The sequence below is a fragment of the Melopsittacus undulatus genome, chromosome 5, assembly GCF_012275295.1.
Source record: "Melopsittacus undulatus isolate bMelUnd1 chromosome 5, bMelUnd1.mat.Z, whole genome shotgun sequence".
NCBI lineage: Eukaryota > Metazoa > Chordata > Aves > Psittaciformes > Psittaculidae > Melopsittacus > Melopsittacus undulatus.
In genome coordinates, this window is record NC_047531.1 from 26,068,713 (window position 1) to 26,357,070 (window position 288,358).

General features: G+C 37.2%; 2 protein-coding genes and 1 long non-coding RNA gene across 4 annotated transcripts; 1 reads left to right on the forward strand and 2 right to left on the reverse strand.

Annotated features, from left to right (window-relative positions):
• Window positions 1-38,471: 38,471 nt before the first annotated feature.
• Window positions 38,472-210,081, reverse strand: TBC1D22A (TBC1 domain family member 22A). The gene is made up of 13 exons (XM_005148427.3): window positions 209,892-210,081; window positions 208,549-208,605; window positions 206,208-206,548; window positions 205,332-205,511; window positions 184,226-184,296; window positions 176,913-177,041; window positions 175,683-175,745; window positions 169,886-170,000; window positions 146,020-146,129; window positions 131,548-131,623; window positions 114,976-115,103; window positions 73,150-73,245; window positions 38,472-41,745 (listed from the first exon to the last, which is right to left on the reverse strand). The coding sequence occupies exons 1-13, from the start codon at window positions 209,951-209,953 to the stop codon at window positions 41,617-41,619; spliced, it is 1,557 nt and encodes a 518-aa protein (XP_005148484.2). The 5' UTR covers window positions 209,954-210,081; the 3' UTR covers window positions 38,472-41,616.
• Window positions 164,540-169,875, reverse strand: LOC115946386 (uncharacterized). Its single transcript, XR_004080477.2, has 2 exons — window positions 165,797-169,875; window positions 164,540-164,794 (listed from the first exon to the last, which is right to left on the reverse strand). It is a non-coding gene; the product is annotated as an uncharacterized lncRNA (long non-coding RNA).
• Window positions 210,082-238,403: 28,322 nt separating the features above from the next.
• Window positions 238,404-278,404, forward strand: CERK (ceramide kinase). 2 transcript variants are annotated; one of them, XM_034063166.1, is made up of 13 exons: window positions 238,404-238,672; window positions 248,291-248,404; window positions 249,524-249,646; window positions 251,600-251,725; window positions 252,285-252,348; window positions 255,614-255,759; window positions 263,431-263,505; window positions 265,068-265,220; window positions 266,011-266,116; window positions 268,407-268,477; window positions 272,389-272,591; window positions 274,601-274,809; window positions 275,653-278,404. In XM_034063166.1, exons 1-13 carry the CDS (start codon window positions 238,534-238,536, stop codon window positions 275,819-275,821), a joined length of 1,698 nt encoding a protein of 565 aa, XP_033919057.1. In that variant the 5' UTR covers window positions 238,404-238,533; the 3' UTR covers window positions 275,822-278,404. The 2 variants fall into 2 exon arrangements, with proteins under 2 accessions (XP_033919057.1, XP_033919058.1); XM_034063167.1 differs by having other exon boundaries at window positions 272,392-272,591.
• The last annotated feature ends 9,954 nt before the right edge of the window (window positions 278,405-288,358 follow it).

Genomic DNA, 288,358 nt, shown 5'->3' on the forward strand with positions numbered 1-288,358 from the left:
GGAAGTTGTACATATCCAGATAAGTAATAAGAAACCACCCTGCATGTCCCTCAAGAATTTGTCCAGTTTGTCTCATTTGACACTGCTGAACAATGCTAGGAAAGATGTCCTAGCATTAGGTAGTGCATATATTGTATATTGCAGCATAGTACAATATTAGGACTAGTTTAAAGTATGCAAAATAGGATAGATTTAAGAAATTTAAAAAAGGAAAGGAAGATATCAGTGGTTTAGTAAACCTAATAGTTTAGTCAGCTGTAGTTATGTATGGTTATACCCTACAGCAACAGTGTGAGAAACACCAAGAGGCTGCAACTCTTTAGTCAGGCAGCTTTGCATTCAGTCCAAAATACAGCAATAAGTGTTTGTAACATACTGCCACCAGAAACCTAGAAATCTCCAGGGAAATTTTCAGATCAGCCAGAAGAGTTTATCCTCAAACAGAGCTGGGTTCTAACCTTTAGTTAGGTAATCTACACTGACTTTTACCTCATCTACTGAAGAGCAGCTTTTCAGCATTGCCTTTATCTATGTGTTCTCTAAAACATAAAAGCCTAATTTTCCACAGTGTATTGAGATGGATAGTCACACTCATCCATTCAGTCCACTTTCAGTAGGAATGCATAGGAAAATTAAGGGCCTCAGACACTAGGATTAAAGTTTAGGAAGGCAAAGGGAGGACTAGAGATGGAGGAGCAGGAGCAAAGTAATGCACCTCCTCAAAAAACAAATGCACTCATGAGCTAGTGCTCACAACAATGATACCTACAGTATCTACAGATAACTAGTACTGAGGTGAGCAAAATCACAGGAAGCTGACATATTGTGGTGTGACTTAGCCGGCCACGGAGATGAAACAACAAGAGGTTCTTTCATGTGTTGAAACACATGGATACTTCATAATCTATGTCCTTGCAGTAGAATTCGACCTGTTCAGTAACAAAACCATTTATGGAAGGAAAGCTGACTTTTATTTCATGAGATCCTCAGTTATATGTCATTGCTTGTATGCCTCCAGATGTTTTGATGTGGATATTGTTTAGGAAAGAATTCTGATAAGTAGGCTGAAGAAATACAGTACATTAGCATGTTAAGAAAAGTGGTATATGAAATTACATGTATATTGCGTTAGCAGCCGGTCTTAATATTACCAGGTAGTTCCATGTCTGCTTAGTGATTTTGTTAATTGAGCAGTTATAAACACAGGGAGTAAAATTTTTAAAAGGTGCACCTGTATTCCACCAATAAAAGAAGCAATTTTGTGCCTAACAGGCCATACAAATGGCCTCTCATGCTCTTGAGGATTTTCTGAGCACAAACATTATTATGGCCCTAACCAAGATTGAAGTAACAAATGGTACAGCATGAAGCCACAGTTATCTATTTATACTAATAATCTTTTTTCTCTTGAAAGCTATATCCAACCTGTAACATGATTTCTAAGTAAAATTAAAGAAATGTGTTTCTTCAAATGGAGTTTGGATTGATGCAGTCAGAGTAAACTGAATGAAGGCTAGTCTACGTCCTTTACTGAAGCCTGAATTTCCAGGGAAACACTGTACTTTGAACCCCAGACCTGTGTGACTGGGGAATGGAATAAAGAGGCTATAATAAATCGTGTTACTCTATTAAAAGCCAAAAATCTGTCAAGAAGATGCAGTAAGTGTCTTACTTTTAAGTTATGCAAGATACCATCTTCAAACATCGAGAAAATCTTTGCCCTTGACTTGTCCTTCTGCCATAAAAATGTGCAGAATTCCTGGAATTCCATGGTACATAGTTCTTTATGACCCATTTCAGGCCACAAGTGCACAAGTGTTTAAAGCTGGCATTTGCCAATATTGCTACCAAGAAAAAAGTCCTGCTGGCTTCCTCCACTTCTCCTGCCTGCTGTTATGCTTCTCTACTCTGGCACAAAGCTACATGTAGTTGAGTGTCAGACAGACAGGGAGCTAATACAAGCTAAATCTGAACTGGGAGTGGGAGAGGGGACAAAAAAGCTCACTGCACTATTGCAAAAGAAGTTTAAGTACAAGGCTGAAGGCGATGAACCAGCGAGATCAGGTGGAAGTTGCTGGTGAAGAAGGTACCGCAAGGCTTCTGCTTTGAACATCAATGCCAGCTCATGGCATCATAGCATGCAATTATACTATTCTCGCCAAGAGACACTCAGCACCCTCCTCCTTCCCTTCACCTTCAAGAAATCTTCAAAAGCTGAGAGGAGCAGGCTGGCCGTAGCCTTAACTATGTAAATGTATGCCTCAAGCATTTCTTAAATCACTTATAGATACTTCCAAAGCTACAGACAAACTGTAACATCCATCCTTCAAAGTTTTCTTTTGACATTGGAAATGAGCTTATTTCTCTTAGAGTTGTCCAGGAAAAATGTCAGTTTTTTTGTGTTAGGTTCATGTTAACTCTGTCCTGGGATCTTCTTTTCTGCTCCCCTGCAAGAACAATTGGAAAATGATGAAGAAGAACTTTGGTCTAGTCTATGAGCTGGGTGCAGTATGGGCATGAGCTATGTTGCATCCTACGCTTCCATACTGAAAGCAATTCTGCATCCTGAATTATCTGCTCAGCATTCTGAACAATCTGTTCAGAAAAGGTATCACGTGAATGCTCTGTGGCCAATATTCATCACTCTGTTTCCCAATAGTTCTGCTAAGGACCTGTGTATGTAAGGAGGCAAAGCAGTGTATCTGTTTACTGTTTTGATACATGTTCTATTTTACATTATTTTTTTAATGGAGATGAGTTCAGAAAAGAGCATCTCATTCTTCTATGAGATGAAATAGGAGTGGGAGGAAATATTCATTAAAAGCTGATAGGTGATGACATGCCTGTTTTGGAGTGGGCATTACCTAAGGAGAAAGGCCTTTGTTTCCCTGGGAGGCAAGGGGAAAAAATGTTCAGTGAAATAGAAAACCTGCACAATGATTTCATTATGTCAGGTCAGTGATCCAGTTAGAGGGACTAGGACAGTTAGTGCCAGAAAATCTTCTGGCTAACAATGTAAAAGAGGAGGTTACTCACCCTTACAGGCCTTCTAAAACATGACTACAGGCATCATGGATTCTTTTAAGCACAGTTTAAAGATGGCATATGTCCTTGCTGGTCACATCATCTTGTTGGTTAAGCATCTTGTTGCCTGGAAACACATCCCAGCGGTTTTAGCACTATAAAGAGTCAATTAAAAAGCTGTCTTTGTTCCAAATTTGAAGTATTCTCCTGTTTTCAGCTTTTCCTTTCTTTAAGGCAACTGTTCTATATTTTGTAAATTAGCCATAATAGGCATTGAACTGATGAAATCCCTTAATGCTTCCCTCAGTAAAGGTAAACAACTTTAGGAATGGGTACTTGAAACAATGCAGCTAACTCAGCAGCGGTGTAAAGGAGTGAGCATCCTTTTGTCCATTTCTTCCTGATTGACTGAGTAGCAGAAAGATGTGGGATAAAGGAAAGATGACTTTAAAGTGCCCAAGAGGTAAAAGTGAGGAAAATAAAATAGCAGTGGAAAGCTGTTAAGGGATCTGGCTGCAGGCATCTCACTTTTGTTTGCATAAGGGCTGTCCTTCAGACGGTATCATCAGCATGCTTGGTCCTTTATAGAACACCAGACTCCGAGGCTCAATTTAAAATAAAACCTGATCAAACACTGTATGTAATCTATGCCTACCCTGAAGTGAAGGGAAATACTCCAGAGGAATGAGCTGTATGTTGCTTCTGGATTACAAACACCTCAGCCCAGATCACAAAAAGACAACGTGCTGTCTCACAGACCCATTTTTAAGAACCTGGCTCCCTATCTGAAGAGATGCCTCAGGAAAGGATCACAAAAAAAACCTGCCGAAGGGGAAGCCGCTTATCTAGCCAAGAGGAGACAGAACAGGTTTTTCCTTTGCTCACCCTCTTCCCCCTCCTTTCTATCTCCTCCCATCTGGAGGAGCCTGCATGAGATATGCGCTGCCCAGGGCTAAATCTTACTTCCCTGAGAGCAACTAGCTTCATCCAGCCCTTTCATGCAGTTGCTCAGTGTTTAACTCACCTAAGATGCAGACAGTTTTATTGCCTTCATCTCTGCATATTTTGAAACACTGCAATTTCAGAACTATCTCCCTAGAGAAGCCTAAACTGCTGGACAAGATGAGCACAGTCTGTCGCCCTTGTTGAAGATGGATCATGGTGCTGCCATGGTTGCAAAGCAAACCAAGGTACAAAGAAACCTCAAAGCAGTGAACCTGGATTGCTACTTTAACTGCAAGGGAATGTGTTGGTGGGAGGGAGGGAGGAGGGGGCTTCCTGCATTTCAGATCCCACTGTAAGTATTTCACAGCCCAGTTAGCATTTTACTCAGACACTGCATAATATATCAAAAGTCCTCAGAAAAGGACTGAAACTCAGGATTTTCTTTTCCCCTTTTTCAAATGAGTATCCCAATTTCTGATCCAGGAATGAGGTTGAAAGCATATCTAATGCACCAAACATCCGTGCTGAGACAGATGGCACAGCATCTACTTTGTGAAACCTGAAAGCACTCAGGTGTAGCACAGATGCCAAAATGCTCGATATTGTTGAATATAAGCCATCTATGAGCACGCACAGAGGCAAAGTTTCATGTTCCTATAGTATATAGGTTATGCAGCAGCTGAAAAAATGCTTTGGACTTTTCCATCTAATTGTGCTTGTATCCTTTGGAGGGATATGGAATTTGATCTTCAAACCGATCAGTGATATTATTGTTTGATAATTTGTCACTGCCCCATCTGGAGCCTGCCATTATAGCTCCCTCTGGGAATTCCCATTTTTAACAAGCGGAATCTGCCACTATAAAGGAATTAAATTGATCTAATTTTCAGGATTAGAAGTCAGTCACACAGGACAGTAGATTATGGGGAACAGGTAGGTCTAGTACAGCTTCCAAAGTATCAGAAAAGCCTACAGACCAGTTGCAATATAGAGAAATTAATTAGTAGCTATTAGCTTATTATCTGGCTTATTACACACTCCAGACTGGAGTCCCGAATGGATTTGGGTATTCCCTCACTCATTAGTGCCACATTTTATGCCCCAGACATGGATTCCCTCTTCTGCACACAGGAGAAAATGCGTACTCAGGCTGGAACTCCTGCAGCAATGCTGGGAGTGCTGAGGACAGGTCAGCTAGTGAGCAAAAAGGAGATGCTGAAGTGAAGCCTGTACCTGAAATATTTCATGCTGCTAAAGCCAGCTCCAATGTCTGACAAATTAGGGTTAGGTACTTACATCAGCCTTGATGTATAGACAATGGTTTCATCTGTGTTTTTTTATTTGTGTGCATTTAATAAGACAAATTCAGGCGGGAAGGGACCTGTAGACCAACCTCCTTCTCAAAGCAAGATCAGCTCTTAGGTCAGACCAGGTTACTCAGGGCTTTATCTAGTTAAGTCTTGAAAACCTAGAAGGATGAAGACTGCACAAACTCTTTGGGCAGCCCACCCCGCTGCTTCACTGTCCTTGTGGAGAAAAAGGTTTTCCTTATATCCCATCTGAATGTTGCTTATTTCAGCTCATGTTTTTCACTGTCCTTCCGTACCCCACTGTTCAGAGCCTGTCTCCACCTCCCCAGTGCCTCCCTGTAGGCACCTGGGGTGGCTGTTCAACACACCAGAAGCTATCCCTGCTCCAGGGTGGATATCCCCAGCTCCCTCTGCCTCTCCTTACAGGGCAAGTGCTCCAGTTTCCCAACATAGTGATAGACCTTAGCTGAACTAATTCACAATCATGAGTATCTGACTGGAACTGGAGACCCCAAATCATTTCCCCTCTTTTTTACAATACCCCCACTGAACAATGCAAATGACTGGGAAATGGAATACTCTTCAGTGCCACCTTGCCTTTGTGGAGCAAGTCCAAAGCTTCATCTGTGTTCCTAAAAGGGTTCCTAGGTAGCCAGTGCAGTAGGATGGGAAGGTGTGTGCTCTGCAGGTACACCTGGCCCATACAGCTCTGAGTGGAAGGACAATTGAGCAGTTGTGCCTGATTTCTATCTCCCAATTTTTTTTTGGAAAGAGGGAAGAAGGGTGATATTTTTCTTGCTGCATTTCTTTGTTTTAGTTCAAATACCTGCTTCATCCAGTTGAGCTTTTTAGCATTTCTCATCCGGTATGATTTTGAAAGTCACAGCTTCTCAGCTTTTTTGCATGGCTCTGAGCCGTGAGTTTTCTTGTTAAGATGAATTTCATTTTCCAGCTATTGATATTACCTTCTAAATTTTTCATTCCCTCTTTGAAGTTGCAGCCAAATAGAAATGTTCCTGCCACTGACTGATTTTCTCACATGAAAATTAAGTTCAGTGTATACCGGTATGTAAAGGTAATGAAATCAGATCATCATCTGAGAAAAATCAAAGCCTTTACCAAGTAAATTTTGTGAAATTATTCTCTGTTTTCCTGTACAATGGAGGGCCATAATCTCTATTCCTGGCCTAGGTATGGCACTACCCAGTTGATAAAGATATTCTGATTTCGTATCACTTCTCAGTGATTCTGTTTAGTCTCACAGATTCATTTTCAGCAGATTAATGTTTCCTTTCTAGAGAAGATGATTCAGTCATAATCCTTTTGGATCAAAAAGAAAAACTTACCAGAGAGAATTGCTAATGTTTAGGTGAAATACTGCACAGGGCAAAATTATAAATAAATGACACATATCTGAAATACCTAAAATTCAGCTGAGAGAATTGTTTGTACATTTGTTCTGTTGTGAAGATGGAGAAAGTGTTTAGAGTCAGGTGATGATCATTAGCTATTAGATTAAGAGCTAGGAAATGTTGACTTCATGGACCTGCAGGATATTATAATTAAATTTTCTCTTATTTTCAATCAGTGTAACCCTAATTATAGATTTGAGAACAAGCTTGATGAGCAAACTACTCCAGACAAGTTGGCTCTGTGCATTTGTGCCTCAGTTGCAGGGAAGGGATGAGCAGGAGTAAAAACATTTTTTTATAAAACATTTTTTCAGAGTTCTAACTTGCTGCAGTTAGGACAATTCTTACTTATTGCAGGAAAGCTGTAGTCAGCCAGACTTTCTAGCCATCTTCAGAGCTAGTCTAAGCTCTGAAGCCCAATCCAGTACATCCTGGATCCATGCTGATGTGGGTAATTTAGTGTCATGGTTTAAACCAAGTCCCCCAACTCTCGGAGAGTTAGGAAGGAGAATCCAAAGAATGTAGCCCCCACAGATTGAGATAAGAACGGTTTAATTGCTAAGGCATAACACAAAACCCCTACTGCCATTTACTACTACAAATAATAATGATACAGCAAGTAGCAAGTGAAAAGAATACAACACCCCACCAGCCACCGACCCATAACTCACTCCACCCTGCCTGGCTGAGCACCACGTGCTCCCTCCTCCATTTTCCTCTCCCGCTCCACCCCTCCTCCTCCCTCTCTCCCAGTATGCATCCTGGGCATCACGTGCTATGGTATGGAATACCCCATTGGCTAGCCTGGGTCAGGTGTCCTGTCTCTCCTTCCTCCCGGCCTCCCCTCCTCCACCTGTCTGGAAAAAACCTTGAACAAAAACACCCTCAAAACATGCTCAAACCATGACATTTAGTCTCTACATGGTTAATGGGGAGTCCTAGAGATCCCAACACCCCTCCCAGATTGCAGCTCAGGTCAAGAGTAGCCCAAAGGTAGTGAATGCACTAGACACAGTAAATGGGATGCCACCTGGAGCTTGCCAATATCAAATCCTGACCATTGCGGTATCTAGAGAGTATGTGGCTGCAGGATACACTCAGCACTTGCCAAACCTGGTCCATTTTGTGGATGGATGTGTAGTCACCTCATGTTTCCAGAGCTTGGGAAGCAGGATTACTGGTTGCCAGTGAAGTAAAGTGTCAGAGGCGTGACAATTCTGTTCCCACTCCCCCGATAGGTGTCCCCACAAGTACAGGGCAAGGAAGAGACAGGCTGTCCTGTGACTGTTCAGTGAGACCATGAAACTCCTGTGGTTGGGTGGGAAGATAAATCAGTCTCTGGTCCCCAAAGTCAGATGGGTGAAGGAGCCATATGGATGGCACCAGATAAAATTTCTCGGCATACTCCCAACTAGCAGGACTTTGTGTCAGGAATGCTGGCTATCCACTAGCACTCACCAAATTTCAGTTTTTAGGTATCAGTTTTATATAGAAGTCACTCAGATTCCCCAGTGATAAAAAACAGTGTAAACCAAACAAATAATTATACATCATCTTCACCCACTCCTAAGCGTGCTAATCACTGTAGATGTTAATACAGCTGTTAATCCTCCATGTAATAATGAAAATTCCAGTCTCAAAACTTGTCTGGATTTTATCTGTAAGCTATGATACTACAATGCTCTGGACACCCTTTGATCTTAGACACAATGGGACTTTGAAAAGCAGCAGACTGTCCATTTGAGCCTTGGAAATCCTTTCTCTGATCACAGTGTTTCTGTCTGAACAACCCCACTTTTATGCTGCACTTGCAAACAGAGGTCCTGCCTTCTTCCCTCACCTCTTCACATCTTTCGTGACCTGTTTCCCACCTAAACTTTGTTCTTTTCAGAAAGGTAACTAAGAAAAATCTGCAATTTTCCTTCTTTTCTGTTTTTTTTTTCTTTCCCTTTTGTTTCCATTGTGGTGCCATGCTGAACTCGGTACTCTGCTCTCAGCACTTCCTTTCTCCCTTCAGCTCAGTTCATGCCACCCCTCCCCACCTTCCTGTGTTCCCTTATCTTTATGCTATTTGGTTTATGATCTCAATGAATATAACTGTTCTGTTTAGGAAAAAAAGATCACTTTTTCTTTTGATCTACTTCCAGTACTCATTGTATTACCTCTTATTTCATTCCTTCCAAAAAGGTCATTGTTAAACCCTTTTTCTTCAAAGTATAGTTTTTTTTTTGATTCAAAATCACTACTTCAGTGCCTTTTGAGAACTCTTTTATCAGTGCTGGTATCTTTTGTCAACTCCCACCACATTTTCAATCTTCCTTGCCCTCAGTATGATCCCTGAAGAGGTATGTTTTATTTTTCTTACCTGTCTTCTCAGTGGTCACTTCAACCAGGTTCCCATGTTACAAACAGAGCAGTTGCTGTAATCCTTTGTAATTTTGGACAAAATACATATTTTCTGAACTTTAGTACATTGAAGTTTGTGTCGTGTCTCCTGTTCCAATTCATAAATGTCATGATTTTTCACTCTGCAGAAATGAGTGATCCAGCAGGTAGCTGAATTAATTCTCAACTAATCTTTAGACACAGTTTACTGTTTTCCACTTTTTAAAAATTAACTATGTTGTGATTTTCCTTATATTTGCAAGGTATTTATTCTTCAGACTGATGATTCAGCAGCTTTCTGACCCATAACTTATTTTTGTACCATTGTCACAAGCCATTTAGAGTTCAGCTTCGCAAGATACTAAACATAATTATGTATTGGAACACTTCAACTTATTGTTCAGCACGTGTGCAGTCCACTCTAGCTGTAAGCACCTGCTCACATATTCAAATTTAAGTGTGAAATTAGGCCCGCAGGTGGATCAGGGTTCATGGGCTCAGATGCAGAGTCCAGAGGTGCTGCTTGGTGCAGAACTGCATCCATATGGCATTGAGCTCTCCAGAGCCCAGTCTGAAACACAGAATTTAGTTAACACCAGTGCATGGTCATTCTGTGCCCTCAAGTGCTGACATTTCATTCCAGTAAAACCAAAGATAATACTGACAGAAATACCCATCCACCAATCAGCACATCAAAAAGTATCTGTCTGCAGATGTATTAAGTCACTTTATCTTCCTTCTGTTGAAAAATTCCCCCATGCTATTCAGCCACCAACCCAGCCACTCCTCAAATTAAACCAGATTTCTTACACTACTGTTGCAATAATTTTCACATACATCTGAGACTACTTTTCAGTACAATGGTCTGTTCTTTGTAATACAGGAGGAAATACAGCCTGAAATATAAATTTGGAAATTAATATAGTCCAAGTAATTATAAAACCTGATATTGGATTATATTATAGTTATGAAAAGCATGCCAGAGAAATCGGAATAAATTGAAAACTGGAAGGAGAGAGGATATTAAAAGCACATAGAAAAGTACACAACAGGAATCAAATTTACTGATGTGAATATCTGAACAAGCTCAAAAGTGATATTGCTACACATACTAAATGGTTAAAAGAATTTTAACAGGAAATAAATATAGAGTGTCTCTTCTACAAAGCTGTTTCATTTTCTTTTTACAAAAGAAGATGATTAGGGTCCCTTGAATATCAACTCTTTGACATGCAAATTTGACAAGGAGTGATTGAGTTTCAGTAAGTTATCCCTAAACCAGGCTTTCTTGCACATTTATCTTATCTAGTTGCATTTTCTAGCTAGACTATTTCTGCAAATTTCATGTGGACTGTATATTTTTACTCTGGGTCAAGTTATTAATTTAAGCCTTCTGAAGTATGATCCCTTACTGAAAATGTAAAATTAAAAAAAGAACCTCACAAATTCTAAAAGCACTCTCTCTGTCTTTTAAATAATCCACTGTCTTGCAAAGAATAACTACCAAAAGCTAAACGTAATCTTCAGGAGTATAGTCTCTGTTTTACAGCACTTCCAAAACTCCAAAGCAACTGAAATTGACTAATCCATTTAAATTAAAAAGAAATAGTATTCCTGAAACTGACTGCTCTTAAGCAATTGGTTTTGTCTAGCATTAGCTTTAATTCTTTATACATATCTAAAGGGAATGGAAACTGAAGCATATATTGCAAATTTAAATAATTAAGGTACAGATAGACTAAGGGGCTGGATTACTAACCACTGGTGCTTGAGACACCCAAGTTAAAGTAACCCCTATAGCCATGCACACTTGCCCCTGATCCTGGAGTTGCCAAAGCAGTAAAATATCCCAGGCATCTGGTGGGTTCATACATTGGGAAGTTAGAATCTTGGCTTCAGCATCTGACTCCCAAAAAACAAGGAACAACTTCAGTGTTGCAAGAGTCTGTGTTGGCTTTCCCAGGGTCGGCTCCCAAGCAGCAGAAAGGGTGGCTGTGGCTGAGAGCTACTTTAATGGTTTCTTAAAATTCAATTGAGAGCTTGGGCACAGAGCTCACAGTCGAGTTAGGAGTGATAAGGGCCTGAAAGTCTCTTTTGCAGTCTTTTTGGACATGCTCCAATTGCATGTGGCTTCGGTAAGGCTCACAAGTTTAAAGCTAAACAGCTGCTGAGAAATCTGTGGGCCCAGGGCCTGCGACAGTTTAGGAAAGAGCTGTGGATGTTTAATCAAATAGCAGTGGCCCTGCCTACCCAGCTGCAGCGATTGCAAGGCAAGCTGAAGCAGCTTGTTAATAAATGCTTCAAGCAAAACTAAACAGAGAAAATCATTGTAAGGAGAAAAGGGGAACACTTCAAACACAGCCTAAAATGATTATTCTGCAAATAAGTGCTGTTTTCAGTCTCAGTAAAAATACCTGTTTGCATAAAGCCAGATGCCAAAAAAAGCAGTGTAAAGCACGTTTGTGCCACACACCAGAGAAGCACAGCCAGGGAGGAACCTGCTTTTCTGCTCCATGTCCCTTGTGCTGTCCCCATGAACATCATCCTCTGCAGTTTCAGGCAGTAGCTCAGCCTCGCCGGGACTCCCTGTGATGAGAAGGATGCTCAGTCTGCTCCTGGAGTCTTTCCCCTGCAGTCACCCCCAGGTTGCTGTATTGTGGAGAGCCACCACCACAGCTGCAGCGATGTGTGAGGTGCCGGCACAGGACCCCTGCCTGACATCCCTCCCTGGCCACAGTTACCTTCTTCAGCACCCAATTTCAGCAGTAAAACTGGGAACTCATTTGTTCCTAATAGAAGTGTAGAGAGCATTTTGTCGAGTTTATTCTAAAACAAAACTGAGCTGAAATAATGATGCGAATGTCCACCAGCCAACCTGTATAACTGATGCCTCTTTCCCCTACAGACACTTTCATTCCTCAATTCAGGATGAAAACAGCAGTCCTCTGAAAGGAACAAGGCTTTGAGTTCTGCAGCATCTTTGAACACCTTGTTATTTCCATCTTCTCCCCTCTGGAAACCCAGGAGTGGCAGAGGCAATGGTCCTGCCTTGGCTTGCAGGCAATGCTACCAAGGGGAGCTGCAGGGCTAGAGCTCCCCAAGTCTGCGCTCTGTAACCTCCTCTGATCTGTCCAAAGGAAGGGTGCTCAAGTTTGGCAGACTTCCCACAGGGGCTGTGTTTGTTTCACCACTGCCATCACAAAGGCTCACTCTTCTCCTGAGTACTGCCCACCAAGGGAAGAGTTTTAGCGCTACTCGCCACTTTTATCAGACTGGGATTGCATTAATGTCGTATTTCTTCTCCTTGGATGGTTTTCTTTGTGAAACTGACAGGAATAGAGGCTGAACTTTGTTCAGAGTTACTGAATCCTGTAGCCTAGTAGGGGTTCCCTGTTCTTAGGATCATCCCAAAGGGACCCAAGGGTCCATTCTGCATATCGGGGAAACCATGGGGCTCCAGAAGCCATTTACATCAGACCTTCTGCTCATCTCAAAAGGGGAGGAGGCTGCTCCTCTGACTAGGCCACTGGGGCTCCTCTTCCTGCATTCCCCTGTGTTCCTATGTTCATTCATGTGTGTGTGGAGATTGGCTTTAATCCCCATCATTTAAAAACTTGAGTTAGTATCTGCGCTTTGTGCTGAAATGAGAGTTTTGACCATGGAAACTATAATATTGATGGGTATTTAAATTTTACTGTTATTCATGTGATCAGTAAAAATATGTATCTTTTAGGAATATCTTCGTATTTTCACATTGTAATCATAACTTGCTTCACATGGGCTGAGATTCATCAGAAAAGATTAAGGAAAAGATCATGCTGGTTCTACAGCTGCTGCCTTATGTCTCTGTTTTCTCTGATGCCTGGCCTTGTACCCCCAAACCAGAAAGTGCTTCTCTTGTAGAGAAATTGAAAATATTGGAAGTGAGATATATAAGACACTGTGCACTGAGGTTTATGTCTGAGACATGTCTAGGTGATTTTTCTATATCCATTTAGTGGGTCACTTACAAAGAAAAGAACATAAATTATTAATGGAAAACAATAGGGTTCTGGGGATTTGGGTTTTTTTATAATCATTCCTCCTGGCTGTGATCAGTGAAGAAACACCAGAGATGAACTGTACCACAAGCAGGTTTTTTTACAATCTACTTAGTACTAATCAAAATGCATAAGAAAAATGTTAATCAAATATTTCAGAAGTTGTATCCTAGTGTTCAGTGGTTGTTTTAGCTCATTACTGCAAGACCAGAATCTACTTTCAGGCTCTTGTTTTTCTCGCTAGTCTAAAAGCATATGTACTCCTAAAATACGAGTGTAAAAAAAAAACATTCATGCATTCGCAATAGAGATTTTATGTCGTCAGATGTAACTTGTTCATTATGACACTTTACTGTTCTTAAGGAGTCATACCTTCAATTGTATTGGTTAAAGCTATCATGATTATTGAGGAAACATTTTTTGGAGCTAAAAACTACCTATTGTAGCTGTCAACTTACTGAACTCAATGGGACCTAACAGAGGTCCAGAAAAGCAGCAACAAAATTTCTGGCAAATTCAAGGGAAAAAGGGTCTGTCCTTTGAAATTACACACTTCCTTTTCTCTCTCATCTGTATAGTTGAAAATACTGAGTTTGCTTCCAATTATCTTTTATTAAGCTTATATAATAAATTGGGCTTTTTAATTACAGAAATAGAAATACGAAAATCAATTTCAAACACAGAATGATTCTTTCTGTCATAGAGGTGGAAGATAATTATTACCAAAGTATTGTTGTAAGAGATGGGAGGAGATAAAGAGCTTTCCAGAGTCATGAGTGGCAATTACACACTAATCTCTCCAGGAATCTCCACTGCCAATGAACGCTATCAATGCTCATGTGAAAAATCCCCTTGTTAAGGTATATTAGCATCTCCAGTTCTCACTACAGTAGGTAGTTTGGGGGGGTTTTCTTGCAAAATAAAACACTAGAACACTGGCAAATCCACAGGTTTGTGAAAGTTTAATGACTAAAAAACACCACCACTGTACCATAGTAATTTAAAGTGTATCCTTGGACTCCTATCTACTGCCTTTAGTGGAAGAAGATAATACTTGCAATGTAAAGTGGCAGTAAAAACTGCTCTGGTGTAGACACAGATTTTAGATGTTACCCAGTGGGAAGCCATGTGTGGTTCAGAAGTGCAGGGATATATTAGATTACAAGAGTTAGTGCATGCTAAGTAATGAAAAGCATGCAGAAGCACATTCTGCAGTTATGAATCATTTTTTGATCACAACTATAATTTTTATTAGCTACAATACTAATTGAGTTTCTTTGCTGTTACTTCAGTTCATCTCATTATTAGCAGAAAATATATTAAATTGTGACTCAGAGCCTGTGGTGATCTCATGGAGGTAGGTTCATATTGAAAGACTAAAAGCACCCATTTCTGCAGCTGTTTCATGCAGCTGCATAGAAAATTTATTGGTATCTTGCTAGATCTTCAGAAAGTTTACCGATGACACCAAGCTGTGTGGTTCGGTTGATACACTGGAGGGAAGGAATGCCATCCACAGGGACCTTGATACGCTTGTGAGGTGGGCTGATGCCAACCTCATGAAGTTTAACCATGACAAGTGCAAGGTCCTACACCTGGGTCGGCGCAAACCCAGGCACAGCTACAGGTTGGGCAAAGAACAGATTCAGAGCAGCCCTGAGGAGAAGGACTTGGGGGTGCTGGTCAATGAGAAAATTAACATGAGCCAGCAGTGTGCACTCACAGCCCAGAAAGCCAACTGTATCCTGGGCTGCATCAAAAGGAGCATGACCAGCAGGTCAAAGGGGGTGATCCTGCCCCTCTACTCTGCTCTCGTGAGACCTCACCTGGAGTATTGTGTGCAGTTCTGGTGTTCTCAACATAAAAAGGACATGGAACTGTTAGAACAAGTCCAGCAGAGGGCCACGAGGATGATCAGGGGACTGGAGCACCTCCCATATGAAGACAGGCTGAGAAAGTTGGGTCTGTTCAACCCAAAGAAGAGAAGGCTGAGTGGGGACCTCATAGCAGCCTTCAGTATCTGAAGGGGGCCTACAGGGATGCTGGTGAGGGACTCTTCATCAGGGACTGTAATGATAGGACAAGGGGTAACGGGTTAAAGCTTAAACAGGGGAAGTTTAGATTGGATATAAGGAAGAAGTTCTTTACTGTGAGGGTGGTGAGGTACTGAAATCAGTTGCCCAGGGGAGTTGTGAATGCTCCATCCCTGGCAGTGTTCAAGGCCAGGTTGGACAGAGCCTTGGGTGTCATGGTTTAGTGTGAGGTGTTCCTGCCCATGACAGAGGGGTTGGAACTGGATGATCTTGAGGTCCTTTCCAACCCTAACTATTCTATGATTCTATGATTCTGTGATTCTGAAGCTGACAAGTAAATTTTTACATGCCACAGTAAAACTGGGAAGGATGGGAAGAAACAAGTTGTATAGGAACCAGAGGTGGTTCCCATACTGCCATAAGCTTTATACACCTTTCTTAGGCGGAAGCAGTGCCACAGCCCACTCAGCTGTCTTTTGTGATTTACAGTCGTGCTAGCTGATTGCATCCTCTGCCTGCAATGCTTATGAGCAGATTTCCCTGCAAACCTGCTGACATCCCACAAAGATAGCTGAGATCCTGAGCTTAGTCAGAATAATAGGTCAGCATCAGTTTTTCTTTTCCATGTAACATAGGGGTAGAGCTGTGCATGAATTCTGATCAAAACAGTCCTCAAATTCTTTTTTTTTTTTTCATAGAACCATAGAATGGTTTAGTTTTTAAGGGACAGTAAAGATCACCTAGCTCTAGCACCATGGGCAGGGACATCTTCCAGTAGACCAGGCTGCTCAAAGCCCCATTCAGCCTTGAACTCTTCCAGGGATGGGGCAGCTGTATGAAAAACACACAAAAAAATAGTCCAGCAAATTTACCTTGTGCCAAGTCACACAGGAAGTTGGTTGGCTGTTAAACTGATCAGTTTGAAAATAAAAAGTTCTGTAATAAAGATATGGATTCTTTTTTTTTTCTTTTTATTGGAAAATATATTCTATGCATTTGGGTATATTTAGTTATTATATTTCTAATTCAGAAAGGTTGCTAGGAAATGCAGTTAGTAATTGACTTTGGGGCAAGGAAGAGGGAGGAGACATGCAATGTTAACACTGGGATACCTCCTGCTATCTGGAAGGACTTTGTGTGCAGTGAAATGTACTGTTTGGTGTGTCTGATCTCCAAACTCAAGGTTACCTGCTTGTAGGTCTTTCCATCATGGACACAGCCAAGGTATTCACAAGCTTGGTTTATGCTGGTGAGGAGGAAAAGGCATTATAAGCTCCAGTAACACAAAGTGGTGAAAGAACCAAGAAAGGTGACTTAGAGCTGTAAAATGTCGTCATTGCCAAGGACAGGTTGGGCACAAACAATTTTGTAAGCAGCAGGGTAGTGAGAGTCTGGCAATGAGTTAGCTCTGGAACAGGATAGTCTCTACAGGTGAAACAAACAGCCAGAATTGATGAACCAAATGTATTCAAAGGAAGAGGAGAAAGTCTATGTGTAAGCCTTTGATTTTCTCACCTGTGTTTTTCTCCCTGCAGAGCCATATGTTCTGTGCTTTGCTGTAGGATATGTTCTCAGACCTCAAAGTCACAACAGACCTTAACTCTTTCATTCTGTGAAATCTCATTTAACATCCATTTCTCTGGAGCAATAACTGCTTTGGGCTAAATCTGTGTCTTCTAGATAAATAACAGGAGCTGAGACATCCAGCACTGATAGCTTGCTCTAGGAGAAAAACCCACTGCTGAAGATTTCAGATCTGTTTCCTGTCTAAACTTCTCCAACTTTAGTTCAAGGTTACTCACCATTTTTCTGTGATACTTGAGAGAGCTCTTAGGTACCAAATTAATTTTTCCTGGGAGGTGCTTACACACCTTGCTGTGCACACGGCATCTCTCTGTCCTTTTTGATAAAGCTAACCTTAGCTATCTCTTCCAACTTGATATTATTAGACCTGTTCTCCAGTATTTAACCATATTTGAAGTTCATTTTGGCAGGCATTTCAATGTTTGTGATTTGTTGAATGCTTGCCCTAGGACTATTCATACGTACTTGATGAAACTACAGAGAGAAAAACCCTTCTCATCTTCCCTTCTGCTATGTTAAAGAAGCCAAGCTCTCATCATCTAAAGCAGACTTTCCACTCCTCCATCCTACTAGCCTTTTCCTGCACACAGTCAACACAAGATCCTGTTTCTTGAACAGGAGTGACTAGAAATACACACTCACAGTTTGTTCATCACCTTTCCCCCATGACAGAGATTTTTCTTACTGCTGCTTCAGAAGTCTCTGGTTTTGCTTTGTTTTGTTTTGCAGTAGCTGTTAAATATTAACATTTGTGCCTCTGGGCCACATAATTTTTTCACAGTCTGAACTTTATAGTGTTCCCTCTGTCTCTGGCAGTAAATAAGTTCTGGAATATACAAGGAATGTCTTTTTTCAGTCATTCCCTTGTTGTTCATATCTGCTACCTGGTATCCACTGATAACCAGCAATCCAAGCGTGCTGCCTCTGGCAGCAAGCCCTGCTGGCACTTCAGATGGATGTGCTCTAGAACAAAACGGACAGAACAGAGCTCTGCAGGGACTTCAGAAACCCCACTTCAGTTGTCATTTGTAACTAAATAGAAACACATGCCTACCTCTGAATGAATACCTGATAGTCAGACTTATTCTCTCTCTCAGTAATCATAAACTAATTGTTGCTGTTTAACTCTGGTTATTCACAGAAAGAGGGATCATTTGCTCAGGAACTGAAAACCTTGAGTCACCTCAGAAGTCTAAAGATATGAGCCTCATGTTCCTCACAGACACAAACAAACTTCTGTTAGGGATCAGCAATGGCACCTAAAGACTGAAAAATAATAGTTTATTCCTTGCAGTAGCTTTTTTCCAGCAATCTGCATTTGAAGGTGGTCAGTTTGTTATTCAGGGAATTAGTGCCATGGGATGTGGCTGTTAGATAGTCAAGGCCATTTTTTGAAATGCATTTGTCCTCAGTAGCGGACATTCTAACATCCATGGTGCAAAGTTGAGATCGTTTAGTATGAATTCCCAGAATACACAAAGGAATTAGTTTGACTTTTGGCCTCCCTTCTTTTAACTGACTGGTAGGTATGTACACAAAATATAAGAGCCTCAGGCATCAAAAAGATTTCATTGGACTAAAACTGAAAATCTTGCTAAAGAAAAAGGAGAGACAAGATCTTGTTTTACCATTTCTGTTGATTGTCTTCTTCTAAACAAACAGAATAAAACATGATTACTATAATAAATCCATGTTTAAGTGAACACCTTTTCAAGTACTAAGCATTAACATCACCTTTTCAAGTGCTAAGCATTAACATGTTGTAAAGGACTGTCAGAATAAAAAAAATCTTATTAAAGAAATCACATATCTTTTATATGACTCGAAGTTTCAGACTCTTGATGTAAATTAGAGCCTGAAGTCATGCTTAGCTACTAAAAGGGCACACTCCTGCACCTGTATTTTCAAATATCCTATAGTAGTACTTTGAAAGAAACCCTGCTGTGTAACATGTGCAAGACCAGCCACCAAGATAAATACAGAAGCAGAACCCTGAAATACTGATAGGCCATTACAGCAATTCTAAAATCAATGGAGTATTTAACAAGGTGCTAATGTAACTCCATTGAGACCAAGATAGTGAGCCTGTCCCAGCATGCTTGTGGTATATTTTTGCAAAACTTCCAATTTTTTGCATATTTTTTGAGAAAATTATACTCCTGATAGCTGTTAAATAGCAGACATCTGTGCATGGCATCCTAAACAACCCTCATCCACCCACAACGTACCACCACTACACGGCTTTCATGGTGTTGTACTAATGCTGATCTGCTGGAACCAGCCCAACTGCTAAGCCAGTCCTACCTAGCAGTGGTTCAGCAGGGCAGCTTGTTCACCTGCACCCAACATTCAAAACTGTTTTAGTGCACTGATGTAAGATGTACCATAGCTAAAGAAAGCAATGCTCAGAGCAACCTCTTCAGCTTCAGCCAGTTATTTAAACTCCCATAGAGTGAGCTGTATAGGATATTCCTCAAAGGTCACTTCTAACTTAATATAGGCCAGTAAACTACTCCCTTTTAACATCTAGTACACAAAGCAGATGCCACAGCAGCACTATTGATGGAAAATTCTTCCCCTACATGAAATCATGTGACCTGCAACTGCTGCTTTTTGATCCGAAAGTGAAAAAAGGGATGAGGGAACCAGAATGACATTGCTATAATCAATCACCTTGGTCATCCAGTATCAGGCAGTGACTAGATGCCAGTTCTCTATAGCAAAGGCAGTATAAAAAGTTCTGTCATTCCCCTCAATTTTCTGCATCAATCAGTTGTGGAAGAATCTGCTGTGAAAATTTTCTAAACTGTATCAGTAAAATGGCTGTGTTTTTAAAAACAAAAACTAGCTCCTGAAAATAATTAACCTTGATCCCATTACACAAGTAGTTTGTACCATGGCCAGCAAGGAATTGCATTAGTGAGACTGAGGGTACCCTAAATTGCAGGCTGTGTGTGAAAAGTCTTGCACCCTAAGAGAAAATCTGCATGAAAATATACCCTGAAAAAGTGTGCGATGATCATCATCTTACCCTGCAGAGCCCTCGCTTCTGCAGAGCTCAGAAATTTGTCCTCTGTTCCACACTGGTCAACTACTATAAGCAACTGAGGGAGGTTGCCACTACAGTACAAGATACCAGCAGTATACTGGTGGACTGGGGAAACATTTGGAAAAGCAGTATCTTTATTAAGTTGCCTAACCTATCAAAACTGTTGTTCCAAAGTTTTTCCATGATGTTGCATTTGTACACATGAACTGGAGACTGCAGAGAAAAAAGAGATGGCTTTTTAAAAAAGCAAAACTAGGAAGTCACTCAAAAAGGTAGATGCAGCTCGCAATGCTTCATACTTTTTATCACAAGAGCTGACTGTAAAGCAGTCAGGTAAAAGGCTCCCTATTCCCCTCCCAATCAATGTTTAAAGATGCAGAATTCTGCACAGCTCACCAAGAGGGAGAAGTTTCACTTCTTTTTCACTCATCCATCTTCATTTCCTCTCTGATCCTAGCCACATTTGTTTCTTTCACTCTGCAAGCTTTCATTTGAAACATTTTAAATTCACAAATCCAGTAATTTTTAAACTTTTTTTAGGGTTTAACCTTCTCCTGGGTACATTTAATTGGATCATTGGTTGGACTGGTGAATGCTAAATCCAGCACGAAATAAACAGTGCATAGCTAGAAATCACAGTAGTGGTGGTGGATGCTATCCCATTTAAACCATTTTGTTTGGCTCACGATGCTGCATGAAGCCATACACTGAGTACCTAAGCTCAGGCTCTTTTCAGGTGTTCTCAGGCTTTTATCGTGGAATATGATGCTGTTGTCAGTAGTCATTCAAGGTAATATTGAGTTGTGGTCAAATACTTTGGGTCTTGATTTCAAGAATATACAATTATTCGGCAATAATTAGAGATGCTTCTGAAAAACAAACTTTTTTTGTCTGTGTTCCAGAGTTTGGGGATTTCAGGCTGAGAGAGAGGCAAGACACAATGGATAAAAAGTCCAATTAGTTTATTACTATAGGAAAATATAGGGAGTAAGAGCTGGCAAAAGGTAAAAGAAACAGTGATGGATATTTTTTGGTGAGTGTGTATCTTACCAACCCCAGAGACCATGTGATGATGCTTAGGAAACCAGCTCTGAGAAACATTATTGTGGTATGAGGCAGCAGGCTCCACCACAGCTGGCATGCCCGCAGAGGCAATGTTGACCTGAGTGGTGTGAGGCTCTGCCTCCTCACACCACATGAGGTTCCAGCTTTTTATGGTGGCAAAATACATGTTCCTTCTGGCATACGGGGTGACCTACCTCAGAAGGAGTGCCCAGTTTTACATATACCTCAATTATCCAAGAATAGGTGGAGTTTTATGTAAATTAATGGAACGCCTTCCTGGTGCTTGCGCACTACTCCCGGGTGGTCTCTGGTGGGGGTCTTCTTGCAGAAGGCTCAATGTCTTCCTTGTTCTGAACTTTTGAACCGTTCACCACTGCTCATACACAGTGGCTCTTAGCAGCAGTCCAAACCATACAGCTGGTGAAAACTGTTTTGTTTCCTCTTTATCTCCTTGGTGCCTTCTTCTGATTGGTTCATTATTCCTTGTAGATCAGGCAGATATAAATGTGTTGCAAACATCAGCAGAATAGGTTGCAATAAGTTGCAAACTTAGTCAAACTAAAAATAATGTCTTAGCACTCCCCCGCACCCAAGGCTGTGGGGGAAGTTTACAGGGGATGTTTGGGGAAAGGCCACCATGGACCATATGTTTTTTTCCCTTGTCAGGCTCGCCTGACACAGGCTGCTAATATAAATATTAGCATATCTGTAAAGCTTGGAAAAAGTATTTCTTTAGGACTGCTTTTTATAAAACATATCCATCTGCAATTATAAGCCAAATAGCTTCACAATTAAAAGACATACTTGGCCTTTTTTACCCTGTGAAGGTTTGCGTGAAATTGGAGCCTTGCTGTGGTTTTTTTTTTACATAATTAAACCTTTTTGCAAATGACTTCTTCATACCTCTTAATTAAAATGTGCAACAGCTTTTTATTTAAAGAGCACAAATTCATCAAAACAAACAGCAGCCCAAATTGTCACTGAATTGTTGCATCTGTGTTTCCTTGTCACCTGGTTAGAGATCTGTAAGGAATTGCAGAGGTGTAGATAACATTTCATTTTTCTGCACTGGTGTCACCACAGGCTCCCAGTACTCCTCACCTGTTCTCCTACAGGAAAGCAGAAAGCAATCTCTTCAGAGCATTAGTGCCATTTGCAGTTCATTGATATTGTTATAAATTTTGCTATAAAATATAAATTGCTATAAATTGATATTGCTATATTGCTATATTGATATAAACTATTGGTTTACCTGCTCTACACCATTAAAATGGTCATGCCCCCGTTAATACACCCCTTCTCTTCTCCAGAGCCTTAAGAATCACCTGTCAAAGGCATTTCTACTCAAATGGAAGAATATCCAGTCTTATTCATTGGCCATGTGTTAGTTCAAGTTATCTTTATCTGTCCTATCACAGTACTATTTAATTTCAGAGCAAATTAATTTTTATTCCATCATAGTTTCTTACCTTCTCCTATTTTGTCTGCATCTTAGCATGGTGCAGTAAGTCTATGACAAAACATGAATTATTTTTTTTAGCTGCAGGAAAAACTGTTTTGTAGGCTACAGTAATTGGGTGATCCTACTGGGACACCCTCCTTGGCACTGCAGGATTTGAAGTGGCAGGTGTTTAGGTGTGATGCAGATTCATCCTCTCTTGCCTGCACTGCCTAACAGCATGAAGGCAAATCCAAAGCTTTCAAAAGCCTGTAAAACTCCGATAATCCTGCTAAGATTTACTGCAACTGTTCAAGAAAGAGATACGAGCAAGTCCTGAGGTTAGATAAAAAAGAAACATTTTTATTTTTTTTAAAAAGATAAGCAAGTCCACTCCGAAGGAAGGAAATCTGTAATTCACCTTGAGCATTACCCAAGGAAACACTAATTTCTTTCATATGCAGGGTCAAGTTTTATGTGAAGCCATTTTGAACTGTAATCAGTTTGCCTATGAATAAACATATGTGCTATGAGGAACCATGGAGTGGAGACAAAATATGATCACAAATACATCTACTCTAGCTCTCTTAGAGGTCTGTGGAAAGGCTGCTATTGATTTTGATGGTATTTGGATGTAATTCTGTCATTCAGCACAGGTGATTTTATTCAGGACATTTTGGTTCTCTCAGTGTGTGAACAAATGCAGCCCATGTTATCAGCAGAAGAAACCAGAAAAGCACAGTACTTCTGAAAATTAAGCTAACAACCTCTTTCAAAAGAAAACGTGATAGCTCCAAATGAGCCCTCCTTTACTGGTGATGAACACCAGCTCAAGTGCTAGTTTAAATGGGAAAAAGGTTTTGTGTGCAGCTGGAGAAAGCAGGCAGAGATTTTGTGAAGCTGGTGATTGCTATTTTTGTCCTTCCATGAGTGGCGCTTTGTTTAACATACTAATTCTTGGGCACTCATTGATGACAGCTATCATTAATGAGTGGATCCAATCCCTAAAAAGGAGGGAATAAAAATACGTCATTCTGGTTTGCAGTGGTCAGTGAATTAACAGAAGGGTTCAGTATTTCAGCGATTTCTGAACTAGCAACGCAATGTCACAAAGCTGTTTCTCAGACACATCACCTATAAAACTGAATTCATTTCACAGCTGACATCCATGAGCTAAGTTCTTGTGCTGGTTTTGGCTGGGGCAGTTAATTTCTTTCATTGTAGCTAGTATGGGGCTATGTTTTGGATTTGTGCTGGAAACAGTGCTGATAACACAGGGCTTTTTTAGCTAATGCTGAGCAATGCTTACACAGAGCCAAGGCCCTTCCTGCTCCTCACACCACCCCAGCAGGGAGCAGCCTGGGGGCACAGCCAGGACAGCTGACCCCAACTGACCCCAGGGATATCCCATGTGGAGTCGTGCTCAGCATGTAAAGCTGGGGGAAGAAGAAAGGAAGAGCGACAGCTGAAGTCATGGCTTTTATGTTCCCAAGTAACTGCTACATGTGATGGAGCCCTGCTGCCCTGGAGATGGCTGAACACCTGCCTGCCCATGGGAAGTGGTGAATGAATTCCTGATTTTGCTTTGCTTGCACAGCTTTTGCTTTACCTGTTAAACTGTCTTTATCTCAATCCATGAGTTTTACCCTTCTGATTCTCTTCCTCCAGCCCAGCAGGGGAGAGAGAGCGAGTGGCTGCATGGGGCTCAATTGCCAACTGGGTTAAACCATCACAGTCCTTTCTGGTGCATGACAAACAGGGTTATAAAAAAATGTAAACCATAATTCTGATTGCTAGAGCAATGGGAAAACAAAATTAAAAAAAAAAAAAAAGAAAAAGTTGTTATCCATGACTTGAAGTATTTGAATTTCACCTTCTGTGTGGACCAGAAGTTACAAGGAATTTTTAAGGTCTTTGAGGCAAGGATAGAAGCTTCTCTTTAGAGCAGATCAAATAAAACAGTCACACCGATCCACTCTGACCATAACGTTGTTGGACAGTAGGTCAATGGTTGAGCATAACTTTGGCAGTTTATAGAGCTTGTTGATAGTTTTCCATTACAAAAAAAAAAAATGTGCCAGAAAACATTCAGAAAATGAAAACAAAATTCTTTGTGGGAACAAGTCAATATCAATTATTCTTTCCACTGAGCAGAAATGAGGACCCTGTGGATCCTTGTCAATCAGACTGGATTCCACTTGAATATTTGTGGGTTTCAGTGAGTTTATACTCAGCCCAGAGCAGGATGGACTCCTGGGGACTGTACCCCATCTATCAGTCCCTACACACTATTTGAAGCATGAGAGCTGGGAGGCAGGAATAATGGGGGTCAAGCATCCCAGGTGTCATGTCTCATCCAGGACAGTCTGTCAGCTCAGTGTGATGTCAGATCCTAGTGGCTGCAACATCCTTGTGGCTCCATCCTTCCTGCTTTATTGCTGCATGCCACATGTCTTTCCCAACTAGCGTTGGCCACTGAAGGGCTATTCTTTTTTTAGACCTCTGCACTTCACTGTTGAGCATCACTGTGGGTGTTTAGATTGGTTGAGGAGGACTTCATTCTCCTGTCCTTAGGATCATCACCCCAAAATTATGGATCCTTGCAGTTTTGACAGTTACTCTGAAACTTCTCTTAGAAAAGAGTAGTAAAAGCCAAAAGCAAATCCATATACCAAATTCAAGCAGAGCAACTCTGCTGTCTGTGGAAACAGCTGAACAGAAATGAAGGGAAACGAAGCATGTCTCACACATGGCTGCTCCATTGGCATGGTCTAACTGAGAAGTTGCTAGCCACTCCCAGCTCTTCTGCTGAGGATACTTCCATCCAATGTCATGTCCTCCATTTCCTCTTGGAAGAAGATGCTCTCAAGAGAGTCCTGTTTTCTTTTACAACCCAACTCCATCTTTGGATTAACTCAAATTCAGAACTCTCACTGATTTATTACCTCAAGCAGAAGTATCTCTACCTACCTTACACAAGATCAGTGCCTACTAGAACCACTTTGCACAGGTAAAGCCTAGTGCCACTCTCAGCTGGCCATTCCTGACCGCAAGCAGCCATGACTGGCTAAGACTTGGTCAAGTGTTATCATAAGAACTTTTCCAGAGATATTATGCAAAGACAATAAGATTTTTCACATGTAAACTTCAAGATCTACATATACACCCAATTTGTTAATCATATTTAATAGAATGTCACAACCAGACTGGTACATGCAGTTTATTAGCAATGGTCAACTTAGGATGGCAACTACCTCTGAGATGACAAGGAATTTGGGGGTCCTTATAGCATCCCCTCTCCTACAAGTTCAACTTTAAAGGCTTGATTTTAAGACAATCCCATTTAGCTTTTATAGGTGACTAGGAATACTTTGATTTGAAAACCACAAGCTTTCACATTGCTGCAATGAAATATTGCAGTATTTCAGTGGTATATTTTTAACCTTTTCACTTGAGTTTTTGTCACAGTTATGAGCACAAGCTTTCAAAATACCAAAAAAATGATAGCAGGGTGGCCATTAAATTTCCTGGACTTGAAAGAGGACACTCAAAAGTTGGGTTTTCTAAGAAGCACCTTTCAAACCCCTCATAGGTATAAGTGATGAAGCTAGCTTAAGGCACAGAAGACAGCAAATCTACAGCCAAGCTGTCTGAAGTAGCTGAGAGAAAAAAAAAACTTTCAGTCATCCACACTGGGAAAACTGGTTTTCATGAGATAGAGAAACACCTGCATTGTTTGCCACTGAAAAATGATATTTACAGTCTGTTCAGGTGAAATAATGTACTTTAATTCATGAAATTTGGAGGAGCTGAAGGGTTATTGTTTTAAATAGCATTCTCTCTTGCTTGAAAGATTTTACTGCACAGCATAAGACACAGAAGTAAATGTAGTCTGCCTCAAGGGCCTGAAAGCTAAAGTGGCAGTGCTGACATACGAAATAGTGAATAATACAATGAAAGTAGTCTGCTCTTCTTCTAATATGAGCTTGGAGATGTCAGTGATGGTACTCTTCAGAGTAATAACATTGTACATTATTAAAGACAAGATCTCAACAGCTGCTTAATGTTAATATAAGACCTCTGATCATATTCTCCTTGTCAGTCCAATATAGGCGCTGCAGTTTTAACTTACAGTATAATCACCACCTTCTCTTACACTTTATTTCCTGTTTTGTTCAGGCAATCATTAATCTCTTCTTGAAAAAAACCTAAAAAACAAAAATAAATTGAATGTTCAAAATTAACTCCTAGAAACTACCCACAGTTCTCCCTATCCTTATCTGAAGGAAAAGGAACTTATTTTACAGTCAGCTGAATCTTTGCCCCTTCCATTTTATGCCCCGTCTTCTATTTTCCTTGAGTAGAATTCCACTGTTCCTGTTTTCTAAGACCAAGCAATAATGGCAGAAGCTGTGAGTAGATTCATAAAGAGCCTCCTGCAGGATCTGAGTTTTAATTCTAGCTGTTCACACACTATGTGTTAGCATATGTTATAAGCAACTATAAATTGTGTACAGATGTGTGCTGGAATTCCAGTGTAGCCAAGCTAACAACATTGAATAACATCTCGTGTGCTTTGTAATTATACATGATGCATGTGTTGTCGTATAAGAGAGTCCATGTTTGTGGCAGGATTTATCCACTGGCTTTGGAGGCAAGGAGTAAGAATTATGGTGTGCATTTTTAAACAAGATTTTTAATACAAGATACGCAAACCAAAGAAAAGAGACTGATTTCTGGGGAACATTTTATGTAACAGGTTCTGCCTAAGTGAGCACACAAGCCAGGACTTGAAATAGATTCCTTTAGAACACGTTTCAGAAGTCTAAAAACAAAAAGGTTTACATATAAGTAAAAAGAGAAAGTATGGGAACATTGTCCTAGTTAGAAAAGCAAAGTGATAACAAACATCAAATACAGCAAAGCACAGTAGAGGGAACAGGAGGAGCACGCAGAGAAAGGCCACTCTGAAGACAAGGGAGAGCAGGGCTGAGTGGCTGTGAGCATCCTTAAAGAACCTTGTAAATAATTTCTGCTGTGCTTTTGCTCAGAAGTGATGATTCTCATCAAGTGAAGATTAATATGTTGTTTTCTGTAAATTAGAGTTTCAATGCTGGGAATATTGATCATCTTCATTCTCTGCTGCATAGAGAGGGCAGACTCTCATTGCATACCAGCTCTGTCCTTTCCATGGCTCAAATAGAACAGCAGCACTGCTCTTCTGACTAGTGGCAAACACCAAGCAGATGCAAACAGCCTGCCAAGAAGAGACTTTTCTTTCAGTTGTGTGAACAAAGCAGTCAAAGAAAAGGCAAGGAAAAGACCTGAATACACTCTCAAAATGTGAGCATAGGTTAGCTAGAGCATGGCAGAAGATCAGACTTCTGTTGCCTCTTCCACTCAGAGTCCTCAGGAGAGGGCTCTCAGCATGTGTTTTAAGCTAATCTAAATCAAGGCTGGTCTCATCCCACTTTCCTGCACATTTCCAGCTTTTTATGCCCTTGTCATCTGTAACTTTAGCACAGGCACTCATTTGATTGCATAGTGAAATGGTTCAGGGAGCTGGAAAACCTGAAAATTTACCATGAAATAAAATAATTAGCTTTCAGTCAGGTAAGTTCCCTAAATAGTTTCAATGTGAAGTCAGAGATGGCAGAGCTAATGCAACAGAGGAGCAGAGGTGTGCAGCCTTGGTCCACAGGGAAAGTCCTAGATTACCTTAAACTTCCATTGAAGCACACTAGGATGACTCTCAATAGTTATCACAAGCTGCTTTGTTTCCCATAGATACATGTTTGCCCCTTTTGTGAAGGAGAGAGGGAAACCTTTTTCAGTAACCTAGATGTTTTGTGTTTCTTCTTCCCCAGGTTGCCATCCTGATAGAAAGAGGACTTGTAGGTTTAATGAGAGTACTCTCCAATAGACAGTAGCAGCATTAGTGAACAGCATCAGCTCTGAGAAAGCCACAGCTTTCAAGATTCATCCTGCGTTTGAAGGTGATTTACTACATCAAATCTGAGAAAATACATTAATAAGAGAAAAGAAAAAAAAATCCATTGCAGTTTGATTATATCTTGCATTTTTGTTATTCAGCTTACCTTTTGGTATAGATCTTCTTTCTACTTGTATTACACATTCCAGTGCATTTCTCCATACAAATAGTATTTGCATCATTTGGCAGAAAACATAAAAACCTAAATGATGATCAGACTTCTTAGACTGTGCTAGAAAGGATATGTTAAGGGAAAACACTTGCAGCTAAATCACATCATACTAAATCAGCAACATTTTTAACCCTGAAGCATGGCATCTTGTTATTTATTGACTGCTTACTCTTGACTCTTTGCACTCCTTATATCTCACGAGTCTGATTAGCTACATATCTGATGGTTATGTTTTCTCCTGTCTTAACATCCTTGGCTTAATCTGTGCAGGTTATTTTGCTGACCCACTTTGTCCAAACTTGTGATACTGCTCAATACCTTCAGAGTCTACCTTAGAAGCCTAATGTAGCTTAACAGTGGCTGGTGTCCAACCTTTCTTTACTGCAAACAAAAAGCTGAATACTCCCATCCCTTATCTGGGAGGGACAGCTGCAGCTGTACTTACTACGTCAATTTTAACTGAGCATTTCTGAAAGATTAAGTGCTTTATATAAATTCAAAGTGGATCTTTTGAAAAAATTTCTATGGAAAATGTAAAAGCACAAAACTGACACTAGGAAGGGCCGTGGGTGAAAGAAAAAACCCAGGTAACGTTAGCTTGTCTGCCTACGGACTGTACCAGTAGATGAGAAACATAGTTTTCTACTATTTTATTGTCCCACTGTCCTTTCTTGCATTAGATACTATGCTATTTCTTTCTCATGAGGCAGATTATATTTAGCCACGCACTGCAGCAATGTTTCCTGATATTCTGACAGAACTGGTCTGAATTCCATAATATATACATATATATATGTATAAAATTTATATATATATTCATATATAATGATGGCAAGAGGTAGTAAACTGCTACCACTTCAGCAGTTTCTAGACCAGGATAAATGCAGCAGAGGGAGAGGACTCATTGACAAGTTATGCTACTGTTTCTAGCCATTTTAATACAGAGCAAAACAACCTAAGACGAGTTGCTCCATCCCAGAGGATATGTGTTGCTACACTAAAGCACGACTAACTACATTGTTAGGACTTCAGCTGTAAGACTTAACATGCTCCACTGCATTTCCAACCGACATTCCCTACTCAACAGATAAGGAATTAGTCCAGTGATTAAATTATTTCCATCAAATGCCCTCCTCTTTCAGCTATGCTGGTTGTCCTTTTGTTGTTTTATTGACCTCCATTTTCCAGGCCATTGCATTTCCAAACAGCAGTTTTCAGAAGCATTATCCCATTAAGGAAAAAATTAGTTTTCAGATTTTAAAGTATATGGGGCCTTACTGGTATCCAGTTGCATTTCTTCATCTGTCAGTTTGTTTCAGTATGTTTTGCATGCTTTTGTTGCCATTTTAATTGATTGCTCTGGTTTAGTAGAGGCACACAGCTGCTGGGAGCAATGCCCAAGGGCTAGATGACATAGCGCTGATGTACAATAAAGCAGCTCTAGGGTCCCCCGTATTTCAGAGGCTGACAGAACTGCTTGGAAATTTTTGCTATAGGAGGTGATTGTTTTAAGAACAAGCGAGTTCAAACTCAAAAAGGTGACATAAGCACCACAGTTGAACTTCCAGGGCTCAGTTGTATCTCTGTAAGGATGTTGGCATGGTGTCCCTGTGCAGCAGGGAGACAGGATTGCCTTGTGCAAAAAATGAGGTGGAGGCTTTATTTTTGCTTTCTTCCTTCGTGACATCATTGTCCAATATTGTAACCAGGAAACCACAGTAACTTTAATTGGGATTCACTATGCACTATGTACTATTCACCTGCACTATGTGTGTGCTTGTTTTGTTTCCTTCCATTTCGATATTGAACCAAGTTGCAGAGATGAAACCTGGCCCTGTGGTATTTGTCAAGGTGAACAGCTGAAGGATTCAGATAGTCACTCTCTGAATGAGCTTGCAGAGGCTAAGTAGCTAGATTAGGAGAGTACAGATGGGAAAGCGATAAATCCTATGATCAGAGGCATTTACAACAAGCTATGAGACTCTGCTTTGTGCTGTTTGTTGCTTTAGGCTGGGATTTTTAAATCCCAGTCTTTGTTGTTTTCTCAGCTTTGTTTGCTCAAGGCAGAGTGATTGTCAAATACCACACACAGAGGCTTCTAATTCTGACTGGGACATCCAGTAATATAGAACTTAAATGGAACACAGTAGTAATATGCAGAATTAAGTCATTCTGGTCTTAATGCTGCTGGTATTTCACTAATTTTACCATATGGTAGATGTTTTCAGTATGCTGTTTTCCTCTATGGAGTTTCAGTCCATATGCCAAAGCACAGTGCACTAAAGGCCACAATTTTGCTAGATCTGCGTCCCTGCATTTCTGTTCTGTAAGAACTGACCAGTCCCCAAACAGCAACTGAAACAATACCCTGGATTTTCCTGGTTCTGAATACTGGATCATGGCAGGTTAAGCAAATTTCTTTTGACTGACCTTTATGCTGAAGGAAAGCAAGTGATTTCTGAAGACTGGCTTGTAATGTAACTGTTCTGGCATACGGTTTTGGACAGCATACATTTTCAATATTCTTATGTTATAGCTTGATATCTAAAGTCTCCTTTTGTATGCTCAGAATTAAAGGGTTAAGGCTCAGGAGCTAACTGCTGAGTGCGGCTTCTGGCTCCTTGCAACTGTAGGATAGATGCGCCCTCCGGTGTACCAGCTCTGAAGTGTTCTTACAGCCGTAGCACTCGGAAACCAGAGACACTTCTAGAGATTTGGATAACGTTACTCTTTTAATAAAATGTTGCAAATAGGAACTCTGCCAAAAAATCTCTTTCAGTCATCCCGAATTTATTGATAACATTTTTAATTTGGAAGAAGTGGAGAAGCTTAGACTTGCAAAACGGGTAGCCATAAAAATAATACTGCTGCCTCCCCCATGGCTTTATGCAGTGAAGAGACAAAGAAGTACATGACCCAGGAGTTTTCGCTGCTCCCAAGGATGGTCTGATGAGATTTTGTACATTCACCTTTTATAAAATCAGTAAAATTCATGTCAAATAGAGCTGGGTAATGAAAGAAACATCTCAAGGTAACAGTCACTTTGCATAAACTTCTTTGAAGGAGTATAGCGCCAGACATATATTTTAATTTCAGGGCACCACTTGAGTTAAGCTGGAAGAACTGAGAAGCCTTTCATTTTTTGCATGCTTTGATTTTGACACTATCATCCCTGCATCAATTTACGATAAACATGGAATCAAAACAGCAGCCATCAGTATCTGTGCACAGCAATGTAAACTACTGCATTTTTCAGGAGTCTCTGTTTCTTCGTGAAATATTAGAGCATATCAGGAAATTGTAAGGTGCCTGCATTACAGTGCTATAATACTGGAATCTCTGACTAAAACAGTGTCCTTCTTTGTTGACAAGGAAAAGCTCCTGAAGATAATTCTAGTTCAAATGGCAGAAGAGTTATGTCAGCTATTTCTTTATATTTTCCCTCAAAAATGTCATGCAGTGGGAGGGGGAGGTACTGGTATTGCCTGTTTTCATGTTGATCACTAGTCCCTCTCAGGTCTTCAGTATGTCTCTTCCCCAGAGTGACTGGAACAGGACATAGGTTAGAGGCACCCAACTGCCTCTATATCTTTGTCTTTTCATGGTCCCTGGAAGCAAACCTAAAGAGATTAGTTGAGCAATGTGGGCAGCAAATCAGCTGCATAAAATTGGGTTTTGTGAACAATACCTTTCCAAGTAACAAGATACCTGCCTCAAAATATGCTTTGCCCTCTTTCTTTGTACTGTTAGCCAAGGCACTACAAATTATACTAGTATCTTCATTTGGGTTACAGATGTATAAGACTACTTCTCTTTCAACAGATTATCCAGTCATATTAATTTTCGTCTTTTCTTGTTTCCATTCTTAATTCTTCTTCAAAAAATGAGTAGTATTTTCATCTTTGGATGGTTTTCATGTTATTTCTCTTTATCTTCTATTGTAACTTGGGAAATTCTGGTTATATTTTGTTTGCATTGATCTGTTTTGCCTAGTCACCATAAATTTCAATCTCCTTCCTCTGCTGCATTTATTCCATTAGTTGTCTTAACTGGCAGTTTCTTTAATAGTCCTTGTTCACATATGAGATTTTCATAGCTTTGAGCTACTTCATTTCTCTAGAGAGGAAATTAATTTGCACTTTAAACATAAGCAACACTTAGTCTCCGTTCAGTCACTGGCAGCTCTTACGCTTTGGGCTGCCTCAGATCTATCAGTAGTTTTCGTGGGATTTTTGCCCCAATTTGTTTCTTTCCTTTAATAAAAAAGAATCTTATTACTGGAACCTTATTTCAGGTCCTGAAATTACACTTCCTTTCACCCAGGCCAGCCAAGATAGAAACCTACCAATTACTTCTGAAGTTAAAATCACTTACTTTTCAATAAGCCAGAAGCTGATGCTGTATCACTACCTCATTCTGCAGTTCCTGTTAGTGTGTCTTAAAAGCCAGCAGTAAAAAAAAAGTGTATTAAGACTCTATAAAAGTGGATATTGAAGTTTGTGCTCCTACTAAGTTCTCAAGCATATTTACTGTATATAATATAAAATTACTACATAATATGACAGACTAGGAGCATGGTTTTACAGTTCTAACACTTCAGGTCCAGAACTGGATTTGACAAAAAAGCCCAAAATACACACAAATATTCTCCAGAGATTATTATTTTTTTTTTAACTGAGCTTAAAACACAGCTGATAGTGTTTGTTATTCATCAAGAGATTGTCCAAGGTACACATTTTCATACATGCTGGGCCTCAGGATCCCCAAACTATGATGTTTGAAACCAAACTTCTATTCACTGTAGCTGTATTAATCCATTCCGTATAGACACTGGCTAGGTACCTTGGGTAAGTTCCATGGCACAGTACCAAATACAGTTCCTACACCCTCTAACCATTGTTTTCCTCCAACCCTTTCTGGTTTCTCCTACCATTCTCTGTTTGGATGAAAGCTGGGATTGGCCTGTCTGTCAGAAAGAAGTCTAGCAGGATCAACATAAAGAGCTTAGGGCAGTCTAATGAACTGAAAGCAATAATTCAGAATCAAAAGATGCATCTTCACAATACTCCTGCTCAATAAAATTTGATGTAGTATCCCCTAATCTATGTGATAATTTGAAATTGAGAGAGTACCGTTGCTGACTTACGGAATCTTTCTATGCCAATACGTCACAAGAAAGTTTATTAAATACAGTCAGTATATACAGGTAGAAGACTAAAGATTAATGTTATTAATTTACTTGAAGGACAACTATTTGAAGTGGGCTAGATGGGCTCTGACACAGAGATGTGTCTAGCTAACTGAAAAAAGGATGACATAGAGACTTGGCCTTTCTGAAGCCTTATGTTCCAAAGTGCTATTTCTCTTGACATGGAAAACCAAGACAACCCCGTTCATAAAGATGAACACAAGGTTTAAAAAAGTTTTGAGAATGAGTCTAACCTCAAATATGCAAACACTGTTTGTCACCCTTTATCATATGCAAGTACTCTTCAGGTAGCTGTTGGACTAGTGCTAAACTCTTATAGCCTCCAATATTGCTAATACTGTTGCTTGACAGTGGTATTCTTCAACAAAGAGTTTAGTTTCACAACAATGAAGTTATGCTGTTTCTTCCTAGATTGATAGTATGCAACTGGTGGGTTACTAAATTTGTGGGGTTTTGTTTGGGATTTTTTTTAAAGAACACATTCAGTCAGGACACAATCAGGCCATTTTGTTGCCAGCATCCCATTTTTGTCTTCCAGAAAAATATACGGGTGTATGGAGTGAACACAGTTTCACACTTATTTATGGTCTGGGAATCTAAGCAGGACCTCCTCTGGACATTTCTCAAGTTCTCTCTCCATGTAAGGTTATCATTGTCCCAGCCAGCATTTCCCTGTAGTGTTCAGCAGTTTCATCCAGGACACTGGCAAATGAATGGTGCATTCTGTGCGACAGGATCTTTATCTTCCTCACTGTGTGCAAAACAGATTATATAGTTTGGGTTCCACAAAAGTAGGAAGCTGAAACCCTACCATTACTATTACTATTGGTTAGACAGAATGGGAAATTGTGTCCTATACATTTACTTAGCAGCCTATCACACTTATTTACATAACAAGTGATAGGAAGAAGATCTTGGGGCAGAGATGCTATTTTAAAATTAAGTCATTTGTCAACATTTCTTTTTCCACTCATTTCAATTTGCATGCAAGGAAACTAAGTTTTATCTCTGGCTGTGCTACAGCGCTACAGTTTATTCACAGCAGGAAAGATAGCAAATATAAACAGCAAGCTAATGGGCTGAACTGCTGTCTAGCTGCAGCTAAAGCTGACCTAAGTATAGATGATGATGCAGCACAGTAACTGCGACAAAGAAGTCAGTGTGTCCTTCAGATTGTAGTTTATCTGGGCCATGTGAACATAAAATTTGAATTTCAACCGTGCATCTTAGAAATGTGTCTAAGAGAATTTGTGATTCTTTCTAATGTATGTGCAGAAATGCTGCTTCAAATTAAAGGTTCTAGCAACTACTTCAACATACGGAAATGGCAATGCTGACATCTAGCTATGGGCTTGTCCTCCAGGCTCCTTTACTGAGAAACTTTTCAGGCACAAGTCCCTTGGTACAGTTCAGAGCTCTACTCAGAAGCAGGGGTGATGCCATCGGGAAGGACCTCTTTCTCTCCATCGACTAAAAAAGGAGGGTGTGCCAAGCTCAGATATAGACGTCCTTGTTTCTGACATGTTGCAAAACTGAGGAGATAATAACTTGCATAAATATAACAAAGTGACTACCTAACCAACACTAACTCTCGTGTTGTTCACAGACATCCCACACAGGACAATTATTTTGTGATTACTAGTTTTCTTGGGAAGTGCTTGCTAGATTTGGGTACACTTTGCTGGCTACAATTGCTTTTTAACTTGCATTGGTCTGACAACATATTGGATGTTACTCTCAGAGCATTTCCATAATGAATAAAAATTTCCACAAATAAACATATGTCCTTGGATGAGGAAAGATGAGCCTTTTCCTTCCTATTCTTTTGTGGATAACAGATACAGCATTAGCCGGCATGATTTGAATTATCACAACTTTTACATCACATGGGAGGATGGCTGTGCAACTTCAACAACAAACTCTTACCATTGATACATTCACATGAAGTTTCTTGAGAAGCCTCTGTACTGAGAATATAATGGCTGCTTCACCTGAAGGTAAAGATGTTCTGCCACCTAGGATTTTGATGACAGCAATGGAGAGAAATGAACTCCTTTCCTTTTTCAAATTTACATACCATTTTCCACTGATGCAACAATGGTAAAGTACCTGGGAAAAAATACAACAACAAAACCCTTTCTTCACTGGTATGACAACTTTATTCATTCCTGCATGCAAAAGCTGAATTATTTATTTGCATGAGGTAATATATTCTATATGGTTGCTGCAAATACTCACTGACATCTTAGGACAAATTTTTACTTGATCAGGTAGGTATAGGAGTAATGGTTTTTAATCCAGATATACAGCTCACTGTTAACCAACAGTGCACTTACAAGCACTGCTTTGAGCTGGAGTTACTGACTCATTTTTAGATCAAAAGTGATGGAAAATTGCCAAGTCTGTTGAGCTGCCTTAGCTGCTAAAATGACATTTCATGAGTGAGATTGCCATCTAAGCATTGCTGACACTGGACATCTTGTTACCAGCTACATATTTATGCTTGTATTTCTGCTGCTGCTAAAAGAGTGAACAGAACTGATCAAATTTGCTGGTAGCAGGAACTGTCCATTGGACAAGTCAGTTCTTTCTGGACAAAGGTGGAAATACATGAAAACAAATGACCTGAATTTCAAAAAGCTTGGTCAGAGTCTGCATCCTGAGTTTGAGGGTGAAGTTGTCCAAATACCCACAAGATGTTCATTTCCTCATCCTTCCTGTAAATCAGAAATTAATGGGAATAAAATTCTTCTCCCTTTTTGTTTTTGTTTTTTTTTCTATTGCTCTGAAACTCAGTGTTTTTGTTCCCCTGGAGAGGATCTCTGAGTAGGCACAGGTTGGATAAGATGATGATTGGATAAGAAATTCCTGAATTCCTGTAATAAAGTGGATTTGGCCCTGAAATCCAGATCTCACAGAGGTGGAATCTGTTGCGAAGGATACATAATAGGAAAATCAAAGCAAATATGTACACTAAATCTGGATTAATCTGATAACAAAAGCAGACCAAGGGACACTCAGTACACTTCTGCTAGAAATTCTGACCCTTTCTGATTTATGTTGCTAGATAGTTTTGTATCAGGTACAAAATTAATAACTGCATGACAGTTCAGACTTTTAAAGTTGTGCCTGGAGCGTAAGTTTCCAAGGATCTCCACAGATACTGGTGGCAAATGCAGACTTTAATTTTCTATGTTGAGGAAGCTTGATCACAAGCATAAATATAGAAATCCAGTTCACAACTACGCTTTACTGACTGTGCTCATTAATTCTCATTTGGAAGCTTGTAGGATATCCTTTTTTGGCCAAAAAAGTGCATAAGTTTCAGAGCACCTGTCTTTGAGAGGCTTTCTGTAGCATCATGTCATTCTCATTTCTGGCATGTATTTTGACTCAAATGTAGGGTTCATAGAGAAGATTCTGAAGTGTTAAAAGGTTCTTTGATATGGTGCCATAGCAATCTAATTATTTACTCTGGTGCTGCCTCAGCTACACTACGCTTAAGGAATTAGACAGGATGCAAGATCTTAGTTTTAACTTAAAAAAATGCAAATGCTCTGGAATTAAATTGCTCAGGAACTTCACTCTCCATCATACAGTGACTAGAAGCACTTGAGATGAAGTTTTTTCCCATGGCACAGCATCCTGCCTGAATGATTGCTGGACTGGGAGCTTTTTCACCTCTTCTCATATTCCCATCTCCAAAGAATTTAAAGCACTACAAAGAACTAACCTTCCTCCCCACTCAGATTTCAAGGAGGAAGTGACCTGAAGTACAGATCAGATTTCCAGAATGTCCTTTCTGTTGCATTTTGCATCTGTGGGATATTCGCCCAGGATGTCAGATAGGCATCCAGGACTGCTTTTGTACAAGAAAATCCACAAATAGCTCTCAGCTGTCTCCCCGCGCATTCTCTGTGAGACCCTGGGGCCTTTACTTCACCTTTTTGATCATTTCTGCTTCGAAAAAAAATTTGAAAAATCTTCCCTTGCTGATTTTCTGCAGGATCTTCCAAAGATTAAAACAGATGAAGAAACCTTCATCCTGCAGATTATAGCAGATGAAGAGAATTTCATTCAGGGTGAGAAACCAGCATGATTACAATTCACTGTCATGCACATAACAGACAGATTGCTCATTGCATCCCTGTGTCTCTTCTTCCCTGAATGCTGTGTGGAGTTCTAAACAGAGAACTTATTAATTTTGCCTTCCATACAACCAGGTTTGGATATTTTCTTACCAGACTCATCTGGATTATTGGAAGTCTTCCTTCTCACTAGCTCCATTGACATAAAGGACTCGAACTTCCTATGTGTACAGGATGCTTCTCCTTACTCGGTAATATACTTAAATCATCTTTAAATTTCCAGACGTCACTGACCCCATCACTACATTTTCCCATTTCCCCCCCTAGAGATGAGGTTTCCCCTTTTCTCTCACCTCCAGAGATGTCCAGAGTTCTGTTCCTCCTCTGCTTGCTTTGCCCTGATTTTCTCCACCTACCCCTTGTTTAATTCTGCTCTGGTGTCAAATTTGTCTTCATCTGCTTTTTTGCAGAAAACACTCAGCACCTTGTGTGTATATGATATATACAGACATACCTTTGGAAGCTTCCTTATTAACTTGCAAAATATACAAGATACAATGGCAGAGAGTTGCAGAAATGTAGCTCAGAACAGAGGGTTTGCTACTCCATTTGCTCTTGTGATGAGAAGTTTTGAGACTGTAAAACACGAACACACCAAAAACATTTTTTGATGTAGTACGCAGTGTGCTTGATGAGAACAATAAAAAAGCTTTCCACTCTATACAGCACTTCATAAATATGCATTTATTTCCTCATCTTTCATCAGTTTTACAGTTTTAACCAGGTGCCTCAGTGGTAATATTTGTCAAGAGTATACAGTGGAATTTCAGATACTTTCTTTCTGTAGCTCTAAAGTTAAAAATGAATTCATGGGCCTTTCCACAAGGAACTGAGCCAAAAAGTAATGAAAGTAATTTCTTATATTACAGTTATATAAGATTTCAACTTACATTTCTATCCTACTCCATGTCCTGTATTTACACAGTTAACTAACATGTTTGTTATTTACACTTTTCAAATGCTGTAGTCATAAATCTTTTTAAATTGTACATTCTTGTTTTAGGTTTTATTACAGAACTATTTTTAACACACATTTTAGACACTATGGTTTTAATACTTCACATGAGGAAGTGACTGCCTGGTTTCACTAGTAGCGTGTCAAGATGCCCCCTTCATAAGAAAATACATTTTACAAAGGAGTTTTATAATATCTGGAATCTTGCATTTTGAAAAAAACAAGTACGTGGGATGTAATAATGGTAATGGTACTTCCTTTTCTATGTCATATTTTGTTTGGAAAGACAATTTACCTGAGATGTAGAATTGTTAAACTTGAGGTGGGTTGGGTTGGTTTTCCAATAAATGATGTATTTTATGTAAATTCTACAGTACTGAAAATTTGAATTTTTGCATAAACGTTGGCCTTCTAGGTACTATTCCTATCTGTATAGATATATAAGTGCTATTTATATATCTGTATTTTATTTTCCAGAAAACTCTATATCTACATAAATAAGCATTGTTAGTATACCAGGAAACTTCCCCTATCCTTAAAAAAGCAATGTGCTCAAGTACAATATTCGACTTCTGACACAGACATAGTAGTAAATGTGACCTCTAATGAAAATACTTTCTTCCAAGGGAAGTAAGAGGTACCTGTCGAATTTGGAAGATGTGGCAGACAACTATGTGGACCCGACAAAGGAAATTTTATATATCCAGTCCCATAAATGTTATGCAGAAGCATCTGACACAGCAAACAACCCTGGGTCAACTTTCCATATTACATGTAACTACCTAAACAACGTCTTAATAAAAACCAGTTAATTATAGAAAACTCTTACAACATTGTACATTTAATGTTGTGTGTCTTTTCTCGTTACAATAATACACATTTCTATTAACAAATGATTGTAGATACTAAATTTAAATCAAATGGTCATGATTTTCAGGTTTCTTTTATTCTGTTATTGGTAGATATTCTGTTAGGCACAATATGACATTCTTTGTAAACATAAATTTCAATACATTAGACCATGAACTGAAGTTACAGAAAATAATATACGGACATTAAAGACACACACAGATCCACTACACAGTCTAGGCACAAATGCAGCAATCCAGGAGGCCTGATCTCATATCCACTGCAACTGAAACCCCCAGCTGACACCAGTGGAAAAGAAATGCATCCAAGTCACCAAACACTCCCGCTTCTGAATTACTTTTTTTTTTCTCTTCTACTAAAGCTTTCATATAATTTGAAAATACACATCTCATCATCATGTGTTGGTAAAAATGTATTTTAGTCTATTTACCCTGAAACACCTAATTATTTATAAAGTCAGTGCCCAGAACTAAGGCCCCTAAAGCAAGTAATGTAACTAACACACCTAGAAAGCTTTCTTCAAAATATGTATCTACATATTTTTAAGAACTTGAAAATAATCTTCCAAAAACCAGTCATAAGAGAAAATCTCTTACAGATCTGTTATTTCCCAAACTTACAATTGCACTACATTTTTCACGCAACATTGTGCAACTCAAGAACCAAAATGAGGAATAACAATTCTGAGCTTCCATCATGTTGCTTATTGCAGCTCTCACCCTCAAATACCCTTAAATGTGTAGCTCTCACCCTTAAATGTGTAGGGTAGGCACAAAGTAATAACACTTATTTACATCTAATAGAGCAACATCAGAATTCTTATCTGAAAAGTTTTCTTGAAAATAAATAGCACACTTAAATTATGTGAGTTTTAAGAAATTATTCAGTATCCCATGATAATGTGAAGAACACTAATTTCATTCTATAAAGTCATAGAAGACTTTTATTCTGCTAATGAAACAAGAGTGATCCGAGTATACAAGTTACTGCTATTGTTACTGGGAACTATCTTCTCACTTCCTCTGAATAATCAGAAAAAAAGGGTATTCAATTATTTAACAAATAAGCTTTAGAAACATTACTTTTCCTTTTCTAACATGCTAGAAATGGAGAATAAGGCAACAACTGAGATAAAAATGTATCTTGCTTTGTAAACCAAGCTTCTTAATGTTTCTTAAAAGTGAACTTTCATGCTGAAAAATTGAAAGGCCTCAAAAGAAAAGCTTTAATTATTTTAACAAGACCATGTCTTCTATTTCACTCAATATTTTCAATACAATCTCAAATATATAGAGAGGGATTTACTTTAGTACTACAGATGACTCTTCAGCTTTAAGTAACTCCTCTGTAGGGTTAAAAAGCTTATACAGCACTCTGCAAGACTGAGTAATGTTTAGAAAAATGCCACCAATTTCCACCGCAACCTTCTCTATTCTTACATTATTATTCTAACCTAATTGCATGGGAAAACAGCAAATGGTGTGCGAATTATCAGTGTCTTTTGACTTACAATCAGGCCTCCAAACCCAGGCCTTGCTGACTCATTTGATCTTTACAACACTGAAAAGTTCTTTTTTTCCCATTCAAAGGAAATAACTTTTACTGACCAAAACTGGCTGATAAAGTCATGGCAGGTGATGACAAAATCACTCCATAAGTTGTTTTAAGTCTTAGGTACATACAAAAATTGCTTGACATAAATTAGACAGACTGCAATTAGAGAAAGTAAAAAAATGAAGAAAATGATGTGACAGACTCTGAACTCTTTTTTCATGCTGAACAAAAGTTCACTTTTAAGTTCATTCTATGCTCAATATCCTGCTTTGTCCATTTCTTTGGTATTCTGTTCTCATTCTGCAAATTTTAACACAATTTTAATGGTCATCCTAATTCAAATGAAAGAACAATGAGCTGAAAGCACAACCAGAACAGATGCCATAATACTGCAGAACACATTGGTCTTCATGATTTTTGGTTCTTTATATTCATTTCTTGTAATGATTGGGGGCATCTGCAAATGCAAACTTCAGTCTGTAGGCCTCTGCTAGGAGTACACTGATTTCTTCATTTCCCCAGTGTACTGTGGGCAAATTTTGCAAAAATATCAGCAATTCCTAGGTGGAAAGAAAAGAAAAAAAGAAATAAATGCATTTTTTTCAAACACCAGTGTATAGGAATGCAGTACTTATACAATGATTATTTGTAAGCAATCACACCTCAGTATCCCAAACAAAGCTGAGATCCCATTACATTTAGTGATTTTCCTGCAGCTTTCACAGAAATACTTGCTGTCTTTCACTTCAGAAACCAGCTATTAATTGTAACTGAACTGTAGTTTCTTGTCTAGTGTTAGAAAAATAAATACTACGCATGAAAGAAAGCAATACTACCCAAGTGTGCAAATTCCATGTACCTGCACTTGTATGTTTAGACCACTACTGGTGCCCCGATCATGGGGCACCTGGATACATCTTACACACTGGCTAATTTCAATCAAGCTCTAGAAGCTTTCACGTACCATTTTATGTATAGTTCTTTAAAAATTCCACATGTATCTTTCACATTTAAGATGTCCAACCTAATTTCAGTTTGTAAGATCTGCTGCCCAAATCATTTCAGTTTACCAAGACTAGGTATGAAAAAGGGAAATACCCATATCTCTTTAAAAAGCTATAGAAATCTTTAATTTTCAATACCTTGAACGTTTTTAGAGCCTCCTTATGAGGTGGGTTAGAGCTGCAGACAGCTACATATAAAGCAGAGTTGCTAACTAAATTGAGAAGTGCTAAAATTCTCTTCCCTGATTAGACTTTTCACATGCAAACACGAAGCATATCCGACTTCTGGTTTGCTGCTTTCTAGGTATGCCTTGTATATAGCACAGCAAACAACAGTTCAATTTCTTTCAACATTAGTTATATAGCAATACACATAAAATTAATCAACAGAAGTAATTTTAAATGATGATTTGAATTTCATTTCAGAAGGCCCTAAAATGTGGGTTCCTGGTTTTGTAAGGCATACATGGGGTGTTGGAACTAGATGATCTTTAAGGTCAGTTCTGATGACAGAACTAAAATCCACCATGACCTGCAGCAGGACAAAGCTTCAAATCATCATCTATATGCTGAAACTTGCCATCTGTGAATGCACTCTTTGGAAGATCTACTACCACCAATTCTCCCCTGAGCTCATACACATGACAATTTTATAAGATTCCAAATTTGACCAAACTCAGGAAGTTAGTTTGTTTTTCTTAAATAAATGGCGATACAAAAGGTCACAAACTCTCAAACATGATGCAAAAGGCACCCTAGGCCTAATACGAAGTTTGTGTTTTAAACTTTCCAAAGAAAAGATCACCTGGAGATCTCCTGTCTCATGCTTTCATTTTGAAAAAAAAAAACATTCCTTAAAATTTCAGCTGTGGCGAAGCAGCAAAAGACATTTTTTTTTATGAGTTCCATTACAACAAACTGAATGTGGAATTTTATGGTGGGTGTTATAAGGCAATCTTAGGAGTAAGCATAGTTGTTAAGCTTGCTTGCCTCTCATAGGTGCTCTATTTTTGCTGCAAAATGCAGATAATTTGTGCACATTTGTATATGTGCATATATTTGTGAGCATGTGCATATTTTTTTTTGCATGAATATATTAAGATTTATTCTAAAGAGCAGGAATAAGTAAGCAGGAATGCAATTAAACCCACAACCATTATCTTGCTATAAATCAGAATCCTGCATCATCCCTGGCAGGTTGGATGGAGTCTTGGGTGACAAGGTTTAGTGTGAGGTGTCTCTGCCCAGATTACAACTTGATCTTACGGTCCTTTCCAACCCTTACTATTCTATGATTGTACGACAATATCATGTATAACTACACAGCGAGATTCTTCACCTTCATGAGGGTCTTATTTTCCTTGTCCCCCATTCTCCCTCCTCTGCATCTGCTTTCATGGAAGAAGGCTGCAGGAGCCTTTAGCAAAGATCCTGTGGTTACAGTAAAGAGCAGGGAGCAGAAATGAACATGAAATTGGTTTTTCGGTGTGTGCATATTAATTATTTTGACTTCATCTGTTTCATGGTCTTGCTATTCTGGTTCTTGTAATATGAGACAAGAAAGGATAGAAGTTGTGCAGTACTATATATTTAATTATGAATAATATAACAGAGCATGAGAATGCTTCTATTACACTTGAGAGAACACATTTTTAATAAACTGTTATACAGGTGTTCATCTACTTATTTGACAGTTATGCTGATAAGTGTAATTAATAAATTAGCACTGCAGAGTAGGAAGGTTGTGTGGAGGGATGATAAATGCCTACCTCCACAAAAGGTAGGTTTTTTTATTCCTTTTACAAAAGTAACTTTCAATCAGCTCTAACACACAGCAGTTAATTTAGTGAGTTTTGTGAAATTAGCTCTTTTACTGTTTGCAGTGCCAAGACTTCGCTGGGTCAGACTTCTGATGTGAACTGGTACAACTGATTCATGGTGCTCAAGCAGTGTTTTGGTTTTCCTTTGGGCTACTGTTCAAATAACTTTGGCCTAAACCAATCCTCCAGGCACTGAAGAGCCGTGAACCTTCTAGCAGACAGTTAGCACTTGGACTTTGTAGGACATCACCTACTAGAATCTGCAACCAGCAGTTGCCTCTGCAGAAGCTACTCAACAGCTAGTGAATGAAGCTAAACTGTTTCAGCATGAGATTAGAAAGAAGGAGTCTACGTTGGTCACACATTTGATCCGGTACACTGATTGGTTCTGTGGCAATCTTACATGTTTTTGTGGCAATTATATGTGTTTTTCAAACTAGAAAATGTTGGTACATTTATGAAACACCGATAATTCTTGTAAATGAATGAATACTGCTTATATATTCAGTTTTGACTGTAAGGTAATCATGCTGGATATGCACATTAGAAAATTATTACAAAAATTGAGTTTATTTTCTTAAAGCCTCCTACATAGCAGCCATTCTTAAAAGCATCTCACTGCTCAAAGGTTAAAAAAGGAGGCAAAATAACAGTCACTATTAATTTTGATACATGTAACTTTCCAGAGTACTGAAGTTACATTATCTTAGAGAACAAATCACTTTTTTTGAAATAAATGTACAGGTTTAGAAGTTTGTCTGGAAATGACCCACGAAGAATGACACAAAACACATTATTTTTCTCCCAGAACATACAGCACAACAGCTGGAGAAATCAGGTGCTCCAGGCTTAAGGCTGGAAAACTCAAACCATTCCAACTTACGCTCTTTGCTGAACATATAAAGACTAAATCTCCAGTATTCACAGTACATGAAATTTAAGGTGCATCTTAAATCTGAAATAGGATTATTGGTGAAGAACTAGTTTAACACTTCTATGATTAACTGCAAAATTATTAATAAATTTCATCAGAACCAAATATATAAATAAATGGGAGAGTAACTCATTGATCATCTAAGTCCACTTCTGTTTGAGTGCGTATATTTGCCAATGTTACTAGGAAAAGAATCATTCCCTACCTGCTCCTCAAAGTCTAAGACTGACACTGACTAGTGCATACGCTATAAATCTAAATGAAGTAACTGGCCAAAGATGCACTACTTAACTGTTTTTCTAAATATAAAGCTTATCCTTCCTGTGATCTGTTACAGAGCTTCAAAATTGGCTTAGATACAAATTAAATTTATATCTTGTTCAAAATAAAGTAGAATTTGTCGAAAACCCTACTAAAGAATTTTTTTTTTGCTTTAAGCACCAAAGAAATTCATGCTGTGTTTATTGTGCCCAAATACTGGGCATTCTTTGAAAACAACAAAACAATGACCAAACTCAAAAGAAACTCCAGAAAAGTCTTTGGATTTGAAGAAATGTACAAACATATGCTATACTTAAGATTTTTAAGACCACATGAAAAGTTTATCTAAAACTGCTTAATTTAGCATTTTGCACTTACAAAAAAGAAAAGGTGACAAGTGACTCAATACTATTAATTTATTTTTAATTACTGTTCTTATTTTTTTCTCCAGCAGATAAAGCAGGAACCACTAGAATGCATGTGCAAATAAGGCATCCACATTAACTGTTTCAATTAATGTTCCTATCCACACTCATAATTAAAATATAAGACACTTTGAAATATGATGAATCGTGAACTTGAATTCATATTTACCATAAAAAGCTCATTGGTGATAAACTGCCTGGAATATTTCAGAACAAGAAAACTGAGTATGAAAAGCATTATTTGTAAACTATTCCTGCAAGAATTTTATTTGCTGCTTAATTTAAATGATATTGTGATGGCACCTGGCTGAGGAACCAGGGCAGCCAACAGACCATCATTAGATGGGATTTCCAGAATCCCAGTTCAATGTTTGTTTGTATTTTGGCAGCATCTACAACAAATATACTCAAAATTACATTTGGCAAACAGAGTGCCCTGTTTTCACTGGCCTCCTACTGCACTGAATAGACATATTAATCTCTTGAATTAGGTTTAGCTGCCTGACTGAGCCCAGAAGCACAACTTCAGTTTGGTCAGTGTGCGGCATTTGCCCTGACATGCCACACTGTGGAAAGGCATTTCCAATCTCCCTTTCCCCTTGCCATTCAAGTAGTGGTAGGTTTCCTCCTGTCTGGGGAACAGTAATAGGTATCTGAGGTATGTACAACCAGCAGCTAATTCATCATCTATGGAATAACTCTGGTAAATTAAAACCAACCAAACAAAATAACCTCACCAAAAAGACAAACACACAGCAACTCTTTCCCCCACCCCCAGAGAAATTAATCCCTGTTTACTTTTACTTCTGCTTAAAAGTTAAAGACATATAGGAGTAGTTTCAAAGTCATAAAACCCTGAACATTGTAGGGAATGAAATAACTGTCTGATGACTTTCTATTGCTCCATGTTGCCTGACCAAATCTGCTCTGAGAAATCACAAATCTCTCTATGTAGCAGCAACAGCTGGGCAAAGAGATACTACCCATAACAGGGGAAGATCAAGGAACTACTTAGATTTGCTTCCCCTCTCCCTGTACAACAAAAACATGAAGAGCTGTTAGCATAGGGCCCCTAACACAGTTAGAGGGCTGCAGCAGATGTTATACCAGGAGAGTGTGAGAGATGTGGGACTTTTTTATCTAAGACCTAAGAGCAGTTTCCCACTACATACAGTGAAGGTTACAAAGAATTAAAAATAGTAACACTACTTTAACAGAATTTGGATTTACATGATACCTTACATACATATTTTTCTAAGATATACTAAAATATGCTATAGCACATTACACAGCATGCTCAACTATGCTACAATTTATAAAGTACATTTCAACACTTAAAAACAGCTGTATAGAATGTAATTATTGAAGTACAAGTACTTTCAAAATGTCGTTTTCCTTAGATAAATCCACATTTATTCTAGAACTGTGCAATCACCATGTAATCAAGACAAGGCTGATAAATTTGTTATAAGTGCATGGTATAAAAGCACCTTCAAAAGTACAAAAAGTAAAAGTATGAGGTCTATATTTTAAATACCACAGCAGTAAGATCTGGGAGTAATGCTGGCTGTTAAACAATGGCTTTTGTCAGATAAAAAAATTATTCTTGAGGGAAAAAATACTTACCACACAAGATCCAATACATATATCTAAAAGAAAATGCCAGACTACCAGACAGGCATCTCAAAAAGAAGATGATCTCCAAAGCCCTTATTCTTCAGTGTATTCCTCAGTTTTCTCCAAAATCAAAATGATCAAAAAAATCAAAAAATGATCAAAAATCAAAACTGAATATTAATAAAACTTAATTAAACACGTTTTTAATAATTATTACAAAGCTCTTCTCATTGAGACTGTAACCCAATGAAATCTCAGCTCATTAAAACAATCTTAAAAAACAAAAACAAACAAACAAAAAAAGGAAGCAAAAGAAACCAAATTTTATCATGTTTTGAAATCTGGTTCATTTGCAAATACCCTTATAGTATGAAGTCCACTATAATCCTTTCAATCAATACAGTTTTTAGCATACCATTTGGCAGTAGTCATGGTTAGTTGGTAACAGCTATCTATAGTTGTTGTGCATATAGTTGTTGTGTGTATATTGTCACCCTGACTCTGACTCCATATGTGGAACATCAAAACCAATTATACAACAAATAACACGCTGATAGTCAATAAAACAAATAAGTTATGCTAATGAGTAGAGCATAAACTTCTCTTCTGTGATAATCAAACCAATTTATTTACTCAGTTTATTTATCCCGTACAGATTTTTTTGTCTGTATGAATTATTGACAAAGTTCAACTGCAGTTTTTTTTTAACAGAAGAAACTTAACAGAACATAAACCCCACTAATAGAATAATGGGTTTATTTCTAGTTAATATAAAAATAGCAATAACTAGGGTTGAAATTAAAGTTGAACATACTGAGGACATTAATAGAGTTGGTTTTTAATGTCAAAACAGAGAACTGGTCTATTAATTTAACAAATAAAGGCAGCCCTAAAATACAGTATTTTTCTATGAGAGTTGTTAATCCTTCCTGCTGCTAACTGCAATGTAATTATGGTCTGAGTACTTCTGGTCTACCACAGCTCTATTTTGTAGTGATAGGCAGAACCTACAATCTTACCATATTTTATGATCATGAACTTTTTAATATTATACTTCAGGGCTGCTAAGGGTAAATTAACTTCACAGATAAATTTGCACCATTTAGTAAAGAATTGCGAATACCTGTATTTTGGACCACAGCTCTACCTATTACACTTTATGCACACAAATAAAACACCACAAAATTTATACTGGCAATTTGATCAAACAGCTTCTTTATGAGAGTTATTTGGACTTTAAATTTTAGAACACAGTATCTATTTTTAAAGAACTAATGAAGTACAATACTACTAAAATTTAATTAGAAGAATTATTGAGACAAGCTAAGGAGGAAAACAATTATTGCCAGAGATAATAACCATTTATCTTCTTAGATAATATAAACCACAAATAAACCACACATACGTACAAAGAATACTAAATGTTTTTATTTAATGGGATATTATATAATGTGGTGCCAGAGAAAGCCAGAACTGGACAATGATTCTAACACTGTTTTCCAACCAAATGTAACCACTATGCAAGCAAAGGAAATACTCAGTATAGGAATGATTTAATTCCTTTTGCCTTTACAACATTCTTTTCCACTTTTATGTGGGATTTCCAAATGTGAAAGGGTGGCATGGATGGCTTGTTCTACAAGGGCATCTTGCCCATGGACTCAGTCCCTGCCCTGAGCTGCACAGCGAAGCAGACGGAGCTATTGCCTGGCTGCAACCCTGTAATTGCTGCAGGGGCCAGGCTGGCACTGTACTGTGCAATCCTAACTTCAAATCCTCTTCCCACATACTTAGGATGAAGGATACCCGTTTGCCTGGGGACTTGGTCAAGCTCAGTCCAAATCCTCCCCCTTCAGCCCACTATCAAAGCAGTGACAAACACACTGGCTGGTAACTTGAAAGCATAGGTCCAGCACTTGCTGAGAGCCCAGCTGACCTTGCTCTGTTCCCTTAGAGCTACTTTTCCCTTCTTTTTACCTCTTGCTGTTGACAAGTAGTGCACCAATAGGGCTTTAGCTCTGAGACAAGTTCTCTTTTCCTTCCTGAGTACTGTCTTCCTTCTTTCAATGCACGCAGCAATATTCCCTACACTGCTGCCATATCTTATTCCTCCAGCTGTCCTAACCTGCTACACAGAGTTGCAAATAATGAGCTGTATTTCTGAAGTGCTGTGCATCTTATTAATTACTGATGTCTCTGAGTCAGAGAAAACATTTACTTCCTATTGGGCACAGCTGGAATTGAGAAAACTAAGATTTCAAAATCTAGTATTAAAGAGCTAGCAGGAATAGATCACCTACTGCAGCTTAAGAAATACTTGCTGCAGATGCAGGTTAAGAGGCATATGTGGATCTGAATCCTTCACTGATCATCCTACAGTGCTTCCTAAGCATGGAAAGCTACATGCCACAGTGCACATGTAGTGTGGTCAGCAATGGCTGTAATAGCACGCAACAGTCTGGTTTGGATACTGGATGCAGCAATGCCCTCCTTGTTCTTGCAATATCAAACATTATGGGGTGAACTTAAACTTTGATATGCAGAAGACTGGGGAAACACTGGTTTATCCATGCTAAGTGGCAGGGATGTTTAAGCTTGCACTGGCATAGCCTGAAAGATTTAGGAGAGATATGTTCTTCTCAAGTCATAAATCAGTGTCACTCAAGAACCTCAACCTTGAATATGAAAGTTCACGTCCTGTCCTGTGACAGTTTAGAGGAAATGAAACAAAAAAACCCCTCAAAACCCCAACACGATATTTGCTGAAATAGTGAATATTCAACTTTGCAAATTCTTTTTTTTCTACTTTTTTCTATTGATCATTATCTAAATTATGCATCTAGACTTTCTTAAAAGGGTTATTAATTCTTTCCAAAGAATTGCCTCTTAAACAATCAATCATCTTTATCTTTTATACACCATGACATCTTAACCATTCGACCACGGCATATAGAACTCTGACCGGTATTAAACTAACTACAGAAAAAAAGGTTATTCAGAGTTCTAACTAGACTTGATGCACTTAAAAAAGGATACTTTAAAAAAAAAATCTACATAGGTTAAAGGTTAATTTCTCCTGCTATCAGCTTCCATTCAGCAACTCAAGTGTATAGTGGTTTTCAGCAAGTATATATATACTGTTCTTTTATATAATATATATTCTTTGATTCAAATATACATTTTTATTCTTCTTTCAAGTGAAAAATCTCCCATTAATCTTCTGCAAACATACAGAAGTATGCTATTCTTATAATGAATTTCATATTCTGAATAAGAACTTCATAAAAACACACCTTAGTATTCTGAAAATGAAAGCTTATGAAAAGTTGATGGCCTTATCATTTCCCTTTCATGTTTTTCTTTTCATGACTACTGAAAAGGATTCCCAGAATCAGCATATTAAAACCACTAAACCAGCAATTAAAGTCCTGTTTCATCCAGTATGGAACTCTTACACAAGTCATTAGCAACCTTAATTGCTAATCATAAAATATGTGGTTCTAAAGAACTATGTCAGAGAAGCTGTGCTTACTTAGCTGAAGAAAAGATGTAAATCTTTCATTTACAGAGATATGAAAATATATGAATTAATATAGTAAAAAGTAACTAAGGGAACATATTTTAGCTGTTATCGTAGGTAGCCCTATACCCTTGCTCTCAAACAGAAAAAAAAAAACCCAAAACCACAAGCAATACATATCCCTAATGCTTAAAATGGGAAATAAATTTGCATGCTAGATATTCTTGTTAACAAACTTACTATATACATGTTATTATCTACAGGTTTATATGACAAGGTTAAGCACACAGATTGAAAAACAAAGCAAACATTCCCACAGGACACAAAAGATGTTCAACCCATTAAAAAGCCATCTGATTTTTGTAATACCTTTTTATTCTGAACTGTCTCAAAATGCTTCAAAATTACACGCATGTGAAACCGAAGATACTTACACAAAATATTTAATGCTCAAGAAAGAAGAGGAAGTAAACTTATTCCAACACTGATGTAAATTCATACTTAAATCAGACAAACAAAAACATTCTTGAATTCTTTCTTACATTTAAACTAGTAAAAACAGAACTTCCATTTTAAAACTCTCATATGAAAATCGAATATCTGGGAAAAGTCCGGGAAGCAGAGCAGAATGCTTCTGAACCACTCTGACTATACTTTTTGCCATATTGTTTTATGAAATATTGCTATATTGCTGGTATTTGGAGATATATGTACTTCTTATGCATCAAAATATAATCATAGCAAATATATTTAAGGAAAAGCCCAGATAAATCGTTTGTCAGTAGCTCTGTGCAGAAGAAGCAAATAAAGAACGGATACAAATTTCCAGAGTATACAAAGTCATGAAGATCAGAAGCCATTCTATTAAAAAAATAGAAATAAACAAACAGAGAACCTGCTGTACCAATTAAGACTGCAGCAATTATGGCTGAATTTCATTTCTGAAATGAATTGCCAATGAGTAGGTTACTACATTCTTTTTTTCTGCAGTCGAGCAAGATCAAAATATTTGTACAGCAGATTCCAATAGAAAATTTACAATTTTGCTTTTCCATAAAGTCCATATGCTACCCACTTGGTTTGGTTTTCTTGACCATAATTTGTCAATGCATTCCAAGTGGAAGAGTTTTATACAGCTACAAATTCACACTCACCCCTCTACAGTGACTTAAATTTTACACCATAGTATGAATAGTTAAAAGCTCATAAAAAAAAGAAGAAAATCATAAAATACCAAGCGAATATAATAAGCCACAAGGACAAGAGTGTATCAGAACTTCTGTATTTTCAACTTAAGGTAATTAGCATGTTTTGACAAAAACATACTTCACATTGTATACTGTTCTGAGTAAAATCTCACCTTGTTTTAAAGAAAACATATTAAGGATTGCTAACATAAAATTGCCTGTATACAGAATTTAAGTAGCACTATCTGAGACATATAATTCTAACATCCAATCAATATGTCATAGTGTAGCAGCTACTTAGTGTATTTTCATAACTAAAAAAAAGGAAAAAAATCCTAAGGATAATTCAAATGGAATATTGTCAGTATCTTAGGATATAGGACGGAAAGAGGAAATTCCCATTCCATTGTTCAATCACCCACACCACATGAAGTCCTAAATAGATGTTTCACTCTAAATATTAAATAAATGTTCCCCACCTGCTATGTCAAAACCCATAAAGCATTTGTGCACCTCTAACAAACTTCAGGACATCAATACAGAGAACCAAGGACTTGGTGATGGAAGAACCAAACCACCTTCAGGAACATATTAAAGGACAGATAAAGAACCTGTCCAAAGTCCTGTCTACATTGGCATAGAATCTGATAACTGAAAATTTCTAAGTTAGCCTGAGAAATCTTACAAAAATCAATAATGACTAATGCAAAAGTCCCTTTAACTCTGAGGAGAACATCACTGCTCACACTAAGAAATAGTTTGTTTCCTTGGTGAGCAAAGCATGCAGACAAGAGCAGAAGACGAAACCATTCAAGCTGCATGAGTTCTCTCAATGTGGAAAACCAATAACATCACCCCAAATTTTCATCCATTTCTTGATGCCTTGAAGAGAAAAACATATGAAATTGCATTTCGTTGGTACCTCTTAGAAGAAATGATGCTTCAGTTATTCTCTCTCGTGAGACCTCACCTGGAGTATTGTGTGCACTTCTGGTGTCCTCAACATAAAAAGGACATGGAACTGTTGGAACAAGTCCAGAGGAGGTCCATGAGGATGATCAGGGGACTGGAGCACCTTCCAAATGAAGACAGGCTGAGAAAGTTGGGGCTGTTCAGCCTGGAGAAGGCTGCATGGAGACCTCACAGCAGCCTTCCAGTATCTGAAGGGGGGATATAGGAATGCTGGGGAGCGACTCTTCATTAGGGACTGTAGTGACAGGACAAGGGGTAACAGGTTAAAACTTAAACAGGGGAAATTTAGATTGGATATAAGGAAGAAAATCTTTACTGTGAGGGTGGTGGGGCACTAGAATGGGTTGGCCAGGGAAGCTGTGAATGCTCCATCCCTGGCAGTGTTCAAGACCAGGTTGGACAGAGCCTTGGGTGACTTGGTTTAGTGTGAGGTATCCAGGTTCATGGCAGGGGGGTTGGAACTTGATCTTAAGGTCCTTTCCAAACCTAAGTATTCTATGATGCTAAGTTCCAAAATTGCTTCCATAGACAATCAGACTGAAGCATTAATTCAAATTAACACAATATAATTCAATTGTATACTATAAACTAAAGAATTAAAACATTCTAAACCAGTATAAATACTATGTTGGAAACATGATAAACATTCGTGCTTAACACATCTTTCAATCTGTCTGTGGACAACAAGAAATTCAAACCAGGACGAATCTTGCTGTACCACACAGTAACATAAAGCTTTGTCAAAAAATACATACTGCTCTTTACATCCTGATATTTTTACATTGAAGGTGCTTCACTTTATCTAATCACAGAATCCCAAGGGTTAGAAGGGACCTTGAAAGATCATCTAGTCCAACCCCCCTGCAAGAGCAGGGTAACCTAGAGTACATCACACAGGAACTTGTCCAGGCGGACCTTGAATATCTCCAACGTAGGAGACTCCACAACCTCCCTGGGCAACCTGTTCCAGTGCTCTGTCACTCTTACAGTAAAGAAGTTCTTCCTGATGTTAACGTGGAGCCTCCTATGCTCCAGTTTACACCCATTGCCCCTTGTCCTACCACTGGATATCACTGAAAAAAGCCTAGCTCCATCATCCTGACACCCACCCTTTACATATTTGTAAACACTGATGAGGTCACCCCTCAGTCTCCTCTTCTCCAAGCTAAAGAGACTCAGCTCCCTCAGCCTCTCCTCATAAGGGAGGTGTTCCACTTCCTTAATCATCTTCAAAATGAATTTTATATCCTTTTGATCTTTCACTAAGATTATGTTATGAATTACATCTTTACCCCCATTACAAAGTGATCCAACTGCATTCTAGAAGATAAACATGCTCCCTCTCAAGCTTGTTTTACAAAGTTAAATATGCAATATTATTTTAATACTCTTTACTAGGGTCAGTTCTTAATTTTCCAGTCTACTGTTGTTGATAAACATAATTCTGAAGAGATTACATAAAACCCAAACAGAATTCTCATGCAAGTCCCAGAGAGATGCAATTTTTCAAAAGCAAACAGACAGGGACCATGGAAAAATGACAATTCTAAATGAAGCATTTGGAAGTCTTAAGGTACATACAAATGCCTAAGGCCCCAGTATTCTAAGACAAGTAAAATAGTAACAGATTTTATTTATATAGTATTTAATTGTTTTTCTTATATATCAGTATACTGATAAAACCAGCCAGCCAGAATTTGAGAACAAATTTTTATATAAGATAATGAATGCTTCAACTTTCACATAAAACGTGAGCTTGCAAACCAGCAGCCAAATTTAGGATTTATTCTTTGCTTATGTAGCAAATCAACTTCCAGACACAAACATGAGAGAAGAACTGAATGTCTTTCAGCACAGTGCGTGACAGTGGGCTGGGTTAATCCTTTCTGACTCCTGATTTTTAAGATTCCCAAGATTCAAGTCCTAAAAGTGCTTAGTCCATGAGTACCTTCTCTTGGTAATCCTAATTCATACATGAAAGGAAATAAACAAGTTTATATTCTAAAAGTTCACAAAAATCTGCACATTGAAGCAGTGGCCATTGTCACAGTACCAGTGCTAACAGGGCAGCTGGCAGAGGAGCACTCTGATAACTGCAAAGCAGCTCCAGATCAAGCATGTCAAAATCCTTAGTTTTCCACTATGTAAGGACAAATCTCACTAAGAGCATGAAAAATCAATATGGAGAAATACTGTTTTCATAACTGCTATTCTAGCATGTGACAGGTGCTAGGATTACATAAACTAAGTATCAATAATAGCTTGCAGTGTTTCTCCCAGGCGTAAGGTTCTCACATCCGTGTATTTTTGTAAAACTTTAAATTACATTAGGAAAAGATTTGTGGCCTTGTGCTTTCAGAGATTCAGAAAAAAAGCTTTGAAAACTCTGCCTGAAGTGCTCATCTTAAGACACAAAACCACACATAAACTGAGTATGTTCTAAGGAAAACATTATTCCTAAATGTATTTTCTTTGGAGAAACAGGCTGTTGACAAAATTCTTTCTTCTAGAAGGCCATACCTTGTGTATAAAATGCAATTTTTGTTTAAATAAATGAATATGACCAAAAGGTGTTAAAGGGTTTGGCCAAAACTGTAGTAACAGTTCCAATGGAAAAATACTTCAGTGGTGCATTATATGACATAATCTGTTTCATGGGCTGATTTAACCACAGTGACTACATCTCTCTTCTGTTCCTCAGCAGGCAGGAACTCCTGTATTTATCACAATAATCTCCAAGAGAGGAAACTATAGCACAGCTTGGAAGATGTAGCCTTTTCTCACAGAAGAGAATAAAGACATCAGCTACATGAAATATAACTTTCAGACGTATATTCCTGGTGGCAATTTCGGTTCTCTTTAATAGGCTTGCCTGAGAGCTGGCAATTCAGAGGCCCTGCTATGTTCTGTCATCTTTTCTTGAGGGCAACAATCTTTAAGAGAGGATGTGGCAGAGAACAACAGCTATTAAGGATTTCAACTATCCCTGTTTAACCTGTTGTTGTACGCAGATCAGTACCTGAAACTAAGCACATATCTAAAAACTGTGATTAAAAAAATTTAACACAAAGTTTTAGTGAATCAGTTCCTGAGAAGTGGATGCAACCACTGCTATTCAGTCAGCTAACAGCAAGCAAATGCTATTGTGCAGAAAATGAATTAGAACGGGATAAATGGGAGCTCTTACTGTATTTGCAAAGGGATGTCTAATGTAAAAAACACTACAGAGAGTAAATGAATTGTCATGTATAAAGATCTTGCTCTTGATGGCAGCTGAAAGGGCTAACTAGGAGTACGATGGCAGCGGTAAATCTGCTAAAATGGTATTTCTGGGAGAAGTTTAAATCCAGTTTGTTTACAAGTAGATGACAAAACAATACGCATTTTAATTCTTGTTATTTTTACTTTTTTGTAGTTGCAATGAGACAATTTTGTTGTAAAACAGCAAAATCTACACACACCAGCATTTAGGAAACCACAGAAGAGAACAGAATTGGAAGAAAGAAAATTAATCCTCTTCCATCTGCCTGTCTCAAAGAAAGGCATATGTCACTTCATCCTATTATTCAGCTCATACTCCAAAAGCTTTTAATTTCTCTTCGTTCTCTTATCAGTAGTTTTGATTGAGTTTGGTAGTCAAGTGTACACGTGCCTATGATTTTAGTCTTCTCCAGGGTTACACACTGATAAGGCCAATAATTGACATTGTTATGCAGCAGTTTCTGCTGAAGAAATAAACATGGAAAGAAAACAGTTTTCTTTGTACAGAGATATCTCCAGTGACAGCTGTGAATTACTAACTGAATGGAAGCTCTGCCAGTGCATTTAGTTTAGCAGGTGACTTAAATTACTCAGGAAGAACAAGAGTTTTTTTCTTTGTTCAAGACAATCCTTTTTATATTGAAATGGAGAAAATGCAGAGATCCTTTTTGTGGTATTTACTGAAAACAAATACAAACATTGGCCAATGAGAGAAAAATACCTTATAGCCCTCAGAAAGTGCTTCTCTGGAAGCTTACAGGACAATAAAATCAGATTTTCATTGTTTGGAAGCTTTGATTTAAAACTTGGATAGTAACAGCATCTCTGTAAAATACAAGCCATAAAGCAAGGCTTACAAGAAATCTCTCTAGATTATACACACCCTGCATCACATCCTTCCCTTTCTTTAGCAGGAGTTGGACCAAACACAACTCTTAACAAAACATGCAGATTAGAGAGGATTCTGCAAGGTGTTCCTCACAGCCCGCAAAATGCTGGACCTGTATGGAGTTTGGTCTCAGCATCCTTAGAGCTGTAAAGCTCTGAACAGAGAACACAGATACATTTCTTGTTACTTCACATGTTCAAGATAAAGGACACAACTCATTCGCAGAACAAAATTTCTGTGTTTCTAGAATTTAATTATTTTACTGGACATGGTGATAATAAATTAAAAAATAATAATGAAAAAAAGCATTGATCACTCAACAACTATTGAAGCCTTTTTAAACAAAACAGCACTTTTTTACCACAACTAGGCTTTACGGAGATCCACAATTTTAGACTTCTATTTCATATCGGCAATGTGGTTCTAACACTGTGTGCTTCTTAGTAAGTATAACTAAAAATTACTAGATATCAAAATGGTTAAGAGGTAATTGTGTGAAGGCAAAAAACATATGTTTTAGCAATGACAACTGCCATTTCAAAACTGTACTCTCATATATTAATCAATACACCTACTGGTTTTCTGTTTGACAAACATTTTGAACACTTTAGCCATCCACTCTAAGCCCTCACTATGTCTTTGACTGCAGATATCAGAACTCGATGCAATATTACCAAACCCTCCCCCCCACTGAAAGGCAAAATAAGCTGTTATGTTCACTGGTTTAAGGATGTAATTACTCCCAAGTGCCACAGCATTATTCTGTTAGCTCACACTGAGAGAGCTGTTAGCAATTCCCCCTAGGATCATTTCAAAAGCCAGTATCCCAGGCTACAGTCTCTCACTCCAGAGACATGACCTATTCTACTTATCCTGTATTTGCAAAAATTTTTCATTTGGCTGTATCAACACACAGCTTGCCTGAAGAGATCAACTGAACGAGTGATTCAAGATTGGTTTATGTAACTGCTGTGTTCTCCTCACTTTGTCAGAATGGTGAATCTGTATCACCCACAGATTATTATTATCTGCTGTTTTATTAGGGGAAATGCTGACTAGCATCATGTCAATTACTGACTCCCACAAAAGTTCATTGAACAAATTGCCTCTTGAACATGATTAACTAAAAATATCCTTTTAGGATGTCATATGTGTTAGTATGATCCCTGTAATATATTCTTTGTCTATTTGCTTATGAAAAATTGCATCTATCAACCAAATATATATCACCAAAGAATGAAATCAAGTTTCATTGTGTCGTCTGTTACCTAATGCAGGTTCACTTTTCAGGAATAAAGACAGAAATGAAGCTGTCAGGAATGACACTGGGGGAAAAAATTATTTGTATGTTCTTCTTAATTGATAGTAATAAAATTGGATCTGTAACTAGACAAACAGTAACTATGAGAAGAATAATGCCTTTGTAAAGCTGACAGAATACTTATAATTAAAATATCTTTATTATCTTTAACAACATGACAGTATTATTTTCTTCTCACAGAGTCTTCTGAGATAGATAAACAAAAATTGTCACAGATACAGGAGGAACTTATATGTTATAATCTTGCCATTAAAATCCATAAAGGAAAATAAAGACAAAGCTATTTCTGCAGAAAAGATTAATAATTCTTATTATTATTGTTAACTGGACACACCATGGTCACAAGAAAAACTACAATGTCTTTACAGTATTATCCTCTGATATCTTGGAGCTTCCCTATTTGCAATCTTCCTGAAAATTAGGAAAAGCCTTTGGAGAGCACTCTCTAGGGTACAATGATGTCTACACATGAAGATAATAAACCCACCACTGAGAAGAGTTCTGATAAGCTTTAAGTGGTAGATCCATTAACAAAAAGTAACTCAGTATTCAGAATTTTCATGGAAGCAAAAATCAATACCTAAGACCATCCAACTAGCTAAAAATATCCAAAATAATTTTAACTGCTTTTCTGAAAAGTAAAGAAAACATAAATAAATGCAATAAAATAACACATTTTTTCATTACAGTTTCACATTCATGACCTACTCTGTATCACTTATTGGTGAGTGGTCATGCTGCCACAAGGGAAATGATAGCATGTTCAGCAAGACTGAAATAGGACTGAAGGCTGAAATAGCATCCCTGCAGCCCCAGCAAAGCATGAAGTCAGTCTACTTATGACAGCTGGAATCACTCCAACCCTAATGCTACCTCATTTACTTTCTAACATTCTGTTGAGATAGCGAAGTTGCAGTACAGATTTGGAAAGCCACAATAGTCCACTGCTGATTCATGCTGTTAAATCATGCTGTTATTACATTATATTTATGCTGTTCTCACACTGCTTTATGATGGGAGACTTCATTATGGTCAGAGCCAGAGCAGATGATGAACTACATGTCAAGAAGAAACAACACTCGTTTGCCTGAATTAAAATGTATAAAGTCTGTACATCAGGTAAAATTAATTCTAGTGATAAGGAAGCACTATAAGTTTCAGATTATTTGTATAATCACTGAAACACAACTTTGTGTTTCAACGGTTACACAAACCCACAGGCATGCTTTGCCAAATGACAGATTTAGCTGTTAATGACATGAGGACAGCAGTTAAAGTTGAGACTGTAACAAGAGTTCTTATGTGGTTTTTTTTATATAAAAAGTCTGTATTTTGCTGTGTGCATTAAAATTCTGTGCATTAAATTTTTCTGTGCTTATTACAGTTTTTCAATAGCAACTCTATTTATCAACTATAATCAAATGATTTGAAAAGATTCCTAAGACCTGAAAAGCAGGAAAAGATAATTAATCATTCCCTTCTATAATTTCACCCTTTGGATTACTGACAAGATTTTATCTGAAAAGCCAAAACTTGGAAGCTCTGGATTTTAATACCTGATCTGATGTCAAATGGGTGGATGGAGAGATTTCTAAAGAAAATAGTCACAGATGTCATCTATGTAAGACATAAATGCTATAACATATAACTTGAAAGACTAAAGAAAGGTAAAAGTATAAACCATTTTAAAACTGGTACATCTTAGTACAGTACCCATCTTGACTTACAGCAGAACATCAAAATCCTTAACTTGGGTATGATTATGCTTTTAATTTACAGTGAATGTGCCAAGAAATAAAATACATTAAGGCTCATGGGAGCAACAGCTGCAAACTTGACACATCTGCAGTTCAGACACAAAGCTACAGCTACTTTTAGTTACTAAGTGGCAGCTGCTCTTTCAATGATTTTGACAATCAGACTGTCCCTTCTCCCCTCCCCTCCTTGCATCTGTGGTAAAAATGCTCTTACCACACACTATGAAAAATTACTACAAAAATTAGAATAAATTCCAGCAATATTGCCAAAATATACAAGTGAATATAGCAGTAATGTAATGCTTTATCACACTGTCACTGCTTTTCTTCAAAACAGACTGAAACATGCATCCTTTAGGTAGGTATCTGTGTGAAATTCATTCATGTAATGTAAATCTTATTTTTTTCACTAAATTTTATCATTTCTATTAAAGGACCAGGCAGTTAGCTAGCAGGAAGATCCCTGACATTCACAGCATGAGTGAATTTTAGTAACCAACTGCAGATTAAAACATACCTAACAAAAGCAAGTCAAACCACTATGGACTGAGGTTTTAGAATTTTTCTTGCACTTTAGGCTTCACAGATTAAAGCTACTTAAGAGATGGAAGAAACATTGTGTTCAGTGTAAGGTCTTATGGATATCTTTGAAAACCCTTATGCTCTTCAGTAGGTTTTCAGTGGAGTAAGTGATGTCAGTAATGAGAAAACACAGAATACAACTGAGTTCTTAGATACTTTGAGTCAGAGGCATCTTCTGTGAAAATAATGATTGGCTATATGCAATCATCTGAATAAAACTGTGTCATGAATACATGGTCACCTTTCGAAACAGAACTGAAACTTAAGAGATTTGCCTATAAAAATACTACGAATTAAAATCAGCTATCAGATCTCACTTTTTAATTGGTCTTTATTCTGACCACTAAACAATACTGTGAATTGATCATCTAAAGACCAAAAACTTTATTTCATTTTCTAATTTTGATCAAATCTTCAAATAAATTCAGTCATTTCATTAGAAAGTATAATTTGGATACTGGATTTCTTTGCTGAGTATCCGGACTTCAGTCAGTCTGAAATAAACTGGGATATTTTCCAACCTCTTCAGTTTTATGATATCCACTGAATTACTTAACATATTTTTAGATCATGTAATTATTCCTTAAGTTAAATCTACATTTATTCTCTTTCCGATTCTCTCCCTGTAAGTCTGTAGAAATGGGCATTACAAGCTAAATGTTCAAATACTTTCTCATTTCATGTTTCCATCTTTAGTAATTTTCTCTTGGTCAACTTCCTCAATTCCATTGGTATTCACCATATCACTTACAGCTGAAATAGTTTCAGTATAATTTGTTGACACACTGATAGTCTGGCATTGCTTTTCTAAAGTAAACGTCCTCTATTATGTAGATATTTTTATCCTAAGGCTCAAATTTTATGACAGGCAACTTTACTGAAGAGAAAATATGATAATTCTGCAATTAAGACAAACTCAGTGTTTCCACTGAGAAAGAAATAATTATGATGAAACCATTCAAGATACAGCACAACTGTAATGTAGCAAAAATGAAATCTGCACTGATAAGAACATCCAATGGAATTTGCAAGAATCAAAACCCCCTTCTAGTTCCAGGAAGTGTACTGCTCTTTTAAAAGGTGATAATTCAAACGCCATGTAAAGTTACACATTATGTGCTGTTTCAATGCACAACATCATTGGAAGATTTATAGATTAACATATTGAAAACACAGGATTTTGTGGGGATTTTTTACCAAACAGACAGCATAGACAACCTTTTCTGCTCTGGATGATCTTGGCTGGGGTATGTTGGGTTGGGGGTTTTTTTGTTGTTTATTTACCTTTTTTTAACATGGAAATTTGATACCTTTGAAGTTTTGCCAGTCCTAAAATTCCTGGTTGTAATTTCATTTTCTGTTGGTAGAAAGTTTTATCTGATTTTGGTACTCACTTAAGGTCATCTAAGAACAGCATATCCAGAATGAAACAGCACTTTTTCAAAAATGAATACTAGAACACAGCTGTAAAAAACTCAGCTCAGCTCTTTCTTCTCATTTTCTTCTAGGATCTTATCACGCAGTATTAACAATGATGTGTTAGTCTCAACTATAAAATAGAAAGTAAAACCTTCACCTCTTGGTATAACACTCTGCAAATTGTACTTGAATTGCTAATCATATTTGCAAAACAGTTTTGGTTTTGAAGCCTATTTACTGAACTTGTATTTTATTGATTCTTAATGCACCCAAGTGAACATGCTTCGAAAAGAAGTATTACTCTACTTATGTCACAACAGCGTATCTCCGGATCCCTGAGGTCCAACCCAAAATATGAGGTTTTCTCCCCATGTACAGTTTAACCCTTCAAGAGTAGCATTTACTAAAAGTGGTGAGTTGAATTTGTCAAATAACTCAACTGAAGCCAAAACTGAATTATTCTTCTGGTTCACTTAAAGGCATGCAAAGACATGGAGGATTATTAAGAACTACTTTATGGATAAGTGTACAAAATACAGTCCTTACTCTTGCATCTTAGACAAATTATATTCTTCACTGTATTTTATGCACATTCTTTTAATCTCATTCTTTTTTCTAGAATAAGCAAAATAGACTTCTATTTCAATTATGACATACAACGTGATTTTTAGCTGCAATCAGAACCACTTAACCATTCCAGCTTCTCACTTAAATGTAATCACAAAACTGTGCCTAACCCACAATTTCAAAAGTTTATAAAAAATTATTTACATAAACTTACTGACAAAATGACAAAATTTGTTAGAGATTGTCAAGAGTCCTCTGTCCCGAAACAGCTTTTTTTTTTCCATTTGTGTATGATTATCTACCAACTTGATTCTGATACAGATACTGATTTATGTACTCTAGGACAATATTACATTTGCAAACATTTCATCACTCTGCTTGCACATTAGTAGCAGTAATGATATGTGTCTTTATGAACTCTACAGATTTGTTGTAGCATTTTGCCCTGTCTGTTCTGTAGCTCAACATAAGTGTGCAAAAGCTTTATTAGCTAAAGGTTTATTTTAAAAACCTATCACCCTGTGTTATAACCTGATATTGTGGAAAACATAAAATTCATATGGGTGCCATCACTGCAACAATACAATTACAGTTGTGTTTGAAAAAAACCCAATCAACAATAAAACGCATAACCCAGATTAGAAACAGCACTGTAACATTATTACCCGATCTCAAACAGTTCAATACAAGTCACATGCAGTATCTATTACACTGTGGTAAAACAGCTTTTATAGAATTTCATCGTACTTTTTTGCAATCACTGCTGAGCCTTTTATTGAGAAGTATAATTTAGCATAGATTAGGTACAGTGACCAAGACAGAAACTTGCAGAGTTTCTCACTATAGATACTGATAAAGTAACTGGAGGAATCATTTTATATGATTGCCATAGGTCTACCGCATGACACCTGCATCACTTCTGATTTGTAGCTTACTTCAACAACAGCAGCATAATTTGCTATGAAATCCAGCATCAGTTAATCACAGCAACATTTTGTCCTTTCTAGATTTTCAGAATATACAGACTTGGAAAATAAAGTAAAACAATACAAGTACTACTCTTCGCCTCAGACAAATATTATCCATCATTAAATATCTTATGTGTGAATGCTCTAGGAACTCATCACAGTGTAAGTACTCCAAACCTAGAGTTTCTATAAAACTGTTCATAAGGAAACCTCCTTTAAGACAACAGTGATTACACCGCATTTAGTCCAGGCCAATATCATGCACTCTAAAAGTCACATTTGCTACTAATTTTTGTTGCTACATCTGGGCCTATTTACTGGGTGTTAGTTCATTCTGCAAGGACAGCTTCAACAAAAACAATCAAGTAAGGGACATAAAACCATATTAAACATTTTCCTGCAACTAAAACAACAACATTAATAAATACAATACAGAAAAATGCTTTATCTAGTGCTAATTTCACCAAGCAATTTCCATTAAAAATAAGAATTCTTGAGGCAAATAGGAAAAGCTGACCAATGACACTGTAAGGTTAATGGGATCAATCTAATCACATTCGAAATACACAATTTTCAAGTACAGCAAAAAGAAGATTTTGATAAACTGCAGAACTTTGCAGATAATGTAACAGTAGACAATCAGCTTTACCAGATTAAAGTGTTAGGATCTTATAGTTTTTACAGTACCCCAAGTCTAAGAAAGAAATTATTACTATGCCATTGTTACTGAAATGATCCCTAAAGTTCTACATTCAGGTAACTCTCCATGCCTTTGGTTTTTTTTGTAATCCTTAATATTTCCTTCTTCAAGAGCCTTTGATTCTGAAGAGACTTAAAGTAAATAGTCAGGGGTCAAATGATTTCTTAGTAATACCCTTTTTAGGCTGCCCTCCTAATTAGGGACTATGCAAAATGGGTAGAAACGGGAAGGTTTAAAACAAATTAATAAAATATATTAAATCAATTATTGGCAAGTGTATACAGAGCACATAGCATAATTTTACAGAATAACTAGAAGTAAACTAAAACATACTCTAGGGTTCACTCAGTTACAGTAAAGGGATAAAACTAGTTACTACAGAAGTTACAGTTAGCGTGTTCAGTAGTAGAAAATAGGCATCTTATAGTTTGCACATTTGAAAATCATGTTCATATTACAGCCACATGAAGGTGTTTTCCACCAAAACCATACTGTATTCAAAGTTATATTAATGAATTCCTTAAACTCAAATAATAATAATTTAATAAAAATAATATTAATTATAGTAATTTTAAAAAACAGAGCTGCACACAAATGGGGATGGTTTGATAGTCTCTCATAGTCAAGTGTCCAGAAGAATACAAAGAAATGTATACCTTTTCTTGCCCATGAAAACATTCAGAATTTAAAGGTATCTTGCAAGTAATATGAATTGTATAAACATTACGTCCCACAGTTTTTCTTCACCCAACAGCAGGTTTTACAAGTGGATTTATGTTCAACAGCTTTTTCCCTCTATTCAGCACCTCCACAGGATTTGCTCCTGGATGCTTCCCACCCTCCTCCTACTGATAACATCTCTGGTGATGGTCAGTATAGGAAATTATATTTGGGCTTGCAAAGGGACATTCAAACCTTCAAGGAATTCTTCAAAGCATATTAAATATCCAGAACACTAAATGCAGGCATTTAACAGATTAATTCTAATTTCTGCTGATGCCATGATCCTTTGTAATTAATAGAGTGAAATAAATATTTGCAGAGGGTAGGCTGAATCAGAACTGACTGATTCACACTTACATCTTTCCACTGACTACAAATGTAATATAAAGTGACTTTATTTCTAATTTAGACATGGCTCACAGGACTGGCTTTATTAAAGCTTAAGCATAACTAAATAATGTAACCCATTTTCAGTTTAACTGGTCTCTGTAACATGAATCATATCTACAAACAATATTTGTACTGAACTATTGCTCTTGGTTAACATATTTCTTTTGTTACTGAAAAGATTAATATTTGAAAAATAAGGAAGGCAAATATTAGCTAATGTCACATATAACTGATTTAGCAAATACAAATTACTGCTCATTTTGTCATATAGTTGCTTTGTTCTTTTTGAAGAACACAGAAAAACATCAGAGTTACAACTCGGTTCTACTAATATATGGTACTCTGACCTCAGCTGTCAAAAACACTAACTCTGTTGTCAAGGATTTTGTTCTGCATGAAAGAATGTGTAGAAGTTAATGAACTGCTGGATATTGCACATGAAATCCAAGCAGAGAACTGCACTTTGAGTGTTCATATTTAAACTTTTTAATTTGATGCATCATCTAAAACTGCAACATATTCCCTATCAGAAAAGCAAACCACTCAATTTAGTAAGTTAAATTGGAACTAACTGAAGAAAAACACTGTCCAAATGGATTTTTTCAAATGGCATGAACATTTACATGGAGTTAAAACCAGAGTATTCAGAATGTTAATTTACCATATACCTTCTTGGAAATTTCTTTTTTTATAGTAAACATGAAAAAATAATTCCAGTGATTTTAGTAATGTAAATTGGCTCTTCTGGAACAGGTTGCTCAAAGAATTGGTAAATACTCCACCCCTGGCAGTGTTCAAGGCCAGTTTGGGCAGAGCCTCGGGGACATGGTCTAGTACCTGGTGTCCCTGCCCATGGCATGGGGGTTGGAACTAGATGATCTTAAGGTCCTTTCCAACCCTAACTATTCTATGATTCTATGATTCAAGAGTGCTAACTCCCAGTTGTCTACTACTTGTACTCAGAGATTAAGGAGCAACTCCTTTAGATTGCTAGCTGTGATGTTCAAAGTCTAAAACAGCAGAGCTTCCAATTTCTGGCGACACATGACAATATATTAATGTCCTCCAAAAGTGTTCACAGCAGGAAGTAAAATCACAGCAATGGTAGTATCCAGGCTCTTTAAAGTTAGAAAGATTTCCATGTTCACAGTCCTTAACTCTTTACAGGTTTTAGTACATTTGCAGAAAAGACCCTTTTAGCTTTTACATACTGAAGAGTGAGAGTGCAGGATCAGAACCACAAAACCTCTAATCACAGAGCTTACATAAAAGAGGGGTGAACACTCCTCTGATCAGAAAGCTAAATTGTTCTGAAACATCACTTTTTTTTTAAATTGAGAAACATTTATTTTACTGCAGTAATAACAAAAAACAAATTTCCAGCACAGTACACACCAAGAGGCTAAATTAAAAATATATTTATTAGTTACACCTCATAACATCTGAAGTGAGAACTCCTGTACTTTAATGAAGAAAAAGTAACTATTTAAAAACTCACATCATAAACTAGGAACAAGATAACAAAAGATTACGGGAAACTGTGTTACTATAGTTGAGCATAAACAGATGGTATAAAAGCATGTTTCTGATATATGACATTTCTATAGTAGATAATTACTAGGAAGGATATTAATATCAAACTTTCTAAACTAAAGCCTGTTACCTATGCAGACAGCAGTATGAATTGAATTTGTCTTCCAAGCACCTTCCTATTTAGTCACTTCTGTGACCATCTACCAATCCCATTTTTAGGGTGCAAAGTTGTATTTTTTAACTCGTGTAGCTGAAGATAATTCACATTCTGGCAGGTGTACAGAATCAGATTTGTCTTTCTTTAAAACCTTCTCTTTCAAGTGATTTTAGCTCACAAACAAGAATACACTTTAAAAGAAATGCTAGTTCATGTGAAAAGTGAAATAAAAATATACCTGTAATAAATATAACAGTCTGAACAGCAATAAATGCAAGCTACAGACTTGGTCTTTGCACATAAAGTCTGTTATATTTCAATGAAGATAACTGGCAGACAAGTTCAAGAATGAAATAAGGAGACAATATGCTCATCATCTATATACTCCTAGAAAATAGGGATGAAACCCAAGCATTTTCAATAGCTCTGATTTTAAATTGTTCTGATTAATTCAGACTTTCCTGTTGAATATTAGTATCATTTAATGTAGGTGTGAAATCCTCTGCAAGAAATACTTTTTTTCCCTTTTTTTTTCTTTAAATCTGAGACTACATCTAAAGCAACACAAGCCATTAACCTTCAGATGCCAAGGGCTCACTAATAAAAAGAGAGCGCTATTTCTCTATTTCATGGAATAATATAATGCTTTAGGAACTCTGAAATCTAATAGATCTAATGGACAGAAAACAGACCACATGTAGAAACAATTGTCTTTGAACCCCAAAAATGCTGACAAACATAAGGAAAAAGACCAAAAGGGCAAGCTCAACTGCTAAATGCGAGTTCAAAAACCAGAAGTGTATTCTTATCGATATCAGAAGATACTAACCTGGACCATCTCTAATTTTATTTCAAAGAAGGAGCAAAGTATTTAAATGAGCTGGGACTTAAATCTCAGGAATTAGGAAGAGTGGTAGGTAACAGTGAGCCTTCTAACCTTGTGCTGATTCTAATTAAGTGATTTTTAAAGAGGGAAGGAAATGCAAAACAAACCAAAGTTATTGACAGTGTTCACTCCATTACTGAGCTGAAGATGCACTTCAAAGTCAACATGTAGCTGACTTTCATTTCAGACGTTTCCACTGTGAAACACTTCACTATCCTCTGAAATAGGCATCCATCTTCAAACTAACACATGCAAAAGCTAAGATTAAGAATAAAGCTGACAACTTCACAAGGCATAAACATTCACATAAGTAATAACAACCTTAATTTCCTTTAAATTTTACTGATCACATGATGTAGAAAGATGATGGTTCGCATTTCAACATCATTTCAACTAACATTAGCTTGTAATACTTCACCATAGTTAAACATCTGGCAAAATTCAAGAGTACTTATCTAAATTTTAATAAGACAAACAATTGTGCACACATTCATTTTAGTCATGAGGGCATAATGGCTTACTCCTTAGTATTTCTATAAAATGAAATCACAAAATCATTATTTTAAAGAATGTATAAATCAGAATAAAGGACAGACACTATCCTGAAGATTTTATGGCTCAAGTATAAAACAAGAGACAAGAAATTCACAGAAAAGTAAAATGAGGCAGCCCAAAACTAGTCCAACCACTTTTTGTTTAAAAACAAAAATGTGATTGCAAGTGCTGTTAACAGACTGAAGCCTACCTGTCAGGTCTACTCTAGGTATTGCAGAAAAACAGAAGGTACATAACAATTTAGAACAAAGTAACTGAGTATCTGCATTAGGTATTCCATTTAAGTGAGACAGTCTATCTGAGAGATAGCACAGATACTTTCTTGCAAGCTTAAGTGCGTGATGAGGCTGTCATCACCAGCTGATATACAGGCAGTCAGCATCTCAACACTGAATATTGAGATGACATGTAAGGTGTCAGTGTTAGTCCATTAAAGGCCTTGAAGAAAAAGTTTTTAAGTTTTCCTTGGTGCTATAAAGGAAAGGGAGTTAAAGGAGATGCAAAGCAAGAAAAAATGATGGACTGAAAAGTGATCTTTATAGCTTCTTTGCAGTCCGGGTGAATATAAATGAAGCAAAAATGCATTTGTCAAAGCCAAAGAAAAGGACATTGCAGTAATAAAGATGTGAGCTGATGACAGCATGGGTGAAAATGCCTGTTAGACAGAGAGAAAAGCTTGTATCTTTGAATCACGAAGTAAAAATCTGCAAGACAGATTCCTTACTACAACATATTGAATATATCTTTACAGCTCAGCTATGTCAACAAAATGATGACTTACTTAAACTGAAAATTTGGACTATATCTTTAGTATCTAGCAGATAAACCAGTATCAGTCCAACATTACTATTAGCTTACACTCAGTTTGACAGCTGAATCTAGCTCCTGAAGTCTTGTTTCCTTACAAATCTTTCAGATATCTGGTAATATTAAACTCAATAGCCATGTTTTCTATTAATATTTAAATTCCAAATGTCCTTAAAATCGTGCTTGAATATTTTAGCATCAACCATTAACATCCCAAAATTTCAGAAGAATTTTAGAATTATGGCTGTTTTTAGGAAAATGAATGACAGTAAGTCAAAGTCTAAGACATGCTGATGAATAGAAAGGTCTTCATTACTTGTATCTTTAATTACTTAAGCTTAGATAGTAAAAACTACATTAATGTCATATGTTGCATTTGCATGGCAAGACACGTTTTATCATGTTAAAAATACTGTATTTGTATCCATATTAAACTTAGTGCTTTTTCTCTTTTTATAATCTGACACTAGTATGAAACCAGTGAATTAACACAGAACATTTATACCATCATCAGAAATGTCATAAGGCAAGAATCACAGAATCCCAAGGGTTGCAAGGGACCTCGAAAGATCATCTAGTCCAACCCCCCTGCAAGAGCAGGGTAACCTAGAGTACATCACACAGGAACTTGTCCAGGTGGGCCTTGAATATCTCCAATGTAGGAGACTCCACAACCTCCCTGGGCAACCTGTTCCAGTGCTCTGTCACTCTCACAGTAAACAAGTTCTTCCTGATGTTAACGTGGAATCTCCTATGCTCCAGTTTACACCCATTGCCCCTTGTCCTACCAATTGACATCACTGTAAAAAGCCATCTCCATCATCCTGACACCCACCCTTTACATATTTGTAAACACTGAGGAGGTCACCCCTCAGTCTCCTCTCCTCCAAGCTAAAGAGACCCAGCTCCCTCAGCCTGTCCTCATAAGGGAGGTGTTCCACTCCCTTCATCATCTTTGTGGCTCTGCGCTCGACTCTTTCAAGCAATTCCCTGTCCTTCTTGAACTGAGGGGCCCAGAACTGGATGCAATATTCCAGATGCGGCCTCACCAAGGCAGAGTAGAGGGGGAGGAGAACCCCTCTTGCCCTACTAAACACAGCCTTTCTAATGCACCCTAGGATGCCATTTGCCTTCTTGGCCACAAGGGCACATTGCCAGCTTATGATCATCTTCCTATCCACCAGGACCCCCAAGTCCCTTTCCCCTTCACATCATATCAAACATCACATGGGTTACAAAGGAAAATGTAAGCCAGTGTTAAAAGTTCTTCCATTTACTGTCTGCCCATTCTGTTCTCTGTTTCCCCACATGTCAAGTAAAAACTGTTAATATAAAGAATGATTAGAGCTACATCACTACACAAACGAGCTTTCTGCACCTGGGTTTGTGAGGCATCCTATGTAGGTAAAGCAGACTGTCTCTCTCAAGAAGTGATAACTATGGGAGATTAACAAGGTCTAACTAGAACTAAACCACTACCATTCTTTTCTATAGAATTAATCTTTATATTGTATATGAGCATGAAATATTTAAAATGTCTTACCTAGAAACATATTAGCATAGTTTCACTGCTATCAAAAAGTTACTCTGTAAAATCTGAAAATAGCATGTAATTATTTTTGCCCTCGTTAAATAGCATTGCATCACATAGCTGGTGGCATCAAATAGCAAAGTTCAAAATGGGATCAAAATTTACTAAAGAGGTTATCAATACTTTTATTAAGCAGGATAAAGCATAAGCAACTATAAACTCACAGCAAAACAAAAGCATTTGTCATTTCTCCTCTGTTCAGCTTCCTAAAATCAAATATTTTCTCTTGGGACACTGCAGTTTCAAACAGTTATCCTCATTCTCCAGTGTACTGTATTTTACAGTAGTCAGACAGGACCAATTTATAAAGACAAAGAATAGAGAACAGGCTTAACCTGCAGGAAGTCAAGACACTTATCTCTATCATGTGCATATGCAAGAGAAATGATGATGCATGTTTCCATGATTCTTGATACAGTTTACAGAACAAAAAATGCAGAAGAAAATGTACTATAGCTATGACTTCTCAATAATGTGAATTCAATGCAATTAGAGTACCCCAACATCACGTACTGAACTTCCCAATTTTCCAGCGTAGTTTAAATACCTATTTCTCTGAAGATTAGGCAATAGTCTACAGCTATTATTAACAAATCAAAAGAATAATGGATTTTATTCTTGCCTGTGGGAGGGAAGCATCATTTGGAGAACTAATAGCATTTTAATTTAGTCATTTTAAAAGGTTATGTTACACAATAAATAAGGGCAAGTCTTTTAGTGATAACATCTGATAGTGATAAAACTAGTGCTACAGATCCTCAAAATTACTAATTATGTTTCTATGTTGTAAGCAAGCTAAAGCAGTCTGGTAAATGTGTTCCAGATTTATGTACTTCATAGTCTAGTTTCCATAGCCTATAAAGAAATTAAACCATAAAGAAATACCTTAATTATTAAATAAGTTAAAAAATCTCAAAATATGTAAGGACAACAAAACAGATCTTCATAGTACTACACCCCAGATTATTATTTATTTCAAACATACTTGCAATAGACTTTTTAAAAAAGGAGAATTATGAAATTGGTGCAGGAAATCAACAGGAAAAATTTAATACGAAGGATTAACATCATGAACATTTGTAGATGAGAGGCATGGCTGCCAACATTAAAGTTGTTTTTGACAAAATACCATAAATTGAGAAAATCTGACAGTGTTAGCAGGTAGGATAAATTATAGTTAGTTGTGCCCTTAGGCGCTTCTTTATTGCAAAGATAGGCAACTGCAGTTAAAGTGCTCTGAATAAATCATTTTATGATGACAGATAAAATAGATTGAAGTGATACACAAATTTATACAACAGTTCATTTGTACAGGGCAACAGAGTTCAGTCATATGGAGCAAAACCAAGTTGGTAACAGGCAATTTCCCAGAGGCAGGCAACGGTGGTGGCTGTGCAGCATGGTAAGCTTACGATCAGCCTGTAAGCAGGCCGTAAATGCCTTTCAGGCATTGCATGCATATAATAGGGTAAAATGCAATATACAATGTTTCTATGAAAGTGAACCGTCACCAGTTCACAATCATCACTGAACTTCTACAGGCATATGCAAATTATTTGCCTATTTATCATATTCAAATTCCATTCCAAGCAATTATCTGATATGCTCTTTGCTGAAAAAATGTAAGGTTTTGAAATGCAGGGACCTGAAGTGAATACTCTTACAATCCTTTTATTTCCTACTGAACAGACTTCTTATTTTAAAAGACCACTTGCCTAGGTTTTTTTGAAAGAATGAAAATCACGTTGTTAAAGTGTGCTGCTATTAATACAGATGAAACACTATAAATACATTTAAAAAAAGATCCAATTACCTTATCAGAAAATCTCTTTGTGAAATACCAAGGCTCTGCTTGCAACAGCATCTTCAGAAATCATCTTCGCAAAGCTCCTCTCAGTTAAAACAGCATTTTTTTTTTCCAGAGCAGACAAAGAAAATGCATATCCTACTGCTTATAGTCCATCACTTCAAGTCTAACAGTTCTGGAGCAACTCTAACAGATACTGTCAGTCTTGCTGCAACTGCTGGTATTTTGTCATATATCTATCTCCAAGTAACACTAGGAAGCTAAATTTAATAAATACCACCATGTGCTTGAAAAATATCCCCTTCACTTACTTGAAAATCTTTCTCTTCCAGGATCTCTTTCCTCCACCTGACAAGGAAAGCAGCACAGACGTACAAGTGGAAGTGAGAAAAACCCTCTGGTTCAGACTAGAAAAGATAAAAATACATCATCTTTCAATACACAAAACTTACTTTAGATTACCATATACCCCAAGTGTATTTTTTATGGCATTCACTTCTAACTACAAATATCAGTCAAATCTCTCTCTCTATCGTAAACACGTTTGCATTTCACCTATGCCAAAGCTATTCATAGCTATTGTCTGTAAAAAAAATTAAGGTGAGATGTGCATCCATTTCTTATATTTAAATTCATTCTTTCCAGATGTGTTTTCCATTTCTGACGTTACCCATTAACTTACATCTGGCATGAAATACAGTACTGTCTGTTTAACCTTGTGGCATGAGCATACGCTTTATCTCCATTATTAAGAGCAAACTCTTACTACTACTAATTTTTCCACTATAAATTTTGCTATTGGAACTTATTAAGCATTTAAAATATACATAACTGACTTAACTAAAGGGGTTTAGTAAAGGAAAAAAATCTACTAATTGTAAGATAAAACATTTACAACTAAGATTTGTATTCAGATCTGCAAGTTTCTGTTCAAGTCAACATATTCTGTTACTTTATAAAACTCCCAGAAATTAAGATTTTATAAGTATACCTAAGAGTTTAGAAAAATCTGCAATCCTATTTTTAAAAGACCTCACTAAGTTTTCCACTGTTACCAAATTAATCTTAGATTTTATTTTCTACACCACTGAGAACTAAAAAAATAATTATGATATTTAATTATCAATGTGATGACTGTGAACAAAAGCTATGTAAAATCTAATTAAAATAACATTTGAAAATAATAATTACAAAATTAAGCTACATAATCTGACAAATGTAGGGATACTTAAATGCTGATATCAAAATAATTTTTCACATCAAATCGCAGTGCTTTGAAAGTATAGCAAATTTGTTTTCCTATTTCTCTACTGGTCATTTCAAAACTGCAGTTTACTTTTTAGAAAAACACTGTGTTCTGCTCAAGCAAAATGAACTGAAATAACTTCTTATTAAAACATAACATGAGAAAATACCTATTTTATTGCTGGTTACCCAGAAGAGCATGTGATTTAAAATAACCACATAAGACAGTGCAAGAGAGTAACCTCACTGTTATCACAAGTGGAGAAGGAAAAATATTCTCCTACTACTCTTTCCCTTCTCCCATACCCTTGACTGATGGAAGTACACAGTATATTACAAGGGGTTGATACAAATATCATCGTAGCAGCTACAGAAACAAAAGATCATTTTGTCCACCAAACTGGTAAGAATCAAGAAAGAGATAACACCAATTATTTGCAAAGGAGTTTTAATTTTAAAACTGCTGGAACAGAAAATAGAAATTAGTTAATCTGGAAGTAGAAAAGGAAGATTCTAATTATAGAATTGTCCTGGGTTCAGCTGTAATGGTTATTTTTCTCCCTCTTAGTAGCTGGTGTAGTGCTGTGCTTTCGACTTCAGTCTGAGAACAATGCTGATAACACACAGATATTTTTAGTCATTAAGTAATGCTTAACCCGATCAAGGACTTCTCAGTCTCATGCTCTGCCAGTGAGGAGAGGCACAAGAAGGCAGGAGAAAGCAGAGACAGGAATACTTGAACCAAACTAGCCAAAGGGTTATTTCACATCACAGCACGTCATGCTCAGTATATAACCTGGGGGAAGTCACCTGGAAGGGGCAGATTGCTGCTCAGGTCAGGCTAGGTATTGGTTGGCAGGTGGTGAGCAATTGTATTGTGCATCACTTGTGTTTACTGGGTTTTTTTCCTTTCCATTTTTAATTTTATATTCTCTCCCCTTGTTATTTCCCTTATCATTATTACTATTATTGGTGGTAGTAGTAGTGGTTTTGTATAATATTTGTATAATACTTTATTTATTGGACTGTTCTTATGCCAACCTGTGAGGTTTGCATTCTTTCGATTCACCTCCCCATCCCACCCAGAGGGCAGGTGGAAAGGGGAGAGTGAGCGAATGGCTGTGTGGTTCTAAGCTACAGGCTGGGGTTAAATCACAACAAAAATCCTGTGATATTTTTCCTATCTAGGAAAACACTGCACTTGAATAACACGACTTGAATAACGCTGTAAAATCCCAGGGCAGACAAAGCATATGGTAATTTTAACTCAACTTCTCTCTAGAGGTTGTCTTAATAAAAAAAAACAGACTGAGTCCAACTTACAATATTAGAGTTTTACAGAATCATGTACTCACTACAGTCCTCCTGAAAAACCCATGTCTTTTACTTTAGTGTTGGCATTTCTCTTGGGGTGGAAAGCTACCGTATATAAAAGCATGAAATGGTATCTCAAGAGGACACACTTGTAAGCAAAGTGCTGTTACCATTTATCACATCAGATACTATTGTGGAACATTTAAACAATCAAACACAACTAAAAAATCAGAAAGTCAATTCTAAGAAAACAACCCTCTTCCTACTTTGTTGTATAAGTAAATTTACAGAACATGCAGTATTTTAAAAATTCAGCCTTTGATAATATTTTGATAGAACGTTCATCTCTAAAATGAGAAAAAATACTTAATTTTTTTTAAATTAAGTATAGAAACAGTACTTGTGGTGTACTTTTTCTCAGCACTGAACTGCAACCAATTTCTCACTTTTAACATGTCAACAGTCTGTACAAGAAAACATCAACACATTTTCCAGAAGCCACCTTTAAAGGATGCGCTGTCACAGTGAAGACTTTCTGGCATAGTGAGAACCAGCTCAGTTCACTGCTACCTGGTGAATTTTGAACTGTGTTTAGCTCCACTTCAAAAACTGGGGAGCTGAAGAGCATGGCAGCAGCCTGAGCATTTGAAATCAATCAGGAAAACAGGGAATTAAAAAAATGATAGCTACAAGATGGAGGAAAAGTACAGAAATACTGCTGACAGTAACTTAAGAAAGAAGACAATTATTTTTGCAGATGAAGAAGCAGAAAGACTGAATAGTCTATAAGGACAAAAATTTCATTAAAATATTAATTATTGATCAGGATATTTTATGTATTGGATTATTACATTTCTTTAATTACATTACATAAGAAAGAAAGAGGGTAGATTTAGGTTAGATATAAGGAAGAAACTCTTCATGGTGAGAGTGGTGAGAGTGGTGAGACACTAGAACAGATTTCTCAAAGAAGCTGTGGCTGCTCCATCCTTGGCAGTGTTCAAGGCTACGTTGGCTCGGACTTGGAGAAACCTGGTATGGTGAAAGGTGTCTTTGCCACGGCAGTGGGGTTAGCACTGGATGAGTTTTAAGGTTCCTTCCAACACAAACCATTCTATGATATGATGAACTGAAAGGAACATGGTTTGATTTTAATACATACTGATCTTCCTTTATTCTCTTCAGTCCTCCAACATTATATAAATCTTTTACAAGCACAGGAGAGAAGGAAGCAGGATTAAAGAAATCTGTTTCAAAGCAGCATTTTCACTTTAAAAGTCAATTTGCAGAACTGTTGGCAAAATTGTTTATCTTGATCTCTCTTAACAATGTTGCATAGGCAGTCAAATTAGATCATCAGAGTGTTCATTCTTCTGATATTAACCTAAGATTCTGATTTTGCACCCAAGAACTCATTCTATTATCACATAATCAAGAAAATTCTTTCATAGCCAGAAAGTCAAGATAACCAGCTTAAAAACCAAATAATTAAAATTAAAATCAAAAAAGCCCAGAACTGCAACATTGCAAACTGAAATATTTTGAGGAATTGCAGAAAAAAATATCTGCAAGTATGTAACAACCCATACTTTTTCTCGGCATTTTTCTATTCAACATTTTTTTTTCCAATACAATTTTCCTCAGGTCTTTTAAATGAAACCAAATAGGCTTAAATATGCAATTCATTAGAGAAAAAATACATAACCCCCTAAAGATTTAAGAATTCATTGTGCTTCAGAGATAAGTCTAGGCTACAAAGTATTTCCAATGGATAGTTTTAGACAGTTTTAGAAATTGAGTAAAACAGCTAATGCATAATTGCCTTTTCTAACACCTGCTACCTATTATACCTTTCCATTTGTAGCTTTTGAAGTTGCAAACAGTTTGATCTCTAAATGTAAAGAAATGCAGACTACCAGCTAAAAGCTATTTAAAATCAAATATAAACAATGACCTTGATTTAAATATTTTAGCAAAAGATCTCAAGACAGATGTACAACCTTCCAGAAGACTTATTCTGAACATATTACAAACGACTCAGAGCACATTATCTAAGAACCATCTGTCATTATCTATAAAAATCATTTAGACTGTTAACATCACAAATATCTCATTGCCCTGCAAATTCTGGATCTCCTATGTAGCTGAAATGAAAGGCATTCTGTATACTACACTTCCCCAACTTCTTGAATTAGACAGTCACTGAAAGAATGCAAATTTTGTTGTATGATTAGACTGATTATTGTCTAGTCTAACCTGCCTCACATACCCTGGATACTTCAGCATTTAAGGAGAATAATATCTCATGGCATTACATTTGTTGATAGAGTAAATAAAATGCATGATTATTTTTTAAGTACCCAGAATGATTAAAACTATGAAATTGTGCCAAGGTTAGGCATTAAACCACCACATTTCACATGAAAATAATGACTCAGACACAAGGACTTCTTTACAGGTCAATAAAGCAACTTTAAGCAACCCTGGGTTTATTACAATGCAAAGATGAGACAGCTTAGCTGTAAAAAGATTTAAGTATTTTTTTCCAACATTATCTAAGCAATCTATGGCAGTAAGAGAGAAAGAAGCCAGTGCAGGATCATAATGGAATGTGGAAAGTGTTGGCTGCCTTTTCCATTAGCCAGGCACTCTGACTTCCTAGACACAGACTCAATCCACTGTCAAAACTGTGGCTCAGAGTTCCAGTCTGAGAAGAAATACAACACGAGCACACTCCGGAGAGGTCCATCAGGGTAGCTATCTTCCAACAGCAATGACCAACAGCATTGGTCTAAGACAACTAAGACTATAAGAGTGCAAGCATATAGCAGTACCTCCCCAGAATATCCTGTTAACCTTCAATGATCCCCTGTTTAAAAATGTCCTTACACAAGCTGTAGAATATGTCTATTTTCTTTACTAATATGCCTAAAGCTTTTTGCAACTGTAGGCTTTTTTGGTAATCACAAAATCCTGTAGTAAAGAATTCCACAAGGCAAGTGCATGCTCTGTAGCATGTCTGTTTTAAACCAGCTGTTTTAAACCCAGCACCTGCTAGTTTCATGCAAAGCTGCTCAGTTATCACATTGAAAGAGAGTAATAATACTCACTGCCTATTTAGTCCATTCATCTTTCCTTCTATTTTACAGACTAGATTTTTTTTCTGGTCTATTCCACCATTCCTCATATACCAGCTCCACCATCTTTGCTCAGCCTTCTTAAGCATCTTTTCGTGTACTTTTCCAATTTTGAAATGTTTGACACTGTATACAGTGCAAAATGCAAAAAGACCATAATTATCACAGCTGCATAATATTTTGCTCTCCTTTCCTTTTCCAGCAATTCCTAGATTTTGATTTTTTTTTTTTCTTTTTGGACTGCTACTGAGCTTCTACTGTCCTCTTGTGCTGGAGTGCAGAAAGCTAACCTGAAGCCTGCAGTTACACCAGTAAATTTAGGATTGTGCCAAACACACACACGATTATCACTTTATATTTGTCCACATGGAACTTCACCTGTTATTTACTGCCAGGTTGTTTACAGCAACATGAAACCCTACAACTCCTTGCTGTCACTTTATCACTCTCCATAGGATGGTGGTGTCAGCAAACTTTGCTGTCTCACTCCTGTTTCCTGTTCCAAATCCCTTCAGCAGAAACAGCTAATGTCTCATCACAGATTTTAAAAGAATTACAAGTGATTTCCTTTAATTTTGAAACCTTCCTGCTTATTCCTACCACATCTTTTTAATCTCTGGACAGTTATTATCCATTAATTTCACAGCCATGCTTCTTCTTTAACAAGTTTTAGCGAAGAACCTTCTCTACTGTTTTCAGCGAGCTCAACAGGCTACATCAACCTGGTGCATATGTCCACTGGCTCTTAGAACTTTGCAGGGTGTGATTTCTCACTACAAAAGTAATGACAACATTTTCTTAAAGTGTCATATTTACTAATAGTGAAATAACAATTTTAGAGAACACTCTCATATGTTCTCATGATAACACTAAATCTCTTCATTCTAAAATACCTTGGAATACTGCAAGGACTGCAACTATCTTCATGGTACACAGCAGCCTACCAACTCATGCAGGATCATAACATTCGTCTATCAGTTTTAGTCACTTATATAATGAAATTTTGATTATTCTGTGGTGCTAAAAAATCAAATTTTAGTCATGACATATTTAAAAGAATTGTACAATTGTAGATAAAAATACCTATTTAAAATATTTGGTTTTGGTGAGTTGTCATATTTTGGAATGCCTTCTATAGAATCATAGAATAGTTAGGGTTGGAAAGGACCTTAAGATCATCTACTTCCAACCCCCCTGCCATAGGCAGGGACACCTCACATTAAATCATACCACCCAAGGCTTCATCCAACCTGGCCTTGAACACAATCGTTGTCTCTCTTTCACCATGACTATTCCCAAAGGGACAATCCTAAAAGCAAGAAGAGACCAACACAACAACACTTATCTAAACTGAATCTAATCTGATTATAAACACAGCAAATAAGTTGGATAATTTTTTCTCAAGCAAAAAAGCAAAAAACCACCTTGCTATAGGTAAAGCCTATAAGTAGGTGTATCTATGCAAACATTCATCAATTAATATGAAAATTTGGGGCTGGTTTGACCTTTGCATTAAAAACAAATCTGATCAAAACACATTTCATATCACTTTAAAATCTGTAATGGACCTGAGATATAAACTGCCATGAAATTCCACCCACAAGGAACACTGATCATTGCTGAAATTTTTTTTTTTGGATCAATGCCTTGCCCTGTTAGAATGCTCCATGTGGCCAGCAAAATTCATTATAAGATTATTAATCAATATTAAATATTGATGCTATTGATTCATTAAATAAATGAATGCTACTGTTAATTACTATTTACTTGATTTATCCAGTCTCCCACTAACAATTTAAAGAAGCATCTTTCATACAATTTCCACATTAGCTTGCATTTTGAGAACAGAGCTTAAATTACTGTCCTCTTCACTTGTTAATATATTCAATTTAAATGGAATGAAAAATAACTAACTTCAAGAGTGTGCTTGACTTTTTTGTCCTAGTTTTTCCAGAATAAACTATGGTGAAAAAAATTCAATGTTTCTCGTTTGGTTTATTTAAAGAACTCATCATTAAGTTTTTAAAGAGTTCATCATGACCAGAATGTCAAGTGAATTCTGACTTGATGATGTACTGCCCTGATTTCAGCTGGGAGAGAGTTAATTTTCAACAAGTAGCCAGCATAGTGTTGTGCCTTGGATTTAGGATGAGAATAATGCTGGTAACACACTGATGTTTTTGTTGTTGTTTTGTTACTCCTTACACCACCCCACCAGCAAGCAGGCTGGGGGGGGGGGGGCACAGGGAGCTAGGAGGGGACACAGCCAGAACAGCTGACCCCAACTGACCCAAAGGATATCCCACATCATATGTCATGCTGAATAATATAGCTGGGGGGAATTGGCTGGGAGGAGCTGATCACTGCTCAGGGACTGGCTGGGCATTGGTCAGTGGACGGTGAGCAATTGCATTGTGCATCACTTTTTTTCTATATTCTCTTATCATTATTACTTTCCCTTCCTTTTCTACCCTATTAAATAGTCTTTATCTCAACCCACAATTTTTACCTTTTTTCCAGGTCTCTCCACACAGGGGATGACTGCGTGAGCAGCCATGTGGTGCTTAGCTGCTTGCCAGTTTAAACCACAACAGGTACCTTCACATACAGTATGAAATGTGGTTTTCTTTTATAGTTATTTTTCTCCTCATGGGTGGTGGTCTATTATGTTCATATGCAGGAACCTTGCTAGACCTTAGCAAAGGCATAGAACTTCTTATGCAGCTCCTTCATAGTCCTGTGTTGCTGAATTAGGTATTTACACAAGAAATTAGAGTAAGGCAGTTTTCTTTAAGAATATCATCGATATCAATGCAAGGGTACACTGAACTCCACCCAATTACATTTTGCAACACTTATTTCCAACATTACTTTGAAAAGAACCTAGATATACATGGAAGAATTATGCATAGTGAAACTATCAGAAGCTTACTGATTTCTCTAATTTCCCATGTTAATAAGCCTCCTCTCATCTGCAGTAAAAAGTTCTTTGTAGTTTCCAGAGAAAATATTACTTAATCTGTCGCTTTGAATTCCTACAAAGCAAAAGGCAAACAACTTCAATTCTACCTAGTAGTTACAGCTAGGAAGAACATGAAAGACCAGGAACATGGCAATGTAAGCATGAATTCTACCAGTGACAATCGGTCACCACCATTTTAGCCAACAAAAAAAACAACATAATGGTAAGGGATGAAATACAAGCCCCAAGTCTAATATACATATTTATTTAATAACTTCCTGCAAGTTTTTATCTGTGTAAGATCAAAACTTCTTAAGATCAAAAAAATTTAACTTCTTTGGAGATGACAACATCAGAACCATTAGCAGAACTACTCCAGGCTGATTTCAGTGGCTTCACAAGTAACAGTCATACAACATAGCAAGTCTACATCAATAGGGGTGGATAATTTACACTGTCTAGGGTTTAGAAAGTGGTTGATTACTTACAGCTATATTTTCTTTTGTTCATCATGGTTAATGTATTGAAAACCAAAGTATTTCAATTAGAGTCATTAATAAGGTTCTTAATTATCTCACCAAGCTGCAACACTGAGTAATGACTTAAAAAAGAGAATTTCTATGTAAACAACATGCCTTTTACTTCCTCTAACAGCATGAAACACAAGCTTACAGTATATTTTGTTTCATTCATGAGTATAAAGCTGAAGCATACATTTCCCTACACTCCTTAGGCAGATGACAGAAATTGTAAGAGGATATGAGAAGATAACATTACCAACAGTCTTTTCAAAAGTGTACACACACTTGGAAAGTCTAACTCAACAGGTATTTCCCAGAAAATTAATTTTGCATCTTTAGTTATTCAGATGCTCCACACCAGTAACTTAGAGTCCTTTTTCTATTAGAGAAGTTATAGAAGTATCAACTCCATTGTTATGGAAAGGTGGAGGAGCAGAAACATGAAGATAAACCCAAAAGTGACAGACTGGATGCCCATACAATAGGTGAAGTTGAAAAAAACCCTTTCTAAAAGCTGCAGGATATTTTTTAATAGGTTGCAAGGCAGATTTGAGTGAAAATTTTGACAGAAAATATTTTGAAAGGTATACATATTTGGGATACCAAAATTTAAATCTCATCTTTGTTTTACCTGCATTCAATGACAGAGAAAACATTTACTTCAAAGACTACTTTTATTTTAAGCTGGGCTTAAAGTTGGGCTTCAGTTGTTCAGGCATGGTTGTTCAGCTGGAAAGAAATTTGTTTTGAAGTTTTGTTTTAATTAAGATCTTATTCTTTCTATCTGAAATCACTGATTTAATTTAAACATTGAAATTCTTTCTCAAGTAATGACTTGACACCAATTAGTGAGCCAAAAGTGTGGTGGAAAAATTCAAAGCTGTGTTACACTAAAATCATTATTATCCACAGAATTCTACTTAAAGATAAGATTTACCTTACAATGCATAGACTAAATCCAGATCATTTGGAAAAATATGCCACAACTGATTTAATTCTGAAGAACTTTGCTGTAAGGAAAAATATTTTTACATAAATATTAACCTGCTTTAAGCAGACTACTGATTTAAAAAAAGAACAAGGCACGATTAAAAAAGAATATGGCAAACTTTTCCACCTGTGAGCAGAACTTCAGCAGATCACATGAATCAAAACTGGATCATACTTCTTCAATAACTTGATTTCAAAAATGAATACAAATAAGCAGTATGACTAATACTTATTAATCTAACTCCCTATTTCACTTTTTGAATTTCTAAACTATTTACCTCAAGTATCATTCTAATTATTTTTGCAGCTCATTCACAGAGAACCTTGATACTGGAAAATTAATTAATGGACACAATGGAAGAACTGTCAGCATTATTTAAATACAATTTCAGCACTGGCCTCATTTACATGTATCCCTTTCTTCTAAACAATGGGACTGCTGAGGTGTTTGTATGAAACTGTTAGTTCATTAAAGGGAGCACAATGATATCGTTTTCTGCAGATACTCATCTGCTATCAAACTGTTGAAATACATAATCCATGCTCAGGACTCCACTAGAGCTTTTAGCCCCCATATTTCAAAGAACTGAAATAGTTGGATAATAGTAGTATAATTGTTTTATTAACTTGCTTTAGCTTTATCATATTATTAGTTTTAATAAAAGTGATTAAATTAACTCTTCAAAGCAGATCTATAAAAAGTGTTAACACTTCACAACTGAAAAAAAAAATGCGAATAACTGTACAAATAGATATCATGTATTTATACTGAAAGGCAAAACCAACCTCTAAAAGTATTAAGACCAATAGTTGCTTCTTCCAACTTTTCAGCAAATAACAAGAATATCCTTACTGACACACTGCCAACATGCAAGCAAAAAACATCCTCACAATACGTCACTTTCAGATAGGATGGCTCATATATGTGCCTTGCTGGACAAAATTTGGCATTTTGATTGCAATGAATGCTTACAATATGTTACTTTTCATTTGAGTAAAGCGTCATCCAGTAAAGACGTCATTGAGTTCTTGACCAGTGAATAGAAACTCTACAGTCCTCAAATTCCCTCTTCTGCAAACTGAAGGGATGATTACATCAATGCAATATGTATTGCATTCAAGTTTTCAGCAGATTTCTTATTAGATTCTGAACATAAAATGACTTTCATATAAAAACCTTGTGTGTTCTAAGAAAGACCAATTTTCTTCTTAGTAATAACTAAATTTTCAAGAAAAGCAGTCCAGTGACACACACCGTAAGAACTCAGAATGAACAAATATGTGTACTACATTGAGTCACATGTTTTCTAACAGGTGGTCTTGTTGGATAAGAAGATAACTGGATAAGATAGTAGAAACAGAGATACCAAAAAGGTATTTAGTAATAACCATGAACTATTGCTTTTCTTTCTTGTCCATACTGATCTTTGCAAGCTTAGGCATAGCAGAGTCAAGTCGTCAGTCAAGAGCACCACCCAAGTTTCCAAAACAACCATTATAAAGACACTCAAGATATACCACTAGCTTTTTTCACCCCCTTCTCTCATCACTAAACCATGTTACAGTCTACAGACTGGTAACAAAATCCTTAGTTTCTGATGACCAGTATTCCTCTAGAGACTAAGAAATAGTTGGAACTTGTATTTTCAACCACTTGCTGGTCTGCAGATATCTATATAAGTGTTACACTTATTCATGAAAATACTGTTCCCTCGCACAGCAACACTATCTGAATTAGCTTCTATGTAGGGATGGCAGTATGGCTGAATGTTCAATCTTGTTGCATGATGACAATCTAATCGCACCAAGCTTTTTGTGACCATATATGACTGCTTAACAACATTCCATAGCCTGCATGCTTTACATTTCATTGAGTTTCTATTAAAGCTAACATATTAATAATGCCACAGAAAGTAAAGATGGCAATTCTGAATGCAACAGCATCTTCACCGATTAAAGAGAAGAAAAAGCACATCTGAAAACACTACTTAGCTGCTTTTCATCTACGTCCAGCACACAGCCGTGATTCTGCAAAACTGCATGTTTATGAAAGGGTTCATGGCAAAAGCAACTGAAAAGCCACACCATTACGCATTCCAAGTATCTGAAAATTGCTGGGCACTCAATATCACAGCTGGAAATGTTAATAATGCATGTATTTTAATTGAATTCATTAAATACTTGATAGCTATCACTAGGAGCTTGATCTTGTCTGGATGAATAAGACAAGCTGCTTCTTACCTAAACACTTCACACAAAAGACTCACCAAGCTAATCCAAAAAATACTTTTTATATCACTTCTGTTCCCATCCACCAACTGGTTAGCACAGAAAGAGAATAATAGTGATGATTGGTTGCAGGTTTGCTGAACTCTGATCCAAATGGGAACTTATGTCCACTAAACATAATTGATTTTATTAGCTTTAGCCAAAATATATTCTGGGAATAACACTATTGTTCTGAAGATGCTAATGTGTCAATGGATGCCAGAGACTGATTAGTGCTTAAATATTTCTCAGGACACTGAACCAAAGTAAGCTCTTTGATTTCAATCTTCAATGCTGAAAATCAAAACCTGGTGGACAGCAGGACAATCAAGTCGAAGTCTGCACTAATAATGAGTCTTCACACCAGATTACTGATTGAAGACAGCAGCAGAAAACAAAAGCCTTATGTTGGAATGGAAACACCTGTAGAGTTATTGCAATATGCTTTATCAAGGTTCTCTAGAGGTTAACTCTGGCAGAACTGAAAGATATGTCTTTACCCTGAAGAGCCCTGAGCAATTACAAGACAGTAATACTCTCATACTTTTCTCCAGCTCATCTATATCACTGACCATCAATGATTTCCTAAGTATATAGACTGCCAGCACTTTGTTGAGAAAAGCTTCTACAAGAACAACCTACAGCAATTTGAATGGAGAAAATAATGGCAGATAGCAAGCCAAATTTGAAGATACTACCACCTGCATACAGTTTTATTAATTGTATTACCAATAATATGTTGGGTGTTTTTTCTGGATATCCTTACTCCATCACAGACACAGCACAGATGAGTTGCTTGAAAAGCCCTTGCTCTACAACAGCTTCTTTTATATTGACACTGGGAGGTGAAAAGTAATTTTTTTTTCTCATTTGACATGACATCACCAGAGTGTGATGTCCAAATCTCTTATAGCATTCAGTAAACATGGCTTCCTTTTAATTTTACACCAGCTTTTGTGAGCATCTCTCCATTAATCCACGTTGACATTTAAAGGACTGAATCTTCAGTACCAGTATCTTGAGACGCTTCCAACAGAGTGCCCTAACCATAACCTTCATGGCCTTAAGCAGCTCAAAACAGGAGGACAGCTTTGATTCAAATAACAGCTTTCTGTATTATTTTTTTTGGCTGAACACAGGATTTTCACCTGAAATTCACAGTTAACACCTTCAGAATCTCCTTAATCAAGAACCATTGACTAAATAATTTAAAAGCACAACACTAGTCCTACTGAAACAAGCTGGGCACTGCACGCTGCCTTAGATTCCTAAACATTGCTCCAAATCTTCAGAAGAGTTTGACAATTTATTTCATTCAAGCCTTCAAAAGAGTACCTACTGAGGTTATAAATGACGCTTACTGGATTTGTTTTTTAGTATTAAAAAAATGATGCTTCCCTGGAATTTTCCTCAAATCTCTTTTATTATGCTGTAACAAGCAACAATAAGACAATCATAAAAAATCATGCTGCCAGGCTTCAGGACAAGTTTTATCAACAAAATGAACGTGAAATGTACAAATATTTAGCAAAAAACCAATTCAGCCTGTAGAAAATTACAACAGAAACCAAACAATGTAGTATGTACCCAAATGAGAAACTAAAATAATAGGTTTATCTATTAATGGATGTATCATCAAAATGCAAGTTTTTTACTGCATCTGCCCTTTAGCTGTATGTTTTTCAAATGATTTACATAGATTTTTCTTATAACAGTGAAGACTGAAGACTCTGAACTTCTGTTCTTTAAAATCTGACTAGCATGTATCCTGAAATGTTGGAAACAAGGATGTCAAGTGGTGTGTTCAAACATAAATTTAACATTTAAGATAGCATTTAAGCTGCAAATACAGTTTCATTTGGCATGTAGCTGAAAGATTTTTGATACACTTTACTCATCCCCAGTTACTTTGTGTACACTGTTATTTCTCGATCCCCAAACCCTAAATTCATATCAATATAAATAAATATATATAATACATAAATTCATATCAAAATGGTAAAAGATGTAGAAAAAATAAAAAACAAACCGTATTTACTGCAATTAGATTTTCTGCACCTTAAAAAATGCACACAGAGATATTTTGATTGCCAATGCCAATCACCTAATGCCCTTTTGGAGAACTCTGTACATGTTATTTTTCAGGGTTGCATTAAAAAATTACTAGTATAAGATCACTGCTATCACAAAATGGCTCTGTAGAAAGATGAAGCTCAGCATAGACTGACAACATCTGTAGCTCATTCCAGACAAAATGGAGGCAGTACAGTGCTATTAGTTGGAAGAAACATGCTCTAACCAGCCAACATGCTCATGAGAAGTTCTACTGAAGATTTACACCCTGAAGACTCCCAGATCTATGCAGAAACTGCTTGTCCAGGTGCAGGGATAGAAACAGTGGTGTCAAACAACTAACCGATTCCAGAAGTTTTACAATTCTCAGGACTAACAATGAGCTACTGACTATGGATCCTGAACACCTTTCAAGAATCTGCACTTGCCATATAACTTTCAGACAGCAAGGACTATCATAAACATTTTTAGGGCTCTTTATTTTTCATGTTACCTCAATAAAGGGTGCCTAGTCTTAGAAGGCTGCGAAAAGCCTCCACATCCCTGAGGTCTTAAACTATAAACCAAATTAAGACTCATTTCTGAGAAACGACAAGGTGCTGCTACTATGGAAACAGGCAGGACGTAAAGGTTGTCACGCACTGCTGACTGAGAGCCTACAGGGATCCCAGCTGCGGTGTTTTGCTTCCATAGAGGATACAGGACCAGAGACAAAGAGAGTTCAAAACAAAGGGGGGGGGGGGGGGAGGGGGGGGGAGAAAAAGAAGAAAACGAAGTCATAGCCCAGTTAGAATAAAAGAAATGCAGAATGCATGTGTAATGAAACAGGACTCAGTACCGTAAGGGAAGGCAATCTCCAAGTCATAAAACTGGAAACCTCTTTAACATATCTCTGATTTACATAGCAGGTATTCAGGGCTGATATTAACAATCACTCTTAAAACTAGAACAAAATTAAAAAAATATATACTGCCATCATACGAACATTTAGTGTACATTTAAATATTTGACTTCAAGAAGTGATATGGTATCATACAACAATATGCATTTAAAATTGTATCTTATGGAAACATCAAGAAAATCAAAGATTTTAGCTATAAAAATGTTTTATTAAAAATGGATGTTGGATTATTTAAAAATAAAACAACAGCACATCACCCTCATAAAAGCAATTTTCCCTGAAATATTAAAATGAAATTAAAACGTACGTAAGAGAACTTTCCTCTATCTGCAATCTAAGCTTTAAGAAGCATCATTAATGAAAGTTGTTTATACCTTTCAGAAAGGATAGATTGATTTGTTTTCCCACTAACACACTGCTTTTCTGCAGGCTTGATAAATTACTACAAAGAAAGAATCTAGTTAGAAAGAAGAAAAACCTGTTTATTAACAAACAGGAAGACTATTAGAACATAAAGCCTCAATCATGCAAAAGCTACTGCTAATTTTCTGAAAAGGTATTTGAAGACAATGTGTAAAAATTTATTAAAGGATAAGCAGAAGATACACTTTTTGTTGAGTTGATTTCTTTTTCAAAATCTATACAAAATTTTAAAAATATTCATATTAAAATATGGTTGCCATTAGATGAGCGTTTTAATTTAAAAAAATATGTAGAAGAGGGAAAAAAAGAATTGACAGTATCTAAATAAAAAAGCAAAAAAGCAAAGGCCTTTCAACTGCTATTTCTATTTCCCTATTTACTAGACCATGTGTTCCCTCCAAAATAATCTATGTATTTTTGCCTAGAATGCAAAAAAAACATGCTGCATAGCTTTTCCATTTATTTAGCTTATTCAAGGTATTATTACTATTTCCTAAGTCACTACATAAAACTTCCATTTCCCATATTTACTGTGTTTCATAAAAGTTCCATTAGAAACATATTCAGAGCAAATGTAAGTTGGAGGCATCATTTCCATTTATTACTTTTCCTAATACCTTTTTCATTCAGAGGTATCAACACAATCTACAGAATTATTGCCATTGTTTTCAAAGACAGATAAAGGACAAAAAATCACAGCACAGTGTCTAATTATTGTCATCTATCAAACACAGTGGAATATATATTGAGTTATACAACACAGAGCACAGTAATCATATGGATATTTATGATGATCCAATTTAAGACTTTTGTGAAAGATTGCACTCTGATATATACTTTTCATATGTGTGTGGGTTTTATTCTTTTTCATAAACAGACACCACCAGGAGGTCAGGATGAAGCCTCCAGAGGAAAAGTGAGATCCTTTGTGAGCTTCCCTTCAGAGGAACTGAGGACACTCAGGGAGGAAAGTTCCAGTGACCACAGTGAAGACTAGAAGAAAAATTACAGCAAAAAGAATGGGGGCCTGCACCAACCAGAGCCAGAAAGACTGATGAAACGACTGGGAAACAAACAGACTTTGATGAAACAAATCTTGTAGAGGCAGAGACTGCTTCAAGGAGCTTGCCAAGATTCAGAAAGTCTTTAAGGGCACAGCTACAGCAGTGATTTGGTTTGGATCGCAAGCATTCTTTTGAAATACATTCTCATGTACATTCATGTACTAAATCATGGCTTCCATAGTAGAGTTTCTCTCAGCAGATCCATTCCTATTGCACTGTACTATCTGCCAACGTGGACCCACAGAGTTAGAAATTAACCTAGAAGCAACCCCCTACAAACATGCACTGAATAGACATGTGTTGTCTACAAATTGCATTTATTTCTGCTTTTCCATAAATACAATTTTGTGACTAGTAAAGAAATGAATTATTCTAACTTAATAAACCCCAACCTTTAAACAACTCAAAAAGCCTTTTTTTTTTTTTTGCAATGATTTCAAGCAGAAAGAGGACAAGCTGTGTTAACCCACCTCCAAGCTCAGGCCAATATGAAGTTTTGCTGAGTATCCAGGGTCCTGTCAGAGGTAGTACAGGTAGTTAAGAAGTACGCTCTTGCACCTGAAAGACTTTCTGTGAAGTTTTTGTATTTTCTATTTCCATCAGCGTTTACAAGCATAACAGAAAAAAATGAGTCAGACTGGGAATTTGACATGTTTTCCCATGTACTCTCTCTCTTCAGGGAAACACAATAAGGCACAAAGTATTTTAGTTTCAAAAACATTCAGCCATACTAAACCACAGAAGAGTTCTGCGATTCTATCTCAGCCATCTGCTTCGTTTATAAGCAAAGAATGTTCAATATACTGTGATAAATTCAAAGGCTTTGATCTGTCTCCCGTCAGAAGAAAAATGTGAATGCTTCAGTGCAAAAGATGGGGAAAATGCTAAATTTCCATTAATTCCTGAAGTGGCCAAACAACTTTAACCACAGATTAAAACAGAGTATCATGCCCAGTTTATTTTTTAGTCAGAAATAGAGAAATCAGACAGTCACAGCTCCTATTACCACTTAAAAATGAAGGTTTCTCAGAATTTGGTAAACATTATCATACAATTCTTAGCAGTCTGAAGTCAAATGCACACCACCATCTTCTCTCCAGAAAAGGAAAGCATAGCTAATACATTATTACTAGCACAAGCTCTTTCATTATTCACTCTCTGTAAGAAAGCATGGACATGCACAATTGCTAGTCCAACCTCCAGCAGTAATGGTATTCATCAGTAATCTTCTTGTGAGCCTTTACAATGGCCCTACTACTTGACTTCAATCAGCTGTAAAGCTCCTTTATTCTGTTATCACATCAGTGTGAGGGAATGAATGCCATGGATTGAATGCCCTCCTAAAGGAGCGCAGTCATGCTGTTAGAATAGCAATGAGCTTCATCTGACACTGCTCAACACATTCTTTCACACTCCCTCACTCTTGCAGGGGAATGCATGCATGACAAAAATAAATATCTGTTGAGTGCAAATGCTAAGAAACATATCTACAGAATGATATAGTAAATAGAGCATATCACAGTTTAATAGGAAGAGTTGGAAGTTGATATAAAGGATGCAATTAATAGACTTAACTGGCAGCAGTTGTGTTCCATTTGTCAGAAGAAAGGGATAGACAGAATAATTATTCTACTAGTGAGAAAGATACTCAGAATTTCAATGCAGAATGTCTCATCTTCTCCTTAAGTTCTTTTTATTTGCGCTGATGCAAGTACCTAAGCATAGACTTGGTCTTTCACATTTTAATAAAGAGAAGAAAGCAAGAAAAAAGGATAACTGTTGATACTCTAAGTAGAATATTCTGCAGTTCAGCCTGTCTTTTCCCTATTTACTGTCATGCATATTAGCTTTAGTCAAAACAAGCAGTTTAGTCCAATATGAAATCCCTATTAGTATGCCTCCAGAATCTAGATGACCATATTGACAAAGTTATCAAACAACTCTGTCAGGAAACTGGATTATCATTCATAATTGCGTTTAGGACCCACTCGAAGTTTAATTTGCTTTTATTTCTGCAATTTTGAATATATCAAACACTCCACCATGCAAGCAAGCTAAGAATAATGAAAGTGCACCTTTATAGCTCAAGTATGTTGGTGAATTTTCAGTAATAAGCACATTATTAAATGCTTTTCAAAAAATTGTATTTCCACAGTTAGTTATAATAGACTTGTCTTTCTGACCAGCTATGAAACAGTTTATTCTCTAGAAAGGTTATTTCTACTATTTTTAAAATGTCTCAATCAAAATGATACTGCAAAATAAAACAAAGTGTCTGAAAGGAAGAAAGATAACAAAATGCAGCAACTATCCTCATTCTTCTTTGGGACAGTATCTTTTAAATTAACACTAAGCTGCAAAACCACTCATTCTGAAAAATTTATACTTCATAATTTCAAACCTAATCTATTTACTCTTCTCTTTCCTTACTAAGATACTCCGATTTTCCCCCCTCTATTATTTTTTTTGTATTAAAAATATATAATCTTCCCTTCATGTGAGCTTATTTAAATTCCTGTCCTGTTTTGTTAAGGATGAAGAGAAAGGATGGTGCTGTGGACTGTGAAATGCCTTTGTGTTACTTGACCAGAAGCAAATTATTTCAAAAGTGTGCTACACTCTAATGTACATTTTAGAGCAAACAGGAATGCAGTGAAATCTTTCTGCTGGAAAGTATCTGTCAGCATCAGCTCCTGCTTGGAGAAGCGCAGAAAAAGTTCTGTGCCCGTCCTCAGGAATAAGACATTGATGTGGCAAGTGAATGGGGCTTTGAGAACACGAACTGATATCTCAGAATACTGGATTTACATTAAAACATAATGAGTGACTCAGCTGATGACGTTTTCTTGAGGAATGACAACGATCCAGTGATATAAATGGCAACTTTTCCAGTAGGAATTTTAAATATTGTCTCCTGTACCTCTCAGTCATGCTTATGAAAAGTTCAAAATTCAGGATGGAGCTCTACAAAACACTTTCCTCAGTGAAAGTATATAGCTAAAATTGCATCTGCAGTAGTGCTATAATTTAGTACATAGTAGTTTGGTGACTCCCTTTCCCACTAATGTGAGGAAGAAAAAGTATTAACAGAAATCAGCAAAGAGGTGCTTTTCTTTTTAGTATAACAGAGAAATAAAACTTACAACTTGGTCAGCCCTGAAGTGGTCAGGCCATTGGACTAGATGATGACTGCAGGTCCCTTCCAACTGAAATATTTTATTCTATTATACTAATTATACCCTAAAGAATAGTTATTAGCACATGCAGGCATTAAAACTGAATCAGATCACACTTAGAAAGGTGCAAGAAATGACTGCTTCAAACAAGGCCAGACAGCCATTCTCTGCCCCTTCTCACAACTGCAACACAGAACTGCCCAGCTCCCCATGCCTTGTTAAGCTTAAGTATGTCCAATAAGCAATAAAGTTAAATTAGAACAGGCTCTTCCTCAGAAACATGGCAGAAAGAAGGAAATGAATGTCAGTTGAGATAACACAAGTCCAAATCCCACACTGACAAGGAGAACAAGAAAGCACTCATACCTCACACTTGGTTTCAGTATATAACACTCAAAAGAACTAGGCTGTGCCAAAGGTATACTGCAAGAAGACAAGTGTTTGAAGAGCTGAAGACCTCTCAAGGTTGTTAACACACTACTTACACAACAATAATGAACTCCTGGGCATGGGTTTCAGGGATACAGTGTGAGATTAAGCTTGTAGTTAACATAGGTAATACCATATGCTTAGCACAGGTATGCATACTTCCACATGTGCTCCTCTTCAAATCTTCAAAATCTCTTTGTAAATATGGAGTTTTTGAATCAGGATTTATTTATAATCCCAAAACCAACAAAATAAAGCACAAACAAACAAGCAAAACAGAAAAAAAAAACCCTGCACTGGTGAGTGAAAACATTTCATGAAGATGTAACTCCACAACATGTACTTTTCTATTGATACTAGCAGAACTTCTGGAAATGACAATAGGTAAAACCATTTATAGCAGCAAGCTGATTAACTTAAAAAAAGCGCTAAGGTGATAAAATATACAGTAGTTTAAATCATACAAATATAAATTCAAACACATCTATAAGAAAACAGATGCACATTACATTTTAATAGTGAAATGAGCAATTGGTAAATTCCTCATTAAAAAGTCCTTTGCAGAGAATAAAATTTACTACAATAAAAGAACCTGCAACATTACTCTGACTTTGCATAATCTTCTGTTAATGACCTAGACCTAGCAATATGATGGAAAACCTAATAATGTGGCTTTAGTACTTCCATAAAGGAACAAAATGAAAGAAAAACCAATTCAGAATGGTTTTAAATGCCTCAGAAAGATAAAGTAATTTCTGTATTTTGCCTTGATTTTATAACCACTTCTTTAAGGGATCAAAGCATGTTAACACAACTTTTATTCAGAAATGTTAAATACAAGACAACTCATGTCTCCAACACTTTGTTCCCCCCACTCCCTCCCTGCTCCCCTGCTGAAAGAATAACAGTTTTTGCTAATGCTGTTAAACAACATAAATGTCTTGCTCATAGTGGAAAGCTATCATGTTTAAAAAGAAAGAAATATTTATTTCCAAATAGATGTTCTCCTGGCATGTAAACCCATATAAGTTTACATGACTGATACTAATGCTTTGTGAAGAATAAAATGGTTTTGGTATGTCTTGCAAGAATGTGGACCTAAATAAGATATAAATAATGAAAAACTAGACTACTGGAAACACTGGAGGTCACATCTGATGTTTGCTGAGACCAGGAAAAGGAAGATATAAAACCAGAAGTAGATGAACAAAAAGCAGACCTTGTCTCTGTGAGCAATACTAACACCTGAAGGAAACTACCCTATACTTTCAGTAAGAGTTTATTCACACAAAAAGGTCTACATATCGCAATCACATTAAAAAGTACAGTTCTGATGAATAATTGTTTAGATAATTAAGGGATTAAATTCTTGGCCTAACTGGAAAACAAAGATATAATTTGCCTATAATACAAATGAGATCTTATTTAAAATATTTCTATTAATTTTTTTCTTGACACTTCACTTTGATCATTTACTTGTCAGCAAATTGAGCAACCTGCTGAACCAGAGGGAATGAAGAGGCCTTCTATCCTCATGTATTTTGAGATATAAAATACAATGCAACCCTACTGGGTTACACTGCCAAGTGTTCAATCAAGGGTACATGGAAAGAGCAGGAAAAAATCTATTTGAAAAGCAAAGGATGGCACACTTCAGAGTAATATTTTTAAAGTGAAACAAGATTTACAAGGAAAATGCAGGTGTCAATACCTAGGAAATCAACATTCTACATCTTTCTAATTAGCAAAAATAGTAAATTGTAAAAGCATAGCAAATTACCAGGAAGTCTTCATTATTAATACTGCAAGTTCATAAATATGGGGAAGCAAAAATTACTGTCTAATTTTGAGTGTCCACTGTGCCTTTCTTGGAATTATTTTAGACCCTGAATGCAACATGAAACATCCCAGTCACGACATGAGTGTGAAAAACCAGAGTGCATTGCAGAAAAAAGACATCCTGCCATAGCAGCCATCCAATATCTGAAGGGGGTCTACAAGGATGCCAGACAGTAACTTTTCATTGGGGACTGTAGAGACAAGACAAGGGGTAATGGATTTAACGTTAAACAGGGGAAGTTCAGGTTAGATGTAAGTAAGTTCTTTACTGTGAGGGTGGTGAGGCACTGGAATAGGTTGCCCAAAAAAGTGCTAAATGCTCCATCCCTGGCAGTGTTCAAGGCTAGGCTGGACAGAGCTTTGGGTGACATGATTTAGTGTGAGGTGTCCCTGCCCATGGCAGGCAGATTGGAACTAGATGATCTTACCAAATCAACACTGCATTTTGACAGCATTTGATACTGTCCTACATGACATCCTCGTCTCTAAACTGAAGACATCAGTGGAACTGGCTGGATGGCTGCACACAAAGAGTTGTAGTCAATGGCTCAATGTCCCGCTAGACACCAGTAGAGAGTGGTGTCCCTCAGGGATCAGTGTTGGGACCGGTCTTGTTTAACATCTTTGTCGGTGACATGGACAGTGGGGTTGACTGCACCCTCAGCAAGTTTGCCGATGACACCAAGCTGAGTGGTTCAGTTGATATGCTGGAGGGAAGGAATGCCATCCAGATGGACCTTGACACGCTTGTGAGGTGGGCTGATGCCAACCTCATGAAGTTTAACCATGCCAAGTTGTCGTGGTTTAAACCAAGTCCCCCAACTCCCGGAGAGTTAGGAAGGAGAATCCAAAGAATGTAGCCCCCACGGATTGAGATAAGAACGGTTTAATTGCTAAGGCATAACACAAAACCCCTACTGCCATTCACTACTACAAATAATAATGATACAGCAAACAGCAAGTGAAAAGAATAAAACACCCCACCAGCCACCGACCCATAACTCACTCCACCCTGCCTGGCCGAGCACCATGTGCTCCCTCCTCCATTTTCCTCTCCAGCTCTCTCCCTCCAGCTTTCTTTTTCCCAGTATGCATCCTGGGCATCACGTGCTATGGTATGGAATACCTCTTTGGCTAGCCTGGGTCAGGTGTCCTGTCTCTCCTTCCTCCCGGCCTCCCCTCCTCCACCTGGCTGGAAAAAACCTTGAACAAAAAACACCCTCAAAACATGCTCAAACCATGACACAAGTACAAGGTCCTACACCTGGGTTGGAGCAATCCCAGGCACAGCTACAGGTTGGGCAGAGAAGAGATTCAGAGCAGTCCTGAGGAGAAGGACTTGGGGGTGTTGGTTAATGAGAAAATGAGCATGAGCCGGCTTCAGTGCGAGCTCACAGCCCACAAAGCCAACCGTATCCTGGGCTGCATCAAAAGGAGTGTAACCAGCAGGTCAAAGGAAGTGATCCTGCCCCTCTACTCTGCTCTAATGAGACCTCACTTGGAGTATTGTGTGCAGTTCTGGTGTCCTCAACATAAAAAGGACATGGACCTGTTGGAACAAGTCCAGAGGAGGGCCACAAGGATGATCAGGGGACTGGAGTTGTTCAGCCTGGAGAAGAGAAGGCTGCGTGGAGACCTCATAGCAGCCTTCCAGTATCTGAAGGGGGCTTATAAGGGTACTGGTGAGGGACTCTTCATTATGGACTGTAGTGACAGGACAAGGGGTAATGGGTTCAAACTTAAACAGGGGAAGTTTACATGGAATATAAGGAAGAAATTCTTTACTGTTAGGGTGGTGAGGCACTGGAATGGGTTGCCCAGGGAGGTTGTAAATGCTGTATCCCTGGTGGTGTTCAAGGCCAGGCTAGATGGAGCCCTGGGTGTCATGATTTAGTGTGAGGTGTCCCTGACTATTGCAGGGGGGTTGGAACTAGATGATCTTAAAGTTGTTTTGAACCCAAACTATTCTGTGGTTCTATGATCCTTCTATCACATGAAGCTCATTAAAAAATTCTTCAGAATAGTATCTTCTTCAGTCTTTCTAAGCTTTCTTAGAGTTATCCTTCTGCTTTTCAGGAAAGCCTATGGAGCTCCTGCATGTTACATCTGAGAAACTTTACAAATGTTTAGTTAACCTAGAAAAAGCTAGCCAAACATCTTTTATTACCTGGAAAGTATCCAAATGTTATCAACATAGCTTCAGTGTCGCAGAAGGGCTACGCTAAAATAATCTCTAGGTTGAATACCTTGCCTTTACAGTCATCAGCAGTCAGGGATAATGTGTAAGCTTTAGGTAACTTCTTATCATCCTCTGGTATCTTGGCACAGACATTTCTCAAGACATACATTGGAATCTGTTTCATTACCTAATGATGGATCTTTCTCTCACAAATTCACTTCATCACATTTTGAATCCCTATAAAATTCAGGACACAGCGTCTTGTGGTGAAGTGCTCCTCAATTAAACTGTGTGCTGTACAAAGAAGTACCTTCTTAGGCTTGAACCCCGCACTTCTTTTTAAATGTGACAAAACTTTTTCTTTGTCACATATACTTTGTTCACCTGTGCTGTATTTCTATCTTAACCTTCCCCCTCTTCCTCAGGGTAAGGAATCTTCAGAAGAAGCAATTTTTCATCATTATGCATTCTTGACCTCCTCTAACCTTGCCTCACTCCATAGGAACACCATGGGTTTACATAATGACAAAATTAGGTTCTCTTATATTTTCCATTCTAAGATCTTCACAGAAGTATTTTGACCTTGAGTTCTTGTTCCTAAGTAGCAACACACACTTCATGGTTAATGATCACGTACAAAAAATATAATTTCCTTTTTCTCCCCAAATCTTTCCATGTTACCTTACACTCACATGAATAGGAATTTCAAGTGCTATTTTATTACTGTCAGTCTGTCGCAGAAGGTCTTTCTGCTTTTCTTGGTTCATAAATTTGCTTCCATGTGTATTATGAATGAGCTGTTATCAGCTGCAGGCTTTCTTACGCTGTTAGTCACCTTTTCCTCATCACTTGTGAAGATGCTAAATGACATGTTCAAATCTAAATATGTAACATTTATGTAATGTAGGAAAAGTACACATCTGCCTGCAATACTTTCTGTTGATCACCTTAAAAATTGTATTTTAATCTTAAAGCTTTCTACTTGTTATGCTACCAGATAATACTCTTTTGTTCGAATATGAAAAAAGACAATCTGGTTTATTTCAACTTCATCTATTGTGCATTTGAAAATAACTGAATGGCTTTATCTGTAATTTATAATCAAGTAAGTTCCTTCACAGTGGAAAAGGGAGAAATAATGTTATAGCAAAATATATCATCCCACTATTTCCAAAGGGCTTACACTGTCTTCTCTGAATTGATAACACTTCAACAGCTGTATTATGTCAATATTAATAGCAAAGAAAAAGGTTCTCCAAAGATACTTCAACTGTACTTCACTATCCTGAAACGTGTTTAGTATTTAAAAGAACCCAAACCTGTAATCTTCTCCCCTACAGTAATATTTCTGTGCAACTTTTCTCCAATTTCACATTTTAAGTCACCACAACTGTTTCCTCTCTGCTCACTGTCTCTGAAGTAATGTAATTCAACAGAAAGTAACAGCAAATAAAGCAACTAAGTATATCTAAAGTAGACTACAATAAAATGACATTTAGACATGCTGCCTCCTTTTATTTTTTTCCCCTCCACTGAAATCCTCATTACAGCTGAGAAACATTTTTTAAATTTAAGTAGATTTATCAATTACAAATTAAGCGAATCACACTTGACTGAATTTTACTTAAAAAAAAAAATCTAATAAAAGATGATACAAGACTCAAGGACTTTCAAAGACACAGGTTAAAAAAGATGTTTTCTAAAACCCACAGATAGTTCTGAGACAGAATCTGTAAAGAGAATGATCTCAAACAATGCTATAAGTGCTGTTATTTTCTAGTTACTGCCAAATGATAACAAATTTGTCTGGAATTCTTAACAACTCCTTCTAAAAAAATCTTCATTTTAGTCAGTACTTAAACCACCACACACCAAAATGAGAAATCAACCTCTTATAATGAACTTCTGTTTTTAAAATGGCTTAATCTGTGGTCTGGAAGATCACTGCACATTAAGATAACGTGGACTTTGTATGAGTCATTGCTAATCACATATCCTCACAATCAAAACTATATCTGATTGAAATGCTATATTAAAAAGTCTAAGAAATATGTAGCTGAGTTCTTTTTTAAAATGTCAGCTGTAAGTTTATTTTAATTATTGTTGATGAGCAACTGGCATGATATGTGTTTTCCTGTTCATTTCTCAGAGTTACACATCAGTTTGCCGGTTAAATCTTTCTGAATGTTCTAATTTCTAAATCTTTTCCCTTTGACTGTGATCGATGCTTCCTTTCTGCTGAGGAAAAGGCATAAAAGGCATAAAAGGCATAAAATGCTTACAAGCTCAAATGCTTAATGGGTTTATGAAGAAGAATGTTGTAAGAAGGATTGCTTTGACAGTTTGATTAGATTAACACAATCAATCAGTTTCAACAATATACACCACCCTTAAAAATACAGGTACTGCAGCTTTCTTAGTGCATGCTACCGCATTTAAATTGAAAGCACCAATATCTTTTCAACACAAAATGGGCCCCTCACTACAAGAAAGATATTGAGGTGCACTGAAGAAGGGCACTAAAGCTGATGAAAGGTCTAGAGAACAAGTCTTACGAGGAACAGATGAGGGAACTGGGGTTATTTAGCCTGGAGAAAAGAGATTCAGGGGAAATCTTAATGCTCTTTGCAACTACCTGAAAGGAGGTTTCAGCAAGGCTAGTGTCAGTCTCTCATCCCAAGTAACAAGCCATAGGACAAGAGGAAATGGTCTCAAGTTGCATCAGGAGAGGTTTTGATTGGATATTAGGAAAGATCTCTTCACTGACAGGATTGTCAGGCACTAGAAAAGGCTGCCCAGGGAAGTGGTTGAGTCACCATCCCTGGAGGTATTTAAAAGGCATTTAGATCAGGTGCTTAGGGACGTGGTTTAATGGTGGATTTGGCAGTGATAGGTTTATGGTGGGACTCGATCTTAAAAGTCTTTTTCAACCTAAATGGTCCTATGATTTTATAAATACAGTATGATCTACTTTTTATAGCTTCATACTGTGCTGTAAATAAGAATATATAATGCTGTAGTTCTGTCTTGTATCAGAAATATTCAGAAAGTTCAAAAGCATACCTGGCAATTGATAACAGGTCTGATTCAAAGAACTGCAGAAAAGGAACTGATCTGTTATATTTTTGCCTTCTTGAATTTGTTGTTCTGACAGTCACAACATAATCAAATATTTCTTGATTTCTCCCTCCCCTAACTTTTATTAGATTTTTTATTTTAAAAGATGGTTTGTAATCTATTCATTAATAAAACTAACAAGCAAACTGGTGGTACAGCTATAGCATAAGCCTCCCAGATTTATAACAGTCCAGTCATAACCAATCTCATCTTGGTGTAGAGAAGATCAGAATAGAGTTTAGTATCAGGATAGACATGCATTTGAGTAGGAATAAGTCCTTTTCAATTGTGGAGCCTGTGAAGGCCAGGTTATCTTTGTTTTCAACTCTATTATCAATATTCTATATTATGACAAAACTTAAAAATTAAACACTACTTTCCATAATAAAGATAATAAACAGTGGACTAGGTTCTGATTTATGGTTGCACAACTACATAACATGTTTTATCTTGTACAATTATACCCAATATCATGATACAGCAATGACAACAAAACTAGATATATTCAAACTTTTACTAACCAAGCACAAATAGTCTGAAAATACTATGGGAAAAATGCATACATCTTCTACATGTTTTCAACAGTTGTTGAAGATGCACTGAGTAACAAGTAGATACAGAGTAAGAGCCATCTGAGAGACTGAAGTGATCTCTATATAGTAACAAGATCCACTGCTGGCATTGAGATAGTGCTTGTTTAATCCAGGACGATGTGAGATGGACCGAATAGGGTTATCTGAAAATTTATTAGCAAGAAACGCAGGGCAACAGGAGATGATGAGATCAGAGCAGTCTGGGCTGAGGCTTTTACAGCTACAGTAAATGCAATTTGGATTTGCATCTTATTTCACACTCAATTTAGTCTTGGATTTTCCTTCAGACTAGATTTAGCCTTGAGTCCCTGACTGGGAGGTTCTCACTATCTTGTGGTCCAAAGCTGTCCAAGTGATTGGCTTGAGACATGTATGTCCCTGCTAGGAAATGTTATGTGTTAGAGCCTCTTCAGTGTGTAGCTGGAAAATAGGGTACCATCACATTTCCTTAGAAAGGAATTAACACCAAAAATATCCCATGAACCAAACCAACAGAAAGCAAGTGAGAACTAAAGAGGAATTTGCTTCAGAATTGCACTACTATTCCCGACCAAACCACAGACTCACATTTGCTGCATGTATATGCAGACTTGCATCTAAAACTTGCTTCTCAAGAGAAGAATTTGGGGAAAAGTGCCTAATAAACACAGAATTTAAATAACCTAAAATGTGTCAGCATTTCAAAATGGAGATTGAAGAATTCATGAGCTGTACATGCTGATTTATATAATCATGGTCACCTCACATGACTGCAGGGATACTGACTGTAAGCATTTACAAGAAAAAAACTACAAACTAGCAGAATGCCTATTAAGACAGGATTGTTAAAAAAGTTCAAAGTTCTCATTTGCACATAGCTGTAAAAACTGTCTTCTAAATGAGTGCTTAATGGTTCTAGAAAGACAAAACATCTTTAATTTCAAGGGGAAGGGGAAGAAAAATACAAAGGCTGCAATCAGAAGAAAATTAAGATAGAAAGATTGGTGAATTGTCACTGCTGATTAAGAAAGATGAGAAACAAAAGCTAGATAGGGTGAAGTTAAAGCTTTGTGAACCCCTGCAACTGGTATGAAAAGAAATCTCAGTAGTCAACTAAATACAAGTGTACTTTACTACTCTACTAAAGCAGGCTGAAGTATCCTTAGTGTAATAATATTCAGCCACTGAAAATAATAGTAGCTAAATTCAGCATTCTGCACACTATAAACTTTGGAGAATAGAGTATTGTTCAACTTCACAAACTACCAGTTTGGGAGTGTTCAATGTGAGGCATTTATAAGAAAAAAAATAAAAGGTATGATTTTTAAAGACATTTGATAAGCTACCTTTAAATGAAGCTCCCAAAGGCATTTTTGGCAACCCCTGTCAGTACACACGAATGACAAACCTGTGCCATTGGCAACATACAATTCAACTTCTATCTGATTGCATGAACTCTGTATTTCTCAAATATCACAGTTAATACAGACTGAGAAAACTATATAAAGAACACTGTTCTATACCACAATAAACTTTTTTAATAAATAGGAATAAAGAACTGTTTTTCATTATATTTTTCCCTCTCTATGATGGAAAAACACAGTTCCAGTATTTAACCCAAGTACCTCCAGCTTGCATTAAAATGTATCTTCCTTCAATTATCAGCACAGTCACAGCCTTCAAAACCTGCAACAACAGATGTGGAGTCACCACCTCCAAAAGGTATGTTTTTCACAACAGCTATTTTCATTTTATTTATAAACTCCATTGTTTACAAAGTCATGACAGTATCACAGCACAATAATGATGCTCAAATCGTGATTCAGACATTATACTTAGTCTTGAATGCATACTTTAGATTCATTTATTTTGAATCTTCACTGAAAGATATCACTACTCTATGGAACATTCTTGAAGACAGCTGGGTTATGTGAAATAACTGACTCCCACTCCACACTGACTCCCATATACAAATTTTGTCAACTGGTTTATTAAACACACAGTGAAAACGGATTAAAGGGTGGCCAAAATGTTGAATATAGAAATAAATGTTCTTTAAGAGAGACATGTTTATAAACAGGTAAATAGACTAGGCAAGATTAAAAAAAATAAAATAAAAAAATATATAGTAGTCTCCAATTAATTAATTTTAAATGTTCTATTATTAATAACTGTATATTTCATCAGAATAACCACTACAACAACCTGCTATGTCACAAATTGTACTTTAGAGTGTACTTTCTATACTCTCTTATGATACCTGAATAATCCTAAGGACAAAGTAATTTCTGAACCAGTGCCAAACCACTGTCCATAACTGATGTCACATTAGGCATCAATTTAGAACCTCTTCATATTCACTTAAATACTGTAGCTTATGCAACATTCTATCAGTTTCACAGTATAAAAACTTTAATTCCAGCTAAGCACAGAACAAAATTTAGCAGAGATTTATATACACTTTTAAAGAGTTGGGATTTTGATCAGTGACTCAACTACTGGGAGAAAAAAAACCCACCAAAACAACCTAAATTGAGATAACCACAAGAATACTTACAGAGAAAAATGGCAAGAAAGTTAAGGAACTGAATGATGGAAACTCTAAGCACTGAAAGAAGCAGCAAATTACATATCCCATCTGATTTAAACAAATTCATATTATTCATATTGTACAAAAATTTCAAAACAAGAATTAGGCTTTTTGAAATTCTATGAGGAAAATGTAGAGTACAGGGAGTCTGAAAAATGTAAGAGAAAAATATGTTGAACAAAAAAAATCCTATGCAGGATCTACTACAGAAAGTTATGAAATAAGAGAAACAAGAGCTTTTGGGAGAAAAAAGAATCCTTGCTATCAGTAATTGTCATCAGCTATCTAGGGAGAACTATCATACAGATGCTCTAAAATGTGCATCTTAACTAAGAGAATCAGGCCAGAAAAAAAGAGCAGATATGCAAATCATCAGCATAAGCTGACAGTGAAGTTGTAGGAAAGGCTCAGATCACCCATGAATAGGATGGAGAAGGAAAAGTAAAAAAGAACCAAAAAAAAGTACCTTCCATGAGACTGGAAGAAAGGGCAGAACAGCTCTCAAAATAGACAGTCAAGGGCAATGCAAAAAAGCAGAGCAAAGTACAAGACTGTCATGTATCAGGAAAACAATAAAGGCCAGCATATTAAGGAAGAAGTTATCATTACTAGGAGCTAAAGCACTGGAAAGACAAAAGAAGATAAAGTTCTTAATATTTCATGTAGTTCTAACGATGATGTGAATTCCTGAAACAAACAGTAACTATGCCAATTTTGTAATCCCCCTAAAACATCTATGCTATTATAAAAAAGCTATTTTTACTGGATTTTACAGGAATACTAGCTTGTCCTTCCTTTCCCCCTCCAAGGTTATGTTTGAATTCAGGTACTATGTCATATACACTGGAAAAGAGCTAAAAATTATTTTGAAAGCTTAACAGATTTTCTCTGCAGGTTGCTTAAAAAGTTTCCCACTAAAATTCTCTGCTTCAAAGCACATCAGGTTAATCTATGCACTTCAACCTACTAATCTTCAGTGTAGCAGAATGTTCTGCAGTACACAGACAAATTCGCCATGAATATGTACTCATTATTTTACATGTGGTAGTGAGGATGCCGTTTGGTAAAGTGGCAACAAACGTAAATTTCTGAATTTCAAGTCTAGTTTATAGCAATTTGTGTTGTTTCTTACCTGGATGTGGTTCTGCTATTCAGACATTTATTATGCACAACAATATAAACAATATATTCAGTATTATTTCCAATTCTGTTGTTCATTTACAATAGTAACAAAATGCTTTTATTTTCATTCAGCTCTTCATCTTAAATCTACTATAAACATTTATGACTAGATTTTAAATTGGTACTGTTCAAAGAAGGACACCACGTATTCTCACATTAACCTATATCAATTCTGTGTCAGCTATGGATATTTTAATAAATTTGAAACAGAGAACTGTATAATGTTAGGATTATTTTATATTTGTTCAAGTTCAAACAAGAATAAGACATCAGAAACAAAAGTTAAAAGAACAAATGGTAGCCATGGTTTACTTGTTAGTGTTAGCAGAGATGTCCTGTAAAATTTGTGCTAGGCTCTGGCTCCTTCTCCTGGGAATTGTGAATTACACAGACTCCACACCCCTGCTCCTTTGAAATTACCAAAAAGTGCTACAAAAGTCTGATGTGTAAGGAATCTAAAAGATGCACAAAATGAAAGAACATACAGATATGAGAAACTTTCCTTTTTCTCTTCTTGTATAGCATCATGATTCTCTTTCAGACTTTAGACTTTAAGCATAATATTAACTTTAATAAAGCCTTCTTTTAGAAAAACTTGACTACTTCAAAGAAGTGAAGAAGCAGAACAAACCATTTTCTAGATTATCTAACATTCTATTATCCTATAGAATAATGCATCAAGATCCTGATCAATAAAGCATTTTAAAGGACATGCTTAATTTACTAAATTCATGAGTTGTTCTACTGAAGCCAATGGGATTATTCACATTCTTTGAGTTAAGCATAAGAGAAAGTACTTTATCTCATCCCCTCTGCATTCACAATCAACTTCCATTTAGCTACAGAAAAATTACCATCTATTTCAGCCGTATTGGAAACTGCCTTAAGAACTTGAACCTAGAAAAACCCACAGGCTTCCCTATGCATATCACTGAGTTTTGATTCTGTCTGGGCTTTGCATATCTAAATACCTTCCTCATAAAACAGCATGGCTACAAATCTTTTTCCTTCTTTTGTTTCCCACATATAGAATTCTCCCTTGTGTCCATGAAAGCTAACAAAAAAAAGGGACAAAAATTGGCAATATGCAAACATACCTGAAATCCACTTACTTTAAAAACTGATCTAGTGGCCCAGAATTTCACAAGATAAAAGTCCTTTTGAATATTATGAAAGGAATTTCAACTCACTTTTTACAGAAACGTGGAGAGCTTCAGATTTCTAAATTTGAGTGTCTACAAGCATGCTGTGTACTTAAACTACATAGGTAATGAAGATATAGTCAATATGGTCAATGGAGCTTAAAAAGGTACTCAGCTGACAGCTGACTTTAAGCCATACTTTATCTCTCTCTAGGCTACTCTATTTCCTAAGTCTCCACCAGCTATCATGGAAGCTTAGAAAACTGACACAGCAACATATACATACAAACCTACAGTAAGACATTTATATTATTTCATTTTTATCTGAAACTAAATCCCACCTCCACTGTTCACAGTAAGTCCATAGGTAGTGTCATGGTTTGAGCATGTTTTGAGGGTGTTTTTGTTCAAGGTTTTTTCCAGCCAGGTGGAGGAGGGGAGGCCGGGAGGAAGGAGAGACAGGACACCTGACCCAGGCTAGTCAATGAGGTATTCCATACCATAGCACGTGATGCCCAGGATGCATACTGGGAGAGAGAGGGCTGGAGGGGTGGAGCTCTGGAGGAAAATGGAGGAGGGAGCACGCGGTGCTCGACCGGGCAGGGTGGAGTGAGTTATGGATCGGTGGCTGGTGGGGTGTTGTATTCTTTTCGCTTGTTATTGGCTGTATCATTATTATTGTGTTATGCCTTAGCTATTAAACCATTCTTATCTCAATCCGTGGGGGCTACATTCTTTGGATTTTCCTTCCTAACTCTCAGGGAGTTGGGGGACTTGGTTTAAACCACGACAGGTAGGAAGGGCAGAAACTAGAAACCATGGAGTTCCAGATCCAACAAACCTCTAAACCCAGAAATTCTCAAGTACTGGTGAGTAATAAGGAAACCCATTGAAAGACATGCATTTGTGACAGACGGCAACTTCAGCTTTTATAGGGAATCATACTTAAGCATCTCATACAGGCAGCTTCTGTCAGTTGTGTATCTGCTAGTGCATATTTCCTAAAGTTCAGGTAACCACTACAACAGCATTTATTCCCGAGAAGTAACCTGATATGCATTGCTCATGGCCCACAGCCTGCTCTGCTGTACCACAGAATTTAAGCAGAGATACAGAAAGTGCCAAGTTTGGTTTTTCCTGCAAGGCCAGGACTAAATGTGAAAATAAACACAAGGCTAAGCAGATGACATGTATTAAATAATATGGCTAAGATCCCTAATAGGGCTGGCACAGGAGTAAAGCTGATTTTATTTCATGAAGGATGGAACTCTTACTTTTTTTAAGCTTTTCAAGGCAAACAATATAAGACAGGATGGGGAAGATTAGGATATATAACTGCAGACAACAGCCTGAGATTTGAATGTTCATACTGCTCTGTTTAAGACTGTGATCTACCTCAAAATCAGGAGCTGCTTAGTCTGCTTTCACTGGGACTTTGGGAACCCTGCCTCTCAATTAGAAACTGCAAAATAAATAAGAACAACTCACAAACTAGAGCTGGATATCAGCAAAAGAGTACTGATCGTATATAGACATTGTTATTGTTCTACAGAAAGCATTTGGCTTTCTTCATTTCCAAAAGAAAACCTCAGAGCTTATATAAATGTGAATGAGTGAATTTTAAGATCTCACTGAAACGCTGAATTACTGTTAAAGAAACCTGTCTTTTCTCCATTGTGCACACAATCCTTATGCACATTAAAGACTGTATGTAATACTAGATATATAGTTCAACAGAAACCAGTCTAGTTCTTGTTCTATTATCTTTTCTTTCAGCTTTCTGGTTATTTCAGATTTGTGGTTAGCACAAAATAAACAATAAGAGGTCACCGGCTTCAGTGCTATACCACTGAAATATAATTGCCTGCCACAATAAAGTTCTAATGAGCACAACTCTTGTCAATGGGAGGTTGCCTTGGCAACAAAGTTATCCCAGAAGATAACTATCCATGTGGTAGGAGGTGATAACAGTCAGTTGCCTGACAAAGATTCAAAAAATATAAACTTTTCGATTGCTCGAGTTGAAGGGAAGTTTTATGTACCAGGAATCTACTGACACAAGGGAAAACACTGACTTGCTGAACACAACAGGATCTAGAAACTTCCGAAGAAATGCAGACTTAGAAGAAGGATGTTTTATTTTAATAGGAATATGCTTAGATTGCCAGTCTTTCAAGTAAAAGTCCTTCTCTCATGTGTTCACATCTTCCTGCGGTCCAAGAACTAAATCTGATTTAAATCATACTTTGAGATTTACTTTTAAAGAAAACAATGAAAAAGGTGTTCTTGAATAACAATGAAAGTGGGTGAGATCAAGGCTGGGTTCAGTAGACAGCAGGATGATGAATTCCAGCTCTCAGGTAGGAAGCTGAAATAAAAATCCCCAAGAGAAAACAAGAAGTGACAAAATCAAAGGGAGAGGCATGACCTGACTACAGGCTCCAGAGCTGATTTTAAATCCAGGAGCTGGTTTCTTTGATGGTATATGGCAGGTGGACAAGAAAAGTAACCACCAAGTCACACAGCATTGTTATCTTTATTTCCTACAAAAAAAATAAACTTTCACATTCACATTTTGTGTCTGGGCAGGAAAGGTTATATCCCACTATGTCTGTCTCCACTACTCCAGAAACACTGGGCAGTTTCAATCAAATTGACAAATGCCTAGATAGCTTAAAGACATGATCTTACCCACATGTAATTAGATATAAAATATTCAGTGCCCAGACATTTTAACAAGGTCACTAAGCAAGACTCTAAAATTAAGTTGTTGTTGAACAAAAGAGAAACTGTTAATGAATTAAAAGGACAAAACCAACAATAGAATCTGTGTTGCTCACTAAATTACTAAGCAGTCTTGAAAAGAATAGTTTGGTAGAGATGTAAAATTATTCAGGATGGGTTTTGCTGATAAAAAATTGGGCTGGCTGCAGAAAAGTCACAGAAAGCTGTAGTGTCACTGAATAATAAGACGGCTAATGAAATTCAGTCTGGTTATATACACAGAGGGAAAAACACTGCAAAGCATACACACCTGATGTTGTCCTTGACATTAACTACCAAGACAGACAGCTAGACTAACTACAAATAGTTACCTGAAAGCACTCATTTAACAGAATAGGCAGGAAAAGTTATAAATACAGAAGTAAAGAAACAGAAAACAATTTCACCTCACTCTATCAATCTATGGCATGCTCATCTCTTGAAGTTTCCATTTGGTGTATGGCAGCAATAAAATGTATAGTAAAACTATAAAGATTAGAGAAGAAAGATAAAAAGTGCATGAAATAATTTCTCTATGTAGAGATATTTTCAGCTTGGAAAAGGAGTGACTGCATACAGAGACAGAGCACAGTTGTGAAACAGGTGATGTTTCAAGAAAGTGAACAAAGAATGATTTGACACAATTTCTCATAATCAAAGAAATAAGAGGATGTGACTTCAGAAGAATCTTTTGCTAAAGGAGAATTTTTCACACAGCATAAAGAAACTGCAAGAAATAACTACCACATGATGTTTCACACAGTATATTTAAAAAAAATAAATATTTAATAATAGTCAATGGACATTTAAAAACAGAAGTATAGAAATACAATCAGGCTTCTGAGTAGTAGAAGATGGGAGGATATACATCTTCCCCACCCTGCTCTCACTCTAAATGTTTGTTGCTGTCCACTTAACCCAACCTGTTTTCAAGGAACTTTATAGTCAAAAAAAAAAGACGAGACCACTGTGACAGTGAGAGGTTTATGTTCCTGCTGAAGAAAAGGAGGAGAATTGTCTACTTAATACCATGGACTCAATATGGAAAAGCGATATTAGAGCTGACATACAGAGTATTCTTAACCACGAAAAATTAAATCTGCTTTCAGTAGACATATTTTGAGTCCCTTGCCCCAGGTGGCTTAAGGCTTTGATTGAGACCAGAGTAGTAATAATATCTTTCTTGTATAGATTTTCCAGTGTCTGTTGAGAAATGCACTCCCATTTCAACTTTAACTGTTTGAGTTTGTTTTTTTTTAATAAATACTAATCACAGTATAACTCTACAGAAAAACTGAAATACTGTCCTAGTCTGGCTGTGACAGAGACTTAAATCATTCTCATGTTCAGGGAATCAAAATCTCTGAGTCTATGCAAAAAGTGGAAATACACAAAAAACCCTATAACTGCATGTTTCAACATTTCATAAATTTCAACAACTGCTGGCCAGACAAATAATATCATTGCCTGTAACCTTCTTTCCTCTCTTTACTTTTTTTGTCTTTTTTTCTGGCAGGAAGTGGTGGTGTTACAATTCTTGTAACCAAAATTTTGTTTTAGTATGTCCCTAGAGATAGAGCTCTAGTTTTCCATTGGTATAAAGAGAAAACCTCTGCTTGTGCTGTTCTTCATGAGCTTTAATAAGGTTTTTGCATTCTCAGCACTTCTGGAAAATCGTAAAAATGTTATTTATTAAAATATAACAGTAGATGTCTACTTTGAAACAAAATCTGCTTGATTAAAAAGTAGTAATGAGCTACATAAATTATACCAACCAATAAATAAAAAAAACAGATGTCTGTTACCACACTGGTCAATTGAGTACATAAGGTCCAACGTGAGCTACCTTACAATAAAAATGAACACTAATTCAAAGACAGGGAAAAGAAACTTCATTTCTTATTGAAGAAGGAAAAGATATAAATCACGTCAAGTACACGTGATAAAACTCAGTCTAATGAAGACATACTTACATTCTCCAGAAAAATAAAATAATGTTTAGTTTGAGCAAAAGAAGCTTCAGTCTCTTGGATGAAAAAGAAAAATTAAATTTTAAGGAGGAAAAAAATATATTTTTCTGGACCCGCCTGGAGGACTTCAGGAAGAGAGATTCCACCAGCAGTGGGTGCTTTCTGCTGAAGTCTGGCTAACAGATGCAACCCGAGAAATGTACTATATAACAAGAAAGAAATTATTCTTAAAAAAAGATGGCAAATAAGCTGTCATCATTCTGATTTAACACTAGGGTTCAATTCACAGCTCTGCTATCCCATCCTCTCTCCCTTGAATGCTGTGGTACTCATCAGCCCCCTCACTGGGCTAATCTGAAGAAAACTAACAGTGCCAAAGAGCAGGGAATAACAGGAACAAGTAGAAACACCTATTTCAGCAGTGAGACAGTAAATCAACTCAACAGTATTGTCAAATTATAACATTGTTTTTATTTGCTTTTTCCTATACCTTTTATAAATCTCTGCAATTCTTTTGCATTTTCAATGTAGGATTATATGCTTTAATTTGCATTTATTTTCCATGGTAAGCTTTAAGATATCCTGGTAAAGTTTTTCTCACACAAGAACAGGGTAAAGCTGTAAAGGAGGAGCACCAGGGGACTGCAAACAGTACCTATCTCACCTGCCTGTTTGGCAGTGTATCCAAGAACGAGTGTGTGACTCATTTCAATGATACCAGCTTCTAGTGAGCTAGCAATACAGCACTCAGCTAAGTAGTACTTAAACAAAAAGGCTTCCTGGCAGGAGAAAATATCAGGCTGTACACTTGAAACATTCACATGGTACTTGCTACCATGTACTTAAAACTGAAAACTAATACATATAGGTGCTGTTATTTTTTTTCATTTTTCATTTTCTTTTTTCCCTGAGCAAGTTCTTAGCTAAGGAACTTGTGTCGGCGTCTCTTCTGCAAATTATATACTACTAAACAGTTACTTACACAGAGAGATCATTGCACAAAAGGCAGCACAAAAAGGTAATTTATGAAAGAACATCAGATCAGCAGGAAAACACTGTAATGAAAAATACATGCACTCCACTCTACAGGAAAAGTAAACAAAACTAAGTACTGATGTGCCAATGAAAATTCTTCTTCTATTTAAAACAGCAGTCAGTATACCACCATGTTATGACTTGATGGCATTGTTTAAGATTTCCTTCCAATTCCAAACCACCCAGAAATCCAATGTAGTTTTGCACTCAGTATTTAAGCAGTTTAAAACTACTGATAGTTAAAACTACACACTGGAACAAATACAAAACTAACTTGCATTTCATAAGTCTGTAGAAATATGTCAAACATTATGTATCCTGAATAATTCAGCCATCATGCTACCTCCTTTTACCAATACATTATGCCAAAAAACATGACAAAATATAAGATAAAAAGGCAAGATATAATAAAAAGATAAACCTGAGGTTTTATGTTGCACTATTTTTGGTTTGTGGAATCTTTCACATTTGATGAAGTCCATGAACATTCATATTAATCAGTTCTACAGATTTAAAATTTTGACTGTCTTGGGAGTGACTTAACAGTGATATCTATTTTGAAAGAATTTACAAGGTATTTACAGAATTTATCTTTTTTTAGAAGAACAAAAACTAACGATAGCAAAGCCTGAATAAGGTGAAAAAACTGGGATAATTTGATCTCATTAAAATGGTAATTCAAGTTAAAGAATAAACCAGACTAAACATTTATGCTTAAGAAGCTCTGACAACATATCCTTTGTAAGCACGATGCATAATGTCTGTAATTTTTCTACTTTACAAAGTCCTGCCACAGAAGACAGTGATACATTTTAGTGGATTTCATAGATACAGTTACAGAATACCAGAGTATTTACTGAAGTGAGGATTTGGGAATCTTTCCAAGTTTCTCATCCCCTCAACTCTAACTAGCTCAAGTACAGGTATTTCGGATTATATGTCCAATGATGTACTTCACAGAGCCTAACAAATGACTGATGAATCCTAAATTAAACTAGACAGAAAAGAGGACAACAGCCAGAGTACCTTCGCTATCCTGCATGCAGAGACAGAGGTGGATGTCATTTAAGTGTCCAATCCTACTCTCACTGAAGGCAATGGAAGAACTGCAACAAATTTTGAGAGACAGAATGCAGTTCTAACAACTCCAGACAACAACAGTTACCTATCACACTAGGGAACGTATAACAGCAGACTATTTAAGTGTGCTGTCATTCCCTTGAAAACTCCCTGTTGCGGTTCATGAGAAAATGGGGCCTGTTCTGAGAATGACCAATTGGGAATTTAAGCTGGAGACAGCACAGTATTTATCTTTCCACTGCAAACAGAGGAAAACATGCAGCTCAGCAAAAACAGGCATTATTTCAGCTTTGATGGGGAGAGAGGAAGACAAAGGAGACAAAAAACATTTTTTCTGTGAAAACATCAGCAACAGGGTCTTCTTTTCAAAGAAAGGCCACTGCACTCTAATCCTTGGATGAGGAGTGAAGCCATCCACCATCACCCTGGATTCCTTCAGGAAATGGGGGAGCCAGAATGCAACCTTGGTGCCGACATGAAAGAATCTGACACTCCTGTCTGTCTTCCCACTCCTTCCACATACAGAAATCTGACTGTCCTTCCTATCCTAACTCTCCTCTGGCATTGCCAAATCATGTGTACTGAGCTTAGAGCTGCCTTTATCAGTGCCTTGCAAAATGTCCCATTCTTTCCCAAGAGCCATAAGGTAGAGCCTGAGCAAAACCCCTCGTATCAGCAGTGTAGGGATACCTGTAGTCCCTGCTATGGATGACGTTACATTGCAACATGATTAGTTCACCTTCTCTGTGAACTTATACTGCAGTTAAAGATATTTCTGTTTACAGTAGTGTGAGAACTCCTGAGTCTGCTGAGTAACTGAACCAAGAAAACAGTACAGAACTGCTGCACCTGCTGAGTCAAAACAGAGAAATACTCCTTAAGCATGTTTCATATACAAAAACACTCCCACTCTAGCTATAAGAATCCCTGTCATGTATTTAGGTATAAGAAAACATCATTGAATAAATTAATAAAGAATATTTTCCACTGGAAGAAATTGCAAGGTAATAACAGATATTAAAATGAATGACAGATGTTATAATGAGACAAAGGAGGTAAAAAGACCCCAGATGGAAGCAATTCAAATTCTTCAGAAATTTGTTGAAGATGAACAACCAAATAAAACATGCAAGAATACCACCTCCTAGGACACAATAACAGTAGAAGTGGTAGATCATTCTTAAAATTTCTGAACATTTCCTTATGAGGTTTGGATACCATTCTACAAAACATACACCAAAACAACCTACTGGACTTATCAAATGAATAGCAAGCAAATTCTTAAGTCTCTGAGAGGTCTGTATAGATGGTCTAAGTGAACAATCTGGGACTGAAGTGTATGTAATTTACTAAACTTTGTTACATAACTAATAGATGTGAAGACACTTAAAGATGTTACACGTCTTTACAAGACATAAATTAGGAATTATTCTCATATTTACTAAAATAATTCAGTTGAAAATTTTTATGGAATTTAAAATATTTTTACTTTTCTTCATTTATTTATTTTTCATTAACTTCAACATTAAAGGCAGCAGAAGATATATTGTTTAAATACATAGTTGAAAATTGCAACCAGGAGCTAGTGGAATGTCAAGTCACAGAAAAAAGAATGGGTAAAGTTTTTTCTGATATCAATTCTTTAACTTGACAGTCAGGCAAGGAATTATTGAGGAAAAATAATTACCTCAACTAGGGGTCAGTAACATAACAAGTTTTGTCTAGACAGACTGTAAGACAGAAGACATGATGGGAGGATGAATGTTGAGAACTGGAGACTGGAAGATAGTATTGGATTGAGTAGTTAAGCAGACAGGCAGTAAGAAGACTGGAACTCAGAATCAATGAAGGGCATTGATTAAGCACAATTCAATGTTTTACTTCTCTGAAGAGGCAAAAGAGAATATCGACATTAACACATGCTTTGATTGAGTGTTCATTTTAGTACTATAAACTATCAGAACATCAAATGTTTGGTTTTGAAGGAGGAAAAGACAGAAGACATTTTATATTTCTAATTATCAACAATCACTGAAGGCTTTTTCTCTTCTTATGATGATTCTCAGATGACACCAAAACTAAAGGTTCAAGAAAAAACACACACAAGCATACTGGCATGTCCAAAACATGTTACCAGAGTTATGGAGTTTTAAAATAGTACTTACTTGGTATGTGTCCCATAACCTGATGGTACACCGTAAAGGGACTTCTCTCATCAGCAAGTTATTCATCCAACGGAACGCAAATTGCAAGTATTTCACCTCATGCTGATCCAAGTGCCTATGAACTTGTTCTGAAGAAAGAATAAACAGATATTTTACTGCAACTTTTCTGTAGTCCGTAAGTATCAAAGGCACTGTCTGAAAAAATAAAATACTCTTCTGTTCTCAAGCAAATCAAATGTGCTGGTGCATGCAAACTCTTACAACTGTATGAAAATCCACAAAATATAAGCAAGTAATTAAACATTACATTGGATTTATTTTTCTGCCTCTTGATAGCTTAAATAACTTCTCTCAGTGGTGTATTCTTAAGAAAATATTAAACTGAGAGCTTTAAAATATATTACAAAAAATAAACTTAAAAAGTGAAATTATTTGGTACATATATCTTCACTTAATTTCTTAGGCTACAAATTATTTGGGCAAGTCTACAAGAAACAAGGTTTGCAAATAACATAATAGCTTCCAAAAATAAACTGCTGGTAATAAAAAGAAGACAACATTAAATAACAAGGCAAAAAATACAAGGGAAGTGCATGTAAAGGTTGCATTCACTTGAGACAAAAAAAGGTGAGAATAACATGAGCAAATTTAAGTAATTTACAACTTAAATAATTTCTACTCTGCTCTCGTGAGACCTCACTTGGAGTATTGTGTGCAGTTCTGGTGTCCTCAACATAAAAAGGACATGGACCTGTTGGAACAAGTCCAGAGGAGGGCCACAAGGATGATCAGGGGACTGGAGCACCTCCCATATGAAGACAGGCTGAGAAAGTTGGGGCTGTTCAACCTGAAGAGAAGGCTGCATGGAGACCTCATAGCAGCCTTCCAGTATCTGAAGGGGGCCTACAGGGATGCTGGGGAGGGACTCTTCATTAGGGACTGTAGTGACAGGACAAGGGGTAACGGGTTAAAACTTAGACAGGGGAAGTTTAGATTGGATATAAGTTCTTCACTGTAAGGGTGGTGAGGCACTGGAATGGGTTGCCCAGAGAGTTTGTGAATGCTGCATCCCTGGCGGTGTTCAAGACCAGGTTGGACAGAGCCTTGGATGACATAGTTTAGTGTGAGGTGTCCCTGACTATTGCATGGGAGCTGGAACTAGATGATCTTAAGGTCCTTTCCAACCCTAACTATTCTATGATTCTATGATTCTTAGTCTAACAAATAAATAGAAATAAAAAACCAGCACAAATCAATGGTTTCTAAAGCAGTACTCCTACACACTGTGTTTATTGAAGCATGTTTACTGTTTGAAGGCTGTGGTAATCACTTGCATGGCTTAATTCTAGAGCTAACAGAAGTAATCTGCTCATTTCACTTATGTATTTAGCAGAATTTCCTCCAAAACAGTTCACAGACATTCTGCTAACATGTTTTAGCTAACAGGCTTGAGTATGATGTTAGCATGGTGAAATGACAAATACTACAGACATGCTAGTGTCTTATTTTAGATAAATTTATGACAAGAAGTTTTTGTTAAAGCCATAAAAAGACATTCCTAATGTCTTTCTTTATACAGATACAATCTTGTGCGATTTTGCTACCCAAGCTATTTTTTATCCACATCAACAGAGGTGTATTATCAGCTAAAACAATGCATAAATGCTGATCTTGCAAATTTCACATTTCTCAGAAAGATCTAAAAAGGCACTAAAATACTAAGTGAACAAAAAAAATAATCCTAAGAATATGGTTGCACTGTTACAGGAAACATGACCTAAATATTCAGATAGTAGAAGTTAAATTGTACTAAATTATAATATAGACTGAAGTTCCTAAAATTACTTCTTCTTTTTACTCAAGATGTATTTTATGGCCATATGAAAGTGTCAGCCAATATGATACAGTTGTTTCAATATGGAAGCAAGAAGTAGTAATTTTTTAGATTTTAAAAACAATGAACAGCAAGCTTTTAAAAAATAAGACCAGTCACAACACTTTATACTGAAAGTCCGCCTATCACAACATTCCATCTGCATGGTGTCTGCAAACAAATACTCATGGAAAAGTATAAAGCATTGGTATTTCTCCATGGCACTTCTCAGCCTCTAGCAATTTGTGGCTAAAGCCCTCTTCAGGAGACCTGGTATTTATGTTCCTAAAGTCATAGCCTTCTGTAATATCAGTATAGCCACCTATATAAAACTGTGTGCATATCTTAAAACTATCTGTTACCTCTCTTGGGAACTCTTTAAAGTTGTAGCTATATATAAAGATGTGTGAATGTTTAAATGATTCATTTCACTTCCATGTATAACACCAGCTAATTAGATACTTCTGCTATACAATAGACTGAACTGCTACTATGGGATGCGAAAAGGCAGAGAACAAGGGTGGAGAGGTAATGATCTTGTGCTATTTGAAGTGATCGCATCAAGTCCTGGATAATCCCTCTCCTCTGTCATTATGTGTACAAGAGCAGTACTACAGTATTACCACTGTATATTGTGCTTATGCATTGTCAGTATTTCTAAAATTACATAAGGACTTTGTGATAGATTTTCCACTACCCATAATAGCCTCAGCCTTCCAGTCTTAACAACCTGTGACTAAACTTCTTCCTTCCTCTACAAACCTAATATCCTCCTGCCACCTTCATACCCTTCTTTCCCAGGCTTTCTGCAAAACTCATCAGCTGCCCCAGCTGGGACAGAGACAACAGACAATATGAAGGTTAGTTCTGAGCCCTTCCTCAGCAGCTTTGCTAATTTGGGTTGCTTTTCTTTTTTTCTTACTAATCAGCAAATAAGCTTTAGAAGAGTCATGGAATTCTCTGCAGTGGAGACTTTTCTCCCTCTGTATAATGCTAATGAAGCAACTCCACAGCTTGAAAAGTTATTGGAAAGAAGACAGATGTGGTAATCATGCTCTAAGGTTTGCAACCTTAAACAAATATGCTTAAAAATTAAACAGGGCAGTTTATATGTAAAAGGCTACATTTTGAAGACAGTATAAGCTTCAGAAGCCTCTGTATTTTAATTTTCCAGAGAGGCCTTGCATGTCTCTACTACTAAGCAGTTCAAATACAGCAGAACAGTTCTAATTGGAAGGGGCCTACCATGATCATATAGCACAACTGCATGAGCACTCCAGGCCTGACCAAAAGCTAAAGCTAATGCTAAGGGTATTGTTCAAATGCATCTGAAACACTGACATGCATGGGCATTGACAAGCTCTCTAGGAAGCTTATTCTGCAGTTTGACAACCCTCTCAATAAATAAATGCTTCCTAATGTCCAGTTTGAACCTCCCTGGCCCAGCTTTGAACCATTCTCATGTGATTTGTCACTGGATGCCACAGAGAACAGCTCAGCATCTCTCTCTCCATTTCCTCTCCTCAAGAAGCTGCAGAGAGCAATGAGGTCACCCTCTCAGCCTCCTTTTCTCCAAACTAGACAAGCTCAGAGCCCTCAGCCACTCCTCACAGGTTTTCCAGGCCTTTTGCCAGCTTCACTGCCCTCTGGATGCTTTCAGAGACCTTCACATCCTTCTTAAATGACGGGGACCAGACCTATACACAGTACTCAAGGGGAGGCTGAACCAGTGCTAAATACAACAGCATAATCACCTCTTTTGACTAGCTAGTTATGCTGCATTGAATGCATACCAGGATGTTTGATGCCGTTGTGGCTGCCAGGGCACACTGCTGACTCGTCTTGAGCCTGCTGTTGATCAACACCCCCCGATTTTCTGCAGGGCTGCCCTCCCAGCCACTCCTCTTCCATTTTATACTTGTGCCAAGTGTTACTCCGTGCCAGGTACAGAATCTGGAATTTGTTCTTGTTAAATTTTCAAATGTTAAATAAACATCTGATAGATTGCCCAATGTTCCAATCTATCTAGATCCCTCTGCAAGACCTCCTGTCCCGCAAGAGTCAACAGCACTTCCATCTTTGTATCACCAGCAAACTTGCTAATAGAGAATTCAAGCTGTGCATCCAGATCACTGATAGTAACATTGAAGAGGACAGGCCCTAGTCTTTGAGGAACACCACTAGTGACCAGTCACCAACTAGATGTAGCTCCATTCACTACAATCCTTTGAGCTTTCCCCTTCAGCCAGTTCTTCACCCAGAACACCATTATTAGATCAGATATTCAGAACAAATACAGACTGCCTTTGCTCTGGGTGAATTCATCTGCAAGTTAAATATACTGACCTGAGATACTATGTTAGATTTCTTTTGTGTCACATTTAGATACCTATATTGCAGACTACTATAATCAGATATCACACCACATCAGGATGCAAAAAAGTCAGATTTATTTCTAACTGAAGTTACTAATTCACAAACATTTTTGTACTTCACCCAGCAAAACCAAATTTCATTTCATTGCTTGCAGCCATTGAAAGTAAGCAATGAAAACCAATAAATTGTGCCAGCTGTGATATTTCAACTACAGTTGTTAACAGGCGTAATGAATTTCTTGAAAGTTGCTTTCTAGTCTAAACAAGTTGAAAAATAGACTACTAAGTTCTGTGCATTATAAACAATTGATGCAAGACTGGCATAGAAGATGAATTGAGTAAAAAAGCTAATTCTTCCTACTTTGTAAGTAATGGTGAGTTGAGGCTATTTTGCTGATAAAGGTAATTTGGACAGTCATAATCTAAATTTAAATTTTCCATTTCAATGAAAATAAGTACATGTGTGCAATGAACAAGCGAGATATATAATTACTGTCAGCTTTCAGACTTCAAGTATTTTATAAAAAATACTTCTACTGCAGTCTGTGATAGTAAAATAGTATTACAGTTAAAAAAATAGCTCTTTGTCAAAATTCAAAAGAAAGACTTATAATAAAGTTTCTCACTACTTTCAATAAATCTATATATAAAAGTTCTGGTGAAGCAAGTCTTCTGATTAAAAAATAAAATTCATTATACATTGCGTTCCAAAGTAGTACACCACCAACAATATGTATTTTGTACATTAAAGGCATTTATAACTACTGATAATTTCAGTAAGTACACTTATTAGATATATTAGTATTAATGACCACAATCAGCAAGCTTAAACAGATGGTTCTCATGGCAGAAGGACTTACAGACATAAAATGTTTATAGCTAATATTTAAAGTCAGCTTTGCAACTGTTTTACTGATTTCAAAACTGAAATACCTCCAGGGATGGTGACTCAAACACATCCCTGGGAAGCTTGTTTCAACACCTAACAGCCTTTTTGGTAAAGAAGTTTCTCCTAATACCCAGTCTAAACCTCAAATCTCAGAATGCTGCTTCATAAGCAAAGCTCTGAAGGCAGAGGACTCTTCTAGACTGCAGAATCTGTACTGCCTGTGACAAGTAAGAATGCAGAAGTAACTGAATGCTGTTAGGGAAACAAGAATGTCATAGCTTTAAATGCTGTGTTGGTTATGTTGAATTGTTTGTGTAATTGAATTCTGTGACAATGCAGTTCTGTCCTCACCTTAAACACTGCTTCTGTCAGAACAGCTCTGCAAATGAAGGAGCTATGATAGATTGTTGGTAGACATTTTGCCCATGAAAAGCATTAATTGAAGACACACTGGTTATTTTCTACTGCGCTTTGGGAGCACTATACTGTAGATGCTCTCTCTTAGTCTTGAACTAAGCTCTTACTCTTGTCCGAATATGTACAGGTTGATGTGCCAAAAGGTTGGTAACTCAGAGCAAATCATGCAGCAGAAAGACTGCAGAAGAACAGACCAGCTGCTGCTGGTGAGGGAATCAGTCTGACTGCTGCTAATAACTTCAATTTTTGCATCACTGGTGAACTTAATCATAAAATGTATATAACCAAATTGTCTAGATGATGGAGTGGGCTCTGTGTGGCATCCCTTGACCAAGTTGAGATCTCTGAGAATGGTTAGAGCTGGAGAAATTCCAAACACACCAAGATGTGTTCCTGTGTAACCTGCTCTAGGTGGCCCTGCCTTGGCAGGGGGATTGGACTGGATGATCTCCAGAGGTCCCTTCCAACCCTAATGATCCTGTGATTCTGAAACCTCTCCTGGTGCAAACTGAGGCAGTTTCCTCTGTCCCATCACTTGTTATTTGGGAGAAGAGACTGACACCTACCTTGCTACAACCTCCTTTCAGGTAGTTGTAGAAAATAGCAAGGTCTCCCCTGAGCCAGCTTCTTTGTTCTCTGTTGCACCTCAATGTCGCTCCTGTAGAGAAGGGCCCAGAACTGAACACAATATTCAAGGCATGTCCTTAACAGTGCCGAGTACAGGGGAAGAACCACTCCCCTGCAAGCTTGTGCTCCTGAGACCAAAACCTCCTGAAAAGCAGTGACTGCTTAAGTTTCATCTCTGAGCTACAACACAAATTTGAGAAAATTGGTTTTTCTAAGCACTGCCTACAAGCCTCCAGATATCCTTACGGAGCAAGCATCTCTTTGACTTCACCAGCCCCATATGGATACAGGTCATCCATGCTTGTTTTCCTTCACTATGTAGCACATTTTGCTCCAGTCTAGACTCATAGACAGGTGATTAACATGGAGCAGCTCATGCAACTTCATTCATTCAGACAGGGACTACACAACCACCAACACATCCACCACCACCTTACTGTACTACTCAATTCAGTCAATATAGCAACAAAATACTGAAATCTTTCATACTACACCTTTAGACATTGCTATTCGCATGAAATTATAACTCCCACACACTAAACCTTGTTGTCCAAAAAGAAGGAACTTTGTCAACACTAAATGACTACATTCTTTCTGAGTAATCTACCTACCTAAAGCAAATTTTGGTTGTCATTCTCTCTCCTCCAGAAATATTTCTATATTGTTCAAAGCCAGTATGTTTATGGAAGACAAAGCTATGAGTCTGGAGTAAAATCTCAACAACAGATTCTACCAGATGCAGATTACTGCTTACAGCCTCCCAACCTCAATTAACGGAAGTCTGAACAAAGTAATTCTGTCAAGACTACAGCTTAGTATATTAATTTCGATTAATATACATTAATAACAAAAGAAGTTCCTGATGACTAAAAAAGCCATTCAAAAGATCATAAATGTGCACTTGAAGACGAGATCTCATTATGATACACAATTCAGCTTCAAGTAGTAGTAGGGATCTGAGTAAAAGATTTACATGCTGATTATATCTTGTTCCAGAATTAGTTTGCTTCTCATAACTGGCTAAAATCATCCATTGTAATAAAAGCATTTAAAAAAAATAAATTGAAAAGTCTTCCACAAAATTAAAAGACGACTGGCAGAAAACCAGAAATATTACCAATTTATATTCTCCTCATGGCCTCCAATTTAGAGATAATGGCCTATTTGAATTTAGCTTACTAAACGTACAGCCAATAGCTATGACTGAGAAATACCTTCTTCATAAAAAGATATGGCTGATCCTCCAAGTAGTAAAAAGCCAAAGACACAGATCCCAAAGCAAAAGAAGGTAATACTAGAGGAGGGATGGGAGAAGGGAAGGAAGACCTAGTCAGCTTAGAGAATCAAATGTGAGTAACAATCCTGTGGTATTCAATGCAAAATGGAGGAAAGCATATTAGCAGGAAAAACAGCAGCAACTGAGGAAGATCGACTGTTCTAGATAAAATTGAAAAATATATCCCTTATTTCCAGATGGAACTCAATAGCCAAAGTGCAACAAAAAACAGTGAGAAATACGTTTGATGAGACAATTCTATTTCCAGATCGTTGACGCAGGAGTCACGGACAACGTGGAGACGATCAATGTGATCAAGCAATTGCCAAAGTTTATTCAGATAAAGTGCTCCTTTTATACCCTTACACCCTTAGGTTTCTTACGTAACAGCCTTGGATACTGAGCTCTAATTGGTTAGTCTAGAGGTTACTACTGTTTACAAAGCTAATGTTTATAACTTATTATAATTGCGATTAAATACCTTACTCTAAAAATACAGTGGGAAACTACAACCTGGGCAGAGATCATTCTCTGCACGTTTTCAGTGGAAAATTACAGAGGCCTAACAAGACAACTGACCTTGCTTATGTCTGCCAAAAATCTTCTTACTTTACAGTAATAAGGCTCAGGGTATCGGGATCGCTCACTACGTGGCCTTGGCTCTTTAAGAATTCCCACACCAGAGAGCATACACTGGCCTTTGGTAGCCTCTTATTTTAAATCATATCTGTATGCATTCATAACAAGGCTTAGGCCTAACACTTTTTAAATTCTCCAGCACGTTAAAGTTTTTATTTCCCTTCTTTTTTTCTTTTAATTTGATATGAAAATAGTAACTTTTGGTTATTGAAAAGTTAAAGTGCTTACAGAGGTCAGGAATTTACAAATGATTTTATAGCCCGTCTCAACTCATACTAGGATCTCTGAACTCTGAAACAGCATACAAATATAATCTCCACAGCAAAACATAAAAATATGATTTAAAAGACTTATTAAATAATTATAATGTAGAGTGACCAGCACTTAAGAGTGGATTAAAGTATAATACAGTAATTATAATTATAAAACCAGATAAAAAAGAACTACTGGTGAAATACGTAAGATGGCTTTGTTCAAATGAAAGAGAGCTCTATGGCACAAATTAATTAAAACAATTATGAAATGCTTCCAAGATTTTTAATCATTTCGGCACCAAGCTGACATATAAAAATGGTCCAGCAGAGAAGGTCCTTACTAATCACTAACTTTCAACAGCAGCAGTAAGGTCTAAATAGGAATCAATTCCATACCTATGTCCCCTTCAAAATGGTTCTGCATGGTTAAATACCAGTGTTTTTAAATATTACAATTAGAGCTCTTTTTTCCAAACTCTTCAACACAATCTTAGTTCCATGGTTTGCAATATAATTAAACATGAACATAATTTTGCCCACACAATTAAGCATTCTTTAACCGTCATTTAAAAAAAAACATTAGCATGGTTGAGTACTTAACGAAGACTGATCACGTCACATCTTACCACAGTTTCATCATCAGTTCACTGTATGAACTCCAAAAGAATCAGATTAAAAAAAAATTAGTGAATCTGTATCTATCACAGTATATTGAACAGTTCACTTGTTCATGAGTTCTTATTAAACAGCAGCAGTTGTTTAATGAGAAAACATATTAGTCTTGGTTGACATTTTGCCTTTTGGAAATTCAGATTTTCCTAAACAAAAGAGTAAGCCAATTTTTCCCTGCAGTCTAAGATGTTTAATCAGCACAGAAATTGAATGCCCTTTGGAAACTCTGAAAGTATCACAACTACTCAGTAGGTATCTCCATGTACATACTGGGCTTACATCATAGAATCATAGAAGAGTTAGGGTTGGAAAGAACCTTAAGATCATCCAGTTCCAACCCCCCTGCCATGGGCAGGGACACCTCACACTAAACCCATTTCACCCAAGGCTTCATCCAACCTGGCCTTGAACACTGCCAGGGATGGAGCATTCACAACCTCCCTGGGCAACCCATTCCAGTGCCTTGTCACCCTTACAAGTAAAGACTTTCCTCCTTACATCTAACCTAAACTTCACCTGCTTAAGTTTGAACCCGTTACCCCTTGTCCTATCACTACAGTCCCTAATGAAGAGTCTCTCCTTAGCACCCTTGTAGGCCCCCTGCAGATACTGGAAGGCTCCTATGCAGTCTTCACACAGCTTCTGTTCTTCAGATTGAACAGCCCCTACTTTCTCAGCCTGTCTTCATACAGGAGGTGCTCCAGAAATTAAGCTCTGAGCAGCACGATGAAACATTTGTGTTTGAAGCACTGCACAATACTATGGGAACAGGGACCTTTATCACCTGGGAGAAGCTTGTGAATGCCAAACACCAATGAAACCTTCAGAGGAGCAACTGTAGGAATCCCAGGTGAAGTCTGGACATTTAAAACTTTAGCAGTCCAGAAAGAACACGTGGCTTTTGCATCAACTCAGACATTGGAAAGGATAATCCCACCAGTATTAATTCTACCTTTTAGGTACATTTACAGCAAATATTTCAAAGATGTGAAACACTCAGAATGGTGCAATTAAATAAGCTATTTCACTGTGGGTAAGCAAAAATACGTATAAAAATTAAAATTTCTAGTTGACTATGTTTCATTAAGAACTTGATCTGCATACTTACACATAAAACACATAGAAATTTAAAATATGGATCTCATATTTTTATGTGCATAGATAGAAAAAATATGTGCAAAGTATAAGTTTAAGCCCATGACATGAAAGTACTTTATCACAAGTCCTTACTTGTGGCATTATCTACAGAACTGCAGACAAGTGACCAAGACATTTGTAACACAATACAGAAATATGTAAATAAAGTGTGATTAGTGGAGCTAAGATTAATTTGTTTAGAACATAAAAACAAAATATATCATTGAATTTGTATTTCATTTGCAGTGGATGAAACAAACACATTTACCATATGGCAGCAATTAAAAAAAAAAAAACTTATAAAATTGCTAAAATAACATGGTTTTAAAGGGTGAAAAAACATTTTAACTGCACCAAGGCGTAAGTAATAAATATTTTCCCAAGTAACACTATGTGGTATTTATTAACTCATTCCTTAAAATACCTTGCATGTAGTAGCTTAAAAAATACTTTCCTGCCTCTTGACAAAATTGTAATTTTTTTTACAATATTGAAATGGAAATAAATCAGAAATTATCCCAATTAAAGTATCATATTTAAGAATACCTATTAATATTCCTCAAAACAGATGGCCAAAGAAGTCTTTACAGTGGACAGAGCAGAAATACTGAAAAATTACTGAACCTCTGAAAAATGTAGCTGGATTCTAAATGAACTTCCTTAAGGAAATGTCAAAATGCAGCAATCTTTGCACATTCTTAGGAATTTTTCCACTACTTCCATTTTCAAAATAAGGAAAAATTCTACATGGCAACAGGGGTTTTGGCTGTTCTGGAGAGTTTGAAGCTTTTTTTTATTTTTCCATTTCTTGTTACTAAGATTCAAGGGCCAATTCTATAATAAGATTAGGAATTACTGGTGAAAGAATCTGGAATACTACTAACGCAGAATTTATTTAACTACAAGAAAACATAAACATAGATCACGCTGTGAAGAACACAGATGCAAAACCCATGAGTTGTTCTATAAAAGATGTAGAAATAAAATCTTCCCAAACTTACCCTCACAGAAGATTCAGAACATTTATGCTAAGTTGAGTCATCAATACTGCCTTTATAGTTTATTGTAAGGCTAATAAGAAGCCAACATAAATGCAAAATAAATTTAACATTATAATAGGCTATTTTTTTAGAATTGCCTTCTTGCTAATTTAGAGAAGATGCCACACAGCTTTAACATCCTTTATCAATGTTTATGGAAACCCAAGACTACTTTTGTCTACAAATGCCTTCTCCAGATGGCTACCTCAAAAGCTAATGTAATTACCAGATGTCTTACAGTAAATCACAGAAGCTGAGACTCTCCCAAGCATGAAACCAGCCAAATGCTAAATGCTGCTAAATTTTGGAAAAACAAATCCAGAATCAAATCTGGCATTTCTACACAAAGTCTCTTTGCTTTCCAACCTAAATAAATGAAGCAAAAGTGGAAGACAGCATGCCACATGAGTGTGACCTTTTACAGACATGAGAAATGGTTCTTGACTTAAAGCAGAAAAGCTCTCCTGACATTACAGTAAATAGAAAATACAGTTATAATAGATTCCTTGTATTATTGAGCAATATATTGATGTTCCCTCTCAATATTTTTGTATAATTCCTAGAGCAATGTGAATGATGATGAGCAGATAAATTAGATTGAATAACATGTTATCTTCAGATTCCATCTCATCTATAACAACATTCTGTTAACAAACTCAGAAATTCCATTAAGCATGATTCAATCAAAATTATTTTCTGAAGTTTAAGCGGACTGAGATGATGATTAATTTAACAGAGTAGCTTGGCTGTTTGAAGTCTACTGCAATGTTCTACAGTGTGCACACAAGGCCAGTTACTTGGAGAGCAGCTGTGATCCACAAGGCTGGGGTACTGAAGGTGACTTGAATTGTTAACATAATGTATTAACACTCTAAAGGGTGAGGATCCCTTTTCATACACTGCTAATCCATTATTGTTAGCATACAATCTGTACAAGCTTCTTCTCTCACACAGCTACTTACTATGTTAAGACACAGTAGCAACAAGAATATTATTTTCTTCCACAATCACTTTAATTAGCACATAGGATATTTACAATATATAGAGATTGTAAGATTTCTTTTTTAAAAATAAAGTGTTCACACTGGCTGAATTCGTACATAGCTCAATTCATATTAGCCATTCATTTCCCTTTAGCTACAGTATAACAGACCCAGTAAATATAAGAAGACAAAAACAAAGATGAATGAATAAAGCACAATAATGTATAATATAATGAAACTATGTCACAATTCCAGCAAAGCACCAACCACAATCACTTACTTGAGGAATCCAAAAGTTTGTGAAATGACAGCAGTACGCATCTACCATCACCTATCACTGAAATAGCTGCCACTGCTATTTGAAAAGAAAGGCAGTAAGAACTGGCTGTAATTGACTACAATTATGGTAGCCGAACCCTTAAACAGTCTTACTCAAAGAGGCTGAATAATCTTCATCCCTGGAGTTGCTCAAAGATGAACAGGCAAGACTCTACACAGCCTGATCTGTTGGCCCTGTTACCTTAGCTCAAGAAAGACATGAGTGGAAACTTGGAGCACTGACTTCCAGAGTCTCCTTATAACCTAAATATTTATAGGTTTCCATAATGGCAGTTACAATACAAATCTTATTGTTTTCCTTTTCAAACAGCAATGATAACTTTTTTAAACACATAATAGGTTCTACAATGAAAAAATGTGCAATGAAATTTCCCTTACTCCGAAGAATTATAATCCCTCTTTCTTAGAAACTGAACAATAATATATTGTATTACATTTAATATTTTTATTAAAACTAACAAAAAGGCTGATTATCAGAATGATATTTCTCATTCTAAAAAATTGGCAACCAAGAATTTGTTGACATAAATGTGCATTGACCAAGTTCAGGAAGTCTATTTACAGGCATTATAATTATACGTTTCATTTAATATACATTTAATATACTAAGCAATTTAAATTAGAGAAGAATAATTGAATATATAATTGAATTTATATATATATTTATAATATTATATTATTATATAATAAGAATAATAATATAATAATAACTGAATTTAGATAAGAGATTCACAGCAGCCTTGTGGAGAAGGACTTGGGGGTGTTGCTTGATGACAAAATGAACATGATACTACAGTGTGCTCTCGCAGCCCAGAGAGCCAACCATATCCTGGGCTGCATTAAAAGGAGCATGACCAGCAGGTCAAAGGGGGTGATCCTGCCCCTCTGCTTTACTCTTGTGAGACCTCACTTGGAGCATTGTGTGCAGTTCTGGTGTCCTCAACATAAAAAGTATATGGAACTGTTGGAACAAGTTCAAAGGAGGACCATGAGGATGATCGGGGACTGGAGCACCTCCCATGTGAAGATGGGCTGAGAAAAATGGGGCTGTTGAGCCTGGGGAAGGCTGCATGGAGACCTCATAGCAGCCTTCCAGTATCTAAAAAGGGCTGTCCTGAGTTTAGCAGTAGCAGTTATTTTTCTCCATCCTCGTAGCTGGTGCAGTGCTGTGTTTTTGACTTTCAGCCTGGGAACAGCGCTGATAACACCAATGGTTTTAGTCGTTGCTCAGTAATGTTTAGTCTGACCAAGGATTTCTCTGAATCTCATACTCTGCCAGGGAGGAGGGGAAGCCAGGAGGAAGCAGAGATAGGACACCTGACCCAAACTAACCAAAGAGGTATTCCATACCACAGCACATCATGCCCAGTATGTAAACTGGGGGCAGCTACCCAGAAGGGTTAGATCACTGCTCGGGTCGGGCTGGGTATCGGCTGGCAGGTGGTGAGCAGCTGTGTTCTCTTCCCTTGTTATTTCCCTTATCATTATTATTATTGGTGGTAGCAGTAATGGTTTGTGTTACACCTTAGTTACTTTACTGCTTTTATCTCAACCCGTGGGAGTTACATTCTTTCGATTCTCCTCTCCATCCCTCCAGGAGCGGGGGGAGAAAAGGCGGGGAGTGAGCGAGCAGCTGCATGGTTCTTGTTGCCAGCTGGGCTTAAACCATGACAGGGGCCTAGAAAGATGCTGGGGAGGGACTATTCATTAGGGACTGTAGTGATAGGACAAAGAGTAACGGGTTAAAACTTAAAAAGAGGAAGTTTAGATTGGATATAAGGAAGAAATTCTTTACTGTGAGGGTGGTGAGGCACTGGAATGGGTTGCCCAGGGAAGTTGTAAATGCTCCATCCCTGGCAGTGTTCAAGGCCAGGGTGGACAGAGCCTTGGGTGACATGGTTTAGTGTGAGGTGTCCGGGCTCATGGCAGGGGTGCTGGAACGTGATGATCTTAAGGTGCTTTCCAACCCTAACTATTCTATGGTTCTATGAAATGTAAATAGCAAAATTGATCCAAAAGTTTCCAAAATACATAGTGATTGCTATGGATGGGATGGTGGGAGCCAGTGAAACAGAAACAAAGAAGCCCAAAAGACAGAAGGTCTGCTCGCCTCCCTGCCCCAGCACCTCACACCGCCCTGCAAGGCAGAGGAAGGACTGCGCCCAAAGGCGTCCATCGGGACCAGCCCCATGCTGCCCGCCCTGTACCCACCCCATTCCGTGCCTGCCTCCAGCTGCCTCCGGCAGCTCTGTCCCCTGCCTCAGGGCTTGTGTGCAGTTCTGGTGTCCTCAACATAAAAAGGATATGGAACTGTTGGAACAAGTCCAGAGGAGGGCCATGAGGATGATCAGGGGACTGGAGCACCTCCCGTATGAAGACAGGCTGAGAAAGTTGGGGCTGTTCAGCCTCGAGAAGAGAAGGCTGTGTGGAGACCTCATAGCAGTCTTCAGTATCTGAAGGGGGCCTACAAGGATGCTGGGGAGGGTGTATTCATTAGGGACTGTAGTGATAGGACAAGGGGTAATGGGCTGAAACTTAAACAGCAGAGATTTAGATTGGATATAAGGAAGAAATTCTTTACTGTTAGGGTGATGAGGCACTGGAATGGGTTGTCCAGGGAGGTTGTGAATGCTCCATCCCTGGCGGTGTTCAAGGCCAGGTTGGCTGAAGCCTTAGGTGATAGGGTTTAGTGTGAGGTGTCCCTGACTATTGCAGGGGGGTTGGAACTAGTTGATCTTAAGGTCCTTTCCAACCCTAACTATTCTATGATTCTATGATATAAGCATAAAATGACATTAAAAATTCACACCACAAGCAGTTAATCTTTGAAGTAAAATATACTGGTTAAGAAATATTTTATGCACATATTTTGCTACCTGATATACAGAAGTATCCCCTTACACTTTTCATATTCATTTATAGTTTTAAAAATACATTTACAACAAGCTTCACATACATTTACATTTGTAGTACAGTATTACACAATTATTTCACTGTTTACATTGTAACCTTCCTGTAATATTACATAAATGATGTAATGTATCCTGCCCTTAGTTTTTGTTCATTGAAAATACTTTAACAACCTAAAAATGCATAAAGAGCATATTATCAAATATATTATCAAATACATTAACAAATATTCAGGCAGTAAATATGCTCAGGCTAACCCAAAATCCACTATGGTAAGCACTGGGACAAAACAACCACACAGTTTGTGTAATGAAAAGATGGAATTAATCTTCCCAAGCAGATTATCAAATATACAAGAAATATTTTTTTCTACCTCGTCACTGACAGGCTAATGTTGCAAATATATGCCTGGTTCTGCTTGGCAACATTTTGTTAATACTCTGTTCATTAATTTAACAAACTATCAAGAGAGTATGTTTAGAATGGGCAAGCATTATCTCTTGCATTTCATTTAATTAAACTTTGTTCTAGCAATATGACAGTCAGCATTTCATGAAGGGAATTATTTTAAAGATGAAGGTAGAAAATATTTCAAAATGCCCTGCTAAAACATGAAAGCATAATCTAAAATTACCCCTGCACACACAGTAATTTATCTATAATATTAAAGATGTTATTTCCAGAGTTCATAATTAATTGGATTCCGCAGAGAAATTATTCAGGCATTCCAGATAGCAAAATGAAGCACAAAGGCACAAAACATAGTGCCGAAGGACAACCATAAACAACCACTGTGACTTGCCTGAATTACAACAATCATTGAGCTTAATGTGAAATGAATACTGGCTGCCTTTTGTATGTGGTCATTACTCTGCTGCAAAGAAATTGCCATTGAATTTTGATTATATTGCCTTAATAAAAAGTAATGAAGGTGGCTCATGCTCTAGTGGCTTTCTTTTAAATGATACACGACAGTGATCTTACAAAGGCCAGTGTGCCACAAATTGATTATGACACCTCATCTGAGGAAGGCAATGTTACCCCACCACTGTAGGTAACTGCCATGATGACCTGACTTCTTGCAAACATTTTAACAAAACCCTTTCAGTGAAAAAATTAGAAATTAGATTTTAAGACTTACCATCGATCCGACTAACAAGTTCTTCCAACATTTTCACTTTCTTCTGAATTCCTGGCTGTGCAAATGTGTAGTTATCCTGAAGAAGAGACCATATACAAGTTTGTAGAGAGAAAAAAAAACAAACAAAACTAAATAAACCTTTCCTTTCCTTCAATTACGTGTCTCAACCAATGTATTTTTCTATGTTTTCTTAAGGTGTTTATGTCTTGTTTTTATGTTTCCTGGAACTGCTTCTACAGTTAAGTAGTAAATCATCAGACTGTATAGTCCTACTTCAAGACCCCATTCCTAACAGTATACTCTATAGCTATTACTGCATCAATTGCTCTCTGCATGTTAATTTAGTGCCCCTGGATTTACAGCTTTCTTGCAGAAGTCCAAGTCGTTTTAAATGGCTGTCATCTTCAATGCCAAATGTGCCATGCTAGAGATTTTTTAAGGCAAACATTTTTTCATAAATTTACTATTCTATGACAAATTATGTAGGAAATATGAAAATTTAGACCCTAATTGGTTTCAGAGTAAGAAAATGATCTTCAGAAGTTCAGAACAATAACTTCCAGCAGCCCAGAAAATCAAAAGACTATTTTAATGGAATCATGACTGTTCTGAACCCAAGGTTACAGTTAATATCATGAACCAAAATCTAACACACAAGCAATATAGCTTAAATGGCAGGGTATTTGCATGTATTTGTTTGAATGTATTGACTCTACCTGGATTTTTTATTTCTGCATTGCAATTCCACAGTATACACTAGGGTTTGCAATAATGAGAAGAAAGATACCTCCATTTGAACCCCAAAGTGATCAGTCTTTTTAAATATATTTTTTAAAATACACAGCAATGCTTCTGAGTATGTGACAATCCCTCAACTCAACTCATTTTCTTATGGTTTTCTTCATAGGAAGATTCATGAAAAGAAACTTACAAATCTGTATTTTAAAAGAAAGTTTCTACGTAAAATTGTTTTTTTCGTAACTGCTACTTACAAAGAAAACCAGTGGAAATAATTTTTTGTCTCAACTGCTATTACTTCAATATGAAAACCAATTGGTCAACTGGGCAAATATCCCAAAACTAATCCTTAAAAAAATTTTCACCGATGTTGGAATATTTTCTTGACTTGATTTCAAAATTTAACTTGGCCATAAGAGTAAAAGGGATGAATATCGAGTTCATTTTTATGTATCTTGAGAAATTTTTTGGTTGGTTCTTTTTTGTTTTTTGGTTTTTTTTTTTTTTTTAAGGTCATATTGACTTTCTTGACTATATTTACATGTTTGTTCTGTTGGGGTTTTTACTTGCTTTTCTTATTTTATTTGCTATTTAATCTTAAAATATCTTTGGGAAATAACATATCCATTTTCCTACAGAAAATGCTCTAACAATGAAAACTGTGTTGCAAATGCTTATATACTGTTCTATTAATTTATTTAAAGTTAACTGCTATTTTTAGAAGTACTGTACTCAAATTACAGCAATATGATACTCGACTACTTAATCTATAACAGATCCAACGCAAAGTTAAAATACTACTACTTGGATCATTAGTCTTTTCCTAGGTAGTGCACCCCAAACAGTGATGTATGAATCTGAAAGTGTTTTCTTTTGCAAAGTATCATTTATTCCATACATACATAGAAATGCAACCCAAAACTTTGTTTGGGATTTAAAACAGGTAAGTTTGCTCTTCAGTACATTTGATGTTTTGTCTATTCATTTATTTCTCTGTTTATTATTTCAGCTGTAAATGAGCAAAGCTGGGATTTACTCTTCTACTGCTGCTGATTCATCTACCAGAAAAGTCCTTTGCTGGCTCCCCCAGTCCTCTCTTCTAACTAAACTATATTGTACAAATTCCCTCCTATGATACTTGTAATTGACTTTCTGGAGTTTCCAAAATTGTGAGAAGGATGCTGTAAACACAAAAAGTATTCTGTTATCTACTATTCTTGCTCCTTATGTGTTTCTAGATGGGGGGAAAAGCTAGCAACACAGTTAAATAAGAAAACTTGTCAATCTTGGGAAATTAATGAATTATTGCTCAGGCCAATACAGAAGTATAATGGTTAAGATTTTAATTCCTGTATCATATAGTTTGACAATATCAGTTTCAAAATTTGACTCAACTTTAATTCCAACTCCTCTACCTCCTCCCCACCAAGAGACACGGGGAGATAGGAATTGGGAGATGTATTCAGTTCATCACACTTAATCTCTGCTGTTCCCCATGGGCCATACGTCTTGCAAGAAAACCTGCTCCTGTGCAGGCTCTTCTCCACGGGCTGTAGTTTCCATCAAGGCATCTCCACCTGCTCCACTGTGAGGTTCTCCCCAGACTGCAGGTGGAATCTGCTCCACCATGAATCTCCATGGGCTGCAGGGGTACAGCCTGCCTCACCATGGTCTGCAGCATGGGCTGCAGGGGAATCTTGGTGCTTGGAGCACCTTCTCCTCTCCTTCTTCATGACCTTGGTGTTTGCAGAGTTGTTTCTCTTTTTCTCACTCTTCTCTCACAGCTGCTGCATAGTGGCTTTTTACCCTTTCTTAAATATGTTACCACAGGGGCACCACCAGCACTGACAACAGGCTCAGTTTTGGCCAGCAACAGATCTGCCTCACACCTGGCTGGAACTGGATCCATCTTGATACTAGGTCTCTTCTCACAGAAGACACTCATGCAGCTCCCCTGCTACCAAAACTTGCCATGTAAACTGAATACAAGTTCTTCATACTTCTGAAGAAAAAAGTATTCCAGTATTCAGCTCCCTACCCATTCCCCCACACAGTTGTGGGTCCTCATAGGAGCATTTCATTACTCATCCTGTAAATTTTTACTTCCTCATTTACTCCTGGTGTAACTTTGACCATCAATATTAAGCAAAATACAAACTCTGAAAGTCATAAGTAGTTGAGAACAGGGATTGTCTTGTCTCAAGAGACCTTCAGCAAACAGTTAACATAAAACACCTTATATTTCTAACCACTGTTCTTGAGACTTTCTAGCCAGCATTCATATATGCATAATGTACAAATATGAATAAGTACAAGACAGAATCCATGATAAACATAAAATATTAATGCATTGGTGTGCATTATCTAAATTCCTTGACGTTCTGCTCAGATAGCTTCCAACATACTTTCAGTGAACTATGCTAACCTACTTCACAGCTGAACGGTTGTAATAACTAGTTCAGAATCCAGACACATAATTAGTTTCACCTTATGCAGAAGGTTAGGACTTGATAATGTCACAAGGGCTTGAAACTTGCTTCAGCCTCAAATCTCTGTGTTATTAGTCTGTACTTACTCTGTAGAGGCTAGTACAACCACGTCACCGCCCTGCAATTACAACTAGGTCTGGCAGGATTTCTCAAAAACATAATCATTATAATTTAAAATAAAATAATTCAATTATAGCCTTCACTTAACTTGGAAAAACGCATGAGGTAATTCCTTTTTTGTTGTTGTTTTAAGGTTAGAGAAATTCTAAATGGAAGAAACTTGATTAGAAAGTGCAAACAAACAAACACACTGGCACGACCCTTCCACACTCACATAATGAAAGCGAGTTGGGGCACCAAGGGGAGAGGGAGACTTTGTAGATTTTCCTAAACAATATCCCCCATCTTTTGTCTTTAAATAGGCAATGATAGGATAATTTTAAGAGAAGAAGGAAGATGAAAACGGAAGGGAACCAACCTTTCATGTCATCAGGGCAAGAGAAATAAAGCCAGACAAAAGGAAAATAAAAAATACTGCCAATAATCGGATGACTGCAGCCAAAACACAAGTATATGCACAGTGTTGCTCATCTTTTCAGGTCACATACGCAGTTCACTAACAATGTACTGATCAAAATATCAGAACCATTTACAGAAGCAAATAGAAAGTTTTGACACAAAGTCTTCTTCCTGGATTGCTCAGTTGGGTTTAGTGAAATTTTATCAGTCAGATCACAGCTTTTAAATATAAAGGATACATTAAGCAATATGTATACAGCATACCTAGATGTCTATTTTCTCTACTGATATATATTTAAGCATTCCTATAGATCAGTTTATGTATGTTCAAGTGTATTATCACATGAATGAAATACAACCGAAAGAAAAAAAAGCTTTCAGAAGTTTTATATTTATCACACCATATCAGAAAGCAGTCTTCTCAATTTTATTTTTTAAACTCGTTTAAGTACTTCCTTTACAGATTTTTGAATCTGCTAAGCAAACTCCTATCAAAAATCTTGGTCCACCTTGTTCTCAAAGTTACGCAAAAAGATGGGAGAGAAGCATGACACTTAGATAATGATAACCAACATGTATAATAACACTATCAATGGTAGGGTCAGTTTACCCAAAAATGTTTTTTGAAGCTGGAGATTACAACATAAACTCAGTCTTAAACAGAGTATATCAGAGAGAGTGTACACATGCACAAGAACAAACACGCAAGTGTGCTGGGTATGCTGTTTGCACATATTCCATACCATGTTCCATAATGACACATAATTATGTAATTGTTAAGCCTGACTTTCAAAAACTTACAATTTCCTAAGCAGTAGGAAAGAGATTTACAAAGTGTTGTAGTCCAAAATTTTTTATACAGAAAACAGCATCTTATTTATTCCTACACTAACAGGATGGAAAGAGCCACACCTTATTAAAAAGTAGGTACCACTTCTCACGTTAAAATAGTATCCTTAGTTTCAGAATCAAAGACACAATCTTCTATTGAGCTATGTAATCAAAACCTTGGTTTACACAAGTGGATATATTATAAATTACAGAAACCTCTAAAGCAGCAATAAAAGGAGTGCTCAGGGTATAGTTTTGGATTATAGTGTATGCCAGAAACAACTGAAAGAGCTAGAAATCATAAATCACGAGCACTTAAGTTCCCAAAAGCTGATGCTGTAAATTTTAGGTATAAAATAGAATGTTGTTATTCTGAAGCATACTTATAACACAGTATATGTAATCTAAGCCCCAGAAAACAATGCCCCTTGTTCAGAATGCCCCAGTGTTCAGAACTGATTACAAATAAATTGGTTCTCTTCCTGAAAATTTTACTCTCAGAGATAGGCTAGAAAACTCTGTTACTGTCTTCCAAAGAGACACCGGCTCCTTAAGAGCTTCTGAAGACGCAGTGCCGAAGAAAAACTACAGCCCTCAGGGTAAAACTTCAGCCCTCAATTTTCTATTACCTGAAGTCCCAAGGAAAGCTTATTGTTACAAACTTAAAATCAGCTACTGGACCAAAAGAGACGAACTAGCTTGGTTTTTCCCTTTTTACGAGCAGTCAGCAGCAAATGACTACAAGGAACAACAAGAGTAAAACAAGCCTGCAGTGGTATGCTTATAGCATTCAGTTTTCAGTCTGCAGTACTGAGATCCCTAACTCAAGGTGGTATTTTGGTAGTTAAGGTTGTTTAAAGAATTTCCTTCAACTAAATTCAAACAGTTCATATTCTAAACCCATGTAAAATCTTTTCATCTTTGTCAAGTAGCCCCTCATCTTACTTACCCAACCACTCTTTTTTTAAGCCTTTCACTCAGCAGTATTACAAGATACTATCTAGGTCTTGCATCAGAAGAGGCAGAAAGCAACTACTCCCTATTCACCTTCTTTGTGCAGCTCATAATTATAAAGACTTGTATTATATTCCTCCACTTAGCTAACTCATCTAAGCTGAAGAATATAATCCGTCATTCAGAAACTGTTTCCTACATTTGATCACACTTAATCTTGTTCTGTTTTGTTGTGGGTTGTTTTTTGGGTTTTTTTTTGTTTAACTTTCAATCCACCATTTCAAAATAAAATGGACAGAAGAGATTAGAACAGCATACAGCATACCCAGCACAAGCTCATTTTAGGTTTTAAACGTAGTAAAATGATGGATTCTCTTTTGAGGAACACCTGTATAAATCCTCCTCCTACTTATGAGGTAACAGGCAATGCTTCCAACATGGATACTTAGCTTCTTTGAGTTTCTGGCAAAGGACTTTATCAAAGTGCATTCTGCAAATGCAGCTAAACTGTAGAGGTGTTCACAGGCTAACTGACTCCTTCCAAAAGCTGCCAGATTTCTGCTGCTTTATGGGAGTTATAGAAAATAGTAAATAATGTGGGGGTTTATCCTTTAACCATTTATTCTGTTCATTTTTACACTTTCTACAAACTTTCCTGATGTGTATGCCTAATCGTCTGTGCTCTCCTGAATCCTCTTGATATCATTTTCAAAATCTGATGTCATACCCACTCCATTCCATTCTCCTCATACCAAAGCAGTTCTGAGCATTGATCTTGTTTACCCATTACCAGAGACCTTCACAGGACAATCAAAGATGCGTTTCTAATTGAGCAGGGTTACCAATTACCTCTGAAATTCTTACTAGGCATCCTGAAACATAGTATCCTAATGATGTATTCAATCTTCTCAAACTGATGGGCAGGAAATTAAGTCTTACAGTGACTAAGCAAGCCACTAGAAATTTCAGAAGAGTCCCAAAAGATGGATAGACACTAGTGCAAACTCAGCAATTTCATTGTAAAGCTTATTGTTGTAGTGTACTTCTACTATACAGTTCAGTGATACCACAAACAATAGATTTAATTGCAGTTCTTCTAAATCAATTCACAATTTTTAGTTGCAAAGTAGATACTTTGCAACATATAACTCAGGCTCTTTATTAATGATAGTCTCAGTGGAGACCATTTATTCAAAAACTCTCAGATGTTGGCACATCAAGAGTTGCAGGATTCACTCTGAAACAATCTGGCTAAGGCCAGTTCATCAACAACCATGATAGAGTCATTGGCTGCTCAGACTACATCTACTCAGAGCCATACAGGAAGACTACAACAGATAATGCTTTTTCAATATTTTCACTACTCAGAGTTTTGAGCAGATGATAGCAGATATGCTTTAATTACTGTCACATCAAAACAGCAGGCTTAACTTAGCAGCTGTGTTAATTACACTCAAACAGCTCACAGTTACAAGTCTACTCTCTGAGTTTATCAACTTCTTAGCCTTCTTCAATAAAATGTATTTTTTTTCTTCAGCTATTAATAAAGTATTCAAAGAACTCTATGCAGAGGAGCTTCAAACAAGAGTTTGAAGATCTGAAGGTCCTTTGGAAAAGGAAAAATCACAGAGAATGACACAATACTGCATGTGTTCTGCCCTCAAAGTCTGCCCTTAATGGTATTCTTAACAGTAATTTATGTGTATTCTAACAACATTCTCTTGAATTGAGAAAGGTAAAACTTGCTTACAGAAAAACTTCTAGACACTTGCTCTACTTTTTCCTCTTTTCCTTCACTCAGTTTAAAGCACTATAAAACAGTATTTGCTCCAACAGATTACATAAGAAAAAGAGAAGCAGATATCTGAGCATGAAAACAGAAAAGATTCTGGCACCTGTTGTGGCCATGCTTATGTTTCACAAGATTTGAGTCTCACATATGATACACAGACAGAGCAACAGAAAAATACCATTTAGGGTATCATTATATAAGTACTTGCTAAAAATGTTGAGGTTGTCCATTTCTGATTAGAAGGAAAGCCCTTCTAGAACCCTGAAGAGACACAAATGCCTGCCCTAATTGCAGAGCCTATTTCTCATTAAATTTCTCATGTTTATGATTTTAAAATTAATATCTAAATTTGAGAAACTGGAAGTTTAAATTAAACTTTTTCATAATTGGGAATAGCTTTATGGAAACCACTGATAATGAGAAGAGTAATCCCAAGATATTGTTTATTCATTATAAGTCTCCAACAGCAAAAACACTTTTGGCAAAGCAAACCAACCTGCTTGCAATCATCAGGTGTCATCCCTATATAATGTATGTATGTATACATCCCTATATGTATACATCCCTATATGTATGTATGTATATAATATATATACATACATACATAAAAATATATATAAATATGTATATTAGCATTCGAAAAGTTTTACAACACAATTTGCACTTAAATTCCCCCTGAAAAATAATAGCTATTACTTTTACAAGTGTTTTAAAACACAATTCTGATCAAGCAAATCCACTGGTTTTCCTTAGAATAGTCATAGCTTCAAGGAAAAAAAACACTATGTTTTGCAATTCCCAGGATACAACTTGGACAAGACAGTAGCATAAAATGAACAATCTAGATTTCTGGAAATTACTAAACATGGCTATTACCATATAGACGTTCTCTCTCACAGATGGAGTTATAGCAATAGCAGCTGCAGGAAGAGACACAAAGAATGAATATACAGCTCAAATATTAAGAGAACTATGTACAGAAATAACTACTGTTAAAGAGTTTCTGACAATTCCTGACAGGACTCCCACATTTCTAAAACACACATTTCTGACTGGCATTAGGATCTATGTATGTAGAAATTTGAGCACTACTGCAGTACTGTCTTTCAGCATCAGCTATATGATTTTAGCTTATGAAACAGGTATGTCATATATCACATTTCCCCTGAACACACCACAGTTGCAGTGCTGTGTTCAGCTGAGGGGAGGAAAGCCTACTTCCTTCATTTAGCTAAGATTACCAGAAGTGCTGGGCTGATGCACAGCTGATGCACACCCAGAAATACTAGACAAAATATCACCACATTAGCATTGGTAGACCTTGCAGTTCCTGTGATACAGAAATTTGATCCATGGCATGAAATCACATATGCAACAGACATGTGGCTCAAATGACAAAAGGGAGATAATAGCTAGACGCAGACACAGTACATATTCCTCTTATCTGTTAATCTTGACTAACGAACTTATATTCTCAGACAACAGATGTGCAATTTATCTTAACTCTCAACTAGCTGCCCAAAATAATTGCAGACATAATCAGAAAGCCTTTCTTGCAGGAATTTAACAAAAATGTTCAAAGAAAGCTATCTTCAACCTATTTTTTCCTTAGAAATAAACCTTTGGAATGTCCCATGAGGAATTTTCAGAAGAACCAGGGTCAGTTATTTCTGTACATATTTCTCAAAATTTGAGCTGCATATTCATGCTATTTATCTCTTACCACAGACCTCTGAAAGGCTTTCAAAGCAGCATTCAATCCATCCATCCCTCCATCCATCTGACTTGAGACACACATTAGAAACATCTTTCAGAAACTGAGAAACAAGAAAGAACTTTGCTAGCATCCCTCTGTAGATCATAAGTCTTGCTATATATAATCAGCCGTAGAGATAGTTAACACCTACATCAGCATACGTTGGTCCCTGAAAATTAATTATCTCCCTTTTATTCTAAAAAGTTCCAGGCCCTAATAAATAATTATATTAATATTTTATTGTTATTTTTAATACATCTGGTTAGATCATTATACAATGCATCTATTTCCCCTTTGGTTATTTTATTACCATTATACTTGAATTTAAAATTAAGAGTTATACTCTATTTTACACATGAACATTACATTTTCAGATGGCACAGATCAGCATGACTTTCTACTGAATGTTAATGGGACTCTGTTGAGGAAAGTATTCTAAAGGACGCTTTTGTAATAAAAAAGCTAATTGTGATGTATATACATGAATGTCTACTTCATTAAATGGAAGAAAGATTGTGGAGTAAGTTCTAGTTTTCCCATATGTACAGCCATTATTACTACAGGTGAAAATGCAAGAATACTCATTTATCATCTAGAATTTAGAGCTGGGTTAAAGACAACCGGCTTTATCACGAGCATGGTAAATTGACATCTGAAACGTTTTCTCTTTTGACTGTTCAACTTGAAATGCAAGACAAAATCTAGAATACCACATCCAGTTTTATGAACCCCGATACAAGAAAAACATGAACAAACTGGAGTGAGGGCACAAGGTCACCAAGATGCTCAGAGGTATGGAGTAAATGCCCTGCAAGAGGATGAGGGAACTAAGGTTGTTGAGAAAAGAGGGCTTCAGCTGCACCGAACAGCAGCCTGCTAAAACCTATGTTACCAAGACGGCAGTCGGTTTTTAATAGTGGTGCATATTAGCAGGATGAGAGACAAGCAGCAAAAACAAACCAGAAGCACTCCATCTGGCTATAGGGAGAAACTTTTTCAACATGAGGACAATCAAGTTTTGGAACAGGTTAATCCCTCAAGATTGTGCAGTCACCATCCTTGGAGGTTTCAAGACTGAACTGGACAAAAACCTGAGAAACTTGATCTGACCTCAGAGCTGACCCTACAGGAAGACCTGTAAAGGCCCCTTCCTACCAGAATTATCCTATGTTTTCTCGTATGATCCATCCTATTATTTTAGAAGTTTTCATTTGTTTTCCTGAAATAAGTGAGGTATAGTCTCTCTGTGACAAGAGCTAAGGAAAATAAATTCAGTATGCATAGCCACTTGGGAGCCTACAACTAGAAAGAACAAACTGTGAAAGAAGACGCAAAGTAATCAAAGAAAATATAATAAACTATTGTGCAATACAAAACATTAACTAGTGGGAAAGTTCTGCAAAACTCTCTAACTGGAGACAAAGACATACTTGAATAAAAACCCCCAGATCACCAAAAAATATTAGTGAATCGGCTAAAGCAACAGATCATTTTATCAAGGTTTTTATTTCTTCTCAAGGCTAATGGCCATAAGCATGTCAGGAAATGACTGTCATGCTGCTCAATGTCAGCACGGTCTCTCATTCAATAATGAATATGTGCTATTATATTAAAAATAAACACACATTAGATAAAGAGGGGAGGGGTAAGATAGGTGAGGAAATGAAAAGTAATAGATACCATGTGTCACAAAACCCAAACAAGAAATACACGTTTCTTAATAATATCTTTGACAATTCTGGAACCAAGAAAATTATACAGTCGGGATGAGTTTGTTTTCTCTTAAGAATAATCCAGGGATACAAATACAATCATTCTTCCATTACACTCTTATACGTTTGAAAGACACACACACCTAACAAAACCAAAACAAAAAAACCTACTTAGCTCATATGAATAAAGAATTTCACAACAGGACCCTGTTATCAAAGTACACTCTTTAAACTTATCTAGTACTGGTAGGCCAGTACTTGCAGGCCAGTACTTGCATCAAATGTAAGCCTATGCTGATGCATAAATTAAGAGAAATATTCTGCAGGGATTCTTCAAGTGCACTTATCACCACATCACATATTCCTCTTCTTTAAAATCCCTGTGCAGTTTATTCAGACATCTCAAAGTATCAGAAGTCATGCATGAGCCTCTTGTGACACACCTTCACAGAGAAAAGTAAATGTAATAGGGCTGCTCCCAATTCGTTCATCCCCAGTCTGCACTGACACTGCGGATTGCCCCAACCCAGGTGCAGGACCTTGCACCTGGCTTTACTGAATTTCACAATGTTTGCATGGGCCCACCTCACAGTTGTCTAGGTTCCTCTGGATGGCATCCCTTTGGCAAAACAATCTTTTTTCTGTTTTTTAACCTCTTCCTTTCAATTAGCTGATTCCTTGTTGATGCAGGAGTCACGGACAACGCGGAGACGATCAATGTAATCAAGCGATTACCAAAGTTTATTCAGATACAGTGCTCCTTTTATACCCTTACACCCTTAGGTTTCTTACGTAACAGCCTTGGATACTGAGCTCTAATTGGTTAGTCTAGAGGTTACTACTGTTTACAAAGCTAATGTTTATAACTTGTTATAATTGCGATTAAATACCTTACTCTAAAAATACAGTGGGAAACTACAACCTTGGCAGAGATCATTCTCTGCATGTGTTCAGTGGAAAATTACAGAGGCCTAACAAGACAATTGACCTTGCTTATGCCTGCCAAAAACCTTCTTACTTTACAGTAATAAGGCTCAGGGTACCGGGACTGCTCACTATGTGGCTCTTTAAGAATTCCCACAATTCCTCACTGGGTTAGTTCTCCCAGCCAACTCAACCTGCAACTACATGATCATTCTATCTTGACAAGTAAAGTGGTAACAACACAGAAGGGAACCAAAACAAGAGAATGGGAATAAAAAAACAAGTAAACCCTTTCATTTCAGCAGCACCTGTCAGTTGCACAGAATTAATTGTAACATCATTAGTCATACCACTGGCATAAACTTTCAAGACTGCTTTTGATAGATGAGTGCATCCTTTTTGATAGATGAATACATCCAATTCATAATCATTCCATCTATATAACAGCTTAAATTTTCATCAATGCAATTTAATACCATTACAATTAATTTCAGTATTCTGCTTATCAGTACTTGAGAGTTTTGTATGGAAACACAATTTTAAGGAGAAAATATGTAATCTCTGAACCTCTTTTTCTAAAAAAAAAAAAAAAAACAAACAGAGCAGCAGGCCTATGACAAAAGATGTTCCAGAGACAGGTAAGACAGCTGGAGGACTTCAATTTCTTTATCTGGCTTTCTTCCTTTAAAGTGGATTTCAAGATCTTACTTTTGTCTTCATAAGTTTTTACATATTTTTGGTATGTGGTCAAATATTTAAAAATGTAGTAGTTCTAAGAGACTGAAATAAGAAAACCGTCATTTTTTACAGGAATCAACATAAGAAGATGACTATGCTTTTCAACACTGCTACACAAAACACTGAGCTACTTATTTGATCTTTAACAAGGAGAAATACACTTAAAATATCCTAGAAGAAGTTAGACTTCTGTTTTTTTACTCAATTTTATAACAATTTTGTTATACGTTTATGCCTTAGCCAACCTGCCTTAGCCAATGCAACATTCAGATTAAAGTATAAGTCACAGGTAAGAATATGTTAAAGCACTTTTAAAAATACTGAGTACTGTAAGGAAAGAAATAACAGGAAATAAAATGCAATCAAAGAATCTGGAAACCATTAAGTTAGTTTCACTGAAACATACAGCAGTACAGCTTCAATCCATAGGATTTTTTTTATGGCTATTCACATTTTATGACGATTTATTAATGATTGGAGGATACACATTTTTCACACAATCTCCAGAGTCTTTGCTACATGAAAACCACTTGGAAAAACAAAACCTCAAATTTTCAAACATTTCTCCAAAGCACTTCAAAACAAATTAATTTACATGGGATCTATCTAAATGATTGAATATAAAAAGTACAGTAGAAACATTTGTTCATCACCTTGTAACAGAATGTTAGGAATAAACTAAAGTTTTGCTATCCTTGCAACAATTTCTATTGTCATGAAAAAAAAAAAACAAAACCCTGAAACAATTTCACAGAAAAGATCCTCTACACTCTACAAGTAACCTGTTTGAAAGCAGGGAATAATCAGAGAAGGTACAAACAGAAAAAAAGAAAAGAAGCAGCAGCAATCTGCTAAATATTTGTACCTGTAATTTATTTTCTAATCAGCTCACTGAAAGCAGCAAATGAACCCTGACTGCAAACATGTGCCTACCAAACACTGCTAGTAAAAAAAAAAAAAGTCTTTGTTGTCAATGCAAAACACAAGTCACCTCTTTCAGAAACTTTCTATTTCTAACAAAGGTCAATTTTGGTCCCATCAGAACCCAGGAATTTACAACAACTATCGTTTTAGTGCATATATTCTGAGGTTACAAAATCAGATTTTTACTTTCTATGGCACAGATGTCACAGGTCTTAATGACATAGATCTGAAAAACAGATACTAAATAAAAATTATTTGATGCCTAATGTGACACAAAGCCCATAAAATTCAATTCAGGTGATTTTTTTATAAATTGAGAAGTTTCTATTTTATGGTGTGTCAGCACTGCAGCACAAAGTGTTTGAATCTGATAAATATTAAATGCAGATATTTGGACTCTAAATCTGTGGTAGATTGAATGGATTCCTCCCTCACATAAATGCATGATGTTCAGCTACATATTTACTATTCTTTGTAGATCTTTCTAATCTTTGTAAACTTACATGCCAGCGATTGCAAACGTATACATACAAATCCATCATTATTAGTTGCAACTTGTTGTGATGAACAGAAAATGGTGCTCTCATTTATAGCTTCTCCACATGAAAAAAAGTCAAATACGTGGTGAAGTAGCATCAGCATGAAGCTTTAAATAAATGTTTTAAGAATATGATCATATTTTCAGAGCTATTGTTTAGAGTTTGCTATATTAATGACTTGAAAATGAAGAAATAAACCAGCTTTTCATCAACTAGTGAAGCCATTTTACTTGAAGACTTGATCAAACATTCTCCATGCCTGGTGACAGAGATGCCCAACATGCCTCTAGAATTGGTGATTTCAACTCTGCTCTCGAACATCATACTACAGTGAAACATCTGGTCATTTTAATAAAAGGAAGTTCCATGATTTTTCCCTTCCTTTTCTTTTCTTAATACTATGCTAACTAAACTTGCAGCAGATTTCCCCAATGTGAAAATCTACTTCTTCCCTGTTTTTCATATATGTACTCTTTCTCAACAGCCTTAAAGTATTTCAAGGCCATGACATTAATCAGTTAACTCTACTACTTACAGACAGGAAAAATCAATTTACCTGAATGCCATCAAGCAACTTGCTCATGCACCAGTAACTGTCAGCTTCTATGTTCTGCAGCACTTCTTCAGGCAGACTGGAAACATCAAAATTTTCCACTTCTTCTTCTTCTGTTTCAGGAAAAGAGAAAGATAATCAAGTCAATGAAGTGCACAGGATAAATAAAGCAAGGATAAGGAAAATAACTGAAAACAAAGACAACCACCACTTATCTTCTAGTCAAAAACTTCAATGCACTTTTACTTTAACAGGGACTAAATGAATCATTTATTACTCAAGTGTGTCACCTAATGGCTTTAAATGTTAATGAATACTCAATTTCTTGCAGACTGTGAAAAACTCAAATCATGCCTGGTTAACCAGAATTAATATATAATAAATTACTTCATTCTAAACATTTCACACCTGAAGGAGGATCATCAGAAGCATTTTCAGAGCCCTCAAGCTATGTATGAGCAATCTGCAGAACATGGCTATGTTTGCATCACGTACAGCAAAATATGTTGCCAGTCTTGGCAGAAGAAAAAGCCCTGGAAAATGCTTTTTTAGAAAACCAATGAAATTTATTTAGAAACCTGAGTACAGCTTTTTAAGGAAGAATTGTTTTTCAGGCGGATTTGTTTTTCAGCAAGCATTTGGAACCAGAAGGAAATCAGACAAAAGGAAACATGAATCCTACCCGTCACTCCTAAAAAACCCATGACTCTCAATACTGGAGAAGTACAGAATCCTAATGACGCCTATTTAATTCAACATATGAGTATGCTAAATTCGCATTTTGCTATGAACTGAAATTTACCACTTAAGGCACACTATCTTACTTTTAAATCATGGCACCTGAATAAATCCATCTTGAACACTAAATGTGCTGCCTTGGCAGCTAAATCATAAAGCTTCCATACAGCCCTAGAAGAGAGTTTAACACAAGCTGGGAATGCTCTGAGTAAATTCTGTAGCTTCCCTCTTGCAGCAGCAGCTCACAGTGTTTTACTGTATCAAGATAAAAACCAAAGAAGTGTCTTTCCCAGCCCTGGTTTCTTCTTAAGGAGGGGAAGGTGCAGAAGAAAGAGGTGTTTAATTCAACTTAAACCAAAGAAAGAACTTCCTCCATTACACAACTTCAAGTAAACAGTAACAGAAAACCGGGATATGTAATACCTTCAAACTCCTCTAATCATCTGTCACATAGCTTTGCAGTATGTCATTATGGAAGCCTATGTACACCTTTAGATTGTCATGTTTTATTATGCTCCCTTAAAGCACTTATTTGCCAACTGGTAATAATCATGAGAATTATGAGTTATAAAATAATTTTAACATACAGGTGATCTTACCACCACTAGCAGACACCGGTAGCAAGGTGTCTACTTACCAAAGCAGTCTTGTTTGAACTGGTGTCTATATGTGGGTGTGCATCTTCTAAGGGGTCATTAGTTTTGCATTATAAAGTATTATCAGCTGTAGGCCAAGGAGATTGGGTTGTGCTAATAAAAAACTAGTTAAGATATTGGGAAAACTGGTAACCAAAACAGGGGATTGCAGCAGAGACTCCATAAAATAAAAGCACGCAATGCTCTCAGAGGTAGCAGGATCTTAAGCAATGCACCAGAAGTCACCTACTGGTTAAAGAAATATCACCTTTGCCTCGGAGTTCAGTTTCAAAAAGTAGTTTCTAAAATGAAATGACCAAACAAATACCCAACATATTTTAAATATCCTATATAATAAACTCAGCTATAACACTGCCTTGCAGAAGAATGAAGAAAAAGTGAGTAGCAGACTGCAACAACACATTTTTTTAACAGCTGATACTTCTGTGAGCATTAAGAAACTCCTTATCCAATGTTCTCCCAGCAAAAAGGAGGACAGACCCCTCCAGAAGTCAGTATTATACTCCTCCCCCAACAATAGACAGCAAATTCTCACAATTCTCTGTGGAAAACAGAGGCAATATAGGCAGTAACTAGGAGGTAACATTCCCCTCCAACATCTTTCTGTTAAGTTCACCTACTTTATTAGACTTTCCTCATGAAAGACTGCTTCTAGCACAAACTTGGTTTCCTTTCACTCTACAAACCCAACCCCTTCAGAAAAATCATGTTAAGAGAAAATCCTAGCATCATATAAAAGATAAAAGGTTTTTTCAAAGTAAAGATGTTTGAATACAATGGTGATTACACAAAAGCATTTAAGGCAAACAGACCAACTCAAGAAAAAACACCAAACATCTAGCAATGAAAAAACTTAACTCAGACTAGACAAGTAGGTAAGGTGATATACATTTGGCAAAATCAATCCAAATTGAAATCCACTTCCACAGCTCAAAAAGAAGACAGCAGAAAGGTCCCTCAAAGTCTAGAAAAAAACAGCAAATTGTTATGAATGTTAACATGTCCTTTACTACATCCACTAACAGAAAAGTTACTAAGTGTACTCACAAGGCTTACTCACAGAAAGACTGGAAATTATTAGACTTAACATGGACCAAAAAAAGGCAATTTAAGATGACGAGTTTCATATCAGCCTGTGAAAAAATCAGTATTAAGTATCTACCTATCTACTTCCAACCTGATGTGCCTTGAGATTTTATAAAATAAACAAGAAAACCAACCATTTTAAGCCAAGAGCCCTTTTTAACAATTCAGAAATTAAAATTAAGGATGAATATTCCCATTAGTTTATAAGAGAAAGGCTTTTCTAGACAGAAGATGACTTATGTAACCTCTACAGCAGGAACATTATTTTTTTGTCATATCCTATTCATGTTAATTCATAAATATTTTACAGTTATGCAGTTTATGTTTACTATATATTCATAAACCAGAGTCCCAGTGGAAAAACGTCTAGTTAATATTTTTTTCATTTTAACAGGTAAAAAAAATGAGTACCCATTCTCTCTAAGCCTCACAATGACTACAGAAAAAACAATAAATGAACCAGACTTACTCATATTTATATAAAACAAAAACATATATTGAAGTTTATTCTGCTTGAAAGAAGCAGTCTTCAGGCCTTCGTTCACAAAACATTTGCTGAAAGAATAAGATTATGACTACTTAGGTAGTGTTCCTTTGCAAATTTCCTGCCTCTGAGCAACTTTTCTTTTCATGATACTGCTATCTCATTTCTGAAGAAAAAGGAAGTTATAAATCCTAGCACAACACAATAACTCCTCTACAGGTGAGCATGAAAAGATAACAAATGAATGAGCCTTTTTATCTTCTCTTTCTCATCTTTCTTATCTTACCTCTTTTTTGTCCTTCTCTTTCAAAATCTACCATTTCACACTATATGCTCCTACTAGCATTTAAACCAACAAAAGAGCTGAAGACACACCTAACCATTGGAGGTGGGTGTCTTCACCTCTCTCCACAGCCAACACAGAAAAACAAGTAGTGACGCAGTATTAGGTGTCTTGTTCTAAAGCAGAAACCTAAAATAAATCAGATTAATCACATACAAAGAAAATCCTGGGTTTGTCAATATTAGCTATAAATTGAACTGAAAAGGACTGCCTTATAATGCAGATCTCTAAACTTTGGAAGCCTGTAAGGACCCATCAAAAGTATTCCCATCCTGTGACTGAACTATCTGGAACAAGTAAAAATGGAAGGCTGCAAGAAAACAACAGCAGTTTGAGAAACAAGGCTGAAGCAGCTTGGACAGCAAAGATACTCAAGCATAAGCATTTTGGAAAAAAACTAGGTTCTAATTGTTCTAGCAAGGGAGGACTAGCAAATTGGAAAGACTTTTTTTTTCCCACCCCATCCTCCAAAAATACACTTTTTAAGAAATAATTTCTAATGATTCCAACTACTTTTCATCATGGGTATGTTCACCAAACACAAAGGATGTCATGACAGGCCCTTCTGAAAAGAACATAGGTCTGACATAAATTCACCATTCTAAGTAGTGTTCTCATTATTCCACAGGGAAAAGAAAAATGTATTAGAGAGAGAAAGGCAACTATTATCAAGTTCTTTCTGCTCTAATTTAGGTGACCCTATAAATCAAACTATACAGATAGCATTCAAGAACCATTCAATTCTTTCACCAAAAGAATCCAATAGTCCCAAAATAAAATGTCACAGACTCACAAGCTCAAACATTAGACACAAAAATAGCACTTCTAGGAAGCACTCATCTAGTTTTCTTGTTCTGTCTCTCCCTTTGGGAGAGGCATTCAAGAACACTATACTTTTACGTGGCTTATACGGACTTATCTTTAGTGTTTTCATAAGCCTCAAACATAAAACAGATATTCAGGATTTTTTATATGTTCTTTAAATATATAAGCTGCTTCCCATCCAATTTTCATTCCCATTGTGCTTCTCATGCATCATTAAGTCATCTCTACTAATGTCAGATAAAAAAGCTTTGAAATAAATTTTAAAAAACTAATTAAATGTGTTAGACATTCAACTGTATTTCAGTAACACTCTAGAAGTATTTATCCTATATAAAACAACTGTCTCAAACTTTTGCTTAAAACTGTGCAACTAAGTATTTCAGAGTACATCAAATTTACTTTAAGAGATGTATTAAAATACATTTTTCATTAGATCAGCTATGTAGCATGTTTTTGTATATATTAGCTGGTACTTTATTTAAATGAGTTATATGCTGAACAAGGAGAAAAATACAGACACTAAATCTACTGAAGAAGACACAACATTGCAAAAGCCACCAAACAACCAGTGACATGCTATGGTTTCTGTTGCATCAATTCATCTTAACTTGCTGCAGTTTTTTGAGGAAGTTCAAAACTGACTCCTAACATGTGAACAACCCATTTTAGGGTGAGCTGAAACAACAAAGGCCATCCATTTTCATTACAAGCTCCAATTAAGGAACACTTGATTGTCAGAATAATAGGCAAAATACAGTTTACATATTTAATGTTTATTAATTTATTCGTGTAGGCACATAGTGCAAAGTGCTGCTTCTAATTTCAATTTAACACTTGTGCTGGATAACAATTGCAAATTCTTGTTTTAGATAAATTTAAATTTATTTTCAATGACTGAAATCTGAGAGGACAGTAATATAAAGATTAAATAACAAGAATATGGAGGCAAATAGCAGGCCAATGTGTACATGTATCAGTATCTGGGGAGAAAAAGATCACTGTAAAATTTCACAATTATAAAGTCTCACAGCAACATTTTTTATTTTCTTCAGTTTCCTGCAGAGATCTTTATCATGTTATCTATATTATTGCAGAAGACAGTAAAACAGTTGCCTTGAGGAAAACTGCTATAGAATGGAGCCAATGACATGCTAATCTGAATATGTGCATTGCCATAAGCATAGTATTAGCTGGTTTTTACTCGTTCCTAGCTTATGCTTCCAAAACTTCCCACAGTGCAAAAGAATAACTTTTTTAAGTGGCTTTAACTGGATCCATTCCCAAAGGCAGAGACATAAGGATGAAATGAAAAATTAAAATAAAGTATTAATTACAACTACTGATAAATGTATTTTTAAAATGACAACAGAAAATAAACATGCTAAACCCAATACTGCTTTGCCTCCATTGAAAATAGATTTTAATGAGATTAAGCCTAGTTGTTTGGTGGAAGCTGTTAAAGATGTTAAAATGAAGTTCATGTCTCATCTGTGTCTTTATTTGATTTCTTCCAGACAAAAACACACTAAAAAAAAAAAAGTGCCTGAAATTCACCATTTCAGCACAGATCATGGGTAAAGCATCCGTCATTACAGACAGATCAAGTCACACAATATACATTTTTGTGTTAAAGAACTGGAAATTTTTTATTTCAAAGAGGATTTTATTTATGGAAAAATCATGTCCTGAAATAACGCTAAAATACTGAAAACTGATATGATTTAAATGGGTTAATGAGACTGCTACAGAGACTAGCCACCCTCTCAATGCATCCAAATGGCCATCTGTGTTCAACCATGTTCAAATGCAAAAAACAAAAAAGCAACCTGCGTTCAGAATTTCTTCTAAATCCGTTTCACTAATACTCAGTCTTCACAAAATGGAAAAGAAATTAATGTAATGTGACAGTTTTACTACTTCATTACACTAAGCAAGCTCATACAAAATATGTCTCTATTAAATAAAGCATACATTCTTTCAGAGGAAACTATTTTTTAGCGAAACAGGCATTTAATTGGGTTATTAATGTTTTAATTTTAGCTTTTTATCTTGAAATGGTGTTTCAGCACTCAGAATAAGGCAAAACTCAGACGAATGCACTGGAGTGGAGGCAGGGGATGAGGTGATATGAGAAAGATTCAGTGCACCCACAGCCCAGAAAACCAACTGTCTCCTGGGCTGCATCAAAAGGAACATGGTCAGCAGGTCCAGGGAGAGGATTCTCCCCTGCTACTCCACTTTCGTGAGACCCTATGTAGAGTATCACATCCACCTCCAGGGCCCTCAACACAAATGGGCTGTGGAGCTGCCTGAGCTGGTTCAAAGAACGTATAAAAGAAGATGAGAGGTCTCAAGCACCTCTCCTATGAAGACAGGCTAAGTGAGTTTTACTTGCTCAGCCTGAAGAAGAGAAGATTCCGGGGAGACCCCGTAACAGTCTTCTAATACCTCAAGGGGGCTTACAAAAAATCTGCAGAGGTAATTCAGGAGAAAATTGTGACAGGACAAGGGGTTACGGCATTAAATTGAAAGAGGGGAGATTTAAATTGGGAAACAATTCTTTACTATGAGGATGGTGAGACACTGGAAAAGGTTTCCCAAAGAAGTTGCTGCTGTCCCACCCAAAAATGTTCAAGACCAGGCTGGACAAGCCTTTGAGCAACCTGATTTGACAGAAGGTGTCCCTGCCCAAGGCAAGGGGCTGGAAGTAGGTGATCTTTAAGGTCCCTTCCAATCCAAATCATTCAAAGATTCTATAATGCCCAAAACAGACTAAGATCATCAACAAATTATGAATATTCTTTACATATACCCAATATATAAAATAATACATAGAAACATTAGAAAAGCAAATTCTCTGAACATCTTAAAATTCTTCTTTTTTTAGCACTAATTTGTGTTAATGTATTTCTCATCTAATGTACAAAAGTATTACCATAGACTTCAAGTCCAAATTATATAGCTCTTGCAGAGGTGCAAGGAAATCATTCTGACTGTACATGCACAGGCACTTGTTGTATGAACCTTGCTTTGTTGTAATCTACTTTAGATGTTTTATTTTCAGATAGATCTAACCTGAAAGTTATCAGCAAAATATACAAACTACAAAACTATACACATATACATAGGCAGAACTATACTGCGTGCAGAGATGCACAGTAACATCTACAGGATCTTATATATCCCACTTCAAATTCATTTTTCAAAACTCCTTCTGAAACAGCTATTCAGTCACTGCTGCATTAGTGCAATGTTTTCCAAGGAGATTAGGACATAATAGAGCATTTAAATGTAAACTTTTTTCAGTAACAATTACCTAATAAAATATGTACATAACCACATCAGTATCTCTCATTGAAAACAATCCTAATTACCTATTTATCTGATAGAAATAGCTTTTGAACTGTTAAGGATTAATCATCAAAGTAAGAAGTTCCCTTTCTTTATGATACTGTAGTCACAAAGGTAAAATTAAAACTAAAAAAATAAACTTAACCATCTCATCAGGCCAGGCTTACGTAAACATGACCTTAATGCATTTCAAATATTCCCTTCTTATGAGTCACGTTCTCCCATATGCAATGCATTGTTGACTTTGTCTGGTTTAACACTGTTAATAATCTTACACTTGTTTTCAATTGCTCTGCAACAATTTCCTTAAGATGCAACAGCAAGCAAAATAAATATCCTTTATACATCAGTATAAGAATGTTGTTTCAAACATTAATCATTTTACTTTATCAATATTAATTCTTCAAAGAATTTTACTAAATATGGGAAATGGTAAAAAATCCTCTGACCTGGAAAACAAGGTCAATTCACCAGCTCCAAAAACATTGTAAGGTTGATTTTCCCCCCACACACTAAGTAGTCCATAACTTGCCCTTAATTCCTACTGTACATACCACGTAAAAACAGCCCTGTTTTCAAAAATCATCAATTTATTTGGAAAATAGGGAAATTCTCACCTCATGTTGCATGTTAAATGTTTCCTCATAAGCTCCAGACACAGATTACTGCCCAACAATTCAGATATGAGAAAGATTAAAAATATATCTACTACTTCAACAACTCTACCACCAAAACAGGATACAAAAGAGAGCTAACTAAATCAGGTGGCACCAACAGGTGTTTGATGTACAGAACTTACATAATGCCAAGTATAAAACTGGCAGCTGAGATATCTGCCTGGTAAAATCAGCTTACATTTAGAAAGAAAGGTATAAGACACATCCTTGAGTATGGCATTATTGTGAAAGAGGAGCCTTCAAAGCTTGTAAGATGACTGCTCTTCTTAAAAATGTATTTTAGCTACAATGAAAAACACAACATTCAGCACAAATACTTCTCAGAGAAATCACTTCAATAGATTTGCTGCTGTCAACCAAAACAGGTTGCCAGGGATAAGTGGTGCATGTGATACCAAATTACGGGACTAGCAATTAGCATCCAGTATGCATGATGAGCACAGGATGCTGATGAGCATTTTCTTAGAATGCCTGATAACAGAGTTTCCTGAGAAATCCAAAAGGTGCTTGGAGAATAGGAAATGAAAGATTAAAGGTTGAACGTGCCTCCCAAATCATATCTTTTAATTACATAGTTTTTGCTTATCACTTAGTTTTTTTAAAGCATCAAGCTTATGTATGTTCATATGCACATACACACAGAGCACAGAACTGCAAGAATGGGTAAGAGTAAATCATAGCATAGTCAAACAAGTCTAAAGGAAGTCTCAGGAACACGGGCTTTACCTGCATTACAGAGTGGGATTGATTACAAGGCTATTTTAGAGACAATCACTGTAGGACTGTATTTTCTTAAATGGAAGAACCTTCAAAAAGAACCCACAGGTTAATGTAGGTTTAACAAACTGGGGGCAGTATCAACTGCACTAAACACAAAATGTATTTAAAAGATTAAGAAAACAGTCTACGCATCTACATATGCAAGGGTGAATTTGAAGTATTGAAAATTGATACTTCTTACATGAAAGTATTATAAAAAAAATGGTCTTGCACTTAATTACTTAATATTATGAGGTAGTCAATGTGAACTCATTTCAACAATCTCACAAACAGAAGTATCTTTAATAAATTACCTGGATAACTTAACCAGGCTGAATGTTCAACTTGGGTAAATTTAAAAATAATTAAAACAATCCAAGAGATGGTATGCAAAAATGCATAAGTTTAATTTTTTCAGTGATGAAAGACTGAAAAATTTACAACTGTCAAGGAAGCTCAGCAACCATTTACACATGACAGTAACACTATATAAATATAAATTCACCAGTTATGAAAAAAAAATAACTTGTTATTGTCACTGAACTGAGCAACTAAATATATTCCCAAAGAATAGGTGGCAGGGGAAATAACTGTTTTTCAGTGACATCAAATACACAGCTCTTTGACAGCAGCAGTTAGCTGCAAATCCAATCTGTGTGATATTGGTCAAATTTCTTAATTATAATGACTAGATTCCTTATATTGTGATCCCCACATCATTCACAATGAATAAGAAAGACATCCACATTACAAACTTCTTGCCTTATTTGCAACAGAACGTAAGTAACATACATTATTTGCACTTTCTAGTACAGATTGTATATACTGAATTAAAAGAAGCATATTTATGGATAATAAATTCTTCACTGCACAGGCAACACTATTTGTTATATTACTTGTCAAGTGCATTCCTTAGCTATCTTACTCTGCTGTGATTTACAATCTCTCAATGAAACTGCTACATACACATCTGTGGCAAAAAAGCCACAAGGCTTGCTTTATTCATGAGATTCAATCATTTTTACATGCTATACAGGTACTTATAATTAAGAAATAACCATCCCACATGGTATACCCTCTAGGAAAAAAGAAAACTGCTTCATCTATTAAAAAATAAGAGTATGATTTCTTTACTTTCCTTCCTCTATGTTACTGTAAGAAAGAAGTGTCTTTAAATTAGAGTAATTAGGGTTACTGTAACAAAGTGCTGTAATAAAGTGACTTTTTACCTCCTAATTAACTGAAGATGGAATAAGCAAAAGAACATTTTTGAACTCAGAAATGTCTTTGATGAGAATACAATTCATAAGGCAGTATATTTACTAAGTATTGGCTCTTATCAAAACTAATTGCTATAAAATCATGAAATATTTTGTTTCTATGAAATAAGGCAATAAAAACATATGGACAAAAAACTGTTTTGTAAAAAAACATTCTTTTTTCCTCTTTTTCGGGTTGCTTTCTTTTGTGCTAAAGTACTGAAGTTTTCACTTTTCCTTTACAATTTCAGATTTGTAAAATTTCATATTTTCCAAATTAAAAACAACCAAAAAATCCCCACAATGATGACAAAGCCCAATTACTTTAGGATTACTGTGATTTAAAAAGGTTTGCATTTAAACTTCAAATGAAGCCCAAATTCTGACAACTGTATTTGAATTGATGTGAAAACTATAAAACATTATCTAACCATATATGTTATTGAAAATAAAAACCATTTACAACTGTTTAAATAACTGATTCACCTACTTTGAAAGCCTCTCAGATCTTGATATGCTACCCATCTATGAAACAGTATTTGAATGCTACATTCCTGACATTTGTATAGCATGTTATATTGTTTAAGTAATTCTTTCTCTTTTAGCTTTTCTTCCTGTGAGTTACTTCATAACACACAAAGTTGTGATATTTGGATGCCAAGAGCCACTGAAGACATTTCCCACTCTGTTGGAAAGTGTGCTTGAGAAGATTTAGATTTGAAAGTATAACAACCTCTATGCTGCTTTACTACGAAAAGATGATCGTTAATTATAACTATAGGGAGACCACAGGGAGAGTAAATGGATGCACCAGCCAGAACTAAAATACTCTGCTCCCTTTAGAATACATGTCTCTCCCATAGTTACATTAAATGTGATTAACTTTCTTCTTCTTCACTATTTTTTCATTTTTACCCCTGCTGAAATCTTCTGGTTTCTCTCCATTTTACTGATTCTACCCTTATTCCAGATCATGTTTTCCATCTATTCCCATCACCCAGCATTTCCAGTTTGTAGTTTCAAATAAAATAGCTTTCACTAACCTCTCATGACTTTCTCACAGTACAAGTCTATTACATTCTTAATTGCTTTCAAAAATGAGACAATGTAAACCACAAATGATATTTCAAACTTAACAGAAATGCATTATTTTTAAGGCAACGATCATACTATCAAATTAATTTAGTTTTTAAAATTCTGTAAGTGTACTTTAAACATCATGAAATAGCACGTCTTCTTTAGACAGATGCAGATAGCAAAAAATGCAGAAACACAGACATGCAAAAGAAACTTTAAAAATAATTAAAATCCACATCAATAATCAAATGTATACATTTAAACACATCATCCTCTGCACTAAACCAGGACTTCTGTTAACAGATTTTTTTTTTATACACAGAGAATAAAAAGCCTTTCTCCTCAAGCACTCTTCAGCACACCTTCCAGAGAAAAAAAAAGAAAAAAAACAGAAAAAAAACCCACCAAACAGAAGAGCTAGAAGTATGTACTTGGTTAATACAGACTTTCATTTGACATACAGATCTGACAGTTAGCTGAAAACCTCAACTACTTAAAAGACTTACTTATTCTGACTACTAATGACAGAAGTTTTGAGTTTGTTTTTTTCTTATGAAAATGGAAAATAATATTTAATATGGAGTACAGTAAAGATACTAGACAAGGACAAAATACCTTTTAAGCTCTAAACTACCAAAGGCACTTGAAGTAGAAGACAAGCAAGACCGTGGCTCTACATATGAAAACCAGTACAGAATCACAGAATGTTTTGGGTTGGAAGGGACCTTAAATATCAGATAGTTCCAACCTCCCTGCCACAGGCAAGACCACCTCCCACTAGACCAGATTGCTCAGACCCCCATCCAGCTGGGCCTTAAACACTTCCAGTGATGAGTCATACACGACTTCTCTGTCCTAGTGTCTCACCACCTTCACAGTAACCATTGGCTTAAAAGAACAAATAAACCAAATCACATAACCAGTGCAGCAATTGTTACAACCTCATACACTTTCTTGGACAGAATTGAAGTGCCTGGTAGTAGTAAAATGATGTGGAATAAACTTCCAGGATGAATAGAGACAACATGTAGTGTAAGAAGCAATTCTGCTCACCAGTTGGCAGAAAAAAAGACAAACTAGTATAATTATGGTACCTCACCATTCTTACAACCCATGCATTGAATCACAATATAAAACTAAATTAATGACACTTAAAGGTCTTGAAGGCTTCCTCTAGTAAAACACAGAAGGCAACACACTGAGTAACTCAAACTGGATGAATATCGCAGTGAGCTGAAACCAGTTACTACCAAAAATGTTCATTTAATTCTCTATTTAACAAGAAAGCTGGTCATATACAGCAGCATCTTCGAGATAAAAGTGATTAATTCAAATAGTTTTACCTGAAAGTAGTTACTACCAGTCATCTGATAAATCCTCTGCCCAACACCTAGTCTATTCTTTGAGATAGTATGTTTGCTTCTTCCAAAGTTGCCCTTAACAGCTATTCTCTGCTGCCAATCTATCTTAACTCCTTTAGACATTTTTTTTAAAGCTTGTCAACCAAACACAGATCAAAAATACAGCAACTGTTGCTTGCTATACTTTCAAAAAATACTGCAGTATGATAACTAGTTATGTCACTGCTTTGAAATACTTATTTAGGATAGGTTAAAGTGACAGCTTTGGGACTCAGCACACCAACTTAGTATGCTGATGCCACTTGGAAACTGGAAAAGCATTTTCTAACATGACAAGTCTGAATGACATGGATATTTTCCTCTAAAGCACATGAAAGTTCTTTCTTTTTACTCAAAACCCTGTAAAAATAATGCTGACAAAAAAAAAAAAAGAAGTTTGGGGGCTTTTTTTTTCTTTTTTTCTTTCTCAAACATTTTCCCCCTCTCTTCTCCTAAAGAAAAAGTTATTTTTTAATATAGCATAGTTTTCCTGTGAAGGTATATTCATAAGAAATCACATACCCACCACTCTGCATTTTGTCTAACTTTTATATTTCTCTTATTACCATCTTTAATTTGACTCAAAAAAACAAAAGTTAGGAATAGCTTTTAAAACAGGGGAAAGCATTTTTCATTCTACTCTACTTTATTCATATAAACTGTATCAAATTGAATCAGATAAATGTATCAGGGCAATTACATTGAAGAACTGTTCTTCAAGAAATATATAATTTCAGTTTCGTTTATAACATTATGCAATTAGCAAAACACAAAGGAATAAAAATACTTTCCCAAGTAAAAAGAAAATCAACTTAAATATGTACTTCTCTTATTTTCAAACAGAAGCTCTTACTTTCAAATGAGAAAAAATTTGAACTGAACTGTCATGTTGAATTATATTTTGATAACTGCACATAGAATTATGTCGAATATAGAACAGTTCAAAAATACAGAATTCAGAGAGCATTATCTGGTTTAATAATCAAAAAATATCATGAATATCTAGACTGTAAATAGTAATGTTATAAACCAATTCAACATTCCTATTAATATTCAGCAAAGTCTACTCTTTCAAAATGACAAACTGCTTCAAATTAAGACAAAAAGTGTCAGAGAAGCTTCATAAACTCTAGCAGATGAATACAACGATGACAGCTGTTCCTTCTCTTGTCATTCAAACTTGAATTTAGTTTGATAACTGGAGTATAAAGTTAATGCAACAGAGAAGTTCATTTAATAATAAAACACAAGTACTATTACTTTATTTTTTCAATCTGTTTGTGGTTTTTTAACTTCTGTTTGTTTTACGATGTAAAACACTTTCAGTGTTCTGGTTTCATGAGTTGAATTCAGACACCCCGAGTAACTCTATTAACATACAAAACTTGACATATTTTAAGTTTTGCATCAACATGGCTTCCTATTAACAACACTTTTTGGTTTTCCCTCAAAGGCATCTTTCATATATGCTTTACATACTGTCCTTTTTTCATTCAGTATTGATACTCAAAAATTCATGCTTTAGTTATGTAGATTACTCTTACATCCTAGAATTTCAGGGTTTAAGGGTTTCTTTAGAGGGTGCCTGGTTTTCTTGTTTGGTTTTGGTATTTTTCTAAACAGAAATTTGTAAGACACAGAGCAAGAAATACCATTACTCAAAATATTAATTTTCTCTGAGAGAACGAAAAATAACAGGCAATTAAGAAGTTGGATATACTTACTAGGATAATCCTAATGCTTCTTTTTCACTTCTGACAGCAACTGTTAACCACAGCCAGAGAGTTCTAACTGTAATTAGGTTTTTTCACTTCAAATAGACAGAAACCTTTTAAAAAAGTATCCACAAGAAAATGTTTTAGTTAAAATATGTTAATTTTTCCCTGACAGTGAAGCCTATTTCATCAGCTAACAAACCCTTATAAACTAAATAATCAGCACTCTTACTACTCTGCATCTGTAATCAAACTAAAAAAAGCATTTTAACACAGTCCACACTTGACTGAAACTTGCAATATGTACCAGCTCATGAGAATAAAAATTTTGATTTTGCAATTTGTGTGGTTGACAAAATGGACTTTCAAGAATTTAAGTTTGTTTCAAGGGAAACATGAAGATGACTGGAGTTATTTTCTCCATCCCATCAGTATGATATGATTTCAGACACTTCAGTTCTAATGATCTGTGGAACTATTTAAAAAAATTGAGATTATAGGAAAATATGACAGAAGTAATATTAAAAATAATTCTACATACAATAAGAAAAGAAAGGCAGCAAAGCCTAAGCTTTGTCACCTTTCAGGGGAACCTTCAGAGGTGGGGGGAAAAAAATCAATGCATCTATTTTTTTTATTAGCCTTGAAGTTAAAACTGGTACCTAGAAAACTTAAGATTCACAGTGTTTGCTATCACAATTAATGATAAAAATTTGTTCAGTCAGTCTCAAATCTCTCCCGGTACAACTACTGGATGAAACTATGCATGCGACATTTCAGATCAACTGTTACAATTAGTTGGGAAATCTGACAGCACACTGAAGAGACTGAAATCAAAACTGAAATACAGAGGTAGAGAAGGACTGATTCTGTAAAACAGTGTTGGCTAATCATAATAAATCACAGCCATTCAAAACAGTACTAGAAAATAAAAACAGTAGAAAAGCAGGTTGCCATACCCTACACGGATTTTGAGATGCTTTTATGAGTACTCTCTAACTCGCTAAGAAAAAAAAAGGTGTAATTCACAAAGACTTATCCTGACCACTTAGTTTAATAATACAGCTAAAGCACCCTAAGAGCTACCTGGCATTAAACAGAGATCTTGCTTCGCCTTTCTTCCCTAACATGTTCCTGTCCCCACATCAGCACTGACGTCCATCTCTGATCCCTAAGATAAGAGCAGAAAGTTAAATTATTCATTTTATTATGGGGCTAGTTTCCTGCCAGTGTAACTGAACTGATCCACCGTGCCAGATAAAAGCCAATGCTGACCAACGAGAGAAGGCAGGAATGCATGTCTGGGGTTTGAAAACTGAAAGCAAAGCTATCCATTTCGACAGTAGCAAGCCCCAGTTCAGCTGTGTAATCTAAGCACATGGTAAACAAACCCTTTTCTGTCCAACTAAACCTGATTTGGAAATACTCATATATGTAGCTCCACTGTTAAGTTTCAAGAACAGTGAAATGAAACTAGAAAAGGCAAGGTACATTGACCTCTGGAAACAGCAAATGGGATCTGGAGTACGATTAATTCTACCACATATAAGAATTTAGTTCACACATTTCCAAGCCCTTTCTGGAAATCAAATACATTAATGAGTAAAATATACATAGCACACCAAACAGTTACTTGTCGATGTGTGCTCAGCTGCTCATTATCAACACTTTCTCAAGGTTACTATACTCCAAGAAATGCCAGAAGCACTAATTGAGTTGGCACAATTAGCTAAAAATCCACTAATTAAATAAGTAAATCACCTCATTTTGACCAAAGCAGATTAAGAGAGCGCTTATGCAGAGAGATTCGCTCGTATATTTGATACCTAATGCCACTCACTTCCAGTAGGTTAAGCAACTAAGGAAAAACAGTAGGGAATAAACTAGTCACTAACAAGCTACACACAAAGTGCATACCTGGGTAAAGCTCAACTACATTCTTTAGGGCCTTTAATATTACAATTACATTAAAAAGTCCTCAACTGAAATAGTTGTGTAACTCCAAGACACAGCAAAGTACTCACTGAAGGATTAGTCAAACTGCAGCTAAAAAAATATTATTCTAACAAGCTGAAAAAAAACAAATTTGTCTAAGTAAATAACTAAAATAAATATCCAAACACACACAAATGGATCAAAAGATTAAAGGCAATTTATAGTTAGTTTACCCCTTATTAACTTATTCTTGTCATTCCACAAGTCTTACAGACATATTTGCCCTCCTTCATGCTCACTCATTCCCTAACCTTCCAAAAACTAAGCATAAGATGTCCTCTTAATACTATCTACATTTTCCTTACAGTTCTGTTTGCAGTGCCTCCAAATATACAGCTTTATTAACCAGCCCTAGACACAGCAGTATATTACGGCAAGCACTGCTAGCTGATAAACAATTCAAACAATTCACTGCTCATTATTTTCAAAATTCTCCTCCTTGATTAAAGTGAATGGAAGGATGTAAAATTGTCTGATTTCTTCTCCCAATTAGGCCTGAAAAGCTATATTATACATTAGCAAAGAAAATTGCTCAGATATTGTGAATGATTTATTTTTAAGTAAGACATACATAAAAAAATGAACAATTCAAAAATATAATCTAGCCAAGGCTTTTTTAAAGCACTAAAACTTAAGTCTATATTTTTACCTCCTTTGATGCAATGTAAATCATCTGGAGGAATTTAGGGTTTTTCACTATAACTCAAATATTTAAATGAATAAAAAAACCCTGACAACCTTCTGAATTACAGAAGAATATGCACGCATTTTAAAAGTGACTACAAATTCTCAGGATACACAGCTTCTTCACAAAGATCCATTATATGAGGACTGTAAACTTCAGAATCTAAAAACTGCAGTGACTTAAAAATGGGGCAATTAGTACTTTCTGCACAAAAAGAATGGTTGAATTCCAACTGAGGAATCTGATAGGTGGCATAAAACAGAAGATGTACGGAGGAAATAAGACCTATAAAAGGGTCCCAAGAAGCTCCTAAATAAAGTAGAACAAGCCAAATCATAAGAAACAGGATAAAACACAATTCAGCTTCACAAGTCGATTTAATAATGAGTTAAGGCACACATTGTCAGGACTGTCTTTCAGCACCTATCATTTCTAGGTTCTTTCCAACTGCAGTCACAACCAGTGCTGCTACACAGCACAGGAGACTGGTACAGAAGAACCATGTCCTTAGCACTGCAGACAGGCACTAAACGGGTCTATTGATTACTTGTGGACCTTTTCCACTTTTTCCATGTGACAAAAGCAGGAATCATCAATGCATAAAATCAAATTCAAACACTGTTTATCATACTTATCACAGTCTTCCCTCTCTTCAGCTACTCTGTACAACAAAATATTTTCACTGAACAGTAGATGGACTCATTAACAGTGTACAGTGGGGGAACATACACTTAGAAAGTCAAAAACTGAATGGCAGTTATCTCAAAGCCAGCTAGGGCAGTGCTGAACAATTTCTGCATCATGTTTATATATAGGTATGTGTGCATATACTACATGTTTTGTAATATGTGAAAGCAAAGAGTGTTTCAAAGAGAATCAACAGTTAATTTGAAAGTTTCAGAAAACAGAGCAGCTTGTGTTTGTTGCCAGTCTTTTACAGAGGAATACACAAGATGTTTCCTGGACTTATGCAGAATTCAAGAGTTTTATGTAAGCTTTCTTCATTCCTTGGCGCAAATGACACGAATAACAATATTCCATTCAATTATCAAAGAATACTGCACAGAATATTGTTAACGTATATGAAAATTTCAGTCAACCTCACTGGTATCATGATTATTACGATACAAAATCATGGAAACTATTAAGAAGCAGCACTGAAACACATCTTTGTATGTGGAAACTACACTACTGGTGATTTGCATTAAGGAGAGAAAATATAATGTGATCAAATGGAACTCGTGACATTGAATTTTCATATGACAGAAGAGTGATTTAAATTATTTTCAATAGCTTTTCAGGCAAGTTTTACAATGTTTTAAAAAATGAGGAAACATTTTCTTAATACTTGCAAGAAAACGTTAAAATGTCAGTTACACTTCATGCTTCATCTCAGTGCTTTCATGAAAATTTAATTTGTGTTTTATAAATCATTTCAAACAAATGTGTAAATAAAAACATTTTTATACAGTATTCCTCAAAAAATGCATTTATTTAAACAAAGAAAAGTAAAATGGTAGAAGTTTATTACAAAGTGTAATGCCAAAGTTATCAGAACAGCTCAAGAGCATACAAAGGTAGCAAATAAAGACATCTTTTCAGCTTTCAAACTGCAAAAACCCCTCATATTCTTGAACACTCCATCCTGGGAGGTTTTCCAGTATTTCTTTCATGGTAAGCCAGAAGACAGCAAGGATGATTCTATCAGTCTCTAACTACTTGAAGAGCCTGGGAAAGAGAGAAGCATTCAGCTAATCCAGTTATAGCTCCTTGTTTAACATTACCAAAACAATTTGTCATTCCTTCAGTTTTGCTTAGTCTTTTCTAAGTAGAATAATTACATATATGTTACATCTTCTCCACCGTATCTCCTCAAAACCCCAGTGCATAAGCCCTATTCATAATTCTCCATGGACTAATGCATTGGAGGAACTGATTAAGAAAGGTCTAGGTTTTTAAGTAGAAGGATTCAATATCTCAGATTAATTTATATACTGCAGTAACCATGGTTTCAGCTTAGCCTTGTAAAGGAAATAGACAAAATTAGCCCATAGACAAAATTTTACCCTCTAACACTGTAAATATAAAAAAACTTCTAGCAGCTCTCTGGAGTCAGTGGGTTAATACTCTTTCCTCCCTGGATTACTGCCTCATCATTCAGAAATTCAGTTTTATGCACATTCTAAACAGATGTACTTATTGCATAAAAATTACAAATCTCCTTAAAAATCTGATAAATTGACAACTTTTTCATATTTTATGAACAAACACTGAAGAATTACCTCAGATAGAGCCATGATACAATGCTCTGAAACATTATTCCAATTATACTATGAAAATGACATTTTTAAATACAGCATTCAACAGCTGGAAAAAAAATAATAGTTTTAAATTATTTGCAGTAAATATGCTGAAAAGGAAGGAATGAAGGTAGCAACTAGTATGAAATCTCATTTTAAGGACAGGAAGCCACCTGTGACATATGAGAGGTAATGGAAAGCTAAGCAAGGCAGCTGCAGACAGATAAGTGCTTTTCAAGGACCAAAGAAAGTTTACATTCTCATAGTAACACTGGTCTGGGACTAAATTCCATCCCAATTCCGTTAGGATTTCAGCCTGGATTAATTATTCCATAAAGTCATGCAAGTATCAATTTAAAAACACTAAGTAACAGAAGTTGCATTAAATGCCTTCTACGAAAGGATCTAAGATCACAAGAAAAATACTTACAAGAGTAAGACCTTCCTTTCCAAAGTTTTCAGTTCATGATTCTTGTAGACATCCTCAAATTGTCGTCAGCTCCTCCATTGCAAGGAGATTGCAGATGGTATCTGAATCACCATTCCAGTCTTCAGCAGCCTCATGTTCCTTCACATTCGTTATCCAACATAAAATGATGGAAAGCTAACAATAGTATTTGTTTTCTGGCACTAATTTCCTACTAACTGCTAATTTTCTCTTGACCCAACACTACTAGGGGTCTCAAAGTGATTTCACACAGCCTTTCCACTTAGCAATGGCCTGGCATGCATCCTTATTATGATGGTGTTTGTCCTGAGCTCTCATCTCCTTGGATGGTGAATAAATCCAGGTCCTCTCTGTGGTTCTAGATGTACACACAAGGCCCAGTGAGTTAATGAAATGCAGATGTATTACTGAAATGTCAAATGTAGTGAAGTGTAGCTGATTCCATGAGCAAGAAGCCTCAAGAAACTGTGCAGCACAACTTAATGACTGGAAACAATCTAGATCAACAGGAACTCAGGGCAACAGGATGGTGTACAGAGAGCAATACATGTACAACTTGAAATAGGACTTGCAAGCCAGTGCAAAATTTCCTTGTCTACATTTAGTCAAACACTGAGGAGTCACATGGTATATCTTACCTCATTAACAAAACCATCTCTGGAATTGCATCCATATGGACAAGATTACTTTTGACACAAACTAATATGCTACAAAGTCACAGAGCTTTCAGGAAAACTGCCCTCACAGTAATCAGCATTCCTTCTGACAACATAAGTTGTAACACTGCTACATCATGTAAGAGATTACAAGTAAGCACAAAATAGTATTCCCATACAACTAACTTCGAAATTCCAAGGAAGCTGTTATGTTATGGTGGAAAGGTTCGAATTCCTCCTTCTCCTCATTTAGACCAGAAATCTGAATCTGAATCTACTATATTCCAGCAAGGCTGGTTATCAGCTCCTCAGATTTTCTTTAATTGCAGTTGTGCCTCTCCTGGCTTGCTTTGACAACCAAGTTCTATCTTGCTGAAAATATTACAGTATTTCACTTTCATCGCAAAGTAGGGAACTAATGAGACATTCCCAAATTACACTTTCATCATTCTTACACTACTGGAAAGGTTGAAAGAATGCTCTCAACATTTAACATATTCAATTCCTACCTTCAGTCACTTAACCTATTCTAAATGTGGGAACCTATGTGCTAAAATTAGGTATCCCAATCCACGCTAATTCATCAAAACATCTGTGATCTCAGTCCTTATAAACAAACCCACAAACCTACTTTGTGACATTCACATCTGAATGAAAAGGCAAGTAAATTATCACTTCCATACACGCCATTTCTATATTCAAAAGTTCTTTAACAGCACTTTTCCAAATCGTTTCTGGATGTCTTTAGCAGACCAGAAAGACTCCCATCACTAGAATAAATATGTCACGTACTTGTCATGCAAAGTTAAGGATTTAGGGCTCTCTCAGTTGTCATAAAGCTAAAATAAACATGGCTTTCCTCCCACTAAAATATTTGACAAAACTGCAATTGTGTGTAAATGTTATCAGGATTTACTATCAGATGATCTAATCAGCACAGGTTTATTATAATGGTGTTGTTAATAAGAACTTATTAATCTTTAATAATCCTTTAGGACCTCTTTCTCTTAATTATAGAAAGAAACTAAATTAAAAGGCATTATCATAACTTTCAATGGCATGAATTATGACCCAAGTGACTCAGAGCTGCAACACAAATGCTCCAGTTAAACTGAAAAAAATACACAAAAATCAACAGTTGAAACAATAAATAAAGCACCTTAAGGTACAAACCAATATTGACTTAAAAACAGAGTAAGAAAAAAAATCCAGAATAAAATCTGAGGTAAATACAGAGTATCACTAGAGTAAATATTAAATACACTAGTAGCTTCAACATTTCTGCTAGGAAACCTCTGCTTCTCTGCATTTATTTGTATATATATTATTTAAGCACAATTCATAGTATGAGTTTTGAATCAGTCTATAATTTTACTACAAATCTCAAGATTTTTTAGGTACTTTGCAAATTTAATGTCCCCATTTCAAGTGTGTCATACACATTCTTATTCATTTTAACCTGAAGGCATCACTCAGCATAACTACAAAGACTCAAATCAAAAAGCTATTTAAAGACATATCTTAGAAAGTTTTATGTCACTGGGGGAAGTAACTGCTACTAGCACTAAGCCAGGACCACTAATATATTGAAGAAAATACCCTAATTTCAGTATTTTTCTTATTATATAGAAATCAACTTTTAAATAAGCTTTTACAATGCAGTTTTCTGAGTTTCATACATTTTCAGTGGCAAAATATCTTTTACGGTTGTTAGGTTTTGAGTGTTGTCATTCCTCGGTGGACACTTCTGGAACAGTTATGCTTTCTGACATGAAAATACTGACAAACTGGCAAATACATTAAAATCAGCAGGGTCTCCAAATGTAAGTTGGTGGTAAAGGCAAACTTATTTACCATATTAATTAAATGGTCTATTTAACATGGAATATCAATTCTCTAATCACATCTCATTTGAACTTCTTATTTCAATTAACAACCCTGAAGTCTACTAGAAACCCTACTGTTCTAGGATCATTAAGAACATTTTCATTATCTGTCAAATGAGGGAGTAAAAGGCAGAAACTGCGAGTACTCTCAGGAGTAGGCTTCTACTCTACTTAAGAGATGATTAGGGAGAAAGCAGCAGTAGTTCTCATTTGTTGCTTAGCAATGAAATGTCCCCCTATGAAAAAAGAAATGAACAAAGCAACAGAGGTGTTGCCATGCAAATGAGTAAATGGGTAGTCTATCATCCACTCAAGGATAATCTGTCCTTCGTTAAATTTAATCAATCCAGATTAAGACACCAATGGGTATCTTGCATAGAGAAGGTAAGACGAATCCAGTATCTACAGCCTCACTGAAGTAGCCAGGCAAAACGTTGCTCAAGTTTACATATAAGCATTGTACATTTTCATTGTATGTCAGTATGACAAACAGAAATACAAGGAAAAGAGTTTTAATTCAAGACAGATTAGTACTGTCATTTTTACTGTTTAAACTTACCTTTTATATCCATAGTTATGTGGATACAGTTATACCGAAGTTATAATGAATTGTTGTTAACAATTAGCCAAACTCTTAAGATTTATAAAGACATAAATACCAATCTATAAATTTAAGATATGGGTGGTGTTCTTGCAAGGGTTGAGCATTTAACCAATACCTGAGTTTGTCAAACAAGTTTTCAAAAAGTACACATGCATATAAGGCCACATACTCAAGAGAAATACAGCTGTTTACTATTTTTACTAGTGCTGTAAGTCCCAGAATGGCAGAGTTCTCAACCAGAGAAATTTGATTGCTGACTTAATTTTCAGACCCTAATTCCAGGCTGCTATTCTTTCAGTCACAAATCCACTTTAACAGGTTCCCTCCAGTTTCCCTGTCATTCATTCAAAAGGTTTCCTTGTTTCCTGTGTTGTTTTTTCTTGTTTTGTTTTGGTGTGTTGTTTTGGGGAGTTTTTCATTGTTGTTGCCTGATTTTGGCTGCATTTTTTAAACCCCTGCTCACTTCATACACACAATTTATAGAGTTTCACAAGCAGTGTGAAACAGAAGAGAAAGAGAAAAAGGGAGAATAAAACCACCTATGAAGAATAAAAGCATCAGGAGTAGTGAACACTTCTTAACTACAGAGCAAGATGAAAGCAAATCCTAGATTGTGCTTTCAGATCTGATCAATGAGAACACTGTCTGCAACTTCTACAGAGGATTATTTGCTTGGGTTTTGTTGAGGGGGGAGGTTATCTGGAATAAAAATCTGAAGGAATCCTGAACTCCAGTGACTTAAGTGAAATCTGACTGCTTCTCAGTATTTATTCAAAGGAAACTATACAGAATTAAAATTATAAAAATATAAGTTATGTATAAAATTATGCTTTGACTAGCTTGTCCAAATTGTTACTCAGATTAAAAGGAAGATAAAGTTCCAAAACCAGTATCAATTCATAATTGGTACAAAGACAAATCTTACCTATATATTCACAAACGAAGACTACAAAAAAAGGAGTAACAAGATCATTTATGCCCTGAACATATCCACTGGCTGGATGACGTATTGCCCAGATAAACAAAATTCTTTCAAAGATCTGAAAAAGAGTTAAAGAAACTATCAGATAATTTATCAAATGATGAGCACATTTTAAGCACATTTGAAAATTATACAACAAATTCAAAATCATAAACTATTAATATAAAAACGTGCATACAAAAGCATAAATAAGCATCAGTATTCGTAATTAACTTCCAGTGCTAAGTAAGCTTCTCAGATCTTCAACAGGAAGCATTTCCACTGTATTAGTACATTAAAACCAACCTAGTACATAATTAATTTATAACAGTTACAACTAAGTAGCACTTACTCATTGAAGCTTTTCCGAAAATGTAAAATACTTCTTTCCCAAAGAGACAGAAATATTAGATAATTTTCTCATTACTTTTCACCTCTTTGAGAGAAGTATTTTATCAATATATCATTGTATCTATTCCTAAGCAACAGAAAGAAGTACTTAATTTAGCTTAGTTTTTTTAATAACATACCCATAAAAAGAGATTCTGCCATAGTTTGGCTATAGTGACATAGCACTGCACTGTGGGGTTCTAGACTTCAGAAGCAAGTATACTGGTTAACAACAACAACAATAAAAAAACTATCTGAAAAAAATCAGGAAATACAGAAAAAAGGCAACTACCTCTCTGAGGGTATTACATAACATCACCAACTCAACTGTAAACTGTACCTTGCCCAGAATCAGCAAAAGCTCCTAAGGCCACAACATACCTCACCATGGGAAGGACAGCATGACAAGAGTATAGAGCAGGGAAATCACACAATTTATCATTAACCCAATTTAGGTCTGTGACAACCTCTATTTTTCCTCTATTTGATTCTGAACATGCTGCATGTCTTAAATGCTTCAAATAAGCAGCAGAGTGAAAGCTGTTATGTGCTTTGCCCTAAATACAGGTACTCAATCAGGTATAACCTGCTGATGCAAAAGAACGTTTGCTTTTCCCTGGAAGGTCTGCCCAAGAAGCAAAAATGCAGAGGCAGCTAAGAGGAGCAGAGAAAGGAGAGCTCAAACCAAACGACTGTGTCAATCTTAAGATCAGGCCTCCAATACTAATAGAAAAATGAGAGACTTGGTAAGGACCCCAAGGAGATTGCACAGTTTGCTGCAAATCCAGAAGTCAATGAATGCTCAGGCTTCAAGAAAGCCAGTGAAAGACCTGACCTTAGAGGACACAATAGGTACAAAAAGCTGGTATTATTTCTATTCAACCTCAATTCAAGGTTTTGTTACATTAAGAAGTCGACTATTCTAATTCCTGAAACACATTTGCACTTTTTGCTTTGAGAGCAAATATCAACATCCACCCTTCTCCCACAGGCTTTCTTTTAACAAACAGCTTTCCCTAATCTCCAGGTTTTACATTTCCCTGGCATGCTGAAAATCCACAGAACAAGGGTAATGGTCAAGAACAACAAATGTGAAAAGCTTTGGTGGGCACTGAAACACAAGAAGCCTTGGCTCATGTTTGTTCCATTCCAGCTACAATTAAGATTCAGTCCTTGTGATTTCAGTTTTTGGGGCAAAGATTAGGCAAAAAGGGAGGTATTCATTTAGCAAAAGCTCGCAAAAAAAAACATTTTCATTAGCTAAGGTACTTATTCCTTTAGCTATAAATTCTTCTCTGTGATAGTCCTGTCACCTCATGCTTTTTAATATGTGCTGCATATTAAACTGAAAAAATACTAACCTGTGCAAACCAAGCAGTAGCCAGTGGGGCTTCATCATTATCAATAACTGTATAAAGACCCTAAGTTCTGCCATGTACTTTTACATGTATACTATATTTAACATAATTATGCCTTTATGAAATTGGTTATATCACGTTTTTACTATTATTGAAAAACTGCAAATCAAGTTAGCTCACAGCCATCCTTCCTGCTTCTGTCAGTTGCTATTTCAGTTTCAGTAACATTAGGTTATCAGTATTACCAGTGTTATCATCCTGTGTTTCACTTCAAATAAAGGACACATTTATCATATTGCAAACACAAATAACTTTCTTGAAAACAAATTTAAGACAGAAGTGACTAGAAAACCCTATTTAAGTAGAAATTATGTTATGCAGTAGGCTAGATAAAAAAAAATCCTGGTGTGACAGGGTCACAAAATATGTACAGTGAGAAACAAATAAAAAAACATAAGTAATTCAGTAACAGCTATCAAAACACCCATTCTAAAAATCACAAAAACAGTGCTTTTCATCAAGGCATGCCTCAAATCAAACAACGCTCAAATTTGTACCACCAACTTTTCCTTTCCTGAGAACCTGAAAATATACATAGTGTGCATTGCAAATTGAGCTGCCTATGGATTTCAATGCATTTTTAAAATCCAGGTATGAAAACTAAGGGGATGGGGGTGGTATTTGGTTGGGGTTTTTTTTGTTTGTGTGGGTACGCTGGGGGAGGGCTTATTTAATATTATTGAGCAAGAAGGATCACTCTGATTGGCACAGCTTTAATCCTTTAAAGGATCAGCTTTAATATCCCCAAATGCATCTAATCAGAAATTCCACAAATGCACGCTAAAATACTGTTTCCAGTTTCTTACTCATTTTCATAAAGTTTCATTTACTGTTCTGAACTGAAAAAAATGAGCACTGAAAACCTGAAAGGCAGACTGATTTAAGTTTCTCTACAGCACTCATCACTGTGCTCAAATAGGACACATTAAAAAAGTCACTTTCCCTAAAGGTTTCCTTCTTGATTTCCAAACCAGCAGCAGAAACTGGAATTAATTTTCTACTAGGAACCACTACATCTCATGAGATGTCATTACTGATCAATTATTCTCTTTTGAATTTAACTCTCATTCATGATAACAGCAAGAGCTATATTTATAGATATATAAAGAGCAGAATCCATTAGCTTAACTTATTGCACCTAAACTCTAAACATACAGCCACTAGTCTTCAAAAGAAACCTGACTGAACTATATGCGGGAAGACCTCCAACTACACTCTCCCACTCTCTGAGGGCCACACTACCTACCTCTGACCCAGGATACATAATTCCCATAAAAATATACATTTCAAACAGATTTTAAAAGGAAGTTATTTCCACACGTAAGACTCAAAAGACCTTCTTCTAAACTGAAATGTTTTACTACAGGAATCAAATTCCAAGTTCAGAGAAGAAATTAAAATAGCTTCATTAATTATAATGAAAAGCTCTTTGGGAACAGAGACTCAGATATCGGCAAGAACAAAAATCTTGGAATAGCAGCATTTGAAAATTGATGTCAGAAGACACTGGAAGGTTTCCACATACATGTTTCTGGTCTTTTCACTACAGCTCTTCCTCCGGCTTTGTCACCTACAGTCTCTTTACCTCATCCTAAGTGACATACTGGAAGTTACTTAGCAACAAGTTACCTAGACACAGTATTTCTTTTTTATTTCAATTACTCCCAAGCAATAAGAGAAGTGTTTTATTCTGAGAGGATCTACTAGCTCTGAAGCTGACTGTCAGCATTTTCATTAAACCAGCTTATTTTCAGATTAACTAAAGTTCAGCTAAAAAAAGAAAGAAAATCTCCTTTCAACTGTGACTGCTTCTAACAAATACTGCACTAATATTTTTATCATATTACCATACTCTCCAATGCCAAAATAAATCATTTAGCTCTAAGTTACTCATTCAACCAAAAAGAGATTGCAACTATCCTGTAGCTAATTCTTTTCAATTACTTATTATGCGATACTTTCCCCAACACACTAAGTATTTAACAAAAGTATTCATTGCAAATGTTGGAAAACTTTGACCAAATCTTCTCTGACTATCAGCATAAGTTTACTCTAACATTTCTAACTGTTAGAAAAAAGCAGATATCCATGGTAAATACAAAGCTGTGTCCATACAAACTATTATCAAGTTTGCATCTAAAGAAATGCATTAACTAGTCCAAGATCCTACAGATTTCTATCTGACAATCTCCTCATTTTACTAAATAACATTTTACTTCAAAATAGTCTCCAGTGAGAATATTTTGTCTGTCTTAGTATCATTTTAAAGCCACTTGAGTTCTCATCCAAATGATTTGGTTAAAAGACAGGACATTAAATATATTCTTCAGAATACATTTACCTGAAATTTCTACTTTAAAGTCCTTTTTCTTTTTTTTTTCAATTGTTCAGCTAATTTAGAAATAAATACACCATCTAGCAGTCATTCCTGAGGAAGTGTTTTGTACTTCTCAATCTTCCTTTAAAAACAAGAACGCACAAATTCTTACACGAGGCAAGTTAAACAGCTTCTAGTTTTTCCTTCACTAAAACATGAGGGAGAAGAAAACCCAGCATAATTTTGGGGCATTTTCATCTAAACTGAAAGCTACAAAACCATGATCACTGCACCTCTGAACCACGCTCATTCACAATTTGAGACATAGATGCTCTTCATAGAAACCTTAAGAACAGTTTAATCTTGCAACACAGGGAAGTAAAAAGCCCATCCCAAGAAAGCCAAATGCAAATACATCTTTAGAATTTAAGAGACTACTGCTGATACAACAGTAGTTCTTTCCTCTTAGAAGTATTAGATCATTCTTCTTTCTGTAGCCCTTTCTGCATGACAAAATAGTCACTTCCAATTTCATTCACTGGCTTATTTCTAGATACAACACTGACACTGATCTTATTTATTTCTTTAATAGCATATTTCTCGCTGATATTGTTTCCCTTTTTGTCCCTTATTTTTCTTATGTTAATCTTTTTAATCATCGCTAGAATAGTCAAGGTAAAACACATCTGTGTAGAAAACAGACAGAAAGAAGTATTTTTTTAACATTTTCTTTCAAGAAACTGTAATAAGCTATTTCTTCAAACTGATTTCTCCAACATATGTGGAGGAGTGCTTCATTAAACAAATAACTGCAACAGCAAAAAACCAGATGAAAGTTAGTTCTGCATTTAACTTCTCTATTATCTAATGAACTATCCAAAGATGTTCTATATGGCTCTATAATGACACTAACAGAAGCTACATAGAAGTACATTTGAAGGTCTAACTAGAACCGTTAGAAAGGAAAAGGAATTTAAGAAGAAGAAATAATACAAAGAGGATAATTCACACCATCTACACTATTTATGACCTATATACTGTACAAAGTCACCCTGGGATTCAATTACCGAACAAAATAGACCAATTTGATTGATATATTTACCATTAATTGATGTACGTTTACTATAGTGGTAAAAGAGCTTAAATAGTGTGCTCAAAATATAAAACTTAAGGAAGAGAAATAAGGAACACAAAACCAGTCATGCTACAAATTCACAAAAAGAGAATGTCTTAGGAGGAAAACTCTGTGATAAGAATTTTCAGACCTTGAATGATTTTGACAAATATATAGAACCATGGGGACTACACTCTGCATTACTTCACATTATTACCAAAATACAGACAGAAGAAAATAAAAAAGGAAAAAAAATAAAATTCAAAGGCACAATGCCAAAGAAAAAAAAAATTACAGATACAATGCAAAAGATTAATGAGATGCCTTTCCTTTTACTACTCATATTTACATTATTCTTAGCCTATACTTATCTACCCTTATTTTTTTTTACTTTAAGCTAGTTCTGAAGTTAAAATAGCAAGTGTTGTCAAATTAATTGTTAACCAGTGCTGTTACATCAGATTCATTAATAAACTGATAGCTCAAGAAAAAAAAAAAGAAATCTTTAGATATCATTCTTACCTCTGTTACTTTGGGCTGTAGTCTTAAAACTTCAGGACTCATGCGTGGGATATCTATATGGATCTAATTAAACAGAAAGAAGAATACTGTAAAAGAAACCAACCACAAACCTTTTAAACAACCCAACAGTTAAAACAATTTTTTAATTTTACAGTATTAGCTATAATGTCACTGAATCACATTTTTTGGAATAACATGGCTTTACTGTATTTCAAAACATACAGCCGCTTCTTTAAGTTATTGTTAATCAATGAGGCAAAATAAAGAATGAAATGCCCATATTTTTTGTTTTCACATTTCAGGATTCTCATATCACATTTTGATCGTTTGGAAATTATAGTCATTTTGGTAATACTTGTAACATGGGGTATTTATGAGTAAATATAGACTACTACTGCTGTAAAGACATGTTCAGTTAATACTGTCATGGAATCATAAAATCATTTAGGTTAGAAAAGACCTTTAAGATAAGAACCAACCATTAAAAGGTGAAAATAGAGTTTAGCACCTATTTTAATGTATTTGACAATTGCCTAAGAAGAGAGCCCAAATATACAACTTTGCAAAGGAGCTTTATGCAACAGAATACTAATCTGATTATTCTGGGCTAGATACACAAGTACCTTGTATTAATCAGGCTATATACTTCTTGCCAACAAAGATCAGACTTGAAGCTGAAAATTTCTGCTGCTTCTGTCCTAAAGAAGGCTAGGTACTATTGCTTATTCCATACTTAGTAATACAAAATAAGTATGGAGTATTCCTTAACTTGAAGAAAAGTTATCTGCTTATCTGGTCAGGGAAGAAAGTTTGACACAGCTATACTTATTTTATTGCACATCATAAATAGCTTCAACTTCTTAAGCAGAAGTATGGAGCCAGTAAAAAACAGTCACTGTTACACTCCCTGTCCATTTTCACTCAATACAAGGAAGGTCTGAGCAGGAGATGAAAGATTTGAAAACCCTATTATTCTTAAACAAAACAATGACAGCACTGAACAGCAGTGCCACATAGCCTGACTATAGATGGGACTAAAAGAAATTCACTGTTTTGAATTTCAGACCAAAATAGTTAATATGTTTGCTTCAAAAATGTAGGGAAACAACTCATGAGACCTATCAAGTAATATTAAAGAAACAGACAAAAACAGTGGCAAACAGCAAAAACAATCTCTAAGTTCTTTATAAGATGTCCTGTAAGTAAAAGTCACTCCAATAGGTGTTCTACCTGTCTATAGGTATCCTGGTGATTTTCATCATTTCTGGAATCATAATACTGCTCAACAAATGCAAAATACTCTTTGCGTTTTCTTTGTAAAGTGCTTTCTCTTCTGTCCACATTTGCAGGAAGATAGCCCTGAAAAAAAAAAAACAGTGAAAAGAAAAGGATATTATTCTTTGCCTTACAAAAAAGCACCACTGGTATTTGATTACGTGTGACAGGAAAGCTAATAACATGCACAGTGCCATGCAGTCCTACCTGGATCTGAATAATCCTTTAGCAAATCAATTTTCTAATCATCCCAACTGATACAAAAGTACAAACATCTTCCTAAATCAGCTTTTCCTTTTTTCTTTTTTTTTTGTTAAGGAAAAAGTTTCAAGTTTTTCCAGCTTTAAAAAGTGATTTCTCACCAAGAATTCTAAGATTATGTTTGCTTTCTGAAGACAAAAGCTTAAACAAATAACTTCAGATAAATGCAACACTATATGAGTTTATTTATTTCTACATTTCTATGTGGCCATTGTTAGAGCAATTTTAATATTTATTTAACAAAATGCATATTAACTCAGTTGCCTTCAAGCAAGAATTATATACATTTAGCAAATATGTTTAAATTATGGTTAAATCTGTAATAAAATGGAATATTAATTCGAAAGGTTTAAAACATTCTAGCTACTCTATTTCACTGTTTCAGATAAGAAAAAAAAATTATCTCAAGCTTTCATTTCATCTCAGGAGGTTAAGTTTCATCACAGAAAATTACTCAACAGCACCAGCGACTGGGCTCATAGATGTAAGAGCACGAGCTGTGCTGTTTCCTAAAAGCAATTTAAAATACTACCTTATGTTGTGTAAACTATGGACACACTAAGGCAGTTGTGTCAGATAATGCAACAAAATAATCCTCCTAAGTACAGAATAAATCTGAATGGTTCATCATCGAACTGATTCACATATATCTGAAAAAAAACAACCTTCCAGAAACAATAACAATCCATTCTAATTTTCCTCTTTTGTCAAGTCTGATCACCATTTCTGGCATCACAGACAACTTGCTATTTAAAATAAACCAAGCAACTCAGCTTACTATTTCAGCATTTTACAAAAGGAAGTATCATGAATGCTATTAAATGGTCAGATATAAAATACACTTACTAGAAACACCATTATTCATATAATTGGCTACCAAAAAGATTTCTGAGTATTCAGATGTATTAAATGCTTTCTTGTAAGCTGCTTGATTTCAAGCAATACCAATATCCTCTAACACTGCAATAAAGAAAGCTAGTTGATATTTTACATAGATGGCAGTCCTTTACAAATACTTTGCGTTAAGAATCATTCTAAGGATAGATGGCTTTGAAAGAGATCTGAACATCCAAGATAATATAAAAAAAAAACCCTAATAATTATATTAATCACTATTCAAGTCAAATTAAAAGATTTTACCAATATTATAAAAAAACCCTAATAATTATATTAATCACTATTCAAGTCAAATTAAAAGATTTTACCAATATTAGAAAAGTTCTCTTGTCACAACAACAGCTATCACCATATTAATGGTAATTGATAAAACAGAGAAACTAAACTGATGCAAATTTAAGTTCCCTTAACAAAATAATCCTCATAACATCAAAAAAATTCTATAAAGAAGTACAGCATATATATTTGCACTTATACAATGAGCCATAGCCACTGCAAGTAACTAGCAAAATGCTGTGCATTTAACTACAAAAACAATCTTATTCAGTCCTAAGCACTAGAAATGAAAATGGAAGTGGTACACCCAACATACTGTAATTGTTAATTATACAATAAAATTAAACAATCCAAGTATATATGTTCCATTACTCTCCTGCATCTATCCCATTTCTATAACTTCTCTTTTGCTCAGCATTTGGAGAAAAATAAAAATTACACTCCATACTAAAACAGGAATAGATTTTTTGAAAGTATCTCTCTATAAAGCCCTTGTAATCCAATGGGAAATCATCAGCAATCTGCTACACCACTTAGATACACACAAAGCTGTGGGGCCAGATGGATCTGCCCAACAGTATGGAGGGAGCTGGTGGAAGTGCTCAGTGAGCCACTTTCCATTATTCATCAGCAGTCTTGGCTAACTGCGACGTCCCAGTTGACTGGAGGTTAGCAAATGTGACACCCACCCACAAAAAAAGGATGGAAGGAGGATCAGGGGAACTACAGGCCGGTCAGTCTGACCTTGGTGCCAGGGAAGGTTATAGAGCAGATCACCTTGGGTGCCTTCACTCAGCATGTACAGGACAACCTGGTGATCAATCCCCATCATCACAGATTTATGAAAGGCAGGTCCTGCTTGACTAACCTCATCTGTGTCTATGGCAAGGTGATCTGTTTAGTGAACAAGGGAAAAGCTGTGGATGTGTCTACCTAGGCTTTAATAAAGCCTTTGATACCAACTGTTTCCCACAGCATTCTCTTTAAGAAACTGGATGCTCATGCCTGGGACAGTCATACTTTTCACTGGGTAAAGAACTGGCTGGATGGCCAAGCTGAATGGAGCTAAATCCAGTTGGTGGCTGGTCACAAGTGGTGTTTCTCATGCTCAGTATTGAGGCCACTTCCATTTAACATCTTTATCAATAACCTGGATGAGGGGATCAAGTGCACCCTCAGTGTGTTTGCAGATGACACCAAGTTGGGTGGGAGTGTTGATCTGCTGGAGCATAGGAAGGCTCAAGAGAGATCTGGATAGGCTGGACTGATGGGTCAAGGCCAATTGTATGAGGTTCAAGAAGGCGAAGTGCAAGGTCCTGCACTTGGTCCATGACAACCCCATGTTATGCTACAGACTTGGAGAAAAGTGGCTGGAAAGCTGCTTGGTGGAAAAGGACCTGGGGACGTTGGTCAACAAACAGCTGAACATGAGCCAGTTTGCACCCAGGCAGCCAAAGCCATCCTGGCCTGTATCGGCAAGAGTGTGGCCAGCAGGACTAGGGAAGTTATTGTTCCCCTGTACTCAGCAGTGGTGAAGCACCTTGAATAGTGTGTTCGGTTTTGGGCCTCAAGAAAGACATTTTGATGCTGGAGCATGTCCAAAGGGCAACAAAACTGGTGAAGGGTCTAGCGAACAAGTCCTATGAGGAATGGCTGAGGGAACTGGGGTTATTTGGTCTGGAGAGATAGAGACTCAGAGGAGACCTTATCATTCTCTTACAGCTACCTGAAAGCAGATTGTAGCAAGGTAGGGGTAGGTCTCTTCTCCAAGTAACAACTGACAGGACAAGAGGAAATGGCCTCAAGTTGCACCAAGGAAGGTTTAGATTAGGTATTAGGAAAGGGTTGTCAAGCACTAGAACAGGCTGTCCAAGGAAGTGGTGGAGTCATCATCCCTGGAGGTACTTATAAAACATGTAGCACTTATGGATATGGTTTTTAACTGGCAGTGTTAGGTTAACGGCTGGACTTAATCTTAAGGGTCTTCTTCAAACTAAACAATTTTATGAATCTATATTAAAACCATTTAAAAATGTTATTCCCATATACTTTAATTCCTTATTTTAAGATGACAACAGAGTAAATACAAATCATATTACACTCCAGATACCTTAAGAGGTATTTGCTTTTTGCAAAACCATATCTTTTAGGACTTCCATCTGGTACCTTACAACACAAGCTTAACTTTTGCCTCAAGGGCCATCCTGGCATTTAATATCCTGTCCCAGTGTTTTGCATTAAGTTAAATATTGAATTCTGCCTCTCATTTATTGTCAACAGTTGTCTGGGTTTTTTTTCCCCTGTAGGATATCTTAGTTCCATTAGAAAAGAATTCATTTGTGAGATCAGAAGTGATTGTTCAAAGGATACCACTACTTTCTCAGCAAGTCTTTTTGTTAATATTCAGTTTCAAAGACTGAAGTAATCTTTCAGTTGGACATGTCCTGTTTCCTGCTCACTTAACAAATTAGGTTTTATTATTAAAAGTAGGAAAGACTTGCAACATATCATCAGGGAATAAATTGGTGGAGACTTTAATCCATTTATTCATTAATTTCCCCCAAAGGCTCTTGCAACCATATCTTTAGTTTTGTTATTCAAAAGAAAAGTGAGCCTGAATAGTTCTGCTTGATGTTAGGTATACTCTACCTAAACAGTTTTGCTATATTTTATAGCTAAATCATGTAAATTTTTTCTATACTGTTACTAATAGACATGCATAATATCCACAGCCCCTAAGCACTATATTGATTTTCATATGCTTTCCCTCTAAAAAACTGTATTCATCAAACACATGTTAATATTATTTACCTTCTATATAATAAGTATCTCAACTATTCAATTTGTTGAATCATATTCAAAAAATTCTAACTTCAATTCTGATTTTACAAAGAAGGCTATCACCTTCTGTATTAGACACTGCCAACTGTACGCAGTTCCCCAAACATGTCATAGCTGGGGCATGACAGGGAGAGACTTCTGAATAATTCCAAAGCAAACATATCCAGCCTTAATTTAGTTCTAAACTGTGTTTTAGTTTCTTTGGTTTTCCAGTCTTTTTTGGGTTTTCAACTGATATTTAACTAAAACAGTTTTGCTTTTTTATGCTTATTTCCCAAGGCACATCATAGCACAAAAGATTATCATAGAATCATAGAATAGTTGGGGTCTCCACACAGCCTTCTCTTCTCCAGGCTCAACAGCCCCAGCTTTCTCAGCCTGTCTTCATACAGGAGGTGCTCCAGTCCCTTGATCATCCTCCTGGCCCTCCTCTGGACTTGTTCTAACAGTTCCATGTCCTTTTTATGTTGAAGACACCAGAACTGCACACAATACTCCAAGTGAGTTCTCACAAGAGCAGAGTAGAGGAGCAGGATCACCTCCTTCTTTGACCTGCTGGTCACGCTTCTTTTGATGCATCCCAGGATACGGGTGGCTTTCTGGGCTGCGAGCGCACACTGAAGCTGGCTCATGGTAAGTTTCTCATCGGGCTAAAGACTAAAGACTAAAGAATCAGAACTAAAGAATTTTACTAAAGGACATTACTCCCTCTTATCTGGGACATACATTAGCCATAAGTAAACAAATAATGTGACTTAAAAATTAATTAGCATTAGAAAAAAGCCTCATGGAATTTATGGCCACAAATACCCAAAACACTTTTTCTTCCCCACTTCAGCAAGAAGATGAATCCAGCTGCTGCGTTACAGTATAGAAAAGTTAATGATTCCTAAATGACTCACCTTTGGGTTTCCAAAACATACTAAATGAGGAACACTTAGTAGATAAAAAATCATGGTGAGAATTTCATAAAAAAGCTGAGAACTTTCAAAATTTTGCTATTTGGTGACAGGGAAAAAAAAAACCCAAACAAAACAAAAAAAAAAAGAAAAAAAGGAAAAAATATCACTTAATTCTTTAAGTAAAATCAAAAAAACCTAAAAACAGTTTCTTAGCAGAGGTATGGCAAGACAAATGAAGGAAGGAACTGAATCAGAATGGATCCTGGAGTGGTTAAAAAAACAGAACAAGGGAACTGTACACTTAGCAATTTCTCTAGACTGGGAATCTCAGAAACACTAAGTTAAAATCAGCTCATGGGATGAAGCTGCAGCTCACAGAAAACCCATGCTCTTACTTGAAAGCAAGAAAGTGACTGCAGTTAGCTTACGCATAATTCCAGTTCTCTAAACCTCAGTGACAGTCCTCTGACTCAGAACTTAACCTATCTTTATGCTTTAGCTTACTGTATTTCAAAATCAATTTTGAGTTAGCCATATTCATTTTTTATACTTTGAGTGTTTGCAAAGAGACATCCTAAAACTTCAAGAAAAAAAAAGGAAAAAGTGTTCTTTTCATTACCAAATTCTCAGTTAACTTTAGAAACACAACCAAAATAAATTGTACAGTGCAAGTTTAATTTCAATTACAGCAGGATATTTGAATATCCACCATTAAGAAGCTGCATCTGCATTTAGCATTAGAAGGAACTAAGCTGCAAATTTAGTAGAACTCATCAGCAAGAGAGACTCTTTCAGTCATTGGAAATCAGTGTCAATCTGAAGTAAATACTTTGCATTCCCCACTGAATTATTCTATAAAAAGCAAAGCTATTTAAGTCTACTCTCTGAAAAATTCAATAGTGTTAAAATGTTGTGCGTATAACTCAGAATTTTAAACAGTTCTTAAATGAATAAAGACTTTCTGAGAAAGTGTCTTTCATAGCCTCTGGAGAGTAGATAGAAGTAGATTTTTGCTTCTTTTTAATACAAACATCTTCACAAGTTCTTCTCCCAACCACAGGCAGACAAACAACTGCTAAAACACACAACTGTTTGCCATCTGAATTATCATAGCTGTAAAGATTGACATGAAAAATACCCCTCTGAGGAATACGTTGTATTTTTGCAGAAGAACATTTTTGCAGAATAACATTTTTAAACATAGCATAAACACTGAGATTAAAAAAAAAAATCAGTTCTGTAACACCAGACCCAGTGAAACCCAGATTCCTGCAAGCTTGTCTCCGATTCCCAACTGTAACACTTGTGTGCTGTGTGGCATTTCAGTCAATCTACTCCCAAAGCTATTGTCATTGTAAAATCATGTGACCACTGGGCAAAGTTCAGTGAGCTCAGCCAGCCAAAACCTCACACTACAAAAAAGTGATTAGTTTTTTAATTAGTTGTCTGCCTGAACTGACTCACAGGTCTGACATCAGGACAGCCAATGCCACAATATAACTGACCACTGTGGTTCAGATTTGCTCGTCTTAAATCACTACAGAAAAATCAGCCATAAACCTCATAAGATCCTATCACAGATTTTCCTTAGTACACTGTTAATCCTTTCTTATAGTTACTTTAACGTGAAGTCAGAATGAAGCCTTTTGCAGGACACCAATAGGCTTCATTTCCTTTACTGTGTGCCTATTTTCGAGAAAACTGTAAGCAAGTACTTGTATTTGAACTCTTCATCATTCCATCAAAATTGGTTGAGAGAGGCCACTGTTATCACCTAAGCCTCTCTCTCATAGAAAGCCACTTTGAAAAATAAAGATGTACAGCTGACATGATTTACTGCTACCTCTCATTCCCCTCCTTTCAGTTTGACAAATTAATCTTGAAATCAAGTAAAAGAACAGAACTTTCATTACAATTCAGCAACAGGACACAGTGTTTTCAAGTATCACTGATGCATTACAACTCAAGCAAAATTATGTGCTATGCTTGAAAAAAAAGAACAAACCAAAGCAACAAAAACTATTAGTACTAAATGCAAAGGAAGAAGGAAAAATAAAAACAACTAAACAAACCCAAAACCAAACAACTTACTGAAAGAAGCTTCCATGCAATTGGACGAACCCGTTTGGGAATGCCAGACCAACTCAATTTCCGTAATTCTTCTATTAAAAGAGAAGTATTTCATGAGAACTAAGGAAATTACTATCAATTATTATATACAGATACATTCAAATTAGTGCAGAGCTGTTTACAACACTGATCATGCCCTAATATAAAATCTAATGAAATCAGAATTATGTGGCAATTCTAAAGAATTAATAAAATACTGAAGAATTACTATCTCTAGGAATACTATGATAGGTACCGAGTGTAATAAGGTAACTTTCTAAAGTATTTCTCAACATTACTTTTCAGTAGACATGCCTTATATTAACATGCAAGATAACCTCAGTCTTATTGTATAATATGTTTACACAGATCCTAATTAAAAATGAGATTTGCAGTTGCAGAAATAGAATGCTGCTTCGTCTGAACACTGGAATTTAATCCTATGCCGTATTTGCATTCTTGATGTTGCACTCCTTTCTTTTGTCAGATACCAAACCAGCTAAACCTATCTGTGGGACTCTGCACATTTTTTGTAAGAACCGTTTATCATAGAAAAATCAGAGAAAATTCATATGCTTATAACAGTGTCCCTTAGAAACAGTATTTTTGAGATATCTACTTGTAGCTCTTTCTCTTCTTACTCCAAGTCAAAATTACAGGTTAACACTGCACCAGTTCATATCACCAACATGCTAAGGAATACAGAATGAAATTCTACATTTTATCTTATATATACTTATTCCAATTAACCATATATTTGAATTAGCTATGTATATTCCAGCAAATTTGGTCTCTATCATATGCTTATGTTTTCTAAATTCTACACTCCAACAAGGCATTTAAAAGCATTTTGTCTATCACCCCAAGAAAAGCACGGAAGAAAGTAATTAGAGTAAGAACTTCCTGAGTGAATATGATGACTAACTTTGGCCATTTATAAATGAACATTGCCTCTATTTTTTGTTAACACAAGGACTCTTATAGGCAATGTCCATCATCATAATCTTACTCCCACCCTCCTTTTATTACTCCGAAAAAAATATGCATCTATAATACAAAGAAATGTAAAATATCATGTTAGGCGTGGTATATTACCATAAAGCAAGTTATTTCTAAGGACATATATAACAATTTTTAACCATGAATGAAAACACAGTCCACTGAAACCAATGCAATATTTAAAACACATACATTCCAAAACAAAAGAATCTGATTTTAAAAGTGTACTGAGGCTAAATAGTTAATAATAAGAAGAAAAAATGAATTAGCAATTCAGGTTTTTCAAAAAAGCATCAACTAAAGAAAACAAAAATCTCCAGTAACCTGGATTTTGCAAAATTAAGCTACCAAAATCCAAAAAAAAAAAAAAAAAGCTATCAGATGTTGCACTGGGACCAAAACACAACAGAAACTCAGAACAGCAGAGAAAAAGGGCAGATACTAAGAAAAAAGATGTTAAACTGTCATCACATCGGTGAATACATCTACCACAAGTCTTGAATGTAGTCTAAAGAAGAAGGATTACTTCCTTATAACATCATTGAAACTGTTTGCTGCCTCTAAGCTTTAAAATACTATTGTATTTGACAAACATAAGTTTCATTAACAGAAGATTTTCTTCAACATTTCAAACCCTTGAAAAGTCAAAATATACTGACACAGAGAAAAGTCAGAAAAAAATTCTAACATGTTTTTGACTTGAAGTCGTGGTTTGTTCTGTAATTTTGTTTTTAAATGAACTAATTTATTTCTCGACTATAGAAGAAGAAATGCAAGGACATCAAGATGACACCCTGTTAAAGGGAGAGTACATAAATAAGTCAAGGTTATTTCCTACCACTACAGGTTACATAAGTGTATTTCTGTGCAAGAGTACCAAAACAGCAGAATTATCTATTCTGTATATTATCTATCTATAACTATTTAGGAATGTCATACTGAGTATGACCAAAGCCGAATTCAGTCATATACCTTGAGCAATCCAAAGACTAGAATACCAAATACCAAAGGAAAAAAGTACAACACCACATAAAATATGAAGTGAGTTGATTTCCAGCAAACAAATTATTCCCCAGCCTTGAATTTCCTTGTACCTGTGGCTCATCCACATCTATGGCAACAGGAAGATTAAATATACTACAGAGTTAATAACATAACTACACTTACTGTAACCGATTGCATTTTATTTTATTTACAGTCCATCCCTATCAAACATGCTGATCATTTACAGCAAGTATTCTTTGCCATTCTTATTGTCCTTCTTTATTAATCATCATAGTCTTTAATCTGTAAAGTAAAACATACACTATCAAGCAGAAACAAATTTAAGCTCATTTTACTGGTTTCAACTCCAAAACAGAAAACACAAGAAATTTGTGGTCAAGGAAATCCAAACCCAAGACTGAGAGCTATTTTAGGTTCAGAGAAGATAGAGATATGGCAAGGCACTGACAATTCTCCTTCTCTAACCATAGAGGTATCTCAGAAGGAACACTTACTGAAGTACATCAAAATGCAATAACAATGACAAAGTTCAGTTATATCAAGGTTCATTAATGAATGACAACATAAACAAAAAAAAAGCTCCATCCCTTCTAACACTAATTTTCTAACCTCTACTTCCTACTTATGTATCACTTCTGAGTCCTGTTTATCCATTCCACCCTCTCCTTAAGACTTCCTTTTTCCTTTATTTTCCTCTTTTTTGGTCCTCATCCCTATATATTTCAGCTTTATCTTTCCTCAAATCATCAACTGAAATTCCACACCTATCTTCATTGCTGGCTAACAGAATTCACTGTATAGTTAAGAAAACCTTAAATTATTTAAAAAGTGGTGCCATCATTAAAACAGAACTGCAGCTTATAAAAAAAAATTTAAATAATTTCTTAAGATATTTTTCAGAGGAATCTGGTTTCATACTTTATCTTGGAATAATCCCAGAAATTGATGCTCTCTTGCTTTCCTGCTTTTACCAAACTAACAATAAATTTAACTGCAATTATTCACATCACAGATGTTTTAAATTAAACATGTAAGAATGTGAATTACAAATGAAAAAATACATAAAGTCCAAATATTCATGACCCTTCTATAAGCTAAAGCCTGTAAAAGAACTGTCAGAATAATAACATTCTATTCACTTTCACAGAGACTACCTATTATAGGGGATCAGTGTACCACCAAAGTACATTTAAATACAAGAATCATTAAAGACAAAATATATGCTTTGATACAATTATTCCTGATGTCATGCTCCCTACAGCTTGGGTTATTTTCTGTTGTTAATTTAGAAACACCAGACTGCTGATAGGACTTCTTAAAATGAAACCCAGAGAGCAAATTCTGCAGTTTTTTTTCATATGGTCTTCAATATTTTCAGTTTGCATTTGTAAACATGATCATTCTTTCACTGTATTTTTTTAAAAAGATTTGCCCTACTTTAGGAAATTATTTTATGAAACAAGTGGAAATTATATGTAACATTGCAGCAGTTTTCTTATTCTGTAATATAAAACCCATGTGGTTTTAACTATCAGCTTGAAAGTTATGGAATACAGCTATCATTTCTATTCTCTCTGTATTGTAAAAATATTTTTTTTTTCTCACTTGGTAAGTTACTACAGAAATGTATTATTCTTCCACAGCTTTTGGAGATACGTATGAAGGGCATGAAGTATATAAAAATCGGGAAAAGCAGTTCTAATATATTAGAGTCTAAGCAGAACAGAAGCAACAGCAGCATATGCTTTCAAAACCTATTAAGAAACTCACAGCACAAGCACACTAAATACGCATGGATGGTGGAAGCATAAAAGCAACCTTATACACGTAACTGCAAGGAATTTGGCTGTATCCCAGTAAAATCCTCCCTTATTCTTCATCTCATAGAGTTGATAAGCACTGGAAGAATATAGGATGACCAAAAGACAAGTAACTTTAGAAAAATATGATACTACTGGAGTGTGAACTGAAGTCTCAAAGAAACAACAAGAGCAGAACTTGTGCAGACTATACACACAGAGAGAGGGTGAAGTTTAAACTGAGCTACATATCAAAGGCTAGCACAAAAAAAAATATATATACTCCATTATGAGTATTCTGTCATTGCAAACACAAGGGATTAAATGGGAAAAAGTTAACAAGAAACTCCTAAATTTCACTGATACTCAAAAGGGAATGGCACCCAGGATTGTCTGTTCACAATAAAAACCTAGGCTTGGACACAGATATGCATTAAGTACAGCAGCAAAGAGACTGGTGGCTCTGACAACAGAAAACAAAAAGCAGTTGTGAAGTCAAGAGCTATGGGATGTCATAAGCAATGGAAAAAAGGCACTAATGGATTCTGAAGAAGAACAAGAATACACATGACAAAGAAAACCATGCTAATAGCTCTGCCATGACACACAGCAATGCTGGAGTACAGAACATAGCTGGACAGGGACAGTCTTCATTAAGGAGTTCCAAAAAACTTCAGATGGACACCACTGAAGTGAAAAATTAAAAAAAAGAGTTTTGTTTTTTCTTTTTCTTATATCAGGACAAGGTGAAAAACAGTCTGCTACTTCAAAGAGAGCGAAAGTCTGAGTACAATACTATTTGGAATGGGCTATTGGGCTGTCAGGGATTCATTCTTTACAATGACAGCTTTAAGGGACTAGTTTTTTGAATGGGGAGAGGAGAGATGGTAAGCAGCAGAAGGAATAACACAACCTAATAGAAAAATTATTAGGGTATTGTGGTATTAAGTGATCTTCTCTAGAAAATCTTCACATTTGGCCTTAAATGGACTTCTGTCCAAGAAGTTCAAGCCAAATCAAAACCTCTGCATTCAAAAGAATGGAAACAGACAGCTTCATAACAGAAGTTTGAGATCAAGAAGAGTGCTGCAATTAAAAGGCATTTGTAAACTCATAAATTCTACAGTTTTAGGTCATATCAACTTCAGCAATATTCACAAAGCAAGCAGAAAATGGATCCATTAATCTGGTTCATATGCAATTCTAATTTTCTAGTCTACAAAAGCAGACATGGCAATTCTAACATTACAGGTTCTCAATGACTATCAAAAGTAAGAACTACCACCCAGTTTAACAGTATTGGCAGTGATGGATTAGAGGCACCATAACTCAGATATTTTGATATCCATCTGTTATAAAGTAGTAGCTCCACAACAGACCTGGAAGCACTAAGGCAGTGATAACAGGATTCTTAATGCACCCAACCCAGGTGTCCCTTGCCAGCCAAAGAAGCCCTTCTCCCCTGAGCCCTCCTGGCAGCCAAAACAGGTTTGATTTGTGTCATGTGGTATCAACAGATTTAGTTTATTGTCAGAGTCAAGCTGTGACAATTCAGCACAAGCTGCCCAACAGGCACCCCCAGTACCAAGTCACATACCTTACTCTTTTTCCCATTAGTTGGTATTCTTTTTCCACCACCCTTCTATCTCCTCTACCCCAAATTATCAAACCATTCCAATTACTTCTTCCCTTACTGGTCCCAGTTTCACTACAGCTAAACCAAAATTTGGCATTTCTGAAATTATTACCCAGGCACTGTTGGGCTTGTCACACTGCACCTTCCAAAGTAGCCCCAGTGCTCCTCCTCTCCATGCAATGGCACTCTTTAGACATTTCTCACACAATTCCCCTTTTACCACTTGTGAAATCCAGACATCTTGTTAGGTGCTATCTATAACTTCTGTCAGTTTCTTACACTGTAGTTTGTTATGTTCAGCAATTTCTCATGTTGCCTCCAGCAGTTCTCCATGCCCTAGGGAGTTAGCTCAGCCCCTGGGCAGGCCAGTCAGTAGCTTAGATATTTGCCTGCAGATCTAACTTCCCTGAAACAAGTTTCAATTCCACACGTAATCCGATGTCAAATAAATTCCCAAGCTACCAAGCGCTAAATCATAAGTAACTGTATCACTGGTTATATTCTTCTAAAATCCAAAAAGGCAGGAATCAGTCAGAACAAGTAAAGGCAAAGCAACCATATAATATAATACAGTTTATGAACTAAAAAAGGGAATATCTGCCTTAACTAAACACATCTACAAACTACACATGTGTAACTCCTCCACCCCAGAACATGATCATAAGCTCCAGTGCCGATTTAATAACAATGAAAGCCCCAAGTCTTCAAAAGCGAGTATCTCCAGCTGTGCATTATACTGCTCCATTAATCTGCATTTAAGAACAAGTATGCTTTCCCAGGTCTGATCTATCTCTGTCACTGGTAGGTTGGCTGAAAGGAAACGGATTGTATGTGTTAGTTTATTACTTCCTTACACAATCATTTTGCTTCAAGTTTTGGCTACTGTTACACAGCACACCATTTACAAACTAGGTAATAAGCATAGTAAATGAATAAAACAGAAATAAGTTGCAACTCAAACTACATTTGTTACTTTCAATTGCTCATTGTCAACTCTATACCCATTAAATACTAATCTTTCATCTTACTGTGGTTTTTAATCCTCCCTTAACACAAATAGGAATCTATGCACAAGCGTGGCTACTGACCTCTAAAACCAACCTACGCAAAGTAAAAAACCACCCAAGCACAAACCCAAGAAAAGATGCAAATCCACTGTCAGAATCAGAAATGTGGGACGTATGACTGAATCAGTGACAAACCACCCAGGACAAAAATTCCACCTATTCTTAAGTAACTTATTTCAGGGCAAAGACAGAAGCTACGCAAGCAAATTGGAATATAGTATATTATAGTCCAACTTTCTATCCTGTGATGCAGCTGAGATTTCCTTCTACATTCAGGATGAGGCAAAGAAAGTTTTGACAAAGAGAATTTAAATTACGACACTATTTGAAGTAAAGCTTCAGTTTCTAGGTTAAATATAAGCAACACTTGTAGGGCTCACTGAATTAAGGAGTCATTCTTTGAAAATCAAAGAGAAAGGAGGAGTAATGCTTTATTTCAGCAAGTTTCAAAAGGAATACTTTTTTATTCCTGACACTAGTCTGCAACAAACATACATTTCTTTTAACTAGGAATAGACTGGGTTGTCCCAAAATTCCAAACAATACCATACATATCCTATACCACTGGGTTTCAAAGGACTGCTCTTTCTGGAAAAAAAAAAAAAATCTCAGCGCTAGACATGGAGGTAAAAATGTAAAATAAAGATGTTTCTCCTTTGTGTATAACATAACACTTATTTGAAACAGATCAGCTTACTAACTTCCCATGACGTAGGCTTTGGGGATGAATATGTGGCTGTATTCTTCCACGCTGAGAGCCTAGATTTTCTGGATTGTTTGAGAAAATGCATTTAACACTAGTTTCTACACCTTTTGCAAGTTTTTTCTCAAACTCTCTTTTGAAAACACTTCCATGCATTTAGCCTGATAGGATTTATATTCTGTTCTACTCTCCTTATTTGATACAGAACTTTACTTTTTTGATTGTATTTAATAACCTATTATACTTAGAATATGTAAGTATATATAAACCTCCTCTATTGTTATGTCACAGAGTATCCTTCTGAATTTTCTCAATGCTTTCGGTTTTGCTTTCTAAGTTGCAGGGCAATTGCTTTTAGTATGGAAACTGTTTGATAGATGATTTCACACCTGAGAGTTAAGCCAATTCCACCATTAACCTGGATATGTGATAAGTGCATCTCTGCACTATCACTGACTGCTGTCCTCCGTCAAGGTACTCCAAAATTCCAGGATCTCACGGTACTCCAAAAAGGATATAAAATTCTGGTCCTACCTTTTCACTACAGTGAGCTCAGCTAGCATTTTGCCAGTGACAAACAGCACACATTACAACTGAAAGAGGCTATGCAAGAATTCTTGTCAGATGCAATAGCAAGCTTTCGTAATTATCACCCCAGAAGCACAGTCTCACCCTTGTGCGTCACTGCTGTTAAAGATCAGTTCACATTATGCTTTCCTTTGATGGTTCAAAACCAAAACAAGTGGAAAGAAAAAGAACCCTGCCCTTCCCAACAACAACTACAAAAGCGAGACAAAACTTACCCCTAGAAGACTTAACACTACTATAGCATAAAATAAAAATGCTTCTGGTGAGAAGACGGGCAAGTATCTAAGTTCAAAGGTTAACATAAGACACTAAAGTCTTAATTTAAAAAAGAGCTGAAGGGGGAATTAAATCATTCTGATATTTGTATCTCAAAGTTAAAATACTAAGGTCACAGAATCATAGAACAGTTTGGATTGGAAGCACCCTGAAAGGCCATCTAGCCCAACCCCCTTGCAATAAGCAAGGACAACTTCCAATCTGACCATAAACACTTCCAGGGATGGGGAGCAACCTCCCTGGGAAACCTGTTCAAGTGTCTCACTACCCTCACACTCAAGAGCTTCTTCCTATTATCTACTCTTAATCTACCCCCTTTCAGTTTAAAGACATCCACTTTGTCCTATCACTACACACCATTGTAAAAAGTCTCTCTCCAGATTTCTTGTAGAACCCCTTTAGAAACCTGAAGGCCCCTGAGCCTTCTCTTCTCCAAGCTGAACAAGCCCAGTTATCTCAGCCTGTCTTCAGAGAAGGGGTGCTCCAACTCCAACAAATTTTATGGCTTTCCTCTGGAGCCACTCCAACAGGTCCAAGTCTTTCCTGTGCTGAAGATTCCTACATCAACAGCTGCAACATCTTCATAAATGAGGGGGGAGGGAAGGGAGAAGAGAGGGGAAGAATGGGGGAGGATGTGGAATACAAAGTACTACTTTCCTAACTTCTGTAGTTGTAGTCAATGGCTCAATGTCCAGCTGGAGACCAGTAACGAGTGGTGTCCCTCAGGGATCGGTGCTGGGACCGGTCTTGTTCAACATCTTTGTTGGTGGTATTGACAGTGGGGTTGAGTGTGCCCTCAGCAAGTTTGCCGATGACACCAAGCTGTGTGGTTTGGTTGATATGCTGGAGGGAAGAAATGCCATCCAGAGGGACCTTGACACACTTGTGAGGCGGGCTGATGCCAACCTCATGAAGTTTAACCATGCCAAGTGCAAGGTCCTACACCTGGGTTGGAGCAATCCCAGGCACAACTACAGCTTGGGCAGAGAAGAGATTCAGAGCAGCCCTGAGGAGAAGGACTTGGGGCTGTTGGTCAATGAGAAAATGAACATGAGCCGGTTTCAGTGTGCGCTTACAGCCCAGAAAGCCAAATGTATTCTGGGCTGCATCAAAAGGAGCGTGACCAGGAGGTCAAAGAAGGAGGTGATCCTGCCCCTCTACTCTGCTCTCATGAGACCTCACTTGGAGTATTGTGTGCAGTTCTGGTGTCCTCAACATAAAAAGGACATGGAACTGTTGGAACAAGTCCAGAGGAGGGCCACGAGGATGATCAGGGGACTGGAGCACCTCCTGTATGAAGACAGGCTGAGAAAGTTGGGGCTGTTCAGCCTGGAGAAGGCTGCGTGGAGACCTCATAGCAGCCTTCCAGTATCTGAAGGGGGCTTATAAGGAGGCTGGTGAAGGACTCTTCCTTCATTAGGGACTGTAGTGACAGGACAAGGGGTAATGGGTTCAAACTTAAACAGTGGAGATTTAGATAGGATATAAGGAAGAAATTCTTTACTGTCAGGGTAGTGAGGCACTGGAATGGTTTGCCCAGGGAGGTTGTGAATGCTTCATCCCTGGCAGTGTTCAAGGCCAGGTTGGACAAAGCCCTGGGTGACATGGTTTAGTGTGAGGTGTCCCTGCCCATGGCAGCGGAGGTTGGAACTAGTTGATCTTAAGGTCCTTTACAACCCTGACTATTCTACGATTCTATAACCAGGTAAACTGAAAGATATGACAGTCTTATGACACAGTTGGAACTGTATGCATACCAAAATACACTTGTTTGACTCAGCCTTTGAAGTTTGAGTTCTTTGAATTTTGTGTAACATCCAAAAGAAGGGAAATAATATTAAGCACTATATATTACAGTGGTTAATATAAACCTAATATATATTACTTGTATTGATACACAATGTACAAGCCTTCTCTGATCAATCTCCAACAAGATAATAACAGTTAAGCACTCTACTCTTATTCTAGGTCATCTTTAGCAAGAAAGATCCATAGAATGTAAAAGAGACATCATAACCTTGTCTATACACCATCAAATGCAGAAAAAGCATTCAATGGTAAAATTAAGGTGCAGTTTATATTTAATCATGTTATCAGTTTGGGCTGGAAGTGACCTTCAAAGTTCATCTAGTCCAACCCCCTCTGAATTTCTGGAACAGTTTTACTCATCTATTGTTGTGAATAATTAAGGCAAAGGATGGTTACAAAATCCAGTTACTTGATACTATGTCTTTGAGAGGTACATTCCTAGAGCACATATCCAAATGACACTATAACTGGGGAGAAGAATTTTTCTTAACTACCCATTTCCTCCACACTGATTTCTATAAACATTTATAGAACAGTGGACACAGCTAATACTCCACACCAAAGAAAAGCTGAATTTTAGCTTTTCTTCCAAAGAAATGTTCCTCTCAACTTTATTGCTTTGTTACCCTGTTTTAAATCACAACAATCTCTTAAGCCAAGCTGATACCCCTTCACAATACTTCTGAAGACCTGCATTATTAAAGTGTTGGGGGCTTCTGGTTGGTTGTTTTTTGTTTGGTTTTGTTTTGCTGTTTTTTGTTTTGTTGGGTTATTTTCAGGTTTGGGCAAGTTTGTCTGGGGGGTTGGGTTTTTTTTTGATGTTTTGGATGGGATTATTTCTTTTATATCTAGTCACAGCTTTTCTATACCTGTGATGCCTTTTTTCCCAGATTAGTCCTTGTCTATTAAGAGTATTCTTGATTTTGTTTTTAATAAAAGCAAACAGGAAAGAATGAAATTAGTGGCAAATAAAGAAATCTAAAGCTATCATATTCCTGCTCTAGTAGGGTATATATGCACTCCAACCACACAGTACATTTATTAGCTTTTATTGCACAGATTGTAGTATAGAAGTACAGGTATGAAAGTTTTGATCTTGGAAATCACTGTGTTGTAAAAACCTATTGACTAAATATGTCTACCCCAAAGTTTGCAACACTTTAAATCAAGGCATCACATGTACTTGCACTTATATTTGAAACTTGTCCTCTATTTAATATCTCATTAACCATTAAGCTATTTGGCAGTGGCTGAAATGTTACATTCTCCCTAGTCAAAGCATAATTTCAATTTACTGTCATTATACCAACTCTTTCCCCTTGTAGATTTCCCAAGGAATTAGACGTCCTACTTATGAGGTGAAGAACATGCTCTGCAGCACAAGATTTCTACAAAGGAGTTTTAATGCCACCTACAAATCAGACACACATTCTCACCCAAGACAGTACTGCAAAATATCCTTGCTTCAATGCAATTAATGTTTTCTTAAAATTCCAGGACAATTATTTTGAAAATGAGCAGTTCTAAAACATTCTTACCCAGAGAAGATGATTTTAAAAATGCCAGCACAGCATTAAGTTTAACCTACTGCTTTGGAGTTGAAATGAGCCAGATCCAAAACCAGTATTTGTAAAACCCTGTCTGCAAACTCATGAGATTGAAAGGACACCTTCTGAAGAACCACTTTGAACACTAACTGCTACTCTGTCTTTCAGATGTCTCCTTATTTTACATACTTCTATGAACAATAAAAATCAAAATATTTATAAACCCCTCTGGGTTTTACACCAAAAATATCTCCATTTGCTAGCACTAGCTGTCACTTTTGCTTAGGAGATAGCATTTACTTTTTGCAGAAACGTTGGTTTAGGTTATCTTATTACAAAGGGATAATATGGTATGCAAATGCATCAAATTGATATAACTCAAGTAATTTTGGAAAATTTTGTTTCATCTACCTTACTACAACACAATCAGATATGCATTTCTTCTCTCTGAAGAGGGAACAGTTTAAAGCAATTATTCTAAAAGAAATCTTGAGACAGTACCCTTTTACTGCAGTAGATTTAAAGAGTCTTTATATTCCATAAATATTTCAGGGGGCATTCTACAAAGAAAACATGTCATTAAATTGCCAGCTTTCTAAACCCACGAGCTATTACCCATTAAACCTGAAGCACACAAGGGTAAACAACCAAGACTACAAGTATTTTTCTTGGAACTACAAGCTCATCATTCTATCAGTTACAAATAAATAAAAAATAAGCCAGGAAATATTAAAGGAGTTCAAAATTTCTCTGTATGTATTATTCATTCTTGATACAGCTGTTATATCATTGAGATTACTGTAAATGGCTACATGAAGTGATGGCCTGCATGAACAACTCCACGACAGATATGATAAACTAGATTTACATGTTTTATGTTCCTATAACATAAATTCCTTGGAGAATTTAACTATACAAAGCTGGAAAATTCGCTCAAGAGCACAGATGCAGAGAACCGCAGCTCCCCCAACAGCATGTTGGGGAGTACAGGCAGTACATATAGAAAATAGCTTTAATAAAGGGCTTGTTATTACTATGGCAACCACAGCAACTGGTTTCCAAAATGAATAATAGCTCTGTTACGCAATTCATTAAATTTTTTAAACAAATACTGTCCTTAATCATCTCAATGAATCAAAGTTGTCCGAATATATGCAGAAAACAAGAAATAAAACCCCAATCTAATGTCATAAATACAGGGCAAGACACTTTTCCGGACCTTTGCTAGGAAAGAACAGGAAAGAACATCTTGTCTGCTGTTTCATGGAGAAAGTCTGAGAAGCAAAAGTAGATGAGGTTGGTTTTTAGAAGGTACAAGAAAGTGAACAGAAGATTAGGAAACCTAAGGCAAAAGGAAGATTAAAAAAAAAAAAAAACCCACACTAAGAACTGCAAAAGTGAAGCTAATAATGTAAATTATGAAAATAAGGAATGGAGAACAGCTATGCCAGAATAAGATTTTAAATAGCATTACGGTGTTTCATAGTCCTCCTGTAGTGTTCAATTTTTTGTGCATCCTAAACTGGTTTTATTCTTACATTAAAGTCACTCAGTCTCTAATGAACTTTCCAAGTAGGACTAAGGTATCTCTCTATCAAGAAATGGACAATACAGGAAATACCACTTACAGTACCAGTTAATTAAAGAAGACAATTTTCCCACTTATTTAGAAATGACAGTATTGATTTCTCCTGTTTGAGAAGAAATTATATTACTTATTACATATAACTTCTCATAATATTAAAGCTCCCTGTCATTAAGACTCCTACAAAACAGACTATTAAAAAATCTACACTCAAAATGCAATCTGACACTGGTTCTTGCACAATTAAAATAATCAGGATTAATAGATAGATGTCTAGATTACTGAGCCACAAAATTAATGCAATTATTCACAAGACGTAGTAATAGACAGCTTCCCCCATTGACAAAAAGGCCAGTCCATGAGCTCTAAACCACATAAAGTTTTTTCAGTCAACTGTGAACATGAATTACATCTCCAGAGCAGTTGTTAAAAAACTTATTGCTAAAAAACATATGGGGGAATATCCAGCCAATAATCAGTATCAGAAAGGTAGCATAGCACAACACACGGTGAAGTATACTCCACCGTGATCACCTTCCCAGGCATTCACTGCTTTATATATACTTTTCTATGTAAATCTTCCATTTCTAGTTTTCCTGCTACAGAAGTAACTGTAATTTTCTATTTTATTAAAAGTGAAAGAGATGGTGGCAAGAAAATAAACAGGATTAATTATACTTCCTTGAGCTTTGCTAAACTGATTTACCAGCAGGATGTGCCACTCATTGCAACATATAAATTACTAATCTTGATGTTCAAAAGCCACAGGGCCCATAGAAAGGTCAAAGTTCTGAATAGCCTTGTTGGTGACATTCCTAGTAAGTTCATTTCCTGCTGCGTCATCTGCAACGATGGTGTAGGAAGCAAGCGAGAAGCTGCTCCCTCAAAGAACCTATAACTATTAACTACCATAGGGAGCACTGAACTTCTTACCCAAGTCTCTTTTACTATGGTAATGCAGATTTCACACAGTGTCTGTGTAAGTTCATGATACTAGCTGGAAAGAAAGGAAGATAGCACACTGAAAGAAAATATATTAAAAAACAAACATAAAGGAGTAATTCATCATATAGTGCCTTTCTCCTATTTCATCAAGAATAAAATATTCCTCTGAATCCTACTGTCTGCCACGTGGCTCAAGCTTAACAATGATTCCGGAACATCTGATCGCAAATTTAGTTTGAGGTGTCCCTGCCCATGGCAGGAAGGTTGGAACTAGGTGATGTTAAGGTCCTTTCCAACCCTAACTATTCTATGATTCTATGATCAATACAGTGAGGGGTATACGGTCTCCTAAAAACTCTGTTAAAACTAAAACTGGAATGAAAAAAATGTTTAATTAATTATTTTTGAAATTTGGAGTAGAATGTTGCCTAATTCCTTTTTTTCTTTTTTTTTCCAATGCCAGTTAGTAGCAACTAACAAAGTTATTCTGTGCGTACACAGGAATACAGGGATTTTTTATAATTCCTTTGCATCAGCTGAATTTACAGTCCCACTTTAATGCTCTAGGTCCAAACCCATTCGGAAACAGAATTATTACAGAGCTCCACTCTTACTCAATGAAACCTACTGCCATGAATATGACACAGGACTTTTAATGGCTATGCTAGAGCACATTTCTTTGAGAGGTGTGCAGATCAAGGGTTTTAACTTAATGATCTCTGTGTGCCTCAGCACAAAAATTAAGTTTTATTCTCTATGCCATACTGCTGTAATTGATATTAACAAGAATCAGATAAGAGATCACTGATTTATAGGTGAATATTTCCTGAAAGAAGTCCAGAAGACCTAGAGCTAGTGCCCTAGTCCCTCAGAAGGAGGGCTCTTCTGTGTAGTCCACTACTTCCCACAGCAGTTCATTAAATCATATTTGAATAACAAAGCTCCTGACTGAAAAAAAAGGAAAAAAAGAAAAATGCAAAGATTTAGGGTACAGACTCCTTTTTCAGAACTGAGAAAAGGGGAAGATTATTTTGCTTGTTAAGAAATCTGCATCTGTAGAATCTTAAAGTCTCTTTTTTTCAATAGAAACTTGATTCAATGACAGTTTGTGCCTGGAACCTGGAACAAGACGAAGTCTTTGTTCAAGTCAAAATTAACAAACCCTTGTTAAGACAACAATGAAAGATTGAAAGAACAAGAAAACAATGCAAATAAAAGTTTCTTCTTTTGAAGGTACTGATTCCAACTACAGTTCTTCTGTAAGGCCTTTGATACAGTCCTCCACAACATTCCTGCCATTAAATGGGCTTGATGAATAAACTATAAGATGAAAAAAGGAAGCACAAATACTAATCCTGGAAAAAGCAAACATAAGGAATCATTTATGGATATTTAGCACCAAGTTCCAAAACCTACTGGTAGAGTACTGACCTTTTTTTATTAGTCTTGTTTATTAACAATATTAACTGAAAAGGCAAGCATGTTTTGCAGGTAACAGACCAACTAGAACAGAACAGGAATAAGAAAGGATACCTTTCAGTGATACTAGTTTAAAAAGACAGATATGACTAATGGCATGTCATATGAAGCAGTGGTAGGACACATGTTCATTTCATACTATATAACAACAAACTGGAAGAAGAATAAGCACTAAAAGGATCAACTGCAGATAATTGGAAACTGCAGGGGGCAATAAAATTCTAAATGACATGGATGGACTAGGAGCACAGAGATAAATCACTATGCAGTTCAGTGCAGAAAAATTAATGAAGCTGGGAACAAAATTAATCAAGTTCATTTCAATTAATGCATTTTCTAAAGTTATTGAAAATTTTCAATAACATCAGTTTGACAGTTTTAAAGGACATAATATACTGCTGTTACAGACTACTATATTTATGAACCATAAATAAACAAGTTTATAATTACTGTTTAATCAGGTTTAATATACACCTAGAATGTATAAACAACTGTAAGCACAAACAGGAAAATACTACTTTTCACGCTGTTGCAACATTACAGATTACTACTGTGATACCAAAACAACACATATAATAAGTTTTCTTTCTAAATTTTATTTCTAGAGAACCACCCTAGAATTCTTTTCTTATCGTACACAGAGGCAACCTCTGTTGTTATGAGATAATCTGAGATTACGTCATTTGTAATTTGTGCAAAATTATGGAATTAACTTTTGCTATGAGACCAAAGGTTCAGCTATTCTTCATATATTCTGTAAGATTTCATATTATGTACTCCTATGTACTTAGTAAAAGACTTGCTAAGAGACAGCACCCCACTTAACAGCTTATAGTGCTCTCTGCAAAGGTTTTCTTTTTAAGAGATTTTGTTAGAATGAGAGATAAATACATGAATTTTTACAACGTTCAGTGAAGTAGAGCTTTGTAATATGAATATAGGATAGAGCAATATGAGTGAATTTACAACAGGAATGCCTTACCATTCTCATTGGTGCTTCTACAGAGCCTTCCATTGTTTTTACCAAGGCAGCATTCTAAAACTTCAGTCTGTTATTTTGTTCAACTTGGAATACATTGTGACCAAGTAAAAAAGTCAACTTAACATGCAGAACAACTTTACATCTTAAGAAATAAGTTGTTTTAACTTTGAAAAATTCTATGTGCTATGTTGCATAACAGTAGCATTGCAATGTTATTAAGCTTCATTAAATCAAAAGAACTCAGTATACCACACTGATTGTTGGTTGTTGTTCGATTTAAATAAACATGTTTGACACCCAATTACATACACATTAGCTATATGTGTGGAAAAAAAAAAGGCAGAAAATTACTTGATTTTAAAATAAATAGGGAGTTTAGGAAGTGTTTTAACAGCTTATTCTTTAAATTGATGTTACAAAACCTATTGTACATCTACTATGCTAAGGTTACAAGATAACTTTGTTGCTATAAGTCTGCCCAATTTTATCGAGTTTGCTTACATTGCCTTTGCACAGCAAACAGCTTCCTAAAAACAGAAGTCTAACAAATTCAATAGCATTAAAGCATCTTGAACAGCATTTTACCTGTAGCAGTAGTGTCCCTCTTAAATATGAAAAAAATGGTCCATTGAAGGAAAGAAATTTCTTCACAGAGACCCTCTCCTTCCACTTTGTTAAAGGCCCCTACAGTCCACTCCCCTCCTCTTACACCAACCAGCTATTTACAAAAGATTCCGCAAGCACATAGCCTATCTCATTCAGTAAAGCAAGGTCCATTACAAGGAAAGACAAGGCCCAAAATGAAGTAAAAGTACACCAAATTGACTGCGAGGCAAGCATAAGCACAGGCTGATTGCACAAAACAGCTAGTGTAAATTGTTCCCTCTGAATAAGTTGGCATACAGTACCAGGAGTAGGAAGCTACACAGGCAGGCAGGCCCTTACAGTCTACACTTCAGATGTGTACTAAACACAGTTGTACTGCTATCTCTAGTCCTATCCTGTCTCCTGAATGTGCACCCAATATGCCTCAATATGATCTCACTTCAGGGGTCAGTCCTAAAGTCCGAACTGCTTCTTACAACAGGCTCCTTCTACCAGCCCACATTTCTTACTATAATACAGTTCAGCCAGTTTAGCAGCTTTCATACCATAATTTTAATTTTAAGATTACTCTCCCCATTCTTTGCATTATATTACTACTTGAGAGTGTATAAGCAAGGCTCTGGAATATCTCTCACCTGCAGCACAAATCATATACCTAGGAGTAACATTTCTAGAAGAACTACAAGAGGAGTTCACATAGCTAACTACTCTTTACATTCAATTCATATTATACTTTCCCTATTTATATTAGGGGTAATAACAACATAGCAATAGTCAAATAAAAAACGCCAAATGGAAATAAGGCATATTATTTGCATCTATTTATCATGCAAACAACAAAAATGCCTACAGGACAGAGAAGCAAAGTGTGTGAGGAGGGCTTAAGGGATGACTTGGAACAACTACAAGGGCAATTAATTACAAGAGTGAGTTTATTAGTTCAGATCTACAAAATATTCGAAATTAGTTAAAGGCACTTTTGAGACATGGAAATAGGCTTTTATTTACAGTTTATTTATTTATTCATAAATAAGTGTTAATTAACCTAAAAGAATTAGTTATTTCATATTCTTAGAATTCTGGGGTGGGGGGAATTTTCCTTCCTTTCCTAGTTCATGTTCTCAGATTGTGCCTTGATTTAATACCTATTAAATCAAGTGTGTGTAAGCATCTGCTGGATAAAGCATATGCAAGTGTATGTAAGCATCTGCTAGATAAAACTGTACAGAGAAACTTAGAGAATGCTTCTATCATTACATATTTATGTAATATTTACACGTGGATTTGTATCCCAGTTACAGTCTATACCTGGTATATTCTTTTGCTCAATGTATAATTTTATGGGGTTGATAGAATCTATATATTTCCACAACTTCATAAGATCCAACCTGTGCAGCAAATCCAACTCCAACATCTGTTAGTGGACTTCAATGACCAAAATAATCTTCACTTCCAAATCTATATGATTTATCTTTTTGAGATTTTTCTTGTAAAAGAACACACTCTTTTGCAACCTTTTGTTGACATAGAAAACTAACAATGCATTTTATGCTGTCTTTATAGGATAACGATTATTCAAGTGTGACTGAAAGGATTTCAAGATCATTTGTATTATTTTGTTCTTAGTCCATGTTGATTTCTCATGTTATGATAAGAGAAAAACCTCAGGTGAAAATGTGCATGACACTGTTTCAGTTCCACAGATTAACTTATTTTTATATTGCTTTGAAGGGATGCAGAAAAAGGACTAGTCACGTAATCTCTTTCCATAATATGCAAAATTATGTCAAGAAAATAAAGACGATAGAAATACCTCTGCTTCTACTACTTCCAAGCAAAACCAATGCTACTACATTCAGAAATGAACAGAAATACTTGCTAAAATGTCTCCAGACAGCTACTTACTAATTCAATTCATCATGACAAACAAAACCCAACTATTTGTGGATCTCACACAAAACAAAGACTCACACATACGACAACATCACATACATCCAGAGAATGAACCAGCTGCAAAACTGCAGCAGAATAGCTACCTGTCCCTTCATTACTCACTACAAATCTTAGCTTTGAGCCTGTTATCTAGTTTTACCTTTAGTCCATCTTCAGTATTCCTATGAAGGGACAAAAAAAAAAAAAAAACCAAAACAACAAACAAAACCAAACCAACCCACAAAGAAAAAAAAAACAAACCAAAACAAACCACCACACAGTACACCAGTTTCTCACACTAATACTGTCATTGTACATGAAGAATCCTTTCTAAACAGTCTTCACTGTAACAGAACTAAACCAAACATCTCTTAAAAATGCATACACACATGTACACACCAGATTCTGATGAACCATAAGGTCACATGCATATACATATTTGCACATATGTTTATGCACAAACACACCTTCCCTGATAGGTCCATATAATGTAGTCCAAGAACTACCACCACGTATGACCTACTAACTTCATGATCATCAAGAGTTTGCTTGCCATCAATAGAGTTCATTCCTTCCACTAAGAAAGGTCCTGTATTATTTATAGATATATTAGGGAATGCTATTGGATATATCCCACATATAAAAGTCAAGATATTTGTATCAAAAAATAAAAACTGGGCTTAAAATTCTTATTCACACAGCTTCAAATTCTGTACTCATTACAGACTGAATAGCAGTCTGTAACTAAGAAAAGGCATTATTTAGTAATATTTATGGGAAAGAATATTGAAAGCTTATGAGCAACATCCTCAAGTTTCATATTCCTTGCACATTTCCATTTGAGATTTACAAATTTCAATGCAGAAAAAAACCAAACACAGTTTGTTTAAATAACATTGCCTAAACTCTCACCACAGTTAGGATGACTGCAATCCTAATAAAATGGAAATTTTCTTGCATTCCCTTCAAAATGTTTTACTTTAATTGCTATATTTGATTTACTGAGAAAGTATTCACATCAAATAGGACAGCAAAAGAAAAATGGATAGGTTTAAAATCAAACTTTGTCTTCCTTCTGACTTTCTAACCTTATGTAACGAAGATTTCTGCTATTACAACATTCTGAAAAGTTATATGAGTTTTTATGTTAGTCGCAATCATATAGCTCATAACATCTGTTAGATCAAAGGGGAAAAAGCAATACTTGAGTACCATTTTGAAGCTCATAAAATTTTTCTATATAAAACAAGTTACAGAGTTTGTTCACAGTTGCAATTTTTAAGAATGTCCAACTCACTGAAGTGATATGTCCCATCTAGTTAGTATTGTTTCCATAGTTTTACTTTGCTAGCATCAATCTCACAATAAGACACAGCACACAGTGGTGGCACGGAACAGAAGTCACAACTTGGACTATATTATACTGAAGTCTCCGACTGATTGTCTCATGACCACTACTGGGCAGGAAACCTTCAAGAACAGCAAACTTGCAGTTTCTACTTCCTTCCTTAAGAGTGTTGGGAGACAAAGCCATGTGATTCTGTGATATGCTCTCAGCATTTGTATTTGCTATTCAGCAGTCAAAATCCAGTGCACAAAGGGAACAGTCAAGTTATCTGACAATACATTTGCTTTCACATTAACATGTTGTCAGCATTCACAGATGAGACACAGAACCACTGCTATATCAGTCTGTGAACATGACGAATGCTGAGTAGACAAGCAGTAATACTTCCACACCTCATCATTTTTCACATCCATATTTCTAAGTGTGAGAATCATTCCTGTACTACATGCTGTTCCATTAACAGGTATTAACACTAAACACAGCTAATTATGCTTTGGCTTTCCTCCAGAGGTTAGCCCAATAGGAAAAAATAATGTGAGAATGAAAAGAACAAAAAGGCAACTAACACCTTACATATTAGTAGGAAGTATACAAATTGAGTATTACAAGCCTGAATACAACGAGCATGCATTTTATTCTGTGTTTCGCAAGATCAGTTCTAAATGCTTAAAGGATTAGATACTCAACAAGCCATCGGGCAGAACAGTACATGAAACAGAAAGAAAAAATAGAGTTAAATAATAATTTACATGTAATTCATAGCTCCTATGAGAAATACTCACCAAGATCTGTATTGGGACCAGCAAGTAGGAGCTTAAATTTGTCTAATCGGGATGCTTCTCTTTCAGTTAATGCAGGAGTAACTGAGGTATTACAGTCTGCCATTCCACTCACCAAGGGAGGGGTGGAAGTTTGTGGAAGGGACTGTGATCTCTGCATGGAAGTATTTTCACTAGCGTTATCTGAAGGGAAAAAGAATCATAGCAGTTAGCCTCAGCTACTGAGAAGGCTACTAATAACTTGAATTTAATTTGTAAATTTAAAATAGGATTAGGTTTTGGAGAAATGTATACTCAAGTATAGCACAAGTTCGGACTTCAAATTATTTGGATTTAGCAGGAGGAGCATTCCTCTTCCAAGCAGTATTCCACAATTAAACCACATCAATTAGAGAGCAGACTAACAGCAAGGCTAATTGATTTCTAAAATCTTACTTTAAAGTTTATACATAAACCACAGAACAGATCACATAAGGATAAACTTCCCAATCCACACACATGGTTTTTCTCCAATTTTTGAATATACTTTATACAGTAGTATTTTAATAAGACATTTTCACAGTGGTAGGAATACTATTAACTGCACACAACTTGGTGTAGTTAACCATTAAAATGTATTCAGTAGTGCGGTTTCCTTCCAAAACTGAGGATGCAATAATGCTGAAAACACAAAAGTTTAATTATTCTTCCCTCACCCCTGTATTTCTCAAACACATACTTTACAGTTTAGTAAGGCATACTGTGCCTCCCTCAAATCAATATTGATTACTGCTCTTTTCCTGTGGCATTATGAAAAAGTTGGGAACGGTTAATATCTTAAAGGGCAAATATTAGTCCCCTCATCTGATTTTCAACATCTTTTTTATTTTTTAAACATACCTGATGAGCTCGATGTATGACCTTCACTGATTGATTTAACAAGCCTACTATCAGCACATGCAATCGAAGTAAATTCTGCAGATTCTACTTGTTTTTCTTCCTGTAGATGTTCTTCCTGAAATTTATGCTGTTCTTGTAGCTTGCTATGGTTCTCAATTACTTTGTGAGCCGTTTCCATGACCACTTCTGTATTTAAGTTTTCAGCAGCTATTGCTAAGAGTTCATCATCATCATCCCCAAGATCCCAAGCATCACTTGTGTTACTTTCAAATTCTTGGAAGGTGCTGACTTTCTTTAGTTTCACTGGAGTTGTAGGTGGCTTTGAACCTGGTTTTACCAAGCTGTTCAAAAACAAGCAAACAATATTTAAAGAACTAGTAATAGAGTACTGGAGAAGGCCAAAAGAAACAAAGCCTATGCCTGACATTATAGAGGTAGCAAAATTTCATCTTCCTCCAGTCATGTTACTGTTAAAAAATCCCACCAAAATCCACACCAAACAACAACGAAAAAAAACCAGACCAACCCAAAAGACAAAATAAACAGAATACTACTGCAATAGTTTAAAAGATAGACAGGACATATTGCACTTCTCTTGCTCCATGAACTTCTGTAGACTGCAACAACACAGCTGCAGTAATCAAGTCATCAGGTCTACTCATGTCATCATAACCAATCACATAATCATGCCATAAACAAATCAAGTCTCACCTTAAAACTCATTACATCTATCATTTCTCCCTGTATAGGCACTCCAGCTCAATTTGCCTCAGAACTTTGCTCTTCTTATGGGCAGGATACTTCCTGTAGTTGTTAGTCTAAGTGTACCCTGATCAGCTCCTAACCTTTCATCCCTCTGCAAACACACAGTATAACAGAGAAGAATTAAGCATTCTTCCCCAGCTTGGCACTTGCTCTCACTTAAAATACCAAGCAATCACATATCTCTTCAGATCTCAGCTAAACAAGGCATAAAGTTGAGAGAGCACTAACTCCATTGCTCTTTCTGCCCATTCCTGTCCTTCCACCTGTGTTCCTTTACATTTTTTTTTCCCTGTAAAGACAAGGCACACAGAACTGGAAATCAGAAAAAGTTCTCACACAGTCCTCACACAATGTCAGTAATGTTTCTGTTATATATTACAAGGAATCTTTCCTAACAGGTGTTACAAAACTAACACTTTCATCCAGCTTATCATTATCTAAAATAGCAAGGTCTTTCTCCTATCATCATTTCAAGCTTCTAGTTTTTGTTACTGTGTCTCTCCACATTTAATTCCCATTAAGTGGAAGTGTGTTAAACTATTTTAACACACTTTATAACTCCACATTTTGAACCAATTCATCCATTTCCTTTTTCTTCAGTCCTCAGAGTCACACAGTTCAACTGCCTTCAATACTGTATCATCTGAAAATTAACTAGCACATGTTTATCTCTTGTGCCATTTCAAACCAGCCCTTGAAAAAAAAAAATAAAAAAATAAATCACTACAAGTACAACCTCCTTCCATTATGTTTTGTCCTTGCCACTTCAGGCAGTTCATTTCATTGGTCATACACTTTTCCCAAAATTCTCACATACACCAACATTTCAACAGCAATGCTGGTTCCCAAGGAGCTGAGGACTCTACCAACAAACCAGAAACAATTTTGTCCTTGACAAAAGTTAAAACAAACTTTCAAAAGACAAACAAAAAAAATACAATAAAACAAAAACTTCAGACACAGAGAAGTAGGAGCTGTCAGAAAGCAGCATTTTTCTGTAGCCCTCAGCCAGAAGATGAAAATCATTTTGGGTTATCAGCATGAAATTTATTTGGTTACTAATGATGTTTAACATAACGTTACCAATTTCATGCACATTGCATTCTGATATCAAATAATCATGATCTCTGGCAATCAACTTTTAAAGCATTAAATCTATTCTACCTGCTGACTCCTCACAAGCAAAATGCCCACTTTTGCCTCAAAATGATCTACACCACAACCTAACTCTTTTCTCTTACAGGCAGAGAGAGAAAGCCAGTTCATCTACATACAGATGCATGAAGGAAAGCTGCTTACACCTGAGTATTTACCCTAGCATTTCCAATGTGTAAGACACTGCAATTAGATAATAAATGTTGGCAATCAAGGCTAGTTAAGAACTGAACAGCTGTTTGTTGCTCCCAATATGGTAAGCATCAAGAAGTCACAAGACAAGATAGAAAAGTCAAGATGATGACAAAAATTGAAAAAGGAAGACTAACAAAAAACTTTTTAGTAAACAGGGAAGAAAAGAAAGAAAGAAGGCAGAGGAGATATGAGCTACCTGGAATATTTAAATACTAGGTTAACTTACGTTCCATGCAACAATGGATCAAAAGGTGGATGCTGAGCTCCATACACATGTTGAATACTAAAGGAAAAGAAAGAGTTATCACAAAAATAGTAAAACATTTGGGTTTTTTTCTGTGTATCAAATAAACAGCCTATAATAAACAGAATTGAAATGGTCCAAGTTTTCTGTTTCAAAGAATCCCTCATGACATTAAAAATAATGAAGCTGAAATTAAAGCATATAGTAAAAAGTGCCTTTCAAAAAAATCATGGATTTGCCTAACAGGAGGAGGCCTTAACTGTTATTAAAGCACAAGACTAATGTATTTAAATAAAAATGCAAAAGATGTCACATTACAGAATAAAAGCCATGAGTACTAGAACAAATATTTTGAAATAAGTAGCTGCTTAAGACAGATTTGTTTACTATTATCTTTAACATTACAAAACAGCATGTTACTTCATGAACAATAAAACTCTCTATAAACTGAAAGTTCATTTGCCCAGTTTTCAGCTATAAAATTATTTTATACATACAAAAACTCCACAGAAGACACATCAAGATTTACATCTGGCTTCATAATAGAAATTACTACTACAAAACTCTCTGTCAGAGAAGCAAATCATATACAACATTACTGTTCTCCAGAACCAAGAGCACGCATCGCTCTTATAAAAAGAATACAGGAAACTGAATTACTCTACTTATTAAAGTAGCTCAGGGATGGGAGCAAAGTTACTGTTAAATAACCACCTGAACATGCGGTCTCAGCCTAACCTAATGGTCAAAAGGGTTAATGTGACTTTGAGGATGCATTTCCCAGAAAAATGTTAATAGCAGAATGTGTAGCTCTTTGCAATGATACCACGACTAGGTCTGGTGTCTATACTCCAGGAAGAAAACTGTGAAATAGATGCTATTTTGAAATATTAAGCAGAAACTAAAATACAGCTCTATGCCTCTAAAGTGCCGTTTCCTGCACACTATTTCAAAAAAACATAGCTTGCATCAAGTCACAAACATCTTAACACGTATCATTACTGAGACCACCCGTGGTCCTCGATCAGGTAACTGCAACGCTCCGAGCACTGAGAAGAACCAAGGCAGGGAGCAGAGGCCCAGCACCAACCCCCCATCCCCAAACAGCGACCGGCCGGCCACAGAGAGCACAGATCGGCGAGCATCCGGTGAACTCAGCGGCCGAGGCGGCTCCCAGGAGCTTGGCATTTGAGAGACCCTGAAGTGGGGCTAGGCATACCCGCGGCCCGGCTCTCCCCGCCACCCTGTACTCCAGCTGGCGGTGGGACGAGCCGCAACATGCCTTCACCCGCCGGCCGCCCCCGACCTTCCCACCGCCCCCTCACCTGCCCGGCACCTTCGCGCCGCTCCGCTTCCAAAACTGCTTCCTGCCGCCGTCACTCGCCATGGCGACCGTCACCTCATCCCCCTCCGCTCGGCTCACAGCCCCGACCCACTCCCTCAGCCTTCACTCCTTCCCACCCCTTTCCACACAAACGGGACAGAGCGCAGCCATTTTGGGACCAGGAAACAACCCCGTTTCTCATTCGCCCCACAGTGCGGCCCGAAGGTTTTGGCCAACCAAAAGTAAGAGTGCTGCCGGGTGGGTCAGGCTGAGCCAATCGCAGCGGGGGTGTGGTGGGCGGAGGAGAGCGTGGCAGCGGGGTTAGTTGTGGTGGCGGTAGTTCGGGCGGTTCGGGTCTTCCTTCCCCTCCCGTGGGGAAGATGGTGCTGCAGCGGCGCGACTGTCCCCACCGGCTCGGGGAGGTTGGCGCGGGGAGGGCCAAGAGGCACTGAGGCTGCCGCGGGGTCCGGTGGGCTGGCGCCGGGAGCCTCGTCCGAGACCGGTATCTGCTGTATGAGCCCGGGCTGAGGCCGCCGGCGCCGGGGAGGCTCTTCGTTGATCTGGTGGTGGTGTGGGAGGTACCAGCCTGAAATGATACAGAGCGTCAGGCTTGGTTCCAGTCTGTGATTTAACAAAACAGCTCCTTTAAAGTCAGTTTGTACTTCATGGTACTCAAGAATATGATGTTCTCAGGCCTTAATCCTTTTTGATGTAACCACAAAGAGAAATTCAGAGTACTCTTTAGAAAAAAATGCAAAACTTGCTGTGTCAATGGAAGAAGACAGCAATTGAAGATGAGAAGACAGATTTCAATCAGATTAGATCTAACACCATTTTATAACAAAATGCATAAGATTGTTGTTACTTTGTGCCGGTTGTTTCCAGTTCTTTACCCACTTGCGGGGGGGAGGGGAGGAGGGAAGAATGGCTTTAATCATAGAACAGTTTAGGTTGGAAAGGACCTGAAGATCATCTAGTTCTAGCCACCTCACTATGGGCAGGGACACCTCACTCTAGACGACGTTGCCCAAAACTCTCTCCAGTCTGGCCTTAGACACTGCCAGGGATGGAGCATTTAGCACTTCCTTGGGCAACCTGTTCCAGTGTCTCACCATCCACTCAGAAGAAAACCAGGAAAGAGCTTCTTCCTTCTGTCTAACCTGAACTTCCCCTCTTTAAGTTTAAACCTATTACCCTCTGTTATGTTGCTACAGCCCCTGGTGAAGAGTCCCTCTCCAGCATCCTTGTAGGTCCCCTGCAGATATTGGAAGGCTGCTGTTACGTCACCACGAAGCCTTCTCTTCTCCAGGCTGAACAGCCCTGATTTTCTCAGCCTGTCTTCATATGAGAGGTGCTGCAGTCCCCTGATCATCCTCGTGGCCCTCCTCTGGACTTGTTCCAACAACTCCATCTTTCTATACTTTAAAATTTTCCTGAAGATTGGGCTCACCCAATCATTGTATCCACTTTGTTTATTTGCTTGGAAATGGTACAAGATTGAGGGTCTTTATCTATAGAGTTCTCAGCACTCTGATCCAAGGATACATCACTTCTGCAAACTAAATAAGTATGATTTTACATTACTCTTTGGCGTATGGCTCCTGAGAAAATAATGCTGACTTATGGAGGGTTTATGTTGCATCCTAATGCACGGCTAATTTAATGTATCAAAGATTGTTCAGGGAACATTCCACCATAATTAACTTAAAAACCACCATGTAGTATAAGACCTGACCTGCAGCATGAGATTTATTCTTTAGTATGTATTTCACATGTAAGTTATTATTAAGAATAAAAAGTAATCAGTTTTTCTACCTGCTTTGGGATTTGCTTTAGCCGGTCTTGCTAGATCACTATCCATGAGTGAAAGCTGCATGTCCCAGTAATTTCAAAGCTACTTAAAGGTAAATATGATAAGGGTAGCATCATCTTCCCTGCTTGTGTCCTTTAAATAGGGTACCTCTTACAGATTCTGGACCTGTAAGCTTTTTGTAATGCATTATAACCTTGACAATCAGCAACTTTAATAGAATATACAAGAAACATAACATGAACTACATCTGTTACCTAAAGTGAAAATAAAACCTGTAAGGTCATGAATGAAACTCTGCATGGTCTTAGCTAGATAAATTTAAATCAGACCTGTTGCTGTTAGAGTACAAAAATGAGGTACTTTTGGTTTTAATAGTCAAAAAAGTGATAAATCCCTAAAAGATACATTCTATCATTAGCATTAGTATGGATGTTGAAACTCTGTTTGTGTTCTTTTAATTTCTTTATTGTTGATACTTGTGAAAAGGAAACTTAATTAGATTCAGCCTAGATAGCCTTAATCGTTTGTCATCCTTGTAACAGTTGACCTGAATGCTGACGAAACACCATTTAACTTTTTTGTCAATCTGGTGCAGCCATGTTTAACTGGTTAGTTTTAGAAGTGGAAGTTTTATTGCATTACGTAATAAAGTCAGTACAAAGTTAACTGCATTATTTAGTTTTCATTGTATTCAGTTTATGTTGTGTGCTGCTTAAAGTTTTTGTGTGATGCAAAATTTCATACTGGAAGCAAATAACAGCTGCATTGATTTGTTCATGTGAATGGGTCTGGCCTTCAAATGGGGCTACATCTGTACCAAGTACAATCACAAAATCTCTGTCTGAAACTGTGTGCAGCTGGTGCCAGTTTAGACCCTTAGACTGAAATCATCCAGAGCTGGACAGACCCTCTCTTGTTGATTTTCAAGAAGGCAGGGCCACTAATTTAATTCTCTTTCCATTCACTGTTACATTTTTTCCTTGTGTCTTATCCCTCACACAAGCCTGTGTTGGTGAGGTTCTGGAGATGCAAGGGATTTGGAAGGAGGAACCTTTCAAGGCTCCATCAGGTAATTTAGGTGCAATTCCTTATGCTCATCACTTAAGGTGATACAACCACAAAGTGTATGTCCTTGAAAAGGACTTTACAAAACACTCTTAATGGAATATCATAACGAGATAAGATCATAGCTATACAATACTTGGAAGGAGATGGTGGTCTAAGCATGTATTTTAGCAGTGTACATGCTTAATGTTTTTGGTTACACAAATGTAACATGGGCAACTGAGGCTGTGCAGAGTTTTCAGTGACAACCTCTTTGCTCTTTTGAGGAGATCTCCTGGGGGTCAGGTACTGTCATTCAAGCAGTATAAAGACACTGCAGTCACTGCTGGGAGTCACTCACTGCTGCTATTAGTGTAGTTTTCAAACACTCTCAAAAATGGAGACAAGCACTTTGGAAATTAACATTGAGTTGTCCTTAGCTGCAGCTGCACTGCTTCAAACATCCAAACGAGACACATTCTTGGCTGATTAATATTCTTGCACTAGAATCGTAGAATAGTTAAGGTTGGAAAGGACCTTAAGATCATCTAGTTCCAACCCCCCTGCCATGGGCAGGGACACCTCACACTAAACCATGTCACCCAAGGCTTCAGCCAACTTGGCCTTGGACACTGCCAGGGATGGAGCATTCACAGCTTTCCTGAGCAACCCATTCCAGTGCCTCACCACCCTAACAGTAAACAATTTCTTCCTTATATCCAATCGAAACCTCCCCTGTTTAAATTTTACCTGTTACCCCTTGTCCTATCACTATAGTCCCTCACCAGCACACTTGTAGGCCCCCTTCAGATACTGGAAGGCTGCTAGGAGGTCTCCACATAGCCTTCTCTTCTCCAGGCTAAACAGCCCCAACTTTCTCAGCCTGTCTTCATATGGGAGGTGCTCCAGTCCCCTGATCATCCTCGTGGCCCTCCTCTGGACTTGTTCCAACAGTTCCATGTCCTTTTTATGTTGAGAACACCAGAACTGCACACAATACTCCAAGTGAGGTCTCACAAGAGCAGAGTAGAGGGGCAGGATCACCTCCTTTGACCTGCTGGCCACGCTCCTTTTGATGCAGCCCAGGATACGGTTGGCTTTCTGGGCTGTGAGTGCACACTGAAGACGGCTCATGTTCATTTTCTCATTGACCAACACCCCCAAGTTCTTCTCCACAGGACTGCTCTGAATCTCTTCTCTGCCCAACCTGTACCTGTGCCTGGAATTGCTCCGACCCAGGTTGTCATGGGTTCAGCCGTGGCAGTCATGTTTCTCCTTCTTGTAGCTGGTGCAGTGCTGTGTTTTTACTTCTGGGCTGGGAGTGGTTGCTTGGTGGTGGGCATGTTTTGGGGGTGTTTTTGTTCAGGGCCTTTTCTGAGCATGTGCTCCAGCCAGGTGGAGGAGGGGAGGCCAGGAGAAAGGAGAGACAGGACACCTGACCCAGGCTAGCCAATGGGGTATTCCATACCATTCCATACCTGGGCACGTGATGCCCAGGATGCATACTGGGAGAGAGAGAGCTGGAGGGGTAGAGCTCTGGAGAAAAATGGAGGAGTGAGCACGCGGTGCTCGGCCGGGCAGGGTGGAGTGAGTTATGGGTCTGTGGCTGGTGGGGTGTTGTATTCTTTTCGCTTGTTATTGGCTGTATCATTATCATTGTGTTATGCCTTAGCTATTAAACTGTTCTTATCTCAACCCATGCAGGCTACATTCTTTGGATTTTCCTTCCTAACTCTCCAGGAGTTGGGGGACTTGGTTTAAACCACGACACAGGTGTAGGACCTTGCACTTGGCATGGTTAAACTTCATGAGGTTGGCATCAGCCCACTTCACAAGCATGTCAAGGTCCCTCTGGATGGCATTCCTTCCCTCCAGCGTATCAACCGAACCACACAGCTTGGTGTCATCAGCAAACTTGCTGAGAGCACACTCAACCCCACTGTCAATATCACCAACAAAGATGTTGAAAAAGACCGGTCTCAGCACCGATCCCTGAGGGACACCACTCGTTACTGGTCTCCAGCTGGACATTGAGCCATTGACCACAACTCTTTGCATGCGGCCATCCAGCCAGTTCTTTATCCACCGAGTGGTCCACCTATCAAATTGATGACACTCCAATTTAGAGACAAGGATGTCATGTGGGACAGTGTCGAATGCTTTGCACAAGTCCAGGTAGATGACATCAACTGCTCTACCCCTGTTCATCAGTTCTATAGCCCCACCATAGAAGGCCACCAAATTGGTGAGGCAGGAATTCCCCTTAGTGAAGCCATGCAGGCTGTCACCAAGCGCCTTGTTGTTTTTTTGTGTGCTCTAGCATGCCTTCCAGGAGAATCTGCTCCCAGATTTTGCCAGGCACAGAGGTGAGACTGACTGGTCTGTAATTCCCTGGATCATCCATTTTCCCCTTCTTGAAAATGGGGGTTATATTTCCCTTTTTCCAGTCATCGGGAACTTCACCTGTCTGCCATGATTTTTCAAATATGATGGACAGTGGCTTTGCAACTTCATTTGCCAGCTCCTTCAGGACCCACAGATGGATTTCATCAGGTCCCATGGACTCATAGCATGTTCAGGTTTTTAAAAAGATCTCAAAACAAATTCTCTCATACAGTGGGCCCAAGGTCTAGATTCTCACAGTCCCTGTGTCTGCCTTCCATGACTTGGGTGGTGCGGTCAGAGCCTTTGCCAATGAAGACCAAGGCAAGGAAGTAATTCAGAACCTCAGCCTTCTCCAAATCCTGTGTAGCCAGTTCTCCTGATAGCTTCCGGAGGGGGCCTACGTTGTCCCTACTCTGTTTTTTTAGCTGCTACATACCTATAGAATCCCTTGCTGTTATCTTTTACATCCCTAGCCAAGTGTAATTCTAACTGGGCCTTAGCTTTCCTAACCTGGTCCGTAGGTTCCCAGACAACATCCCTGTATTCATCCCAGGCCACCTGTCCTTGCTTCCACCTTTTATAAGCCTCTTTTTTCCTTTGAATTTTTCTCAGCAGCTCCTTATCCATCCAAGGAGGTCTCCTGGCCCTCCTGCTGCACCTTCTAGCTGGGATGCAACACTCCTGAGCTTGGAGCAGATGATCCTTGAATATCAACCAAGAGTCTTGGGTCCCCCTGCCCTCTAGGGCTCTATCCCATGGAAACTTACTAAGCAGGTTCCTGAAGAGTCCAAAGTCTGCTCTCTTGAAGTCCAGGGCAGTGAGCTTACTGCACACTCTTCTCGCTGTCTTGAGGACCTTGAATTCAAACATCTCATGATCGCTGCATCCAAGGCTGCCTTAGAGCGTCACATTTCCAATGAGCAACTAGCAATGTTTTGAACAAAGTAGGTGCTGAGATGTTTATTAGTGTAAGAGCTAGTGAACTATATATACAGGTGTTTCAGTGGACATTCAGTTTTATTGTTTTGGTTTTCAGCTAATCTGTTATAGAGAGCTTCTTCTAATACAGCTGTGTTGGTATGGTTACACAGGTAGATTTTTCTGTGCAGGTGCAGTGTATTTTGGGAAAAGAAGCTTTTCTGATGAAAGGAAAGTATAGATTGATGATAAACGTAATTCACTTAGCTGACAACAGCATTCCCCTGCTAACTTAGCTACACTCGCACAAGGAGGATTTGCTGATAAAGTTGTGCAAGCTAGGGAGTGTGCTTTTTCATGCTTATCCTCACATTGCTTTGTCAGCAACATGCTGTAATGTAGATGCAGCTGTGAGTTGTATTTTAAACTTACTTGTTCTACAAGCTTACAAGACTACATTTTGCTGTATGTATGTTTTTGTTTGCTTTAATTAATACAGGAAAAAAAGCCAAAACTGAATTTGTGTGAGCCACTACACATTGAACTATTAGGTTTTGCACATTTTTACTGCTTAAGCAAACTGGTGTTAAGTGCTTCTGAATGTAATACTCAGGGCTTTTTATGGTGGCTGATCACTGTTTGATCTATCCATATGCCTTCCTACTGAGCTATTATATCCATCCACTTTACTGTAAATACAGTGGAAGAAGCAGTTCTTTAAAACTGGGCAAAGGTAGTGAAGTTGTCAAGCAAGCTAACCCAAAGTCAGCATTCTGCACAAGAAGGACAGTAGAAGCAGAGATAGCCACTTATACACTAGGAAAGAAAACAGTCCTGGAGGGTACAGTGCTTGGTGACAAAAAGATATAAGGCCAAGTAAGACAAATGAGAGAAGTAGTCATGTAGTACTATGAAAAAAACAATAAAGGGATGTTAAAGAATAGAGATAGCCAACAGCTAGACTGAAAGAGGTTAGATATGGGCCAGCAAATCATAGTCTCAACAGCTCTTCCAGTGCAGTGATTTTTTCTCCAAAAAATTGGAGGTGAAAAAAGGAGGAAGGAATTAAAATGAGAGAGTAATGACCAGGAGGAGTAGTCACTGCAGACGAGCAGTCACCGTAGCATTTTGTAGCTTTTTCTCTGTAAGTGGCTTTCTCTATTGCACATGAATTGAACAGGGGTTTGAAAATATGAGCAGACTTGCCAAAATATACTTACGCTGGTGGTGCACATGTATGGAATTGTGCACACTTGCACTCTGTATTCAGTAACAGTGAAAGAATACTGTGAAACAGGAAAGAGCATAAATATGTGCTGTCTCTAGGTAAATGTCTGTTTCTTTTTTCTGCTTCTAGAAGAATGATTGATGTGGGTAGTTTTCAAAGGCTGTAATTCACTAAAATATTAGTAACGGTCCTCATATTTACATTCCATGTGGGTTTAGGTGGAGGGATTTAGTTCTATTTCTGTCTGTCAGTATCAACTGATAATCTGACATGGTTGGGCATAGTCTGGAACAGCACTGTGTCCAAGGAGTACTTGCTTACCAGCAGTCTGGTGGATGAAACTGCTCTTTCCCCAAGTCTGATGCAATATGTAGTTGAGGCTTAAATGACTCAGAGGAGGAAGAACGCTTTTAAGTGGAAGTCTTGGGTAGGAGACAGGGAAGTTGGCAAAAGCAACAGGATGTCTTTCCAACATACTTCTAGTTCCTTGAGATTCCATCTTATTATGCCTCCAGTACATACAGTGAATTGCAGCATGACAGAACTTCAAACAGAGGAATAAATCAATGCATATATGTCTCTGAGCCATGATAGTTCTGTTCATTGCCAATAGAAATTTCTTTACATTTCACTACTCATATCAGTTTCTAAACTCCACATTTAACTTGTTATCTATTAGAAAAAGGTGAAAGGTAAAATCATTGGAGCACTAGTTAACTTCCTGCAGCTAAAAGATCTTCTTGACTTACTGAGAGAACTTTAAAGGTGCTAGAAGACCTGCTTAGTGCTATCGATGAGGAAGTAGGCAATAGCAGTTCTGTAAATTCAGTAAGAGCATGAATCCCTTGGGACAGACACAGAACCACTTTTTTACCAAAGTCATAATAAATAGCAAGACTGTCTACTGTTGCTTTATTCTAAAAGCTGAACAGGAAATGCTGCAGAATGTGAAAGATGGGTATCTGGAGCTGTTCCCCTAAATCTACAGACTGGCTTTTTGGATTGGTTTGTTTTTTTAAAGTATCATCTGTAATTAATTGGAGTGCAAGACTGTGCAAAACTAGATTTTGGCATGTAATACAAGAGTGAGTAGGGCTCTCACATGCCTCAGGTTTCTTTTTAGAATATCCATACTCATTTTGCTAAGTGGCCTCACTTTCTTTCTCCATGTCAGTTTGTATTACTGATTTTTTAAGAGAAAGAGCCTGAAACAAGTTACAGGTTACTTAAAGTTACAAGTGCCTTGTAACTCCAAGAAGGAATTTAACAGCAGATTTAGGTGTTTTGGCTCAGCTTCTCAGTTTTGGTCATTTTGGTTCTGATGGACAACTTCGTTTCAGATTTCAGGAAATGTACCAGGTGTGGAGAGAAGTATTTCTCAGCACTGTTGACTTCTTGGTTATCCAGCTGCTGCTGTGACTGCTGATACTGAACTGCTCTGACCTGTGGTTTGTAGAATCATAGAATCATAGAATAGTTAGGGTTGGAAAGGACCTTAAGATCATCCAGTTCCAACCCCTCTGCCATGGGCAGGGACACCTCACACTAAACCATGTCACCCAAGGCTTCATCCAACCTTGTAACAACCTTGTAACAACCTCTGATGAATGTTTATGTTGATCATTGAGCCTCCAGACCTATAAAGGTCAATAAAAGATGTGTTTCCTTTAGTTCATTGTCTGGCTAGCCTGTGTTTTCCGTTGTTCTCAGAAAACGTATTCAGCACGAAGATGGTGCATTTGGCATGCAACTAGCATCAGTCCTGTCCTTGGCCCCTTACATTTTTGGTCAAAAAAAGGCTATTTAGAAGTGAATCTTTAAGTCTCCCCATGAATGTAAGAAGAATGGCAAAATGATACTACACAGAAGTTTTTATGGATTATCTTCAGCAGATATTTTCAGGTGCTCAAATGCATCAAGCTGTGTTTTAATTGGCATCTAAGGTTTATCTTGAGAACATACATTTGTTCTCTGACAGTATGACCGAATGCTGCAAGATTTAGTTGGTTTGGGTTTTTTCTCTAGTCTTGTCTTTGACCATCCAGCTCCATCAACAGCATTTTTTGAAATTATTTTTGTGGTTTCTTCTTGGATCTCTGTCTAATTTAAGCCTACCACTGAGTTCTCTTTGTGCCTCAAAGACACTGTTAGTTCCTTTTTCATGCCATTTGCATCTGTGTGAGGGATTAGTTTTCGTTGGTGTTCTGAAGGATAGCAAAGCCTTTATTATGCTATTCAACCCCATTTCACTCTCAATTAATTTCTCTTTGATCCAAATGTATATTAGAAGGTAATTAAGTTTCACTGTTTGCTTTTCAATCCGTTTCTGAGCTATTCTGCGTAGCAGTTGAAAAGTATACTCAAACTGAAAACAGCCTTCTTCCCTTCTTTTTTAGCTTTCCACCTATTTTCAGTATTGAAATCCTATTAATACAATTTCTGTAGAAAAGGATTAGTGTTAGAATGAGTTCAGATAGGGTAAGGTGAATGACAAATACAGGATAGAATATGAATTCACAGTTGGCCTTGCAGTGTGTTGCATAGATAGCATTTCCAAAAATATCTTCAGTATAATACATCATAGTTATCATTCAAGTCAAGTGAGTTGTATCAAAGTCAAGTTTTCTTTTTCTTGAAGAGGAATAGAATTTGCTACTTTAGAGATGTGTCTATATCAGGTCTCATTAACTGTTCTTTATTACTTGTATTTTTATTGCTGCCTTTGTGTTTTGTGTATGCTCTTGTTTGAATACGAGCAGATGTAAACATGAGTGATGAGTATAATTAAGATATTGCAGTTGGAGTTCTCATAACAGGATCCTTCCAGCATGACTTTCGGTAGGAAGAAGTTATTGAGTGCTCCTGCAGTAACATTGTTGGCTGAGCAACTTGTTTTAGTAGTAAGAGTGTTGGAAGGGTTTATGATTTAGCAACACAGGGGCTGAGAGGTTGCAGAAAGAGGTATAAGCAAAATTATTTTGCAAAGAAAATGGGAGTAACTGCAGATATTTGGATAAAAAGATATGATAAAGGTAACAAAGCATTTTACACATTTGTTTTAAAGCATTGTTGCTTGTTATCCGAGAGGTATACTGTGTTAGAGAATTGAATTTAAAAAATAGTCATTAGCTGAAGATGGTAAATCCCAAATTTAAGAACATTGGTAGAATTGGAAAACCTGCATATTTTTGTTCTATTTAGACTTTTTACTTTTGAAAAAAGGTAGAAATAGTACAAGTTTTTCAGCTAAGGGGAGAAAAGAAAACTCACACTCCAAAGTAAGAATGAAATATTTTGCTATTCATATCACTTTCTTATATAACACAGCATGTAGCATCATGTTGTAAAGTAATAAAAGAAAGAACAGCTTAGCTTCTAAACCTCAGAATGAAAATTTGCCATTTCTCTTGAATAGTCTTGACAGTTGTTTCGGGACTGGCAATCTTAGTGCAGGGAACGAACTGAGAATACTGATGTAAAAGCACCAGAGAGTCCCTAGCTTTTGAAAAGGAAATGATAAGGCAACCACAGGCAGCTCCTCAGAAGTTAAAGCCATTTTAAATGGAAAGAGCTCAGAGGATTCATCTCTTCTACTGAAATAGTGAAGTATAGTGGTAATAATTCTAGTATGCATGGTCATTAAAATAAGACTTCACAAGTAGCCAGAGGAAATAAATATGTTATGCATCATTTTTCAAAAATCTCTCTAACTCTGAAAATCAGCCATGGGCTGGAGAACAGGAGCAATACTGAAATACTAATGAAGCTTGAAAACTTCCGTGTTTTATCTTTCTTGGCTTTGTTTTATGAGAGGAGATACCTGCTCAGGGAGATAGTGTTTTATACTGGACTAATGAAACTGAGGGAAGTACAGGTAGGTTTCTACCAGACAAACCTTTGTCTATTTTTTGCACACTTTGGTACTGAAAGCTTTATAAGTACTTCATGACAAAAACTTTAAATTCATAGTTCATGTCATATTATATTCTTGTTCCCACAGTAATAATACTGTAATTGTTAATATTATTAATATCAAGCTGATTCCGTTCCACCTTTGTTGTCTATAATTTGTACATGGTACCCTTCTGTTTGTATCAGTTCTCAGATAATGCTAGCCAACATTCTTACTAATGCTCTACAAATTCAAAATCATTGGTGCTCTGCATTTGTATGTGGCTAAAATTAAGTTACAAATAATAATAATAGCAGTCACTAAAGAGTGTAGGAGAGTTGTAACATGATTTAATGGTTGGAAATTAATACTAGAAAAACCTAAGCAGAAATACTGTCTAAAGAGTGAAGAGAAGCAGTTGCATGATTGGGTAGGGGATGTAGGAGCTTCTTCATAAATTTAGTTCTTTAGCTTAAGACAGGATATATTGCTGAAAACTTGCTGTACTTCAGCTACAATTCATTGAGCTTGATTGAGGCATTTACTGTGTGAAAAATCTATGTTCTTTGTGTAGAAAATCAGAGGAGATGATCATAACAGTCCCTTGGGCTGCACAACCTATGAATTGTTCTCAAAGCTATTCCTTTTCTAATTTCTTACTATTATTTATCTGTTAAACTCTCTGCAACAGTGAAACAGTTACATTACACTGGTTTAGATATGGCATATATATATGAATGCACATTAGATACAGAGGTTTAATCTTATATAAAAATCAAATTAAAATGTGGTTTTGTTGGAGTATCACAAAGAATAGTGGGCCTTTCTTCTTTGTGGTAAAAGGAAATTTAGTGGAGCAAGTTTATTTAAATTGACATGTTTAAAAATGAGCTTTCTTGTCTTTCTGTAGGTGAAGGAAGAGGCCACCTATACATAGTCTTTGGTCCATTTATGGTGTAAACTCCTGTCTAGGAATGTGCTCTGTCTCTCTTTACTGAGAAGCCAGGAGAGTTGGGTCCTCCGGTAACATGGTTCACGAGAGGGAGTCTGTATCAAAGTCTTTTTCCAAAAGAAAAAGTAACTCAGGAAATTTCTTCATAGCTCATATAATTAGCCAGTTGAAGTGTGAACATATGGGAGCAGTGAAGGAATAAATCACACAGCAGCAGCTATATGAGTTTTTTATAGTATTCCAATTTTCTGTCTGTTACATACTGCACAATAGAAGAAAATATCCTTTATTTCATTGCTAATTGTTGGCAGTATGCTCAAAACCAGTAAAAGTTAACAAGAAAATTATTATAGTAGAGAAATAGCAGTCAGTAACATTTCAGTATCTAACTTAGCTAAGGAAATCTGTTGTGTTTTATAAGCCAGGTTGCAGCTTGAAGCTCATGTGTATTTGTTTTCACTGATTTCAAAATGTGAAAGAAGCATTTATGTTAATAAATCCTTGTTTGCATTCAGGTTCTCCTTTGTTGAAGGCAAAGGACCATTCATCAGCACGCTGCATCTCATTGCTCTTTTCAGTTTCCTCAAGCATGTCTGGAGCAGGGCTGGGGTGCCTTTGGCTCCACTGGAAACATTATGTCATTATCTCAACAAGATGTTGTCATGCCAGGAACGGATCAATACTTCGATGAGGAGCTGCTGGCTGACAACCATGTTGTTATTTTATAAAGGACAACTTGGAACACTTTCCAAGGCATTTCCCATGGTATAAAGCTCCAGGGACTTGATTTGTCTCTCTGCCTAGTAAACTGAGTTGATTCATCTGAAAATACATGTCTGCCAACCTCAGATAACAAGAAAAATTACACCACCTGCCCACGTTAGGCTTCAGCCTTTCAGCTATTTCAATAGTATGCTGTCTTTATGAAGGAAGTACTTCACATACCACCGATTAATCAGTGGGGAAGGGAGGAGAAGGCTTTAGCCGTTTTCCTGGTGCTGACACCAGTCAAGTCTAGCCTTTAGTCTGTGTGACCACACAGCCCAGGGAACGCTGCATTGCACAGGGTGCAAGGGCTGGCAGCCCCACAGGAACTCACTTGGCTTTGAATGTGCATTGTGCTGCAGTCCTTCCATCCATCCTAGCCTGCTTCCCTGCCAGGCTGCAGTACCAGTGCTGCCAAATGTGTCCTCCTCCAGGTCTCCAGCACAGACAAACCAGGACAGGCGCATGCCTCTAGGTCAATGTGTTGTGAAAGGCAGGACAGCTAGAGCTAAAGGGCTCTCTGCAGAAACAAGTTCAGCTCTCTGCTGAGCAGTAAGTCTCAGAAGAGATTAAGAGTTGTTCAGGGTGCTAATCCAACATTGCTTTAGGTAATATCACTGGTATACGGCAATCAAGGATTGTGCAATGGTGAGTGAAATGGATTAAAAAATCTGTTGGCAGAATTTTGTATCCTCTTCAAACTGTCAAAGATGGCTTTAGTAGAAAGGCTGTATGGAAGTCCTGTAGATCTGCATGAGCAGCCTGTCATCTGGGGGGCAAACACTACTTGGCTAGCTACTGTGTGCTTCATTTAACCCTCCTGTTGGCTCATTTAATGCTCCTGTTGGCTCAAGTCCTAAGTAACCCAATTTAAGAATTTAGATGCTCAAAGACAAGGAATTATTTTGTCATGGCTTTTTGTTTGTTTTCGTTGAAAAGGAAAATAATTACTTCAATAACCTTAAGAAATACGGAAAAGTAAAAAGGGAAGACTCAGCATCTTTTCATGATAAATACATGTGCGTATTACTTTTTATGTTAATAGGCTGTTTATACTATGGGTGATAAAAACTCAGCACAGTTTTGAATGAATTTGAATTGTCTTTATAGAAGTTGATCATTGTTTTTATTACAGTAAACAGATGTTTACCTTAACAGAAGGCAATTTTAACAATGTCTGATCACTTCTGTCATATTAGTTCAGGTCTAATTAGTCAAAAATGTTCCCTGGTTCTTCCTTGTGTTCTAGGATGTTGGAAATCTTGAAGAATTCATGTCCATTCTAGGCCAATCTAACTGTTATATATCACTATTAAAACTTTGATTACGTTTGGATTTTAAGAGCTTCAGAATTATTGACAAAAACATTGCTTCATCTTTTTTTCTTCAAAACTAAACAATGCAGAACCTGCTTTTCATATAAAAACGATGGGATTCTTTACATCTGGAGGGAAGAGCAGACCGAATACTTATTTCACGCTAAAAGAATCTCTCTGTGTTTGCTTGCTGTTTTGTTTCTTTCAACAGTGAAGCCATACAATCCTTTCCACTGGCAGAAGAAACAGGCAAACAACTTTGTCAGTGCTGTTGTGAAAAGCCTTTCATAGCATCCGTCAGCTCCCACAAACTTCAGTGCACTTGTTCATCTCTTTGATACCAAGGAAAAAGGATCAATATCTGAGAGGTCTTTTGTAGGCCTAAGAGTCCTGAAGAAATCAGCCAGCAATAAGAATCTGTGGTTCTCTGAATGTTTATTCTTCCATGCAGCCTTTTTTCTGTTACCACCCGCTCATCTAACCTGCATTGCTATAGATTTTCCTGTGGCAGGTAGGCTTCAATATACACATATACAATGCCTGGGAGAAACCGAACCTAGGTGGTAAGGTTTCACACTGCTCTGAGAAACACTGATTTTTATAAAGAGTCCAGATGCAGATATTATGGATTTTAAGAGCTGTAACCTTGAACAAAGACATTTTTTTTCTCTCTGAAATATTCTAAGGACTTCTGTAGCAGACACAAGAAAGAATAGCCTTGTGTACTTTTGATAGAGGACTGGGATTCATGACTTGATCCCATTCTGTTACAATGAGTGTACTTCATTACTCCTCTGTTATGCAATAAAATGAACTCATTGCTGCATCACTGCCTAAGTGGCTCTCACTATCATTTCATACAGGAACAATGCTTTTTCTCATCTAATCTGGCAATGATAAAAATTCCTCTTAATATCCCTCATATAAAAGTGTTATCAAAGCCCAGTGTCTTGTTTCAGTTTTCTGTTGACCAAATATTGGACTTTCAATGTCTGATTTTTTCTATGGAAGAAAGCATGTAGTGCAGAAGTGACTTAGAATCATAGAATCATAGAATACTTAGGGTTGGAAAGGACCTTAAGATCATCTAGTTCCAACCCCTCTGCCATGGGCAGGGACACCTCACACTAAACCATGTCACCCAAGGCTTCAGCCAACCTGGCCTTGAACACTGCCAGGGATGGAGCATTCAAAACCTCCCTGAGCAACCCACTCCAGTACCTCACCACCCTAACAGTAAAGAATTTCTTCCTTATATTCAATATAACTTCCCCTGTTTAAGTTTACCCATTACCCCTTGTTCTATCACTACAGTCCTTAATGAAGAGTGCTTCACCAGCATCCCTTATAAGCCCCCTTCAGATACTGGAAGGCTGCTAGAAGGTCTCCATGCAGCTTCTTTTCTCCAGGCTCAACAGCCCCAACTTTCTCAGCCTGTCTTCATATGGGAGGTGCTCCAGTCCCCTGATCATCCTCATGGCCTCCTCTGGACTTGTTCTAACAGTACCATGTCCTTTTTATGTTGAGAACACCAGAACTGCACACAATACTCCAAGTGAGGTCTCACGAGAGCAGAGTAGAGGGGCAGGATCACCTCCTTTGACCTGCTGGTCATGCTTCTTTTGATGCAGCCCAGGATACGGTTGGCTTTCTGAGCTGTAAGCGCACACTGAAGCTGGCTCATGTTCATTTTCTCCTTAACCAACACCCCCAAGTCCTTCTCCGCAGGACTGCTCTGAATCTGTTCTCTGCCCAACCTGTAGCTGTGCCTGGGATTGCTCCGACCCAGGTGTAGCACCTTGCACTTGGCATGGTTAAACTTCATGAGGTTGGCATCAGCCCACCTCACAAGTGTGTCAAGGTCCCTCTGGATGGCATTCCTTCCCTCCAGCGTATCAACCGAACCACACAGCTTGGTGTCATCAGCAAACTTGCTGAGGGCACACTCAACCCCACTGTCAATATCACCAACAAAGATGTTGAACAAGACCGGTCTCAGCACCGATCCCTGAGGGACACCACTCGTTACTGGTCTCCAGCTGGACATTGAGCCATTGACCACAACTCTTTGCATGCGGCCATCCAGCCAGTTCTTTATCCACCGAGTGGTCCGCCTATCAAATTGATGTCTCTCCAATTTAGAGACAAGGATGTCATGTGGGACAGTGTCGAATGCTTTGCACAAGTCCAGGTAGATGACGTCAACTGCTCTACCCCTGTCCATCAGTTCCATAGCCCCATCATAGAAGGCCACCAAATTGGTGAGGCAGGAATTCCCCTTAGTGAAGCCATGCTGGCTGTCACCAAGCACCTTGTTGTTTTTCATGTGCCCTAGCATGCCTTCCAGGAGGATCTGCTCCCAGATTTTGCCAGGCACAGAGGTGAGACTGACTGGTCTGTAATTCCCCGGGTCATCCATTTTCCCCTTCTTGAAAATGGGGGTTATATTTCCCTTTTTCCAGTCATCGGGAACTTCACCTGACTGCCATGATTTTTCAAATAAGATGGAGAGTGGCTTAGCATCTTTATTTGCCAGACTTGCAAGAGGAGGACCCAGGGAATTCTTTCCTTGTCACCAATGTTTCCATCCTCTACAAAGCCATAAACAGAGTTTTGCAGTTACTGATAATTCCTTTTCGAGAAAGAGCAAACAGTTTCCTCTGAGGTTGCTATTAATACCTTATTATGAGATTATGATAAAAGCTCTCCCTGGAGTCTGCCAGCAAAACAGCTGCTGAAGTTGATGTCTTGGTACTGCTTAGCACTGTAATGTTTTGGTAATCTCATTCTTGAACATCAAGTTAATTTTCATTTGCAACATGGCCAGGTGTCAAAGACCAAAATGTTCTGGCATATTGAACCTGGCCTTTTTCGCATCAGCGTGACCTCCGGGCTGCTAATGTGAATCTGCATTTTTGAACCTAACTACTTTGATAGTATCATTAGTGTATTAGGAGGCAAAGACTGTTTATTATAGTAACTGCAACACTGACAACATTATCACTGAAAAATGTTAATATGGAAAAGGGGAAAAACAGTCCTTGAAGAGCACATCCTACTCTATCCCACACTCTCAAGTGTTCTCCTTGTATAAATGGATGACTGGAGTGGGGATTTCTGCATGAGACAAGTAAAAAAGTCTGCATATTTATCTATTTTGAGGGGGGGGTTGTCAATTCATATCTTCCCTATGCGTGCTTTCCAGAGATTTAGCAAAAGAATATTGACATACAGAAAAAAGAATTCTTCCTAATTCCAGTTCTATGAGAGCTTTGCCCATACAAACCCTTACAAAAACTCCTTGAGCAGCAGTAGTATAAACTGTGCCAAATATATTCAGCTGTTTACTTTCAAGCTGAGCAGTGCTGCAGGGATCTTGGCATATGGCCCCCACTATATGAAATCTGAGGAAATTCCCGCTAGGCCTGAGACCAAACACCTAGCAGCCATTTGATGGGCTTTGACTGCTGTGATGTTTTAAAAGGCTGGTGGTTAGCAGCCTTTCACCGCCCAGGAATCCAGCTGAGTTGCTTCACAGAGGATTGTTCACCCTACCTTGGTTGCAGACACAATTCAGCCACTCCCAGCTGTGTTCTTCCCACTTAGAGCAATGATTAATTTCTTCCCAAGATTTCAATATAAAAGTCTTAGGGGCATGGCTTCTGTTCTGCTTTGCTACGTTTTTTAATATCAAGCGGTGAATGATTGTTTTTTCACATTAGAATTTTCAGAAATACCATCTCATACATTCCTGGTTTTATCCTAGTTGCCCTACAGAAGCAGGCTGAAACAAATCTGTAACTGAACATTGTATTTTATGTAAGAGGCAGCTTTTAATCTCTTTAAACAGTACATACTCCATGTTGATTAATACATATCAATAAAAACTGTTCATGAAGTCTTGAGTGAAAACTGACTTCCTTCCTGATTATTCGTTTTTCACCAGATTGGTGTTTCTGATGTGTGTTTATTTTAAGCAGGGCTCAGAGCTCTGGAGGGTTTAACACATGATAATGGCAGTAAAGAGTAGAAAAGCTGATTGCAGACTGCAAAGTTGGTAGGCCCAGCACTTTCTACATTTGTTGCCAAAGGTAGCATCCCCATTGCTTCTCATTGCAACTGCACTGCTGTAGTTCAGCTAGTGCCCAGCCATATAGGGAGATTGACTGCATTGCAGCCTGAGAAATTAAGAATGATTAAAAAATATTCATGCCGAATGCCCTAGAATATTGTAATAAAGAAAGCTTCTGTATTTAAAACGTGTTCCAACAAGCTATGAAACTATTCTTCAAGTTGCATTATTTTGCATCCAGGAGAAAAATCTTAAGATTTATTGAACATCCCTTGATTTGATGAAAGCTTTTGGCCACTCAGAAATGAGCTGAATTTTGAAGCATGATGGAAGGACCTGGCTGTCTGAAAGAGCTTCCTTTGGGTGTCATAAAGGTCAGCAGAACTCCAAGCCAATCATTTCCCCAAAGCAATCAGTAGCAAATGAGATTGCATCTTAGGGACTGCATTGTTTGTGCTATTTTGTGTATTTGTGCTATATAGTGCCCTAAAACAATTAACAGTGTTTACTCCTGAACTATTCTAGGCTACAAAAACTCTTGCAGGATTTGATAATTCACTAGTACCCTGCTCTAAACAAGATATTTAGTTTACAGGCTGATTTTCTGCTTATGTTGTCAGCCTTCAAATACTGCTGACTCCAAGGAAAACAAAAGATTATGTGCTAAAGAAGAAAACACTGTCTTCCACATTCATCGGTAGAAATAAACTTGAAATTTGATATACTTATGCAGTTTAGCTGTTGCATCAGCATGAAAGGAGATTCTTCACCAAATTAAAGTGACACAGCACTCTTGTGCTTACAGTGCTCCTATATGAGTCAGAGATTCTGCATAGAAAATGCAACTAGCCATAGATTTCCACTTATGGAAAGCAGCCATGACAGGATGCTGTGTACCTGCTCATAATAAAATAGTATACCTTTTTGGCTTTAGTCAGGTGGATTGAATGCGACTAAATGCGTCATCAATAATGATGTCCCAGCAGCATGGTTAGTAGGTGTGGTTTGGATAGACTATACATAAGTGACCAAGCAGTTCTCATGCAATGAGCTGGAACATTTGAAAAGGAGGGTGGACAGTGAGACATTATTCAAAGGTACCCTAGAAGGACTGAACACACCCTGACAGCTAATGCTTCTAGATTCCTAAACCAAAAAGAGGAGTCCTCTGCATGGGCTTAAAAGTAGCTGCAGGTGTCAGCATGTTAGCACCTACCTTCTTACAGCAAGAGCATCTTTGACTGAGACCATGATAACAATGAACATGATTCTAATTTCACAGGGCATTTCACTAGCTGTTTATTGCACCTTTCAATAAAAAAAAATAGATATGAAAGGAATAAGAGGTTCTATGCTATTTATATAGTGTACTGTAGAAGATCGGTTGTAGAAGAGGACACATATGCATTATGTGTTGTATTATTGCTGGACTGGGGAAGAACAAAGCATAAGATAAGTTGCACAGTTGCTGTAGAGGATGTCTCTGTAGATTCAGTCCAAGATGGGTAAATACAAGATTTACTCAGGCCTGATAACAGCTTCACAATTGAAAACTGTTAAAAAACAGAGTATTTTAATTTGAAGGTTAACAGAAGGTTTGTACATGAGCTGCTGCCTCTTGAAGGTACTGAAATATCAGCTTAAGGCCATTATAACTCAACCATCATTCTGCTTTAAATATATTTGGTTTTGGTTTGGAGAAACTTTTAATTTCTTTAGGATTAACAAATTATGTTTCAAAGGTAGAGAAGTCTATCTGCATTGTACTTTCATTACTCTGGAGTGTAAAGTAGCAGGTAAAGTGTTAACATCATTATTACCCAGTGAATTCGGAGATGCAGGTAAATCATTTTTTACCTGGCTGTACCTGCATACCTGCACACATACCCATATGCTTTGCTGTCATAGCTTCTTCAGAAAGCGAATGTCTTCAGTTTGATTTTGTAGATTTCTCAAGTTGGGTTTTATCTTATCATTTTCAGAGAGATGTGTTGCCGTTGATTAAGTTATGTAGAAACAGTTTATGTGTTTTAACCCAACTTCAAGCTATGTTGCTGTCAACCCTATTATGTGTTTTTGTCCAATCAAACACATGCAATATTGCTTTACTTCTGAAACAGTGGATTGTGAGTAAGAGAGCTTGTGCTGGTGAAAAAGGGAAGATGTAGGGGTTTTTTTTCCTACTCTTGTCCTGTTTGTATTTGGGCACTGTCTACTTCCCTTAAGCCTATAGTTGGGTTTCTTTTTTTTAACAAGACAATCCGTTGCACACTTCTCTATTTTTCTCTCTCCACTTCATGTTCTATCCCACAGTGTTTCAAAATGCCTCTTTCCAAAACCAGAATGATTTGTGATGTTGATATCATCAGCCATATGGTCTATTGAGTAAATCACACATGATTTCTTGGTAGCCAGTAGCTGCTAGCTGTGAATGACATGACACACATAGCATTACATTCATTTCTGTCCTAAGAATTCTAGTCATAGTCCAAAAATTTGCTAAAGAAAAAAAAAAGGAAGAGGAATGAAATATTGTACAAGTTGAGTTTAGACTGAATTTTTATTTCAACTCAGTATACTTCTCTGTTTTCTATTATAATTGTTGTTCTGGCCATTCATAGGTTTATTGTATGTCCATCCTACTGTTATAGAGAAGGAAATTTCTCCCAGCTAAATCTAGAATGAATGTGTTATTAGTTCAAGTTTTGTTATTACATTTCCTTTTCTAATCAAGGCAAAGAATCTGCAGTTAACAATGTAATCTTTTTTCCTGTTGACTTGCTCATATAGATACAACCATAAAAGCAATTGTTTTGAATGGTTTCTTTGCACTCAGGTTCTTTTTTGAAATACTGATTACTCCTAATTGTCATTTCTTAGTCATAGTGATTTAGAATTATGTCTTCAGAGTCATGATTTCCTCAGAACTATTCACATTAAACAGTCTGCAGATAGTTTTGAGGTGATTGATCTTTCAAAGCATAGAAGTGAAGTTTGATTCATAGTTTTAAGTGAGCTGGTTGACTAAATCGCTGTGCAATCTTTTGAAATATCTTCCATCAAAACCTATAATATTCATAAATTGTATTTAGAATGACATCTAGGCTAGCCAACTCCAGATATGTTCCCAATGAAATGCTGTGCTCCAGATTAGTCAGTCATTGCCACCGACATGACAAACAGATTACAAATGTTTATCAGGTTACTCCTCAGTCTTTGAATTTGTTTTTCAGTGTATTCAGCACTGTCCCCAGGGTGACTGGCATCCCTTTGAACAACTATGAAGTCAGGTGCAACAAATTTCCTTAAATATATATTTTTGCTAGAATTAAATATTTAACTTCAGTTATGAACAGAATCTCTTTGTTCACCATTGCCCTCTTTTTTGCTGTGTCTGATTTCATATTCTTTTCTTAGCTTTACATTTCATTTTGGTACCAGAAAATCAAAGAGAGAAGACGCCAATTCAAGTCAACATGCATGCAGAGATGTCAAAAGGCATCTGCTCTGCTTTGTGGATTTTATGCAAACTATTAGCATGTATTTGCATTCTCATATCACTGATTCAGACAGCTTCATATCAGCTATCATCATCTCTACTACAGTAGTCAGCTGAAAAACAATCATAGTGAAAATTACTCTATTCAGAGAAACAGCTTCAATCTATATTTGATCTGATCGTTCAGAATCTTCATTTTTGAAAGAGAATTTCACCTGCATTTCTAAGCATGTACTTTAGGTTTATAATGCATTTTTAAAATATTGCATCAACCACAGAAAGTAACACTGCTAATTAAATCATATTAATTAATTAAACCTGTTTCAAGGAGACAATTCACTGGCATTTAAAGACAAAAAAAAACCCCTTCCTTCTTCTATTTTAAATCCACAAACACAACTTTAAAAGAATCTACAACCAGTATCTTTGACTTTGCAAAGATAGATGTTATTAAAATATACATTTATGCATCGGTGAACATTCCAATAATATAACAAATCAATAACAAGACTGATGAGGCTATGTCTAAAGACTGATAAGACTGAGAAAACCTTTTTTTTTTGTATTTCATATACTCTTATATTTTATGAATTAATTCTGTTCTGATCAAGGTATTGTGCAGGATTGCTTTTTTATGCTGAAACTGAAGTTTTGGGATAGTTTGAATAAAAATATGAAACTATAACTTTTGACTGCAAATCATGAATTTTTCAACATGGACTATCTGGAAAGTCAAGTGTGTGATCTAATGCTACTTGACTTCAAAATGACAGTATTCGTAAGAAAGAGAGAGTAGTTTTATGTGTCATTTTTTACTTTAGCCAAATGTCTTTGCCCTTCTGAACATCCTTCTTCCTCATATAGTAACTCTGCTATCTTGTAAATAGTGGCTATGTCTTAGAACATCTCTTGCTATTGTAAGAAAATAGACCTCAAGATTCATCCTGTGTCATTTCCTCAGTAATATGGAAAAAGAAATAATTTTTTTAAGATAATATGAATTAGGTTTATATTTCATCTCATTCACTGTGTATCACCTAGGGTTTTTATTCTGACAGCTATACAGAGACAAAAACTTTTTTAAAGAACATAGATTCTTCTCATATATCCACAACTGAAGTAAATAATATTTTTCAGTGTCATGGTTTCTACAATGTGATCGTTTTATTTTCAAATTATTTCATTAGTTGATGGTATTAAGTCTTCTAAATATACTGCCCAGACCTTCCTCTTCTCTTTCAGAAGAACTTGCTTCTGGTTTGGTTTACTTTCTCTTTGGAAAGGGACTGTTTCTACTCCCTCCATAGTCTGTGTAGTTTTTTTTTTTTATTTAGGCTCCATTGCCTGGTATAAGTCAGAGAAGCCCTAATATGGATTTGAGCCCTGCCTGCTGAATCAGAGCATTTAGAGAAGTACTCTGGGAATGAAAGGTCCAGTTAAAATGGCTCAAATTAGAAGTGGAAAAATTGATTAGGAGGAAAAATGCTGTTTTGATGATGATAGAAATTTTGTTTTGTTAACAGTATTTTCATCCTAAAGCTCTTTTATTTCATAGATTAGAGCCCACACTTGAAAGTTGTCAATAGTGTCATACTGATGGCACACACATGCCCTATAACTGTATAAAAACACCTTCAGGCAGATTTATAGACCATCAGAAGATCTTAAGTGTAAGAGTTAGTATATGTGATGGAGGTTACTATTGAACATGACACATCTCATCAGGTCCCACAGTCTTATACACCTTCAAGTTCCTTAGATGGTCTCAAGCCTGAGTTCTGCATCTTCAGTTATCCTTGCCCATGATGACTGCAGGGTAAGACCTACTTTAGCTATTCAGTCATTCTTACCAGAGCAGAGCAAATACTTATACACCCCCTTACACACCCTGTACCCTGCAAGGCCATCAATAAGATAACTAATCTCAGATTCCTGTATTGGTCTCTTAAAACAAGATGAAAGATCAGTGGCTCCTAGCTCTTTCAACTAATTACAACAATTTCTCAAGAGCAAAGCTGCACACTGCCGGAGAGCATTATCATTCTGTCAGACAGTAAACTAGTAATTTCATTGTTTCTTAAAAGATTTCAGGTAGATGAGAGGGAGGTCTTACAGCTTCTCAGGGAGCCGTTTGAGGATAGTAATTAAAATAGGAATAAGCATTTAAATAAAGAAATACAAATCAGTACTTCTGTGTATATCTGTAGGTGGGAGTCACAGCTGTAATAGCTCGAAACAAATCATATTTAGTGTTTTTCACAGTGATAGGTACTTGAGGCAGAGAATACAATGAGAGGTTGGAACTTTGGAAGAAAGGAAGGATTGTATAAACTTCCATGGTTCAGCAACAGCATGCAACATTTCACTTCACATTAAAGTATCTTCTGGATTCATTCCCACACTCTCCAGTATATCAACAACTTTCTCTCAATTACCTTTTGGCTCAAGTGAATAAAAAGCTGCAATCAGCCTTTTTGACAAGCCTTCAAAACTGTTTTCCAGATCATTTCCAATAATAAATGTAATTTAAACTTTTATGATAAAAGCATAGAAGTGCTTTAAAATAGCCCAGGTATTTTTCTAGAGAACATGATGTCATTCTTTCCATCAGCAGCAGCTCATGCTTTAGTCTTTGTTTGCTGATAAGCAGAAAAGGAATTAGATCATTAGTCAGTATTTTGATATTTAAAATGAATTCTTTTCCTCTGTTCTAATCTCTTTGTTGGTTAGTTTCCATTTTCCAAAAGTATTGCCAAATTTGGCCTTTGGGTGTATTTACACTGTTCCAATGGGAGTTGTATGTCTGTGTATTTGAGAACCAAACTTGATTCATGTGCAAGTCCTTCAATTTGCCTGAGATGCACTGAGATAACAATTTTTTATAATTCCCAAGCTCTCTAAAAAAAACTTTCTTGTGACATTTTCTTTGTGAAAGAAAATAAATACTTTATAGTTATCTGTGGGCAGTAAAAACATCATAAAAATCTGTGATTCCCTCTAAACTTCCAACAAAGAACTGAGTGGCAAAAATATGGTGGAATATTCTTCTTTGGAAAAATACCAGTTGCAGTGTCCTAATGATGAATTGCACCTCCAAAAATTTTAGAAGAGAGATAGCTCAAGTTGGTAATGAATAAAATCAGTACTTTGTCAATGCAGGTCATGCTGAAGATTACCTTTCTGTGTCTACTGATTCAAAAGATGTACCTACTTAGCGGTGTCCTTAATTGATTGCTTACATTATCATGTAACGAACCTGTTAAGTACAACATGAAGTTGCAAGGAATAAGTACTTTTTATAGAGATCAGAGACTCACAGAATGGTTTGGGTTGGAAGGGAACTGTAAAGATCATCTAGTCCAATGCCCCTGCCATGGGCATGGACACCTTCTACTAAATCAGATTGCTCAAAGCCCCATGCAACCTGGTCTTCAACACTTCCTTGAATGCAGCCACAGCTTCTCTAGACAACTTGTTCCAATGTCTCGCAACCCTCACAGTGAGGAACTTCTTCCTAACATCTAATATAAATCTAACCTTTCAGTTTAAAGCCATTACCCCTTGTCCTCTTGCAACAGATTCTACTAAAAAGTCTCTCTCCCTCTTTCTTGTTGACCCCTTTAGGTACTGGAAGGCTGCTCTAAAGTCTCCCCAGAGTCTTCTCCAGTCTGAGCAATTTGCACTCTCTCAGCCTGTCTCCTTAGGAGAAATGCTCCAGCCCACTGCTTATCTTCATAGCCCTCCTCTGGATCTGCTGTAGCATATACATGTCTTTCTTGTTCTGGTGGCTCCAGAATGGAAGTCAGTACTCCAGGTGGTATCTCACCAGAGTGGAGTAGAGAGAGAAAACCACCTTTCTCAACCTGTTGGTCATACTCATTTTGATGCAGCCCAGAATATGTCTGGCTTTCTGGGCTGCAAGTGCACATTGCCAGGTCACATCAAATTCTTCATCCACCAGTATCTGCAAGTCCTTCTCCCCAGGGCTGCTCTCCATCCTTTCACTCCCTAACCTGTGATTGCCCCAGCCCAGGCATGGGACCTTTCACTTGGCTGTGTTGAACTTTATGAGGTTCACATGAGCCCACTCAAGGCCTCTCAGGATGGTGTCCCTTCCCTGAAGAGTATCAACTGCACCACTTGGCCTGGTGTCATTCAAGATGATTGACCTATCATAAACTCTGACAATGGGGAGAGAAAGCTGGCTTTAGAAATTGTGTTTCCTACACAGGTAGTAAATGGATCAGAGATAAACCTTGGAAGTTGTGTTACCTTCCTGAATTCTTCCCATCTGACATTGTGAATTGTACTTGTTGCACAACATATTGTTCCTAAGTTGGTAATCAACTTGTTTCCAACAAGTCCAACCCTTCCTGTGGTCTCTCTGGACCTGTGAGCAAAGTGAGGTGCTTTTACAACCATGACATTTCTCAGGGTGGAGCCCTGTGGTCAACTGTCTTTAGCACCAAGATTTTAGGTTATAAAACCTGCAGTTTACTGGCATCACTGCATCTGTAGTCCTGTCCCCTTAGTGTTAATTAAAGGCTTATGTAATAAGCAGTAAAACAATAATTGACATGTGTGTGCTTTAGTCTGCCAAGACAATCATCCTTTAGAAATTCCTTCTCTGTTAGATTAAGGGAGAAAAAATCATAAAGTACTAAAACCAATTGGAAGAAAAAAAAAACAACCAACATTGTATTGGCTCAAAATTGACCTTTACTTTCCGGGGACAGAAGCACATGCTCAAGGGACTAACAGGGAATGCCAGAGCAGACCAAGCACAGCACTGGTAAGAAGTGCAAGACATTCCTGTAGTAGCATGGAGGATCACAAATCATGAACCAAAGCACTGTTACAGTAAAATGATGTAGAAAGAAGAAATAAGTGGCTTCTCCTTATCTAAAGAACTAAGAAATGTGGATGGCAAATGCCATTCCTGCTAGTGGTGCTAGTACACTTTTGTAGGCTTCTAACAGACCAGAGAATACTTTATCAATTCTGTGTTTCACAATTGAAGACTTCAGGCCTGGCTAAGCCAAAAAGAGCTGTCAAATTAATAATAAAAGGAAATAATCATAAGCAACAGTGATAGAAAGAACAAGCTTTTTACTTCAGCTAGCATGGGTCACAGCATGATATTAATTCAAGTGACTATAGGCTATAAAAGATTAGATCTACTTTTCCCAGTGCAGAAATATAAATGGGTACCCCTGTGTGGTATTTATTAGAATAAAGCTTTATCCATTAGCTCCTGGAGCATGTCTGAGAGGGTCAACAGAACAGCGAAAGCCTCAGCTGCATCCAGAGTATCAGCCCTAGGCTGGGGTTTTCACACAGCTGCTCTGGCTTGCAGAAGTGGTTGCAAATAATGGAAATGAAATGTGCTAGATATGGTACAACAAACAAAAAGGATGTTCCTGGCCCAGGGATCTTACCATCCAAGTGTAAGAGGGATGATAACAGAGGAGGGAGCTGGCAAAATGCAAAGAACCAGTGAGACGCCAGTGACTGCTCGGAAATGGATTTGGCAGACTGGTGTTCACAATAGGCTTTTGAAACAAGCAAGCTTTACTTTATCGTAGTATAAAGAGCTTTATATGTATTTGTGGAGGGAGGGATTAAAAACTATGAAGGGCAATACAACTACCAGAAATAAGTGTTCCTTGGAATGCTGAAAGCGCAGCATATCTATTTTCAACAGTAAAGGTGGCAACATCATGTCTGTCAAAATCAGCGGAACGGATGTTGCACTGATGGACAGGTGATGACAGATATTCATGGCACAGGGAGGCTATCTTGAACACACGCCTGGGGTGACAGTGCCAAGCTCATTCATTTCCAGAAAATGAAGTGTGAGTGCATTGCAAGGTTCAGAGCAGAGCTCAGTGCAGAAGCTTTTTGGACCTGCAGTGGCTCTGCACAAAGCCAGCTGGAGCTGCTCTGGACCATACAGATGAAGCAGAGAACTGGCCCCAAGCTGGACCCACGTGAGAACAGAGCAGGGGCATTCTTACCTAAACTCTACAGGAAATAATCAGAATCAATAGGTTTGGAGGAAGGTCAGAGGTGGAGCAACCACTGTGCACTCTGGCTGGTATTTTGGATCGGATGCTGATGATTACAGTGATAAAATTCAGGAACACAATAGGGGGAAGACGCAAAGAACGAAGGGTTTAATTATAGTAAATGTGAGTTTAATTATAGTTAGAATCTTTAAGGCAACCCCCAAAATGTTTTCATGTAACAGAAGGCAAGGTTAGATCGAGTGGCACTGTTTGTGATGTGATGTATCCATTACATTGTCACTGTCTTGATAAGGGAAGAGTTCATTGTCACGGTGATGGGCGCTTGGTCCTTCTGAAGAAAAACCACGAAAGCCACCCAGACACGTTACGGTGCAAGCCCGAGTGTCCCCGCAGGGAGCCGTGCCCATGGAGCCCGTGTCACCCACCAGGGGGATGAGCACACACACAGCGGGCCGAGGGGTGGCCACCCTCTCCTCTGCCGCGTCGGGCACGGGTGGGGGCAGCCCACCGTGGGATCACCGCCCTGCTCCGCTCCGCCCCGCCCCGTCCCGCTGAGACCGGGGAGCCGCGGCCCCGCAGGCCCCGCCCCGCGGCGCTGTCGTAGGCGCTGACGCCACGCCCCGCCCGCGGGCCAGGCCGGGTAGCGGCGGGCGGGGGGCGCCGTTAGCTGCTGGGTTCCCCCCTGGGCCATGCGATAGAGGGGTGCGGCGGGCCCGCGCTCTCGGAGGCCATGGAGCAGCTCCCGTGCGGGCGGTGGCTCCGGCTGGTGTCCTCGCTGGGGATGGGGCAGCGCGCCTGGGAGGTCACCTTAGACGGGGAGCGGGGCCGGCTGGCCTGGAGCGACCCCCGCCCGCCGCGCCGCGGCGATGGTGAGTGGAGCAGGGGGGCGGGCTGCGGCGCCAGCCGGCGTTGGCGCACCTGCCGGGGCCGCCGCAGGGGCCGGCTCCCCTAGGCGGTGCGGGACGGGCCTTCCTCGCGTCCTTTGCAGCGCGGGACACCGCGCAACGCTGCTCGGGTGCGGGTGCCAGCGGGGGCGGCCTGCAGTGCCGGGTCTCACGGCGGCGGCTTAGGGTGCGCTCAGCCGGAGCCGTGTATTTCCTGTACTTGGCCGCCTGTTCGCCCTACAAAAGAAGTGCGGCAGCTGGCGGCACCGGCGTCCTTTCGCGGTCGGCTCTGGGGTTCGGAGTCCGGCAGCGGCAGACGGAGAGTGCGTTAATCACACGCGGGCCCGGCCGGCCGGTGGTGTAGCCGCGAACGGGCTGTCAGCAGCCGGCTGTGCTGAACCTGTCAGCCGGTTCCTTCCGAAGGGGAGCTGGAAGGGACCTTTGAGCTGCTGGGACCGCGTGGAGTGCAGCGAGCTCCCCTTTCTGTGGGAGTGGAGCGTCTGTCCCAGAGTGTGCCCCTGGTCACCGAGGGGAGAGAAAACTTCCCTGCAGCTGGATGCGGAAAACACGGGTTTTATACTTGAACCCCATTGTTTCTTGGCACTGGGAGCAGCTAGCAGCATGTAGTTTGTAATCCTAAAATCACAGAATGCTTGGGTTGGAAGGGACTTAAAAGCTCATCCAGTTTCAACCCTCTGCCACGGGCAGGGGCACCTTCCACTAGAGCAGGTTACTGAAAGCTCTGTTCAGCCTGGCCTTGCACGCTGCCAGGGATGGGGCAGACACAACTTCTTTGGGCAACAAAAGGACATAATAGACTTACAGAACTTTTAAAGCAATCTTTCTTTTTAGGTAAATGACTTATGCTTAAAAAATAATACTGAAGCACTATTTCAGGCTCCCCCCCCCCCCCCCCCCCCCCCCGAAAAAAAAGTAGTTTTTTTTTAAACTCTTTGCTTTCTAAAGAGCTTCATAGGAATTTCCAAAGAAAGTTTAACTTCTGTGAGTTACTTTTTTGGAAATGTTAAATATAGGCTAATAGCTTGTATTGGTGTAACAAGGCTGTTCACCTTTTGTGCAGGTAGAATAGTGCTGACTTATAAAACTGCAAATGGGAAAGGTTGCTGCAGAAAATACCTGATAGAATTGCAGGATAAATGCTGAAAATTCGTGTACGTGTGTATCAAGCTTTCTGCTACGCTGTAGGTGGTTATTTTGTCAGTCTCTGACCTGTGCGTTTTTAATATAGTCATTATTCATGTTAATAATATAACCCTATTATCAGGGTATGTGAGCATCCAGAAATGTGTAATGTTCTTTTCACAGTAGCTGCTGTAGGGTGGAAAACTGCTGTCATTCTCCTCTAAGAGGTTGTAGGTACCGAAACAGAAGGAAACTAATAATAGAAAGGTCAACTAGAAGCTTTTCTGAGAAGATTTCGAGTATAGATGTTTCCAGTCTCAGGCAAGTTCCCAAACTGAAATGAATAGTTCTTCCTTTCTTACCATGTATCCTTCTTAAATATTTCCCTGATTTTGTCATAATGTCTTATTGGCCTGAGGCTTTTTGAATAAAGTTGAAGGAGAAGGAGGACTCGAGAAGAAAATGTTGTCTTTTACATAATTGAGAATTGGTCATGTTTTAAGTACATCTCTTCCTATTCATAGTAACATAAAGCCAGAGTCCGCTTTCCTTCTGTTCTGTGAATACAATTTGACTTCATCCAGTTTTTATCAGCAGTACTGCTGAAAAATATGTTTGAAAATTCCTGGACTTAGTTCAGCATCTGAATTAAATTAAGACTTTAATAATGAGTTCTTTAATTCTATCAAACTGTAATATATTGCTGTGAAAAGTTGTATACTTTTAAAAATAAAATAAAATTAGTTCAGAGAAAGGTGTCTGGATCTTAAATTTAATATAGAGTTTCAGAGCCTTTTGGGACAGTTGCTCCTGTGGTGTGATGACTTCCTTTAGGCCTTGCAAGTTATAAGTTTTTGCGACTTGGCCAAACCAAGTATGAACCTGTGCTGAATCCTGTTCCATAGCGGATGCAGTGGGACATAATAACCAGATTCTTTCTGAGGCAGTTTCTGAAGTAGTAATCAGCAGGAGATTCCTTAGGAGGCAAGTCTCGTTACTGTGGCTGCTGTCCTGTGTCATAGCTATTAACAACATTTTGGAAACTATGACGTGCTATCCAGAGAGAAAAGGGAGGGTGGGAGAAGAAGAAGAAATGCCTGAGTCTTCTGGAGGCACATGTATAATTTCTGTAGAGAACAATATAATACTTGATGTACCACTTCCTCTTAACACTGTGATTAATTCATGTGTTCCTTGCACTTGTGCTTTAGTATGATCAGTTTGCTGACCTATTGTTTTTAAGCTCTTCTAAGACTTGGGATAGCTCATTGTGTGCTCTGTAATTATTTTGGAAATACAAGCAGCATACATGACAGTATATAAATAAACTATACTATGGACAGTGGTTAGTTAGAAGCATATAATTATAGAAGAGTCGCTTGACCAAGATTGGTATCTTTCTACCAATTAGCCTTTGACTACGTGACTACTCTGTATTATGCCTAGATACAGACTTGATTATGCAGTATACAACTGCTGTATTTTTTTGTTTAATAGGTAGTTATTACAGTGAAACAGTTGTCTTTAAACTGAAAAAAAAACTCAGTGAGGGTTGCTTATTTTCTGAGTATTTATTACTGTCTTGGTTTTAGCTACATATGTAAAATGGTTGGTACATGTTTTGTCAAGGTTTTCAGATGTTGACATATAAGAAACTAGAGCTATAGTTAGGTGTTGGGAAAAGATAGGAAACAATAGAGATTTTGTCCTATTGTCCTTTACAGAATATGTCAAGGTTCTTGTGTTTTCATATCTTTGTACAATGATACTAACATAGAATGGTTACGGTTAGAAAGGACCTTAAGATGATCTAATTCCAAGCCCCTGCCTTGGACAGGGACTCCTCACACTAAACCATGTCACCCAAGGCTCTGTCCAACCTGGCCTTGAACACTGCCAGGGATGGAGCATTCACAACTCCCCTGGGCAACCCATTCCAGTGCCTCACCACCCTAACAGTAAAGAACTTCTTCCTTGTATCTAACCTGATCATCTATTCAAGTTTAAACCCATTCCCCCTTGTCCTATCACTGCAGTCCCTAATGAAGAGCCCTTCTCAAGTATCCCTGTAGGCCCACTTCAGATACTGGAAGGCTGCTATGAGGTCTCCATGCAGCCTTCTTTTCTCCACGCTCAACAGCCCCAGCTTTCTTAGCCTGTCCTGACCCAGGTGTAGGACCTTGCACTTTGCATTATTGTACTCGATGTTGGCACTGGCTCACCTCTCAAGTGTGTCAACATATAGATATACACATTTAAAGCCAATTCTGTTAAAATGTTTTATGAAGAAAGAAGTATTGATTCTGGAGAATTTAATGCTATTGTTGAGGAGATACCAACAATAACAAAACCAAAAATGTTTGTTCAGGACATATCTTGTTTTTAAACAAGGCTGTTAACTTTCTTTCCCACTGTTAGACCTTGTTTAACAGCATCATATTTTCAAGTTCTGTGTTCAATGTAATGAGGTTCCTATTTTCCGTTCTTTGGTTGGACTTGTTTAAACTTCAAGGGCAAAGTTTCATCTGAAATTTTTCATGTATTTCTCTGTTACTCTTAGCTATACACCTTTTTCACACTTTATCTTCACATGTTCTGAAGAATATTATTTTTTCTCCCTTATAACATTTCTCCATGAAATTTAGTTGTTAATCGAGGTCCCTTCCAACCCTTGGGATTCTGTGATTCTGTGTAATCATTAATAGCCTACGCAAATCTGGACAGATCAATTGTTTTATTATTTCCTCATGTTGGTGGCACAGTCGGGTTTTTATCAAGTGATAAAAGTGATGATAAAACTTCAGGTACCAAATTTCATAGCAGATTATATATTGTACACATGTACTTACAGGTATTTTACAAGTATTGGCTAAGACTGTAATGTGCCTTGTACTAAGACATTACAAACACAGAATGAGATTCCCTTGTTATTTCTGTGCTTTGGGATTTTTTTTATTTGTAGGGTACAAGCATAAAGGGGATGATCAAATTAGACACCAAACTGTATGCTTTCACTTCCTGTGTGCACCTTTTCTATCTTTTAGCCCTTTCTCTGTATCTCTCAGGGAGTTCTTGTCCCTCTAAGTGTCTTTTCTACCTTTCTCCAGAAATTGCTCCAGGAAGCCTCAGAACTCATGTTCACAAGACTGATGCTATTCTGATGTTGTGGATTCTAAAGATTGTTTAGTTTAATAAACACAGTACTGAGACAGCAGAAGAGGGCCTGCTTGGAATGAAGGCCTGTCCTGCACCTGTATTGTGTTGGCACATCCTTACTCAAGGTCATTTTTCATCACTCATTCCCAATTGGCATTGGGCACAAGTAGAAATCTAAACCATGTTTTTCTCTAGATAGTTCCCCTGACTACATTGAATCAGTTGGTTGTGGGGTAATAATAGCTTTAGAATGCATTGTTTCTTTGGAATATGTTGTTTTCTGATGAAGCCTTGGGTGATACGGTTTAGTGTGAGGTGTCCCTGCCCATGGCAGGGGGGTTGGAACTGGATGATCTTAAGGTCCTTTCCAACCCTAACTATTCTATGATTCTATGATTCTGGAAGGTACCTTATTCAAATACAGATGCACCCTACATTAAACAATACATGCTTTTCAGCATACATCTCTTTGGTGGTGGGGTTGTTTTCCTTGTTACGGTGAAAAAGTGCATCTTATTTCTTGCTTTACCATTGAAGTATTCATAGTTGAGTTGGAAAGATTTTATTTGGAAAACATTCAATGGAATGGAATTAATTTGGGAAAATGCTCAATGGTACAATTTAAATATGCAAACTGACCCAAGTGCAAATTGCTGTGATTTGATTCAAATTCAGATATGTGACGTGAAGCAGCAACTGTGTCTCATCATACTAAGAAACTGTTCTATTGTCTGTTGGTTTACAAAGTACTTGAAGATTTACTTAAAAAAATAAAACAAATCCTATAAATGGCTGTATATTGTGAGATCATAGCCTTGATATGTTTCTGTGACTCTTCAAGAGTTTGGAATTAAATAATTTAATTATGATACCTATTTTTTCCCTTACCCCTCTTGTATGATGCAAATTCTCTGTAATTCTGCTCTATATCCCATCCACTGTCTTTTATTCTGGTCTTTATTAGACACAGCTTTCTGTAGTGGGTGATCAGTATAATGCATTGTACCTTCTAATAGAAAATGCCTTCACCCAAAAGCAAGAAAACAAGAACAAAGCTTAAACTTAGGGCAAGGTAACTTAATGTTCATGTGGTCCCTAATAGTAAATTAGTTTCCAAAGTGACTGAAAAAAAAAACCTTCGTATTTAAATCTACACCCCAGCTTTTTAGCTGTTAATACTTTTAAGTCACAAGAGTATATTAATAATTTAAATTAGTTCTGAATGTCACTGCATCCCTGGGACTGAGCTGAATTTTAATAATAAACCAAATGTGATCAGCAATGTCTTTATGGTTTTGCACGTCTGTGTTGCTTTGAGCTAACACATTTCTGAGGGAGGAATTTGGCCTGTAGGATACGAAGCTGGCAGTGATGAATGAACAAGTCTTTACTGAGGTTCAGACTGCGTTTGTTTATAAAGTCAGGACGTATTCTGCAGAAGTAGCAGACAGCACTGGCACACCAAAATGCCTTTCTTAACACAGAACACCACACTTCACAACTTCTAGCTATTTTTTTTGCAAAGGAAGCCCACTGTTAGTGTGTTTCACTTGAGGTTTTTGGTTTTGTTTGTTGGGTTTTTTCCTCCCACATGCTTAATGTGGGAAAAAGTAGTATGCATCTAACACGCTGTTTGCCAGTTTGCACTTAGAGAAGACTGTCTGTTAAGACTGTAAAAGCATTGGGAGACGGAATGACTGATAACTGGCACAGCCAAAGTGCGGGGAAGACTGTCACCTGTCTAGTGTGTATTTTGGGGTTTTAGTTATTTTATCTTTCTGCCATGCTCTTCATCCATCTGCTTTGGTTGGAGAAATCATCATCTTTAGTGTACTGTGTATGTTAGACATTAGGCAAGGTGAAACATCGAAACCTAAATGTGTTAAGATCTTTGAGATAGTTTAAGAAAATTAACATATACTTCAGTACTTCTCAACATGAAATTCAGTGTCCTGAATCTAGATGTGTATGTTGAAAATGGCAGGGTATTTCATCTGGAATTTTGTCTAGGAACTATTGTGTGCTGCTTGGTTGAATATACTGTGCTGAGCTGAGTGAAATTCTTTATTTGGTATGGTTCTGAGCCCACTTTTCAACTTTTTTCATTAATGTTGATCTAGTAGTTTTGGCGTAAGTACCATTTTTTTGTTGCTGTTAATGGGGCAATAAGATTTTCTGTGTTTTAGGAGAAACCTGTCAAGATGAAGTGAGTATTTTTATACTACATCAGTGAAAGAAGTGGCTTATGCTCCCTAATAATAGGGTAAATGCTGCAAGAGTAGGTGTGTGAAAGGGCATTAGTACATTTGTAAAACTTATTGACCCCTCAAAAGAGGGTGTGAGAGACCTACTTTTTAACGGGACATGTTCTCGTAACTAGATGCCAGTTTGGGGGGGGGGGGCATTGTGTTTGTACAAGCAGGATTGCTTGTATTTAAGGCTTCTATTTGATTTCTTTGCAATGGAAACTTTTCCTGTCTGGGGAAAACAGGGGGAGGGGGGAGCTAAGTAGTTGATTTGCGTTCTGATTAAACAATGTGTTTTGACTTACTGCGTAACGCTAAGTCAAATAGTGATAGTGATATTTGGAGTGATAGAAATTCTTGAGCTCTATCCAAACACAAATGCCGCTGCATTCAGATTTGTTTTTATAAGCTGTAGGGAATGTTCTGAATAACATGTTTGTATTTGAGAAAGCCTTGCATCTTTTGGCCCTCTGTGATTACTCTGTTAAGTAGTGTGTGGTTTTGACTGCCTTAAGACTGGAGTATGCTATTGGGGCAGTGGAGTTGCCTGATGCTTGTACAGTGCCAAGTGGTAGAGGGCCACAATTGGCATAGCTGGTATTCATAGACCAGAAATGTCTTGAACTTCTACCAAGCCCACAGATTTAGAGGGGGAAGGTGGGATCACTCTGTGCTTTGTTTTTGTTTTGTTCCTTTTTTTTTTTTCCTTGTTTTGGTGTGTCACTGCTCCCACCCCCAGTCTTGGGTTTATTTTTTCCAGGTATGTGACTCCTGTGGCTTATAATAAAAAGGAAAAAAAGAAAAAGCACATATTTAACTACAACTTTTCTTCTTTGCTTTTTTTGCTGCGTCTGCAAAGAGATTTACTGGAAAAGCAGAACTTCCAGTCATGCAACTGTCAGGGAGAACACATCTGACAAATTAGGAGAACTTAATATTAGTAGAAGTGGTTTCAAGGTCTAGGGTTGTTAATATAAGCTGTGTGATATGTGCTAAAGTATGTACTACAAAAAAATACTTTTAGTGATACAGATTTGGAAGTGCTTTTCATGCTGTTTGCTTTCTGTACAGTTGGACAGCTTTCTCTATTGTACTGCCTAATAAAACAGTGACTTCTGTAGCTGCTTCTAGCACATGTGCTAGTGAGTGTCCAATACGTAGAACTATTTACTAAGTTGGTCATTAGAGCATTGTCATTTAAATTTTGATAAATATCTAGTTTCAGTTTTGTAGCAAGCTGTGGGCAACAACAAAATGAGTTATCACCTAAGTGCAATCTTTATAAATGGAACAAGCTTTCTTTTGTATTGTGACATGTGGATAGGCAGCATAGCCAGTAGAAAAATGAGAACTAAAAGAAGTTCTGGGAAAGAAAGGTTAAAGAATGTACTCCCTTCCTTTAATTTATTGTTCCATCCCTGTTCTGTATTTTTTAACTCTGATAAATGGATAGGTGGGTAATCACATTGAGATCCCACAGCAGACCTTTTCTCTGAATGTTAGGAAGACAAATTAACTGCTACTATCCAGTATTAAACACTTGATACTGTCTTACCTGTGTATATGTATGATACCGATATCTGAATACAAGTGGTTTTATTAAGTTCATCTCCGCTGTTGGATCTTTATAAAGACATTCTGTGACTGCTGCATTTCCCCATCATGCTGTAAATATGGTAAATGTAATTATATGCCATAACTAGTTTTGTGAGTAGTTAAAACATTTGAATACAGCCAGATTCCTGAAAGACCCTAGTGCAAAGTTTGGAGGCTACTTTTATGAATCAAACTAAAACCCTGTGGGAAGATAAAATCCCTAAAGGATTACAAATCAAGTCAAATATTGAAACACCTGTAAAGAAAAAGAAAACACAGCCTTGTGTGTAAAGGCCATGACATGTCAATAGACATTATAATAGGTAACAACTGCATTGACTAAAACAAATAAATAGGGCAGGAATAAAATGAACTAGTGGCAAATGAATTGTGGCCAACACTGTGAAGAGCTTAGGAGGTTTTTTAGTTTGTTTTTTATTTCTCACCACTACTGGGGTGCTTCTGCAAAATAGGGAGGAAGATAAAATGTAGGATAAAACTCGGTAATGGCGGTATTAGTGCTGTATTTTGTGTGTTTAATATCTCTTTATATTTGTGATTCTCTATCCTTGTTTTTCTCATATACAGGTAGTTAATACATAAGACATTATAGTAGTATAATCTTATGTAACTAAGTTTTATACATGTATATATATACAGAGAGTGCTCATTTGTACATAAATATAAAGCCTGTGTTTTCAGTTCTGCTTTTTTTGAGTTAAGGAAAAAGCAGAAAAATTTTGAAATTGATAATGAAAATGAGACAAAATCCTCAATTTGACAGGAGTTAAGAAGACTGAGAAGGTATGAGGGGCTATTAGAAGAAAAAAGAGTGAAGTTAGAGGAAATTCTTTCATAGCGTAAGAGCAAGAGGCCTGTAGTTCTGAAAAACAATAGTTTTGAAGTTGATATAAGAGAAATACACTTAACAGTACCTAAACATAATATCTAGAACTTGCTTCTTAGGAGGCCTTGAAGTTTAAAAGCTTAGTGAGATTTAAAGTCTTAAGAATTCATATGTGAATGCCCTTCTTTCATAAGCCAGCTAGTTACTTGAGAATAACAAACAGCCCCTTTAGTCTCTCTGCACTAGATTTAGTTCACAGTCTTTGAAACCTCTTGTGCTATTTGCTGTCAGATATCTGGACTAGGTGTCATTGAAGGGTCAATTTCATTAGTTGGTGGATTTTGGCCTCATACAAAAAGCTTTTATACGCAGAAAACTTGATTTTCTGAGAAATAGACATTTGAAATATTAATTGGTGTAGTTTGTAGGTGCTTATGAATTATGTGCTTTGACAAAAGGCAGAAGGAAACTGAAAATATTCAGCAAATTACTGCTTTTGCTCTTGGTTTTGCTTATTGAGTAACTACTCTAATTTTATGCCTATATCATATTGTGTGTAGAAATAATCTGGTGCTGTTTTAAGATGTTAATGTGTGAGGTCTTGTGTTTGTACAGAAAACTGTTTTGTACCAACCTCAGAGATCATTGCTGTAGAAGAAACAGAACTTAACAAGAAACAACGGAATAGTGGCAAATGGCAAAAAATGGGAAAGCCACATGCTTTCACAGGTAAGGCAAATGATAAATACACCCCTCCCCCCCTAAAAAAAATGAACCCAAACAAATAACACCCCAGAAAAAAAAACAATGAAACAACACCAGAAACCCCACCCGAACCAAACGGAAAACATAAAAAAAAAGCCCAACCAAAACCTCCACAAACAAAACCACATCTGCCCATTTACATCTAAATATCCTTATTTTGGAGAATAAACCCCTTCCTTTAAGAGCACATGCTGTATTTAGTTCTTTAGCAAAGTCTGAACATCTTACATTTTGGCTGCTGAATACTCTGCAATATACTTGCTTTATGCTACTTGACTAGAAAATCAAGAGTGGCTGGAAAAATGAGTCCTACATGTTTGTGGTTTTAATATTTGGGTTCAGAATGTGTGTGTGAAAAGGTTCTCTGTATTGTTGACTGCATTCTTAAAATCAAGTGCCAGAAATAGATCTCTGTTTGTTCTGGGGAAAGAGTGGTAACTTCTGTGTTGCAAAGCTGAGGCAAATGTGATCGCTCCCATGCTAGAACTTTTATGTTGTGGAGTACTTTGATCACACTTAGTCCTTCAGTAGCAATGATTGCTGATACTGTAGAGGGAGAGATAAGGGTACTTCTTGTCTTACGAACCTAGTTCTTAATGCATGAGAAAACTCTAAATATTTTTTTCCCCTTAAATTTCAGCTTTATAAAATTAAATTCACCCTGTTGGTTAACATGGGAGTGGATGTGAGAGTTTTGGCTTATTCTCTTAAGCTTATGGCAATTTATATTATGTAGACATTGTAAACTTTAATATGGGTAAAATAATACATAAGCTCAGTGAACTTTTATATTATGTTTATAATTAGTTTGTGAAAAATGGCTTGTATTTGGTTTAAAAAGAAGTTTATGTTTGAGATTCTGCTGCAAGGTAATGACCTAGAGCAGTGTTTTCATTATGACTTTTTACTGATGTCCTGTTCACACTCTAAATGCTTTTGTCATTTGCAGAAATGTGTGGTGGGGGGTTAATTATCACTTCTTTCCAAAGGTAGATATTTTGGATGTTTCTCAGAAATACATTGGTCATTTCACAGAACTGCCTCATTATTATACTTTTTTTTCCCTTTTTTTAATTTAAACAGTGTATTATGTGAAGAAAGCCCGAAATCACCGCTGGCGGTGCAGTGATGTGACATTTTGGTGTGCTGATGAGCACTTGTGTAATCAGTGGATACAGGCACTGAAAGAATTACTTGAAATGCAGAGTAAGTTTGACTAAAATACTAACATTTTCAGCATAATTTTACAGGCTTGTACCCCAGTTGCTATTATTGTGATGTATCTGCAGCTTATGTTCAAAAGCTGAGGGAGCTGAGAGTTGAAGTGTCTCATTCTTCTCATCACTGCTTTTGTATCTCGCATGTTTGCTAAGTTGTGCTGAGTGTTTTACCCTCATCAGTCAGGACTATCGGTGTCTTAGTTTTGCTCATAGGAAAGTTACTTTCACAAAATAAGGACACATTGGAGGCTTAGCAGAGGCTTTAAATAAGAGAAGTAAAGGGCAGTTGTAAGCTTAGAGATTTGAGCTACTCCAGAGATATGAGGATAAGGATTGTAGCAATTGTAAGATTTATGGGTGGCTTTCTGTGTGTCTCTCTAACCTTTCCAGTCTCTCTCATCAACAATGTGCCACAGTAAAGGCTCCCATTAATAATTTCTGGAACTCTTGGACAACTACTTCTTGTAAAGCTAAAAGGAGTTTTGCAGAAGTTATTCCTGAGAGATACCTTGAAAATGTCAGAGAATGGCAGGACAGAATGGAGATCAAGGATGACCATACCACAGGCAGTGCCCTCACCATCCAAGGTGCAGTCCCACTGTGTCTGAGCAGGGTGAGCAGAGCAGGAAGGGGAGTAGCAGTGGGTCTGATTTACTGCTCAGATGAGATAATTGGGTCCATCCAAGGAGGCCAGATGGGAACAGCAGAAGGTGGAGGTGGGACTGTAGGTAAGCTACCTACAGTATAGGCCTGAGGTCCATCTGAGACACAGAGCTGAAGAAGGGACTGGGTACAAGTATACCTACGATGTGACACAAGCAACTCCTTAAGGCTCACATACAAAAAATGTATATTTAATAATAAATGTTCTTTTGAATAGATATCGTAATCATGCATCTTACCTCGTGTGATGTATTCAAATCAAGAACATTAGTATCTCTCCTACACTAAAATATTATTAAAAATGGGGCTTGTGCACAAGTTTAGTACACCTGTGAGAGAATAGCCTTGACAGTCATCTCTGAGTGCAGGTGTTCATTCTACTGGTATCAAAGTATTTCAGAGAAGGTAACAAGTTCCCAGAGAGGGTGAATGGTACTTTGGATGTGTGGCAGCTTTAAGCCTTTCAAACATTCTATATTTATTATGTAGGTGTGCCGGCTTAACTCAGTTATTCTTTCCTTTTAAAATAATTATTTAGAATTCCACCTGAGGAAATGTGAATGTGTTAACAGGTCTTTGTGCTCTATCCAAAAAAAATGAAGGCTCCCTAGGTGCAGGAAGCATTACAATTTTGTATATCCGTTAGTAAAGAGGTGTAATAATTGTTTTCATTGCTACCACCAGTGTAAATCCATAACTACTTGAACAAACTTGAGATAACAGTATCAAAAGTGTTTTCTGGAGGGAAGGGCTTACACACTATAAGGCAAGTACTTGCTGTGCAGCATGTAGTTTGTGAGGTACTTCCTTTCCATGATAAGGACACTGTATCTATATTACAAAAGCCAAGAATGTTGTTTAAATAAATTAATGTAAAAAATGTGCTTGACTCACCAGTGCCGAAAGGTACTATTACTGCCTTTGATTTGCCTTTTGTCTTGTATGCCTGTGATACTAATGTAATTTAGCGGGAAAGTTCTACAAGAATAACATAATTAAGAATGCAAGACATGGTCAGATGAAATTATTCTGAATTTCACCTGCTGTCTTCTTACCAATTTGTTTAATACTGTCAATATCCTCAATATAATAAAGAGGATAGATGACGCAGGTTTTTATAGCACTTTGATAAAGATTTATAGAGTTGCAATTGTTAATAGTTATAAAAGTCAGTGTGCTGTGTTCACTCTGATGTTTACAGGTTTGGTTTTGTATAGATTGTTAAGTTTGTTTTGTGCACAGAAGTAGTATATTGTAATATTTTTTCATACTACAGAATCTAGACCAAAGCAGTTGCTTGTGTATATTAATCCTTACGGAGGAAAACGACAAGGGAAGAGGATTTATGAACAGAAAGTGGCTCCACTCTTCAGTCTAGCTTCTATCTCCACTGATGTTGTTAGTGAGTGATGAATATTTTAATTTATTAATAAACACAATGTGAACTCTTTAAAACACGTCTGGGTACCTGAAGTTCTTTCTGTTTCTTACCTTTTCTTACTCACCTTTTCTTCCTAAGGAAATGAAGCTAAGTGGTGGGGGGGGGGATGGGGGCACAGGGGGACAACTGTTTTCTAATTAAAGCATAGCTAGCCAGAAAATGTCAGCCTTATATCAATTTTCTGCTTACTAAACTAAAACTTCTGGTACTTCTGAGCTATTTGAGCTCTTCATTTATATGATACTACCTTTCTTCTCTCTTCCAGTTTTATTGTTACAAAACTGTGCAAATGAAAATTGTTTTTATTAAATATTTTTTCACAGGTACTGCAGTGAGTGTGTCTTTCAAATCTTTACTTGGCACACAGTCCTTTGAAATGCATTTTATGGGGAAGCTATTGGTTGCATTGGTAATAGAATCGTTATGAATAGAATCATAATGAATTAATAATAAAACTTGTATAACTATATTAGATATAATTTTATTTATATATAATTTTAATGTGTTTATCTCTTCGTAGTAACTGAACATGCTAACCATGCTAAGGACAATCTATTTGAAGTTAATATTAATAAATATGATGGGTAAGTAACCTCATTTGCCTTTTTCTCTAGTCAATATATTCTGTGATCTGTTCTTGTAGCTAATTTATAAAAGTAGCCTTCATTGCTGATAGTTTATTGCAACAGCTGAAAATTCTGGGGCATGTACCTTTCCATAGCAGATCCACATTAAGGAGTATCAAAGGAAAACTAGACAGTTTCAGTAAACCTGTTCAACACACAGTATTTTCAGGTGTAGTATAACAATGTTTTCATGAGATCTGTGTTCAGAAGATGTATGTAAGATTAATTCTGCTTGTCCAGAAGTTGAGCATTTGCTGATAGCCCTAAAGCTATCCTGAAGTGTTTTGTGATAAAGGTGATCTTGATATATACATGAGTCCAGAACACTGCATTAGTAGCATTCAGCCTGTGCATGAAAAACAGGAACTGTTTATAAAAGCTTCACATAGTTCCTCTTGCTATATAGGACTGTTCAGTTAATGGCTATGTAATTTGGCTTTATTAGTGTTTGTTCTGTTGTGAAATTACTGTTCTAAAGAAGACCTAATTGAATTGTGAAATTGCATTCCATTATTAAATCTGTTGTAGAAGCAGAGTATTTTAATAAATAATCTAGTCATTCAGCTTCCAGTTCATGACATGAAGCAAGTTACATAGCTGGAAATCCATGCAGATGTATGGAGAACCTATATAGATAAGCTGTTATAACTAGAGAATATAAAAATAGTACTTTGTGCTTGTTGACGGGTACATTTAAACCGGTAAGTTGCACGAATAAAACACTTTGTATCTTTTCAAAGTGCTTTTACTGGGGGAGCGAATCTATCTGCATTATAGAAGTGGAGTGGGGGCATGATGTTGATAAATTGTATAAGTAAGAAACTGCATTTACAAGCTTTGTTCCTGGACTGCTCCCCGCCTTTTTTGAGGGGTGGGGTTTGGTCTTTCTCTAGCATGACTGAGCTCAACAGCTGGCCAGAGCACTGCATCTTTTTAAGAATCTCATTCTTCCATCCCCAGTTTAGGCTTTAATGGCAGTTAGCTTGGGAACTGCAACCTGTCTTTCCAAGCCTAGTTTTTGTCCATCATGTACAAGTGTGTTTCTGTGTTGAACAGTGATGTTAGTAAGGAGTTCTTGCATTAATACTACTTTTTAAATAACAGATCACGTAGCTATATGGAAGACTTTAAAAATGGCTGAACTGCATAAATACATGTTTCTCCAAGTTTGACTGATTCCTTACATGTACAGGAAGAGCTTCTTTGGATTCCTACATCTAATTGTAGTTCACCTATTTTCTTAGATTGACCCTTTCATTCAGTGATGAGTTTCTTCATTTAATCTCCAGAGAAATCTCCAAAGAATTTCTTATGACAATTGTACTACTCTAATAGCTCAGTGACAGAACAGCTTCTCTTCAAAGATGGTTACTTCAAATATTCATTCAGTTGCAACATAGCAGGTTTTCATACATTGCTGTGTAGAACTGCAGCATGCTGTAATATTATGCAGGTATTGTTCATCTTTAGAATAAGTCTGGCATGTATGAATCACTTCCTTACCCATATACATACTGCACAAGCCTTTGTAAAACTGTTTCAGGTTGGGTTTTTTTTGTCCTAGATTTTGAATTAGTTCACAGAATGGTTGAGATTAGAAGGGATCATAGATCTTTTAAAACTCATTTTTCTTGTGGGCTCTCCTGATGTCTTCCAGCATATGTAGTTTACTGTTACCATCTGTCTAAAAACTGAAATGCTAGTCCATCAGAAAAATAAAGCCGGAGTGTAAGAATTGCTCTAAGAAGATTTCTCTTACAGTAGTTCTTTCCTGGGGGCTTTCACGTGCGTGCTTTTCACATCTGATTTTTGCTTTAAGTTTGGTCATGCTGATATTGTGTATGTGAACTTCTTTATCTGATAGGTCTAGACATTAATATTATTGTCATCTCTGAGCCTGGATATAGTATTTGTTATAAAAAGTTCAAGGTCAATATTGTCTCAATAGTGTTCTGACATGGAAATTTTTGTCCACTCAACTTCTTTCTTAGAGTCTGCAGAGAAAGATGAGGCTAAAGATGAGGCTAAAGATGAGGCTAAAGATGAGGAATAATGTAGTTAAGCTATGAGACGATAAATTCATTATAAAAATGAAAACCAAACATCGTTTTCTTCCTTCTCTCCCAGTCTCTTAGGTCTTGGCTCAGAATTGGACAGTGTGTATTTTTAAGACTGTCCTCCCCATTCATGAAAAAATGACTGGGGTTTTTCAAGCTTCTGCTGAAAATACAATAATAAGTAGACTTAAATCATCAATACTTAAAAACTAAATAAACTAACTTGTCCTATGAACAAGTGCTCATTCTGCAATGTCTGTTGCTGACTATGTGGAAGAGTAAGTATTAGCTTATGCACTGAAAATGATTGCTATAGATAAGAGTAAGCATTCCTAAACGTGTGCTGGGGACTACCTGCATAACTTTAGATTTGTCATGTATGCCTTTCAAATGTATTTGAAGTAGTTTATGCTTTCGGAGTTCATGGTGTGCATTTGATTATTGTGCATGAAATATATATTGCTGTAAAATAGTCTTTTACTTCCTAGCATTTGCTTGGCTGTGGACTCTCTGCTGAGCTTTAAGATATTGTGGATCTCTGTAGCTGCTACATCAGCTCTGACCTGAACTAAGTTTGCAAAACAAAGTTTTGCATTTGGTAACACCTAAAGCTCTGCGTTTCACTATGGGTGGTTATGTAGATATACATGACTTCTGTCTGTTTGGGCTCTCAGCATGTTCAAAAGAGAATGCAAGCATGCACTTTTCTGGTTTTTTACTTTCATATAGTATATATCCCTATTAAATTAATAGTGTAAAGTATACTTCTGCCTGAAGCCACAAATATTAGCTTAATTTTTCACTATTAGTAAAAGTATGCTATTTCCATTTTATTTACTTGGAAAGCTGTATGTACAGTCCTGTTCAGTGTTTCCCTTGTATAGTGAATTTCCACTGATCCTTGTCTGTCTGCACACAGCAATGGAGGATAAAGATCTTAGGTTGCATTCCAACATTTTTTCTACCATTACAGACGTGTAGGTGCCTTTGCAGTTGTGTAGCTTGATTGTAATTGCCAAGATGACTGTGGGCAACTATATCACATTAAAAAGGAAGAGAAGAATAGACCAGCTATTTCTGATGTGCTGAGTGCATGCCCTAAGTAGAACACTTGCTGTGTTGTTTATTGACTGTTAGTGTGCATTCTAATTTGTGTTTCCTGGCAGTGTTGTTTGTGTTGGTGGGGACGGCATGTTCAGTGAAGTGATGCATGGTCTCATTGGAAGAATGCAGAAGGACTCTGGCATAGATCAAAATAATCCCAAAGCACCGTTAGTCCAGTGCAATATAAGGATTGGCATAATTCCTGCTGGTAAGAAAGGGTTAACTTTCAGTTTACTTTATTAATTTATTCTTGGAATTTCTTCTTATTCATAACTATTTGAATTTAGGCACAAGATATGAGCAATGATACTGCATAAAGACACCTAGCTAAAGCTGTTTGTATCCTGGTATAATTATTGATCACATGCCATTTTATTTGGGAGGGGTATTTTGTAAAGGAAATAAATCTCAATGTGCAACTTTAGAATTTAATTACTACTTCTTTTGTGTGTGTGTGGCATATTGTGTGTTAATACAAGATAAGTTGTTGAAAGTAATACCTTTGCTCATCTGAACATATTGAGTGAAATCTACTGAACAGAGACTTACCTGGTAAGTATTTGTCCAGTTCCAAATGCTCCACAGATTTAGTTAGGATTGTATTGAGAACTTCCCACTGGTCTGGCAAACTCCAAAAACTGCTAACGTTTACTCTCTCTCCTCCACTTCCCGTTGTCGTCACAGAAATCAAAGGGCAGCTATGTCTGAGGAAGAGTCCTCAGATTCCAAACCAAGTTGCAGTTTCTGCCCCTTTTTAGAGATGCTATCTCTTCACAGTTCTCCATGTCCATGTCAGCTGATTTTTTCAGAGTCCTGACAATTGTCATTGAGAGGCATTTGAACAAACTCATCCTTGAAATTTGGATCTTTGGAGATGAACTTACAATTTTTTTGACCATAGGCACTCTTTGTATCAGTCTTGTTACATTTGATGTCTCAGGCATTACTTCAGCCTGCCCAATTGGTCCCTAAAGATTCCTCAAAGAATGAACTTACAAGATGACTCTTTTCCATGACTAGATTCAGTGTTGCAGCTCATTAATAGCATCTACAATTCTGAGAACTCTATGAAGACAAATGGACAGTTCAGTGTCTTTTCTATGCTGTTCTCTTTCTTGTTAGATGCTTGGGATTTGAATTTAAAAACTGTGATATGAAATAAACATTACGAGCTTCTGACTAGAGCTATAACACAGACTTTATGAGAAAATTTAGCACAGGTTATAAAAATACACCAAGTGAAATAGTATATTTGTACCCTCAGGCCTTAGGTAACTAATTTTATACTTGTATCTTTGTGAAGAATGTATCCAAACCCAAATAGTCTGAATTGTTGCTTGGAAGAAGCTTAGCCCTTTCTGCTTGCAATACAACAAGAGTTAGATATCTAAAAGTTCCAATGTGGATATCCCCTTACAGTTTTTCATTCAGCTGTAAAGGTAGCACACTAAGGGTTCTTTATGGCATTTACTATATATAAGGATATTCTGATTTTGTTTTTTAAAGTTTTGTATTAAAATCAGTTTGTATTGTAAGCTTAACAAGCATAGAATTTGAAGCGCTTTATCCTTTGTTTCCGTTATTTGGGCAAAGTTCTTGGACTAAAGGTTTCTACTGACATGGTTGATTTCAGAAGATTTTGCCTACTTGTGATATTAGCGACCATAAAAGGATACAATTGAGGAAACTGATGATCTTGAGGTCCTTTCCAATCCTAACTATTCTATGATTCTATAAACTGAACCTATTAAGATCTGTTTCCTTGGGTTTAGGAAATTAACTATAAGCATGTTAAAATTGGAAGATTAACCTTGTTTTATCAACAATTTCTTAATGCATTTTTCCAGTTGGAACCAAAATGTATGATCTTCACTGATATTTTAGTATGGCTAACATGTATTAAGTCACTTTCTTCTCTTACATACTTCCGTATTTGTCTGCTTTGTCCATTGTAGCTGTTTGCTATTGCATGTATACTGCATGCTGCATTCGTTGAACTAACATGAGGTGCAGCCTTGCAATAAGTGCTGTGTTTCAAGTATTTTCTCCAAGCTGAAGTTCTGTTAATTACCTTTCTGGAGGTATAAAGGATAATAGGTATCTTGATCTGTTTGTATATTGTACAATGTTTAAAATTATCCATTACTGAAAATATGGGAAAATGTTTGTTTACTGAAAAAGGGAGTCAAATCACTGAACAAATCTTAACTCTTTCTTAACACATGTAGTCATCACAGGGACTTTAAGTTGTATATGAAATAGCTAAACCCATGCACTGCAGATGGTCAGGAAGGCAGCAAGAGGGTTTTTTTCCAGTCCTTGGTGAAGCTGTTCTCCGTTCCTATTTTCTTGATGTAATGGAACTCTGACTGTTTGTTGACCCCAGCAGATCCTGTAGTTCCCTGACTAGTGTAAGAAGTCTGTTCCAAAGTAAGTGAGATCCTTAAAAACTACTTTTTTTTTTTCTAAACTAAACTGACAGTTCTAAAATACAACAAGTCAAAAGGAATAATGAAATATAAATCATGCTTTTAGGAAAATTTCATCCATAATGCTCTTTTTAGTCCTTTGTAACCAACCTTTTTCTAAAAATCCTAAGATCTCATTAATAGATATTGAAAACAAACCCATAGTTCAGAGAATAAGTTCTAAGGCTCTGTGTGTCTTCTGATAAATGGAGACAGCTTCTCAGTGAGGACAGGAGCCTCGGGTAAGGTGGCACTGAGTTGGTGTTTTTCCCTTTTTTTTTATCATTTATTTCCTAATGTCAAGCTGTGTTAACAGAAGCATGACGGGTTGTGGTTTGCAGTTGTGATTAAACAGTGTCTATATTCAAACTAACAGTTCAGCAGATTTAATCTTTGCTCAGAAATTGTCAATTTACTTACACAAAGGCTTGAAATTACAAATGAAAGAGATTTAATGTTAAAAAGCTCACTTTATATAACTGATTCTGAGTAATTGGCTCTATTTCATAAGCAGAATCCCATTGTGCAGCTTCTTTTTTCCTTTTTAATGTTGGATGCTACTACTAAATCATGACTGACTCTGGAGCAAACCCTGCTTGGCCCTCTTTTCCTTGAACAAATGTGTGTCTTTCCTTAGTGTGTTTTCTGGTTAAAAAGTATCACTTATTCTTGTGGTTTATGGTGCATTTTTATGAAATAACTTGTGTTTTTATTGGCATGAATAAAACTTTTACTCAAATAGCAATTTTAACTTCCGAATTTCTCTAGTTGCAGCCAGTGTTCTAATCTGCAGTGTAAATTGACTGAGTGCTGTTGTAAACAGATTTGCTTTTAAAAGTACTTGGGGGTTGTTGCAACCTGAAAAATTTTGCATTGTGATGTGGTAACCACAAGTCAACATACCTACAAAAACTTCTGTTTAGTTATTACTTCCTCTTAATGTCATCTAGCCTTAAAAGCACATTCAGCCATGGTGTCTCACTGCATTCAGAGTGGTAGAGTGCCTCTATAGAACTTAAAAACAGAAAATCATTTCTCTTATGACATGTGGTACTGAGGTTTCATCCACATATTTTAGTTTTAAAATTATACTCTCTGGAGCAAGTCAAAGTAATTTGTTCTTCTCACTAAACCTGGCATAGAACAGGAGGACAAAGCTGTCAACTGCTGTTGGAAGACTCTTCAGTAAAAGAGCATGGGTTAGAATAAATACTCCTGTGATCTCAGTAAGCAGAAAAAAAGAAATCTTGCTTCAGTCTGTGCTGTGGCGTATTATTAATGCATTTGTTCTTCAAAAAACAAATAAGTCTGCAAGTCCACCCTAGGGATAGGGGAAAGGTCTTCTTTGCACTAGGGAGGATGGAGTGTAGATACAAAGTGTTAATTGATATAGTGAATTAGGCATGTAGTGTATCCAGATCCCTCCCATTTTCATTGTGGTCAAGGTATAAAGTTTAATGGACTGAATCATGCAACGTGATTATAATCAGCACGTTGATGTGTGTCTGTAGAAGTTGAGAATACTAAAGACAGTACAGGAAGGTGTATAAACTCTAAGTAGGGACATGACTGTATGCCCAGGCCATTTATCTCTCCCTGTAACAGCAGCTTCCTCCCTTACTTTTGAATGTGTCAGATCCTTGTCATTTGAAAGTCACTTCCCAGAAAAGTCACCATATGGATTTCTTTCAAAATTCGCAATGCTGCTTGCACAAGGGCATGCACTTAGTCATTAGCGTGACTTATCTGGTATTTCATCTATGAGGTGACTGCGTGGATTGTGACCCCACAAAAATACCTCAAATGTATGGGATCCCCACCAAAGTAATTTCAGCTGTTTACGGTACAGAATCCTGTTGCCATACTAGTTTATCTCTGAGGATTCTGTTTGTGCTGTGGAAGCACCTGCCCTTGTCAAGGATATTTCATATGGAGCACTAAAAGTATCTATTTCTTTACTAAATTTACTCTTTTCTATAGCATCAACATCTAGCTGAATTGCTTCTGTCATGTGCTCGGTTTAGTACTTCCAGTTCTTTGAAATCTGTGTAGTTTTCCATCAATAAAAGCACAGAAAGAATCCTTGAAGCCCACAGCATGTGTGTGTTCTGGTTTAATAATTTTTCAGATTAGTAATTCTGGCACTTTGGAGGTTCTGTTTTTGTTTGGTGGTCTTGTTTTGGAGTTTATTGTTTTGATTGGTTGATTTTGAGTGTGGGGTTTTTTTTTGGCGGGGGGGGGCAGGTGGGGAGAGTGTTGTCTGCAGCATCAATGGCTTTGTACAACCAGTAAATCATTAGATTTTGCTTATGGCTTTGGTGGTTCTATGACTAAAGCTAGCGAGGTGGTATCTGAGCACCTGTCTGCGTAACTTGTCTACTCACAAATAACTAGCAATATTTGCATGCAAAGGGGAAATCTGGGGATTTAGCTGTGCTGTATTCTGTGTAGTGCAGTCCATCACTTTGGTTTCTTTAGTCTTGCAAACATGGTTTGTGAGGAGTACATACATATTTTAAATACGTATCTCGATCATTTCTCCTTATGATTAAAAGGAAGGACTTCCTTGATAATTTTTAAATTACTAAATTGATTTCTTAAAAAAAATAGTGTTCAAGTTTGGGGAGGGAACAGATGTAGAAGAGCTTGCTTATAAAGAACTATGTGGCTCTCTGATAACTCCTAATAACAGACAAGACTTTGGCTAAAACAGGTAATGAAACTGGGCTCTAGTATAAATAATATATGGTAAAGATTCAAAGTAATTATACGTATTTTAACAAAGACTAGTCAGTGTGCCCTCTACACACCTCATATTTTTTGTAAGCTCTTAATAGCAAAATACCTGGGATGAGAGCTTTCTTTAGCTGGAAGAGTTTGGACATTTAGTTTGGGATTCAGCTATCTGCATGTGGTGGTATAGTGCCACTATCATTGCAATGCACTAGCCCTGTGCAAGACAACTGTTGTGCTTGAGTAGCAGTTGGAAGCCAAGCAGAGTAATCTGCAGCACTCCCTTTAGGGTGAGTTACAATTTGAAATTGATATTCACATTTTCTTATATTTAGGTGTCTGCAGGTAAGATGAACATCTAAATCCATGTTATAGCAGGGAGCATCTGGTCAGTACAGGTATTAAAGCCAGTAGAGTATTCAAGACCCACCTATTGGTCTAGAATTCCTGTTTGGTTATGAAGTGTTCAAAGAGATACAAAACTTTAGCCATAATGAACATTTTAGTGACCTTTTAGCTATTGCTGTTAGATTCATGCTTGGTGTGGTGTTATGACCAGTTGTGTTCTATTAGAATGTACGTAAGGAATGATGCTGGTTTTGTTGCTGCATGCAACCAGCCCTGAGAGAGAAAAACCCCAGTATTTTACTGCTTTTAGTTGGTACTCCACTGGCAGGTCTGGGAAAGAGGAATGATTTGGCAGTTGTTAAACACTGCTGGTGTCTTCCCTAGCCTCCTTTTTAGAATCTCAGTATTAATTTCAGATTTCAGATCTAAATTTAGCCCTCCCTTGCTAGTTAACAAATGGAAATAAAAATAAGTTCTATAAAATTTCCCAACAGATAAATCAGCTTTTAATTGACTACAGAATACTATAGGGAGGTAAACCTTCAGTGTTAAAATGTAGCTTGAACAAATCCCCCCTCTTCTCCTACCTGGGCAGGGTTTCCCTGCCCATGGCAGGGGGGTTGGAACTAGATGATCTTAAGGTCCTTTCCAACCCTAACTGTTTTATGACTCTGTAGTGTAAGACTGTGGAAATTCTGCTTGCATCAAGACAAATGGGACTTAAGGTAATTTTAGAAGCAGAATGCAAACAGATCTTGAAGAAATGAGAAAAGTTGGATGAAATGTTGTATATTCATCAGTAAAAGTTCAGGTCAGACCTTTTAGTGGCTATTTTATATTTATTTATTTTTCTTTTCAAAAATAGTGAGATTTTTTTTCTGCCTAATGGAAGTTCACAAGTGTAGAAGGCAGAATGAAACTGAAAAAAATGGCCGTAAATCACAGCTTCAATATCTGAACTCTACTGAATATTTTTGGCTATAAAACTCCAAATGTGGCATAATAACATCATCTGAGTACCTTTTCTGTTGCAATACTGAGAAAAATTGGAGTGCCATTTCCTGTGCAACAGCATATACTTGTAATGGTCCACTTGCACCGTTTTGAATCTCAGCCTTGTAGAAAGCATACATTTGGTTGGTAGAAGCTTCTGTCAATGCCCTTCGCTGGTAGGGGAAGTGGTGTCTATTTCCTGAGAGTTGGAGGGGAAAGGATTTTCTTTGCTTCTGTTGACAACAATATATGCCCTGTTTTCTAAGTGAGAAAGAACTAAAAGTCCATTTTAAATAGTGGTTATTCGTTCTTCCACTTTCAGTTTTCTGTTTCAGTTTGATAAGGCCATAGAAGTGCTCTGTATCTGAACTGTTCTTTAGCTAGTATATTAGTAGCAAATCTGAGAACGTATATGTGGATAAAGTAACTTTATGTTTTCTGATATTCAACCTTGGCTTTAAAGAAATTCAATTTCAGGGAAGGGATAGGAGAAGCTACAAGATGAATTTGGAGTTAGGTATTGCAACGAGTGTGCTTTGGTATGTCTGGCCCTGACTTCCAAGTCCCTAGTGCAGAGCAGAAATCAGAACCCTACATCAGGCTCTTAGATTGCTTTTGATAGAGATCGGGGAGAATTTCCTGTCTCTAACCAGCATCTAAAATACTGAATGGATGTACTGACTGCAGAGCTGTCTGCAGGTAGTTATTTACAAAGACAGAATATAGGTGAAACTTAAAGCTTCCTTCCTTTCTTCTTGTAGGTCTTTTGTTCAAGACTATAAAGGCATATCTCTCCACTTTGCTCACCTATCTATAAACTAATTACTTTTCAAATAGTAGAACTAAGCAGGATTTTCTGGTTTAAGATGCAACTGGAGGAGGAGAGGATGTTGGTAGCCTGGAATTTAGATCAGTCCCCCAAAAACCAGGATGTCAGTTAATTTCATGAGATCTCAATGACTAAAATATCTTGAGGAAAGGAGAATCAGAATACACCTTTCTTCCCCTCCACCCTTAATCGCTATAAAAGCTGTAACATAATCCTGATTTAGTTTTTTATGTGACTTATTTCCCTTCACTAACTGCTATATATCTATTGCTTATGTAGTGAAAATATTTGTACTTCCTATGGAGAGAAATAACTACTTATTGTGGGGGAGGAGGAGGAGAAGGAAAGCTACTTTTTAATTCATGATATTGGTATCCTTGTATTTACTTTGTTCCATAAAATAGCAAGGGGCAAGCCAAAGGAACATAGTACTTTTGTTTGGAGAACTGTGCCAGTAATAACTTGTTTTCAAAGGATATTAATTAATCTCTAGTTGTTTATTTTTCAGGATCAACAGACTGTATATGCTATTCAACTATTGGCATTTCTGATCCAGTGACATCAGCTCTTCATATTATTGTAGGTGGGTGATCACAGTTCACTGTTTTGTTATGAAAATGGTGAAAATAGCCTAAACCACTAATTCATTTAGTTCTTTCTGTATGTCTGTGAAATACAGTTCAAACATAATGGCCGAGTTGAAATATAAAATTTTTGTCTGCGATTTAAGTGATTTGGAACACAGGAGGTTAAAAATAAATTGCTTTCTCCACTGTAATTCATTGGTTTCATGGGATCATAATGTTTTGAAGCTTTTTATTTGGTGTTGAAGTTTTCAAGCATTCTCACATGCTTTTGAAAATAACAGTAAAATACAATATACTATAAGCAGTGTAAGTTATTGCACACTTTTTCTTTCTTTCTCTCTTAAAGAAAGCTATGACAAGTGCATGTACACTTGTATAGTTAGTTGCCCTTTGTACTAGTTCCTCAATTGTCCTGTGCAATTCAGTGCTTCCATACCAAGTTAGAAATGTGGCTTCTGCTTGCCCAGAATTAGCTGATAATTTCCTATTTTTACCATCTGTAAGTCATATTTAGAGGAAGAACTAGGGAAGAAAACAATTACTCTTCAGTAAATGTTTTTTGACATGTCGTCATCATTAGAGGTGCTAATGTTGCCACTTCTCAAAGTCCTCTAGTAATGGAGGACCTGAACTGCACGAGGGCTGAAGAAGGCATCTTGGCTTATTCAGTCCGTCCTATCTGCCACATGCTGAAGAACCGTAGTCACCCAGTTCTTAATACTGAATTTAAAAAGTTGTGCAAGGTAGTCTTCAGTTCAGATGACGATATGTAAGTGTTAATGACCATTATTTCATTATCACTTGTATGCTTAACAGTTACAGGTTTAGGAGCTGGTGTTGCACAAGTTTACACATGTGCTTCTCTGTTACTAACTTATGGTTAACTCTGTGCAGTGTATGTAGAGTTTGAGCCATTGGACTAGGTTTAGAGAGATGGATAGACTTTAGTTGGATTATTAAACGTAAATATGCACACCCACTGACCCCACCACAACCCACTACCACTTCAAAGCTTACCCTATGAGGACGTCAGAGAGGTGATATATGCTTTGCTCTTAGGGATTTTTCAGGACTTCACTGGGTAAGTCCTGCATCACCTTATCTGATGTCATAGCTGAACCAGCTTGGAGTGAGAGATTTGATGAGGAACCTTCTAAGGCCCCTTCCAGACTGAATTATACTCTGATAGCATGACATATCGTCTCATAGAATGACATACAAAATTAAGTACTATCTGGTAAATGTATAGATCACTTTGATCCCTTCCATAACACTTACTGCTACATGGTAAATGAATGTATATTCTTCATTATAAATTTTTAGCATTTTGACCTCTTCTCACTTAGTAGTTAATGCTTTTTAAATATTGGTGAAATTAGTATTAAAAATTAGTTTCCCTTTCTGCATGTATAAGCAATATATATGGATATATGACATATATGACATAAATACAACATTTTTTAATTTTTTTAGATTTTGTAACATTAAAGTTACTGTCATGTTTGCAGCTGCAAACAAAAGAAGTTTTAATACTGCCTTGCACTTGTAACTTTCATAGGTGACTGTCAGCCTCTGGATGTCTGTTCTGTACATCATAACAACACGTTTTTGAAGTACTGTGTGTCATTGCTGGGTTATGGTTTTTATGGAGATGTATTAAAAGATAGTGAAAAGAAGCGGTGGATGGGTCCAATGAGATATGACTACTCAGGTAACTTGTGTCATTATTGCATTTTTTGTCAGCACATGAACATATGAGAACAGTTGACGTTCTCTCCAAACCAACCTCCCCTGAAGCCTTTAAACATCAGAAACAGACTGAACCTGATTTTAAACTGCTTGTAGTACCATGTACATCAGATCACATTATGTAGAGGTTCATAACTTTGGGGACAACGTTTGTAGTGCACTCCTTGAAGTTGTGTTGAATGTATGTGACCTAGTGATATCTACCTAAGAAGTAGTATCTCTTCTGTGCTAATCATTTTGACATTGTTTTCAGTCATTTAAGTTAAGAACGCCTCTGTCTTGGACATTGAGGTGATGGAATGAATTGTTAAGTTTCTTTTTCTTCCAGCACTAATCATAGAGATGAGTGGTTTAGCCTAGTTAGCCAATATTTGAATAAATTCTATACTATTGAAAAGTATTTTTTGCCTTCTTTGATTTACCTTGTATTAGGGAAAGAAGATGCAAAAGCGGAATTTTAGTAGTATTAGGCCAGTTTTAAGATTTGATAGTTGCATATAGATAAATGTTAGTTGGCTTTTAAAGATGCTGAGTAGTAATGGCACTGTTGGCAAATGTTAGAAAGTCGAGGGGGCTGCATAAAAAGGAATGTGGCCAGCAGATCAAGGGAGGTGATTCTGCCCCTCTACTCAGCTCTCATGAAGGTCCCTATGAATTCAAACCATTCAGTGATTCTGTGTATGCAGAGGTGTTTGCAGTGTGGATTTATAATGATGTAATGCTGCTTAATATTTTTTTATATATATATATAGGCTTCAAGACTTTTCTTACTCATCATTACTATGAAGGAACAATTTCATTTCAACCAGCAAAACACACACTGGGATCTCCACGAGATAAATATACCTGCAGAACAGGGTAGGCTGATGTTTAACTCTGAATATCTGACATGCAGCCTGTACGTAAATAGATGTCACAGAAATGTTGTTTCTAATAGCAGAACACTTACTCTGAAAGACACAAGCTTGTAAAAAAGGTTTATTGACATAATTAGAGAGCATCATGTTATTAGGTAAACAGAAATGTAAAATGTAGTAAGATATTGTTAGCTGTTCCCTCTCCTTCCACAGTTTTAAGTGAAGAACAGTGTCCAGTCTAACAGCATGGTACCCAGTTACAAGGTGCTGAGAGTACTATGCTGTGTTAGTGTTGATAAATTTAATGTCTGGATGCCTCATGGCTTCTACAAATAGACTCTGTAAAAGACTCTCTACAAATTATTCAGAAGTTTTCAAATGTTCACACTGTAATTGGATCTAGCAATTCTGGTGGTTGTTTTGGTGCCACGACAACAGCTGGCATGGCTTGTCCTGAGGATATGTTCTCAGTTATCACCCTATTTAGCACTCTTTTTATAGACAGCTACAATGCTGTATAAATTCTGTGTTATTCTTCACTTGTTTCTTCAGCCAGGGAACCTACCTCAGTCTCCTGAGTGTTCCTTCCTTTCTCTTTGCTTTCACCCACTTGAAATTATGCAGCAGTATTTATTATTCCTCTTTATATATGAATGTATCTATCAGAGATATATTAGTTGTTACAGCAGCAAATGCAACAGTAGGATACCAAGGAGCCAGAATCTTTGGCCAGAAACTTACATGGAAGTTGTTGAGATACTGCTGTGTTAGTGCTGTGACATACTGCAGACCATGGTCTCCAGTACTCGCTGAATGAACTATTCTGATCCATCTGGTGCTCTGATGCAGGAGAAACTCCAGAGGGAGAAAGCTATATCCAGGTCTCAGAGAGTAAAGAGTGCCTGCTGCCTCATGTGGGATTTTATACATCCTGATAATTGTTGGAAGGGAAATAGGGCTGGGTACAAGCCATTTAGGACAACTTGACCAGGACAAGTGCTCTGCTGGTCTTGTTACAGAAAAGGAAAGTGGGGGATGTGAAAATTGAGGGCATTGCTGACTGGGAGATTACAGAGTCTAAAATCCTGAGAAAAGTAAGCAAGAAAAAAGGAATTGCAGCTCTGAACTTTTGGAGAGCAAATTTTGGTTTATTCAGGAATCTTGGCGAGATTTCATGGGAGACTGCCCCAGAGGACAAAGAGAGCCAGGAGAGTTGGTAATTTCTCAAAAGAACAGCCCATTTTGATATGCAGAAACTTGAATAAGAATGACTGATAGAAAACTAATATGAATGAGCAAGTATCTGAGAAGTAAGAGAATGTGCAAGTGGAATGTTTTACTTTGGAAGAAACCAGAGACGTAGCCTAAACACACAGGATGGAGCTGACAAGCCAAAGTTCAGGTGGAATTGAAATCAGTGAGGCATGTGAAGGGTGTTACTTCATACAAAGGGATTATGTAAGTATAGCAATCAAAACTAAAGGCTAAAGGACCTGTGGGCCTGCTGCTTAACAGTATGGCGTACCTAGTGATAAAAGATAGGGAAAAGTAATAGAAAATTACTCCTTTGCCCCACTTTCCACAGATGTTGTCTTCCCTGAGGCCTTACAGGTACCAAAGGCGTGTGGATGAGTGGGAAATGGTGGGTGTTACATACCTTAACTTTATCAAGGCCTTTGGTACTGTTTCCTATAGTATTCTTAAAACCAAAATATTGAGATGTGGTCTAATTTAGTGGATGGGTAGAGAACTGGGAACATTATTAGAATGGTTGTGAGTACCAAGACCAGCTGGCAGCTGATTACTAATGGTACTCCTCAGGGATCAGTACTGGGGCTAATACTGTGCAACATCACTATTAGGGACTGGGATGGTGGCAGAGAGTGCACACTCATCAGTTTTATGGATGGTACCAGATTGGGAAGAGTGGTTGACATGTTGAAAGTCAGGGCTGCTATTGTGAGGCTCCTTGGCTGAAGAAATGTCCAGTAGGAACCTGCTGAAGCTCAGAAGAGGTAAACTTCATGGGTGAATAGTCTGATACAATAGTACTGACTGGCAAGGAAGGCAGCTCTGCCAGAAAGAACTTTGGAATCCTGATGGACAACAGCTGTATCTGAGTAAGATGTACCTTGTGTGTCCATGCTGCAAGGAAGGCCAGCCTCCTAGGTTGGCCAGTTGTCTGTGCTGCATTTTGAGGTAGCAAGATCTTGTAATGATTGGGTAAAACAAAAAGGTTGAACTGAATAATAGTTCTGTTTTCAGGAACTGAATGGTATTTTTGTTTTCAGATGTTACATTTGCAAGAAAAGTGAGCAACAGCTGGCACAACAGCGGAAGCAGTGTGGATTAAAACATGAAGGTAATATGTCAGAAAAAGCATGATAGTGTAATTTTATACAAATTATTGTTTTTCAGAATATATCCGTTCAAGTGTGTGTGTGGTTTGGGTTTTTTAGCTATTGTGTATTGTGTATTTTTAGCTATTGTTTCTTTAAGTTTAAGAAAAATACATGTAAATATGTGGAAAATACATAAGGTGTCTACTCCATCCAAACCTCAGAAAATTCTGATAAATTGTACTGGTCACTTGTATATTTCAATGAGTTTGGTCTCTCTTCCTCAGGTAAGATATATTTTGTGAGCTAAGACTCTGTGTTCTTTTTGTGAGAAGGGCTCAACCATAAACTGTGAAGCAGTACAGAAGGAAGCAGTTCATTAAGACAGCTTTTAGAATAGATCAGGTTTAAAAATTTGTGTTTTCCAGTGCAAAAGTCACCCTATGGAAAGCTGTTTAATAAGAAAATGGGAGGCAGTGAACCAATAACAATCTAGTGGCCTGAAGTATTTGTGTACAATACCTCACCAATACTCAGTATAAATGATAAATAAGGTTTCTCTCCTCTTTCTCTTGTTGTGGTATCCTTATTCTCTTTTTTTTTCCTTCTGTTCCAACCTCTGCCTACACTTCCAGGGATTTTTTTTATAGGCAGAACTCTTTGTTCCTTTCGTTAAAACAACTGTCAACATACTGAATTGTGTGCTGTCACCTTCCTAGTTGTATCTTTGTCTGACTACTGTGTCCTAATGGGGAGCTCTTGTGGCCTTGCTGGAGTAACAGATACAGATTCAGTTGGCTGAGTTTTGCTTGTGATCTGAGTTTGTCATCTTGAATAAACCCTTCATTATACAGCAGGAAGCCTTCCCATGGGTGCTTGCTTCTGCCTTTGCTCTATTTTTTGCTTTTCTTGTAAAGCCGAGTGCCTAAACCCATAATTTTCTTGACACAACTGTTGGCCCTTATGACCTGGATTCTTATAATTACAGTTATTTTGCACAGTGTCTTTGCCAAGTTCTAGACATTTGTTAGCAAAAAAAGTATCATCATACTATATTCATTGGTACCATACAGTGTATAGATTTCTATGCCAACTTGAATTCCTGTTACACATGCTTATATATAGTGCTTCTATCCCAGCTACTGCTTTTAGATCTTTGATGTAGTCAGCAGATGGGCAGATTGCAGTGTTTCTTGAGTTGTTTTAATTTATGCCTAGATTTAGCTAAAGAAATTGCTTTACATGTTTTCCTGGGAGCTGAAAGTGATAGTAGGTGTTTTGGTAAGGGGAAAAAAAAAAACAAAAACACAACTGTCTTTTTGAGAAATAACTGTAGCTCAGAATTACCAAGCTTCTTCCTTTTGTTTGTGGAGGGTTTTTTTGTTATTGTTTTGGGGAAGGGAGGATTATTTGGTTTGGTTTTTAAATCTACCATTTTGTTAGCTTTGATGGAGCACAGGCAGGAGAAAGCCACAGGTTATCAAGCCATCAAGACTGCATTAGCCAGCATTGCAGAAGACATTAAGCAGATAATCATGTAGGATATTGTTTACTTAAATCCATTTTACTTCTGCTGGCTGGGTTTCTTTGCAGTCCAGTCTCTTCTCTGTTTAGTACTGGTAAGCAAACAATAACAATCAGCTACTCTTGATTTGCAATGAAAAGGATTTTCAATCACCACCTCAGACAAGCTTTATACTCAGCAGGGTGTGTTGGCTAACTCTCTCATTGTGTACTTGGTTTGTGTACAATTTAGGTAAGTTTAGAATGATGCTTGCATTGGCTGTCAGTGAATTTCTTTGTATTGTGCCGAAGTCTGTGTATGTGCTGAGTAAACACTGAGTACTTAATGCTGATTTCAGCAACTTGCCATGTATTTATACACAATAGACAGCTGAAATGAGCTAATGATTGCTCTATTGAATGAAGGAATTTTTTTTGGGTGACTTATTTGTGCTATTACAGTGATGCACCCCACTGAATGCTTACGGAAGCAGTTGGTCATTTAAAATGTAATAAATATCCTGACTTGATTCTTACTAGAACTGTAAAGCTTTTTTTTTAGTGAACATACTGAAATTCATACTGTATGGTGCTTTTCCCACCAGGTGAAAACAAGCTGTTACAGTAACATTCATAAGCATTCTCCCTTGGATGATTTGAAGCTTATTTATTGCAGTGAGCATAAGTTAAAAGTTAACGTGTGTAGCACGCTGTAGACTAAATTCATAATGTTTCTGCGATAAACAACAAAAGCATTTATCAGTAAAGGGTGTTGTTTTATTTTGTTGTTTGTATATCAGAAAACTTGTAAATAAGCACTTGTATAGTTCTGGACACAGATGTTTCCAGTTGTAATAGTTTCTTATGTTCTATTCAGTTACCTTCATCTCTGAGCAGGGCCTCATCATTTGCCTACAGCCCAAACAAAGTCATTCTGTAGTTTGACATTTAAGTTTTTCTCATCTCTCTTAAGATACACCTTTTGAATATGATTTAAATTATTTCTTTCTGTATTGTACTGTTTGAAAGCAACATAAAAAGAACAGCAGTAAAGCAAGCAATTCTAAAACCACTCTGGCTATTGATGTGAAAATGTTGAACTCAAGAGCTGCTTTTTTTTTTCTTGCTATTCCTGTTTAGTTTGTCAGGAGATAGAGACGATAGTGTAGATGGAAAAAGAATAAAGTTTTTGGTTTCCTTTAAGTCTTTTGTCACCTTATAATCCTGCTCTATTTTTCCCGGAGTTCTGTTTTTCTTGGTTCTGTTGCTGAAGTGTATATAGTAAGAAGTTCCAGTGAATAAAAATTCAAGGAAGCAAGTAAAGTTCAAAGAGCAAAGAACAAATGCAGCATACTTTCCAAACTTTTTTTTTCTTGTTATTTTTTTCTTCTTTTTCTGATGCATAAAGCTTGGAAGAGATCAATTCAAAATGAATGCTTCATAGGCTTTAGGTTCAATTACCTTGACAGTTGTAAAAAATGATTCTTTAATGTAGATGCAAAGTTCCTAAAACGTAAGACAGTAAAGAACAGCAGAATTCCAGTGCATGAAATATACAGCATAATATATATTTATTATATAGCATCTATAGTCCTCTTAGAGAAGCACCTTGAAAATAACTGTAAGATAACCCAAATGTGGGGAGCTGAATAACATTACATTACTAAGTCCATACCAGTTAATATGCCTCAAAACCTCAACCTTGCTGTTTTTTCATGGTTAAACTTTAATAAGCTTATATAAACAAACTTTATCATTTTTCTGTTCAGTCCTGAATTTTACTCCCATCATCAGCAATGGCACTTCAGTCCTGAACTCCAGTCTGTGTTATGGCTGCTTCATGGCTTTTTCTTTTTGCAATGAGGAAGGTGATTGTATGTAATATGAAAATGCAAAGGCATTTTAAAATCTATTTTTATCCATATTCAAGGAAATACAGGTTAGATGACAAGTCTGTGCAGTGCCTGCGACTGTTTCTTTGTTCTAGAAAATTCCTCTGCCTCTTGGTTTAGGTCTGATCTGTAACAGAACATTGTCATGTTGAAAACACACTTTCGTACTGGTTTCCAGAAATTTGTAAAGATTTATGTACAGGGAAGTTCAACTCTGTTAATAGTATTAATCTTCAGAGATTTGGGATTGGGGTGGAAACAGACTACCCAAATAACACTGATTCTGAATCTGATGTGCATATGTCAGAAATGGTGATCAGTTTTAGTAGATAATCACAGTCTGTGAAGAGAGAAGGAAACTTACTGTTAGTATATGAAAAATAGATTTATTTTTTAAAAATGCAGTTTTAGATATTTATTAACAGTACTTGAACATGGGCAATATAAACTTGTAAGCTGCCAACAGTAGTTGCTTCTTAGTGTTCTTCTGAGTAGATCAAATCATAACCTATCTCCATGCCTTTATTGATGTGCTTCAGAAGAAGAAGAATGGAAGATTATTAAAGGGAAATTTCTAGCCATTAATGCAGTAAATATGAGGTGTGCCTGTCCACGAAGTCCGAAAGGTCTTTCACCAGCAGCTCATTTGGCAGATGGTTCAGCTGACCTCATTCTAGTTCGTAAATGCTCAAGACTGGATTTTCTGCGGTATCTTGTCAGACATACAAACCAGGATGATCAGGTGTGTATTCCCTTTGGCTATGAATTCTCCAGTGTCAGTCTAAATTGTAAATATTGATATTCTTATACGAAAAAAACATTTACAAAGCAGGTCTGTTAGTTTTTTTTGTTTTTTAGAAAAAGTCTATGCATTTTGGGTGACAAAATCTCATCATGCGTACCGTTAAAAAAATCATTCTAGCTAAATCAAATGTTTGGCTGTAGCATTCTAATAAAAGTCCAGTTTTTCTAATTGAATTCTGTTTTATAACCTTTTCCGTATATCTGCTGTTTGGACAATATTTATGGTGATTTTTCTTGAAAAACTGTTCACAGCATTGCAACATAAGTGATGTAGAAATTGTAGTGAAGAATAATAAATCACTTTTGTAAACTGCGTGAAAATGTGGTTTAGAAGAAAGTTACCAGAACTGTAGTTTGGTTGTAAAGTGCAAACTTTTAGCAGAATTTTACTACATATATGTGATCAGGATATGAGCTTTATTCATTTGGCTTTAAAATTATTCTTTGTGTATGTTGTAGCTGTCACGATCTTTCCTTATGGAAAGATTCATCACTGCTTTGGATTGTAGTATCTGTTGAAACCAGAGCTGTGGCTGTGAACACACACATTTAGTATTTGTCACAACCTGATGATATTAATGTGTTCTGGAAATTATCTGAACAATGGGTTAGTGTCATAGTTAGTTATAAAAGCAATAATAAATCTCACTCTTTTAGATGCTATTCTTCTTCCTCTGTAGAAAAATTAGTATAGATTCTCTTGTCACATTGCCATTCCCTGGGACGTTTTGTGTCTGTTTTCCTCCTTCCTGCTATTCACAGTCTCCTGTTCTTCCCTTCACTCCTTCCCACTCACCCTCACTGCTCCCTTGATATTTTTGATTATTTGAAGCCTTCCTTGGCTGCCTTTCAAACTGGCTTCAACATTTATCAAGCAAGTTCATTCTGCTTAGACTTGAGACATGAGAGCATTCATGGGTGGCTATGTGCAGCTGTGGAAACCAGTTTTTGCAACTAAGCTGTTTGGACTAGCAAACTGCTTAACCAGCCTCATTGTATCCATGAGCCACTGCTTACAAGAGTGGAGTTTGACAACTTGACAGCTCTTTTATGGCTAAAAGCTGAGGAAACTGAAGACCTAGGAGATCCCTTCAAATCTGATGCTTTTTGTGATTTGTTACTGTGGCCATTCCCTTTCCAGTGCTTCCTACCTGTTTCTCTCTGGCGTATGCTGGTCTTGCAGTGCAGATTAAATGCAGGGTTGTCCTCACTTCAGGTTAGTGTCTGCCACAATAGTGGGAAACCCCTTTTTGAAAATTTAAAAAATTGTGAGGGGAACCCTCTAATCTGATTGCTCCTTTAATTTATGAAGCCTGTTTTAAAGGATTTTTGTGATATTATAGTCTGCATCCTCTAAGAGTGATGCGTTAACTGCCCTACTTCTTCTAGTTGAATTAACTAGTTAAAAATACATTCATTTTGTTAGAATACAATAATATTGCTCTCTATTATTTTTATCCTCTACACCCAGCTCTGGGATGTGATCACACTGCCGTGGGATTCTCACCTTCAGGACATTGTTCCAAATGCAGAAGCAGAAGGCTTTCAGAAAAGCCCATGTGTCTTAAGGGCTGTAGTTGAACAGGTCCTGAGATGGTACAAAGATCCAATCCAGACCTTTTTGACTTCAATTCCATGCTATATTAGTTTTTATAGGGCATGATTTATACCCCATTGACTCATAATCACAAAACCTGTTACCTGATTATCTATAACATGGCCACTTGAAGAGGACCCTTGAAAAGTAATGTTCCAATTTCGCTTTATTGTTTCTGACTTGTGCTGCTTTTTAAAAACAAAAATCACTCTCTGCCTCAGATAAGCTTCTCCAGAAAATTGGAGTGGACAGACTTGAATACAGAATGCTGCATGCTGACTTGCTCTACACTTCGAATGTATTTAACTAATTGTAATTGCCTGTTTTGATTTGTTCTTTTTTCTGTGTAGTTTGACTTCTCATTTGTAGATGTTCATCGGGTGAAGAGTTTTCAATTTACTTCAAAGCTTTCAGAAGACAATGAAAGCAATGTCACCGATATGGGAAAGAAACGGTTTGGCCAGTTCTGCCGAGATCACCCAGCCTGTTGCTGTAATATTGCTAATAGCACCTGGAATTGTGATGGAGAAACTCTGGAGAGTTCAGCAGTTGAAGTGAGGTAAGCATTGATTATTTTTCTCCATAAACATCAGCCCTTTTCACTGATTTTCAAGATGCTCACAAAGACATCACCAAAAGGTGCTTCCACATAACACATTTGAGTCTTCTGATAATAAACTTTTTTATATATTCTTTTTTGAGTCCTTTCCAGAGAATAAGTGTAAGTGGTCACTCTGAGAAAGATGGACGGGCCTGTGTTTGGATTCATACTTCGTAGGAGGTTGGGAGGCTTTTAAAAGGGCATTACTCTGAGGAACAGCCTTTCCTGTTAAACATAAATTTAAGTAAGCATCATTGTCCTACAGATGAGTGTGTCCCATACTTCGTATTTTTTGACACGCAGCACTGAGTCTTATCTCCAGCCTTTGCATATGGAGAAAGAAGTTTGCAGTTCTGCAAATAATCAAATTAGAAAGGAATAGAGATTTATGAAATTTGAAGGGGTTTTTTGATTAAATTGTTTGGGTTTTTTTGTTGATTTTGTTTGTTGTTTTTAGAACAAAGAGAAGCAAAAATACCTAATATTTACATGCAAGGGTGTCCATTAAACATGATCACTTAGCAGTCCAAAAGTGATTTCTGTAGATACTGTGTATTGTTTAAAAGCAACTCATCTAAGTGCCCCATACAACTCTGTGTGTGGGAAAGAGGAATAACCTGAGTGATGGATATGTGAAAGCATCCAACCTTCTTTGCAGAAAAGGACTCTATCAAAAATGAGAGTGCATTTTCTGTAGTCTGGAGCAAGGAACTTTGTCCAACTGCTTAAAACTGGTGGATTGTTAGAATTAAATGTGTTGTATCCATTTGTTTCTTATTAATTGATCTCTATATTTTCCAGGGTTCACTGCCAGTTAGTGAAACTATTTGCAAGGGGAATCGAGGAAACCTGTAAAGATGAAGCTGCCTCCAGACAGAGTAGTGTTGAGCAATTAACTGTAGACATTGTTCCTCCAATGGGGAGAAGAAAAAATGAAAGCTCAAGGAACTTGAGTAAATATGCATTTTAGTCAAATTGACAAGTATTTTAAACTTTTAGGTTTGAGTTTTTGTTTTTTTATGGCTTCGGTTTAGACATCTTATTGCATTGTGTCATTTTTTAAAAAACGTTGTAATCATTAAAATGTACCTTGGAGCAATGTAATCTAAGTTATGTTAGAAAAGAGAGAATTGGCATATATATATATATATGTAATCATGATGACTGATAAATTCTGTGCTTTTCTAGAGAGCTAATGTAGCGGTTGTGTTGCAATAATATCCAAATGTTACAAAACATTGGACTTTTCACTGTCATCAAACCAAGAGATCAAGACAAGATATTTTCAGAGTCTGAGGAGATGTTTTTTGCTGGGATTGTTCCATAGTCACATGTGGCTTAAATGCTGGACAACAGTGTTGTCATTCACATCTTTGTTTAGTAAAACTTTTCATTTTGTAGTTCTGACTATACCTTGCAACTTATCAATGCAATTCAAACACACATTCCTGGCTTTAATTAAGAATTTAGAACTACTTTGAAAGATAAAAGCACATCTGTATACAGATCATACCTTGTCGTATACATTCTATTTATAAAGGCTTCCTTGCATGATGCTTTTTGGGATGATGAAGGGTTTTATGACTGTTTGGATGATACCAAATACTGCACACTGCAACTGAAATGTCTTGCAAGCAACTTGCAGGGTACTTATGTAATACCAGAAAGGCACAGACAGAGGAAAATATAAATATCTTCTGAAACACCAGCAAGTTTAGATTTTTCTTTTAAATCTAAAATTAACATATGAAAAGCTTCCCTCTTCAGTACACAGTTCCTCAGAGATTCTACTACAGATGTTAAAATGTCTTTGTGAAATAAGATGCTGGAATGTTAAGTTTAAAAATATTTGATTGGAAGAGATGATTTTTTTTTTAGGAATGTTCATTTAACTAAATATGAAACGAAATAATTTGTATTGTGAAATGAAGGGAAGAAACTGGCATTTGGTAAATTATGAAATCACTGTGCTGATTTGTTTTTTATAGCAAAAACCAGACTATCATCTATAGCTCTGGAGTGATTTTTTTACGTTGTATATGGATTTGTGTATTGTGACACATACATGTTCTGTGTCTGGGCTTGGGGCTAAATTTTGCTGCTGTTGTACAGATTTATTCCTGTTTGAATATCATGTTAGCCCCTCTTGTCCTCTATCTTTTAAGTTTGTAGCTGTCTTTAAACCTTACTGCATCCGAGGGGTCTTATTTTGCATTTGAACAGCTAATGGTTCTCCACTCATGTATATTTATTGGCACTTCTGTCATTAAGCGTTTATTACTTTCATGTCTCTCATTGCGCTGTGTAAGCCATGGTGATTGGTCATTTTATTACTGAAGACTTGAAAATTGTTATAAATGGCAGATTTATTTTTTTTAATTGAAATGATTACATTCCAGTTTTGTGTAATATCAAAATGGTGTGCTATATCTTTGCTACAAAGTATTATTCATACTGCTCTACAGGACAAAAAGCACTTGCAAATGATTTTGCTTAAAGTACAGCCATACAAAGTTTAGGAACTGCGTTATTTTATTTTTTTTTTGTAGGATTTCAGGGAAATACTTGAATACTTTTAAAAAGTAAAATACTGTCGTTTACTTTCCTTATTAATGCAGTGAGTTGAATGTTGATCCAATGTTTGTCAGACATTTGTAGCGTAAGTGTTGTGTATACTGTTTTTAAAGGCATGTTTAATAAGTGAAATAGTACTTTTGAGCTAAGAACCCCATTGAAAATGAGGTTATGCAGTTCTAAAAATGCAGGGTTTGTTGGGTTTTTTTAAAGTGTCATTTGTTTAAGAAGTTCTACGGTTATTGTGGCTTGTCCACAAATATTGTGAGAGAACCCAGGCATCAAGTAACTAGTTCTTGTGCCGGATATGATGGTGCACACTCAGTTTACCAACAAACAAGGTCATTGGTGAGGCATTACAGCTATCCACATTCTCATGAGTGAAAACAGGAATAAATACTAACCAGCTCTTTCCATTAGCTTGCTAGCAAGTCCTGAGACCCTGACTTCAAAAATGGAGGCTTAATCTCATTGTGAATGTATGTTGAAATGCTTTGAATATTTTTAATACCTGAAACCGAGTGCTTGGTGTTTCAAAGTAAGCTGCAGTGAAGGCCCCTTTCGGAGAAACAAGCGCCAGAAAAGGAGAAAAAGTTGTTCCATAGTATGGTAATGAAGTGTGAAGTAAATAATAGAGGTGTTGCAAAGTAATAAAATTAAAAGATCTTAGGTAATAGAGAAGCTGTATAGTTGCATTTGAATAATTCTATTTGTAGCATACTGTAGTAGCAAAGCACCATGTGAGCTGTATAACATTGTCCAGTTTATTAAGAGATCTGTGTAAGTAATGTCTGCTTCCATTTAATTATACGTTGTTCTTTTCTCTCTGAATGTAGTCTCAGTACAAAAATTATGTATAGGAAAACCAAGTCTGATTATTATTTTTTTTCCCCAATCTTGCTGGCTTCAAGATTAGAAAATGTATTGTTTTATGATGCTAGGGCATTTCATTGAAAAAATAAAACTACGTCATACAGCAGTGCAGTGGTTTTCTTCATTTCATAATTTCATTTGAAAAAATACCTGGCTTTGTTTGACAGAAAACTGGCAGGAGTGTGCTCAGTGTAACCAGCGTGGACAGATTAAGCCAGGTAAAGAAATATTCCATAAGCTTCCATTTGCATGACTACAGCTTTATAGCAAGTGTCAGTGTGGACAAACACTAAGAGTGATGGAAAGCAGCTAGTGAAGCTGGACTTACACTAAAATAAGCAACTCAACAAAAATAAACTAAAGATTGAAAAGGGAATAAGAAAGTTATAATTTTATAATGTAAGTTTTTACAGTTATTTATTATGAAAAAAATAAAATACAAAAAATGAGAAGTGCCATTCTAAGAAGTTTAAAATCAGTATTGTACTTTAAATAGTATATAGTTAATAGATGGGACTTTTTAGAATTTCATTGCAATAGTTATTACAGATGCAGTACATAAATAGGTACAACATGTTCATTACATATGTACAATGGACACAGAAGATTATGCTTTTCAACACTGTAGAGAGTTCTGCTTTTGAAGTGTGTTGGCAAGTTTGGTAACGGGGTGCTGTATGGTTGGCTTTTGTGCAAAGCAAATAGAAGGTGCACCCATGTTGGATAGAATCAGGTCCAGCAAGCTCCCAGATGGACCTGCCACTGACCGAAGCTGGGCTGATTGGTGACATTGGCAGCATGTCTGTGATAGCACACATTGAAGGGGTAAGATTTGCTGCACAGCAGCTCTGAGGGGAGTGGGGGGGAAGTAAACCCTGCAGAAGCAAAGTGAAAAAGGAGAGGAAAGAGAGGTAGTTCAGGCACCAGAGCAGAGATTCCATGGTGAGGCAGCCCATGGAGGTCCACAGAGAACCCTGCACCAGATCAGGTGTATGTGTCCTGAAGGAAGCTGCAGCCCATGGTGAACCTGTGCTGCAGCAAGTTTCTAGCAGGAGCTGCAGAAGGGGAGAGGTGCCCATGCGTGAGCAGGTTTTCTGGCAGGAATTCTCACCCGTGGAGGGAACCCAAGTGGGAGATGCTCATGGAAGAGGAAGGAGCAGGAGAGATAAGGGTTATGAACTGACTACAGCCCTGTTTCCCACCCTGCTACAGGGGAGGAGGTAGAAAAGTCAGGCTTGAAATTGGGCCTGGGAAGAAGGTGGGAAGGGAGGAGGGGAGAAGGTGGTCTTAGTTTTGTTTTTATTTCTGGTTATTTACTTAATTGCCAAGATACTGAGTTATTCTTGCCCAAGAAGAGTCTGTTTTGCCCCTTACTGCAATTGCTGAATGCTCTCCATATCCTTAAACCTTTAAGCTCTTCATGGTATTTTCTCACCCTGTTGCTGAGAAGGGAGAGGGACAGAGCAGCTGGATGGGCACCTGACTGGCAGCCGACATCAACTCATCCCATGCAATTACTCAGCAAGGCAGTGTTTGCAGGGATGTCTTATGGCACGAACAGAAGATGACATGTAGAATCAGAAATTTCTCTGAACACCTCTGTTGTGCAATTCAAGCATTACTTCCCTAGAACTCCTGCCTTAATCCCTATGAAGTGAATGAATAATAGGAATTAATCATTTTTATTCTCATTAGTCACATCACTCTTATTTGTAATTTTCCACAGGATAGTTAAGTCAATTCAATAGACTCTAACTGGTGTTTAAGTTGCAGTAAATGAATTCTGTCCGTAATGAAGCGACTCCCTCCAGACTTCTGTCTCACCCACCGACATGCACATGACGTACATCTTGCAAAAGCTTATGCATGTTCTTAATTAATGTGTGACTAGTCCCATTAATTAGAAGGGGTGGGGCATTTGTTCTGCAGTCATGCCTTTCAAATCCTCTGCAATGAGAGGATTAATGATTTTCTTCATCCCATTTCCTGCTGTTTAAAAATTACTCCCATTATGTACCTACCAAAATTGCCAAGAGGTTGTCTTCAAATGATGTTTGCTCCTTTAAGACTTACATGCCTGAAAGGGTGACTTGCATTTGTTGGTAGCTGCTTCACCTAAAATGCCATTTTGTGCTTTATTTCATAAAAATCCTCCAGCAGTAATTAATAGGAGTTTTTCTTATTTGATTTTTTTTTGCATGTAGAGAAGACTTCAGTAGTGTAGAACAGGGAAAAAAATGGAAGGGAAAAAGTTACTCATAAAGGAAAAAATACTGAAAGAATAACAGGAGTTGGTGCAAATGAATAAATCAATGGAGCCCAGATTCTGGAAAGGATGAAAGAGAACAACTACCAAACAGATTTTATTTTTTTAAGAAATAAGAACATAAACCACAGATTTTCCTTTATTTATTTTGCTGGAAAGCACTGCCCAGGCATGGGCCCTTCAGCTGCACAGTAAAGAGAGCACTAAGGGTTTGAGTGGGTGGCTGGAAGTTTGACTATTTACAACTGGCAGAGAGGTGTAAATACAGGTCATGCCCTGTATTTATACTCACAAACTACCCACACAGCAGCATTGCTAGAAGAGGTGCTAAAGGAGAATTATAAAACCAGGTTCCTGTAACAATGTGCTGCATTCTGAAATGACTGTTCAATCTGCCAAATGCTTATTTTCCATGCTAATGTATAGCAGCTGCATTTTAAGGAAGAGGAGATTGTACTGCAAGGAGGAATGCTGGGTCAATACCTCAGTGCTGCTGATGTTAAGGTAGTGGGACTGCAACTCACCTCAGCTAAGGGTCTGCCCCATAGACCTTGCAATGCCAGGGATAGCTCCCACAGAAGGTGATTGCATACAGAAATACCTGTGCTGTTCCTGTAGCTGTTTGTGTAACCTGTTTTGAGTTTTCAGGGATATATATTTTGCAAACTATTTTAGCTGTCAGAGCAAATTGCTTAAAGTTTTCTATAGTTAGAAAACTTTGATTACTCACTTAACTGATTCTCCCTGTTGTATTTAAGTGTGCTTGCTCTGTCCTCAGTGGGCATAGAGAGTGCCTCACCTTCAGGGAAATTCCCTGCCTATGCTATTGTGTTCCCTCTCAGTCTGCTGTTCTTTGCCTAAACAGACTTAATAGAGAAGGAAAAAAACCCACAATATTCAAGCAGAAATCAATATAAAGAAAAACTGCTTGAAGCTATTTTCTGTTTACCACTGAAGAAGGGAAACTATAAGAAGAGACCTGGTATAGACATGATTGCTCCAAAATATGAATGAGGAGTTTCATAAAGTCTTCAATTCAATCAGATACCGTTAGTTCCTAGATACTATGTTTTCACAGAATGCTGTCTAAAGATCAGATGGATGCATTAGAGTAGATATCTCCCTTCAGCAGTACCCATAGAATTAATTTAACACACTCAGGCTGTGCCAGCAGAGGTTTAGATTGGATATTAGGAAGCATTTCTTCACTGAAAATGTAGTCAGGGATTGTAACAGGCTGCCCAGGGAAGTGGTGGAATCACCAACCCTGGAAGTGTTCAGAAACTGTACAGATGAGGCCGTTAGGGACATGGTTTAATGGTGGCCTTCACAGTCCTGGGGTAGAGGTTGGACTTTATGATCTTAAAGGTCTTTTCAACCTAATACTAATACTAATAACTAATACTAATAACTACTCTGAGGGTTATACTGCTGATAGATGCTGCGCTGACCAGAGCCAAAGAAGATCCCAATCAAGTAAGTAGCTCTCAGATGGTTGGAATCTTCCATTTCCATTTCATCTCGTAACACTGGAGTTTTCAAGGGAAAACAGACAAAACCTGAACACCTGAGAGTTGCTGTGGTTTCAGTTTCCTGGTAAAGGCTTACACCACTACCGATCCTCAACACATCGGTAGCAGGATCAGGAAAGAGTAAACATCAGCGTATTCTCTCACCCGAACAGCAGACTGTGTTGTTTGTTCTCCTCTGTGCGTAGGCAAAGGTTTGAGCTAACAGAAGAATTTGTATTTTTTGTTGCATAAAAGAGTTTACAGATTTGCTGGGGGAAGGTGAGGTGGGGAGAAAGCCCAGTCCTGTGGCTGTGTTCGGAGGAGTCCATCCTGAGGCTGCTGTGGTAGGAACAGCAGGCAGTGATGCTTCCTCTGGATGAACTACTGCAGAAGAGGAACGAGGTGAGCAGGAATATTAAAAGACCTGTGGCTGTGCAGACTCAGCAGTCCAAACCCACTCTCCCAGTCAACAAACCATTGCCCTGAATCCATTTAAGTTGCTCAGGGTTTGGGTCTGAAGCCATTGCTGTCTGCCCTGCTTTCATTTATTGGAGGAAATTCCACTGCTCTGGAATAAATCTGTCCTGCAACACTGCTGTGAAAAATCACAGCAGGAATTTATTAGTGAAGTAGACGGTGTTCAGTTTCTTTGCTGAAGCTAAAAGAGAGAGAAAAGGATGTGATGAAAGAGTTGTTGATTCACCTGTCCCTTGCTGGAAGAACCTGACTCAGTGCATCTTGCATTACAGGAGCAGAGGGAATGGGAGGCTACTGCTGCTTGTATTGATTTCTACCACAGTTTCTGATTTCTACCTTCCAACAAAAGTTGCTGAGATGATACCAGAATTCCTTTATCCACTTGGCGTGGGTGGGGACTAAGGAAAAAGATGCCTACCCATTCAAAAGCACTAACAGAATCTTAGAATCATAGAATAGTTTGGGGTAGAAAGGACCTTAAGATCATCCAGTTCCAACCCTGCTGCCATGGGCAGGGACAATCCAGGAAGAGAAACAGATACTGCTATATATGAATTCCCTCAGTCCCAGGACACAACATATATTCCTCAATGGTGACAGTCAGAGCTTCCTTGAAGTGAAAAATACCTCCCTATGCACTTAGGGCAATGCAGCGATGAAAGGAACTACAGTTACTGAGGTTTTAATGTTTCTTCTAAGATTGCTCTGGTGGGAAAGCTTCTCTGCTGTCTTCATAAGGACTGGGAAACATACATCAGGTCACAGTGCCCACTGCAGCACCTTTTCTACTGACATCAACTAATGTCTTAGTACCAACAGCCTATGGGCCATGTGGAGGTGCAATCGGAAGGCATCCATCGGGAAACAAGTTTGTCATTATTTTTTGGCTAAGGCCAAAGATGTTTTAGCAGAAGAGGAGATGTTGTTGATAACCATGCAGTTGATGTCTCTCATACACATTGAGGTGTGTACTGGGGAGCCCTGGTATGTACCATGAGAAAGACGTGGATATCCTCCATGGCTGTGCAGTCAACACTGATGAGTAGGAGTGACCTGTTGTTGGTAGCACTGATCACACTGTGTGTCTCACAAAGGCCCTTGGGTTTGGATGTGTGTCTCACTGATGACTGTGGCACAAGTCATGAACTGCCCCCAAAACTCAGAAGTGACACTGTTCCCAAGAAGGAACAAACAAAACAAGTTATACAGAGCAGAGGAGATGACAGAAATCATGTTAGTGATGTCTACAGTGGGCTTGCTGACTATGAACTGCTGTGTCACAGAGTTGCAGGGGCTGAGGGCAGCCAGCTCACTGAAGGCAATGCCCACTTGCTTAGTTGAGGGTGAGGGCCTGCAAACAAGTGCACTGGCACTACAGCTCTTAGGGCAGCTGCCAAGGATCTAAAAATTAACCATTTTCTGGCAGTCATGTTGTGCTGGGAAGGTTTAAAGTTCCCAGATCTCTAAGACATAGCAAGCCTGATCTCATGAGTGGTGGCCTTCAGCAAACATAGCCACCCTCCCTTGTTTAAATAGCCCCTAAGGTAGCATGACTTCTGAGATGCACTTACTGTGGCGGCTCTCCTGACTAGAGCTCTCTCCACCCTCCTGTTTCCAATTTTGCCCTTCTCTTCTCACATGACTACCAGTCACGTTCTTGGATGAAGTCTGAGAGCTGTAAATAACATCAGACATTTTGTTGTAACCTCATTTTCCTCTGTTCAGGCATCTGTCAAGGTCTTGTTTTTCCGTCTTGGCTGACCCTGCCAACACAGTGGTGTCAGTACAGAGAAGGCTCAGTAACCCTGAGCGATGCTAAACATCTGTAAGCAACACAAGTGTTTGAAATGTCGCTAGCTGGCCTACCTTGGTAAAGCAGTGTCAAGAGGAAAAAGGCTGGGTGCATGCTGAGTCTAAAGGATAACACTTGAAAATGACACATCTAGAGAAAATTACACACGCACAAGATTTGCCTTTGGGTAGAAGCAGATTATTCTGCATACAAATACAAGGGGATGGAGACAGCAGAGCTAACTCTGCCTATTGCTCTCCAACGTGATGATTGAATCTCTGAACCTGCAGTCTACAGTTACCCTGCTGCAAATATTGCCACTAACTTTCAATAAAGAAAGAAATATAGCTTTGTTTTGGTTGTGGAGTCTGTATTACAAATCAGTGCCTATAATCTGTGAAAAGAGAAGATTGTTTTTCAGTAAAACGTCACACAATGCCTTTACATGAAGTTATAGACGTCACTTGTTTTCTCCATGCCCTAAGCTGCAGCAGAAAGCTCTGAAGTTTAAATCATTTTATGACAATAATCTGTCTGGTACATTGTTTAATAATTCTGCATGTTAATGTAAATATGTTTTTATCTACCTTACTGCAGTGACTGCTCCTCAGTGCTTTAAGTCTGACTTGGTCCTGCAGCTCCCTCTACTGAAAATTATTTCTCTTGAAAATAACCCTAAAATTCAAAATGCAGCAGCTATTTTTAAGGTAGTCTGGCAAATCAATTTCCTATGCTTCCCTGTGGATGAGAGCTGCAGGAATGTGCTCCAGTTCAAACTACATGTTACTTCACACTGGTAATTTCTACTTTTGATTTGGTTTACAGGATTCAATGTGATCAAACAGTAATAGATGCTGCACAGTTGGTTTTTGTCCCAAAAAAATGAATGATTGAACAATGTCTTTGTAAAAAAAGGACAGAAACAGAGGTCATAAAGTGGAAAACTATCATTGTAAATTTTAGCATCTAGGACCTTTAGATTCTTGTTCATGTACTGACTTCTTCAGCTCAGGAGAATTTGTTTCTCCTGAAAGTATGTTTGGCACACTGTTGAAGGTGGCTTAATTATTTGTTTCCACCAGGTCTCAGGTAGTTCTAGTTCTCAGCGCACAAGAGTTCACTGCCCTAAGCGGGTATGAAGGAATGCCATGGATAAAGAAAACACACTTCCATATCTGTTAAGCTGATAGCCTGCCATGTATCATGTCATGTATCATTTTCAGACAGTGTGGGAGGCTGGGACAAACCTGACTAGATCTGATGCTGCTTTTCCTCCCTCCCAGTTCCTGGCTCTCAGGCTCAGCCCTGTTTGCTCTTTTTATGGCAGTAGCAGCATTTCTGAGTGCTTCTGGTGCCCCCCCGCCCCTTTCCCTCTTCCTCATTGCTACCCTGACCTTTCACTATTCCCTTTGCTTTCTTTTACTGTCTCCTTCTGGAGTTCACTGGCCTGATGACATTTCTGTTTCTTCGGCCTCCTTTGCTCCACCTTTGCTACTCCCTCAGTCTGGCTGCCTACTGTTCCAGCACACGGGTTATCAAGCTCTTCTCTACAGTATTTATCTTCTGGAACTTTTCTGCTTGATTTTGTGATGCAGGCTTACATCTGAAACAAGAGACTCACTTGTACATCTCTGAGAAGAGATGTTTGGCATCTGGACATGTCCTTGGGCACACAAGTGTTTTAAATTACCCTATATCCAAGCCATACTGATCAGCTTTGGCTTTGTGGCTTTGTGCGTGTTTTTCTGCCTGAGTATCTGACAGTTCTCCAGAACTCATTTTATGAAGGGGGAATACTGATGTATAATAAATGAATGACAAGAGCAATAGAAATTTATTATTCGTTATGTGGAATTTAATCACAAATAAGAGCATATTCTCCAAAGGAGCATTTAAAAGCCAAGTATCACTGACAATAAGGCTATGCAAAGTCACTATTGGGGTAAGACACTGCCAAATTTGTGCTTCTCTTCTGTCTAAAAGACTGGGTTAAAAAAGCATGTTACTGTGAATAGTGAGCTTTTCTTACTTATTTCTACATTAAAAGGAATCTCCAAGGAAACAGAAGTACTGTGTAGCACCACTCAGATATTTGTTCCCTCTCTTAACCTTCCAACAACCATCTTATTGAAAGCCTTTAAAAAAAATAATGATTTCTTTAGCATGTACAAGTATGGACAATATAAATGTCAATATTTATGCCCTACATATTTTCTACTGTATAGCAGAGCAATGATAAATGTGTAAAAGCAATTTTGCAGAAAATAGGATAGAGTGATTTCAGTGCAAATGTTCCAAGCGTTTCTTGCTAAGATCTGGATTGTTTACAATGGGACCCATAATCCACACAACACTTGATTGAAGTGCATCCTAATGTTTGTAACTGGATTTCATCAGAAACCATAAGCTGTAAAAAGGAAAATGGCTGTTCTTATAGCCAAAAAGGGCTGTGTGGTCTGTGCTGCATGTGAATGTCTTTTGAATTCAGGAGTATTAAGATCGCTGGGGCCTGTAGTGGAAAATTATGAAAGAAAACACAACACTCAAAAAGGTAGCAGGAGAGGTACCAATCCCTCTGCCCTGGAGGGAAGAGCAGGGGAATGATACATAGCAGAGAAAAGCACAAACTGAAGCCAGACCTTTGCGTGTTTTGTGTATTCCAGGTCATGTGGAAGGCTCAGCCAGTGGCATGTTGATTACAAAATCCAAACTGACTGCACTTTGGAGCTTTTGGCATGTGACTATTACTCTTCAAAAGCCTTACGTGAGTGTTCTGAACTTCAGTTGCTCAACAGAGCCTTTGGAGGTACGTACCATGCTGAACACTGGAGGCTTTCCTCCTCTTCTGAAGGGCAAAGGGACAAGACAAGAGTGGCAAGTCAGCTACATCCTCAGCTGATGGAAATCAGGTCCTTTGATTTTTAATAGAGCCACATCAGCTTACCACAAGTGACGATTTGCTGGTTTGCTTAGCTGATACACAACATTTAAACCAAGCATATATGAGAAAGTATTACACCAAAACTATGCCCAGACTTCGCACCCATAGTGTGACTTCTGGAATTGCTTTCTATTAGCCCTAGCAAAGAAGTAACTTTTTATTTTACTTCAGTATAGTTTGAACCAGAGGAGATAGACTAATAGGAGTGTTGGATTCATTTCTAACCAGGTCTTGAGTAAAGCAAATTTGCATTTTCTATTGAATACACAAGCCCATCTAAACAGAGGTGAGGAGAAGACGGTCTATTGACATTATGTAAAGGCGGCATATCAGTTTAAAGGGTTTTGTTTGTCTAGAAGAGTGTGAAGGAGACTGTTTAATTACCTGTCTAGGGTTGACAAAGATAAACACCCTGTTATTATTCTATGTATTTGCTTGTAACTCAATTAAGGATGTGTACTTAATTGTATCACCAATATAAAGAAAGAAGTGTTAAGGTGTTTGAAAGCTAGAGGAAATGAGATGTCCCTCAAGAAACATGAAAGGTCAGGGAGTACAGAAAGCAAAGAAGCATAAAATTATGGCATTGGTATTCAGCTAAGATCAGAAGTGAAGGGCTGTGTTATCTGAATTCCCAATTTTTAGGCTGAATTGAGGAGTTAACAGAAAAAGTGCCAGCTTACAAAGAAAAGCGACATAACACAGCAGCATGAACTAAATCAAACACGTCTAGCTATACTGTCAGTGGTGAAGGAGAGCTTATGTTCTTGAGTTATTTCAGTTATGTTGAATCATTCCTGACATATCTACAATATTTGCTGTCTTCTATGCACAACACTCTTGAATGATAACATTTATTTCATGGCACTAAGTGATCAGCCAGTTTCATTTTTCTGTTTCCCCATATTAATTTTGCCACTAAAAATACAGAAACAACAAGGAAGATGAGTTGTTGGGGGGGGATAGTTTAGAATTAGTGCACAAATCTGATGATCTCCCTACCTGTCCTTTTCTATGTGTTAAGTCTTTAATATATATCATATGGATGTACTTTCCTGTGGAGATGCATTCTC

Bases quoted from the DNA above. Each gene is read 5' to 3' on its own strand.
- TBC1D22A (XM_005148427.3), bottom strand. From the start codon at position 209,953: ATGGCGAGTGACGGCGGCAGGAAGCAGTTTTGGAAGCGGAGCGGCGCG. The intron at 208,606-209,891 runs GTGAGGGGGCGG...CTTTTCCTTTAG, and splicing joins GGCGCGAAGGTGCCGGGCAG to TATTCAACATGTGTATGGAG. The intron at 205,512-206,207 runs GTATGTTTAAAA...TTTTCCCTTCAG, and splicing joins TCATACATCGAGCTCATCAG to ATAACGCTAGTGAAAATACT.
- CERK (XM_034063166.1), top strand. From the start codon at position 238,534: ATGGAGCAGCTCCCGTGCGGGCGGTGGCTCCGGCTGGTGTCCTCGCTG. The intron at 263,506-265,067 runs GTGGGTGATCAC...TAACTTTCATAG, and splicing joins AGCTCTTCATATTATTGTAG to GTGACTGTCAGCCTCTGGAT. The intron at 266,117-268,406 runs GTAGGCTGATGT...TTTTGTTTTCAG, and splicing joins AAATATACCTGCAGAACAGG to ATGTTACATTTGCAAGAAAA.